The 241757-nt window shown below is 47.2% G+C and overlaps 8 protein-coding genes and 2 long non-coding RNA genes across 15 annotated transcripts; 5 read left to right on the top strand and 5 right to left on the bottom strand.

Moving 5' to 3' along the window:
- Positions 1–4272: 4272 nt before the first annotated feature.
- Positions 4273–10845, top strand: HSPB1 (heat shock protein family B (small) member 1). Its single transcript, XM_082201623.1, has 3 exons — positions 4273–4733; positions 10139–10202; positions 10530–10845. Exons 1-3 carry the CDS (start codon positions 4331–4333, stop codon positions 10717–10719), a joined length of 657 nt encoding a protein of 218 aa, XP_082057749.1. The 5' UTR covers positions 4273–4330; the 3' UTR covers positions 10720–10845.
- Positions 10846–26650: 15805 nt separating this feature from the next.
- On the bottom strand, positions 26651–55429 carry YWHAG (tyrosine 3-monooxygenase/tryptophan 5-monooxygenase activation protein gamma). Its single transcript, XM_082201144.1, has 2 exons — positions 54911–55429; positions 26651–30275 (listed from the first exon to the last, which is right to left on the bottom strand). Exons 1-2 carry the CDS (start codon positions 54995–54997, stop codon positions 29619–29621), a joined length of 744 nt encoding a protein of 247 aa, XP_082057270.1. The 5' UTR covers positions 54998–55429; the 3' UTR covers positions 26651–29618.
- Positions 55430–76294: 20865 nt separating this feature from the next.
- SSC4D (scavenger receptor cysteine rich family member with 4 domains) lies at positions 76295–89928 on the bottom strand. Its single transcript, XM_082201473.1, has 9 exons — positions 89760–89928; positions 87642–87713; positions 86292–86606; positions 84225–84305; positions 83028–83105; positions 81689–82000; positions 80710–80787; positions 78465–78792; positions 76295–77228 (listed from the first exon to the last, which is right to left on the bottom strand). The coding sequence occupies exons 1-8, from the start codon at positions 89914–89916 to the stop codon at positions 78476–78478; spliced, it is 1410 nt and encodes a 469-aa protein (XP_082057599.1). The 5' UTR covers positions 89917–89928; the 3' UTR covers positions 76295–77228; positions 78465–78475.
- A 15070-nt stretch (positions 89929–104998) lies between these two features.
- DTX2 (deltex E3 ubiquitin ligase 2) lies at positions 104999–130256 on the top strand. 2 transcript variants are annotated; one of them, XM_082201442.1, is made up of 10 exons: positions 104999–105128; positions 111551–111945; positions 114124–114724; positions 117517–117575; positions 120276–120410; positions 123869–123939; positions 124765–124923; positions 127298–127459; positions 128478–128567; positions 129752–130256. In XM_082201442.1, the coding sequence occupies exons 2-10, from the start codon at positions 111666–111668 to the stop codon at positions 129974–129976; spliced, it is 1782 nt and encodes a 593-aa protein (XP_082057568.1). In that variant the 5' UTR covers positions 104999–105128; positions 111551–111665; the 3' UTR covers positions 129977–130256. The 2 variants fall into 2 exon arrangements, with proteins under 2 accessions (XP_082057568.1, XP_082057569.1); XM_082201443.1 differs by lacking the exon at positions 120276–120410.
- A 4503-nt stretch (positions 130257–134759) lies between these two features.
- Positions 134760–146948, top strand: LOC309520118 (uroplakin-3b-like; the record flags this gene model as incomplete). The annotated part of the gene is made up of 6 exons (XM_082201576.1): positions 134760–135779; positions 140415–140564; positions 141901–142120; positions 145352–145428; positions 145688–145817; positions 146777–146948. Exons 1-6 carry the CDS (start codon positions 135722–135724, stop codon positions 146946–146948), a joined length of 807 nt encoding a protein of 268 aa, XP_082057702.1. The 5' UTR covers positions 134760–135721.
- LOC309520173 lies at positions 137329–154759 on the bottom strand. The gene is made up of 3 exons (XR_014214168.1): positions 154666–154759; positions 151092–151527; positions 137329–138158 (listed from the first exon to the last, which is right to left on the bottom strand). It is a non-coding gene; the product is annotated as an uncharacterized lncRNA (long non-coding RNA).
- Positions 154760–155018: 259 nt separating this feature from the next.
- Positions 155019–165833, top strand: LOC309520114 (uroplakin-3b-like protein 1; the record flags this gene model as incomplete). The annotated part of the gene is made up of 6 exons (XM_082201571.1): positions 155019–155196; positions 157994–158143; positions 158966–159191; positions 161600–161676; positions 162926–163055; positions 163826–165833. 6 exons carry the CDS (start codon positions 155019–155021, stop codon positions 163929–163931), a joined length of 867 nt encoding a protein of 288 aa, XP_082057697.1. The 3' UTR covers positions 163932–165833.
- A 19243-nt stretch (positions 165834–185076) lies between these two features.
- Positions 185077–209451, bottom strand: LOC309520078 (putative methyltransferase). 4 transcript variants are annotated; one of them, XM_082201482.1, is made up of 9 exons: positions 209338–209451; positions 207562–207722; positions 205953–206166; positions 199863–199902; positions 196144–196306; positions 188521–188734; positions 187006–187106; positions 186442–186579; positions 185077–185344 (listed from the first exon to the last, which is right to left on the bottom strand). In XM_082201482.1, the coding sequence occupies exons 1-9, from the start codon at positions 209446–209448 to the stop codon at positions 185254–185256; spliced, it is 1233 nt and encodes a 410-aa protein (XP_082057608.1). In that variant the 5' UTR covers positions 209449–209451; the 3' UTR covers positions 185077–185253. The 4 variants fall into 4 exon arrangements, with proteins under 4 accessions (XP_082057608.1, XP_082057609.1, XP_082057610.1 ...); XM_082201483.1 differs by lacking the exon at positions 186442–186579; XM_082201484.1 differs by lacking the exons at positions 199863–199902; positions 205953–206166; positions 207562–207722; positions 209338–209451 and adding an exon at positions 199508–199633 and having other exon boundaries at positions 196144–196304.
- On the bottom strand, positions 185077–228525 carry LOC309520117 (putative methyltransferase). Of its 2 annotated transcripts, XR_014214144.1 has the most exons (7): positions 228286–228525; positions 226759–226919; positions 223572–223785; positions 214723–214823; positions 214158–214295; positions 212577–213044; positions 185077–185210 (listed from the first exon to the last, which is right to left on the bottom strand). XR_014214144.1 is itself a non-coding variant. In XM_082201575.1 (6 exons), exons 1-6 carry the CDS (start codon positions 228394–228396, stop codon positions 212954–212956), a joined length of 816 nt encoding a protein of 271 aa, XP_082057701.1. In that variant the 5' UTR covers positions 228397–228525; the 3' UTR covers positions 212434–212953. The 2 variants fall into 2 exon arrangements, 1 of the variants encoding a protein (XP_082057701.1); XM_082201575.1 differs by lacking the exon at positions 185077–185210 and having other exon boundaries at positions 212434–213044.
- LOC309520171 lies at positions 188667–209449 on the top strand. The gene is made up of 3 exons (XR_014214166.1): positions 188667–188788; positions 206197–207545; positions 209350–209449. It is a non-coding gene; the product is annotated as an uncharacterized lncRNA (long non-coding RNA).
- Positions 228526–241757: the final 13232 nt, after the last annotated feature.

The following is a 241757-nucleotide window of genomic DNA, read 5'->3' as shown; positions in this document are numbered from 1 at the left end:
TGAAGCTGAGGCTCCAATACTTTGGCCACCTCATGAGAAGAGAAGACTCCCTGGAAAAGACCGTGATGTTGGGAAAGATGGAGGGGGGAAGGTAGGGGGCTCCATTTGCCGTTTCCCCATTGTAGCACAAGCATCTGGCCAGCAGGAGGAGCTGGAGGGTAGCTTTTCCCTGGCCTGTCGGACGCCAGGCCAGGAGGAAGGAGGAATGGGAATCTGGAGGGAGTCTTCTGGATGCTTCGCCCTCCCTCTTCCCCTGCGCAATCAGCCCTTCTCATCATGCTCCATTATCCTTGCAGCTGGGGGATCCGGGCACGCAGCACAGCAGATGGGGCCCGTCAATCTCCAGTAATTGAGACAAGAGAGATATTTATTGCCCGGCTGCCTGCTCAGCCCGGCCTTTGGCTCTGCACTGAGCCTGGGATCCTGCAACCAGCACGGGTGGAAGGAACGCACAGCCATGGCCACTTCGTCTTGCTTTTGACCTTGCCGTCCTTCCTGTTGCAGGAGCGCCTATGTCCTCCTCCTCCTCCCCTTAATATTTCACCACTATTGTTATGTATTATACGGTCACAGATCTGCAAAAACAGGGCATGCAGGGAATAAGACGTGAGCATTAAAACACACACTCAAAATACAGTGTGCTGCAAAGAATCAAACAGGCAAACATTTAAAATGCAATATAATACAAGAGAGAGAGAAATATGCAGACTGCAACTAGAACGAATGCAACTAGAATACAACTTGGGAGGCCTTTGAGCAGAGAAAAGGAAATTATTATTATTATTATTATTATTATTATTATTAATTATCCCACCCATTTGACATAGTATAAAAACACAACTAAACATCAAGCATTAGTTGTGTTTGTTTGTTTGTTTGTTTGATTGATTGATTGATTGATTGCCTCATATTCCCCATTTTTTATCCCAGAAACTCAAGGAGCAGACATAGTTTTCCAGCTCCTCATTTAATCCCCACAACAGCCCTCTAAAGTAGGTTAGGCTGAGAAGGATGAGCGGGGATCTGAATCCTTGACCTCTCAGGCCTTGCTGTTGACTTTTTAACCACCACAACCACACTTATTTATTTACTGATTTTGAAACCTTTCTTCTCCATCCCATTTTATCCTCACGACAACCCTGTGAGGTCGGTTGGGCTGAATGTGAATTAGCAGCACGTAGTCACCCAGCCAGCTTCAAGACAAACTGGGGGCGGCCGGGAGGGGAGGATTTGAACGCTGGTCTCTCCCAGATCCTAGGCCAGCACTCACAACTCTACACTGGCTCTCTCCAAAGCTCTATACACTAAGGAAATACAAAATGAGAAACACGTTGTTAAAAATCTAATGAAACAATACAAGCCTATAGTATTCCCCGCCTCCGTGGTCACTCAAGTGAAGTCACACACTTTGCCTTGCTCTGCCACGGATGTGGCCAAAGTGGACCTCCCTCTGGCCAGCCTGGATGAGAGAGGGGGGGAAATGAGCAGTGCTTAGGAAATGCTTCTCCGCTCTCTCTCCGAGTCTTTTTTTGGGTGTCAGGTGTCAAAGCCAAAAAATGTTCTGGAGACTCTCAGAACCTCCAGGGGTTATTCTGGCCTGCAGCCAAGGATGACTACGACTTCAGGATGGGCAGCGGCGGGGGCTCTTCCTAATCTTCAAGCAATTGCTTTCCCTCGCTGACTCATCGTCGCCGAGACAGCGAGAAAGAGAAAGATCTTTCTCTCGGTCACCTTCTCCTCACCAGCCGCCTTGATTCTGCCTCGCAGCCATCCCACGACAGTGGTACAGTGGTGCCCCGCAAGACGAATGCCTCGCAAGACGAAAAACTCACTAGACGAAAGGGTTTTCCGTTTTTTGAGCTGCTTCGCAAGACGAAAACGTCTTGCAAGTTTGTTTCCTTTTTCTTAACACCGTTAATACAGTTGCGTCTTGACTTCGAGGAGCAACTCATAGAACGCGGTGTGGTAGCCTTTTTTGAGGTTTTTGGTGATTTTTAAAGCTTTTCCAAAACTTTTCCGACACTGTGCTTCACAAGACGAAAAATTCGCTAGACGAAAAAAACTCGCGGAACAAATTAATTTCGGCACCACTGTACCTTGTTTCCTGAACTGCTTAGCTGTCAAACAAATCGGCTCCTGAACGCCGCAAACCCAGAAGTCAGTGTTCTGGTTTGCGAACGTTTTTCAGAAGCCCAATGTCCAACACGACTTCTGCTTCAGTGCAGGAAGTTCCTGCAGCCAATTGGAAGCCGCGCCTTGGTTTTCGAACCAAGGTACCACTGTGCTCAAATGCACTCCCATCTTCCTTGGCCATCCATCAGGCTGGCTGGGAATGATGGGAGTTGGAGTCTGCAATTCCTGGAAGGCGAGTGGAGGGGCCTTGATGGGAAGGTACAAAATGATGGAGAATGTGGGTTGGGTTTTTTTCCTCCCTCTCTCCATTCATTCCAACTGGTAGAGATCTGATGAAGCTGAATATTGGGAAATTCAGGACAGATAAAAGAAAGGGCTTCTTTAAACTGGGTGAACTGTGTGAACAAACCTGAGCCAGACGGAGCAATAATCTGACTTCTTCTTAGGCCTCTTCCTATGACATATCTTGTGTTGCCTGCCACCCCAATCTCCAAGCGGTGAGAGATTCTAAGGTTTCCAGGCACTTCCCCAGAGTTCGTGTTTCCCTTTGGAAATGTGGCACAGTGGAAACTGTGGTGTCTTTAGGATGTATGGTTTATTGGATACATCTATGCAACCTGAGCCTACGATGGAGAGGTTCACAGCATTCACACCCCAAGGTCCAGTTTCTTCTTCCATAGCCGCAGCCTTGGATTCAAGCAGAAATCAAAGCCTTGCTCTCTGCCTGTCTGCTTGCTGGTTTGTTCTCCAGCTTCCATAACAGCAAACTCTGCTCTCCAACTCAGGCATTGCCCTTCTTGCTATTTGGGAGTTGAGGAAAGGGCCTCATCCATTGGCCCCCCAGCACAGAGCTGCCTCTCATTTGCTTTCTTAATGGCCCATCACCCAGGTGATCACCTGAACACAGGAAGCTAGCCAGGCTTGATTTGCTTCTAACACATAATAGTAATAGTAATAATAATAATAATAATAATAATAATAATAATAATTTCTATTTATACCCCGCCCTCCCCCAGCCAAGACAGGGCTCAGGGCGGCTAACACCCGATATAAAAACAAATTGATTGAAATACAACTTAAAAACAAGATTAAAATACAACATTAAAATATTAAAATACAGCCTCATTTCAATGGAAACTCAAATTTTGGGGATGATAACGTCAAGTCTTCACCAAGGCTAACTTTCCAGACTGGTCCTACATGGGTCAGAAATACATACAGGGAACATATAGGAATATAGGTGACTGGCTCCCACAAACTCATAGCATCCCTGCCTGAAATGCTAGAAAGCAGCTGCCAGTCAGTGTAAACAGCACTGAGCCAGAGGAACCAATGCTCTGACTTGTTCTAAGGCAGCTCCCTATGACATACATACGAAAGACTCAGGTACTCCAGAGCCACTAAGGGGTGTGGCCTGCCCAGAGGGGTGTGGCTTGTAGAGAGTTGCAAGAACCAACTTTGGAAGATGAAGGTGAACGTTGGAAGATTTAAGCCGGGTAAAACAAAGCCCTTTTATGCAGGGCACTTAAACTATGGAACTCCCTCCCACAAGAGGCAACAATGGCTTCAAAAGAGGATTAGACAAATTCATAGAGGAAAAGGCCATTGATGGCTTTTAGTTCAGTCGGTAGAGCATGAGGCTCTTAATCTCAGGGCTATGGATTCAAGCCTCACATCGGGCAAAAGATTCCTGCAACACAGGGGGCTAGACTAGATGGCCCTTGGAGTCCCTTCCACCTCTACAATTCTATGGTTCTATGGTTATGAGAGGCCTGGCAGGCTGGATTTAGCTCTCAGGTTTCCCTACCTCTTTTAAGTAAGGCAGAGGAAGGAAGGGCAGAAAATACTCCCCAAACACATTCCCTCCACAGGTTGGCCTGTGCTTATTTTCAATTTGCGGAGATCAAACGCAGGCCTGGAAAGCCAGGATCCTGCTCAGCTCCGATGGGAATTGCTCTCCATCCCACCGCTCCCCTCCCTGGAAAAACACACAGGGCAGAAATGACAAATGCTGTCAGGACCTGGGCATCATTCATCAACAGTTCCTCTGGCCAAGAGTAATTTCCATTAATAGACCTCTGGAATTCCTCTCCCAAAATAGGCGTTTGTCTGTTGATAAGGGGCAGCTGGCGGCTCCAGCTCTCCACAGTCAAGAGGCTCCACAAAGCAGTTCGGGACGACTCCGGGACGCCTGGCCATGACAGAACGCCAAGTCCCCTTCACTTTCCTGCGCAGCCCCAGCTGGGATCCCTTCCGGGACTGGTACCGGGGCAGCCGCCTCTTTGACCAGTCCTTTGGGATGCCCCTCATCCCTGAGGACTGGTACAAGTGGCCTGCGGGGACTACCAGCTGGCCAGGCTACATCCGCCCTCTGGCCAGCACTAGCCCAGAGCCAGTGGCCGCCAGCCCAGCCGCCGCTGCCGCCGCTGCCAGCCCAGCTGCCAACCCAGCATACAGCAGGGCGTTGAGCCGCCAGCTCAGCAGCGGCATCTCTGAGATCCGGCAGACTTCCGAGAGCTGGAAAGTGGCCTTGGACGTCAACCATTTTGCACCCGAGGAGCTGGTGGTCAAAACAAAAGATGGCGTTGTGGAGATCACAGGTAAGTGCCATCCCTTGAGAGGCTGGGAGGGGGGCTTCAGGCCTGGAGGCAACCCTCAGTTGGGCTCCAGAGGACTCTCCCCAAGGCACACACCCTCCCTTCCCTCCTGTGGTGTAGTGATTAGAGTGTCGGACCTGGGTTCGAATCCCCACTCAGCCATGAAGCTCACTAGGTGACCTTGGGGGGAAGTCACGCAATCTCACCCTAACCAACCTCGCAGGGTTGTTGTTTGTATTACATGGGGGGCAGCGGGAACCCTCTATGCCGCCTGGAGCTCCTTGGAGGAATCTTATTAATGCAATCATTAATCCATCGATTGATGGCTGACTTGCTCAATGGATGAATAGATTTGCTGCATTTTTCTCCAAAGAGATCAAGGTAGCAAACTTGGTTCTTCCTCGTCTCAGTTAATTCCACAATGACGCTTTGAGGCAGCTTAGGCTTGAGGGGGCCCCAAGGTCATCCAATAAGTTTCTTCAGGGCTGGGCTGGGGTGGGGATTTCAGCCCTGGCCTCTCCCGGGTCCTAGCTAGACTGACACTCTGACCACTAGGCCACACTGGCTCTCTGCACTCTGAAGTATTTTTGCCTGGCTGGATTGTGTCCTTGAGCTCTGATAAGGCCATTGTGCCCTTTGCCTCAGGAGGCAAAATGTATTGGAGCTGCCCAGGCATCGTGTGTGTGTGTGTGTGTGTGTGTGTGTGTGTGTGTGTGTGTGATGAATGGACCAAAAAAAAGTTGTAGCTGAAAATAAGATAAGGCACCTTCTTTGCTTTCGGAAATAAAGGCAGGTGATGTGGAACTCAAAAATCTGCTGAGACTCCAATCCTGGAAAATGTGGAATCTTCCCAAGCCTCTAGGAGACTAGATCATGGAACTCATAGAACCACAAAACTGAAGAGTTGGAAGGGATACAAAGGGTCATCTAACCCCCTGCAAAAAAACAGGAATTCACAGCTAAAGAATAGTAATCCAGGTGGGGTCTGACCAAGGCAGAATAGAGCGGGACTATGACTTCCCTGGATCTGGACACTACACTTCTGTGGATGCAGCCTGGAATAGCATTAGCTTCTTTTGCTGCTGCATCACACGGTTGGCTCATGATCGGATTGTGGTCCACTAAGACTCCTAGATCCTTTTCGCCTGTACTGTTGCCAAGCCAGGTGCCCCCTATCTTCTGTTTGTGCAGCTGGTTCTTCCTGCCTTTTGTCTCAACTCTACTCAGGTGGCAGGTGGAGGGCTTGAATCTCCAGGTAGGCAAGGGGGTATTTAATAATAAAACACTTATTAAGGAAGCCATGTACACAGCTGCTGCCAGTCAGTGCAGGTACACTACAGTGATACCTTGGTTCATGAATGGCTTAGTTGTTGAACAAATTGGCTCCCAGGAATAAGTATTCCGGTTTGCGAATGCTTTTCGGAAGCTGAACATCTGATCTGACGCGGCTTCTGCTCAAGTGCCGGAAGCTCCTGCAAGCAATCAGAACCCACACCTTGGTTTTCGAGAACCACTGTACTAAGATGAACCAATGGTCTGACTTGGGAGAAGTCAGATCACTATGTTCCTATGGCACTGGAAATTCATGTTTTGCAGGACCCTAACCCTCTTCCTAGGGACGCGGGTAGCGCTGTGGGTTAAACCACGGAGACCAGGATTTGCCGATCAGAAGGTCGGCGGTTCAAATCCCCGTCACGGGGTGAGCTCCCGTTGCTCGGTCCCTGCTCCTGCCAACCTAGCAGTTTGAAAACACGTCAAAGTGCAAGTAGATAAATAGGTAGTGCTTCAGCGGGAAGGTAAACGGCGTTTCTGTGCGCTGCTCTGGTTCGCCAGAAGCGGCTTGGTCATGCTGGCCACATGACCCGGAAGCTGTACTCGGTCCCTCGGTCAGTAAAGCGAGATGAGCGCCGCAACCCCAGAGTCGGCCATGACTGGACCTAATGGACAGGGGTCCCTTTACGTTTAACCCTCTTCCTACAAGTGCCATCTGTCCTGTTTTTAATTCTGAATTCTAAATTGTTGTAGTGTGTCCAGAGACCTGCTGGTGAAGGATGGGTAATTAGAATTGTAGAATCATAGAACTGTAGAGTTGGAAGGGACCAGGAGAGTCTTTTAGTCCAGCCCTCTGCAATACAGGATTCTTTTACCCAAGCTGGGACTCGAACCCATAAGCCTGAGATCAAGAGCCTCATGCTCTACCGACTGAGATATTAAGTACTACTAATAATACAATTTGCTAGTTTTCTTTTTCTCTCCCTGTTGGGGGTGGGGAGATCATCCCCCCCACCTCATTTTCAGCCCAACGGTGGAGGGGAAAAGCTAATGCGATAAAGCCACATTAGTCAGTAACAGAAAATTGGGAGGGAGGGAGAGAAGGACTGGTCTTGTGACACCTTAAAAGCCACTGGGTTTCTTGTGCCAAATGCTTTTGTTTTTTTGAGGCGCATCGGGGCGATGAGCGCTCTGAGTCGGATCTCCCTATTTTTTCCCTCGGTGAGGCTCCTCCAATCAGAGGAGCCGGAAAGAACAAAGATGGGTGTGGCCCAAGAAGGCAGACAAAGGAGCACAGAGCTTGGGAGGTCCCTCCCCCCCTTCTCCCCCCCCCCCGCCAGCCAGCTGGGTTGCAGCTGCCACATTACACCCCTGATTAAAATCAATGAGATTGATCAGGTGCCAAGTTTGCGCCTTAGAGAATCGTGGGCAGAGGAGGAGCGGAGAGGAAGCCTGGAATCACAACCTTCCCCCCCCCAACCCCAGAGACACCCTTTCTTTCTTTTTCTTTCTTTTTTAATATTCAGAAATATGAACGGTTTATTTTGAGACAACAATAAACCTATTTAGCAAAACATTACTAAATAGGTGGAAATGAGAGAATTATACTATATTGGACATTTTGGCTATTACTAAAACGATCATTCTCCCCAAATTAACAGATTCCCCCTTGCTGCTACATGCAAGACACCCTTTCTGGGAAGCATTATTCCCCGTCCTTCCCTACCCCCTCAGCTGCTGGGTGCCTCTGAGCCCCTCCCCAAAATCTGCTGCCAGGCCATTCTGAATTATTCATGCTTTCACTCAGTCCCCACCCTCTCAGGAATTGGGATGGGATAAATGTGGCTCCCCCACCCATAGCTGTCAACTTTTCCTTTTCTTGCGAGGAATCCTATTCGGAATAAGGGAATTTCCCTTTTAAAAAAGGGAAAAGTTGACAGCTCAGCCCCCACCCCACTTCTCATGCTCTGTTGATACCGCAGCCGGCACCCATCCTTGTGGGGTCCCAGCCCCCCACCCAAATCTCAGTTCGTCGCCCTCTGAAATATTAATGGATGTATGCGGTCCATGGCTTAACATGTGGCCATGGCAACCAGCACAGCAGCAGGCAAGGGTGGGGAGGCAGGAACACAAGGAAGAGGGAATGGTTTGGTGTTGCAGTCAATTCTCGAAAAAATACGGCAGCAGTGAAGGTTGGTTGGTTGGTTAGTTGGTTTCTTCGGAGCTTTATACCAGGTCCAGGGTTCTCAGAGTGGCTGATGAAAATCAGCACTGAAACGGCCCCTGCTAGGCTGACCGTTTTAAAAAAGACACAGCACACGAGGAAAGGGGAGGAGGAGGGAGGAGGAGGGAAGCAAGCTCAAAGTTACAGCTGTTCATGCCATCCAGCCTAGAAGGCTCCCTCCCTTCTGGCGCCAACCGAAGGGCAAGAGGCATGCTGATGCTCGGGGTGACCAGTGATTTCCCTACAGATATTCATAGAATCATAGAACTGTAAATGATCCCTGAGGAACATCTAGTCCAACTCCCCTTGCAATGCAGGAGATTATACCTGCAGCCTTGGCATTATCAGCACCACGCTCTAACCAATTCATCCATGTTAAGCATTAAATATCTATTCTTTTTAAACATATGTCTCCCCCATCTTTAAAAAAAGGGGAAGGTGGTTTATGCCAAGTCTGAAACTTCACCCATTCAGTAGCAGGGATGAGAGGCAGAATTTGGTTCTGGTCATATTTAAAGGCCTACAGAGGTAATTCGTACTTTTTGAAGCAATCCACAAACCATATCAGGCCACCTTTTCAAATCTGAACGTCTCCAGATATTTCAGCACAGTTCTGCAGCCAAGTTATGTTTGCAGAAATGCATATGATTTTGGAAGAGTGGGTGTTACTAGGGTAAAGAAATGCATATACTTGGGCTAAACATACCTAAAAATGGATATATTCAGTGGGTGGGTGGGAACCATAGCGAACAGCATTCTGTTAGGGAAGATTACTTTGCAGGAATATGTATATTAGAGAAAGTTTCATCAATAAATCACTTATTATGCTGGAACAAACCCATTAAGACAGAAGAGAGAGTGAAAAATAACAACACTCAATGCAGCATTCATGTATTTTTAATACCATATGATGCACAGAGTAAGACACACACATATTTGAAACAGAATGTGCTACAAGGAGAAAACCTGAGATACAAAAAGCAGTTAAAATGAGAGTACCATTTTGCAAGGGCTTTGAGGAGAGAGGAGGAACTTGGTTATTAAATCATTTGTATCAGCCAAGAATTATTCCAAATACCAACTCCAGGGTTCTTCCCTCATACGGGGCAAAGGAGAGAAAATCCCATAGGTTTATGCATATTAAGAGAAATTCACATTAAAATACTGGTGGGTTTCCATGAGGAGGTTTTTTTAAAAAATAATAATAATTTAAGATTGGAAAAATGAGAACCTGAAACTGACATAGGCCTTTACAATCTGTGGCCTTTTGGACTGTCTCTGTGTCTTAGTGTTTTTGCTTGTTATTATGGTATGTATTCTTGTGTTTTCACTTTGCAAATTGCGCATTGCAAATCTTTGGATGAAGGGCAGTATAGAATATACCGGTAATAGTAGTAATAATAATAATATATTAATAATAATAACCCATCCTTAAGTAAGCGTGCATGCAGATGCCACAGGCTTCCCTTCCCTCTCCGCATGGCATTCTTGCCCAGTGTTTCTGACATGGAGGAAGCCAGGTGGCGGCTGCTGCTGCACCTTGCCAGTGGCTGGGCACTGGCCCTGCTGCTCCCCTCACGCCCTGCCCATCCCTGCCTCTTGGATTCTGCTTTGGCGAGGGTGCATGTGGCTTAAAACCCTGCAGGGGTGAGATAATGGCGGGGATGGTGGGTGGGATGCATTTTCCCATCTGCCTCAGGTGGCAAAATATCTTGAGCCAGACCTGTGAGAGAGACATGATTAGAATAGGGGTCCCTTCCAACTTTACAATTCCACGATCCTATGCTTCAGAATGCAGGTTGGCTAGAGCTGGTTGGGTGCATGGGGGAGAGATAAACGAATGTATTGGGGGATTTCCCCATCTCTTAAGGCAGTATCGATGTCCCCATGACAGTGGCGTGTTTTTTTCCAGGCAAGCATGAAGAAAGGCAGGATGATCATGGGTTCATCTCCAGATGTTTCACAAGAAAATACACGTAAGTAGCTGAACCAGTTGGCTGGGGAAGGAAGCGAAGCTTTTCAGGGTCTGAGGACAAGGAAGGCAGATCTGCTGCCCCACCAACCTCAATCTTGATTTTTTCCAAGCCTTTCTGCCATCTGTCTCTCATTGCCTTGCAAAGGAATTTGTCCAAACAGCTCAGCAGTCTCTTCTGCTGGATTCTAATCCTCATTGGGCACAGGACCACAGGCCTGGAAGAGACCCCCTGATATCATCCAGACTGACCCCCTCAAACCCATAACAATGTACTGCTTTGGGCAGCTCGCCTCATTCCACTCTCACTCTTCTCTGTTCCCTTCTACAGGCTGCCCCCTGGTATCGACCCTGCTGCAGTCCGCTCCTCCCTTTCCCCCGATGGCATGTTGACGATAGAGGCTCCTTTGCCCAAGCCGGCCATTCAGTCTGCTGAAATCCAGATCCCTGTCACCTTCGAGGCGCATGCCCAAATCACTCCGTCAGGAGCCAAGAAACCAGAAGAGGCTCCCAAGGTGTAATTGACGGGTGGGAGTTTACCACTCGGGTTTCGAAAACGGGCAAACCCTCCTGTATCCCTTTTTTTTGTAAAGACAGAGACCTCTGCAACAGCGCCACAAATAAAGTTGTGTTTTTTTAAAACCCCATGTATGGTTTTTGATTTATTTATTTTGAATCGTCTTGTTTTTGTGTTTGGGGTCATGGTGGGAGTCGGCCGATTAACGGGCATCCATGTGGACTAAGAATCAAGGCCTTCAAAACAGACAGTCAGATGCAATGGACATATAAAAATAATTATCATTAACAAGTAAATGTTTCAAAGCACGCAAAACCAAGCATACAGATTTGATGCACATCAGCACCCCACAGTTTAGTCCTTTTCAGAAGACATCTGAATGCAACCCTCTATTGGGAAATTTTTAATGTCTAATGCCTTACACTTTTTAATGTGCTGTAACCCACCCAGAGTGGCTGGGGAAAGTAAGCCAGGTGGGTGGGGTATAAATAATAAAATTTGTTGTTGTTGTTGTTGTTCTCCTTCTCCTTCTCCTTCTCCTCTTCTTGGGTAATGCATCAATGACCAACCCCATTCATAAGTACTGGTCATCCCTAGCTGGGTTGCACAGTTGCTAGGCAACCCCTCCAGGGAGCAGGCCCACTCTCTACAACTCAGTGCGTTTACTGTCCACCAGCGGCTCAAACCCTTTTCCATGCTCACAGGGAATTCTTTCCATGTAAGGAAACCATAATGTGGGAAATGAACCAGAAACCCACCAGGCTGAATGGAGCTCACCAGCTACATATAAGACCAGCAGAAAGGGGGCAAGGAAGGGTTTAAGGCCAGCCAGAATTGGCCAGCTGTGGCTAGCAAGTGGCTGCAGTTGGCTTCCACAATCCTGCCCAAGATGGATCTCAGTCTTTCTTTGTTATGTACTAAGCTTGGATCCTAGAACAATAGGCAGGTAGGATCCTAGAATGCAACAACTGATTGGCTTGCAGGAAAAGACCAATCAGGCTCCAGGAGCGAAGCAGTCAGCCAATCAGACGGGACTCATTGTGTAAATAATGTATATAAAAGCATGAGGTTTAGGGGGCAATTCAATCACTGTTTTACAAGCTGCAACAAAGAGCATGAAATCACTACAGGACTCTGAGTATATTTCATTGTTCTTTGCCCTCTTCTTCCCAGCACACCTTACTAAAGACTCTCTTTTCCTGTCTCTTCACCCCCAGTTACCCTGGTAACCTTCTGTCTGCCCAGGCCAAAGAATTCTTCTTACATGGGGCATCGACACCTTTTCTTGTGTTCATGTCTCCATCCCAGGTGTAGCCCTGGCTTGGAAAGGAAGCTTACCCTGTTTTCCCCCACTAGCCTGCAATTTCCCCTTCAGTACTCCAAATAATCAAAATATGACCATTTATTAATTTCAAGGGTTTAGCCCCCCACCCCCAGTCTATAACAATATATTGGTGTGAGGGAAGGGAAATTTTTTATTCAGTTTGTACTAAAAAGGCAAATCTACCAGATTTGCACTTTCCGGAACAATATGTCAACAATACAGTGGTACCTCGGGTTAAGTACTTAATTCGTTCCGGAGGTCCGTTCTTAACCTGAAACTGTTCTTAACCTGAAGCACCACTTTAGCTAATGGGGCCTCCTGCTGCCGCAGCGTTGCCGGAGCACGATTTCTGTACTGAAGCACTATTTCTGGGTTAGTGGAGTCTGTAACCTGAAGCGTATGTAACCTGAAGCGTATGTAACCCAAGCTACCACTATATGTCCACATTTCTCCATATTTTGCCATGCAGTTCTCCTGCTAAGTAATTTCTGCAAATGTGTGTAAGGTGCATTTGAAAGTGAACCTGCCCCCCCCAAAAAAAACCACCAAAGCTAAAAAGCATTATATTAGGGGAAATGTATATCTTAGAGGACGCAAAATATGGTCTGAAGCTCAACATCAAAAAAACGAAGATGGTCCCATCACCTCCTGGCAAATCACCACTGGTCCCATCACCTCCTGGCAAATAGAAGGGGAAGAAATGGAGGCAGTGAGAGTTTTTTACTTTTTTACTTTTTTGGGCTCCATGATCACTGCAGATGGTGACAGCAGTCACGAGATTAAAAGACGCCTGCTCCTTGGGAGAAAGGCGATGGCAAACCTAGACAGCATCTTAAAAAGCAGAGACATCACCTTACCAACAAAGGTCCGTATAGTTAAAGCTATGGTTTTCTCAGTAGTGATGTATGGAAGTGAGAGCTGGACCATCAAGAAGGCTGATCGCCGAAGAATTGATGCTTTTGAATTATGGTGCTGGAAGAGACTCTTGAGAGTCCCATGGATTGCAAGAAGATCAAACCTATCCATTCTTAAGGAAATCAGCCCTGAGTGCTCACTGGAAGGACAGATCGTGAAGCTGAGGCTCCAGTACTTTGGCCACCTCATGAGAAGAGAAGACTCCCTGGAAAAGACCCTGATGTTGGGAAAGATGGAGGGCACAAGGAGAAGGGGACGACAGAGGATGAGATGGTTGGACAGTGCTCTCGAAGCTACGAACATGAGTTTGACCAAACTGCGGGAGGCGGTGGAAGACAGGAGTGCCTGGCATGCTCTGGTCCATGGGGTCACGAAGAGTCGGACACGACTAAATGACTAAACAACAACAACAACAACAACATATCTTAGGGGAAAAGACCCATTTCCAATTCTGGAAAAAAGGTGGTGGCCAGAAGAGAATGAAAAATTAAAAAATAGAAGGAATGCATTTGTCTGCACAGGTGAAACGGGAGTTGCGCAGAGACATTCCTCTGTGGCCATCAGAGCTGGAGGTTTCAAAGCCCCTGACACAGAGTATTTCGATAGCGACAGCTGGAAATTTTAAAATCGCAGGCAGATGTCACCTCGCAGTCAAGCATTGTGAGTGCACATCAACGTAGCTGGTGCAATCAAGTTGCAGACGGTCCCCCAGGAGCCCCTGACCAGGCTGGGGAGGGAGGCAGAGTGGGAGAAGCAGGCCAGCGATGAAGGTGAGGCCTTATATGGTCAGAGCTGCTGCAAAGGCACAGAAGAGCCTCTCTGTATGCTTAGGGGGGTGCGAGGCAGGGGAGAGAACAAAGCCAGCAGCCCAGGGCACCAAGATTAAGAACGAAGATCCTAAGGAGAACCAACTGGATCAGGTCAATGGTCCATCTAGCCTCACAGTGGCCAGCCAGATGGCTCAATGGGAAATCCGCAAGCAGGACCTGAACACTAAAAGCACTTTCGTCCCTCCTGTGGATTCCAGCAACTGGCATTCGGAAGCATTGCTGCTTTCACCATCCTGTGTCTTGAGGGTTAAGAGCTACAGTAAACAGTGGCGTAGCATGGGTTGCCAGTGCCCCGGGGCAAGGCAAATATTGTACCCTCAACCCATGGTTCCTGCCAGGGCAGGGCAGCGGCAATGTTAGTGGGGAGGGGTCTTCCCAGCAGGGAGAGGGAAGCTGGGCAGGGGACAGTGACAGCGGCCGTATATTTTATCATTATTATTTACAGTGGTACCTCAGGTTAAGTACTTAATTCGTTCCAGAGGTCTGTTCTTAACCTGAAACTGTTCTTAACTTGAAGCACCACTTTAGCTAATGGGGCCTCCTGCCGCCACCACGCCGCCGGAGCCCGATTTCTGTACTTATCCTGAAGCAAAGTTCTTAACCTGAAGCACTATTTCTGGGTTAGCGGAGTGTGTAACCTGAAGCATATGTAACCCGAGGTACCACTGTATTTCATTGCTTTTCTACACCACTTGATTGTTGTAGTTTTTTTAAAAAAAACCTCAAAGCAGTTTTACTTTTGAAATTCTGAACCCTCTATGCTACACCACTGGTTCAGAACCCCAGTTGCACAGGAGATGAAGCCTCCTAGCTCCTAATGACTGACCAGGAAAGGAGATCTTGGGTTCATAGTTGGTGGGTCATTGAAGATGTCGGCCCAGCTGTGGAAAAGGCAAATTCCATGCTAGGGATAATTGGGAATGGAACTGAAATGAAGGCTGCCAGGTTCGGAATGCGGTTATACAAATCCACTACATTTTTGGAGTGCTGTGTACCGTTCTGGTCGCCTCACCTCAAAAAGGAGTTGGAAAAGGTTCAGAAAAGGGCCACCCAAATGATGGAGCAACTTCTCTATGGGGAAAGATTGCAGAGTTTGGGACTTTTAAGTTCAGAGAAAAGGTGAGTAAGAGCCTTCATGGTGAAGGTTTATGGAAAAAGTGGGTAGAGGAAAAGTTTTTTCCCCCTCCCTCTTTCATAACACCAGAGCTTATGGACATCCCATGAAGGCGAATGTTGGAAAGTTCAAGCCAGACAGAAGAAAGGCCTTCTTCACACAGCGCATAGTTAAACTGTGGAACTTGCTTCTTCAGGAAACAGTGGTGGCCCCTTAAAAGAGGACTGGACAAGTTATTGGAGGAGAAGGCTATCAATATGGCTATCAGCCATGACGGCTATGCTCTGACTCCAAGATCAGAGGACACAATGATTCTGAATATTGGTTGCTAGAAATCGCAGGAAGGTAAAGTGCTCTTGAATTCAAATCCTGCTTGTGGGTTTCCCACAGGCATGTTTGTTCACTGCGAGAATAGGATGCTGGACACAACAGGCCATTGGTAAAATTTGCATAAAAATGCACATCTTAGTGAAAACAACATACGGAAATGCATTACAGTACAGAAAATTGATCTGCAAAAACTAAAATGCTGGTGCATATTCTTGTTTTTTTAATGAAATCAGAAATTGATGTGGAGGTGCAGAGAACTGAACTTTGGACAGGAAAAACAAAAACCTGAGAGAAATAATACAGAAAGGTTTGCATATCCTTAGCAGCAGCCCTGCATAAGCATGAGAGGCCAGGGTTGAAATCCCCACAAAGCTATAAAGCTCACTGGGCCAGTCACTGCCTCTCAACCTGGCTTACCTCACAGGGCTATTGTGATGATGAACTGAGGAGGGGAGAGAACCATGTGTGCCACGTCAAGTTCTTTGGGGGGAAGAAAGGATGGGATGTAAATGCCATCAACCAACCAATTCAAAAAGTAAATAATTGCTTTCACCTATCCAATAACGGTTTGGCATTTTCCAGGGCTTGAATTATTTCAAGGCGGTGGTTGCAGAGCAGTGCGTCCTCTTTATTTTCCTAATACCCTACTCTTTACTGGAGTGTTGTTGGGGGGGGTTGTTTGGGGGTTTCGAAATGTCACCGCTGAAAACTTTAATCTGACATAGCCGCATTGTTTGCGCACAAAGCGCATGCTTGTTTTCTTTCATTCAGAGGGTCTGTATGTGTGTGTTGGGGATGTTCGCACTTGTCCGGATAAGAAAGGAGAATGAATTGCCATTGTGTTAGTTTATTGTGTCATTTACTGCCTTGTGTCAGGTGTGGGGGAGGGGGGGATGTGTCCTTTTAAAGGGCAGGCGGGGAGGAGAAAAGAAACCGGGAGGAAAGTATCCCGCCCAGAGAAATCCGCACATGCTGTCTGTAGTGCTCTCTGTGACGGCAAGGCAATGGTTGTTAGGCCGGCCCAGAGACGCAAAACTGCATCTCTTGGGCTCGTTGCTAAGCAACAGTGGAGGCTTCTGGGTAGCCGCTGTTCCTGATGAGATGCAGTTAAGAGATCTTTATATCATACCCTACAACACTTCTCCAATGAAAACAGTGACGTCCTACTCCATAAGAATATTAATAATTTTATTATTTATACCCCCGCCCCTCCTCATGTGACAGGCTTGCCCCCAGGCACTCTGGGCTGCTTCCAACCTATATGAAAACATAATGAAACACCAAACATTTTTTAAAAACTTCCCTATACAGGGCTGCCTTCAGATGTCTTCTGAAAGTTGTCAAGTTTCTTATCTCTTCGGCTCGGGGGTCGCATAATTCCATACCCTCCCAAAAATTCTCTGGTGTGTTACCGGAAAAATCCGAGGGCTCCCTTGGACAAAACAAAGACACCAACCAGGATAACTTGGAGCAAAACAGCAGCCTGTAGGCTTGGCCTTTATTGAACTGTTGCAACAGGGTGCTCCCCTCACTTGCAGGAGAGAGGAAAGACCCAGAAAGATGGTGTGCAAGACCTTATAAAAACTTTTGAAATTCCCATCCTCTAGGTCAAGCCCACCCCCAGAAACATCATGCATACATTACAGAAAGGAGGGGTTGAGGGAGGAGTTGTGGTGGTAACCTGAGTGTCCTGTCACCTGGCTGGTTCCTCCTTTCCCCCTCCCCATGAGTCACTTCCAGGAGACAAAGGGGAGTTGGCAGTTTCCTGCCCCCAGAGGGAAGGTCTGATCATTGTCCTTTGTTTCAGTCCATGCTGAATCCACTCCCATATGCAAGTTCTTTGTGATCTTGATGGTCTTCTGTCTAGGACCATCAGGATTGGCATAGCAACTGGGCAGGGCTCCTGTGGATGTGCTGGGATGGTGAAGGGATTATGGCTGGCCTGTATCAAACCTTCCCCGTTTTGTAGTCCTTCCTTCATGGAGACAAATAAAAGTGGAACAGTGCATATCCGATGTATGGTTGATTTTTCTATGAATTTATAACAGAAGCGTGGTGTATGTAGTGTGTGAGTGTGTGTGAAGTTTGTACAAACTGAATGATTGGGGTGGGGGGCTCCTGCTACAGTTGAAAATAGGGGCATCCTAAGGAAAAGTGGGGGCGGGACGTTGCAGGATCAAATCGGAAACCTGGACGGCTTCTGTGAATCCGGGACTGTCCCTGGAAAACAGGGACACTTGGAGGGACTGTATATCCTATGTAAGGAGGTCTGCACATAACTAGCAAACCTCTCTGCGTGAGGTCCCCATGCAGTGCAGAGTTAAACTATGGAACTCACTCCTGCAGGAGAAATAAGGCTTGGTGGCCACTAGCCATGGCGGCTGTGCTGCCTCTACAGTTGGAGGCAACTATGCTTTTGAATACCAGTTGCTGGAAATGAGGGAGAGTGCTCTTGTGTTCGAATCCTGCTTGCTGCTTTCCCACAGGCATCCGGTTGGCCCCTGAGAGAACAGGATGTGGATTAAACAGGCCACTGGCCTGATCCATCAGGAACTCTGATTTTTTTTATTCCTTGAACCAGGAAGCTTGCAAGAGCCATGGGATTTCACCCCTTATTTCCCCCAAATAAGCCATATTTAGAGGGGGGGGGAGAGAACTTGGCTCTGCTCCACATCTGCTTAAAGCCACATTTTCCTTTGTGCCGCGGGAGGCCCTCTGCACATGCTTAGGGGCCCGCTGTTCAAGGAGTGCCTCTTCAAATTTGCAGGCCCCTCGGGGCTCACCAGGAGTATCTTTGCCCCCAAATCACACTGTCTCCAGATGCTCATCTCGGGACGCACTTCCCGGCTTCCGAAAGCCGCCTCTTAATTTCAGAAGTCCAGATGGTGGACTTAGCTGGGGTGTTTTGACCCGGCGGGCCTTAACACAGGATGTGACTGACGGCCTGGGCTTGACCCAGCTGCAGTTACATAAAGCCCCACATGCATGCAGCAGGCACAGGAAAAGATGTGTGAACTCTTTCCTCCTCCTCTTCCTCCCCCCTCTCCCCAAATCCTTCTGCCACAAGGCTCTCCCTCCCTCCCCAATTCGTTCCAGCCTTAGCAACAGACTGGTGATTTGGCAGCCAGCTGCTAGCTCCCTCTCCCTCATTGGCTGCCTAGATTGCGCAGGGATTGGCCACAAGCGATGTGTGCGAGTGTGCTTGCACACTGGGAATTGTGTGTCAGGCCCAGAACAAAGGGCGTGGCAGGCTGGGAGGCTGCTGCAATTGCGGTCCTCCTCGTCCCAATGCAGATTTCCGAGGGATCAGGCCGGACTCCGGAGCTGCCGCGCTGCACCACAGATGTGGCGCAGAGCAGGATGTGCCCCTCTGGGGGAGGAGGGCGGGCGAACCAGCAGAAAAAGCTTGGCTGCGGTTCTGTCTGTGCTCTCTCGCTCTCCAGCACTTCACAGATGGAAACAGGAATATTCCTCTGTGCTGGTAACAGCTGAAGGCTCTTTTCTGACAGCCCAGATGATGGTCCTTGCTTGCCCAGCAAAGCTCCTGCGCTGGACCAGTTTTTAAAGGACAAGTGTCCTTTGCACACTTGGGCAAGGAGGAAGGAAGGAAGGAAGGAAGGAAGGAAGGAAGGAAGGAAGGAAGGAAGGAAGGAAATCTGGGCTGCATCTGTCCCTTTGACAGCACCTAGACAGGCTAGTGGAGCTCTTCCAGGACAGGGCCATAAACTGCATCGCCTACCAATTGTAGAATTGATGGGCTGGAAGGAACTCCAAGGGTCATCTAGTCCAACCCCCTGCAATGCAGGAATTGCAGCTAAATAATCCCTGACAGATGGCCATCCAACTCCCATTTTAAAATCCTCCAATGAAGGGCATTCTGCTACCTTCCTTTCCATGGTCACACAGCTTTACTTACCCTCAGAAAGTTCTTCCCGTGCGTCAATTTGCTCTTCAGGTACAGATATATCAGCCAGTTTAAAAGTTTGAGCTTTTTTTTATTTTAAAGAATTTATTGAAGTGAATCAAACAAATCAATAAAGGTAAAAGGTGAAGGTAAAGGACTCCTGGATGGTTAAGTCCATTTGACTATGGGGTGCGGCGCTTCAGGCCAAGGGAGCCGGCATTTGTCCACAGACAGCTTTCTGGGTCATGTGGCCAGCATGACTAAACCGCTTCTGACACAATGGGACACAGTGATAGAAGCCAGAGTGCACAGAAATGCCGTTTACCTTCCCACCACAGTGGTACCTATTTATCTACTTGCACTGGTGTGCTTTCGAACTGCTAGGTTGGCAGGAGCTGGGACAGAGCAACGGGAGCTCACTCTGTTGCAGGGATTCGAACCGCTGACCTTCTGATCAGCAAGCCCAAGAGGCTCGGTGGTTTAGACCACAGCGCCATCTGCTCCCTTTTTAAACAAATCAATACAATAAAAACAATGGAAGTGCCCAAAAAGCAGCACAGTACAGTCATACCTCAGGTTACAGATGCTTCAGGTTGTGTTTTTTCGGGTTGCGGACCACCAAAACCCGAAAGTATCGGAACAGGTTACTTCCGGGCTTTGGCAGTCGCGCATGCGCAGAAGCGCTAAATCGTGCTTTGCGCATGCGCAGAAGCGCAACCCCCGTGTGCGCAGAGGTGCTGCTGCGGGTTGCGAACGCCGTGGGTTGCGAACGTGCATCCCGCACAGATCACATTCACAACCCAAATATCCACTGTATATGCAGGACTTAATATTAGGCGTGTGTTTCTTTATTGCGCTTATAACCCACCTTCCCCCACAATGAGCTCACGGTGGTGCACATGACTCTCCTCCTCTCTTCCCCCCCCACCCGACAACAACCCTTTGAGGTAGGCATGGTTGAGCAGAAGTGAGTGTCCCAAGGTCACCCAATGAGCTTCATGGCTGAGTAGGGATTCAAATCCTGGTCTCTCCCAGGTCCTGGTCTGACACTCTGACCACTCAAGTCCATTAAGAAAGTACTGATTTGTACGTCGTACTGTAGGGAATGAGTTCTGTGTGTCTGCATTTGCTGTAGACAAGATAAAATCCCACCAAAAAGCATACAATTTATCAGGGTCCTCCAAGCCTCTGCCATTATATAATTTATTAGTCTCCCCCAACTTATTATTATTATTATTTATTGAATTTATATACCACCCGATACCCTGATGCTAAACTCCACATATTTTTTATACCAAAGGAAAAGTTGCATGTCCTGTAAGGTTTTCCGTTTTGGGGGGCAACTGAGGTCCTGGCAGCTCCCATCATCCTGTTAAGAGTGCTGAAACCTTGCAGCTGATCATCCCATGTATTTAGCAAACAGAAATTGGAATGGGGTGTTTGAGTGCTTTGACCATTGCTTGACAAACCATTATCCAGAATTTGAATACCTGTGGGCAGAAAAGGGGTCTCTTTTTCCACAGCTAAAACACTGGCATCGCAGATTGTAACCCCGAGCTCATTAGACCTAACAAATTCCAATTTACGGCCTGGTGCAGGCAGCAAAAAAGAGGATGGGGAGTTTGTTGAGTGCCTTTGCCAGCTGATCAGCCTGTGACACCTGGCTGATTAGTTTTTAATCCTCTAGGTAAATGTAAAGGGACCAGTAGTGGCTGACTCTGGGGTTGTGCGCTCATCTCTCTTTATTGGCTGAGGGAGCCGGCGTACAGCTTCCGGGTCATGTGGCCAGCATGACTAAGCAGCTACTCACGAACTAGAGCAGCGCACGGAAACGCCGTTTACCTTCCCCCTGGAGCAGTACCTATTTATCTACTTGCACTTTGACGTGCTTTTGAACTGCTAGGATGGCAAGAGCTGAGACTGAGCAACGGGAGCTCACCCCGTCGCGGGGATTTGAACAGCCAACCTTCTGATCGGCAAGTCCTAGGCTCTGTGGTTTAACCCACAGTGCCACCAGCGTCCCTCTAGGCCAGTTGCTTCTAGGCCAGTTGCCAAATGGGAGGGTGGGGAAGCAGTTCCCTTCACCATCTGATTTCCTCATGCCTGTTATTTTATTTTTAATAGTTGACATGTGTGTGCTTTTAATGCTTTGCTGATTCGATAGCTCAGTTGTTGATGTCAAATCCAAATATTAGAAGGTTGGATGGAGTCTCTTTCCAGCAACTCCTGCAGCCAAGCTGCCAAATGGACACATTACTCTGCTTTCCTTTGGACCACAAGGCCAAGAGGGGTGGGGTCTTGTTTTCTGTGCAGCCCCGGACCTACATAGACACTGCTGGCCAGGCTTGCACCCGAGGAGGTAACCTCTGTGCTGCTAACGCAGTAGATCAGTTACCAGCTCACTCTCTGCAGGACAGAGGTGCGCTCGAGGGTGCCATACCAGTAACAGCCTGTAGGTGGCAGCGCCGCCGAGCAGACGCCAGGCGGGGATTGGAAGCTGCAGCAGCAGCAGCAGCCGGCAGCTCCCTTGCCGCGCAGGAGAGGTGAAGGGGGCGAAGTGCGCCTGCGCAGCTGGGAGGGAGGGGGATTTCTGCATTGCAGCGAGGTCCGTTTTGCAAGAAATCGGGGGTCGGGGGTCGGAAGGACCCCATGTAAAGTGAGGCACGGAAAAGGAGCTGGCAGCAAGCCTCAGATCCCAGGACAAGCACACCCATCTCCCCATGGTGATATCATTAATTAAATTTATTTTTTGGCGGTCCTGTCTGTAACAAGAGGCAGAAACCCAACAGGTGTAGCTTTCCTCTCCATGCGATTCCGAGCTCTGTGTGTGTGATGGCACGGAAAGCGCTTCTGCAAAGAATCTCCCTCTCCCTCTCCCTTTTTATCCCTCCCAACAGCACTGCGAAGGACGTTCAGCTGGGTGACAGTGACTGGCCAAAGATCAGTAAGTCAATTTTCATGGTTAAGTGCTCCTAGTTCTACACCTTATTAGCCGATTCAGAAGAGGATCAAATGCTGGCAGAAGTCCCCAACAGCATGTAACACCTGTGCTCAGAGACCAGGAGTCATATAACACTTGTTCCATGTTTGTAAGAAATCAAACTTCTAGTCTGGCGGCACCCACAGTTTGGAATTCCCTGCCTATTGAAATCATCAAGGTGCCTTCACTCTGTTTGGCACCTGCTAAAAACATTTTTCTTTAGGGCAAGCTGACCCAGATATGTAGAATGTTGGCATGTGTCATAATCTGGTTTTTAGCTTATCGCTGACTGTCTTTTGAACGTTTTAAAGAGTTCCTTTTAACAGTTTATTATTATTTTTGTAAACCCAATTTGAAGTTTTTCCTTACAACCAGACAGTATATAAAGTTTATATACTGCATTCTCAACATCTGCCCAGCGAAGGAGATCCCACCTTTCGGAACTGCTTCTAGCTCTAATTCATTTCCAGCCTTTCTGGTGCTTAAAGACAGCCATCATGTCATTCCTTAAATCTTTGCTTCTCCAGGAGGAGTGCAGCCAGTTCTTTCAACTGACCTCATTGAACATGTTATAATAGAACGCTAGAGTTGGAAGGGATCTCGAGGGTAATCCAGTCCAACCCTCTGCAATGCAGGAATCTCAACTAGATCTTTCATGACAGATGGCCACCCAACCTCTGCTTAAAAGCTTCCAATGAAGGAGAATCCATCACCTTCCAAGGGAGCTCATTCCACTGTCAAACGGCTCTTACCAGTTCGTCCTCATGTTTAGTCAGAGCCTCCTTTCTTGTAACTTTAAGTCACTGGTTCAAGACCTACCCTCCAGAGCAGAGGAAACGAAGAGAAAACAAAGCAGTTTCCCAGACTTCTGCCTACCCCAGTTATCTTCCAACAGTGGCAAGCTGGTACCCATTAGGACTCGTACGATGGAAGACCAGCAGTATGAGAGCCAACAACAGGCTCCCTGATGGGTTGTAAGAAGACAGGGCGGGCAGGGGCTGGCTGAGGGCGGATTGAGACTGGGGGCGTAGGGCCCCATTTTCCTTAATGGCTCAGCCTCCACCTGTCCAGTTTCTCAATACCCTTCCGAAAACATGGTGCCAACAACTGGACATTGTACTCCCAACTCTAGCCTGACTGGTGCAGAATTGGCCAGAACTATGACTTTTCACGATGTAGACACTTGGTTTAATGAGGACCATCGGTTGCCTTTAACTCAGTTAATCTGTGAAGCATATCCAGATGTTGTTGGACTCTGACTCCCATCATCCATAGTGAGTGCAGCCCCTGGGAATGCACAATGGGAGTTGTGATCCTGCAGTACCTCAACCTTTACCAGTGCTTCAGCACATATAAACTTCAGAAGCGCCTATGATGCTGGAAGACTTACATGTTTCCAGAAATACAGGCACATCCTATAAGAGTTTACCAGGGGTGTGTGGGGAGAGAAGGCACCTGTGCTGTGAATTCAAGCTTTTGAATGGGTTGTGACTAACATATGCAGCTGCACCCTGGCATTTTGCTTAGCCCGTGCTGCAGAAATGGTGAGTCGCCATTTTTTTAAAGTCTCTCTGTGCAGCAGCAATCATAAGACTGTAAGACAATCCTGGCTGCTGGATCAGACCAGGAGCCAGAACTGTGCCTTGACTCACTGGCTCTGCAAAGGAGACAACCGGGAGTGGAAAGTTTACACTTCACAGCCCCAGAATGGAAAACTAAAAACAGAAATCCATGGCCCTTGGGTGCCCTCTCAAGAGGTTTCCCCAGAGACATTCCTCATTAAAGCTCAGATCTGATAGAGAACAGGGGCAGGAAATCTGTAGACTCTAATTTCAATCAGCCTCCAGCTTGCACAGGGAAGACTGAAGGCAGACCACCCCTCTGAAACCTGCTCTGGCTTTGGTGCACATCAAGCCTGTGCATAGAGACCCACAAAACCTTTAAGGGAGGGGTGGGCATCTGTGGCCCTCCAGATGTTGTTGAATTACAACTCCCATCATCCCCAAGCACTGGCGTTGAGAGCCCAACCACATCTACAGAGAGCCATGGCGTGAGAAGCGAGCCAGCAGTAAATCACACTGTGCAAATTGGAGTGAAATCTTTATTAGCAAAGACATGATCGACACAGGAATGTCAGGCCTAATGAGCCCAGCAACTTAGTTTCACTAGGTCTTGCCTCTATGGAGCAGTTGCTGAGACTGAAGGTCCCTGCCTCTCCATAGCTGCCTAAGTCTTCCTCCTCTCCAAAAAATGTTCCAAGCAATCAGAGACTGCATCTATGCATCAGTAATCTCTCTTCAGCCCTTTTCATGCCTTTTCTGATCCTGGGAGATGAAGGGAAGGGGAGCTTGTTGCAGGAGGGCGATAAACCCGTGACTCTTCCCCAACCTGACTCATCTCTGCCTCTTGGCCTCCCTCCTCTCTTGCTTCAGCTTCTGCCTCTGATTCTGGACTTCTCTCTGCCACGGACTCTCCCAGCTCACTAAGCCCTGTTGCTCCTTCAGCTTCTGACACCTCCTCCCCACAGTCTTCTCCCTCTGACCGCTCATCCTCATCCTACTAACATTCCCTGAGCTCCGAGACTTCTTCCCCTGGGGGTTCCCCAGCTGGTTCCTCCCACCATTCCTCTGCGTCCAACCAATCCATAACGCATAGGTCCCGTTTCTCCTCTCAGGCAATGCCATCAACAAGCTTGAATTACACGCCGGCAGCATTATCAACTAATCTAACCTAGTCCAGCACGGATTTCCCAATATAAATGGGCTGCGTGGACGTGATGGAGATGCGGCGGTGGCAGAATTGATACTGCCTGCCGGATCTTCTCCAAGCAAGCGTCTGCTCAGGTGGCAAGATAAATGTTAGGAGTAAGCCACACATTTGTTTATCCCCAATCAGCCAGATAACGTTCAGGCAAGGCTTGGTATTTAAACTACAGTGGTGCCTCACAAGACGAAAAGAATCCGTTCTGTGATTCTCTTCGTCTAGCAGTTTTTTCGTCTTGCGAAGCAAGCCCATTGACGGATTAGCGGATTAGCGCTATTAGCTGATCGGATCAGCTGATAAGCGGCTTAGTGGCTTAGAAAAAGGGGGGGAGGAGGAAAAAAACCCAGCAGGAACTCGCAAGACATTGTCGTCTTGCGAAGCAAGCCCGTAGGAAATTCGTTTTGCGAAGCACCTCCAAAACAGAAAACTCTTTCGTCTAGCGAGTTTTCTGTCTTGCGAGGCATTCGTCTTGCGGGGCACCACTGTACTCTTGAAGTGTCCACCACAAGCAACACCCTTTATGTCCGACCGTCCACTGAATGGACAAGCTACTGCCAATGAACATGCTGCATCTGATTTTTGATGGCATTTAGCCACCTGTGTCCTGAACCATTGCTCCCTGCTCCATCTTATCTGGCATGCAGAGTTTCCTGGGTTCAATCCCCAGCAGCTCCAGGTAGGGCTAGCTAGGAGGGACTCCCTGCCAGAAATCCTGGATAATTCCAGATGGGCCAAAGCTCTGACTCATTTCAGTATAAGGTAGCATCCTATCTGAAAGCCAGTGTGGTGCAACAGGTAGGGTGTTGGACTGGGATCTGCAAGGCCAAGGTTCAAATACTCACTTGGTAATTAATAATAATAATAATAATAATAATAATAATAATAATAATAATAATTGGCAAGCCCAATGAGGCTCAGTGGTTTAGACTACAGCACCACCCGCCTCCCTAATAATAATAATATTTATACCCTGCCCATCTGACTGGATTGCCTCAGCCACTCTGGGTGGCTCCCAACAAAATATTAAAAACACAATAAAGCATCGACCATTAGAAACTTCCCTTAATGGGGCTGCCTTCAGATGGGGAGTGGGAGAACCATATGCTTTGAGCTCCTTAGAGAAAAAGATGGGACATAAATGCAATAAACAGTAATATATTTAAGACGAAGCTTTCAGTCCATAGCTGCTGAACATGGATACAGTCGTACCTTGGTTGCTGAATGCCTTGGAAATCCTATGTTCCGGCTCCCGAACAATCGAAAACAGGGAGTTAGTGTTCCAGTTTCCGAACGATTTTCGGAAGCCGAACATCTGGCGCGGCTTCCGATTGGCTGCAGGACGCTCCTTGGTTTTCGAACAGTTCTGGAAGTCGAATGGACTCCCGGAATGCATCTGTTCAAAACCAAGGTACAACTGAATTCTAATTCAGACTAAGTCGCCAAAGCACCTTGGTAGGCTTTCAAGGAGAGCAGGTTGCACCACCACATGTCAGAGGGACTTTAGGAACAGAATACTGCCAAGCTGGGTTCCATAATCAAGAAGAACATATTAAGAATGGAGGGGCTCCTACTCACTACCATTTCACTACAATGGACCCCGGGGGCCCTTCATACAGATTTCCAAGGCTGGGCTGCAGCTTACGAGATCCTGCATACAGAGCATATTCTGCACTCGACAGGATCTCGCTGCAGCCAGACAGATTCCCAGACGCACGCCCATTCACAGCTGCCAAGAATAAAGCAGATTCCAACACAAAGACCAAATAGCACTGACATCAGATCTGTAAGTTTATTTGCTCAATGTACGACGGCTACATAATGACTCACATTCATGATATTCCATCACTGAGGAAAACTGCTAAGAATGGTCCGTGTGTGAAATAATTCCTTACAGAAACACGGAGTTGGAAAAATAATCACTGATTAGACCTTAAAAAGAGTTCACTGCATAACATGACAGAAAAGCACAAACAAAGGCTCATTCGAAGAACATAGTCATTTTTCCCCTACACTGTAATAGTTATAATTTCACCATGACGAACACCAGACATTAAGATTAAGCTAACACTGGTGTTTTCTTTTGCTTTCCTTTTTTTAAAAAAAATCATATATAATTGCATGTCACTATAGCAACATCCATAACAGATCAGTTTCGTTACGATCACTATTTGGTAGAGCAAACTTTTACCCCCAAAAAAGGAAGGGAAAAAAATAGGAGGGAAAAAAATAAATTAAAAAACTTTAAAAAATTGTTGAAGACTATTTGTCATAGGAATACATAACATCTACAGTATAAGTTAATAAATTTCAAGCTACTTTATAGAAATACAACACCAGCATGCACAATATTGTATCAATAGAATAATGGAGCAGTTATTCATTTCACTGGAGAGACAGTTATCATATAGGCAAGTGCATTTCCTTAACAAAACAAAACAAAACAAATTGAAAGAAACCATTCAAGCTGCTCACAAGTCCCCACCCCACCCGCGACTCCGTAGGTTTAGCCCTCTTGTGCGATCTTTTCCCCCCTGCATAAAGTTTTCCTAAAGCAGCCAGAGCAAAAATAAAAAATAAAAATCATCATCATCATCATCATCATCATCATCAAGAAAAGGTTTTGTAATTCCAGTAAATCACTTCCAATTCAAAGCCAGGGAGACACATTGCTCACACTACATGATTGCAAACCAAACAGAAGCCTAAACATGGCCTCCAAAGTAGTCTTGCGACATTTCCTAAAAGGTTCCCGTCCGTTTACCCAGGTTGCAAGCCTCTCCCTCCTCTACTTCAATCCCACAGAATGTAAGGTAAGCCATGGGATTTTGGCGTGGCTCTTTCCCCGAGGTGGCTCAAAAGAATAATAATAATGGAAAAGTCACCGAGTGCAAACTCTCACGATGCAACGAAAGTTTTTTGTTTTTTTAATGCAGCTGCTTGGACACTTTAATGCTGGACTTGCTAGCGTTTTGCCTGTTGTCGATTCGCTTTTAAACCCAGACAGCCTTTGGGACTCGCAGGCCACCAAAGCAGCTCACCCCCACTGCCCAAAGCATCAAACAACGTGAGCACAAAAAACCACACGGCACTGTGTCAAATGGAGTCATTCATCTCCACAAGGGGAAGACAAATGGTGTTGCACAGGGGAAGGCCCCATTAAAGGCCATTCTCCGTCTATGCAGCCCCTGATGAACAAAAGCAGGCAACCAGAGAAGGAAAACCATCAATCTGTTTTCTCTCTTTTCAAAAAAAGGGTGGGTGGGTAGAAAAATGACAGAAAACGACTTGATTAGCTACCATAATTTTCTAAATTTTTTTCCTTCAAGGAATCAAGACCTGTATGTGAACAGATTCTCTACAAGTTCTGGAGTGCCTAAGGTGTGGGTTTTTTTTTTTGGGGGGGGTGTTTTTTTAAAAAACAAACACTGGCAAGCAATCTCTCACCTTTATGAAATTACTACAATTCCACATCATTTCACTTTGTACCACAGGCTTCCCACAGATCGGAGACCGGCTTTAGTAAAGGGGAAGCCAGAGATCTGCCATAATCTTCTGGCACAGAAGGGGGTGGGAATCAGGTAATAATCACTACGGCAGCATGATTCCTGCAGAAGGGGCCATGACACCTTCGCCTTCTTCCTTTTTTTAAAAAAGGAAGAAATCAGCATGGTCTTGGAATATACCAGGTACAGTATGAGACATACAGACCTGAGTTTTAGTCAAATTACATTACAGTTCAGCAGCTCCTCCTTTGACCAATTATATTATGAACGCTTCTTGCTGGGGGCGGCCTCTTGGGACTTTATACTGTATAGCTGCTTACGAAGCACCCAACAGAATGGCCAACAGATGGATGTTCTTCAGGTGGCCTTTGGGCAACTGGGGAAACCGAGTCGGGTGGGTGAAGCCCATCTGCAGGTGTTAAGGTTGCAAGGGAGATGGCAAGCCAGAAAAAGCAAGCAAAAAAAGGTTTACACTCAATGGCTCGGTGTCAAAAATATGGCTGTCATGTAGAAAACACTGTTAGAACTGCAATTTAGCAATAATACTGAAAGCTGTCTCAAGCATCCTGACTAGATGGGCTCTTGTGGGTTTGAAGCCTAGGACTTTCCTCCCGCTTTGAAATTACGCTGTAATGAGCGTTCCAAAAGGTCGGGGCAGGTATCAGAGAGGAGACACACACAGATGCACCTCGACAATGGAAAAGGCAGGGGACATGTTAACTCGGGGGACAGATGGATGGGAAACCTTACTGGAACCACAGAACTGCTTCTCTCAAACGAACACACGCACACACACACATACACACACAAAATTAAACCCCAACAACGAAAGAGAGGGCCATTCCATCCAAGTTAGTCATCGTCAACTTCCACGTACGCCTAGCGATTAAGATAACTTAAAAGACAGCTCCCCCTTGAATTAATAAGTCTACAGAACAGTCCATTCGCCATTGTGAGGCTGCCACAATCGAGTTACTCCACTCCACCCAAGCACAGCCAAGCCTGACCTTTCCCGCTAAGTTGTGTTTTGGCAAAAGTGTCAAAAGAGGCAATCAAAGACAGGTTGCGGGGGGAGCCTCCCTGGAAGGTCGCCCCTCCTTTTTGTGTTTTGTTTTGTTTTTTTGTCCCCCTCCCCCACCCGACCCCCTCCCCCCCACACCTCGTGGGAAAACAAAATTAAAGACTGCAGTAGTAGCATCAGCGTGCGGCTGCCAGTCCATCCGGAGGGGGGGGCGGGGTCCTAGTTGTTGCCTTCGCCACCGTCGTCGTCCTGCTGGTCGCTTGTCCAGAGCGTTAGGTTATCGCGCAGGAGCTGCATGATGAGCGTTGAGTCCTTGTAGGAGTCCTCGTTGAGGGTGTCCAGCTCGGCGATGGCGTCGTCGAAGGCCGTCTTGGCCAGGTGGCACGCCTGCTCGGGGGCGTTCTGGATCTCGTAGTAGAAAACAGAGTAGTTAAGCGCCAAGCCCAGGCGGATGGGGTGAGTGGGCTGCATGTGTTCCTTGCTGATCTCGTGGGCTTCGCTGTAGGCCTTCTCGGAGGACTCCACCACCGTCGCCCTCTTCTCCCCCGTGGCCACCTCGGCCAGGTAGCGGTAATAGTCCCCTTTCATCTTCAGGTAGAAGACTTTGCTCTCGTACTGGGTCTCGCTGCAGTTCTTGATCAGGTAGTTGTCGAGCAGGCTGAGCACGTCCTGGCACACGGCCTCCAGCTCCTTCTCGATCTTCTCGCGGTAGGCCCGCACCATCTCGATCTTCTTCTCGTTGCCGTCAGCCGAGGTCTTCTGCTCGATGCTGCTGATGACTCTCCAGGAGGAGCGCCGGGCCCCCACCACGTTCTTGTAGGCCACCGACAGCAGGTTCCTCTCTTCGTTGGACAGGGGCTCGTTCAGCTCCGTCACCTGCACCAGAGAAGGGAGGACACAACAAACAGGCCCAGTTAGCCTTTGGTCCCCACACTTGAACCTGCCGCTTTCCAAAGCTCGCTCCTGCTCTACGGAAAAGTCTTTCACCGGCTCCCCCCAGCAGCAGATGACATCTTAAATGTGCCATACCTAGGCTGCTGCCCCATCTTTAACAGAACAGGATGGAACTGAAGGGGAGGGAAGAGAGGAATTAGGAAGGAATTAGGGGGCCAAAAAGATTTCAAGAGATCTAGGGAACGATCTGTCAGGTACTCGGATACACAAGCAACAGCTGACTCCAACTGGAAGCTTTTAAAAAGCAGGAAGCCACACTAGTAGCTATTAAGTTTACCTGCCTGACTTGAGGATTTCTGCATTTGCAGTCTTTTATTCCTCGTCCATCCCTCCATAAAAAAAGAAAGAGTACAATACAGAATAGGGCTGGGCAATATATCATCCAAAACCAGTTTGAAGCCCATATTGTGATATCAGTTTCATAATTTTTGACCTGGCAAAAATTCCCGAAGCAATATATCATCCCGAAGCAAAGTTCTTAACCCAAGGTACTAGTTCTGGGTTAGCAGAGTCTGTAACCTGAAGCATATGTAACCCGAGGTACCACTGAATCAGTATATGGCGATGTTTAGCTGGGGGATATATTGCAGTGTTGAAAACCAGGTATCGCCCAGCCCTGGTACAGAACACTACATCCTGCAAGAGATGTGACCATAACCTAGAGCATTTGGAGGATAGAGGACACTACAAATACAGCCTTCTGAAGGGCAACCAAATTTAATTTTAGGGTTAGGAGGGAAGACTTCCAGCACACTCCTTTATGTGAATAAGCCGGCACACATTTTAAAGAGCTGCCGGTCGCATGAGGCTGCAGGCAGCACTCATTTCAAAACAATGCCGGGCTGCTGTCTTGTGCTGGGACACGGCATTTGCATTATGGGTTGGCGGAGGACAAGGACTGCCATCAACGTACGCCCCAGCTGCCTACTGCTCTTCCCCTAACAAACCCTGCCTTGCTGGTCACAGAAGAATCACATTTTTGTTTCGAGAGATCAAGAAGAAAGAAAAGCCATCAGAAACAATGATCAGCTAACAAACCTAGCCAAGCCATTGAATCATAGAACTGTAGAGTTGGAAAGGACCCTGAGGATCATCAAGTCCAACCCCTGCAATGCAGAGGCCGTGTACGGGGATTGAACCTGCCACCTTGGTGTTAACTACACCACACTCTCACCAACTGAGTCAATATCTGTAGACCCAAGATATGGGAAAGGGGGAAATAGAGGATGAAAGTTAACTGATCCATAAAATGTTTTAATGGGGGGTCCTTGAAGGGACACAAAGGCAGCCCAGAACTATAGGACTCAGGCTTGAAAGTAGGTTGCTGATTTTTTTTTTAAAAAAAAGAAACAAAACAACAGCCATGGCAAGTACGGGAGGGGGTTGGAGATACAGGAAAGAAGCCAGCAAGCAGGCACAAGGATAGGCAAATAGGTTGAGAGATGGGTGTGTTTGAGATAGGATGAATGTTGGAATTTGAGGGGACAGTGAAGCCACTGAGGTCTCTTCCCACTGATTTTTAAGTTGCCCTCCATAGCATAGTTCGAGGAATGCTGTTGTTTGTTGTTGTTCTTTTTAAAAAAGAAGCCAACATTTGAGATGTTCAGGCTGCCAGATCCTAAGCTAGAAGGATCCTGTGTTGACTACATTGCAGTCAAAAACGCTTTCTTGACCCCAATTAAAGCGAGGGACAGGGAGTTGAATTCATCATCTGCAGCTTGCTGGAGCTTAAGCAGCAAGATGCCCGAAACAACTATTTCACCTAAGCAATGGTGCTCGTGCTGCAACAGGCAGCTCCCAGAGTAAAATGCCTGCACCCTTCATTAATGCAACAAAAACCCTGCAAGAGCCCTTCCGGAAATTCACCTGCCTGCGCACGGCACCAGCTCTGAGCTGCTCACTAGGCTGCCATCCCTCCAGCACCTTCAGGAATCTCAGGTCGCTCACAGAAGGCGCGTTTAGTGGGCACTGCAGAGCGCAGAGATAACTTGGCAGTACTGAGTCAAGGTTGCATGTACTTCCTCTCGCAATCAGGCGCAGACATCAGCAGAGGCAGGCAGCAGGCTGCAGCCTCCAGCAAGAGCACGGAGATAGGATCTCAGTGGTGACAAGGCAAATAAATGGGAGATCATATTTAAGAATGTCACTCTGCCCCTCCAGTAATTCTGCACACAGCATCGCTCTATTTCGGGCCACGAAGCAATTAAACCTTTGCGATAATTTGGTTCAGACAGCGCTGCAGAAAGCTATTTAGAGCTCGTTGGGTTTTATTTTAATTAGACAGTCTTAAAGCCATGCTTCAAGGGGACATCGCCTCTTGGCAGTTAACCTGGTCAAAAAGCAAAACGTGGGCATCTCTGCAGCCTGGAAAAGGACATTCTAGGTGTGCCGAGTTTTACATGAAGCGGTCTTTCCCACTTTGGATACCCCTGAAAGATCCACGGTCTCCTGGTCTTCAGGGGCAACGCAGAAGGTCACGGTCATATTCCAGAAGCAAGTCCAAGGCACAGGCTATTAGTGGTAGCACCTCCAGCTAGCGGCTTGCTCTGGGTACCATCTAGATTACCGTATTTTTCGCTCCATAGGACGCTCCTGACCAAAAGACGCACCAAGTTTTTAGAGCAGGAAAACAAGAAAAAAAATCTGACTCAAATGTTGTACTAAACTATTTAAAACAGCTAAGTGTGTGTGGCTCCTGTCCACTTTGCTGCTTTAAAGCGAGCCACGGTATATAATGATGAGAATGGAAAAAGGACACATTCCATTATAATGTAGCTGTTTTCATTATCACTGGGAAGTCAGTATTGGCAGCAGTCACAAAAACTAAAATTTGAGCATTTTACTGTTATTAATCAAGAATATTAATAGTCAGGGAGAGAAACCAGGGCTGTGCAAATGAGAAGGGCTTCGAGTATGGAGGAACAGCAAAAAGATCAAATGATTGTGCTCCAGTTCCTAAATCTCTGAAGTTTTCTCAAAACAGGCATGGTTGTTTTGAAAGGAAGATTCAAAATGGAGTGACTGAGCAAAGAACAGAGGAGGAAAAGAGGGCAAATAAATAGCTTCCATTCAATACCAAGAGAACACAATATTTTTGGTTTAGTATAGGTGGACAGTACTTGTAAGAATTTGTATAATGAATTATAGAGTTGGGAATATCAGAGCCTCTTTTCAGCAGTAAAGATTAGCTACTAGGAACATGGTCCACACACACACAGGATGCCTGGTTATAGCTGTGCAGTTTAAACTGTTCCTGAGCCAGATACCTGCTCAGTTTTAGCTGAAATTACTATTACTGGTTTGTGGAGATGCTTTGCATGTATTTATGACTATTTCCCCAAAACTGCTACTTGAAGAAATCCCCAAACTTACTATTTTTAAACTTCAAATGGAGCTCAGAATCCAGTTAGGCAATCCTTTGCAGTTGAATTAGGAGGCACTGAGAGACAGCAATTTGCTGCTCCCCACCCCCATGAGCAGCCCAGGAACACACAGCCTTCCGTCTGCTTGCAAACCTTGTCGGGACTTCAGGGGAAAGCAAAGTCTGCAGGCAGAGCAGTGTAGCTCCCCACCCCACCCCCAAAAAGCAGCCCAGCAGCACACAAACTTCCCTCTGCTTGCAAACCTTGCAAACCTTGTCTGGGCTTCATGGGAAAGCAGAGGCTGCCGGCAGAGCCGCGTGGCTCCTCCCCCCACCCCCAAAGAGCAGCCCAGGAACACACAGCCTTCCCTCTGCTTGCAAACCTTGCAAACCTTGTCCGGGCTTCAGGGGAAAGCAGAGGCGGCCGGCAGAGCTGCGAGACTCCTCCCCCCACCCCAAAGAGCAGCCCAGGAACACACAGCCTTCCGTCTGCTTGCAAACCTTGCAAACCTTTTCCGGGCTTCAGGGGAAAGCAAAGTCTGCAGGCAGAGCAGTGTGGCTCCCCACCCCCACCCCCCAAAAGCAGCCCAGCAGCACACAGCCTTCCCTCTGCTTGCAAACCTTGTCCGGGCTTCAGGGGAAAGCAAAGTCTGCAGGCAGAGCAGTGTGGCTCCCCACCCCCACCCCCCAAAAGCAGCCCAGCAGCACACAGCCTTCCCTCTGCTTGCAAACCTTGCAAACCTTGTCCGGGCTTCAGGGGAAAGCAGAGGCGGCCAGCAGAGCCGCGTGGCTCCTCCCCCCACCCCCAAAGAGCAGCCCGGGAGCGCACAACCTTCCCGCTGCTTGTAAACATTGCCGGGGCTTCAGGGGAAAGCGGAGGTTGCCGACAGAGCACCGTGGCTCCTCCCCCCACCCCCAAAGAGCAGCCCGGGGGCACAAGACAACAGCGATTTGGCTCCAGGGAACACACATTCGCTCCATAAGACGCACAGACTTTTCCCCTTACTTTTTAGGAGGGAAAAAGTGCGTCCTATGGAGCGAAAAATACGGTACTTGAGAATGTGTGCCACAATGGCCTCCCTGGAAACAACTGCAAAATCTGAATGAGTTTTGTTCTTAGCTTGAAGCAGGAACTTAAATCTCCAGCTCCTTAAAGCTGGACAGCAGCAACTGGGCCGCAGAGATTTGTTTCGTAATTGCATTTTATTTATTGAACAGGATTCATAGAATGCTTGATCATCCTTAACTTCCAAGAGATTTACAAAAAATATAAAACGTTCATTAAAAAGACTGGGGTAGGGGGGAGAAACCAACCATTAAAAGCAAGTTAATCTAAAATGTATCAAAATAATAAGTAACATAACCAGCAGCTATTAAGTATGTATATAATAGAATACAATTACATGTTTAAATCACAGCATGTTCAATTTATGCAGGGATCATTTGTGCTGCCTTCGGGTTATTACGAAGTGTGGCTGTTTTCCAGTTGTATTCATAGAGGTGGTTCTCGTAATGGTTTAGCCGTTCAGAGAAAAAGCAAATATGAGGTGACATGGTAGAAGGGTATAGAATCACGGCATGGAGAAAGTGGATAGAGGAAAGTTTTTCTCGCTCTCTCCCAACACTAGAAGAACTCATGGAGATCCGACGAAGCTCAATGTTGGAAGACTCAGGGGGACAAAAGAAAGCGCTTCTTTGCACAGCGCAGAGTTAAATTGTGGAACTTGCAGCCACAAGAAGCAGGGATGGGCCACCAACTTGGATGGATTTAAAAGAAGATTATACAAATTCATGGAGCAAAGAGCTATTGGTGGCTATAAGGCCACCATGGTTATCCTCTCTGCCTCCACAGCTGGAGGCAAAAACTCTGCTGGAAACCGGCTGCTGGAAACCACTGGAGGGGAGAGGGCGCTTGTGCTTGATGCTGGACTATTAGGGCCTTTGGTCTGTTCTAGCAGACCCTAACAATGTTCCTAATAAAACTTACATCTAATACCCACAGGAAATAATGGCTCTCGCCATACAGGTAACTGACTCCCTGGCAATGGAGGTTGCCGGCTTCTACAGCTGACAGCAGGTTTGAGATGTCACAAAGTACAAATGATCAAGGTAACCCCACCCTATCGGTAACCTATGAAAGGGCAAGAGCCCAACCTCCTATAGCCTGTCCCAAAGTTTTCATGGTGCAGCTGAAGAGAGATGCACACCACATGTACCTCTCGCTGTTCTAGCTACCATATTCTCCTAGGCAAAATCGTGGCTTGTCTCCGCAAGCAGTAGGGTCAGTGTTAGATCCACAAAGTGGCATGGAGGCAGCATCCAAGTTTGAGATTCAGATTGCCACTTCATGTGGAAAAGGCTTCAAGTTTTCTTCCACCGCCTACCACCTTAATAGGTACATGCACTGTCTTGAAATTCATATTATCTAGGATTAGACAAGCCATTCATCATCTGCTCCACAAGCCCTCGGAAGGCAACCTTGCGCTCATTCACATAGGTGAAACTAAATCTGTTCATTTTCTCACACCAGCCGTATTTCATAAGCCAGTGTCAAAGCTTCACAACAGACTGTGTGCTTGAGCATTCTGACCACCACCACCCCGGCCTCCTTTCTCTGCCCGTAACTGCAAGACAGCCACTGGAAAAACTGTGTTAAGGGAATCTTGGCCAACAGTACAGAAGCAATGACTGTGCACATTAATCCACTGGATTTCATTTTATATAGGGAGAGCACTGGAACGAAGGTAAATGTCTAACCAACAAAACAGGAATGTGAAGACAGGTGGAAGCACACATGGTTTGGTTGTTGCCGCCAAATCCAGATCTTTGGAAGGCAGGCAGCAACCTTGTGACTTTGTGCTGAGTTTAGAAGAAGAGGAGTTTGGATTTGATATCCCGCTTTATCACTACCCGAAGGAGTCTCAAAGCGGCTAACAATCTCCTTTCCCTTCCTCCCCCACAACAAACACTCTGTGAGGTGAGTGAGGCTGAGAGATTTCAGAGAAGTGTGACTAGTCCAAGGTCACCCAGCAGCTGCATGTGGAGGAGCAGGGAAGCGAACCCAGTTCACCAGATTACGAGTCTACCGCTTTTAACCACTACACCACACTGGCTCTTTGGGTTTCCGGGACCCAAAAATGCATACTGAGCAAGCTGCAACCTCCCCGCAGGCAAGGGCAGCACAGGCAAGAGAAGGATTTTCTAAGTAAGAAGCTCCACTGCTTTGCAAGGATTTGACTTGTGGATGCTGCACCTGTCTGCATCTTCAAAAGCTACCCCTTTCGATCTCTCTGCAGCAGCCATTTTTGCCCACACTATTTGACACACTATTGTTGCTAGAGAACACAAACCATCTTCAGCGGAGCCTTTCCTGAAGGCATTCTGCCTAACAATGCTGCAAGCCCAAGGAAAGACTTGTGTCACTTCTGTCTCCTAACAAAGGGGCCAGGATGCAGATGGCATCAAATCTGTAGATGGCAGCAGTGGCGACTTCCGATTCATAGGCTACTGCTAATGAAATTTCATTCAAGAGACTGATGGATTTCAAGCTAGGCACCCAATGGCACCTTAAACCTAGGTTACGCTTGCCACAACAGAATGTCTATTTGTCAGGGGGTTGGACTAAATGACCCTTGGGGTCCCTTCCAGCACTGTGATTCTATGATCTCAACTACATTGCAGGACTGTAGCTTGCTCTTACAACTATTCACTTGTCCCGGTATGCAAGAAGTAGAAATGGAAATGGTATTAGCTATATGAGCAAAGGCAGAGGTTTTTAAAACTGTGATCGCCAAGCTGGTGCCCAGAAATCTCCACGTAGTCACAATTGGACCCACGCCAGTTGGACCTACTGCAAAACGCACCTGGAGAATTTGGACACTGATTTCAAGGTATCGCTTTCATCAGCCACAAACAGCTTTGATTACATGTGCCTTTTCCTCATAGTAAAAGGATAGGTCTACATAATGTAGAAATTGTACTTCTGAAGTTCTCCATGAGCATAAAGGTGCTCTTAATACTATCAGCTACGCCAAATGCATCCTAGAGCCAACCCCCTTCCTTGCGCTTTGCTGGAACACCCAGCTACAAGCTAACAAAATGTTGGGTGCCCCTGATGCAGAAGTTATTTTTTTTGGGGGGAGAGGGAAATCACGCAGGATGTAAGTTGCTACAGCCATATGGCATCAGAATGTCCAGCCCCGCTAGATCAGGCCAAAACTTCCTGTTCTCACAGGGGCCAAATAGATGTCATAATTCCAAGCACCTGCTATTCAGAGGCATTGGGCTAGCAAGTTACTAGTCATGATGGCTGTTGGAGCCTGATCTACAGTGGTACCTTGGATCCCGAACAAATCAGCTCCTGAATGCCGCAAACCTGGAAGTGTTCCAGTTTGCGAACACTTTTTGGAAGCTGGACGTCTGATGTGGCTTCCAACTGAGTGCAGGAAGCTTCTGCAGCCAATTGGCTTTTGAACGGTTCTGGGAGTTGAACGGACTCCCGGAACAGATTTAAGTTCTGACAACCAAGGTACCACTGTATTATAATCAGAGCCAGGCGAGAATGGCATTGCTCAGATAAAAACACTGAACGTTGGCTCTGCATTCTGTGAACAAACCACAAACTCTCCCCCCTTACTTTCCCTCCAGCATGAAAATTGGGAAGCTTTCCCACTTCCAGTTTTAAAGTAACTGTGGTTTATTGCTATGTCTTAGCCCAATGGTTAGCCTTAACTACAGTTTAAGGAAACAAACCAACTTCAAGCTGCAGTTCATGGCTCCCTAAACCAGACTTAAGGCTAACCAGTTTCTGGTTCAGATGAACTTATAAGGCATGGCAAATAGATAATGGAAGCAAATGTTTCCAATATCCTCCTTGTGGCCATACCAGAGTGGAAGAGGGGAGAACATGCGCCCAAGATTTGGGCAGCCAACACTCAATTGGTAGAGCATGAGCCTCTTAACCTCAGGGTTGTGAGTTTGAGTCCCACGTTAGGTAAAAAACTGGTTGCAGCTTAGCTTCACATCAGAACTCAACTCCTTTTGAAGGTCCAGGAACACCAGTGACCTCTGCCTGGTAGAAGAACACTCTGGGTAGCGGAAGATAAACCCATCGAGAAATTAACGTGCACCTCTGTTTTCTCCAAAAAATAATAACAATGCTATTCTGCATCAGGCAGGTAACTGCATGACTGGGATGTCTCTGATGCTCTGCATGTTCACTGGCAAATAAAGTCCCACAAAGCAAGGGGACCTCTGGCGCTTTTTTGTTGAGTCAGGATAAAAAACATACCAGACAAGTAGCTTTTCCAATCAGCAGTTTAGTTTCAAACCATAATACAGTCATACCTCGGGTTGCGAACGTGATCCGTGCGGGAGGCATGTTAGCAACCCGCAGCGTGACGCAATTTGGCGCTTCTGTGCATGCGTGCGACGTCATTTTGTGCTTCTACACATGCACCAAAACCCGGAAGTAACCTGTTCCAGTACTTTTGGGTTTGGCGTGGTCCACAACCCGAAAACATGCAACCCGCAGCGTTCGTAACCTGAGGTATGACTGTACTGAACATACTAAAGCTTTAAGGACCAGATGAGAAACAGCCAAGCCTGGCATCCTACTCTGTGTAACTGAGTATCTCTCAAGAGCCCAACATGATGGCCTGATGCTAAGCCTGTCATAGAGATACAGTTACCAGCCCCCTTTCAAAGGGATTTCTGCTCTAATTTCAGGAACTATTAAAGTTACAACTGCCTGCATCTTGCTCTTCCCCCAGACAAATCAAGGAGGGATCAGCCTTGGGAGTTTTAGTGTAACTAGCCAGAGCGCAGTTATAGTCAATTCACCTCCACCAGAACTACAAAAGTTCTCTCCACCTGTACAAGTGCTTCATGCAAAGTTTCTTGATGGCCTTTGCTTTTGGGAAAGCCTCAAGACTTTGGCAGGGCATTAAGTTCACTCACATTCTGTAAAAAGTTTTGAATGAACCGTTTTAAAGTAGGCAAAGCAAATGTAATAACTGCAACCTTTGCAGTTGATAATCTATGGAAGGAGGCGCTGCCACCACACAGGGAGAAGGAAAGAATGCACGTGCTGGAGATCCACATGGTGATTCCCGGAGCATCGGTGGGCCGGATCCAGAAGGCAACTGGGTATGATCCGGTCCGTGGGCCTTAGTTTGCTGGCCCATGGTCTGGGCATTTATGCTGGAGAAAATAAGAATGTAAGAAAAGCCTTCTGGATCAAGCTAGGGGCCCGTCAATTCCTGCATCCTGTTCTCACAGTGGCTGACCAGATGCCTGTAGGAAACCCACAAGCAGGATCTGACCACAAGAGCTCTCTCCCCTCCTGTGGCTTCCAGCAACTGCCCTTCAGAAGCACTGATGCCTCCCACTGCGGAGGCAGGGCACAGCCTTCATCATGGCTAGACGTTATCAAAGGCCTTCTCCTCCATGAATCCGTCCAACCCTCTTTGGAAGCCATCCATGCCACCTGTGGGAGCGAGCTCCATCCTTTTAACAATGCGCTGAATGATAAAAACTCAGCTTTGCTGCCTTTTACACACACACACACACACACACACTATTATTATTATATTAAATTTCTATACCCCTCTTCATCAGAGGACCCCAAGGCAATTTACAATATAAAAACAAAAAATACGTTAACATAATAATAATAATTATTTATATCCCGCTCTCCCCAGCCAAAGCCGATCTCAGAGCGGCTAACAACATTAAAATGATACAATACTCTAAAATCATTTCATTATAAAATCAAATCAAAACATAGTAACAAAACAATGACACACACAGAGAGAGTGCAGGGAGGGACTACATGCACACCCAAAGCAGGCGACCCAATAATTATGGAGTTAACTGGTCCACAATATAAACAGGGGGCTTTTGCATTTTAAGTTCATTAGTGGGTACCAATAACTTGCACCCACTGAAAACCAAGCCTTATGAGGAGCGCTTGAAGGAGTTGGGTGTGTTCAGCCTGCTAAAGAGGAGACTGAGAGGAAATATGGCAGTCATCTTCCAATATCTTAAGGGCTGTCACGTGGAAGATGGAGCAAGCTTCTTTAGTCCTGCTCCGGAGGGTAGGAGTCAAACCAATGGCTTAAAGTTACAAGAAAGGAGATTCTGACTAAACATTGGTTAGAACTTTCTGCAGTAAGAGCTGTCTGAAAGTGGAATGGGCTCCCTCAGGAGGTGGTGGACTCTCCTTCCTTGGAGGCTTTTAAGCAGAGGTTGGAGGGCCACCTGTCAGGGATGCTTTAGCTGAGATTCCTGCACTGCAGGGGGTTGGACTAGATGACTATTGAGGTCCCTTCCAACTCTACAATTCTATGATCCTACCATCTTTGCAGCCTTTCGCTTCATTAGGTTTCACATCCATGCACCTAGGGGCTGGCACCATAGGCAAGACTTATTATTACGGCCTGCTGTGCTACATCTGTCAATTTGAGAAGGCCGTTCCTCTGCATTATGTTATACAAAGAGATAGTTGTATAAAAGCAGGTGAGTGTTAATTCACTGGCAACAGAATGATGCAACGGCAAAGCTGAAGTCTCACGTGATCAGAGAAGCAGAGCTCAAAGGAGTACAAGCACACAGTCAGAGGGTGGCAATTAACAGCAATTAATATTTCCTGTAGTCATTTTGCTTTTGTTATTCTAACCTGAGTTCCTACAGCAAATGATTCCCCCACACTGGATATGACCATGTTTCAAGGCTCTTGCAGCTTGCCGCAAGCACATTCTTACAATCAAGTGTTTTTAGGAGAAAAGACAGCGTGCTTTTGGGAGTTCCTGTTCCACCTCAAGATCACCATTCCTAGAAAACACTGAGGGCCTCTGGCACAGTTACTATCTTTGTTCAAAGGGGCAGAAATGCACTCATGACAGAAAACCAACATCTGAAGAACTTATGAGTAGGCGCAGGAATGAGTCAGACCCGAGCATGCCAACTGATTCCATCAGAGGGGATGAGTAATTTTAATAGTTCTCTCCCTGAATGACAAAATTCCAATCAATTAGAACAATTGTAACCTATTCGTATGAAGTGACAATTCCCGTGCTAATTAGTGTTGCATTGTCCTACAAGATCGCAAATGCAGATCTCGGTTGCTTAAATCAAAGCCCATTCCCGATTCAGAAATCTCGAAGATATGTTCTTTCCTAAGCCGAGGGCTGGTCCCTCACACTGGTTGCCATACTGAGACAAGTGCTTGTCCATTGAGCACAGCTACTGTCTACTACCTCTTGAGTTTTTCAAGACAAAATTCCCTCTCTGCCCTCTTGAGATATGCAGGTCAAAAATTCCTTCATGCATAGCATGATTTGGGCAATGGCTCTTACTTTCACTGCTACTTTTCATGACAAATATCACAGAAAGGGCAAGTAAACATCTCATGGTCTTCACCATTCTCTTTTGGTGGATGGGATGAAGGATACCCCAATTTATCCAATTAATTCCAAGAGAGGCTGCATCAAGCAGAGTCATCTAATGAATTTTGTAGTGAAGCAGTTAACTGAATCAAAGTCGCCCCAACTAAATCTGACTCTAATCCACTAAACCACAAATGTAACTAGTGGATAATGAATATATGACCGAACACTTCTTAGATATTTAACCATTAACTAATGAGCATGTGAATTTGACTTAGTGAGTACATTAAATAAAATATCTCGAAGCTTGCCTGAACAGAGAAATGCCTTGTCTCAATTTCGAAAGTTCAGAACCAAGAAAAATGAATCATGACATACACGTGTTTATTGCTTGGGAAGAATGAAGTGTTTTGCCTTTGCAAATGGAAGAGGTGAAGCTGAATTTAATGCAGATCAGAACAGGAACCCTCTTCTAAACCTGCAAATTATACACACACACACACACACACACACACACACATGCATCTCTATCACTTAACTGACAGAAGTCCCATCCTCTGAGACTTCATTCTGAAGTTAGTCAGTTATCCAAACTTAGACCTTGATTCACTGCTCTAGGAACCCATACCATGGCATTTAATGGCATCCGATCTACCCTACCCAACCCAGAATTCTATATGACCTCACACTGAGAGCGTTAATTTGGGAACTGCTAAAGGGTTAGAGGCCTAATTTTCCAGAAACACTGGCAACAGAAAGAGCATTCTGAGATTTGAGGAAAACAAAACTGAAGTTGGCAGTGAATTGAAATACTCAACACCAGAGTATTTCAATATCCTCTGGACTCTTAGATGTAAAAAAGTAATTGCAGCAAACTAAACTTCTGGCAAACCAGAGCTCACGGAAACGCCGTTTACCTTCCCGCAGGAGCGGTACCTATTTATCTACTTGCACTTTGGCGTGCTTCCGAACTGCTAAGTTGGCAGGAGCAGGGACCGAGCAATGGGAGCTCACCCCGTCGCGGGGATTCGAACCACCGACCTTCTGATCGGCAAGTCCTAGGCTCTGTGGTTTATCCCACAGCACCACCCGCATCCCTTTGTTTTTATTACCATTCGTCTATTTGGGACATTCTTGAGGAGGAACCTCCCCCCCCCATGTACAAATGAATGCCCCAATTCCACCATTCCTACAAGGACTATCTGCCTATTGGCAACATCGAAATGATCACCAACAGTACAAAGGTGTCTCACGATTGGTCAGTATCCCATGGTTAACAAGATTGGCGTGGAACTTTCAGCCTGAGAAGAATACACTGTTCTGCACTAAAACTCCTGTCACTTTTTCTTTAAAACAATACCTCTTAAGTTATTTGCTTCCCATCACTAACTCCCATCACCCCTGATCACTGGTCCTGTTAGCTAGGGATGATGGGATTTGTAGTCCCAAAACAGCTGGAGACCCAAGTTTGGCCATGCCTGGCCTAGACCATCTTTTATCACACGCACAAGCTGGAGATCACACAACCAGTTTATGACACAGCGCTCATTCAAGCAACTGGTTCTGTCACGCGAATGAAGGAGGAAGTGTTTACTCAAGACTACAACAGCCCAGCAAGTCATTCTCCATAGCAACAGTATTGCATAGTTAAAAGCTTGACTAAATCTGGCTTTTTTGCTGACATTTTCGCATTACCCATCAGGCAGCATCTGCTTGCTGCCTAAGACAACCTTGTATTTATCCACTTGCCAGGTAGCCAAACCCGGAATTGCACTCAGGAAAGCGACCTGATGGGAGGCCAGACTGACCGCTTCTGTATGCAATATATAAAGGGGGGGGGCACTATCAAAAAGATAAACCACCTCCAGCATAGAAATGCACCAGTCTGCTACAGGAGATCCCCACCACTGCAGGACAGTAAAACCTTTACTAGAAACTTTTGCAGTCTTTACAAGACTGGTGGTCATTGCTGAAGGACAGCTTTATTCTTCCTTTTTATTTTTACTTGCGGCTGAATACTCCCAAGAAGTGTAGCTCAGCTCTCATTGTGACTCTGGTGCAAGAAAAAAGATGCAGAAGTATTCATATCCCACCAAGTAGCTCAAGACGGTGTACAAAGTTGTCCCCATCCCCATTTCTGCGAGAGCCGAGAGGCAGTGCCTGGACCAAGGTCACCCAGCGAGCTTCAAGGCCAAGTAAAGCATTTGAACCCTGGTCTTCTAGCCCCTAATCCAACACTCTGATCAATACACCACATTGGCTAGTGCTAGCTTAGGAGGTTTAGTTTGGTCAGCATCAAGTATATGCTTCCAGAGTTAACATTGTACTTCTGGTATATGGGGCACCATAGCCGTTACGAGGGCTGTGAAAATTTGTGTCCCGGGCTTTTTAGACTCTTCTGCCCATGTGCTATCTGAAACCAAAGGGGAGGGAGGCAGATGGGGTGAAGGAGAGGAACAATTATTATTTTTTTATTTGGGGGGGGGGGAGATGCAGCAGTATATTCTGTTCAAGTTTTAAACTAAGCTGTGCTGTTACTATGGAGAAGGGAAAGGAATCTGCCTGTAAAAGTCTCCAAGTTCAATGGCCTATAATAATTTTAAGCCTACACATTTCCGCTTAATAGCCTGGCTCTGCGCATTTATGACCTGGATCATTAGCTAAAGCCAAGCGGTGCCTCGGTGATCAGGCAGGCTTCAGGTGTTCAAGCAACACAGCAACACAGCCCCCTACATCCCTTTGTCCTCCTGCCAGTCCTGAGGGAGCCCCGCCCAACAGCACCAGCGCAGCTGCCTCAGAGTCAGCTGTTTGCGAAATTAAGACTTTATGGGTCATGCCTCCACTTTTAAGGGGTGAGTAACATCGCAGCCAGAACACAGAAGTCAGTTCTAAAACCAACCGATTGGACTCAGTGTTGGAAACTAAAGATATATAAGCTAACCGCCAAATGGCACCTTAAACCTAGGTTATGGTCGCCACTGCAGAAAGCCTAGCCATTTCCCCCCAGTGAAATTTGTTGTTGCTATTGCTATTCATTTCATTAACACTCTATATTTTAAAGACAAGACCTCAATGCGGTTTACAGCACATTAAAATATCAAATACAACAATCCAGAATAAAACCAATTCAAGGGAAAGATTTCAGAGCCTTCTCTAAGTGACACTTTGCTTTCCCCATATTTATTTATTTAGCTACTTAATTTATAGAGCTGCCAGTAGCAGAAGGACTCTAGGAAGCCAGTGTGCTATAGTGATGAGTGTCAGACTAGGACCTGGGAGATCAGGGTTCAAATCCCCACTGGGTGACCTTAGAGTCACTCACAGCCTCCTAACCTACCTCAAAGGGTCATTGTCGGGATCAACAGAGAAGAGGAGTAAACCATGTACTCCTTGGAGAAAAAGGTGGGATATAAATGCAATAAATGAGCTCTTCTGCTTACCTGCTTAAGAAAGCTGGAGAGGCCAGCCAGATGGAGATATCAGTTGCCAATCTGGCATCCAGAGATCTCCATGTGGTCGCAAGTGGAACGACGCCTGCTGCAAAACACACCTGGCTGATTTCTAACACTGATGCCACTTCAAACAGAAGCTTCCATTTTATTCCACAGATGCCATTTATGTATGCATCCCGCACACACTTAAATGGGCCTACAGTTTAGAATGCCCTGAACCCTTTTTTTAAAAAAGTGAATTATTCAGTAAGATACATCCAAGATTTTATATTCACAAGAGGTTTAACTGAGCCGACACACTAGATGTTATGATGGGACTGAGCAGATTTCTGTGCCACTCAGATATTCTAATGCCAGGAATTCTCAACAATTCTCAAGGCTTGTGTGTTTTCAACATGAGGCTCAAAGCTTGTGTATTTTGGTACGTCCTTTCCCACACTTCCAGGCGAAAGATTGCTATACATATGCCCAATAAAACTTAGGCAGTTCTGAAAACCATTTCTAGGGGTTTGATAGTCCATTGCAAGGGGGGGGGGAGAGGGGAAATGTCACTCTGAAATTTGAAGCAGACAATCAGCTCTCTCAAGCTTGTTCATTAGTTTGCAGAAGCATCTCATGCTCTTGCTAATAACAAAGTTAACATACTAGGAATGTCTCTTTCTCCTCTGACTACAGTTAGGTAGCCGTGTTGGTCTGCCATAGTCAAAATAAAAAATTCCTTCCAGTAGCACCTTAAAGACCAACTAAGTTAGTTCTTGGTATGAGCTTTCGTGTGCATGCACACTTCTTCAGATACACTGAACTACTTCCCCCCCTCTTCATCTTTCTCCTCTGGTTCACTGAAAGGTTCAGAGTGTAGAACAGGAACAAAGAATGAGCAATCAAAAGCCACCCAATAGAACCATGTGCAGACAGGGTGAGAATATAGCAGGTAAAAAGGCAAATGCTATCTCATACTATGGAATCAATTTAGGATATTGCATTCTACCTAAATAGGAGCTGACCAGTGCTTCCCCTTTCAGCACAGTCTGCTGCTGTTCTAATGCCCCACCCAATGTAAGGGCCCAGTAGACATGTCACTTTAAACCACTGTTAAGCTTAGCCATGCTTTAAAGGTGCACACACAGCTAGGGGTTAAAGCAGGTGGGGGAAACTTTGGTGCTACAAATGTTGCTGAACTGAAACTCCCCCCAGTCCAGCAAGCATGGTCAATGTCCAGGGATGATGCAAACTGTAGCTCTGCAACATCTGGAGGGCCAAGGGTTCCTCTCAATATACCTGGCTGAAAGGGGCACACAAGTGAGGCTGCTGTCTAAAGCAGGGTGGTCTAACAAGCAGCCCAGGGGCCACATGTGGCCCTCGATGCCTTTTTGGGCAGCCCTCAGAAACATTTGGCACTGGGCTTTGGGAAGAAGGCAGGAGGACTCTTGACAGGGTCCTAGAGTCCTCCCACCTCCTTCCCAAAGTCTAGTTAGCACTTTCCCAGCTTTGGGGAGAAAGTGGGAGGACTCTAGGACTCTGCCTTCCAAATGCCTGGTGCATTCCATTTTGGCCTTACTCCTCCCCTCACAGAACGAGGCCCATAGGTTCTATGCTGAAGTACTCTTGCGGCCTACTTGGTATTGAGATTTGGGGCCATCCTGATCTAGAGGTATGACCAGTTACTGAAGTATCAAGACACCAAAGGCCAGAAAGCTTTGTGATCTGCGGAACCAGGGCTACATAGCTGGAGGGAAGCTAAATACCATCTTTGTTCAGCATTCACTTCAACAGAGTGCCATCAGTAGGTTAGACAGGACAGTGCAGCCTACAGAATGTCACGCAAACTATGAAAACATTAAAGATGCCTGCAGGACAACGGAGCATTTCAGCAAAGCCAAAGCATAAAACGTTAAAAAGGAACAATGCTACCAAGTGGATAAAATGTATCGCTAGACCAGGCCAGTCACTGGTGCTGTTGGTTTCCTTCATTCCTCAAAAACCCAAATCTGCCATCTTCCTGCTTTAAATAACTAACCCACTGCCATTTTTAGAAACCACATAAAGTCAAGCTGACTTTGCAACTATTTCCCCCCCTCTTCATCTACACAAAAACCTTTCCCTCAAATTACCCAGCAACAGATGACCTAAAAGGCCTCCCTATATAAACCTGCCCAGGTGCTGAGATCCTCAGGTCGGATCTCACCTTCTATCTTTCTTTCTTTCTTTCTTTCTTTCTCTCTCTCTCTCTCTCTCTCTCTCTCTCTCTCTCTCTCTCTCTCACCTTCTGCCTTCTGGGAACCTTCTCTCGGTCCCATCAACATCAGAGGCATGGTTAGGGGCGACACAGGAAAGAGCATTTTCTGTGGCTGCTCTTGGTATTGTGGAATTCCCTCCCAAGAGAAGTCAGACTGGCTCCCTCTTTGCTATCCTTCCGCTGGCAGACTAAAACCTTCCTGTTCAGATAGGCCTTTGGAAACTGAGAAGCAGACAGGGCTGACCACTAGGGGCTGCTGTCAGAGCAAACTGCTTGTCTCTGATGTATTCTAATTATTGCTTTTAGCTAGTTTGTTATTACTTTGCATTTTATCATGTTTTTAAATGTTGCAAGCTGTCCTGAATCCCAACTTGGAATAATAATAATAATAATAATAATAATAATAATAATAATAATAATAATAATGGCATCTTTGGGCAGGGTAGAAGACAAAGAAAGAGGCCTGCTTCTTGTTCACAATCACTGCTTCATCCACGCAATCTACTTACTGGTTACTCTGAAGAGGGAAGTGATCCTATAATGTGCTCCTATTACCCAGGGTCTCAAGTGACTTCTCAACACAGAAAGTAAGTTCTGAAGGTTTTCCATCTCAGAGAACTTTCATCTTCATGGACGATCCCATTCTGGCAAGAATGAAAAACTGGCTGGCGGCCAAGGCTGGCCACTCCCCGTGGCGTTTTGCTTCCTGACCTAACGGACTGGTAGCCGCAAAGGGCAGCTTTCTGATCTATCTTTGTAGAGCTGCAGCGCTCTCGGCGTACGGGTGCATTAAAGGTCACTTGTAACATCACACTTTGCCCTAATGCTATTATTACATTTTGGACACTTGGCCACAGAGAAACATTTGCGAAAAAGGTTTCCTCGTACTTCTCATCCCAAAGGATGAGTATCGCTTGTTAGCACTTTCTCCCAAACGCTGGAAATAGGGCAGCACCTTTAGGTGATATGACTAGCCACTAATATTGGTTAAGATTTACGGCAACATTTCAGGTACTGTTTTACTGGGCTTGTTCTAGGGATTTGTCCTAGGGTATATAGGGCGATATAAAAATTCAATAAATAATAGTAATAATTTTTGTATGGCTTTTACTGCACTGCAATGGTTCTGATTTTAAAATAGGCTTTTAAGGTTTTAAATCTTTATAAATCTTTATACACTTGGTGAAGCAAGCAACTAATACACTGAAATAACAGCTTTGAACGTAGGAGGCTCAATCAAGATGTGGTACTAGTATTGAGGTCAATGAAACCTGTTAAGATTTTATCTCATGGTGGTATAAAGCAATGCTTTTCAAACTATCCACTGTGGTGGACCAGCAACACCCACCCATGCCCCAGGGACTGGTACCATATTTGGTTCCTGAAACATGCCACCCAATCTGGGTTGTGGTGGAGCTGCCCTGGACCAGCAGCCCAATGCCTTGCAGACCAGCACCAGTCTGTGGACCACCACTTTGTGGAACACTGGTTTAAAGGACACTGACATTTAATTTCAAGGGGAGATTGCATACAAAAAAAAAAACACAACCAACCCTGCAAAGCTAGCAGTGACTGCATTTCCTTATTTTAGAGGCAGAGATACTAAAAAAATAAAGGCCCCTGGTCTTTAATTTACCCTGCATTTTTGAATGAAATCTGAATAAATTCCATAAATTATCCAGCTAGAGCACATCAAAGCTAGATGTCACACCTAGGCATGGTGCAGTTCTTATTAACTAGGAGCTGGGAAGACTTCCAGCTCTAGAGGGACTGCAAGGAGTCAGGGTGGGGCGAGGCTTTATCTCCATTACAACTAATGGATATTGACCTAGGCATCCTGCAATAGGCAGCTGTATGGCAGGCCATGGGAGTCGATCCTAAAGCAGAACTGCTGATGCATCCACATCAAACATGCTTTCAACATATCACGCCTCTAAATTTTAGATTCTAAAACTTGGGGGATTTTTCTTGTGGTGGTGGTGGGGGGGCAACCTTCTCAGTTTAAAGGCTCTTGCACAAACCACCCTTTCATTCCAGTTGTAAAACAGCTATCACCTTTTATACTCAAAGCAAATCAGAATCCTACACATAGGGAATTTTGCAAGCAATGGCAGGCCCCCAACCTTTAACAACGACAACAATTTATTCCCCACCCCCCTCTACCTAAGGCCCCAGGGTGGGTTGCAACCATTAAAACACAGAATGTTAATAACAGTTTAAAGCAACTTGCAATCACAGAAATAAGGTGGGTCCCAGATAAACCCATCTCAAGCGTCAAAGGCAAGGCTGAAGAGGTACTTTTAACCAGCACTTGCCATGTGTGCTAAGGGACAAACTAAACTGTATTAACCTTAAATGCAGGCCCTGGTATCTTTTAGACTAGCAAGTGTGCCAACTGCTAGCTTAAGGAAATTCTGCCAATGGCACTGTCTGGGCAGGAGAATGTATGCTGTGGTCCTTCCATTTTAGCAGAGGACAATTCGTGGCAGCGAGTTGCCTTCATACTAACCCAACTGCCTTAATATTTGTCCAGCCAGCAGATGCAGCAAAGTCTTGAAGAGGGGGTCATGCTTCTGAGCTCTTCCATCCGGACAGTACATACACACTGCCCTGCAAATTAATGCTTCAGCAAATTCATGGGAGATAAAGCTATCGAGAGCTACCAGTCCTGATCACTGTATGCTACCTTCAGGGAACAGAGGCAGCATGCACCTGAATGCCCACTGCTGGACATTCAGCAGTGAAAGAAGTGCCGTTAGTTGACCACTGTAGGAACCACAGCATTGGCTTAGATGGGCTTTGGTCTGGTCCAACATGGCTCTTCTTACATTCAGACACACACCAGCAGCACCATTTTGTGCAGTCTTCAATAAGCCATAGTTGCCCATGCTGACAAGTTGTCTTAGAAAGTAACCACAAACTACAATCAGGATACAGTCTAAAGCAGGCATAGGCAAACCGTGGCCCGCCAGGTGTTTGGGACTACAATTCCCATCATCCCTGACCACTTGTCCTCTTAGCTAGGGATGGTGGGAATTGTAGTTCCAAACGTATGGAGGGTCGGAGTTCGCCTATGCCTGGTCTAAAGGCTCAGACTAACTATTAGGCTGTGGGTGCATTTACCTGTAGCAGTGGAGAAGCAATTTTGGGGAGATGTTAGAAGAGACCTAATAATGAATGCCTACTGCAAAAAAGTGAATGGCTAACTGCGGTATAGATGGCAATAAAGACAATTAAGTGCATTAGTTGCAAAAGCAGAAGTGAATGAGGACCTAAAATCCACTGTCCATTCCAACAGGAGTGGTGTCAATCCAAATTCTGCATTACCTTGGACAAATGCCATTTGTACACTCTCTGCTACCACCTGGGTGCACTGCAGCTTCTACTCTTACGCGTGACATCATTGAGTTGCTACGGAAATGAGTGCGAGGTCATAAGTCTCCCACACAGCTGGAAGTGGGGTAGAGGGAAATAGTGTTGCACAGTGGCAAAAGGAGATGGAGAAAAATATCAGCCGTTAATTCAGCCCTGGTCCATTAAGATGGGCTTTAAATTTTCTTTTCCGAGTACAGCAGGCCAGATCTTTGTGTTGGCCCTAGGAGGAAGCAGTGAGCAAAGATTTCCCAAAAAACAAACCCCAGCCCAGATACTAACACAGCTGGACTTGAAGTGCTGTAACATCCCAGGCTACTGTTTTAGAAGAGATTAGCATTTCTACTACTTTACACTGATTTATTTGCTAAGTTACATTTAAGGCAATTACAGCAATAAAGCAACAGAAATAAAGGGTTGCTGAAAGTATCAGTCTTCAGGTAGTCATAAAATGAAATGCACAGATCTTAAAATACAGTTTTAACACTTGCATTCAGTGAGATTACTCTGTAAGCACTGACTGACATCAAATCGTCCTGCAGAGAGGGATGCTCAAATATTAACACAGTACTACCGTGCCACTAGGCTGATTCCCCACCCTAATTATGCTGCTAGCTGCATCTTCTTCTGCTCCTAGCTAAGCTTCAGCAGTTTCACATGCTTGACAAACGAACGGTTACAACAAAATGGTGCAATCAGGGAGAGAGCAGCATCCCAGGCAAGACTGCGACAATTCTGGATCAGTATTCACTATTCATCAGAGACAGAGGCCACGCTGTCTTCTCTTAAAGGCTCAGACCTGACTAACAAGACAAATATAAAGAACCGTTCTCCTCTTTAAAGCAACCCCTCCCTCCCTCTCTCCACCCAGTCTAGCCTCTCTGCAATATGACAAATGCAGAATCTTCTGGAATGACTTGATACTGCCTCCTACGATCGCTTTGTTTGCAAGATCACATCAAAGATTTCTCTCTTTTTCCCCCCTTTTACTTACTGAACACTCAAAGAGGCCACCTGTATTTTTTTTAAAAAAAATACCCTACTTGCACAATTTAAGAACTGTTCCATTTACAGCTGTCGTTTTAAAACATAGAAATTAACAGCACGCCATCCTATCTTAACCTCCTTTTTGAAAAGCTAACCTAGATAAATACTAAGATTTGCTAGAGATTGAAGTCTTTCCGTATTGCACGCCTTTCTCTCACCTGAGAGAATAATGTATAATAGTGGACGGGGTGAGGGGAGAGAGAAATAACCCCAGGGAAAGATTTGCCTACTGGTTAACCTACATATCTGATTCGAGCTTTCTCCCTGTAATACCATACCACCCTGCAAAAGTGTGTTAGATGGGGTGGAAGACTTGCAGATCATTTACATCCCCCCAAAAATGTAATCTTAAGGCCAGCTCTTTGCAATGTTCCTTGCCCTGTCATGAGGCAGATTAAGAGAGGGTATGGTAGGTGATTGTGGGTGGGGTTGGTTGGAGGGGGGGTAGGGAGGGCACAGCAGATGAATTCATGGGAAAGGCACCGCCCAAGCACAAGGGAGGGAGAGATAAAGAGGGGCCAGAGGACACAGCACAGGTTACACTCTGTCCTTCACTTTTTTCTCCAACAGGGTGAAACAAGAGGGAACCCATATATAAATTGCACTGTCATCGCCACCACCCCACTTTTCTCCCTCAAAGCAGAAGAGAAACCATTTTTAACTAGGCCCAATGATAAGGCAGAAAAGAGGACATCCTCTTTACTTCGTCCAAAGAGGACGGCGCCTATTCTTACAAAGCAAACCCCCCATCAGACCTGAAATAGAAGCACATGCCTTTTGGTGTGTAAGGTGCCTCTGAAACACTGAAGGGGCTCCAGGGGAAGAGGGGATTTGAGCGCACCATAAGCCCAGAGCAGCATTTGGGAAAAAGAGCCACCCAAGGGGGTCAAAATGGTACCTGGACATTTCAATGGGGGGCACTGTGCCCTAAGGGATAAATGAAAAATCTGGGGAAGCAGGGACCAAGCAAAGTGTAAGATGGTAAGAGAGGATGCATGGGGTGGCCAAGCATTTTCAGGGACAGACTGACATGGAAAAGGACAGGAAAGAGCATCCCTGTAAAAAGGGGGGAAATGCAACTTTAGGGAGGGGCATCTCCGGGGGGGGGGCATCATGTTCCCTTCCCATTACACTTACTCAGGGAAGGGCATCTGTTCCAGGAATGCTACTTTTATTGTTTAAGGCACCTTTTGAAGCTGCATTTCCCTGCCAAAATATGATAATAGCAGGTAATAGCAACAAGGCAGGCTGCATGTATGGATATCTATGGGTGTGAATGTGTGAGGTCCAGTGGTGATGGTTGAAGATGACACTGGCCCCAAGGAGGGGAATTATCCTTTGAGCACATTGGGGAAGAGAGCAAATCTCTTTCTGCTCTAGGCATGGTGGAGCAGAAGATGAGTTCAGGGCTTGGCTCTGCAAGGCCATTTCTACCTCCCAGGGGAAATGCTTGCAAGGTGGAGTGGAGAATGGGAGTGACGAGAGAAGAAACCTCCTTACTCACTCCCCAAAGCATTTTCTGTATGGGGCAAGGAAAGGGATGGACAAGAAGGACGTGTGTGTGTGTGTGTGTGTGTACACACACACACAGAGTAATGCCTCCACAGAGAGCCAGTTGCAGCACCTCCCCCCCCCTTTCCAAATGAAGAGAATTCATCAATGGCATTTCCTCTAGCCATCATTTCATTTGAGATGGAGCAGAATGAAAATCTAAATTACATTCTAAAATGGGGGGGGGGGGGTCCTGTGGAAACATTCTCCCCTTTGTATGAATTATTTCTCCCACCCTCAAGACAGAGAAAAAGAGACCCCTGCTTACCACCCACCACAACAAATCAAAGCATTTATGCTTTTGAAGCATGCAGATTAAATAAGTGCATTGGTCCCCTACTCAAAAATAAACAAATTTTCTGTGCAAGAAATAATACATAGCATACACTCTCCTCAGAGAACATGTCCATTTCTCTCTCCCCCCCCAGCTTTCTTTTCCCCCCAGTATGTTGATCACACCCTCCCAATAAATTAATACGAGTCCATTTCTCCCAATAATGAAAAACCCTGTCAATTGCCACCACTGCTCTCCCCATCCAATAAACGAATATATGGTGTAAGGAAGACAAAATTATCTCACCCTATCAGAAATACCCCCTCCCCGTGTCAAAAGAAAGAAAGGCACATTATCCTCCTTCAGTCAGTGAACAAATCTGGGGAAAGGTTGCAAATTCTCTCACTTCCCCCCCTGCATCTCCAATAATATCCACCAGAAGCAATATATTCTACACGTTGATTAACATAATTTATTTTAATGTACAATAATAATCAATACGTTAACATTTTGATTTAATGTATTTATGCACTTTAAGGAGGGGTAAATTATCTGACCCACTAAATGAAGAATACTAACCAGTAGACACTTCCTACTCCCCTCCACTCAAAAAAAAAATTAAATAGGAAAATTGGGGTGGAGAGCTGGGAATCCCCCTTTTAAGAATATCTCCCAGAAATATCCCCCCAGAGGGGGGGGGAAATCTCAATCCCCCCCTCCTCTCAATAAAAAAGGGTGGCACACACACCCCGCAACAAAGGAGGCAGACGGGAGGGAGGGGAAAGGGGAAAAGGAGGAGGGAAGGCCCTTCTGCGGTGACGGCGGCAGCAGCAGCAGCGGAGGAAACCGGGAGGAGGATGGAGGAGGAGAGACTCACGTTCTTCATGGCAGCCGCCATGTCGTCGTATCTCTCGGCTTGCTCAGCCAGCCGGGCTTTCTGCACCAGCTGCTCGCGGTCCACCATCTTTCTTCTTCTTTTTAATTCTTGGCTTGGACTTTTATCAAAATAATAGTAGTAATAATGGGCAGCAAAGCTATCTCTCGTTTATCCCGACCGCGCGCTGAAGGTGAGAGAGAAACGCAAAAACAAAACGGGAGAGAGAGAGAGAGAGAGGGGAAAGAAGGAAGGGTGGCAATGGAACGAGAGGCAGGCGCGCGCGCCAATCAGGGCCGGCCGAACGCTGGGCGCGCGCGAAGCAGGCAAGCAGGCGGTTAAGCTGCTTGCTGCTGCTGCTCCCGCCGCTGTTCCCTGAGCGCGAGACGGACTTTCGCTTCTTTCCCCCCTCACGCTCGCGCCGCTACTGCTCTCGCTCTCTCGCACGGCAACAACAGCGGGCTGTAGTAGCTGCGGCGGCTGCACCCGGGCGGCGTGCGCATGCGCCCCTATTTCTCCTCTCCCGTCTCCCCTCCTCTGAGGGATCCTCCCGCAGCACGTAGACCCCGCCTCTCCCTCTCCCCACCACAGCCCCTATTGGAGCCGCGCGCTCCTCCCGCCCGCCCTTTTTTCCTTTGCCTTCTAAAGGAAAAGAAAGAGGCGCCAAACCGCCGCGCTGTTCTCTTTCCCTCCTCGCTCACACCCCCACCGCCTCACAAAGACCATCCCACCGCCTGCGCGAAGGGCACCATGGGAGTTGTAGTTTGCTCTGTCCAGGGGGTGTTAAAGCACGCTTTGAGTCTGAGGGAAAACCCTCTAAGAGGGGGCCTCCATTTCCCATAAAGCAACGCGTGCCTCGCTATTAGTACGAAAAATTGTATTTATACGTATATAAATATCTATATTGTCTTTATACGTATATATATGTACAGACACACAATGTGTGTGTGTGTGTGTGTTTGTGTATAACATATAACTTAGATCAGTGCAGTTCATGTATTTATCATGTCGATGCAAATATTAAACATGTCGTTAGTATCCGAATTAAATCAAATCATATTAAATTGATTATAGTACAAAATACTGGTCACAGTAACCTAATTATTTTAAATTCATTATAACCTTCCCTCTGCTTCCAATGAAGCTCTGTTTTGTCCTCACAATAGCCCACTGTGACAAGTTAGGCTGATACAGAATGTCCACCCAAAGTAACTCATTGGGTATCATTCAAACACCAATCGCTCCTGCCTTAAGTCACATCCATATCGCATACTCAAAACACATGGAAATCATTATTTCAATTATATTTATTAAGTTTTCAAATATACAAGAACAAAAAGAACATATTCCCCCCCCCCAAGAAAACCCACCCTCTGCAAATATCTTCCCAACACGGGATCACTGATAAATCATAATACAGACATTTCAGCGGAAAGAAGAAAAGAGAAGTAATAGGACAAAGTCCATTTCTGAAGACAAAGCCTCATCCAATCCAAACCCTGTTTTCCATATCTGGCATGTATTTTTATACATCCAATGTATGGAAATCATATTTAAAAGCACCTGTAGAGAGGATCCCAGAAGTATAGTTTGCCCCTCACAAAGCTGCAATTCCCAGCACCCATTACAATCTACAGTTCCCAGGATTCTTAGGGGGAAGCCATGCAGTTTAAATGTATGGTGTGGATGTGATCCTAGTCTTACCCAACCTGTAAGCAGGACCAAATTGCAACAGCACTCTCCACACTTGTGATTCCCAGCAACTTGCATTCAGAGACAGATAATATAGCCAATGTCCTATCTCCCAAAATACCCAGATATGGTATATAAGTACAGTACAAGCAAAAACCCATCGGCTGGCAGAACAAGACTCAAGTGAAAGAGAAAGACAAGTGGATCTTCTAGAGTTACAGATCAATATACAAGAACATAAAATAATGATTTAGATGGTGGAATTAGCTGTATATGGAACCAACAACAAAATGTTGCAGCGTCGAGTCCTCCTGTGCAAGCCTGACACCATTGTGCCCCTCTTATATATGATTATTAAAATAGCTGCTTTCCTACATGACATTTTTCAAGAAGAAGACAGGGACAAGAGGAAGAGATCTCATTCCAGATCCACTAATGCTGCTTCATAGAAACCCCCTACCCTTGCACAGCGGAAATATAAGAAAGAAATGTGAAGTCTCATGCACAAGCATGAGGTGGACAAAAGGCAGAACCTCTTCGAGAATAAGAACTCTCCTCACACGCCTCCAAGCCTTTCCAGAAATTAAGTTCTCCCCCACCCTTGCAAAAAGCCCTATAGTCAAGCGATGACAATCCTTGTGCTTCAGCCCCGGAGGGAGCACCCTGCAAGCAGCCTTCAAAGAACTGAATTGGATGAAGCTCAAAATATTCAGGAACTGGAAAGATTATTTCTGAACAAGAGAGATCACACTCCTGCTAAGTGCCTGCACCACTTTTAAGAAAGGCATGCATGGACTGCACTGCCATCAAAATCAACACTGGAAATAATCTAATATCTGGGAAATTGGGCCACAGCTGTCTGGTGAAAAGGAATATGCTGAGATCTGCCAAGAAGGGCCTTCTTGGTAGTGGCGCCCTCCCTGCCCACCTGGAAATTCAAACCCTGGAGGTCTGGCACCTTAATAAAGGTGCAGGATTCAGCCATAAGTCCATGCAACAGACATGTGGAGTATTCCAGGGCTGCAGTAAGAACATCTACACGCAAAGGCTTTGCAGGAAAGGCGAGTTCCTTGTTTCATAATACCATAATACATCATTGTGGTCCTATAAGGGTCCATTATTTGGTGAAGTGTATGCCCCCCCCCAATGCCACTACAGTTGCTCATAAGCCATGGTTTTTGTAAGATCTCTGGAGATTCAGACCTTTTATACCTGTATTTTGAGACACAGGATATACTTTTTACGAGCAGTTTTAATGCTTCTTTACACAGTTGTCCATTTTCAAAGCGACCCAAGTTAATGTTCCTCACTTGGATAATCACCTAGTGGCCATGTGATCCTAGACAGAAGAACAATAGCCTGAATGGGGGGGGGGCTGGAAGCAGGCTAGAAGCCAGAGACACATTGAAATGCTTGCTTCATGCTGGACTTAGGGGCTCCTCTGGAAACCTAAAGGGGAAGCAAGATCTATGGAGGTGTTAATGCTGTGAACCCCTCCATATATCCTAAAGACACCACAGTCTCCACTAACCTTCATTTCAAGGTAAGCACATCCTGGAGTTCCTCACTGCTCAGAGCAGGGTTTCCCAAACTTGGGTCACCAAGAGTTTTTGGACTACAGTTCCCATCACCCCTGACCACTGGTTCTGCTAGCTAGTGATGATGGGAGGTGTAGTCCAACAACAGCTGGAGACCCAAGTTTGGGAAGCCTTGGCTCAGTGATTGGGTGGCGTGTAACAATACTGTTGGCCCAATTTTACAGAACTCCCTTCCAGTCATGGTCTGACAGCCCCCTCCTTGTTGGACATCTGGAACTTCCTGATTCCCCCCCCCCTAATTCCAGCAAGCATTGATGTTCAATTCCTAAAGTTTTGGCTGCTGTTTGTATCCTATCTTTGTAAGCCACTGAGACGTGACATAAATTAAGCGGTATATAAACTCTTTAAATAAATAAATTGTCAACCCCGTGTCAGAAAGGCACTCCGAATTGTCCTCCTGCACCATCACGGCACACGGCGGGAATGCAGTGTCGAACAGGCTGGACATCTGTCTCCACCTAGGTCTCCTGTGCAGATGACTGAACAGTGACAAAGCGGTGTCCCAATTAGATGATCGAGGAGAAGGAGGTGCAGAGGCAGCCAGCAATCGGCCAGCTGCTGGGGTGACAGGATCGCAGGTGGAGACCAGACAGACCGGGTGGGAGATTGTCAGCCCACCTACCTTCAAGACACGCCCCTACCGCCATCACCCTGGAAACTCAGCCCTGCCAAACCCCAGGGGACGATCGCTGAACTGAGAGTGAAACAGCGCACTTAAGGGAAGTCAAAATAAAAGCCTGCAGAGGATTTAGAGCAGTATGGCATTCACAAGACAGACAAAAGGACAGAAAGCTCCCAGCTGGATGATGCACCCCTCCACATTTAGCAACGCATTTTCAGTGCCTAGAATGTGCATACAAAAACAAATGTTTTCCCTAAAAGATGCATGCAGAATGTGTATTTTACTGGTGGATTTCATTGGGTACAATGGATGGAACAGCATGTGATGGAAGGGAGAAGGACAGAGCAGACCTATATGACCATGACTGGACACCCAGTGAACTTCAGCTCTAAGTGGGGCTTTGAATCCTGGACCAGGTGTGAGGAACCTCCAGCCCACAGGAAAATTCTGGCCTGCCAGCAGGTCCAATTTGGCCCATGAGGCCATTTCCAACCACACCCATTGTCAACCGACTGAAGTCACTGTGTGAAACTGCAGGTTGGTGAGGGGGTTCAATCCTGCTGTGTGTTGCATCAGCAATGCGTTCCCCTTGGGAAATGCACTGGTGAGGCAGACCCCTTCTCTCCCCCCCCCCCAGCTAACTTTGACAGGTGGGCGGGACAGTGGGTGGTGTTACAGTGATGTCCAATGGCTGATAGGTGTGTGGCCTCATCGACCTGTCAAATTTGGCCTGTGGGATGAGGATGGGGAGAACTGGCCCCTCAGGTCCAAGACATTTCCCTACACTAGTGTGATCCTCTAACCAAGATATACATAAACATGTCATCATACAGCCACCATTGGAGCATTTGTTGTGCTGCGTCATGTAATCCTGGATTTGCATGACACCAGGAGTAGAAAGGGTAGGTGAGCAGAGAAGGCAGCCCCATTATATCTCTCTCTCTCTCTCTCTCTCTCTCTCTCTCTCTCTCTCTATCTATCTATCATCTCCCACCTTTTTCTCCAAGGAACTCAAGGTGGCCCCTCCTAATTTAATCCCCAGAACAACTTTGCAAGGTAGTCTGCACTGAGTGACCCAGTCACCCTATGAGCTTAATGACTGAGGGGGGATTTGAACCCTGGTCTCTACCAGGTCCTAGCTGACACTCTAACCACTATGCCACACTAGCTCAATATATTGCTTTGTGAGCAAAGCAGCAGAAGCAGAGGGAAGGGAGGAGGAAGAGAAGAAGAAGAAATGGTGGTGGTGGTGGTGGTACTGAGCTCTGCAGCAGATCCAACATCTTGGAAGCAAAGCAAAAAAAGGAGGGGTAAAATGTGAGGGGGGTGCAGGAGATCTGCATCCCTGCACAAAAGACCTTTGGAGGGGGCCCTGGGTCACCCTGGAAGTCGAAAACAGGTCTCTCACCTGCAAGAGATTGCAGGCTCTGCAGGACTGGGGACCCACCACCGTCCTTTTCTGTGTTGTGCATGTAAAACGTCCATCTTCTGGGGCTGCTGGCTGGGGCCTTGCTGCATCCTGGCAGCAGTAGCAAGCAGCAACAAGCAGCAGCAGCAGCAGCAGAGCGATCCTGGTGTGTGTGCTTTGGAAAGCCTTGTTTGCAACCCCCGAGACTGCAGTGGAATCGCCAGTCTGCTTTGCAAGTCATACTAATTGAGGACTGCAATGCAAGCCAGCTGTCTCTCCCTCTCTCTCTGCATTTGCTGCAGTGCCAGAGAAGGAGAGATGGCTGAGGACAGGGGTGTGGAGGTGCATTGTGTAGTTGCCCCAGAAGCACTGGTAGAGATCGGCAGCCAATCAGGAGCGGCTGAGGGAAGTCTGCATGGCTTGCAGAGTAAATCAAAGGCAAGCAGCTCTCCCCAGCCTAAGGAAGCATTGACAGGATGTGACATGGAGAGAGAGAGAGAGAGAGAGAGAGAGAGAGAGAGAGAGAGAGAAATGGCCATTTTGCAGTGACAGTAGTTGAAACCCCTCAATAGCATCTCCCGGTAGGGTCTGTCCTTAATGCCCCCTGTCTGAAACCCTGCAGAGCCAATGCCCATCCCAGGCCATCCCTGGTTCTATGCTTTATCCTTGCCCTCTCCAGTTGAAGGATCTCACATCACAAGCCCCAAGGCCCATGAACAGGGGTGGGAAACATTTCCATCTGCTGAGGAACACATTCACTCTGGGGCAATCTCAGGAGAGGAGCAGGCTCTTGTGGTCAGGTCCTGCTTGTGGGTTTTCCAGAAGAGGCATCTGGTTGGCCACTGTGAGAACAGGATGCTGGACTGGGGGGGGGGGCGCGTTGGCCTCATCCAGGACTGGCTCTTCTTATGCTCTGGGCTTCTTATGTTCATGACCATTCCATGCTTCACAGGTGCTTCTGCTGCCTGATATATTGGCGAGAAGAAACCAGAAACAGTTTGCCGGCCTTGATTTTAACAAGAGAGGATGTGTCGTTTTGCATCTTTCTTAAATGGCAGAACTGTGAGAACACAGCTTTATACTTAAATCATTGGTCCATTTAGCTCAACATGAACAGACTGGCAGCAGCTTCCCAGTGTTTCAGGCAGGGGATATGATGATGATATTGTTTATATGCTGCCCATCTGACTGGGTTTGCCCCAGCTATTCTGGGCTCCTTCCAGCAATGCAATAAAATATCAGACTATATATATATATATATATATATATATATATATATATATATATATATGCTTTCGTAGATTTTCACGGGTACAGGAATGCAGGTTTTGGTGTCTTCGGGTGTCTTCCCGTGTAAGAGTCGGGGTGTCTGTGCGACGTTTCGACGAGGTCTCACTCCCAGAAAAACAGGGTTACGAAGCTAATCCAAAAAGAAACACCCCCCAAAAACCAAGACACAGAAGAAAACAATGGCATGGCCCTCCTTCCTTATATCAAGGGCACTACAGACAAAATCAGCAAAATCCTCCATAAACACAATATCAAAACAGCCTTCTGCACCAACCAAAAAATAGCCAATATCCTCAGAAACCCAAAAGACAAAATCCAGCTGGAAAACCAAGGGGTCTATGAAATACCCTGCAAAGTCTGCCCAGCCACGTACATTGGACAAACAAACAGACGAATAAATGCACGTATCGCAGAACACAAGAATGCCGTCAAAAAAGAAGAAAAAACTTCCTCTCTTTTCCAACACATGAAAGAAACAGGACACGAAATTAATTTTGCAGATTCCAAATTGCTCTTTAACATGGAACATCACCACAAGAGAATAATCATGGAAGCCATCGAGATAGAGAAACACCCTCACAACATGAACAAGCGTGACGACACGTCCCGCCTGCCAGACATCTGGAAATTAGCCCTCCCCACAAAAAACCGACACCAGAACCAGAGGCACACAGAACGCCGTCACCAATCAACCACACCAGACCCAAACCCAGACCCTCTCCACAGACATATTACAGACTCCATCCAGTAGCCAAACTATAGTGGCACCTCCGGATGCTGCACCCCCCTGCAATCCCTACACAGATCTGGCTGGCACAAGGCACAAAACCACAGCTCGCCCCTATACACGAAGCCAAGCCAGAGCACAACTAAATGCAACACAGCCATCTTCTCAGAAAAACTCTTCACAAGCTCAAGAGGTCAAGACACAAAAGCTTTAGCAACTAATCTACACTTAATGACCCACCCAGTGGTATTCAGAATATCACTCATGAAATCACTCAAGATATCCCTCAAGTAATTAAGGAACAAAAGAAGAAAAGGCACACTAATCTAGGAACTTCCTCTCTGCCCAGAACGTTGGAGGCTATACACCACACCCCTCAACAGTATTTATAGGAACTCAAACACCAGATTCTGCTCTGTTCCAGTAACAAGAAGCCGAAAGCACCAGCCTGAAGATGACGAGTGAGACCTCGTCGAAACGTCGCACAGACACCCCGACTCTTACACGGGAAGACACCCGAAGACACCAAAACCTGCATATATATATATATATATATATATATATATATATATATATGAAAACTTTACAGGGCTGCCTTCAAATGTCTTCTAAAAGTCAAAAAGTTGCTTATCTGTTTGACATCAGATGTTGTGCTGGAAGGATTGAACCTGGGACCTTCAGATGCTCTGTGACTGAGCTATGACTCTTCCCCACAAGGACACCAGGCATAAATGGGAGTTGCTTCTGCTGCTCTGTGAATAAGCAGCATGCTGTTGTGGAAAAGAACATCCTTTTAAAAAGCTGAGAATCTGTAACCGTGTACATGGCAGTCTTGCCCACCCTTTGGCAAAAGCTGAAGACCCAGGCAGGATGCTGTCCCAGGTGCTGATGCTGGGGCTGGTCTGCTCCTGCCCCCATTATCTGCTGCTCTCTGCTGGGTCAGTTACCGCCCCACACCTGAAAGCTGCGGAGCTCCAGAATGCACCCCTAGCTGTGCTCAGACACAGAGGAGATGGACTTCCTGTTGAGAACAAGGCACCACGCTGCCACCGCAGGAATTGAGCAGATTTGATCTAACCATTTCTCTTTGGCCCAGATTTCCTGCTGCATTTCATCTCCGGCCTGCTGGCTTGCTGAGAGCAGGGTGTGGGAGAAGCAGGAAGGGGGAGGCGGAGAGAGAGGAATCCCTCCCTGGTGCTGCAATCTCTTCTCCCTTGCATCTCTCTCTCTTTCTCTCTGGGATTGTTTCTGCTCCTTGCAAACCCCCTCCTCCTCCTCCTCACAAGCCGCTTGTTCTGCAGATGGATCCGGTGTGGATGAAGCCAGAAAGCACCGGGGCCACAAAGAACAATTAACTGACACATTAGTTTTCATCGGGAGCCAGCAGCTCAGTGCTGCAGTCTGGAGGAGAGGAAAAAAAGATTCCGCAGAATGACTCAGCAAAGAGGGGAGAAGCCCTGAGTCGGCACCGAGAGGGTCAGGATAATCCAGACCCACAGCAAGAATGCCAACCTACCGCCCTATTTGCCCTGTGGCTTTTGCAAGTCCTGGGCTTCCCTTGCTGGGGCTGTCTTGGTTTTATTTTTTAAAAAGCCTTCCTTGATTTTGGGTTGGGGTATTGTTTTTTTGGGGGGGGGCGTTATTGGAGGTTTCTACTGCTGTTGCTCTAGTTGTTTGGGCTGTTTCAGATTATTATTAACTGATTTTTAACTTGTGTGTGTTGTTGTTTTTTAGATTAGGAGACGTGGGATGTGCCTGGGAAGAGAGGAGCTCGGGAGATCAGGGGTGACCCCAATCACAGTGGCTCTGGGCAGGGGGAGTTATGGGGTGAGGGATGGGTCAGCCTGGGTAAGGGGCACTTGACACAGGCAGTTAGTGACTGTGCCATGTGCCAGCCCCTCCTCCAACCTGAGAAGTCGCAGCGGTCCTACCAGCCAGCCCTCAGGTCTGTGGCTGAATGCCAGGTCGGCTCAGAGTCAGGCCTCGCTCATCCATGATCTGATTGTGGATGAGAAGGCCGATATGAATTGTATCACTGAGACCTGAGTTGGGTGAGCAGAGTGGTCTTGGTCTCACTCAGCTGAACCCACCTGGGTATTCAGTACAGCATCAGGGCAGACTCGAAAGGAGGGGAAGGGCAGCTGTTGTAACCTATAGAAATTCTCTAGGCTCTCTCCAGTTTGAGGGGGGGGATCTAGAATGTGCGTTCCTGGCACTGGGCAATTGGGACAGATTAGATATTTTCTTCATTTACCACCCGCCTTGCTGCCCAGCAGTCTCCCTGCCCTGAGCTGACAGAGCTGGTTTTGGAGGCGATGTTGTGGACTCCCAGACTGTTGGTTCTGGAGATTTCAACATCCATGCTGAGGTGATTGGCTCAGGGGCTGTCATGGTGACCCTGGGGCTGCCCCAACATGTCATCGGCCCAACACATGTGGCAGACCACACTCCGGACCTTGTTTCCTCAACTGGGCAGGAAGAGGGTGATCTGAAAGTGGAGGATAGTGACACCAGTCCCTTGCCATGCTCAGATCACTTCCTGTGGAGATTCGGTCTTTCAGCACTCCCCCCCCCCGCAGAGGTGGGGGGCATATTAGGATGGTCTCCCTTCAGAGGCTGATAAGTTTCCAGATGGTTTGGGGGGATTTTCTAGCTGATATGAATGGTGCTCCTGTCAAAGCCCTGACCAACTTCTGGAACATCTGAATGGCTCAGGACACCGACACGATTGCAGCTGAGCTCCCTCTCCTGCTTCGTGGAGCCCTATTGGCCCACTGGCGTGGCCCAAAATTTAGGGTGAGGAAACAAACTGGGGGACGGCTCCGACACAAGTGGAGGAAAACTCCAGTCGAATGCAATCGAACACTGGTGAGGGCTCAACATTGGGCCTACCTAGTGGCAGTGAAGGCAGGAAAGAAGGCATACTTTCCTGCCTCCATTGTATCCTCATTGTGCTGCCCAGCAGAAATTTTCTGTGTGCAGTGGTACCTCGGGTTAAGTACTTAATTCGTTCCGGAGGTCCGTTCTTAACCTGAAACTGTCCTTAACCTGAAGCACCACTTTAGCTAATGGGGCCTCCTGCTGCCGCCGCGCCGCCAGAGCACGATTTCTGTTCTCATCCTGAAGCAAAGTTCTTAACCTGAAGCACTATTTCTGAGTTAGCAGAGTCTGTAACCTGAAGGGTATGTAACCTGAAGCGTATGTAACCCGAGATACCACTGTAGTGCAGGGCCTTTTGCAGGCTGGCCCGAAGGAAGTGACAGAACCGACAGCAGCTCACTATGACAGCTATTTGAGCCTCCAGATGTTTCTGGCTCTGGCTCTGGCTCTTAGAACCAGAAGCGGTAAGAAGAGGACAGTGCAAAAACAGACAAGGCGTCGTAATCTCAGATCGATTGGGAAGGACCTGGGGGAGGAGGAGACTCAGGCAGCTGTGGGAAGGCAGGGACCTTCAGTCCTCCCAACTGCCTCATCAGGGCAAGATCCACTGGGGAGAGCTGCTTACTAGGCCTGGCCTCCTGAGCATTTTTTTTCCTTTAAATAAAGAGAGCTAACTTCGCTGACACCGTGTGAGTCATTTCTGACCTGCTCCTGACATCTGCCCTGACACAGCTGTACCAAAGGGATTTTTTTTTTTGAAAATAAGGAGGGGGAATATGGGTGGGTGCCAAATTTTGTCCTCACTCAAGGCACCTTTATTACCAAAATCTGCTTCTGCTCTGATGATGTGGACCATAGTTCAAGAAAGCTTTTGCCAGAGGGAGGGAACCTGAGGCCCAGGGTATGAAATGGGACCTTCCAGGTCTCTCGGTCTGGTCCCTAGGGAGCCTCCAAAAGCCACACCCCACACTTTGCCCCCTCCTTAAGTGTTTGGATCTAACTGGAACAGGTCCTTAAATTCCAATTATGCATTTTGCAGGCTCAGATGAAGGATAAGAGTGCATGTAGAAACTAGCTTCCTCTGCAAAGGTAATGTTTACATGCATTGCTCCGCCCACATTTTCATCTGGCCCTGCAGACCGCCGGCATGTGGCCCCCAGGAGGTTTCTCCAGATGGTAATGTGGCCCTTGGGCTGGAAAAGGTGAGTCCTCAGAAACGCCACACAACTTTCTGTCTTGTCCCCCCCCCCCCCGATTGAGACAACCTTAGAAAAGCCATCTATTGAAGCAGGCGTTTCATGTTTACAGGCCTGTGGTTTTTAATATTGTGCTAGTCGAACGCCACTGTTTTATGGCATAATTGTTTCATGAGTTTAATTGCCATTTTGCTCATTAGGTTTTGTTTTGTGTTCTTTCAAGAGGCATTGTTTTAATTGGCTGATATGATTTTCAGTGTCTGCAAGGTGTGGACGTTTATGGAAGTGCAAGATGTATCAACTGAGTACATATAAACAGAAAATTAACAAATTATACCTTGGGAACCATCGTTTAGCTAAGTTCGTGGTGCGCACAGAATTGCTAATTCTGCTTCCTAGGTTGGGGGCTGTGCTATTCTGTCCTCTTGCACTGAGTTGAGGACACTCAAGCCAATTTTATTTTATTTTATAGCCGAGGAGGGCAGAAATTAAAAATTGTCATTATGATTATTCTGTTTTAACTTTTAAACACCTGCTGGAAACTTTTCTATTCTGCCAGGCCTATGCAGGCAATTAAGAATACATCTTTTCATAATGGTTAACTGATGACTATTTTCATCTTTTTTATACGTTTCTACTGTATGGTTTTATATATATTTGTTGTAAACCACCTAGCTAATTTCAAAAATGAAATAGTCTAAAATAAAATAAAATAAAAATGTTTTATTATTTATTATTTTTGCTTATGTTCTTTTCTTTTTTTAAAAAAAAACTTTTTTAATATAGTTTTCAACTGCAGAGACAAGTATGCAATAACAGAAATTCAATAATATGTCGAACTGAAGGCAGGGCATACAAAACCTAAACATACTAAATTATAACTCCTAATCAAAACTAATGATAACCATATTTCTTTAGATGGTGTGTGGGGGGGTACATACCTGTAAATCTGAAACAAAACTATAGGAATTAAAATCCCACTATACTGAGCAGAAATTATCCGGGTCTTCCTGTCCCTTAGAGACTCATAATGTATGGAGGGGGGATAACTTAATTCCCAAGATTTTTATAGCATAAGGATATATTCAGATTTTTAAAAATGATTTCCATGGTTGTGCCATAGAGATCTTGGCAGCCACCAGCATCCATGTCAAAAGTTCCTTTTGGCAAAACATCTCCATAGTTTTTGCCCACCTATTTAGGAGGCATAACTGGAGAGTAATGTTAATATGTGCTTTAATAATATTTTATATCTCCTGTTGAATTTTATTACAGAAGAAAGCAATCTAGTGGGCGTTCTCACCAGAGATGGAGAAAAGTCCCAGTTCAGTGATGTACTGGAAGTCATACCGTCAGTGTAAAAACTTTAAGGAACATTCTCTCACATGTACAGATACTGATTGAGAATATAATAAAATCAGATATAAACACAGTTAAAACAAGTATGTGTGTGTGTGTACTACCTTGACATTTCTGAAGAAAGTTAGAGCACAAAATGTGGAGGCAGCTCTGGCATTTGGCTGGCAACACCATAGCTAAGGATGCTCATCACTCACTGTTTTTTTTAAATAATAATAATAATAATAATAATAATAATAATAATAATAATTTGTAAAACAAGTGACACTGAGGCTAAAGAACACCCAAAGGAAGCATACCCTCTGCCCTGAAAGCCTGTTGGCCTCACTCTAAATGTATGACCATTAGCAGCAGCCCTGTGGGATAAATGTACTCTGCCCATGCTCAAGGTTCGGCTATAACATTGCTTGCCTAATGGCTGCAAGCAGGTTCTGAGATGCTCCACTTGCTGGCCTGGCTCAAGCATTAGGCAGTGAGGCAGGTGCCTCAGGTAGCAGATGTTGATGGGGGGGCAGAATACGGGGCATGGCAGAAAAGTACTGGAAGATGGAACTGAGTATGTGTCACATGACTTGTCAAGTACCATCTAATCTCCCCTGCTGCCCACTGGTGTGCTTAGGGTTGCCAGACCCTGTAGAGATGGCCTGAATTGTCCTGGTTGATCTAGCCAGCCCAGGCAACAGGGAGAGTGCTTGAATTTCCAGTTGGGCAAGAGCTCCTTTTTGAAAAAAAGAAACTTTTAAAGAAGACTGCACATGCAGCTTGCTTCCACACATGCACCCCCCCCCCATTAATTTCCATCTCTGCAAATTATTGCATAGACTCTCAGGCCACTAATAATAATAATAATAATAATAATAATAATAATAATAATAATAATAATAATAATTTATTATTTAAACCCCGCCCATCTGGCTGGGTTTCCCCAGCCACTCTGGGCGGCTTCCAACAGAACACTAAAATACAATAACTTATTAAACATTAAAAGCTTCCCTAAAGAGGGCTCCCATCAGATGTCTTCTAAAAGTTTGGAAGTTATTTTACTCTTTGACATCTGATGGGAGGGCGTTCCACAGGGTGGGTGCCACTACCGAGAAGGCCCTCTGCTTGGTTCCCTGTAACTTGGCTTCTCATAGTGAGGGAACCGCCAGAAGGCCCTCGGCGCTGGACCTTGGCGCATAGACTCTCAGGCCACCCTCTTCCTCTCTCCCAATTAACTTCCACCTCTGCAAATTATTGCAAAGGCTCCCAGGCCAGCCTCTTCCCCTCTCCCAATAAACCTCCGTCTCTGCATATTATTGCATAGATTCAATGGCATCACCAGGACCCACTGCTAGGTCTTAGGTTTGGGCTCTGAAACCTCAAGGCCTGGGATGCTCCAGACCTGACAACCACAGGCGTAAGTGGAAGACGCTGTTCCCATCGCCAATCAGGTCAGAGCTCTATGCATGGAACAGGGCGGGGCAGGTAACATTTTGCCCAGCCCCGCAAGCAGCAGAGTGTCTTGGGCCAGACAGGTCCAGGTGGCTTTCAAAAGCTTTCAGAGAGCTCCGCTCCCAGTGCGCAGGATTCTCCATGCGAGAGACTTCGCCATGGCCACATGCCAAAAAGGCTCTTGGCTTCTGAGAAGCGGCAGCGATGGAGCCAGCTATGCTTCGGAAACCTGAGGTGCTGATTGCTCCAGTGACTCTGCAGCTCCTTAAAATAGCAGGCCTGTGTTACTAACAGCTCTGCAGCAGGAATGCAAGGAGAGGAGAGAAGGAGGAGGCTCAGAGGCACCAGCTGCAGCTAGCAAGACAGCCATGGGCAAAGTCCTACATCTATTATTATTATTATTATTATTATTATTATTATTATTATTATTTACCCACCCTTCACCCTAAGATCTCATGTCAGGCCACATAGCTCATAGTTGAACTATGGAACTCCCTTCCACAGGAGGCAGTGATGAGCACCAGCTACAAAAGGAGGCAGTGATGAGCACCATGGAGCCAGGATTTGGTGCATACCCTCCAACATTTCTCCAGTGAAAATAGGGATGTCCTATTCTATTACTGGGGACGCGGGTGGCGCTGTGGGCTAAAGCCTCAGCGCCTAGGGCTTGCCGATCGAAAGGTCGGCGGTTCGAATCCCTGCGGCGGGGTGCGCTCCCGCTGCTCGGTCCCAGCGCCTGCCCACCTAGCAGTTCGAAAGCACCCCCGGGGGCAAGTAGATAAATAGGTACCGCTTACCAGCGGGAAGGTAAACGGCGTTCCGTGTGCGGCTCTGGCTCGCCAGAGCAGCGTTGTCACGCTGGCCACGTGACCCGGAAGTGTCTCCGGACAGCGCTGGCCCCCGGCCAATAAATGTGAGATGGGCGCACAAACCCCAGAGTCTGTCAAGACTGGCCCATTCGGGCAGGGGTACCTTTACCTTTATTCTATTACTGGGACGCAGGTGACGCTGTGGGTTAAACCACAGAGCCTAGGACTTGCCGATCAGAAGGTCGGCAGTTCGAATCCCCGTGATGGGGTGAGCTCCCGTTGCTCGGTCCCTGCTTCTGCCAACCTAGCAGTTCAAAAGCATGTCAAAGTGCAAGTAGATACGGTAAATAGGTACTGCTCCAACGGGAAGGTAAATGGCATTTCTGTGCACTGCTCTGGTTCGCCAGAAGTGGCTTAGTCATGCTGGCCATATGACCCGGAAGCTGTACCTCGGCCAATAAAGCAAGATGAGCACCGCAACCCCAGAGTCGGTCACGACTGGACCTAATGGTCAGGGGTCCCTTTACCTTTATTCTATTATTAGTATTGCTGTTATTATTATTCCTATTTATACTCCACCCATCTGCCTGGGTTGTCCCAGCCACTCTGGCCAGCTTCCAACATAAGAAAACATTCAACATTAAGAAAACTTCCCAATACAGGGCTGCCTTCAGATGGCTTGGGGATCGGATAACTCCCTACCCTCCAACATATCTCCTATGTAAATAGAGACGTCCTAAGGAAAAGTGGGACATTCCAAGATCAAATCAGAAACTGGGGCGTCTTCTGTAAATCCGGGAATGTCCCTAGAAAACAGGGACACTTGGAGGGTTTGTTGGTGTAGTGGTTAGAGCGAGAGACAAAAGCTGTGTAATGAAAGTGCTAAAGACACCATCTGTGGGGAGGGAATTCTACAACTTGGGGCGGCCACAGAGGAGGTTCTTTTCTGGTACGCCAGCACCCCATAACTTCTGAAAGTGGAGATACCTACTGTTGATCTTAACCCCCCGCAGGAAAGGAGGCAGTCTGTCAGCCAGTCTCTGGGTTGAAACACCCTGCGCACAAATTTCACTCCTTTTCTAACCTGCATTTAAATCGTGTTTCTTTATCAACAAAATTAAATTTTTTCTACTGCATGCTTCAGGAACATGGAGACAGTAAATGACTGCCCCATGCAGGAGATGGAGGAGAATCTTAAGCAGTGTCGGGGGGGGGGTGGAATTACAAGAATATGAGTGTTTGCCAGGTCTTGTCCATGAATTTTTGAGGGTGGTGTCAACTAGCTCCCAGTGGTGGTGAGCAGTGATTTGTGTCCTGCTCCCTGAGCATATAAAACCAACATGGCCTAAAATAAGGCTCCAGAGAGCCTTCTGCCCCCAACTGCAGACCCCCCTCCCCATTCCCAATTTTTCCTGGCTGCGTTGCCACTTCTCCTGGGAGGATAGATCGTTTTGTCCTCGTCTAAGCCCCCCTCCCTCTTGCCTGCCTGTGCCTTGCTCTGGACAGGCTGTAAATCCAGCCCGAAAATAACCTCCGGTTCTGCTTCAGACTTCGTGAAATATTCATCTCCCTCTCTGTCTTCTGGGCCACCGTTTCCTCCTAAGAGATGATGAAGCAGGAACCGTTCAATGCTATTGATCCAGGCAGATCTGAGCTGTCTGCATAAAAGGGGCTGATTAAGGTGGGCACAGAAGGTTCCATCAGGGATGTCCCTGGCTTCTGCTGAGGGGAGAGCAGACACCCCCAAACTCTGCCCTCCAGATGTTGTGGGACTACAATGCCCATCATCCCTGACCACTGGTCCTGTTAGCGAGGGATGATGGGATTTGTAGTCCCAAAACATCTGGAGGGTTGAATTTGGGGGTGCCTTGGGTAGAGGGTAGCTGGGCGGCGGACAGAGCCGGCCCAACCATAAGGTAGGTGAGGTTGCTGCTTCAGGTGGCAGAAGCCCCTCAGCAGGGATGCCAACTTGAATAAAATATGGGGCGGCAGATAACAGACCCTCCAGGTGTCCCTATTTTCCAGGGGCAGCCCTGGATTTACAGAAGCCATCCCGGTTTCTGATTTGATCCTGGAAAGTCCCGCTTTTCCTTCGGACATTCCCTGCATCTAGAGAAAATTACTTGAGGAGGGCACACTCTGACACCACTCCAAAGAGTCATAAAAGTAAAGGTAAAGGGACCCCTGACCATTAGGTCCAGTCGTGGCCGACTCTGGGGTTGCAGTGCTCATCTCGCTTTATTGGCCGAGGGAGCTGGCATGCAGCTTCTGGGTCATGTGGCCAGAATGACTAAGCCGCTTCTGGCGAACCAGAACAGCGCACGGAAACGCCGTTTACCTCCCCACCGGAGCGGTACCTATTTATCTACTTGCACTTTGACGTGCTTTCAAACTGCTAGGTTGGCAGGAGCAGGGACCAAGCAACGGGAGCTTACCCCGATGCGGGGATTTGAACCGCCGACCTTCTGATCGGCAAGTCCTAGGTTTTGTGGTTTAACCCACAGCGCCACCCACATCCCTCCAAAGAGTCATGGCTTCCCCTAAAGAATTCTGGGAGGTGGAGTTCATTCAGTGTGCTGGGAGTTATTAAAAGACCCCTATTGCCCTCAGAGCCTCCAAGGGTCCCAATTTTCCTGGACAGTCCCAGATTAACAGAAGACGCCCCAGTTTCTGATTTGATCCTGGAATGTCCCACTTTTCCTTAGGATGTCTCTATTTTCATCAGAGAATTGTTGGAGGGCATGGAGTTAAGTGACCCCTGAGCCAAAGAGATAAGTAACTATACAACCTTTAGAAGACATCCGAAGGCAGCCCTGTATAAGGAAGATTTTTTAATATTTCATGTTTTATTAGGTTTTTATATATGTTGGAAGGTGCCCAGAGTGGCGTGGGCAACCCAGTCAGATGGGCAGGGTATAACTACAAACATTATTGTTATTGTTGTTGTTGTTGTTGTTGTTGTTGTTGTTGTTGTTGTTGTTAAATAGGACGTCCCTATTTTTATTGGAGAAATGCTGGAGGGTATGAGCTAAGCCCTCCCCTCATAAACCCTCTCCTCCAAGAATCTGTCTAATTCTCTTAAAGCCATCCAAGATGGCAGCCATCACTGCCTCCTGTGGGAGGGAGTTCCAAAGTTCAACTATGTGCTGCATGAATAAGTCTTCTATCTGCCACAGGGTTGTTGTTGTGGGGATGGAATAAGGACGGGCAAACCACGTTTGTCACCTTGAGCTCCTTGGAGAGAAAAAAAAGGGATACAAATGAATAAATTAAATAAATAAATAGCCAAGTAGCTCTGAAATGTGGGCGGGAGGACTGCAACTTCCCCGTGCTCTGTGCTGAGAGACCCAGTGTGGTGCAGTGGTTAGTGTGTCAGACTAGAGTGCCAGACCAGGTTCTAACCTGGTAGAGTCCATGGAGCTCCCTGGCTGACCCTGGGCCAGTTACTGCCTTGAAGCCTTGTTGTGGGGTGTGGGAGAAACATGGATGCCATTTTGAACTCCTTGGAAAGAAAGATATGATAGTAAAAGGTAAAGGGACCCCTGACCATTAGGTCCAGTTGTGGCCGACTCCGGGGTTGCGGCGCTCATCTCGCTTTATTGGCCGAGGGAGCCGGTGTACAGCTTCCGGGTCATGTGGCCAGCATGACTAAGCCGCTTCTGGCGAACCAGAACAGCACACAGAAACGCCGTTTACCTTCCCGCCGGAGTGGTACCTATTTATCTACTTTGGCGTGCTTTCAAACTGCTAGGTTGGCAGGAGCAGGGATCGAGCAATGGAAGCTCACCCCGTCGCGGGGATTTGAACTGCCGACCTTCTGATCAGCAAGTCCTAGGCCCTATGGTTTAACCCACAGCGCCACCCGCGTCCCAGATGTGATACAGACATGATGAAACCTAAAATAACGCTAACGTGAACACACACTGTGTCTTTAAACAGAGAGAAACCGAGCAAGAGAGAGTTTTGAAAGGGCTTTTATTTATTCAAAAAGAACATATAAGAAAAAAAAATGACATCCTGGAATATGCACACTAAAATATTAACAAAAGAATTATACAAACACTTTCTCCCCTTTTTCCCCTTCCCGTGTTCCCGCCCCACCCAAATTACATATATTTACATGGCTGGGGGCTTTGCTTTTCGCTTAGCTCCTTATTCTGAGCCAATCCTGCACTATGAGCAACAATCCCCCTTTCTCTCCTCTCCCCCCCCCCTTTGGCTCAGTTTACCTATTGCTAAGGCGGCCATTTCTTGCCACAGACTTTGCTTGCATTGGGTGACTGAAAAGCAATTAAGTTCTACACACAATGGAAATGCTTTCTTATATGTGGGTTGGGAGGAGGAGGGGGGTGGAGAACCCAGCACCAAACGTTAAGGAGGATTTTTATTTATTTTTTAATGAATAAGGCTGTAGTCCTGTGTCCACTTATCTGGCAGTAAGTCTTGGGTACCTGAAAGGGGCTTGCTTCTGTGTAATCATGGATTACTCAGGTTGATCCAGGGGCTGCAGAAGAGGAGGGCTATAGATCGCTTGCGGGGGGCAAACTCCCGCCTGTTTATAACACCTTGCTTGTGGAATTTGCATCGGTTGCCAGTCTGCCATGGGGCCGACTTCAAGGTACTGACATATATGTTCCTACACTGTTTCAGGACCTGGTGACTTGAGGGTCCGCCTTATCCCTTACACACCCAGCATGGGTCAAAAATCTCAAAAGCCTGTGCTGCAGCAGGGCCTTCAACGTGGCGGCCCCTGCTTCTGTGGAACAGAATTCTCATTGGCACCCTCTATCTGTGCTTTCCAGAAACAATCCGGATGGATGGAAAGCTCTCTGCCTTAGGCATGTGGCTTTTTAAGGCCTCTCTTTAGTTATTTGTTTGTACTGCTTAAAAAAACCATTTTCCGTTGCTTTCATGGCTGGTTTGCAAATCACATTGAGACTCGCCTGGAAGGTGTTTCATAAACTGAATGGAATGGTAATTCCACCGCTGAGCCTGCGTGTTGCTCCCTGGAAGGAGGATATGTGTCTGCTTAGCCTTAGATATTCTAAATAAGAATTAAGAGGAGGAAAACAGAGCTTACAGGCATGTTTCTTTTCTCTCCCTCCATAGATTCAGAGCACCCAAAACTGCAAAGGGGCTTTAACCCTTTCTTCATTTCAGGGGAATCGCAGAATTGTCACGTTGGAAGGGACCTTAAGGGTCATCTAGTCCAACCCCCTGCAACGCTGGGGCTCCATGGTAGAGTCCTTGCTTCGCATGCAGAAGTTCTCAGGTTCAGTCTCCAGCATCTACTTTCCTGTGCTGTTGCAAAGACAAATTTCTGGTGTTTTCCCTTCTTCTATTCATTCTGAATGCGTGTTAGAGATTATTCCCAATAAAATGGTTTCAACTCCATCAAATCCTGGGAGATGTAGTTTGTTAAAGAAGTGCCTATTCCCCTCACAGTGCTACACTTCCCATAGTAAGGGCCAGCCCTCCCATGAGACCAGGTAAACAACCGCCTCAGGCGGCAGGATCCACAGGGGCAGAAGATACTGATATAGATCTTTATCCCGCCCCGCCCCCCCTTGTTCCTGATGTAGATCTTGACTCACCCCTTCTTCCCCTCCTCCCCTGGCAGGGAATTGGGTGCCATTTGGTGGTTTACCTCAGGTGACAAAATGTCTTGGGCCATCCCTGCCCATAGTGGCTTAACAATCAACCCCTCTTCAATAAAAAATAATAGGTTTTTTTATTTTAATTGGATTATGATTGGAGGTGTTAACTGGATGTTAGCTGGATTTTTTTATTGGAAAATTAATAAAAATGTTCTTCAAAGGGAGTTCTGGGGTATGTATCTCTGTGAGGGCATTACAGTGGTGTCCCGCAAGACAAATGCCTCGCAAGACGGAAAACTCGTTAGACGAAAGAGTTTTCCGTTTTGGAGGTGCTTCGCAAAACGAATTTCCTATGGGCTTGCTTCGCAAGACGACAATGTCTTGCGAGTTCCTGCTGTGTTTTTTCCCTCCCCCCCTTTTTCTAAGCTGCTAAGCCGCTTATCAGCTGATGCGATCAGCAGATAAGCCGCTAAAAGCCGCTAATAGCGCTAATCCGTCAATGGGCTTGCTTCGCAAGACGAAAAAACCGCTAGACGAAGAGAATCACAGAACGGATTCTTTTCGTCTTGCAAGGCACCACTGTAGCAGTCTCCTGACGACTCCCAGCACCCTTAATAAACTACAGCTCCCAGTTTTCTTTGGGGGAAGTTTGTAGCTGGTTAAGCATGCAGAGAATTGTCAGGGTACCCTCCAATTCCCCTCACAGAGAACATTATGGTGCTACCTCAAAGAGTCATGGCTTCCCCCAAGAATTCTGGGAGCTGTTGTTTGTTGGGAATTATTAGGTGGCCCCCATTTTCCTCACAGAGATACAATTCCCAGAGTACCCCATGAAGAAGGATTGACCGTTAAACCACTTTGGGAACCATGACTCATTGATGCGCATACCCTCCAACATTCCTCTGATGAAAATAGGGACGTCCTGAGGAAAAGTGGGACATTCCGGGATCATTCTGGGATGGCTTCTGTTCATCTAAGACTGTCCTGGGAAATAGGGACCCTTGGAGGGTCTGAGAACAATAAGGGTCTTCTAACAACTTCCAGCACCCTGAGTGAACTCCATCTCTCAGAATTCTTTGGGGGAAGCCATGACTTTTTGAAGAGGTGTCCAAGAGTGCTTTCAATGGATGGTGTTGTGAGTGTGGCCTGGGACTCCTGCTACATCTCTCCGCAGCGCCTCAGGCCTGCTCTGCGTCCTCCTCAGGTGCTTTTTCCTGGCTGCAATGTGTCCTTAAGCCATGAACTGACCACTTGCTTCGCTGGATGATGGAGAAATGTACATGCAAAGGTGTAGAAACCTCTGGCAGGTTTTGTGCACCATTGGAACACAGCCTGCTGGCCAAAGGAAAGAATCCTGTCCTTTGTGTCTTCCTCCTCCCCCCCCCACACTTTTGTCTGTGCCCTGCCCCACCACCAGTACCTGGCCCCCGGCAGACTACTCCATGAGGGAATGTGGCCCTCGGGATGAAAAGGGTCCCCCACCCCCTGACTGAGGCGGCGAGCGAAAGGCAGCCTTCCTGGCTGCAGCAGTGGGGTAGAGGGTGTTCTCTATGTGCGGTACGTACACCAGTTTTTATACAGAGATTTACACACGTGTACACAGGCACACACAAAGGCACCATTGGAACGAGAAGGTTTCAGCCACCGTCGGAGGAAGCTGAGGCTCCCACAGCTGGAGCGCTGTCCTTGCGAGGTCTGGCGACACCCATCTGAAAGAGGAAGGGCCCATTTTGCCCAGTTAATTTGAGATGAGGCAGGGACCGCTCCCGAAACAAGCTTATTGTTTAAAACGGAGAGCGGGAAGGTAGCCAGACTCAAGGCATTCACATCCGCCGCCTCCAATCCCATACCTGTGGCTGGTCCTGCCTGTCTGACAGGGCCTGATGGTTCCTTTGCAAATGCTTGGGAAGCCACTTTATTTTTAAATAGGTAGCTTCATTTTACATTTTTGCAAAGGCTCTTCAGATGAAATGGCCACAGGCAACTCACAACTTAGGCGCATTTAACTTGCACGCATTCAGCTTTATGCACTTGCCCCCCCCAAAAAAAATAAAAATAAAGGGGGGTTGGAAATGGGGAGGGCATCTGGGGAAAAGGACTTTGGAAACCCCACCTGCCATTGAAAACACAGTACAGTACACGATTCTGGCTTTATGCATTATCCCCAGAGCATGACCCCAGCATGAGTTGAGAGTCGCTGTATTCTAAAATAGGGATGCTGCTTTCCGAGAAGTTCTAGCTTGTTGGCATATTTCTGCTGAACAGCACCTAACTGAAATCAATTTTGTTGTTGTTGTTGTTGTTGTTGTTGTTGTTGTTTTTCATTTTAATCCATCCATTCCCAGCCTTAGGTTCATTCATAAATCCATCCCACCCTGTTTCTGCATTAATCTGTTATTTACTTACTTACTTACTTACTTACTTACTTACTTACTTACTTATTTAATGCACTTACGTTTGACTTTTCAAATAAATAACTTAATACAAGTTATTTCTTTGACAAGTCCAATTTAATTGCACAGCCCAGAAATCCTATAGCCGATTGTGTTGGAAGTGCAGAGGCACAGGTCATTCCGTTTGTACCTTAAGGGTTAATTCTGTCCCTATTGAAACGGAGGTGTTTCTTAGCAACCAGGCAGGTCACCTGATCCACGTGGACTCACTCGCAGCTCTGGTGGCGCTGCAATACAGGCAAGAGTTGACTGTCAGGTTCCACCCCTGCTTAGACCTGGAACCCGAGGTCAAGGAGGAGGAGCAGGATTCCCCCAAGCAGACCCACACACCCTGCCACTGACCCTTTGGACCCAGATGTCTCCTCGTCCAGTTCTTGGCCAGCTCTCTCAAGGTAGCACCCCCTACCCATCAACCCCAGCAGATAAGCTGCATGCAAGCCTCCTTGGGAACAGGGGAAGCGCATGCCAGCCTTTGCCTGGATCAGGCCGTACCTTCCGGCTCATCACAGGAGCCTGCAGAGAGCTCCCGCGTCTTCTGAGTGGTCGCAGTTGTGCACGTTCCAGCGGATGTGGGAGCAGCGCAGCAGGGAGCTCTCGTCACCTTTGCACTTGAGGTTGTCGAGGAAGATGTAGCCGGTCCCTTGGCCGTAGCGGGCCTCCCCCCAGGCGGCCAAGGCTCCCCCACAGCCCAGTTGCCTGCACACCACCTTCACATCCTTGAGGTCCCAAGCGTCGTCGCACACCGTCCCCCACTGAGACAGGTAGAACATCTCCACTCGCCCTTCGCAGCGGTGGCTCCCGTTGACCAGGCGAAGGAAGCCTGCAAATGGGGGAAACAGAGGGGGGTGGGTATCACGAGGCTTAAGTGAAGCTCCCCCCCAAAAAAAAAAACCCAAATATGTGCCCCACCAACTCAATGGCTGTGCCACCAGCCACCACCCAGTTTCCCCTGTTGCTCCTCAGCTGAGACAATAATGCGCTTTGCACAATGTTACTTTTTTTTAACTGCATGCCACAACAGCTGTGAGAATATTGCTAGCGAAGAATTGGAAGAAACAAGATTTACCAACTATAGAGGAATGGCAGATGAAGATGATGGACTATATGGAACTTGCCAGAGAGAAGAGACGGTGGAAGAAGATTGGAAGAAGTTTAAGGAATATTTGAAAAAATATGTTAATATTTAAATCTTAGTATAGCTTTGGAAGTGGATTTAGGCTGTAGGGTTAGAAGTAGAAGATAGTGTATTTTAAAATAGTATTATTTGCAAGTGATAAAATGTGACGATTTTTATGGTTAAAGTAACTGTGAAAAAATATGGTTAGAAATTATGATATATGTAAACTGCTAAAGATGAGGTAAAATGAAAATCAGATAGGGGGACTTGGGGAAGCTCACCTAACAATGTTTAGAAAAAATAAGGATAAAACAAGAATCTGTTTGTATTGTTTGTTTTCCTGTTTGTGTTGTTTATTGTGTTATAAAATGAATAATTTTTTTTGAAATAATAATAATGCGCTCTGCACAAGCTCAGAGTTCCTCCAAAGAGGAGTCTGTCTACCGCACCTCTAGACCGTTCACTGCTCTGGCTGTGAATAATTTCTCTGGCATCTTTATGCAAATCTGTTCCCCCACCTACCGTAAGGGGAATCTTCTGGTTCCTGTTACTCGGAGTGCATTAAGGATATTAGGAGAATCTGCTTATTCAGACTGTATTAAGGACGTGTCAAGAATGCTTGTGCAGGGAAAACTCAGCCTCAAGTGAGCCCGATAGAGAGCAGGTACCCTCTTATTCCTGCTGAATCAGGCATCCAGCTCAAATAACACAGGCACGCTTTCCCTCTGAGAATGTGACTTAATTTCTATGTATGTGTAAAGCTAAGCAAGGGAATACCTGTGTCATTTTCAGGCCTGGGGGGGGGGGGTTCGACTTTTGTGGGCCACTGTTCTGTTTGATCAAGCAAAGGCACCTCATCCATCACAATACTGTGGGGTTTTTTTAAAGCTAATACTGCACAACACAGAATCAGGAATCAGGATGTCCTTAGCTGATTGGAGAACTGTGCCAAAACTAACAAAATGAATTTCATCGGGGACAAATGTAAGGTTCTGCACTTTGGCAGGAATAATGAGATGCACAAATATAAGATTGAGGGGGGGGCACCTGGCTTACCAGTAATACATGCAAAAAGGGTCCAGGGGTCTTAGTAGACCCCAGGCTGAACATGAGTTAACAGTGCGATACAGCAGCAAAAGCATCTAATGTGATTCCAGGCTGCATCAGCTTACATATAATGTCTAGATCACGGGATGTCATAATCCTGCTCTATTCTGCCTTGGTCAGATCCCACCTGGAGTCCTGGGACCAGTTCTGGGCCCCACAGTTCAAGAAAGACATAGACAAGCTAGAAGGCAGGCAGAGAGGGAGACCAAGATGATGAAGGGTCTGGTAACCAAGCCTTGTGAGGAATGTTTGAGGGAGTTGGGTATGTTTAGTCTGAGGAAGAGAAGACTGAGAAGGAGATATGATACCCATCTTCAAATACCTGAAGGGCTGCCACATGGAAGGCAGTGCTCAGAAAAGACAACCCCTCTTCTGTTACCTTGGTGCTGCCCCCTGAGAAATCTTGCCCTAGGCAGCCACCTAGAGCAGCCTCTTGCCCTGTTCCTGCCAAACACCAGGAATTTCAGCTGAGAGTCAGCAAGCGGGGAGCTAGAGGCCCTGTGCCCCACATACCATCCTTGGGACGTGTGGTGGTTGATGTGGTGGTGGCAAAAGGGTCTTCTTGGAAGAGATCTCCAGATTCTTCTGCACCTGGGACCAGGGAAAAAGCAAGGGATACATTTAACAGCATAGAGACACGCACCCCACACACATCACACAGAAAGGCACTGGGAAGTGCAGTGCAGTGGTTAGAGTTGCACTAGGACCTGGGAGACTGGGGTTCAGGGACCTGGGAGACCCCACTTAGCCAGGAAGCTCACTGAGTGACCTTGGAGTCAGTCACAGCCTCTCAGCCTAATCCACCTCACAGGATTGTTGTGAGAATAAAATAGGGCAGGAAGTATGCGTGCCACTTCGAGCACCTTGGAGGAATGGTGGAACAAGACAATAAAATACCCAACCTTGAAAGTTTATTTAGAAACAAAAATACTGACATCATAGAGAATTGGAAAGTTGGAAGGGCCATCTATTCTAGTCCAACTTCCTACCATGCATTTTAATTTTTTTTACAAAGTGGCGCCTGTGACAAGGAGCATTTGTCCTGATTCCCTCGTGAGCTGTTTACATGTCTTGCTGTTAATCATTTATTCATCCCACACTTTTCAATGCATTATTTCTCAGTCATTTTCCACACCACAAAAAGTCTGCTGTGTGTGTGTGTTTTATGTGGATTTGTTGTGCTGGGGTGACAAAAGAACTTTGGTCCCCTTTAATCACACAGAATAAAGATAAACACACAACTCCCTCCTGCAAAAGACTGACAGCTTGGAGGCATCCCAGGGGAACCTGCACTGTTTACATTTTATAACACCAGGTTATTTCTCTCTCCCAAAATTCTCTGATCCACTGGAGGTTTTGGAGAGCTGCCTGCCCGGGATTCTTTAGCTGTGATTCCTGCACAGCAGGGGGTTGCACTAGATCACCCTTTGGATGGGGGGCTTCCAGCCCTACGATGAAACCACAACCCCTCCTTTCCCCCTGTCCCTCTCACCTCTGCATATGACGCCGGCGTCTTCGTGGTGCCCGCAGTTGTGCTGCCCCCACCCCAGGTTGAAGCAGTCGGACAGGTCAGTCTCCGTGCCGGCGCAGTCCACGTTGTCCAGGAGGATGGGTCCAGTGCCGTAGCCAAAGTAGCCCAGCACGGTGGCCACCACCGCTGAGCCGCAGCCCACCTGTCGGCAGACCACCTGGGCGTTGGGGAAGTCCCAGTCGTCATCGCAGACCGTCCCCCAGGAGTCCCCGTACAGGACTTCCACCCGCCCTTGGCAACTGCTGTTCCCGTTTGCTAGTCGTATGCCACCACCTGCTGGTCAGAAAGCGGAAGGGGAGAAAAGGCCGGAGTGACTTCTGGAAGGTAGTGGACTCTCCTTCCTTGGAGGTTTTTAAGCAGAGGTTGGGTGGCCATCTGTCAGGGAGACATTAGAGGAGATCCCTGCATTGCAAGGGAATTGGACCAGATGGCCCTCGGGACATTCCGGCTCCTGGTTTTTCTCTCTCCCGTTTCACATTTTCAGAGAGTGGCAAGAGTACCGGCAAGAGGCCTTGACCCTCATGAATTCTGTTGTTTTAGAAACGGCCTGTATCAATAGTTGCTGGGTAGCTGAGTTGGTTAGGGAGTGGTGCTAATAACGCGAAGGTTGCAAGTTTGATGCCTGTATGGGAGAGCTGCATATTCCTGCATTACAGGGGGCTGGACTAGATGACTCTCAAGCCCCACTTCCAACTCTACAATTCTATGACTATGATTCTAAGCAAGGGGCCTCAGTGCCCATGCACAAACTTCTACAGACAACATGCACCTGCCTCCTCCTCCCACCCTTTCAGAGATGCAGAGAATAGGGACTGGGACTTGGAGGAAGTTCAGCGCTAGCAACTCACACCAGCATAGTGTATGGAGGTGGAAACAGGAGCAGTGGTTTACCAAGGACTGGGAAATAGGGGCTGCCTAAACAGGGAAAGCTGGACTATAGAAACCTGGCATTGGGGGTGGGGCTGTGGCTCTAAATGTATTGCTGAACTACAACTCCCATCATCCTTGTCTGCTGGCCACACTTGCTGGGGCTGATGGGAATCATAGTGCAACAACACCAGGAGAGCTCAGGTTCCCGGTCGCTTAAATGGACACAAAGCGGATGTTATGGGATGAGAGAGGAAACACCAGGGCTTCATCCTTCCTGCTCCTGGGTCTGTTTTCACATTGTCTGAAATAAACACCTTCCCATCAGCGAGGCGTCCCCCTCAGCCTCCAGCTCTCTCAATCTCTTCTTTGCAGATTTTTACATCTCTGATGAAGCTTTATTCCCATCGACAAAGGGCAGGCAAACACTTACTTCTTCTTTCTAGCAGGAGAAGGGCTGAGGTCACCATCATCTCAGTCTCAGGAGAAGGCTGATCTCGACCATCTGTGACTGCAAAAAGACATATCCTGTCATCACAACAACATCCGGCCTCCAATTATATCTCACCAGTTGCCTTTGGACACAGATGGGCAAGCCACGAGGCAGGAAGGCAACCCTGTGTTTTGGCCTCAGCTTCTGGGACTATGTTTTTAACTGCACCTCTCCGGCTGGTCCTTTAATAGAGATTTGATCTGCAGCTTTCAGGACCCCAATCTCCAAGCGGTGAGAGACTCCGGGGTGCCTGCACTTGCCTAGGGTTTGGTTTCCTGGGAATGAAGGTCAGTGGAGATGGTGGTATATTGTTTTATTTACATATATATACAGTCTGAGCAAAGGATGGAAGGGCTCATAGCATCAACACCCCACCAGATCTTGCTTCCTCATTCAATTCCAGGGAAGCCCCAAACTCACAGTTTTGGGTCCAGCAGATCAAGGCATGTCTCTGTATCTCCAGCTTCCAGCAGCAGTCAAAAACTTTCTCCCTGACCCCCACATAAAGTCCCCCTTGGCCTGCTGCTCTCCATCCTAGAGGAGGTTGCATTCAGGCAGGTGAGGTGGGGAAAGGCCCACCCATTTGTCTCTATGGCAACAGAGCAGCCTCTTTGGACATGTGCATGGCAGTACTCAACTGGCTAGGCTCAGGCCATTATCTTACAAAGAAACATGTCTGACTGATTCAACAGCCTTTTCTAATAGACTCTAAACTTCACTAGGTACAGGATCACAGGCCTAGAAGGGACCCACAGGTATCATCCAGACTGACCCTCCAGACCTATAACACTACTGTATATTTCTGCGTAGTGCAAAGTTTCATTTCAGGTTTGACCCTTCCCCAGTAACAATGGGTCAAATATGGTTCTCTTCCCATTTCACCAGATTGGGGTTGGAGTGCAGAACTGGCTTCTGCATCTATGACAGGGGTGGGGTTAGAATCTGAAGCCTGGTGGATCTAACTAGGCCCCCACAGGCCAAAAGTTCTCCACCACCAATCTATGATCACAACCAGCATTGTCCCAGGTGTGCAGATAACACCAGTGTGCTCCTATATCTTTGAAGTCATGGAAACATAAACTGTCCCCGTTGGGGTTTTGTGGTGGGTGGGATTAGCAACAGCAGATTCTCCCTTACCTGTGACTGTATCAGTGAATGTCTGTTCATAGTTGGGAGCCACTGAGGTGGTGGCAGCTGTGGTCGTGGTCATCCCGAGACCTAGAAAGAGACAACAATAGGTCATCAATCAAAGCAAGTCAGTGAATTTAATGTTTTATTCAAGAAACCCAAACGGTGCAGGCCTGGAATTTCCAGCAGCTCTTCCCAGTAGGTCTTTGCCCCAGTGAGGCAGTTGCAAACACTGAAGGTCCCCTGCCTTCCCACCACTCCCTAAGATTCCTCCTCCGCCAGGTCTTTCCCAAGCAATCTTAGGCTCCTTCGTCTAGTCTCTCATTGCTCCGCCCTTTTAACTCTTCCGCATGTTCTGGGAGACCAGGGGAAAGAGGAGCTGTTCACAGCAGGAGGGGGAGACTCCCTGGATTCTTCAGCAGCCTGCCTCCACTCTGTCTCTTGATCTCCCTCCTCTCCTGCCTCAGATTCTGTACAGCTCTCTGCCCCAGCCTCTTGCTGCTCACTAAACCCTGTTGCTTCTTCAGCTTCCAACACATCCTCCTCGCCTCTTCTTCCTCTGTCCACGCATTGTTGTTCCACCGCCACTTCCCTGGCTCTGAGCCTTCTCCCCCCGGGGGTTCCCTTGGGGGTTCCCTGGCTGGTGCCTCCCCTCCAACTCCTTTGCATCCAGCCAGTCCACGGCACTGTGGTTCCTTAAAGGTGCTGAGAGTTGTTAGGAGGTCCCATAGTCCCCTCAGGGAATGACAATTCCCAGAGTTCCCTGGGAAGAGGGCTTGATAAAGTGGTTTAACAAGGAGCAAGGAGCCAGGGTGTCAGGCTCTGATCGAGAGGATTGCCCTTTTAAGGCCTTCCTCCCCTCGGGAAATGGGTGGGTCCTAGGATGAGTTTCCTGGTCTCTGGGAAAATGAAAGGCCTTGTTCCATCCCTAGATCTTGCTAGTAGAGCATGAGACTCTATATCTCCATGTTGTGTGTTCGAGTGCCACGCCCACATTGGGCAAAAAGATTCCTGCATTGTAGGGGGCTGGCACTAGGTGACACTTGTGGCCCTTTCCAACTCTATGGGAGCAAATCTTGGCGCTCTCCAAGGTTCTGCACAGGGTGGATTTGATTTAAATCAAATCAATTTAAATCACGATTTAAATCACTAGTCAGTAAGACTTGATTCAAATCATTTTTTTTTAACAGAAAGACTCATTCTTGCTGGTATAATCTTAATATTTACAACCAGATGAAGGTTTCATTTTTGGAATAATAAATTTTCAGAGTAGTTTTTACAGTTATATCAAAAATTACTGATTTGGTTATACTATTAGAAAAACATAGATAATTATAAAATTATTGTGAGGTTTAATAAGTTAACTGTTTTCTGCTGTACTTTATTGGAAAGAGAAAAATAATCATTTCCTTAATAACAATTTAAACAATTTATTTAACTAAAACAATAACATTATAGCATATGTATCCATGTTTGTTAACTGATGTGGTTAAACGGGGTTTTTTTTTTAATAAAAAAACTTAGACTGAGTTTTAGCACACATGAAAAACTTAAAACAAATCCTTATTTCCTGATGAATAGCCTTTGGACCATAAAGTAAGTTATGTAGAAAACTATATTTGGAAAGATTTTTCATCCAAAAGCATTTTATTTTAAAAATCCGATTTAAATTTTAAAAAATCTGATTTAAATTTAAAAAAAATCCGATTTAAATTTTAAAAAATCTGATTTAAATTTTTAAAAATCCATTTTTTATATTTTTTTAAAAACATCATTGATTTTTATCCACCCTGGTACTGTATTGCCTTGCTAGGCGTTCACAGGAAGCTGCCTCACATGGAGTTAAAGTATAGATACATCCAACTCAGTATTGTCTACACTGACTGGCAGCTCCCCACAGTTTCAGGCAGGATTCCTTCCCCCCCCCAGCCCTACCTGGGGATGCCGCTGGGGCCTGGATCTGCGGCCTCCTGCCTACAAGCAGATGTTCTAACCACTAGACTACAGCACTTCCCACACAGGGCGGCTGCCCACTTCGGCTGCCCGGCTGCCCCAAGCCCTGAGGGGTCCACCCACCTGAGCAGATGACACCAGCATCCTCGTGGTGACCACAGTTATGGATGCCCCAGCCCAGGCTGTAGCAGGCTGAGAGGTGCGGCTCGCTCCCGTCGCAGTTCACGTTGTCAAGGAGGATGCGCCCCGTGCCGTAGCCGAAGTAGGCATTGGTCCTGTAGTCTATGGCGTGCCCGCAGCCCACCTGCTTGCACACCACAGCCGCATCGCTCAGCCCCCAGTCGTCGTCACACACCGTGCCCCAGTTCCCTTTGTAGAATATCTCCACCCGGCCCTGGCAAGAGTTGGCACCACTCACCAGCCGGATGCTCCCATCGCCTGGAAGAGGGATAGGGAGAGTCAGGGTACAAATTGTAGACTTGGAAGGGACCCCGGGGGTCATCCAGCCCGCCTCCATTAAGGGGAACCCAAGAAAGGAACCTGCATTTTAGTAGTGGCCACAGTGCAGGTGTTTTTCATTTTATTTTAATTTCTATACCACTTTTAATAGGGATGGGTTAAACCACAGAGCCTAGGACTTGCCGATCAGAGGGTCGGCGGTTCAAATCCCCGCAACGGGGTGAGCGCCCGTTGCTCGGTCCCTGCTCCTGCCCACCTAGCAGTTCGAAAGCACATCAGTGCAAGTAGATAAATAGGTACCACTCTGGCGGGAAGATAAACAGTGTTTCTGTGTGCTGCTCTGGTTCGCCAGAAGCGACTTAGTCATGCTGGCCACATGACCCGGAAGCCGTACACTGGCTTCCTTGGCCAATAAAGCGAGATGAGCGCCGCAACCCCAGAGTCGGTCACAACTGGACCTAATGGTCAAGGGTCCCTTTACCTTTACCTTTTACCGCTTTTAATAAAAATCTCAAAGCGGTTTACAGCATATTAAATCAATAAATCAATAAAACATTAACCGGGTGATGTTCCTCTGGCCTCACAAGGAGCCTCTTCAGTAGGGCTGGTGCATGTGGGTCCTGCCCCCTAGGCCAGGTGGAAAGGGCCTTGCAGGGAGCAAGGGGATGGGGACTATCTCTCCTTTGTTTCCCCATTACTGGTAGCCGCGGCATCAGCTGCTACAGCAGGAGAAAGGGGACAAATAGTCTCTCTCCTTCATTGCCTCTCCTGCAGTTGCAGCACCTGGTAACCAGGGATGAGGAAGGCAACCAGTAGCAGCAACAGCCTCTCATCACACTGCCGTTTGCACCGCCACCTGTTGGCAGTCATAAGAACTGCAGCTTGATGAGACCTTTACATTTTTACTGTAAGTTAAGATATGAATAACAGCAACACTATGTACATGTATCATGTTGCTATTGCGAATCGTGCTAGCCGAGGACAGCTCCTCATGTGAATCCAAAAAGCACTCACTTTCCCCATTTTGCAACGAGGCAGTGGCTGCTTTGCTGATTGGTCCTCTGGATGCTTGGGTGGGCAATAGCTCTGCAAAAACAAACAACCCAACAGAAGGATGAACGTCAGTCAATCATCTCCATCAACAGTATCTGCTTGCCCTCTGCTATGCATGCAAACATGTATACCTCCAACCTTTTAAGCAGGGCCAGCCAACTTGTTCAATTAATTTCTTAGATAAATCCATTGTGGTTGATGACATTTGACTGCCTATTAGAAGTAGAAGTAGTAGTAGTAGTAATATTTATTAGTATTTCCTGCCTTTCACTAACAGGTCTCAGGGTGGGTTACAATGGGCTCCTTCATTTTATTGTTTCTGATACCAGCTAAAAATGTTTTTACTCAGGCACACCTGAACATTTTATTAGGTACATTTGTTTTTTTCTATAAAACTGTTGCTTTTATCTATATTTCACTTTTAACAAACGTCTGCTTGTCATTAAAGTATGTTGATTTCATCACTATTTTCTGATTAAGATTTTATGTAAACAACTTAGAGACGGGCTTTCATATCATTTAAATGATGTCCAAATGTCATGGGCTGGCTGGATGCAGAGGAATGGTGGGAGAAACCAGCTGGGGAACCCCCAAGGGAACCCCCAAGGGAGGAAGGCTCAGAGCCAGAAGATTGGAGGTGGGATGGTGAGAAGGAGAAGGAGACTGGGAGGAGGTGGTGTCAGAAGCTGAAGAGGCAACAGGGTTTAGGGAACAGGAAGAGCTGTGGAAGAGCACAGTTCAGACTCCAAGGCAGAAGCAGAGGCCAGGGATTCTCAACCTCCTACTGCTCCCCTCCTGCTGGCCTCCTAGAACACACAGAGAAATTACCATATTTTTTGCTCTATAAGACTCACTTTTTCCCTTCTAAAAAGTAAGGGGAAATGTGTGCGCGTCTTATGGAGCGAATGCAGGCTGAGCAGCTATCACACAAGCCAGAACAGCAAGAGGGATTGCTGCTTTCACTGCGCAGCGATACCTCTTGCTGTTCTGGCTTCTGAGATTCAGAGTATTTTTTTTCTTGTTTTCCTCCTCCAAAAACTAGGTGCGTCTTGTGGTCTGGGGCGTCTTATAGAGCGAAAAATACGGTAAATGGCAGAGCAGAGGGTGGTTGTGTGCAGACCCAGCCTGAGACTGCGTGGGAAAGACCCTGGAGAGAAGGAGTGTGAGCCCCTCCATCCTATGCTCAGGTGGTATATATGTGTAAATAAAACCATATATCCTAAAGACACCACAGTCTCCACTGACATTCATTCCAAGGAAACTGAACCTGGAAGTCTTTCAGCATTCAGAGATTGGGGTGTTTGTACAAATATATAGGACCCACCCTATTTTGTAACTGATCTTAATATTGTATTTTTAAATTACTGTGTAACCCACCCTGCGACCTCATGGTGGGGGGGAGGTAAGAAATCAAAACAGCAGTCAAACAAATGTGGTATCCTTCATTCTACACCTTCAGGCACCAGGCAAAAACGTTCCTTTTTAACCAAGCCTTTGGTTGACCTGATCAACATCCCATAACCTTTTAAAATGTTGCTCTTTTTTGGGGAGTACTATTGGGTTATTGCTTTTATTTTTATTTTATATACTGTGATCTTTTTAAGTGAACCACCCTGAGACCTCTGGGTATAGGGCGGTATATAAATAATCATCATCATCATCATCATCATCATCATCCTTTTCTCTTCTGAAATATTTAATCCCCATGCAATTGTATTACCGTCATAACTTTTTATGTTTCTATCCAGCCTTTCCTCCACCCTGTTTAAGATACACAGGGTTCCTTAGTGGTTTCCCCTGCAGGACAGCGCGGTGCAGTGGTTAGAGTGTCAGGCAAAGACCTAAGAGACCAGGGTTAAAAGCCCACACTTGGCCATGAAGCTCACTGGGTGACCTCTGGCCAGTCGCTGACTTCCTGTAGCCTAACCTACCTCACAGGGTTGCTGTGAGGATTAAATGAGGATGGGAGAACCATGTGTCCCACCTTGAGCTCTGGGGACGGGGGGAAATGCAGTAAATAAGCCTGCTTCACCCCTCTCCCTCCTGCTACCGCCACCAGACAGACCCAAACCTTTGTACCATTACAGGTGACAGCCACGTCCTCATAGTGGTAACAGTTGTGGATGCCCCAGCCGTGGCTGCTGCACTCGCTGAGGGCTGCCTCTCTGCCTTTGCAGTCCACGTTGTCTAGGAAGATGGGCCCACGCCCCTGGCCGAAGGAGAGGGTGGCCGGCATGGCGATGGCATGGCCGCAGCCCAGCTGGCGGCAGACCACATTGGCGTCCACGATGTCCCAGTCGTCGTCGCACACCGTGCCCCAGGTGTTGTTGTAGAAGATCTCCACGCGTCCTTGGCAGCGGCTGCGCCCATTGACTAGCCGGACCTCTGGGAGAACAAGGCCGGTCCATTAGAGCAAATGGGACAACACCCTGCCAAACTCAACCTGCCCCCCCTTGCCTGCCTGCAGTTAGCGGTGTAGAATTGCCTGCCACATTCCTCCTCCTTAGTCCCAGCGTTGCCCTTGAGGAACCCAGCAGGGCTGTCATGTACTGGCTGGATCCAAAGGAGGGGAGGGAGGCGCCAGCTGGGGAACCCCCAAGGGAACCCCCAAGAGGAGAAGGCTCAGAGCCTAGGGAGTGGTGGAGGGACGACAATCAGTTGTCAGAGGAAGAAGGCAGAGAAGACTGGAAGGCATCAGAAGCTGAAGAGGCAACAGGGTTTAGTGAGCAGGAAGAGTCTGTGGCAGAGTGCAGTTCAGACTCTGAAGTGAAAGCAGAGGCTGCAGAAGGGTGAGATCAAGAGGCGCCTGAAGAGTCCAGGGAATCTCTCCCTCCTGCTGCGATCATCACTCCTCCTCCCTGGTCTCTGAGGACGCACAGAGAAATGAAAAGAGCAGAGAAGAGACTACTTGTGCGCAGACACAGTTTGAGACTGCATAGGGAAAACCCTGGAGAGGAGGAGCCTTAGAGAGGGGTGGGAAGGCAGGGACCTTCAGTCCTCACAACTGTGTCATCAGCGCAAGACCAACCAGAAAGGGTTGCTGAGACTTCTAGGCCCGAGCTGTATTTCGGTTTACTTGAATGAAGAGCTAACTTTGTTGGCATCGGTGACTTATTACCTTTGTGCTGATCTGCACCTGACTCCAGCCCTGACCAGGACGGAGGGTAGGGACAAAATTGGAATGAATTGTCTCTGACTCAGTCATTTGCCTCTGGCGCCACCTACTGTTGGGCTCCCTGCCTTCCACCCTACAAATGGGCACCAGCCACCACTGGCCGGGGGACAGGCCTGCCCATTACATCATGGACACTGTCCAATAGGCGCAATGGGAGGGGCTTGCAGGAGGAAGCTAAAATGGGCAAGGATTCAGCAACAACCCAGGCACCATTTAGGAACCCTTTCCCCAATCTCTGCAGTGATCTATAAGACGCAGCTTCAAGTGCTGGTTTCTCTTTCGCAACAAGAGCTCACCTGGAACGGGCACCTGTGCAACCTCAGAGCCACTGGCTGAAATGGAGAAAATAAAAGTTAAGGCAGATTGAATGCCACCCTGGATACACACTTAAAGATGCAATTCTGAGCACTTGTACCTGGGAGCGAGTCCCATTAGGAACCCAGAACCATAGAAAACTGACTTATACTTAGGTCAGATCGTTGGTCCATCAGTACTGTTTGCACCAAGTGGCTGCATCCTTCTAGATTTTCAGTCAGGGTTCTATCCCAGACGCACCTGGCGATGCCATCAGGGATTGAACCTGGGACCTTCTGCATGCAAAGCAGATGCTCTAATCAGTTCTAAATGCCTATTCATGGATGGGGACCCTGTAACCCTCCAGATGTGGTTGGACTCCAGCTCCCATCATCCTTCACCATCGGCCATCCCAAGAGTACAGGTGTGCAGTTTTAGTCTGAGCTGAAAGGGCTCAGGGCTTGTGCAGCCAGTGTAAAACAATACTGTGGTACCAAAAAAACACAACTTTTGAGCTCCACAATTAAACAGAAGCCGTGATGTGGTTGATGGGTTCTCTGGGACAGAACTGCTTTTATGATTCCGTGCAGAGGATGATGTTTAAGGTCACTCAACGCAGATTAGATACCTGATCCTCTCCTATTAACATGCAGTGTAACTAACCTTGGCCCAAATCTAAAGGTGAAAAAAGCATTTGGGGATTTCAAAAAACAACAACATACCCACAACTTCTAAATTTCCCATCCTAGATGTGAAGTGTCCTGCGATGCACACACACACCCCAACAACTCCCCTTGCATGGTGAGTTGTTTGGGCAGCGGGTATTGTGATCTCGGCCTTTGGGCCCTATAGATTTAAGGAATCTTTTTAAAAGATTTGCCAATATCATCCTTATCCGTTTGTTTCCCTGTTATATATTGCTACATGCTATCCTTATCTCTGAGCAGTATGAGATTTCATGGGTTCCAGGCACTTACCCAGGATTTGTGTTTTCTTCAGAAATTGGGCACAGCAGAGATGGCAGTGTCCTTATGTTATATGGTTCTATTTACACCTATATGCCACCTCAGTCCAGATAGAGGGATTGCAGAGCGTTCCCATCCGATTTGGGTCTTAAGGGCAGCACTGGATTCAACAGACAGCAAAAAGCCATCCTCTGTGTCTCTTAGTTCCAGCCTGTCATGCCCAGCTCACACAGAGGTCTGCCCCTCCCTCTCCTTCTCACTGCTAAGGACCTCCCCCCAGCCTACCTCATTCAAGGCTGAAACCCTAAACCTGAAGAAGGGCCCACCCTTGCCTGCCAGTCTTGCCCTCTGATAGTTTCCTTGATGGCCATCCTTGGCTTTTGTCCCCTGCAGAGCTGGCTTGGTTCCTTAGCATAATTAAATCTAGTTATGTTTCAGTGCTTGGAAAAGTTGAATCAAGCCTTGATTAATTTTGAGCCTTACTAAATCCAGGAATTATGGGGAGGATCTGGCACCCAGGAATTTAAGGGAATTTGTCCCCCCCTCCCCAACCTGTAACAATATTTTGGAAATGTGTTTGTTCTCCGTGCAGTAGGACACCTCTTAAAATACCATAACTTTTGCAGGGTGCTTCCTGAGATCAAGGAACCTATGTTTGGATACAAGTGGACACCATTCTGAATCAAGATGGCGGACTGAACTCTTCAAAACTGCACTGATTTTTGTTTGTTTGTTTCTTAGAATTCGCAAGCAACCTTGAGTATGAAGCTGCTAGCTGCTCATTGTGATGGCCTGGGACTCAGGCTCGGACTCGGCACCAGAGGAGTCTCAATCTGCACCGGATCCTTTGCCTCAGGCATCATCTGAACCAAGTCTGGGACCTGACAATGAAGAGTCCCAGTCTGCACAGGTTCCCCTGCAACAAACACCAGCTGAGCTGAGTCAGGGGCCTGAGCCTGCCCTGGCTTCAGATGAGGGGATTACCTCATTGCCTTCAGCTGGGCCATCACTTACAGCTGCTCCACTACCAGTTGGGTCAGGGGAGGCTGAGGCAGCCTTTGGGTCTAGTAACCCACAGACATCTCCTGAGCTGCAGAGAATGAGGTCTGAGAGAAGGAGAGACCTAAGTACTTGCAGGAGGAGTGCTCGCCTTCAGGTGAAACAGGGAGGTGAGTCTCTGGGGGATCAGGACCGGCCATTACCCCGACAAAGATAAAAGGCTGTCGGACCCCACCCCAGGTTGTGGGAGCAACATTGCTGTATGCCAGATCCTGCCTGAGATCTTGTACCTGTCCTTGCCTGGTTTCCTGCCTTGTGTCCTGCCTTGGCCCTGTTGGACTGACTCCTAGTGGAACCTTTGGATTCTGGACCAGACCTGGACCACATTTCATGGGTTACCCCTGGGCCCAGCACACTCATAATCCCAGTTGCCAACAAAAGCCATCAAGGGGCAAACAACAGAGAGGACTGACAGGAGCCATTACCTGGGCATCTGCACACCTGTCCACAACTTCTCTGTCACATGAGCAGCTTACCTGTGGGGAAAAGGAAGAGGAAGGAACCCAGTGCTGACCAGACCAGCAAGGCAGGTTGCACCCAGAGCCCAGGCTTCTGATCTCTCTTCCTGTGTCCTGGAGAGGGACCAACTTTCATTTCTGCTTCTCCCAGGGTGACACAGAGGACCTTCCACCGACAGACTCCCCAAGAAATAACTACAGAGCCGCACCTGGTAAGTAAAGGGAAGACAAAGGATGAGCATCACTCAGCTTTGCTGAGTCGTGTCACCGCCACCAGTTACATTTGGGACTTTTTAGCTTAGGAGAAAAAGGTGATGCGAGCCAGTGTGGTGTAGTGGTTGGAGTGCTGGGCTAGGACCTGGGAGAGACTAGGGTTCAAATCCTCCCTCAGCCGGGAGGCTCGCTAGGTGAGCTTGAGCCACTCAATGTCTCTCAGCCTAACCTACCTCACAGGTACAGATAGGTAGCCGTGTTGGTCTGCCATAGTCAAAATAAAAAAATTCCTTCCAGTAGCACCTTAAAGACCAACTAAGTTAGTTCTTGGTATGAGCTTTCGTGTGCATGCACACTTCTTCAGATACACCGAATATCTGAAGAAGATATCTGAAGAAGTGTGCATGCACACGAAAGCTCATACCAAGAACTAACTTAGTTGGTCTTTAAGGTGCTACTGGAAGGAATTTTTTTATTCTACCTCACAGGGTTGTTGTGGGAAAATGGGTAAGAGGAGAAAGTATGTAGGCCACCTTGAGCTCCCTGGAGGAAAGGTGGGATTAATAATAATAATAATAATAATAATAATAATAATAATAATAATGAAATAAGAAATGATATAGTAGAAGTGTATAAAATTATGCGTGGCATAGAGAGAGTGGATGGCAGAAACTAATTCTCCCTCTCTCATAACACTGGAACTCATCAGCATCCAATGAAGCTGAATGTTGGAAGATTCAGGACTGAAGTGAAGGACACGAGACAAGTGTTGATCATCAGGTGAGCTGTGCATAAGCAAGCTGCCAGCTAGCTCTGCCGAGGCTCTTTTTATTAGCACAATATGCAAAACTAGTCAGATACATTTTGGACTGTGCCCTTTACACCTCTTCCAATCATGAGGTCGTGGGGTGGTACAAAGTTAATTTGGCACCTGTTTCCACCGCGTCACTTTCCCCCTGAACAATGTTTAATCGAAAGAGACAAAGGTCACAGACAGGGCATGGCAGACTACTAAGAGAGCAAAGGTTAGAGGGCATGATGTTCAGACAGCTGTGGCTTGTCTGCGGGTGGAAGTGTGCTCCACACCTGGTGGTCGTTCCTTCACAGGACAGATGAAAGAAACAACTTCTTCATGCTGCACCTAGTTAAACTGTGGAACTCTCCCCAACAGGAGGCAAGGACGGCCACCAACTTGGATGGCTTTCAAAGAGCATTGGGCAATTCATAGTGGAGGAGAAGGCTATCAACAGTGACTAGCTGTGACGGCTAAGTTCTGCCTCCACAGCCAGATGCAGAGATGCTTCTGAATACCAGTTGCTGGAAGCCATGAGAAGGGAAAGAGAGGGCTCTTGTGATCAGATCTTGCTTGGGGGCTTCCCACAGGCATCTGAGTCACCTCCGTGAGAAGAGGATGTTGGAGGAGAGGGGCCATTGGGCTGATCCAGCAGGCTTTCTTTAGGTTCGCTATGGAGTAAGCGCAGGGGAACTTACACCTGCTCTCATGTCTTCCCTGTAGGATTCCTGGAAGCAACTGGCTGGCCACTACTATAAGAACATAAGATCCCCCCTGGATCAGGCCAAGGGCACCCACAGGACCTGAGCACAAGAGCAGGATGCTGTACTAGATTAGCCCTGTTCATCATGGCTCTTCTTCTCCTTACAGCCCCCCAGAAGCCAGCCCAAATGTGACTGTTCTGGAGACGGTGCCAGCATTAAGGCGCACTGCCATTCCCCTGCTCTCGCTGCAGCAGGGGTCTGCCTGCCAGCAGACAACTGGCTTAGTTATATCTTAGGATGAAAAACAACCTATGTATAATTTTTATTAAATTTTCTGTTTTACAATTTAATATACTCATTTTACATCCTTAAGATATCAATGACTTCCCTTCTTCTCTTTCCACGGTTCATTTGGTTCATTAACGCTGCCAGCATTTTCGGCTGTACACAATTATTTCCCATATATTCAATCAACGTTCAATCTCTAAACAAATGTTCTTCTTGTTCTCTTATTCTATATGTTAAGTCTGCAAGTAGTGCATATTCTGTCAACTTAAGTTGCCATTCTTCTTCGGTTGGGACCTCGCACGTTTTCCATTTTGGGGCTTACAAAACACAGGCCGCAGTAGTAGCATACATAAATAACTTTTTCTGACACCCGGGAATTTCATTCTGAATGATCCCCAACAGAAAGGACTCTGGGTTTGGGAGGGGAAAGTACTTTTAAACATTTTTTCCAATTCATTATGGACCATTTCCCAATACTCTTTTACCCTTTTACAAGTCCACGGCACATGAAAGAATGTTTCCTTCCCCCTCTTTGCATCTCCAGCACTTATCTGATTCAGTCTTATACAGTGGTACCTCGGGTTAAGTACTTAATTCGTTCCAGAGGTCCGTTCTTAACCTGAAACTGTTCTTAACCTGAGGTACCACTTTAGCTAATGGGGCCTCCTGCTGCCACCGCACGATTTCTGCTCCCATCCTGAGGTAAAGTTCTTAACCCGAGGTACTATTTCTAGGTTAGTGGAGTCTGTAACCTGAAGCATCTGTAACCTGAAGTGTCTGTAACCCGAGGTACCACTGTACATCTTAGCAAGCCTACTCAGAGTTAAATACCATCTGTGACTCCTTTTCAGGTAGCATGGCTCTCCTCCTCCTTACAGCCCCCCAGAACCCAGCCCAAATGTTCTGAAGAAGGTTCAAGCATCATGGCACACTGCCGTTCCCCCGCTCTCGTCGCAGCAGGGGCTCCGCCTTCCAGCAGACAACTGGCACAGTTATATCTGAGGATGAAAAACAATCTAGTCCATAAGATTTATGTCTTTGAATACTCTATTCATCCATCAGAGCGCGAGGCTCCTGGGGGAATAATGTCGCCTTTTGTTTCTCTGAGAGGCTCCTGCCTAGCTCCCCTTCTTATAAGAAGAGCTGGATGATGGCAGATGAGGTGGTCTGCAGCCAAGAGCATGTACCTGTCCTGGCTGCAAGAAGGTGTGTAGCTTCGCTCAGGAAGTCCTCTGCCCCATCCCCCACCCCACCCTGCAATCTTAACAATTTGGAGAACGCAGATTTGCACGCTACCTGTGGCTCCGAGTGAACAGAAGGGGTTTTTCTTTCTCCCTTTTTAAAAATTGATTTGATGGGGGGGGGGGGAATTCAACTGATAATAATAATACTGTAAAATAATAATACTGTATTATTTATACCCCGCCCACTCTGGTCAGCTCCCAATCAAGTGTTAAAAACAATACAGCATTAAATATTAAAAACTTCCCTAAACAGGGCTGCCTTCAGATGTCTTTTAAAGATAGGATAGCTGCTTATTTCCTTTACATCTGAAGGGGGGGGGCGTTCTACAGGGCAGGCGCCACTACCGAGAAGGCCCTCTGCCTGGTTCCCTGTAACCTCACTTCTCGCAATGAGGGAACCGCCAGAAGGCCCTCAGTGCTGGATCTCAGTGTCTGGGCTGAACGATGGGGGTGGAGACGCTCCTTCAGGTATACTGGACCGAGGCCGTTTAGGTCTTTAGAGGTCAGTACCAACACTTTGAATTGTGCTCGGAAATGTACTGGGAGCCAATGCAGATCTCTCAGGACCGGTGTTATGTGGTCCCGGTGGCCACTCCCAGTCACCAGTTTAGCTGCCGCATTCTGGATTAATTGCAGTTTCCGGGTCACCTTCAAAGGTAGCCCCACGTAGAGCACATTGCAGTAGTCCAAGCGGGAACATAAATGGTGCTCTAGAATGGTCTGAACTATAAGGGCACTTCTATTGTGGGACTGAAAGAAAAATCACACATGCTATTGGGTTAAAGGTAAAGGGACCCCTGACCATTAGGTCCAGTTGTGGCCGACTTTGGGGTTGCAGCGCTCATCTCACTTTATTGGCTGAGGGAGTCGGCGTACAGCTTCCGGGTCATGTGGCCAGCATGACTAAGCCTCTTCTGGCGAACCAGAGCAGCGCACGGAAACACCGTTTACCTTCCCGCCAGAGTGGTACCTATTTATCTACTTGCACTTTGACGTGCTTTCGAACTCCTAGGTTGGCAGGAGCAGGGACCAAGCAACAGGAGCTCACCCCGTCGCGGGGATTCGAACCGCCAACCTTCTGATCAGCAAGTCCTAGGATCTTGGTTTAACCCACAGTGCCACCCGCGTCCCTGCTATTGGGTTAGGTGAGTGCAAAACACATGCACAGGTTGTTGAGTGTTGGAGGGTGTTCTTCAAGGGCACAGAACCTAGGGCTCTCCTCCAGATGTTGCTGGACTCCAACTCCCATCAGCCCCAGCCAGCATGACCTATGGTCATGGAGGATGCGAGTTGGAGTCCAGCAACATCTGGAGGGACACAGGTTCCTCATCCCTGGAGTACATGTCTCAAACCCAGCACACACCCCTTTAACATACCTGAAACTCAACCTGGTCAACAGCCTCCAAGGTTTCTGAAGGAACACCTGCCAGATTTTCTACTTAGGGTATCCATATCCAAGCACCAATTATAAAAATGAGAACTGGCCTATTCTGATGGCCTAAGGAAGTGGATAAACCTCAACATCACGGTACATTCCTTTAAGACATATCTAATAAAGCACGTCTCTGTCGCAAGTCATTTCATGAGGAATGCCATTCTCTTGGGAAGCTACATTGACAGACTTCAAAATACTCGGTCATTTGTTCAGGATGTTTGTTTTTCACAGTGCAAGAAGCTAAAAAGCAACCATTAGTGTTTAAACCAGTGGCTCTAAAAAATAAATAAATGGGAGGGGGGACCTCTGCCCCCTTGGTTCTATATATTCATCCCCAGTGCCCCCTACCCTATAAAAAGCATTGTTCAGCACAGCAGTTTGCACAACCCACTAAAGAAGATCATAACACAATAAAATTATAACTGAGAGCAATTAATTGCATATTTATTCAGAATCCAATTGAAACTAGTTAGTTTAATTAATTTAACAAATCTGATGGACTTGATCCAGAGACACCAGTTTTTCCAAGTCTGAAAAAAGCTTTTGAAGCTCCTGAACGATCAACCAGGAGGGAGAGAACATGCCAGTCGGGCATGTGTCTCTGCCAGGGTCCTACTTCGAGTGTAGGACGAACTCCTGACAATTTCTGCCTCCAGGGACCCCCCCCCCTTGCATCTTAGTGCCCCTCCAGGTCATCCTACCCCCCTCACACACACAGGGGGCGCTATTGCCCACTTTGGGAACCACTGGTTTAAAACATTGCATGTGAATTCTGGGGTTTGCCCCTAAATTCCTTCGCTACTGAAGCATTATCATCATTCACCCCTCTTCTGCTTCCAGAGCACCCAAGGGTGCTTGAATCCCCTTGCCATCTTCCCAAAGTTGGAGAAACAGCATTGTAAAGTTCACATACCTGCTTGCTATTCTGTTTTGCACTTTGTAACGGATGCAGGGGTCACATTCCCAATTTTAGTCTTTGGCGATGAAGTGGCTGGGCGGTGAAGACGTTTGTGCGTGGGAAAAGCGACTTTTCAAAACAAGAAAAAAATCTTTCTTCGCATGCCAAGCAAAGGCACCCCCCTTTTTTCCTTTTCTTTTTCCTTTTCTTGCAAATTACAAAGAAGCACGGAGACAGAAAATCCCTCATCCGTCAGTTCAGCGGTTCCAGACTGTCATTGCTGTAACCTTGCTAGACTTTGCAGTAGATGGAACAGGACGAGCCTTGAGATTCGATGGTATGGCAAAAGGACCCTTTACAGTAGTGCATCTTTGCTTAGATTTGAAATCATCTTCATTGGCAGGGAGGTAGAGGAGGGGATGGAAACCCCAATCTGGACTCCTTTAAAGGTACATGGTTTCCTGCAGAATGGATCAAATTTCCAGAAAGAGCAGAAGAGATATTTTCACTCAAGCGGTGCCTGCCACAGGCTGCGGATGGAAAGTGGAAGCTAGTTTAGCAACTCTCACAAGAGGAAACTTTCCTTTTTTTTTTTTGCAGGGGCATTTTATTCCCCTTTTAAGGGGAGGGAGAAGCACCAGGTCTAAATTGGGAGGAAGTCAGTACAGCAATGATCATTTGGCTGCAAGGATATTGGCTGAGGGCCTTTGCACAGTGCGTGATTCCTTCCAACATATTAGCAGAGAAACAGCCAGGTGGTGGGGGAGGGGGGTTCTCAGGGATTTATTTTGGCACTGTATGCTTTTGCCTTCCTTGTAGTGTGTGTGGAGCGGGGTGGGGAGCACATAGATGGGGCAGACTGCTAGATTTGGAAATGGCCAGGGCATCACTGGAGGACAGGTGGCTCCTCCTGGCAAATGGCCTGGTGCGTGCTAGAGCACCAGTCCTTCCTCGCCCCCAGAATCCGGGCAACCAAAGGTCCCTTCATGATTGCCATCTGTAATAAACAAAACCTGTCCTTATTCCCTTAAGAGGGACACAAGAGCCCTTATAGAGTCTTTGGTAGATTCTCTATCGGTGGGAGAAAATAACAGAGGCCAACCAGAGAATATTCAGAAGCAAAGCAGCTAGTAAGCCTGATCTTTATTGAACTGTTGCAACAGGGTGCTCCCCTCACACGCAGGGGGACGGAGGAGGACCCAGAGCAAAGGTGTGCCCGCCCTTATATAGACATTTTAAATTGCCCGCCCTGGAGTCCAAGACCACCCCTCCATACATACATACATACATCATAGAAGGGGTGTAACCCAAGACCACCACCCCAAACATCATACCTACATCACAGAAAAGGTGGTCTACAACAGAAATTTGAATGTTGTTGCTTTTACTGTCTGTCAGGTTATCTGATAATGCCTTATCTGATTGCCTTTCCTGGTAGTCTGGCCATTCCTTTGAGATGGTGATTTCCCAATTCCTGAGACAATGGGAAGGCTCCCTCACCCCCTCTCTCCTTGCAGAGAAAACATTTGGTCAGTTTGGGGGTCAAAATGGTTTCAGGACAGTCTTCCTGTGCTGCTCCAGACATGTGGTCCACATATCTATGTATGTGTTTGGTTGGTACATTTATGAACATTTATTATGAACATATAAGACCTATTTTTTATTTCAGTAAGTTTTCCACTTTTGAACCATGGACTGATTAAACTCCATAATGCAGGATCTGATAATAATGTTGGAATTCTGAGTAATACAGTGGTACCTCGGGTTACATACGCTTCAGGTTACATATGACAGTAAGAGCTGTTCGACAGTGGAATTTGCTGCCAAGGAGTGTGGTGGAGTCTCCTTCTTTGGAGGTCTTTAAGCAGAGGCTTGACAACCATATGTCAGGAGTGCTCTGATGGTGTTTCCTGCTTGGCAGGGGGTTGGACTCGATGGCCCTTGTGGTCTATTCCAACTCTATGATTCTATGCTTCAGGTTACAGACTCTGCTAACCCAGAAATAGTGCTTCAGGTTAAGAACTTTGCTTCAGGATGAGAACAGAAATCATGCTCCAGTGGCGCAGCAGCAGCGAGAGGCCCCATTAGCTAAAGTGATGCTTCAGGTTAAGAACGGACCTTAACCCAAGGTACCACTGTATTACGTTTCAGAGCCTTAAAAAATAAATAAAAAGAACCAATATTCTAGCTCCCTGTCAGGGCTGGGGAACCTCAGACCTAGAGGCATTGAATACATTATTCCAGACCCGTCTTTCTGGTCCTATCACATTGCAGGGCTTGGGGCTTTTTAGTTTAGAGAAAAGGCGAGTAAGGTGGCAGGACCCGCAAGGTGATGTTTGTCCTAAGAAAGGGCTGTTCCCACCCCCAACAGCATAGCACATAGGCTGGTTCAGGCCAGAACAAGATTGCCTTTGTTCACCTGTGTTAATCTGCTTCATGATGGGCCTGAGCAGCAACAGCAGCAGCCTGTCTTGCCAAGCCAGGGAAGGGGGCGAGGGAGAGCAGCCCAAGGGCATCCTGTTGAAAAGGGGCTTTGGGTATGCCAAGCAGCTCCTGCCAGTGGGACTTGACCCTTACCAGTTTGCGTACAAGGCAAAGAGATCCATGGAGGATGCTGTGGTAATGGTTTTACGTTCTGTCCTGACTCATCTGGAGAAGCAAGGGAACTATGCGAGATTGTTATTTGTAGACTTTAGTTCTGCATTTAATACTATTCTTCCACATAGATTGGTGCCCAAACTATTAGACCTGAGACTTCCACCATGTTTGTGCAGGTGGATATTAGATTTTCTATCAAACTGTTCCCAATGGGTCAGGATGGGATCCCACGTCTCTGCGGATCTCATCATGAATATGGGGATGCTGCAGGGGTGCATGTTGAGCCTGCTTTTATATACACTCTATACACCCCAAATACCCCCAAATACATGAGTAAAAAGATCATTAAATTTGTAGAGGATACAACGTGGTTGGATTAATTACGGCTGGAGAGCTGGGATAGCAGGCTTGTTGGTTTCTGAATGTCTGATGTAGATTTTTCAATTTCGTTGTTCTGTATAGGACAATGACAATAAAGATTATGGTATCGTATCGAGAGACCCGCTTCTGACGGAGGAGCAGCTTTCAGTAAAGGTGGAACTTACAGACGAGACAGAACTGCCGCTGGTCTATAAGGCACGGTCTAAGGCCCGACTGCTGCTGAAGCAACATTCGAATTCTGACATTTTCATCAGGCAGCCTTGAGCCCTGCAAAAGGCCTTGAAGTCTCAGATGCGCTCAGCGCTTGCAGTATAACGCTCCTCAGATTTTGTGAGGTGGTGGTTCTGCCTGTGGGGAGTCAGAGAGCAAAGTCCTAGGATTCCAGGGTCCAGTGCAGTGCAGAGGTACAATCGTTAATGCCTTGGCCCAAGAAGATAGTCCAAAGCAGTACATTGTGTGAGTGAGAGAAATCACAATTCAAATGACACAAACATGGCTTTAAAACAGAGTGTACTAGATCTGTAACTAATGGACAAAGTCTAGATGGGCTTACATTACAGGAAGGGGAATTTTAGTTGAATGTTAGGATAAACCTCTTGAAGCTAAGAGGTGTTTGACAATGGAACTGATGACTTAGAGTGGTGCTGCATGGGCTTTGCTTCGTTTCAAACTTGACTCTAGCTCTGGATCTTCTGAATCCAACAGGGGGTTAGACTAGATTGCTTACAATGACAGGGGTGAGGGGACCCGGGAGGTGCATCAGGACATACTAGTAGATCTCTGGGTGATTTGCAAGAGATAGGCAGAGACTCTGATCACTTGAAGGGTTTGATTCATCAAATGCAGGTAGAAGCAAGCATCCCTTGGAAGGTGTGGGGTAGGGATGGGAGGGGATTTTATTTTGATTGCATTTTAATGTGAACCTTCTTAACCTGCAATTTTTGAACCCATAGATGAACTGAAACACAGCTATCCTTGGAAGTTTACTTTTCTCCAAATTTTGCAACACAGTTCTGCAGCCAAGCAGTGCATATACTACTGAATATAGCATTTAAAAGATGCATTACATTCGGCAAATATTTGGATTGGTCAAAACTGCCTATAGAAATGGGTTTATCTGGAGATATTTGCAGGGAAAAGCTGGCAACCTTCACCAGGGTTTCTAACAGGAGTCTGTCCCAGGCTTATCTGGAGATGCTGAGAACTGAACTCAGGGGCCTTGCACTGCCCCTGGGTGCTCAACCACTGAGTTAATGCTGTTGGTGATTTCCCTCTGCCCCATTTCTCTGGGCTGGCATTGCGCACCAGCTGTTAAAATAGCCTTTTGATCCAATATCAACCTTGCTCCATCAGAGCCTAGTCCTTCCTAGGCCACCTCTTTAATACCAACCAAGCAAGTAACTGCTCCATGGTGGCTGCTAACTTGGCAAGGTTCCCCTTGCTAAAAAAACAAATAGACTGGAAATAATTGCTCTTAAAACTCCTGGGCTGTTCTGGGTGGTCAAAGTATGACTCTGTCACCTCAGGAATTTATATCACATCCTTCTCACAGTTATCAGCCTGAGAGATCCCGAAAGATGCCTTGAATCGTATTTCCCAAGCGCAAATTAGCTTTCAGTTGTGCCTTAATAAGCCCCTTCTATCTGTATGACCTTGATCCAACAACAGGATACAAAATAACTGCACAGCAGCTGCTGCTTATCTGCTATTCATTTTTGTTTTGTTTTTAAAGCCTTGCAACGCAGAGAAATCCTTTTCAGCCTGAGGGATACATGCCCTTCTGGGCAGCCTTGAAAGCGTAGGAGCTTTCACCCACCCCCCAATAAAATATCTGAGGGAGCTGCTCCGCACCCCTCCCCCAAGATGAGGGGCATTGTCATTCAGATGGTGTGTGTTGCACCACAACTAGTGACTGATTATGTGGGGCAGGGCTTACATGCCCCCCCATTTTCCCCCCAAGTTGGCACCCCTGCTTCCAAGGGCTGGTGGGCAGAGGCAGAAGCAAAAGTGGGTTCAGCAATGAGTGCAAATTTTACTTGTGTACCCTAGGCTAGTTTCTACACACACACACACACATGTAAGGAGAATCTGCTGATTCCCCTTACCCAGACTGCATTAAAGATATAGTTAGGAGAATCTGCTTACTCAAACTGTACTGTATTAATAAAAAAAATCCCTTCCAGTAGCACCTTAAAGACCAACTAAGTTAGTTCTTGGTATGAGCTTTCGTGTGCATGCACACTTCTTCAGATACCACATGAAATGCTCATACCAATGAGCACACGAAAGCTCATACCAAGAACTAACTTAGTTGGTCTTTAAGGTGCTACTGGAAGGGATTTTTTTATTTTGACTATGGCAGACCAACACGGCTACCTATCTGTAACTGTACTGTATTAAGAATGTGTCATGCCTGTTTGTGCAGGAAAAACTCAGCCTTGAGCTAGCCTGATAGAGAGAGGTAGCTGTTTTTAATCGCATCTAATCCAGACCACAACTAATAATATGACAACATCCCTAATCCAGGTTGTTATTATTATGATTGCAACCACCCCCTGCACTCCTGCAAAGGTCCCTTCCAAAGGAATCACCGCCACCACGTGGGAAGAGGCGGAGAGGCTGCAGCCCGCCCCACTTCCCGAGACTACCCTTCCCAGGACGCACCGCGGCACGCATGCGTAGTTCGGGGACGGGGCGCGGAATGGAATGGAATGCTTGTGCTGGAAAAAGAAGAGCCGTTTCAGCGGGGAGCGGAGGAAAGACTACGACTCCCATGATGCTGCTCGGCAGCGAGGAGGCGGTGCCGATGACGACGACAGCGGCGGCGCATGCGTGCTTACTCACTCTGGCTGAGGCGGAGGTGGCCGAGAGGAAGCAAGGCAGGAATAGCAGCGGCGGCAGGAGCAGCAGCAGCAACGAGGAGCTTCCTGGCAGCGGCCTCCGGTGAGGGGCTGGGGGGGGGGGCGAGGCGGCTCAGCCCCACTCACACGGCGGGAGGTGGGGCGGTTTGGGGAGGGGTTGAAGACTTTGGGGGGCTGAGAGAGGTCTGGGGGGCTTGGGGAGTTGTGTTTTTTTGGGGAACGGGGTTTTTCGAAGTGTTGCGGGTCTGAGGGAAGTGGGTTGAAGGGCTGAGGGGGGCATTTTAGGGGGTCCGCGACCCCTCGTGCCTTTCAGTCCCCGGCAGTGCTTTTCAGGGCTTAAAAAAAAATTAAAAATAAATGGTGTTTTTTTTTGTAAGTGGAGTTTCTGAGAAAATTGGGAGCGGCCCTTTAATAACATGACATTTTTCATTTCCTCCCAGAATCTCGGGGTGGGGCCGTTGGTGTTTGTGGTCTCTTGTTTTCTCCTTCCTCTCCTGTCCATTTTACCCTCGCAGCCCTCCCCCCCGCCCGGTGAGGTAAGTTAAGACTTCAGAGACGGAGAGAGTTACTAAGCAGCCAAGTACTGTACTTGCCCAAGGCCACCCACCCACTGTGATTTCTTTCTTTCTTTCGCTAAGTGAGGGTTCGAACCCAGACCTCTTAATCTTCTCTCGCCACTCCTTCTAGCCCAAGGACGACTCTCAAAACCTGTAGGTTGTGGTTTATTCATTTATTGTATATTGTATTTTTAATAAACCCTGCCCTTACTTGAAGGAGGAACATAAGGTAAACAGAGGAAGTTTCACTTCTTCTGTCCCCTTGCCCCGCGGAACCACTGTGCAAGGGAGATCAGCCCTGTGTTGTTACAGTGTTTGTCAAGGGTCAGCAAACTTTTTCAGCAGGGGGCCGGTCCACTGTCCTTCAGACCTTGTGGGGGGCTGGACTATATTTTGGGGGTGGGGGTGGGGAAATGAACGAATTCCTATGCCCCACAAATAACCCAGAGACGCATGTTAAATAAAAGGATACATTTTACTCATGTAAAAACACCAGGCAGGCCCCACAAATAACCCAGAGATGCATTTTAAATAAAAGGACACGTTCTACTCATGTAAAAACACGCTGATACCCGGACTGTCTGCGGTATGGATTTAGAAGGTGATTGGGCCAGATCTGGCCCCCGCGCCTTAGTTTGCCTACCCATGGACTACGACCTGGTTTCAAATCCCCATTTAGCGATGAAGCTCACTGGGTGACCTTAAGGGCCACTCGCTGCCTCTTAGCCTAACCTACCTAACAGGGCTATTCTCCCCCCCCCCAGCTGGAACTCACAGGAACTCAGTTTTGGCACCTCTCAGGTGGACACCATTGCCTTTATAAGAGAACAAGGGAGGCGTTCATGGTGATTTCCGGCACCTCTTTTTCTAGAAAAATAGCACTGCTGTGACGATTACAGTAAAGTGGGAGGGGAAACCATGTGGACTACCTTGAGCTCCTTGGAGGCAAGGTGGGGTATAATTGTTATGATGATGATGATGATGATGTGTGACCCAGTGATACCCAGTGGGCTTCAAGGCTGACTTGAGAATTTGAACCCAGGACTGCCTGGTCATAGGCCAGAACTCTGTGGGGAGGAGAGGGGTAGCTGAGTGGTGGCCTCTAGATGTTAGACATCCAGCTCCAATAATCTGTTACTGTTGACCGTGCTGCCCAGGGCCAATGGAGATTGGAGTCCGACAGCACATTGACCGCCTTTAATACACCACACATTGCTATAGTCACCTGCCTGGAAAATGTTGGACTTGTTTTAGGGGTGCTTTAATGGTCCCCTGGGCAATGTAGCATTCCTTTAAGGATTCAGGCTTTTCTTGGGGGAGGTTTTGTGCGCTTGCGCTAAGGCACGCATGCTATGGTTCAACTTTTCTTCTACAGGAAAGCTGTGTGGGATGGGTATTTTGGGGTGTTGTGGTTTCCCCTCCCAAGAAAGGGGGGCTACTGAGTGATCAGAGCTGTTGGCAAAATTGTGCATTGGGACGTAAGTCCCTCCCCTAAGGGTGTATATGTTTGTGTGTGAGGGGTTCTCCTTATACAAGAAAAGTTTACCCCTAAGTCCCTTCTGCTGGGGAAGGTTTCTCAACTTCGCCAAGCTTCCAGGAGGCATTCCATTGGCAGTTGGTTGGAATCAGGATGCTAGGCTAGGTAGGTTTTTGGTCCGATCCAGTGGTGTGTTTCTTACTGTCTTAGCAGGGTTGCCTTTTCGTGACAGAGGTCACCAGGCATCTGAGGTTTAGCCGCTTTTCACTTGAGGGGTCTGAGCTGCAAGAATCTATCATCCTTCGAGTAAACAGGCCTACCTCTGGGATGGCTTGCTGTTTGGCTGGCTTGGTACCTAACTTTATGGTCCTAGACAGCTATTCCCAATGCTGTAAATTTAACGGTGGGAAATTCCTCTCCATTCCTTTATCATTCATATGTCAGCTAATCTAATTGGGGAAGGATGAGTAATAACTTTGTGTGTATATGTGAGAGAGCAGAGGGGATAGATGTCATCCAGCTGTTTCTCAGCACCTCTTGTGTGTCATTCTCGGCTCCATTTACTTACATTGGATAATCATTCCATGTTGCCAGAAAGGCATGTGGAACTGCTTCTCCTACGTTTAATACCCACCCCAACACCACAGGCCTTAGTGGAGTATTTGCATGTTTCTGGACTTCATTTTCTTCCACATCTCCACAATGTTGCTGGAAGTGGCTTCTGCAATTTGTCTGTGAATGGGTGGACCCTCTTCGTTCTCTTGCCAGGGTTGCTATGAAGAGCGACAAAATAATCACAGTAAGTTTCTCAGAGTGGGTTACAATATCCGAACACAGCACAGTATTAAAAACAATTTAAAGCGACTTACACAGGTGGGTCCTGAAAACACATAGCTCAGGTGTCTTAAGCCAGGATTAATGAGGTGCATCTTCAACATTTTCCAGAAACTGCTGAATGAAAGTGCCAGATGCACCTCTGTGGAGAAGGAGTCACACAGTTTAGGTGCTGCTACAGAGAAGGCTATCTTACCAGCTGCCACCCCCACTCTAAGCTTCTGCAGAACTACTAAGGGGCTCCTTCTGCCCATCTTAGCAACTGAGAGGGTCTGTAGGGAATGCGGTAGTCTTTCAGTTATTTGGGGCCTAAGTCATTTAGGGATTTAAACACTACTGTGAGCACCTTGAATTGGGCCTGGAAATGCACTGGTAGCCATTGCAGCTGTTTTAGAACAAGGGTTATATGAGATCTAAATGCAATCCCAACCAGTAATCTGGCTGCAGCATTTTAGACCAGCTGAAGTTTCCTTCCAAGGGCAGCCCCATTAAGGGAGAGTTCAACCCTTTCCAAAACAGACAACCAGCCTAATTAAAAATAATAATAATACTGGAAGAGTGTTCTTTTGAGCCCTTAGGCAAAATCATATGTAAATACCAGTAAGTGGAAGCATGCATCAGAAATGTGAAATGGCCAAGGTTCTCGAGTGCTTGAAAGTGTTCAGCAGCAAACTAGTGCTGGTCACTTTTAAACCCTCCATAGCTGGGGTGGGCTAATCTGTGGCCCTTTGGATGTTGTTGACCTCCAGTTTCCATCAGTCCCAGCTAGCATGACCAACAATCAGGGGTGATGGGGGGGGGTTGTACTGCAATGTCTGGAAGGCCACGAGTTCCCCATCTGTGTTGAACCAAAGGTGAGACTGTTCTCGGAAGGCCCTCAAGGCCATCTTGATAGTCAAAATATCTTTGAAACTTATTGGTAGTTTTTGCAAGAATGCACTCATATGTATGTTCACTTGCTTGGATATCTGCTAGTTGGCTTGTTTTGGTGCTATTCTTTTCTGTGGGCCCTGAGATCCTGGCCCTGGGCCCAGAGAGGGGAGTTATCTTTCTTTAATAAAGCACTGGAACTGGCCGCTTTAGTGTTTTTAAGATCCTCCTTTGGTATCCCTGCACCAGACTACTCCCACAAGCCCCACTTTGTGCTTGCAGTTTGGGACACCATCCCTTCTCTTGAGGCAGGAGTGCACTGTGTAGTTGTAGCAGCAAATGATGAAGCAAAAGCAAAATGCCCGTACTTACCGTATTTTTTGCACCATAACACTCACTTTTTTCCTCCTAAAAAGTAAGGGGAAATGTATGTGCGTGTTATGGAGGGAATGCCTACGGGTGGCATGCCTACGGATTTTCCTCCTCTAAAAACTACGTGCGTGTTATGGTCGGGTGCGTGTTATAGAGCGAAAAATACAGTAATTCGTTCCAGAGGTCCGTTCTTAACCTGAAACTGTTCTTAACCTGAAGCACCACTTTAGCTAATGGGGCCTGCCGCGCTGCTGCCACACGATTTCTGTTCTCATCCTGAAGCAAAGTTCTTAATCCGAGGTACTATTTCTGGGTTAGCGGAGTCTGTAACCTGGAGTGTATGTAACCTGAGGTACCGCTGTACTTTAAACTGCAACCTCCATGAGGCAGGGGTCTTTCCTTTTATTGCTTTGTAAAAGTGCCACCCATAAGGGGCATCAGGGTGCCATTAATTTTTTTTAGCCCTCCAGGTTGACTCTCAGTTGACCTACAAACCTGGGTTACTCAACAGTAGCATTCTATGTAAGCTGGTTATACTTTGCTTGTATGCTAAGTTTCGAAGCAAAGTATTTTCTGAGGGGAGAAAACTGTGTTTTGACTTGAAAACAGCTTCTTCCACTCTTTACAGCACACAGCAAAAGCTTTGGTGACCTCTTTCCTCCCTCCCTGGTGTCATTTGTTCACATTTGAGTTCAATGCATCCAGCTTGAAAAGGGGTGCATGTGCTGTCAGCTTTGGACTGGGGACCAGAGTTCATGGTCTCATGTATTTCACCAGCTATGACCTTGTGGACCATTTTCTGGCTCATAGCTTTTTTCCTGCAAAGCTTTTGGAACAGGCTCCACAGCTCTCCTGTCTCCTTGAGGAACAGTGAAAGCAAAACGGATGCAAGAATAAAACCGAAACCTTCTGATCTTATAAAATCAGCCTGCATGAAAGCCTTTGTGCCATTGGTTAGAAAGATACCACCACCACCCCCTCTTTGTCCACACATGCTGGGCCCAGTACAACTGATCTTTCCTCTTTGCCCTCCCAACAGCCCCAGGAGAAAGAAGCAGTTCTTTTGTAGAGCCTCTCTGCTTTGAAAGGGAAAGCTTTCTTTCTTAGCTTGTCCTAGATTCTTTCCTGGGTGGAAAAAAAACCTGGTTATTTGACCTGCTTCTTCCTTGTTCCTACCTCCTTTCCGAGTGCCATGCAGGGCCGATGCTGTCAGAGACAGGGTTCTTGGGCAGCAGCTGGAAAGGGCAGAAGGAGACTTTACCTGTGTGCCTGTAGCAGCTGTCAAAACTATTTTTGCCACCAGCAGCCAGAGGCTTCACCCACATGAAGCCATGTTCCCAGGCTCCTGCATGAACCAAACAGACCAGAACAATCCTAGTTGTTTGGGGTTTGTTTGTTTTTTAATTACCTACTTTTGTTCTGTTACTTGATCTTCTCATAGGGACAGAGGACGAGTTCATTCTGTCCGCTTTCTACAGTGGTGGATTGGAACATAGTGTGGATTTGTGTGGATCTTTGTAGTGCAATTTCGGCCCCTGCAACATAGGCACAATACAGTGGTACCTCTAATTACGGATTTAATTCATTTTGGGGTGCTGTGTGCACCCCGAAAAATCCGTAACTAGAGATGCCACTTCTGCACATGTTCGTGGCTCGGTAGAGCGCTTCTGCGCACGCGCGCAGAGCTCTTCTACGCATGCTTCCGGGTTTGCCAAGGCCGTAACCCGAAGTTTCCGTGACCTGGAGGTTACGCAACACAAGGTACCACTGTGTGCATTTGTATTTATAAAAGTATTGGGGGGGGGAGAGAGTCAAAAAATGTGTACATTGCATGCAGAGTGTGCATAAAAAGGAATTTATAATTTAAATGCAGATGTTTTGTGCATTCTTTCATAAACACCACACAAGATGGGACAAATTGAGTGCCAGTGAAACTGAAAATGGGCAGAGTTACGCAGATTCAGCTCTAACCTTTCACTCATTTTTATTTTAATTCAAGAGTCTATTGTGAAGTTAAAATAAGAATGCAGTAGGAAATATGAAATAAAGAAGAAGAAGAAAAAAACTTGCCCCTCATTCATCATTCTTTTTAGGAACATAGGAAGTCAGATCATTGGGTCCATCTAGCTCAGAATTGTCTACACTGACTGACATTGACTTTCCAGGGTTTCAAGCAGTGGATGTTCCCAGCCCTACCTGGGATTGAGCCCTGGGACCTTCTGTATGCAAAGCAGATGCTCTAACCACTTAGCTGCAGTCCTCCTGTTCTTGCTCATTGTATTGGTGGAGGGTGATATTACCATGTATACTGTATATGTTTGGCACCCACTTGTTTGAACCTTGAGTAACAACACAGAGACTCAAGGCTAACATTTCCCCCCTTTTAACTTGCAGATGTGACAAGCTGCTGTTGCCAAAGATGAAAAATTGAATTCTGACTTGACACCATCCCGAACCTTCCATATTCCCCCCACTTTTTTCTGGAGGAAGGGCAAAAAGCCCATTGAAGATGGCAACTTTGCCAGGTACCTCCGCCGGGCCTCCCCCGTCCCTGCCAGATCCAGGAGTGGCTGTATGGGAGTGGCAAGATGAGTTCAGCAGGTGGAGGCCGTACCCAAGCGGCGTGTGCAGCTACATCGAGCAGTCCTTCCAGGCTCTCATGGCAAAAGGGAGGCAGTCACTGCCCTCCTGGCCTGCCAACGGCAGCATTCCTTTGGGGCAAGCGGATTCCACGCTAGCACCTTACATCATCGACATACCGAATCTCACGCAGTTCCGGCAGGATACAGGTAGGAAAGCGGCTGTGCCAGCTGGCCTGGGCATGACTTAGCAGTGGCCCTTCTCATAACACTAGAACTCATGGACATCTGATGAAGCTGGATATTGGAAGATTCAGGACAGATAGAAGGAAGGACTTATTCACACAGCACTGAGTTAAACTATGGAACTTGCTCCCACTGGAGGCAGTGATGGTCACCAGTCTAGATTGCTTTAAAAGAGGATTAGACTAGGGATGGACGAGATTATGTAGAGGCGAATACTGTAGGGCTGGGCAATATCTGGTTTGCAACATTGTGATACATCACCAGATAAACATCACAATATATTGATCTCTCATGATGGCTGAAATAAGCATTGGCTGGCTTCACGGTTTTTCCCTCATCATGATTTTTGCATCACACACACACACACACAGAGAGAGAGAGAGAGAGCGCTACAGATACACATCATGATATGCAATATATTGGCCAGGTCTAAAATTATGAAACCGTTATCACAATACAGACTTCAAAACGGTTTTGGATGTATCAATATATCGCCCAGCCCTAGTGGGTATTATCCAACAAAGTCATGCTCGAAGTAAACCCATTAAAATGGATGGCTTAAAGTTACCAAGATGCACCAATTGCCTACTTAGAGTAGGACAAACAGTGTGTGTGTGTGTGTGTGTATGTACACACACACACACACACAAAATTGGGGGGTGGGCAGGAAACCTAGCAGGAAATGCCTATCCACAAAACTTTGTAATTGCAATGCAAGGCAATCTGGGCTGTTCATCAGAAGCCAGAGAGAATGGCAGGAAATCTTCCTTCCTGAGTTTCTGAACATCTTTGTAGAAGGGAGCAACAGATGCAAAGTCAGGCCGCAGGAGTGTGGTGCTTCAGCTGTCGGCAGTGGACAGATTAGCAGATGTAGGGGTAGCAAACACTCTCTGGTTGCTGCTGGACTACAGCTCCCATGATCCCTGGCCATGTTGGCTGAGGCTGGTAGGAGTTGGAGTCCAGAAGCATTTAGAGGACATTGTGACTTGGGCCCAGTGGCTGCCTGAAAGGTCCCATCTCCATATGTGAACCTGCTTGGGTGCTAATATCCTCAGGTAAGCACCTTCACTGTCCCATCAACATCAGAGGTACAGCAGGTCCACAGGAGAAAGCCTTTTTTTTGTGGCTGCTCCCAGGTTGCGAAATACCCTTCCAAGAGAGGTCAGACTGGGTTCCTCTTTGTTACCCTACCACCAGTATGCCAAGACCTTCCTGTTCAGATGGGCCTTTGGAAACTGAGGTGCAGACCATGCTTACCACTGGGCTGCTGTCAGGGCAAACCCAGTGTTAACTGCTGGCTCTAAATGTGTTGTGATATATTTTGACTATTGTTTTCAACTTGGTTGGTTTTATTATTCTGTATTTAATAATGATGTTTTTAAATGTTGCAAGCTGCCTTGAATCCCTACTTGGGAGAAAGGCAGGATAGAAATGCATTAAATAATAGAGGAGCTGAACAAGAATGCAGGTCAGTGTTGGGTCTTCTGTTCCCTGTTATTTAGATTAAGAGTTACAGGTGCCTCCAACCTGGAGGAGGAGGAGGAGGAATGTCTTCTCCCAGCCAAGTTCCTTTGGTCCCAGGATCTCTTTCCTCTTCATAGTAGGTTTAGCCAAAGTGGCAATGTTGGGCTCCAACTCCTATCAGCACCAGCCTGCATGGCCAGCAGAGAAGGATGATGGGAGATGTAGCCCTACAACACTTAGAGTCCACCACATTCTCTGTTCCTGTCTTGCAGGAACAGCATGTTCAGAGAGACTTCTGCTATGTGCTGAAGAATTTAGCTGGTTATGTCTCAGTCAGTCAACTGAAGAAGAGCCTTAAGGCACAGAAACAATGGGACTGTTAGTCCCGTGTCCAAATACACAGGACAATGCATCAGAGCCCAAGAACCCATTCCAGCCTGACGAGCACTCAAGGTTGGAGCAAAGCATAGTCATTGAAGGGTGTAGCCCTGAGTACTGGGCTTGGGATACCAAAATTGGGATTGCCAAGCCTTGGGATACCAAAATTCTCCAGATCATTAAGATGAAGTGTTTTCCTTAGCAATTGGGGCCTGGGCCTCTGTCGAAAGATACAAGGCTTCTTCCTTACCATTGTTCCTCATCTTACAAATTGCTGGTACCCCTTTTCTCTCCTTGCAGGGACCATGCGCTGTGTGCGCAGACACGTTTTCCAGTTGGATTCAGCCCCTGGGCAGGGAGTTGTCTGGGAGTGGCAGAACGATGACGGCGGCTGGTTCCCCTATGAGATGACCGTCTGCATCTACCTGGAGCAAGCCTTCGCGGTCAGCACCCCCCAGGCAGATCTTGGGCTCTTTGGCTACAAGTACAGCATCGATTTCATCTCGCAGACCCAGACCAACAAGGCCACGGGCTACCAGCGGAGGATCCGGAGGCGGGTGGATTCTCCCTACCCAGTCACCACAGTGACGGGGCCTCCTCATACAGGACCCTCATGCACATGCCAGCAGTGTTTGTTGAACAGTGGGACTGGCCCCATTACATCACGGTTTCGGCACTCCATGGTGAACCTCCCTGGACCCTCCGCCGGAACTGCCCCCAGACCCTCTGCTGGGAATCTGGGGGCTGGCAGGACAGCGGGGCTCAGTTCCTCTCTGGTGGGCTTTGTGCCTTATAACAAGCCAGCCCTGTCTGGAGCACGGTCGATGCCAAGGCTGAATGTACAGCAGTCTGGTGCCGTCGCTGGGCCAAGCCCAGCAAACACCACATCAAAAGGAGTCAGGTGAGCTATGTTTGTTGATCCAGTCTTGAGTTGTTAACATCCTTTCTAAGCCCAAGGGTGGGGAGCATTAGGCCTGCGGGCCAAATCTAACCCTCTAAAACTCTGTATCTCAGCCTTCGAACTCTTCCCCAGGCCACCCCTCTCTCCCACTCTGCTTCGTCCTGTGCAAAATTGTGTGTTCTTTTAAATCCAACCAGGTTAGACAGTCACTATGTTTTCTGGTATTAAATCCCATACTTCAGCTATGTGTTGTCTGAATTAGGACTTCCTTTTTTCCTGAATCTTCCACCCTTCATTGGATGTCCCTCGGTTCTCATATTATGAGAGAGGGCGAGAAAAGCATGGATCCTGGGGGGGGGGGGGAGGGAGCAAGTTGTCACTGTGATTAGGATAAAAGTATGTTTAAGGCTCTGTTTAGGATGAGGCAGTTGCATTGGAGAAGACCCCATCAGCCAGACTCTTCTGAGCTGATCAATAGGGTGTTCTGCTTACGTGCAGCTTTTATAGAGATAGCAAATTTATCACAAGCCATGCACAATTTCTGTATATCACAGTCCTCCCCTCCACCCCAACTCACCTTTTTTTCTGAACAAAAAAGACCCGAAATGTTATAGCCTTTCTTGGTGGGGGAGTTGTTCCACCTGCCTGATGGTTTTGACTGCCCTTATTCTGACCTTTTCCAGCCCTGCAATAAACTTTCTTAGAAGCGGCAACTGGTATTCCATGTGTGGTCGTGCCACAGGCATTATGATATCAGCAAGGTGTGGAAGGTGTCAGGCCCTTTCCTAATGATCCCCAACATGGGGTTTTCCTTTGTCTCTCCTTCTGCACACTGGATTCAGGTAGCAGGAGATGGAAAATATTCCCTCTGCCTGAGACTGAGTGCCACTGCCAATCAATGTGAACCCAACTGCTGATGGTTCCCCTCTCTCTCTTGTATGGTGATGTTTATCTGCTGTACAAGAGCCTCTGAAGCCTGCAACTGAAATAATGTCAATCTCCCAATCAAATATTTGTTGGAAAAGAGATGCAACTTCAGCGGTGAAAAAATAAAATAAAATTGTTGATAGTTAGTGGACTCTCTTTCAGTCCAGGGGTGGGGAACCTCCCTCCCAGGGGCCAAATGTATCCCATGCCCAATCCCCTTTAAGGCCACAACTCTCACCGGCCCAGCTTCACATCCTCCTTGAGGGTTTCTGCCTGATTGAAATGTAGCTTTAAACTCTGGTCGTGTCTCTTTCTTGCCTGGATGGAAGATAGTGTGGGGTACCTGAGTGTGAAGAAACCAGCTTCCTGTACAAATATAAAAATCACATTCATTGTTCCACACACTTTTGCCTCTGGCCTCACCCAGCACTAATATGTGGCCCTCGGAAGCTTGCTCAGAAGGGTATGCAGCCATTAAGTTTAAAAAAAGGCTCCTCACCCCTCTTGTAGAAAATGCAGGGTTAAATCGTCTGAGCTGATATCAGGCAGCTTCCGACGTTCCAGTGACTCTTTCCTTCAGGACACAATCTTACTGGCTGTCAGGCATTTGGGTAAGCCATGCTGACTGCAACATGCTCTTAAGCTCTCTTGGTGGCAGGGGTTCACACATTCAGATGCAAGTATTTAGTATCCAAGTGATTCACCCTGCGTGTGTGAACTGGCCTTCAGGTTAGGGTCACTGTATTGCTGCTGCTGCTCTTTATGAGGTGTTTAGTCTTCCTCTTTCACTTGCCTGTGCTAAATGGGGATCAGGCCTTGAAGGTGATGCTGGTGTTTGGGGGATTAGGTAGAAGCTTAAGCTGTGGAAAGGTCCTGTTTCAGCACCAGCAGACAGCCCTGGGCAGCTTTCCTCCACATAATCGCCTCCTGTCGGAAGTGTGTAATTACTTCTGTTCGGGCTCACATACTTGAAGCTCGCAAAAACCCACCTTCAAACAGAATATTCCCATGTATGTGATTAAAGGAAATCTGAGCAGCCAGCCATTGCTATCCAGCTCTTGGGCTGTGCTGTTTGTTGGTCAGCACCACAGATTAAAATATTTCTTATTTTTGTTAGATTTGGAAACTTTTCATTTTTGTGCGCACAGCAAAAAGCCCCCCTAGAGCTGCAGACAGTGTCTTTAATCTGACTGTGAAGGTTTTGTTTTATGAATCAGCCTAGATACAAAGCCAGGAAATACTGGATCAGATCAGAACTGTAGAGTTGTAAGGGACCAAAAGGATCATCTAGTCCAACCTCCTGCAGTATAGGAATTTTTGCCCAACATGGGCTCAAACCCAAGACCCTGAGATTAAGTCTTATGTTTTACCAACTGAGCTGTCCCAGCACTTGGTGGTGTTGTTGTAAGAAAACCTGGTATATCTTGAGCTGAGTATAAGAAGCTGGTACTGGGCTTGGAATTTAACTTCCTGAGAATCGTCTGTTTTCTTTTTCTAAAAAAGCAAGTTGCTGTGTGTGAGTGTTTTAAACTGGGCAGTACTTGTTGAAATCTCAGAAAGCCGATAATATATCCTGCTGAATAGGTTTTGCTATGGTGGTGATGGAGTTGTGTATGCCTCATTTCCCCCATCTGATAAAATCGCTATAAACTGTGCCCATGTGTACAGTTTGCTTGATTTATCCATGGTTGTAGGTGTCAGCTGTTCAGGGGGCCAAACCTGGATTGCCTAGGCAGAGAGATGCAATTTTTAGCCTAGAGCATGTATAGCCTTAGGTATGTCTGGTTCTCTTGCTTATTCCTTGTGGTTGCTATAATTATCCACTTTAAAACACATTCAGTAACATTGTCCTCTTCTCTCTCCAGTGTCCCAAAGCTACCAGTGAACATGTCCAGACACAGCAAAGTGAGCCAAGCTCTGGCAGGTAAATGGCCCCTGTTAATTCTTTTTGTTGTCCCCCCGCCCATGGCTTACATTGGCAACTGGGCTTACATGGAACTGGCAGCCTCATACCCGGTGCTGCTTGGGAATTCTAAGAAACAAAAAAGGTGCAGTTATGAAAGGTTCAGTCCACCATCTTGTTTCAAAATGGCATCCGCTTGGCACAGATGAAAATCTGCTCCTTGATCTCAGGACCCATCATGCAAAGTGTGATTAAAATCCATGCAGGTTTGAGCGATTGAGTCTGCCATCGTGATTCAAAATGGCGTCCGGTTTCATCCAAACATAGACAAAAACCTGGGATTGTAGTCAGCTAATTTTTACTCAGAGTGGACCCATTGAAATTAACCAACCTAAGTTAGTCATGACCATTAACTTCAACTCTTGAGTAAAAGTTAGTTGGATACAACCCCTGCTCATTGATCCCAGAAACCATTATGCAAAAAAATTAATTGCTTCAATATCTCTTAGAGGTGTTCAGTTGCATAGCAAAAAGACAAAATGGTGTCCTCACTGATGATGTGGTACTGCAACTCCCATCAGCCTCAGCCAGTATGGCAAATAGTCGGGAATGATGGGTGTTGTAGTCCAGCAACCTTCTGGAGGGCCACAGGTTCCCTATTTTTAGCAGTTACCTGTATCCTGTTGGGGTAAACATACTGCATGCTTCTTCCTGAATGTCCCTAAGTCCACTTCACCTTAAAATGAGGATTTCTGAATTCTCAATAGATTGTCTTTCCATACTTGATACAGATCCCCCTCACCCCTTCTGCTTCTCAGAGGCTGCTACAGCTACTGGAGTTCAGACCATTGGTCCCCTTTCCCTGACAGAGGTATTGAGAAGACCGCCTTTCCATAGTTAAAACCATGCCTAAGGCGGCTCACAACATGAAAAGATGTATACAGTTGCAAAAGCACAACAAAAGTAGACATAAGCAGAGAAAGTAAAAGCATATAAACAATCTGCACCTAAGTCATAATAAAATCTAAAATTAAAGATACAAGAAACTGTTATTAATAACAGCAAGGTTAAGCCTCTCCAAAATTAAGTCATAACGACAACAAAAAACCCTAAACAATAACCCACCCCAAGAGTCTGCAGGCATCCTGAGAAGCAGGGCTTGAAGGACTCGCAGCCAAAATAGGCCCTGGCCTCTTAGGCAGTCTCAGCTTTTGTAACTGCAGTCACCCTCCCCAGCTAGATAGCAAGCCAGGGAGCAGGGGTTGCAGGACTCACAGCCAAGATGTACCCCTGCCCCATATATTCCATAAGATGCTCGGACGATCTAATGGGAGGCTACAGTCCACAAATTCTCTTCCAGGTGCTATATGTTTTGAGTGCATACTACTTTCCCCTGTGGCTGGCTCTGTGCATTGTGAGAGTCTGCCTTAATTGGGCACAGTCTCACTGCAATGAGGTGCAAGGAAGAAAAGCCCAGGAGGGTGTGAGGACACCCAGTAAAGTCATAAAATGGGAGATGGAGGATGCACTCCTGGCATCACCCCATCCTTAAAAAAAAAAGCAGGGTGTGGTCTTCTTTTTCTCCAAAATCTGTTCACCACCTATCCTTCCCTGATTCTGGAAAGCAGGTGGCTGGTCTTCAATATGGGTGCTTAGGAACAGCAATGAGTCTTGCTGCTTCTACATGCTTCAGAAACACTTTGCAGCTGCTGGGATGATATCTTGCCCATTTCTCGCTTTGGGACTTGAGTAGGCACTGCAGCAGCCCTCAATATGGTCGTCATCATGAGTGTAGGCCTCAGGACTCGCATGAACTTGGAGCACCCCAGAATCCTCTGCCACACACAAATTCTGTTCTGTGTCGTCGGCTCAGGGCTTTTCAGCAACCAGCTGAACCTAGGAGGGATCCCTTAAAAAACAGGGGTCTGTTTGTGACTTCTTGTCGTATTATGTATTAGTCTGGTTCAACTGACTTGTCTAAACCATGGTTTAGTGACTGAGAATGGACTGTAGTGAGCCTTGCATGCCCCACCCTCTAAATCTCCAGCTTGATCGTGCTTTGTTTTTTGTGAATGTTGGTTAGATCAAACCACAGTTCCCCCAAGCTTGTATGTCTCATGAAACTATTGTTCATTCTAAAGTAAAAATGGAAGCTTTTGCTCTTTGCTGAACTGAAGGCTGGGAGCCTGCATTCCCCATCACGAGTAATGTGCTTTTTCTGGGAAAAAGTTAGTTGGGAAAATTCTCCTGTGCCAATTAACCTTCCTTAAGCTTGTGCCTTCCATTTATTTTGGACTTCCAGTTCCCATCTGCCCTAGCCAGCATGGCCACTGCTCAGATCTGCTGTGGCCCTCCAGATGTTGTGGGCTACAAACGCCCCATCCCTGTTTTATGTGGTCGTTCGAAGTTGGCAGCTGTGAACATGTCTGCTGCTTGACTCGCTTCCTTGCGCCCCACCCCCAAATTCCACCCTTTTGGGAGAAAGTGAGCTTTTAGATGTCTCTGTCTTACCCATCTATATCCCCACCCCCTTGCAACACTGAATCACCTCCTTTTCCTTTTGTGCTTGTTTTATGATTTCTTTTTACATTGGTCGAATCAGCTTCTCAAATCAAGGTTTCCTTGTGTTATTTCCTGGCAAATTGTGTGATGCAAATTTTCTTTTCGCTCCTCCTTCCCTCCCTTCCCCACCTTGCATGCTGATCTCGTGCCCCCCTGTAGGCATGATGGCCTTTCTGATGTCAGTCCCTGGATTCCCTGTGCACCTCAGCCTGGCACCTCAGCCCGCCAGAGCCCCTAGAGCCTCTAAAAAACACAGCTCAGTTAAGGAGGGGAGGAGGAGAGAGATCGCCAAAGGTAGTCCACTTGCTTGGATTCCTCAGGGGGGCGGGTTGTGGGGGAGATCTCCTCCCGGCTGCTGCCACCACTCCTCCTTGTGGCATTCTGCTCTCCTTTCCTTCCTCCTTTCTGGCTTCTCTGGCAAGTTGGATAGCTTTGGACGCTCTTTGGATGGCCTGGCCCTTTTCTGCCGCTGAGGGTCTTGACGCGATCTTTGCCTACACGCTGCTGCTTTGTAGTCTCTCCAGAATCTGCATGACCTTTTCTAAAGCTGCCTCTGTGCTCCCAAACAGAGAAGTCGGGTGGTCTCCAGGCTTTCTATGCTTAGAAACCAAGGTACACACAAGAACGAAGGGAAGGGTGGTGGAGGAGGAGGAGGCTATATTTACAGTAGCGGAGGCTCCTGTTGCAGCTTATCAGATTAGCCGAGGTTCACTTTCTGGTGGCTGACACAAAAACAGTCTCGGATGGTTAAACTGGTATTAGTAAAATGTTTTGGGCTGAATGGCGGCTCAGTGATACCTTAGTTGCAGCTGGGTTTCCCAGGTTTGCAAATGTGCATAATACTGACCCCCTTATAAATGTTTGCGTCCTTTAGTCTTAGGGCTCATCCATCACGGCTCCTCTTAATTCGCTCATTTAGAAAGATTCCCAGATCACTTAATGATAAATCAAGTTCCTATTTGTTGCCATTGTGTTTGTTATGCTGAGACACATTTCCCTTTAGGGACGTAAGAAGAGCCTGCTGTTCTCACAGTGGCCACCCAGATGCCCATTACGGGAAATCCTCAAGCAGGATCCAAGCGCAAGAGCCCTCTCCCCACCTGTGGTTTCTAGCAACTGGTATCTGGAACCATTATTGCCTCCATCTGGCTCATCCTAAAAAGAAATCCCAAAATCCCTGTTTTGGCCCAGCCCCTTTGCTTTCAGCCTTCTCCAGCAGCTAGTGCCTTTCAGATATTTTGGGCTGCCACACAGTCGCTGGGTATTGTAATGCAAAACAACTGAATAATCATAAAATCTTAGAGTTGGAGTGGTTCCCAAAGTCATCTAGTCCAACCCCCTGCAATGCAGGAATCTCAGCTAAAGCATCCATGAGAGATGGCCATCTAGCCTCTGCTTAAAAGCCTCCCATGAGGGAGAGTCCACCACCTTCCAAGGGAGTCTGTTCTGCTGTTGAACAGCTCTTACTGTCAGAAAGTTCTTCCTGGTGTTTAGCCTGAATCTCCTTTCTTGTAACTTGAATCCATTGGTTTGGGTCCTACCCTCCAGAGCCAGAGAAAACAAGCTTGCTCTATTTTCCATGTGACAGCCCTTGAAATATTTGAAAATGGCTGTCATATCTCCTCTCAGTCTCTTCTTTTCCAGGCTAAACATACCCAACTCCCTAGTGTCGGCCTACCAATTTGGAATAGAGTGGTACAGTTTCTTCCCTTAATCAGGACACTGTAATTCTGTTGCAGCCTAGAATAGCATCACATTTCAAAACAGATATACTAGGGGGATCGTTCCAACAGGGCAATGATTTCAACATGCCAGAAGGAATTATCCTCGCCCCGTGTTGCTACCCTGGGGCTTTTCTCAACCCCACAAGTGGCAATTTTGGGTGCAGGGGGTGGAGATAGCAGAGGGTGTCGTTGCAGAAAGGAAAGCTATTGGGCAGCACTTCCGCTGGTGTGACTCCTTAGCTGAATCCCATCTGCTGCTTTCTGATAGGTTTCCAGACATTTTTGGGCGACTGCCCTCTTGGTTCCATAAACTCATCCCCAGTGCCCTTTACCCTACCCTATAAAACAGGCATAGGCAAACTCAGCTTTCCAGCTGCTGTTGGACTACAACTCCTATCATCCCTGGCTAACAGGACCAGTGGTCAGGGATGATGGGAGCTGTAGTCCTAAAACATCTGGAGGGCCGAGTTTGCCTATGCCTGCTATAAAAAGTATTATTCAGTAGGGCAGTTTGCACAACCCACTAAGGACGATGATAATAATACATTCAAGCCAGTTGCAATTAATTGCACATTTAGTTAAAAAATAAATATATGCAGAAATAGATGTGTGTTCTGATCTAATATTTTAGCTAAAAAAGAAGAAACAAAGAATTGTGCATGAAAAAATAGTTTTACTCAGTCTTGCCAACAACAGCATACAGGTGAAGGAAATTTAGAGCAGTATATATTTATATACGGGTACGTACCAAACATACACAAGTCTTTGCCTACTGTAGATGTACAGTAACTAATTTATAAGAAAATCAATAGCTGTTTATAATAATTGGCTTTCTTGTGACTTGCAAAGTCAGAATCATAAATACAAACAAATGTGACCAAAGGAAATAGCTTTGAAAGTGGTAAGAGCAGTAAAACTTTTAATTAAAAAGAGAGGAAGGGGCTTTGCTTTAGACTCTAGACTGGTCAGAACCCACTGTAAAGAACCACTGTCCTAATGTTTTCTCTCTGCATTGCTCCGCAAGCCCACATTTTTGCATTCTCAGAGGTGGTGTTCTGGATCCTTAGCTCTGGGCAGTTTGTGGAGAACCTGTTTACCTCTCCCACCAGTAGCTTAAGGCGCAGGTGGGGAATCTGCGGCCCCCTGGCTGTTATGGGTCTTCATTCTCATCACCCCTCTAGTCTAACCCAAGTGTCAATGGGGCGTTGTAGTCCAGCAAAATCTGGGGAGCCACCCCTGGTTTAAGGGTAGTGTTGCATGTCACTGGCCAACTGCATCTGGGATGAGGGGAGAAGACTTTGCTTATGTTCAGAGGTGCTTTTCTCCCCAGTAGACAACTGTCACTTCCAGTAGGTGCACAGACTTTTTCCCCAGTAACTGGATCTCAGTGCATTTTGAGTTTACCTTTTCTTTCAAGGGGAACAACGGTAGAATGGTATTAAGAAGTTTCTCTAGGCAGGTGGTCCTCTGCCCAGGTATTGGACCCTTCCTTACAGACCCACGGCAGGAGCAGAGCAAAGCTTCCATCATCATTGCAAGTTGAGAGACCAAGGCCACGTTCACTGAAAGCACCTAGAGCTACAATTCATAGAGTTCCCTGGGAAGAGGGATTGACTGTTAACCTAACTGTGGAAATCGTAGCTCTGGGAGGGGAACAGGGGCCTCCTAACAGCGCCCTTGATAAACCGCAGCTCCCATGATTGTTTAAAGTGATTTTATCACACTTCAGACATATGGTGTGAATGGCCTCTACCCAGCTCTTGTGCCCATCAGTGGAAACTACTCCGCCCTGCTCTGTGATCTTATGCACGTAGCACTGACGCGCTGGCTGCGACTGCTCAGAAATTACTTTTGCTGAATTTAACCTTCTTGCACCTTCTCTAACCCTTCTTCCTTGGCCCGTCGCCTTGACTTGCCTGTGGGCCGCTTGCTCCTATTGCATCTGCTGTCTCCCAAGCAGATTTGTGCCTTAGCTTAGATTGATGTCTCCCTCTGTGCTTTCTCTCTTCTCTTTCTCTCTCTCTCTAGGTGGCTCCAGCAATCCTGAAGAGGTGGTTAAGAAGTATTTGGAGGAGCTGAATTCACCCCCTGCTGATGAGGTGAGCTGAGGAACGGCCCCAGGAGCCCCTCCAAGCTAGGAACGGAGCCCTCCCTAGAAACCAGGGGTGGAGAACCTCTTTCAGCCTGAGGCAAACCTCCAGGTGGTGGATGGGGCCAGAGCCAAAAGTGAATGCAGTGAATGCAAATTTCTACAGTAGGCTTGTTTCTACACCCACCCTTCTCTCTCTCTCTCCTCCATCCAGGCAAAGCCACTGGCGGCGGGTACAGAGCAGGGCTGTGGCCTGGAGAGAGTTCTGAGGGCCAGGTGAAGAGGCTTGGAGGGCCTCATTTGGCCTCCAGGCCTGAGGTTCCTCACCCCTGCTTAAAGTTGAGGGAGAAGGGAAGGGGAAATGCAGCTTTCTTTATTCATTCATTTTTGTTAAATTGGTTACAGCAACATCACAATTTAAGTTAGTTGTCAGGAGCCGGAGTCAGGCGTTAGGTCAGCAATAGCAAACACCGCGTCCATGAAGTTATTCAAAGAAAGCAAAGCAGCACAGGCCCAGTGAGCACAGCAACTTGTCCCTGTAGGTCTTGCCCCGATAAAGCAGTTGCGAGGACTGAAGGTCTTTCCCACTGCTCTCTACGGCTCCTCCTCTCCATGGTCTTTCCCCAGCAGTCGCAAATTGCGCACACAGCCAATCTCTCCTCTGCTCTTCATTTCTCTGCGTGTCCTGGGAGACCAGGGGGGAGGGTAGCTGGTTGCGGCAGGAGGGGGAGACTTCCTGGCTTCTTCAGTAGCCTGCCTCCACTCCACCTCTTGACCCTGCTCCTCTCCAGCCTCCTCTTCTGCTGGAGTTGAAATACTGATTCTCTCTGTCCAGGATTGCATCATCTGCATGGAAAAACTAGGCGCCCCTTCGGGCTACAGCGATGCCTGTGAGAGCAAGACGATCAGACCGGAGAGCGTGGGGAGGCTGGCCAAGTGCACCCACACCTTCCACCTCCTCTGTGTGCTGGCCATGTACACGAGCGGCAATAAGGTACTTGGTGGGTGGGGCGGGTGCATGTGGTCATGTGCAGAAGCAGCTACCCTTTCCCTAATCAGCATGGTGTGCAGTTGCTGCTGAGGGCAATCATTATAGCAGGGATGATGCTGGCGCTCCAGCAAGGCGTAACCTTTAAGGTTGCTGGAAACTTAAGACCAGGGCAGGGATAGGGGCAGAAGTCTCAATTCTCCAGCCAGCTCCTCCAGTACGTCAGCTTCAGCGAATGCTCCATCTAGATTTCCATTAACACACATATTCCATAAGGATTTTAGCTCAGAAAATAACCAAGCGCAGGTTCAAGGTTCTTGCATTAATTTACGAAGCCCAGAACAACTCATTAATATATCAATATCTTCACCCACAATTATGAATTTCTGTGCAAAAATCTTGCAAATGGTTGATTGACTGCATTGTTGGTCCTTGCGAGGAAATGAGGCCTCACACTTTAGAAACGCCCTCTTTCCATTTTAGAAAACCGCAAAATGTTCTAACTCGCTTGCTTGCGCCTATATGAAACGCCCTCCTGCAATGGTTGTTTGGCTGCAGGAAGCACCTTTAGCAAGAAACTGACTACTAAAATGGAGTGTTATTATTGTGGTCCTGGTAATTTCCTGCTCCAATCTGCCCCTACAAAATATCATATGGACTCCTTATGCCTACAAGCATATAGCTGATGCATTTGCTGTTGGATCAACCCATCAAACTGATGGATGATTTAGAAAGATTGGGTCCTGCGTAACTTTTGCTGCGCTTGTGTGCCAGTATCCATACTCAACAGACTTACATCTCAACGTAGCTCCTTCCTTGGAAGCGTCTTTGGGGTTGAAGACACACCCAGTAGGCAATAAACAATCATGGATGCCATATAGATTCAGTCAAGTGTAGAGATTTACTTGACAGGCATAAAAGCATATTGGCAGCAAATATATACAGACATTCACCACTGCCGTGGTCAAGGCTTTGAGTCCAACACGAGTCCAAGACACTCTCTCTCTGCTTCTCTCACCAAAAGGCACAAGCAAGAAACTCACATCAAGTTACGCAGAACCTTTGTTATCAGTGCTTCCTGTCATAATGTGCATGTCCAAAGAACAGTTCCCACAAAAAAATGTCCTTGCATAGACAGAACAATCTCAGCCTTCTGCTGCTTCTTGAAACTACTTCTCTGTTCTTCTCTGTTTCTGGAACAAATGGTTCTTACAGAGAGAGAAAAAATATCCAAAATATGCATGTACCGATCTCCGAGAGCCCCCTGGGGAAAAGGGGTTTGTAGCCCTTGGAGAGACATCCTCCTAACAACTCTCAGCACCTTGAACAAACTACAGATCCTAGGATTTTGGGGGAAAGCCATGACTCTTTAAAGTGCTGTCACAGAGCTGTAAATGCATGGGGTGAATGCGACCTAGATGGTCAAGCAGCTCTGACTTTGTACAAGGACTTGCACCCCCAAACTCCTGTGGTTGCACACGGCTGCTTTTTTTTTTTTTTTGCTTTTTTTTTTTTGCTGTGAACTATCTTCTTGCTGAGCAGTCCCCTCTCCCTCCCACTACACACACCCGGGAATCAAAAAAATATGCCTGGCCTTGGTAGCCATCAAAACTTGGCTTCCCTCCCTTCCTGTATTGTAGAGAAAAAGCAAATATATCCTTCTCCCAGAAGATAATGGGTGAAAAGAAAGGGCTGTGGCTTAGGGGCAGAACACCGGCTTTGCATGCAAAAGGTCCCAGGTTCCATCTCCCATGGTAGGGCTGGGAGAATTCCCGGCTTGAAACCCTGGAGAGCCATTGCTGGCAGTCAGACGATGCTGAGCTAGATGGGCTGTTGGTCTGACTCAGCATGAGGCATATTTCTATATTACTAAGTCTATATTTCTAAGTGCCTGGTGCCAGTTTGAAAGAGGTGCTCTCTGCCTCCTGTTGCCAGCTGTAACGATGGCAGAAAGAACTCTTTCCTTCCGGCCATCAGAATTAAATTTCTGGCTGCCACTGGTGACCGTATTTGTGGGCTCAAGGAGAGTAGGCATGCCAATCTGTGTAAAAACTGTTGCAGCCGGAGTGGGGTTGAATAGGTGCTTCTGGGAACTTAAGGAGGTGAGTGACTGCAATCTCCTCCGCCCTTTGTAGTGTGCCTGGCTGCCACAGACAATAAGGGAAGTAAACTGGATCCCAGGGGTGGGCTGCTGTGCTTCAGAGTTGTTCTCTGTAAGTATAAGCAAAACTACTTTTAAAGATGAAGTAAAAGGAATGGGGAAGTGCAAGAGATCTGGAGCCTGCCTCAAAATATCCTGGGGCTCAGGCTCCCCACCCTGACACATCCCCTGGTTCTCGGGGTTCTAAACCTTTCTTTCACCTGTTTTTTTACGTTCCAGGACGGCAGCCTCCAGTGCCCGTCTTGTAAGACCATCTACGGGGAGAAGACAGGCACCCAGCCCAACGGGAAGATGGATGTCGCCATACTCTCTGAGTCTCTCCCGGGGAATGAAGACTGTGGCTCGATACAGATCATGTACCACATTAACAGGGGCATTCAGGTGAGAAAGTTAGAATGGAATCTAACTTGGACACCACAGATCATCTAGTCCAACCCCCTGCTATGCAGTGGCGTCAGCTAAGGAAGAGGGGTGGAGCGCCAGGGTTCGCATATTGGCTACCCCTGACTGTTGGCTGTTGGGATACTGCCAGGGAGATAAAGTCCATCATGGCCCCAAGCCATTTGCCGGACGATCCATCGATCTCCCGTAGTCACGCAGTATCGGCAATTAGCGACATGAGTTTCTTCTAGAGCCCATGCACACTTTATCAGCAGATAATGCACAGCCAAAAGTTGCACTCAGGAGAGCACTATTTACAAGCTTTATTCAGCGTTGATCAGAACAAAGAAAGACATGACTGCCTGCGCCACTGTCTCAGACAGAGAGAGAAACGAAAGCAATAGCAAACATAAACATCCTGTGAACAGGAAATACGCAGGCTGTGACACTAAACATCCTGCTCCCTTTTAAGGTGGAATGGAAATATCCTAACATTGGCATCCGTCTGTCTTGGGAGACAATGGAGGAGTGTGCCTTTGGGGATGATGTCAAATGGCTGGAAGGTTGCAGCGCCTTCTGTGGCTGTAGAGACCAACACGGGAGAGACATGTCCTGTTGCAGCTGGGGCAGTTGAAGGCATCCGGTTGTGCTGCTGCAGATGCACCACGGCGTTTCTTCTCTCTGCGCTCCTCCCAGCGGCCATTCCTCCTCTGGTCCCTGCTATGGGTGCACACCCTGACTGCCTGCAGGCACTGTGGACATCTGTGAGGGATTCCCACATAGCGGGGTTGATGTTGCCAGCCTTCATGCCACATTTGCAGACATCTTTGTAACTCAGAGTTGGTCTGCCAACAGGCCTGACTAACAGCGTGCAAAGTACCCATCTGATATTTAACCAGCAGCCCTTCCGACCTGTTCCTATACAGCACTGCCCCCTTCCTGCAGCCACCTCTGAAACTAAGTGGGCAGTACAGCCAATGACTGGATTTCACATGTGTGACCTTTGTCTCTCTTCCAGGGTCCGGAGCACCCCAACCCAGGCCGCCCATATTCTGCAAGGGGCTTCCCGCGCTACTGTTACCTGCCAGATAACGAAAAGGGAAGAAAGGTATGATGGAGTCAGCACCTGCGCTTACCTGTGGCAGTCATCTTTCAACAGAGTTTGGAGGAGGAGCTAGGAGGTCAGCCTTAGACAACCTGATGCACTCCAGGTGTTTTAGACTACAACTCCCATCATTCATAGCAAGGGCTGCTGGGAGCTGGAACAACTCTGGTCCAGGGTACCTCAAGGACTCTCCCGATCCCTTATATTCCAGCTCAAACTCCGGGATTATCTGCAGGAGCAGCTCTGACTGCTCCCTGAGTAGGTGAGGCTCATTTGACAACAACAAGGAACTGAGCCTTTAGTGTCGTCAGCCCAGTATTATGGAACTCACTGCCACTGGAGATTCAGCAGGGGCCTTCTGTATTCATTTTTAATTGCCTGCTGAAAACCTTTCTATAAAACACCTGGAGGCATTAGGTTGGTGAAGGCTGTAATAGAGGAGAGGGGTGAGCACAAGCTTGTCTGTCTTCCTTATTGCCTGTATTTTAATAGATTTGCTTCTTATATTGTTCAGATTCTGTTAAAAGTTTGATTACTTTTCACAATAATATTTTATATGGTTTTAGCTTTTTGTATTTTATCTGTACCCTGTTTTAATTTGTGTAAGCTGCGTTGAGCCCCAGTACGAGGGAAAAGGCAGGATATAAATATTATTATTAACATTAACAGTAGTAGGTAGTAATAATAAATGTAAGATGCAGTGGGGGACACTGGTAACTGTCCCGGCCAAAACCCCATCCAACACCAGGGACAGCTAAGAAAGGAGGTGAGATGTAAGGTCTGGCAAACACCTCTCGATGAATGCAGAACAAAGCCAAATGAGAACTTCCCCATCACTCAGATTCAGCTCAAAATGGCACCAGCTTCATAGAGACAGTTCACACTTACAGCCAAAGTCCATTCGCCCACATGGTTGCAGGGTGCCTTCTACTGCCATCTACCAGGGCCAAAACGGGGAGGGGTACCCTCACTCTGATTTGGCTTCACAACAATGCATTGTCACTGGCAGCAGTGGCCTCCATGATGCCAACAAGTTAGGTCTGGGCGAGGGCAAAGCTTCACACCCTCACTCTGATTTGGCTTCACAGCCACACAGCGTCACCAGCAGAGGTGGCCTCCATTGAATCAGCAAGTCAGTTTTGAGTGACCTCCATCCCTCCTTCCCTGCCTTGCCTTCCTCTTGCCAGGTTTTGGAGCTCTTGAAGGTGGCCTGGAGGAGGAGACTGATCTTCACCATTGGGACGTCCAGCACAACAGGAGAGAGCAACACCGTGGTGTGGAATGAGATCCACCACAAGACGGAGATGGACTCCAACACCTCGGGGCACGGCTATCCAGACCCCAACTACCTGGACAATGTGCTGGCCGAGCTGGCAGCTCAGGGGGTCACGGAAGACTGCTTGAGATCCTGATCACCCGCGTCAGTCGGATGGAGCCCGCTCCTGCACCTTCGGACTGCAGGCACCCCCCTCGAGGGTCGCCGCCGCTACAGCCAGTCACCCCTGTTGCCTTAAGCTCACTTGCCCCCCTTTCTCTGAGCAATAATGCTGTCTCTGGGATCGCCTGGTTGCAGGGAGGAGGTTTCGCTACTCCGTTTTGTATCTTTCTAAGTGCTTAGCCCAGCCTGAATGTACACAGCGAAACCTTCTCCCCCCTGTATAGAAGAAAAGCATAAAAGGACAGTGACTTTAACTCTCCCCTCGTTGCCTTCTTCCGCAATATGCGGTTGCTGATGGGGAGGCGGGGCTTGGAGGTGCCTTTCATGCAATGTGGGCATGCCTGCTCTGGGTGGCAACCTGCAAGGGGCGCTGCGTCTTCCTCCTGCATTGCAGATCTTGCATTTGAGCAAGGCAGTCTGTCTTCACGCAGCACTGAGTTAAACTCCGGAGCTCCCTCCCAGAGGAGGCAGTGGTGTCCGCCTGCTTTGGGCGGCCTTAAAAGACAAAATATCTGAGGAGAGGGCAATCGTTGACAATGCTCTGCTTCCACAGTTTGAGGCAGCAACATTTCCCAATCAATACCTGTTGCTGGAATCCATAAGAGGGGAGAGTGCTCTTGTGTACGAATCCTGCTTGCTATCTAGTTGGCCATTACGAGAACAGGACGCTGGACCAGATGGGCTGTCAGCCTGATTTGGCATGTTCTCGTGTTAGATGACCTACAAGGTCACTTCCTGTGTGCAGAAGTTTGCAGAGCAGGGCGAAGAGCTGTAGTTAAGATTTCTCCATGATCTGCTCGTCTTCTCTGTGCAGGGAGATGTAGAGGCAGGGCAGCATTCATTTAGGCGCTCTCTTTCTGTGTCTGGGATCCAGGATGGTGTTGCTTTTTGGGAGGCGGTGGCCTGTCCTTCACCAGACGGTGACTTTTCAGGGAGGGCCACCGTTGCCTCCTACATGGCAGGAAGTGGGTTAGGCTGGATGACCTCTGAGGTCCCTTTCAGCTCTATGATTCTGTGCACCAAAGTGTGCAGAGCAGGACATCCAGAACAGTCAAAAGAGCCCGAAATGAGTTTCCTATGAGAAAAGGCTACAACCTTTGGGCTTCTGAATTCAGGGCGGGAAGGCAAGTAAAGGAGAGGGGATTTGATGGAAGATGTTTAAAACGATGCATAGTGCGTGGAGTAAAAGGATAGAGGGGCGCTATTCTTCCTCTCTCAGCCAAGGAAAGTCCTCCTTCACACAGCAGATAGTTGGATTGTGGAACTCTCTCCCACAGGAGTCACTCGTGACCACTAGAATCCCAACACTCTGCTGAAATGTGCCATCTACCTACAGAGAAGCTGCTGGCAGCGCTCTGTCCTTTGGAGCTGAAGTAAAATAGACCCCCGGCATCAGTAAAAGCAGGAATTAACACCCTGCATGCGTTATGCAAATCAAATAGGTTTGCATAATGTTGTTCTCCATAATTCTGCATAATTTTTATTACAATGCTAGTTATACGGAGAAGTAAAGTCTTACTCAGCTACCCTTTCAGCCTTCTGAGATAATATGGCCTGTCTTTGCCTACATACTTTGAAGTGTATTTTCACAGCCATAAGGACTTGCTTACAAAAAGAACTTCAACCCCTCAAATTTGAGATTCTCAGGATGCTGAATTGTATAACCATTATTTGGTTGCTTGGTTTTAATGCTACGGAGCTGGAATCCTCACAGAGTCACCAAAGTTTTTTGGTAACTCCCCATCTGAATCACTATTTTGGGGCTGTGCTGATTTGTCAACAAAAAGCAGCCTCAGGGCCTTGGCACCGTGTTCAGACATGACGTGTAACCCTTTATTCCCTTTTCCAATCAAATTTTGTAACTGCTGGAGCGCCATCAGGCCAAAAGATAACTTTGATCCCTAAGATTTTGGAAGGTAAGGGTGTTGTAGTTTGGGAGTGATTTTCCCACTTTAAGCACTGTGACAAAGGAATGGAGGAGTGGAAGTTTCCACTGGGACAAAGCTCACACTCATTGCCCGCTGCCATTCTTTATTGCAGCGTAGCAAATTAATAAAGATTATGCCAAGGTTGACCATAAGAGGGAGACATATGATCCACATTGGAGATGGAAGATCAAATCTCTGTCCAATGTGAGATTCATATCCCCATGGGCAGGGCTCAGCAATCCAGGCTTTTCTCTCTTTCCCAGCTACTGGCAGACCTTCCCAGTTTCTCCAGCTTCTGAGAATTCAGACACCTTTTTGAATTTCTCTGGCCTCCTGTGGACTGGGAAGTTAGTTTTGACATCAAAGCCTTCAAGCAAAGCCGACTTACCCCTGTGCTGCCTTTGCTGATCTGTATGAATGTCCTAAAGCTGAGCTATGCGTGGCTTATTTGGCTCATGAGCCTGACAAAGTTTTGAATCTAGACCATAAATGCTCAGCTGCTGGGAACAGAGAGCATAATAACCTCTAAACAATAAATACCTTTGCACAGACCTTGGAAACTGGTGATTTCTTCCTCACATTCTACTGTGAGTGTTGGAAATTCTACATGGAGAAAAACTGGATGCAAGCGTCTTGTTTAAACTACTCCCCTGCCCCACCTCCTTTTCAAACCCTACCTTAGGAGTCATGAGGACTAGTCCCTTACACTTAACAGTAAAGAAATAAATTAAAAATGCAACCCTCCAGCTGCAGAATTCCACACATAGTAACCATTGCTGTACAGTGGTATCTCGGGTTATAGACGCTTCAGGTTACAGACTTTGCTAACCCAGAAATAGTAAAGGTAAAGAGACCCCTGACCATTAGGTCCAGTCATGGCCGACTCTGGGGTTGCGGCGCTCATCTCGCTTTATTGGCCGAGGGAGCCGGCGTACAGCTTCCGGGTCATGTGGCCAGCATGACTAAGCCGCTTCTGGCGAACCAGAGCAGCACATGGAAATGCTATTTACCTTCCCACCAGAGCGGTACCTATTTATCTACTTGCACTTTGACGTGCTTTCGAACTGCTAGGTTGGCAGGAGCAGGGACCGAGCAACGGGAGCTCACCCCGTCCTGGGGATTCGAACCACCGACCTTCTGATCGGCAAGTCCTAGGCTCTGTGATTTAACCCACAGCACCACTTCAGGATAAGAACAGAAATGGTGCAGCGGCAGCACAGCAGCAGCGGGAGGCCCTATTAGCTAAAGTGGTACCTCAGGTTAAGAACAGTTTCAGGTTAAGAACGGACCTCCAGTACGAATTAAGTTCTTAACCCGAGGTACCACTGTATTCAAACACAACCACTTGGTGAGGTCATCCTTCTCACTTTGGCAAGGGATGAAAACCCCAATTTAAAGAGAGGGAAAGGTTCAAGAAGAGGCATCCTATAGTGTTGTAGACTGCGAGCCTTGGGAATATCTGGATTTTGTCTTATTTTTTGGTGGATCACCCAACCCAAAAAGAGCTCATTGGAAGGAGGACAGAACACTTGCGTCCAGAGACAGAGCAAGCTACCTCCTCCGAGCAGAAGCAGTCCCAGGGCGTCTTTGCTTCCAAGGCACAGAGACATTATCGTTCTGCCCCCTCCCTGCAGAAGCTTGGCTGCAAGGAGGAAATGCCAAAGCAGTGGATCACCCAGAGAGACATCAGGCACCCTCCTCTTCGAATGAGTGCCCTGTGCTCTCAGGAGTTTACTCATCATTTAATCTCGAGTCTCTTTGGGGCGGCTCAGACCTGCCTGCCCACATTAATGGACTGCCCAGTACAACCCAGCCTTGTGGAACTGGTTTGGCAGCATTACCCCCTAGCCTTGTCCGTAACCTGTGTGACAGGTAGCATGGCTGGGACTTTTGCACATATGTGTACCCACTCCCCAATCCAGACAGGTCTGGCGGCATTTTTCAAGTGTTTCTGCCTTTCCTGTCTCCCACCTGCCACGCTGTTCTTTTCCTGTGTTCCGCTGGCCTGGTTGATGGACCTACAAACATTCGCCCTCAAATATTGCTTATTTCTTAACTTAAAAGCATTCATGGACCATTTATAGGGAAGTTTATTTTTAATGTTTTATTATGTTTTTATACGTGTCGGAAGTCACCCAGAGTGACTGGGGCAACCCAGTCAGATGGGTGAGGTACAAATAATAAAAATAATAGTATTTACTACCACTACTACTATTACCGGTACTCCTACAATTATGGGATAAAGGTAAAGGTACCCCTGCCCGAACGGGCCAGTCTTGACAGACTCTGGGGTTTGTGCGCCCATCTCACATCTATTGGCCGGGGGCCAGCGCTGTCCGCAGACACTTCCGGGTCACGTGGCCAGCGTGACAACGCTGCTCTGGCGAGCCAGAGCCGCACATGGAACGCCGTTTACCTTCCCGCTGGTAAGCGGTACCTATTTATCTACTTGCACCCGGGGGTGCTTTCGAACTGCTAGGTGGGCAGGCGCTGGGACCGAGCAGCGGGAGCGCACCCCGCCGCGGGGATTCGAACCGCCGACCTTTCGATCGGCAAGCCCTAGGCGCTGAGGCTTTAGCCCACAGCGCCACCCGCGTCCCTACAATTATGGGATAGGGCATCCCTATTTTAATCAGAAAAATGTTGGAGTGTATGGACCTGTAGTCTAATGAATTGTTGGGCAGTACAAATAACAGAATTTGATGAGGTCCTCAGCTACTGAAGGTAATGGGGCCCTTTATATGTCCAGCTGTCTTTTGCCAGTAACAAATTGTTACTGTTGAATATATGCCAAATGGTATTTTATGGACCTAATACTGTAGGTATCTAAAGCTATTTGCACATAACAAATAGGAGCCTACACAACACAAAACACTGTTGCTGTATGTAGGTTTTATTTTACTTTTTATCTTATATTTTGGAAAAGTTCATCCAGTTGTTGTTTACCTTTAATTTGTTGGGTCCCTCCAAGAGAGTGGGGCCCTAAGCTATAGCTTGTTTAGCTTATATGTAAATCTGGCACTGGTCCTATTCCACACCCTCCAACATTTCTCCAATGAAAATAGTCCTAAGGAAAAGTGGGACATTTTGGGATCAAATCAGAAACTGGGATGGCTTTTTTTTTTTTTTTTTTAATAAAACCAGGGAAGCGTTCATGGTGAGTTCTCTTTTTCTGGAAAAAAATAACACTGGGCATTATTAATAAATAAAAAACTGTCTTGCCGAACAAAGGGCAGCCAGGACTGGCTAATACCTGGATGGGAGTGTACAGGGGACCTCCCTGTGTATTAATTTTTTGATGTAAGGTATAAAATTCAGGAACGACAATAGGTTAAGAAACTCAGTCCCAGAAAACTCCTGTTCTGGACACAAAGGCAGATTTGGTTATGAAGCATCTTGATCCATCACACCTGGACCAGAGGGGCTGCTGGTCTCATCCGGCAAGCTCTTCCCATGTTCCTCTTGGTGGCTGTTGTGTGTGTGTTTTTTTCGGTGGGGCAGAATAAAAACAAGACAAACCTGCTCACTATCAGGGTCAAGATCCTCCTTACACAGGCTGGGAGGAATGTGGAAAGTGGGGAAGGGCCTAGGGCAGCCCCTGAAGGCAAAGCAAAAAAAGAAAAAGAGCCAGCCAGTTGAGGAGGAGGAGGAGGAAGAGGAGGAAGATATTTCGCCTCAGTGGTCCTCTCTTCATTTGCACCCTGGACAGCGAGAGAAGCGGTTTCTGTGGCCCTGACCATCTCCTGTTTTAGTGAGGAGAAACATCTGGAGAAGATCTGGGCTGTGTGAAGATGGCCTCCTTCCTTCTGCTTCTGCTGCTGGCAGCTGGAGGGACCGTCGCTGGCATAGGTGACTATTGTTTGGTAACACTGTGAATTTTAAAGATAATTTTATATATATTCTGACCCATCCCCAGGATTTTGGGGTAGTTTCTTCAAAGAATCCTGGGAACGGCAGACCCTCCAAATGTCCCTATTTTCCAGGGACAGTCCTGGATTTACAGAAGCCGTCCCATTTTATGATTTGATCCTGGAATGTCCCACTTTTCCTTAGGAAGTCCCTATTTTCATCAGAGAAGTGTTGAAGGGTATGGAGTTATGTGACCCCTAAGCCAATGAGATAAGTAACTACGGTATAGACATCCTTTAGAAGACATCTGAAGGCAGCCCTGAATGAAGATTTTTTTATTTATTGTTTAATGTTTTATTGCATTTTTATATGTGTTGGTAGCCGCTCAGAGTGACCGGGGCAACCCATTCAGACGGGTGGGCTATAAATAATAAAAAAATATATTTTAATTTTTATTTTAAAAAATATTATTTTAATATTTAAAATAATATGAAGCATCCCTATTTTAATTGGAGAAATGTTGGAGGGTATGGAACTGTAGATTTGCAAAGTGCTGGGGGTTGTAGCTCTGTGAGGGGAAAACTACAGTTCCCATGATTCTTTGGGGAAAAGAATGTGCTTTAAAATGTGGCATATATGTGTGTGGAGCAGTGCTTGGGATTTTTTTTAGTTTAGAGGAAAAGCTGAGAAAGAGGCAGCATGATAGAAGTTTATAAAATTAGGCAGTAAAAGCGGACAGAAGAAAGTTTTTCTCCCTCATAACACTAGAATTTGTGGACCTCGAACAATGTTGAATGTCGGAAGTTTGATGCGCCTTGAGTGATGATGACCAGGGTAGGCGGAATGGAAGGAATAAATTTGATTCAGTTCCTCTTTAAAGATAAATTTGCTCTTCCTGAAACAATGCTTGAACCAAAACACATCCATCCTTCAGAATTAACGCTTCTGCAAATTTTGTAGTGTCATTCTCCAACTGAATAAATGGTACGAAAATGCAAGTACTGTGGTAAAATCTGCATAAAATCTGCATATATCTGTGAAGGAAAGATATTTAAAACATGCATTCTGTTCCGGATATTACTTTGTAAAAAGAAAGAAAGAAAGAAAGAAAGAAAGAAAGAAAGAAAGAAAGAAAGAAAGGCAGGCCAAATTGCATAAAGACATGTAGATTTGGAGAAATTCAGACTTCAATGCTACCAAATTTTCATGGCAAGTTATTTTCTTTTTAAATTGCAAACTGATGTGGAAATGTGGAGACCTGAAGAATGGAAAATTGATTTGCCCACCTCTATTGAGGAGGGGAATTTGCCTCAGGCAGCAAAACACCTACCCTTTGCCCAGTTATTCAGGAGAACTTGGGTATGGAACCAGAGCCCCGTCCCAACCATACTTTTAAACCCCGTGATACCATTTTATATAGTAACGGCTTTGCCCCGGAGAATTCTGGGATCTGTAGTTTGTGAAGCACGCTGAGAGTTTATTATCTGTTTATTTCGTCTCTATCCCTCCCACCTTGCCTCTCCGAGGAGCTCAAGGTGGTGTACGTGGGTCTCCCTCTCCCCAGTTAATCCCCACAACAACCCTATGAGGTAGATTGGGCCGAGAAGCAGTGACTGCCCCATTCCCCCAGGTTGCCCAGTGAGCTTCATGGCCGTCTGGGGGAGGGGGGCGGATTTGAACCCTTGTCTCCCAGATCTTAGTCAGAGACTCTACCCAATACACCACACTGGCTGTATAACGAACACTCCACCTCTTTCCCCTGGCAGAGCTACAATTCCCAGAGTGGCTTAACAGGCAAGAGGGAACTCCGGGAATTTTAGCTCTTTGACGGGGAGGGGGGGGATAGGGGCCTCCTAACAACTCCTTTTTTTAATTATAATTTTTATTGGCATTTTCGTTTTCAAAGAACACAATGTGATTTTACATATCTTTACATTACCTATATTCTGACTCTCTCGAGTCAACGACTTTGCCCCATCCCACCCACCTGACTTTCTAACTTCCAATTATAATTTCATCCACATTTCTCATCCCCCCCACCTTTCTTTTTACTTTAAGATTCCTTATCATTGTAAATAAATTTCTAATTTTAACTGGCAAACCTTTAAGCCAGTTCTGTTAGTGTTGCTAAATGTTTACAATGTTCTTTCAAATAAATAATAAATTTACTCCAGTCTTTTTCAAGCTGTTGGTCTTGCTGGTCTCAGATTTTCCTGTATAGTCTTGCCATCTCTGTATATTCGATCATCTTGTTCTGCCATTCTTCTACTGTCGGAGTTTCTTGCTGTTTCCACTTCTGGGCTAAAAGAATCCTTGCCGCTGTCGTTGCATATAAGGATATAGTATGGTCTTTCTTAGGGATCTCTTCTCCTAAAATACCTAACAAGAAAGCTTCTGGTTTCTTATGGAACGTGTTCTTAAACACTTTCTTAAGTTCATTATAGATCATGTCCCAGTATGCTTTCAAAACCTTAGGGCAAGTCCACCACATATGGTGAAAGTTACCTTCTTTTTCTTTACATTTCCAACATAAATTATCAGATGTTTTATACATTTTCTGCGAATTTAGTTGGTGTCAAATATCATCTATACATCATTTTCCATTCTTAACCTGAAACTGTTCTTAACCTGAAGCACCACTTTAGCTAATGGGGCCTCCTGCTGTTACCGCACAATTTCTGTTCTCATCCTGAAGCAAAGTTCTTAACCCGAGGTGATATTTCTGGGTTAGCGGAGTCTGTAACCTGAAGTGTATGTAACCTGAGATACCATTATATTCGCCTCCAAACAACTCTCAGTGCCCTTAAGGAACTACAGCTCCCAGGATTCTTTGGGGGAAGCCATGTCTGTTTAAAGTAGTATTGTATAGTGTGAATGTGGTCCAGGTTTTCTTGAAAATCCATCTTCTAAGATCACTGGAGAGAGGAAGGATCGTACTATGGGGGGCTCCCATTCTGAGGGTTACAGTCGGCACCTATGCCGGGGTCTCTTTCATCTCAGAGGTATCCAGAGCTGTTGAGCCTGGCAGCAGACTTGCTGCCCTCACCTGGAGAAACACTAGATTACATGGCCATTTGGGGGGAACAGAAGGAGTTGGGAGGGTGCTTGGTTGATCTGTCCAGAAAAAAAGAGGAGCTTGTCTTGTGTAAATTTATACACTCTAAAAATTGCAGGGATTAGTGAATAGAGGCCCCATTCCCGCCATATGTTCAAAGCACTACAATACCACTATGGGATCCGTGGTTTGTTGAGGGTGCTGAGAGATGTCAGGAGACCCTTAATTCCTTCAGAGAACCACGATTCCCAGAGTGGTTTAACAATCCTGCTTTGCAGGGAACTATGGGAATTGTAGCTGTGGGAGGGGAATGGGGGGGCGGGTCTCCTAACAACTATCATCATCTTTAAGAAGCGACAGATCCCATTATTATTTGGGGGAAGTTAGTAGTTTGTTTAAACTTTAAAGGTGGGCTTAGACACAGTCGTGGTGGATAAAGCTAACAATGGCTACTAGTTGTGATGACAATGTCTTCTCTCCACTGTGTTCCTGATTGGGGGATTATTTATTTATTTATTTATTCCATCTGCCTCCCACCTTTCCTGCAAGGAGCTCAAGGCAGCAAGGAAAGCCCATGTGGTGTAACAATAGGAGTGTTGGATCAGCCCCTGGGAAACCAGGGTTCGAATCCCCACTCAGCAACGAGGAACCTCATTGGGTGAACCTGGGCCAGTCACCAGCAATTTTTTTCCCTGGGGGTACACAGGGATAAGCATAGCCCTAAACATTTTGTGAATCTTTGTGCTTTTGTCCATTTACTGTATTTATTTTCCCAGATTTGAACTATAAAATGGTGACCTTCTTGAGTCAAAATGAGAGTAACCCTAAACATTTTTTTAAGGGAGGAAAAAAGCACTGCCAGTCAACATTCCCCAGCCTAATCTACTTCACAGGGTTTCTGTGAGGATAAAATGGGGGAACCATGTACACCACCGTGAGCTCCTTGAAGGAGGAGGTGCTGTATAAATGTACAGCGGTACCTTGGGTTACAGACGCTTCAGGTTACAAACACTTCAGGTTACAGACTCCTCTAACCCAGAAATAGTACCTCGGGTTATGAACTTTGCTTCAGGATGAGAACAGAAATCGCACGGCGGCAGCAGCAGCAGCAGGAGGCCCCATTAGCTAAAGTGGTACCTCAGGTTAAGAACAGTTTCAGGTTAAGAACGGACCTCTGGAACGAATTAAGTTCTTAACCCAAAGGACCACTGTAATCAATCAATCAATGCATGGTTCTCCCTCTCTCTGTTTTATCCTCACACAACCCTGGAAGAGGTAGGTTAGGTCGAGAGACAGTAACTGGCCCAAGGTCGCCCAGTGAGCTTCCTCATGGCCGAGTGGGGGTTTGAACCCTGGTCTCCCCAGGCCCTAAGTCTCAGTGCTCTAACCACTAGATCACACTGCCTCACTTCCCTCTGGAGCGTCTGGCTGGCTGCCATGAGAACTGGATGCCTGGCCCCCTTTGGCCCAATGCAGCTGCAGGCGTCTCCTGATGCCCTTCTGTTGATGTCTGTTTGCCTACCTCACAGTTTTCTGCATCTGGGAGTAGGAACCCACTGAATCTTCCTGTGTCTTTTCAGAGACAATCTCCTACACCCCCTCTGTCTCCAACAAGCCATTGGAAGGGAAAACCACTCAAAGCACCTTCGCCCTGACGCTACCCCACTGCATTTTTGACCGATTTGCCAATGCCTCGGACAGTATCTGGTTGGTGGTCACGTACGCAAACTGTGAGTCTGCGGTGAGCTTTTTGTAGAGCCCACCAAAATCTAGACAATGGGGTTAGAGGGGGGTGGGGTCTCAATTTAAACCTTTGTCAACTCAAAACTACCTGCAACTTTTACTTTTCTATTTCCCAGTTTTAATTTTTGACATCTCTCTCAGTCTGAGTTGCTGCAGCACTCAGATATTTTAGCAAGCCAGGGTTGTAGATGAGTAGAGATGGCATGTTGGCAGTTAATGTAACCGCCTTAAAGCCAGGGCTGCAAGCTTTCAGCAATAAATAAATCAACTTGAAGCAGCAAGAAAAGACAGACAGCTTAATTTAGGTTACAAAATGGTAAATGTTTCTAAATTTTATGTATAAGCTAAACAAGTTATAGCTTAGGGAGTGCCCCCCCAAATTTTAATATTAATATACTTCTTCTTAACTGTATTTCAGTTCAACAATTACTTTGATAAAATACATATTTTGTTATGTGCAAATTGCTTTATGTTATGTGCAAATTATGTCCATAAATTACCATATAGCATATATTCAACACAGAAAAAGAGTGGCAATTTGTTGTTCTCAAAGGACAGCTGGACATATAAAGGGCCCCATTACCTTCAGCAGAGGGACGCGGGTGGCACTGTGGGTCAAACCACAGAGCCTAGGACTTGCCGATCAGAAGGTCGGTGGTTTGAATCCCCATGACGGAATGAGCTCCCATTACTTGGTCCCAGCTCCTGCCAACCTAGCAGTTCGAAAGCACATCAAAGCGCAAGTAGATAAATAGGTACCACTCCGGCGGGAAGGTAAAAGGCATTTCCATGCGCTGCTCTGGTTCGCCAGAAGCGGCTTAGTCATGCTGGCCACATGACCCGGAAGCTGTACGCCGGCTCCCTCGGCCAATGAAGCGAGATGAGCACCGCAATCCTAGAGTCGGCCACGACTGGACCTAATGGTCAGGGGTCCCTTTACCTTACCTTCAGTAGCTTACGGCCTCATCAAACCTAAATCTGGTCCTGATAGAAACGCAAAGATGGCTTGCTAAAAACATGCAGTCTGGGTTTGGAGCAACCAGCCCAAACATCCTTACTGGTTGGTTCACATGGGGGAAAGGTTTAAGAAGAGTTTGGTAGTCCTTTCTCCCAAGGTGATGGGGTGTGACCTCGCTAAGCTTGGCAGGACAGCTTACTCTATGATATTAACCCCTTTGTGCATTAATTAGAGTTAAGCATGTTGGTTATATGAGGCTGGAGGTATTCCACAAGCAAAGGGGGCCATCTTGGTCCTTACAGAAATATTCCTTCACCAGCAAAATGTTTCATTCCTGCCCCCGCTATGCCTCCTCCACCCAACAGCCACAGCCAGATTCAAGAACCCCAAAACACCTCAAGAGATCCCGCCATACGAAGCTCTCTTCACCTCTCACGGCTACATGACCATGAAGTCCACCCCTGCCCAGTACTGCAAAGCCGGTAATCCCAATACCGTCCTCCGGGTAGGAGGCGAATCGTCTTGCAAGAACGATGACACCCAGACCAGCTGCAATGGGCCGCTGCCTTCTCCTGCCTCTTTCAGGTAACAATTCATCAGCTGACTTGATGCAGAGCAGAGGAGCTGAATTTGCATGGGAAACTCAGACAGAGACCCTTAGCCAATTCAACTATTATTGTTGTTGCTTGCCACCCCAATGCGAGATTCCAGGGGTTCCAGGCACTTCCCCAGGGATCATGTTCCCTTTTGGAGATGTGGCACAGCGGAGACCGGGGGTCTTTAGGATATAATGGTTTATTGACACATATATACAACCTGAGCCTACGATGGAGGGGCTCACAGCATTAACACTCCAGTGGGGCCTTGCTTCCCGTATGGACGCAGCCCTGGATTCTGAAAGAAACCAAACACCTCTCTCTCTCTCTCTCTCTCTCTTTCTTTCTTTCTTTCTTTCTTTCTTTCTTTCTCTCTTTCTCTCTTTCTTCCCAGCTTGCTGCTTTGCCTCTAGCTCACATCACTGCATCTCTCTGCTCTCAACTCTCACTCTGTCTTTCTAATTACCTGGAGTTGAGGGAGGGGCTTCACCCACTGGCCATCTCGCACAGAGCCCCTTTCCTTTGTTCCCCTTAATGGCTCATCATCCAGGCTATCACTTCCACCAAAAGGCTAGCCTGGCTCTTCCAATAATTAGAAGCCTGATTAAATTCTAACACTCGCTGGATCCAGGGATTGGAAGGGTCTCGGCATACAACCTAACACCTCAAACTCTTAACATTATTATTATTATTATCCCACCTTTCCCTCAAACCAGGGCTCAAGGCAGCTTACACAAATTAAATGAACACCGATAAAATATAGAAAGCTCCAAGACAACAATTAAAAAGTAATTAAACTATAATAAAATTAAAACATGGCTTCCAGAGATGTCTGAAAACGCCACACGCCCCTCTTAGAAATGAAGCGACCGTGTCGTCAGTCCTGGCTTGTTTGAAGCCTGAGGCACCTTGAGTTTCTGACGGCTCGGAGCCATCCCTCTACCCAAACATCCATGGCAGGGTAGATCTGTTCAGCCAGAAATTCCACATTGCACTCCACGTGAGTTGACATTTCTGAGGGACTGGAACGAGGCCTCAGGCGAAGGAGCTTATTATGGGTGCAGTCAGGGCTCTGTCTCCTATTTTAAACACAGGCCTGGAAGATACAGTAAAGGCCTCCGCCCTGCGATCAGGTGAGAGTCTCCCTTGCAGAGAAAGTTTAGATTGGCATTTATTGAGCAAGTTGGAGCTTCCTGATTGAGATGGGGGTAGAAATGCTCCTTCAGGTATACTGGGCCGAGGCCGCTTAGGTCTTTAAAGGTCAGCACCAACACTTCAAATTGTGCTTGGAAACATACTGGGAGCCTATGTAGGTCTTTCAGGACCAGTGTTATATGGTCTTGGCGGCTGCTCCCAGTCACCAGTCTAGCTGCTGCATTCTGGATTAATTGCAGTTTCCAGGTAACCTTCAAAGGTAGCCCCACGTAGAGTGCATTGCAGTAGTCCAAGCGGGAGATAACTAGAGCATGCACCACTCTGGCAAGACAGTCTGCGGGCAGGGAGGGTCTTAGCTTGCCTACTGGTAGACAGCTGCCCTGGACACAGAATTGACCTGCGCCTCCATGAACAGCTGTGAGTCCAAAATGACTCCCAGGCTGCACACCTGGTCCTTCAGGGGCACAATTACCCCATTTAGGACCAGGGAGTCCTTCACACCTGCTCGCCCCCTGTCCCCCAATAACAGTGCTTCTGTCTTGTCAGGATTCTGCCTCAATCTGTTAGCTGCCATCCATCCTCCAACCGCCTCTAGACACTCACACAGGACCTTCACTGCCCTCACTGGTTCTGATTTGAAGGAGATGTAGAGCTGGGTATCATCCACATACTGGTGGACACCCAGCCCAAACCCCCTGATGATCTCTCCTAGCGGCTTCATGTAGATGTTAAAAAGCATGGGGTAGAGGACGGAACCCTGAGGCACCCCACAAGTGAGAGCCCAGGGGTCTGAACACTCATCCCCCCCCCAACACCACTTTCTGAACACGGCCCAGGAGGAAGGAGCAGAACCACTGTATGACAGTGCCCCCAGCTCCCAGACCCTCTAGACGATGCAGAAGGATGTCCTGGTCAATGGTATCAAAGGCCGCTGAGAGATCCAGCAGGACTAGGAAACAGCTTTCACCTTTGTCCCTAGCCTGCCAGAGTTCATCGTCAAGTGCGACCAAGGCAGTTTCAGTCCCATGGTGAGGCCTGAATCCCAACTGGAAGGGATCAAAATGGTCCGCATCCTCCAGGGTGCTTGGAGTTGTTCAGCAACCACAAACTCAATCACCTTCCCAAGAATGGAAGATTTGAGACTGGGCAATAGTTGGCCATATTGGCCGGGTCCAAATATGTTTTTTTTAAGAAGCAGTTTAATAACTGCCTCTTTCAGCGGGTCTGGGAAGGCTCCCTCACGGAGGGATGCATTCACCACCCTCTGGAGCCCATTGCTCAGCCCTTCCTGGCTCGCTTTTATAAGCCAGGATGGGCAAGGATCAAGGAGACAGGTGATTAGTTTCACTCGTCCAAGCAGCCTGTCCACATCCTCAGAGGTAACAGATTGGAATTGATCCCACGCAACTTAACTAGACAGGACTCTAGCACTCTCCCGCCGAAGCCCTGCTCCCATGGTGGAGTCTACCTCTTTCTGAATCTGAGCGACTTTATCTGCAAAGAACTTTGCAAAATCATTGCAGGAGATCTTGGGGCCGTCACCAGGCCCCGATGGCGAAGGTGGTTCCATTAGATTGGGTTCAGTTTACATTAAAGGTGAACCCACATAATTATTTGCAGAAGAACATGCAAACCAAAAAAATCCCAGCCATCCTTTGAAATTTTCACTTTTCTGGTTAAGTTATGTGTACACAAATGCATATACTGGGGTAAAGCATGCAGAAGAATGTGTATATTAACAAAAATAACATACACTAATGCTTTATATTAGGGGAAATATAAATAGCAGGGGGAATACGTCTTGCAAAGAATGTGTATATTAAGCAAGACTGCATACAAACGTGTGTTTATTAGGGGAAATGCAAGTGAATTTTCCTAAGGCAGGATGATGTGGAAATGTGAAAAGCCAAATTTAGGGCTGGGGAAATGAGAGACAGAGAGAAACCAAGGCTAGATGCACACGCTGGACCTAGATTCAACCAGTGATTTGTTCCAATAAAGTTTAGTAAGACATCCCTGATATTTCCACTCACCCACCTCTGTCTCTTTTTAAACTCCTCCTCAGAGTGAAATTCCTCATCATGGATTCCAAAGGACCGAAAGCTGAAACAAAGTGGTCCGCTCCAATTCCACTGAAAGGAGGTATGCTATAAAACAAAGAGGCTTGCAGAGAAGATCTGGGCTGGCTCAATGTGATTTGCCACTTGAGGCAAAGGGCAACATGGCGCTCTGTCACCAGAAGCTGACCAAGCGGGCAGGGTAACTGGCAGAGTCCTCACAAAGGCACCTGAGTCCGACCATCTAGCTCAATATTGTTTACACTGACTGGCAGCTGCTCCCCAGAATTTCAGGCAGCTGAGGAACCGATAAGAAAATTGCCTCCTTTTGTTATCCCTTTCAGGTGAAGCGTGGGAGACAGTGGATACCTGGCCTGGACGTCGCAGTGGAGACATGATCGTCATCACCACTATTCTCTCTGCCCTTTGTGGAGTTGTCACCATCGGCTTCCTAAGCACCGTCAGCTATGAATGGTAAGACTTTGCCGGCAGGCTTAGTGGGGTACTGGAAGGGGATTGCGGTGGAGCGCAAGTCCCGGGTTTTACCTCAGTGAGGCCTTCTGCTAAAACGCCAAAGTGATCGACAGGCCCTCCCTGCTCCCCTCATAACGGGACTTTCAGGTTTGTTAGCACAGAGGGAGTCGGAGGATGAGGAAAACCATCCAGCCCACAGGCTAGTTACGTTTTCCCTTTCCTTTGATGGGATTCCTGATTCACGCTAGCAGTTCAAACAGCAGCTGTGTCACATTTTGCTAAAGCTCAGCGTTTTCTTACAAGCAGAACTGAGTTGCGCTTGCATTGCTTCGCATGTAAACCGCTGGAAGATCTGTGCTTATATTAAGAGAGCCAGTGTGGTGTAGTGGTTAAAAGCGGTAGTCTCATAATCTGGTGAACCGGGTTCGCTTCCCCACTCCTCCACATGCAGCTGCTGGGTGACTTTGGGCTAGTCTCACTTCTCTGAAGTCTCTCAGCCCCACTCACCTCACAGAGTGTTTGTTGTGGGGGAGGAAGGGAAAGGAGATTGTGAGCCACTTTGAGACTCCTTAGGGTAGTGATAAAGCGGGATATCAAATCCAAACTCTTCTTCTCCTTCTTAAGTGGGATATTTCAAAATATATTTAAAAATGAACGAACGCATGCTGTCAGATGTAAGCACCACTGAGTTGCAAGGCTAAGGCCAAACCTCCATGGGAGAGCATCTGTTTCGCAGGCAGAAGATCCCAGGTTTGAGCCCCAGTGCCTCCGGTTTGGGCTTGGAGAGGCTCCCTGCCTGAATTCCCTGGGAGGCACTGCCAGTCCGTGTAGACAGTACTGAGCTAAATGGAGCAGTGATCTGACTCAGTATAAGAAGGCAGTTTCTGATGCCGCCCCCATCACTCGTTCCCAGCTCTCCTCCGACATTCATGCTCTGTGCTCTCTCTCTCTCTCTCCAGCTTCAAGCTTTGCCGCCCAGGCCCACCGGAAAACCAAGAGGAGCCCCCGCGCCAAGACCCCTTCCAAGGCAGCCGCTATGATACGCACCACATCCCTCCTGCGCCTCCTGCGCCTCCCCCTCCCCCTGCCATGGACATGCCAAGCCCCCACCACCTCAGCACTGCTTCCTAGAGCCCCTCCCCCTGGTTGGGTCTCTGGGCAGATCAACACACACCCTACGTCTAAAGCGCACATTTCAAGCACACGACTTCCCCAAAGAACTCTGGAAACTGTAGTTTGCTAGGCTCGCTGGGGACGGTAGCTGTGCAACGGGAAGACTACAGTTCCCATAATTATTTGGGGGAAGTTGTGTGCTTGAAATGTGCACTGCGAACGTACTTTAAGTGTGGCCCTGCCCTCCTGTGTCTCTTTGCAGTGTGATTCCATCCAGACCAGACAGCCACCCACTCGCCCCAAAGTAGCCCTGTTACATCAACACTCACAACTTAATCCCACCACCTTGACCACCTTCCTTCTCCAGGTTTTATTCTTCCACTCAGCAATATAAGCCTGTCCTCCATTCACTTTTTCGAATGTCACGTTCCTAAGCTGGCTGTGATTGTTTCCTCTTTTTCCTTTCCTTTCCCTTTCTTTAAATGACTTTTTATTGGGTTTGGTAAACAACAGTCCTGGGGATAATAAATGATGCGAATAAAGAGTCTTCTCATGTCATTTGTATAACACAAAAAACAACACAATAAATTTGCAGCAATATCTGCGACATATGGTGCGTTAGTGATCAATGTAACTGAAGCTTAAATTGTTCTGGTCGCCTCGTCTCAGAAAGGATATTGCAGAGTTGGCAAAAGTTCAGAAAAGGGGACCCAAAATAATAAAGGTGGGGACAGATCAGTCCTATGAAGAAAGGCTGCAGCATTTGGGAATTTTTAGCTTAGAGAGAAGTCAGGAATGCTTTTGAAAGCCAGAGAAGAGGAGAGGGCTCTTATGCTCTGTTATGTACTGAGTTGAATAGGATCCAAACTGCAGCAGTCTGATTGGTCCTAGAACAATAGGATCCAAAATGCAGCAGTCTGATTGGTCCTAGAACAATGCAGCAGTATGATTGGTTGGCAGGAACCACCCAATCCTGCTCCAGATTGGAATCCACAACCTGATTGGCTTACAGTAGAATTCCGGAATTAGCCAATAATGTGCAGCCCATTGTGTAAATAATGTATATAAAGCAGATACTGTGAGGGGACTTTCATTCATTCCTCCTCACCACTATGAGCTGAATAAAGAGCATGAAATCACTTTGCGACTCTGAGTATATTTCATGCTCAAATCCTGCTTTTCCCATAATGGGCATCTGGTTGGCAAGTGTGAGAACAGGAGGCTGGACTAGAGGGGCCCTGGGTCTGAACCCACAGGCTCTTATGTTCTTCAACAGATCTACTATTCTTTCTTCTTTTCGTTTCCTGAATTTTCCTCTTCTCATTTTTCTTCTATTTACTTTTAGGCGCACGTTACGCAAAATGAGAGTTAATTTTGCCAATAGAATCTATGTACAAAAGCTCTGCGTGTGCCAACTTGACGTTGCATAAATAAATATTGAAAAAAGAAAGAAGCAGCCCTTTGGAGATACGAATGTGGAAATCCTAAAGCAGGGCTGGGCGAGATTGAAAATATTTCTCTGCCACTGAAGTGTGAAAGGGTTTGAGTCACCCAGTGCGCTAACATATGAGCCCCACCCTGGATACACAGACCTGGACACTGGTGCTTGGGGATTCCCACCCCAGCTCCACCGGATGGGACTCCTTCCTGCCGCTGGAGATAAGAGAAAAGTTTGTCAAATCTTAGTTTTCCTCCCTCTCATAACACTAGAACTCATGGGCATAAAATGGAGCTGAATTTTGGGAGATTCGGGACAGGTAAAAGAAAGGACTTCTTAAACTGTTAAACTGCGGAACTCCCTTCCACAGGAGGCAGGGATGGCAGCCACATTGGATGGCTTTAAAAGAGGAATGGGCAAATTCATGGAAGAAGAGGAGAAGGCTATTATGGCTCTGCTCTGCTCTGCCTCCACAGCTTGAGACAGCAATGCTTCCGAATACCAGCTACTAGAAACCAAGTATGTGGGTGGTGTTGTGGTCTAAACCACTAAGCCTCTTGGACTTGCCAATCAGAAGGTTGGTGGTTTGAATCCCTGTGAGAAGGTGAGCTCTGCTCCAGCTCCTGCCAACCTAGCAGTTTGAAAGCTACTTCAAGTAGTGCAAGTAGATAAATATCGTATTTTTCCATGTATAAGACGACCCCTATTTTTTTAAACCCCAAATTAAGAAATTAAGTTGTTTAGCTTTGGGGGTGGGTCACTTCTGCCAATCGCTCACCCGCCTGCCCGCCACTGCCAATTGCTTGCCACGGCCACTGCCGGTCGCACACCTTGCCGCAGCCAATTGTCTGCCCATTCACCGCCACCAACCGCCCACCCGCCCACTTGCCACAGCCACCAATTGCCTGCCCAATTGCCGCTGCCATTAATCGCACGTCCCCCCTCTGCATTCACTATCCATGTATAAGACGACACCCAATTTTTGCCTATTTCTTTATTTTAGCAAAAAGCACCGTCTTGTACACGGAAAAATACAGAAGGTACCGCCAGTGCTTTTTTTGTTTCTGGGGGTACGCAGGGGTACGCATACCCCTAAACATTTTGTGAATCTAAGTTTGGCCTCATTGAGGGGCAGTATTTCAATATGAGTAGGAAAATGAGAGTACCCCTAAACGTTTTTTTAAGAAAAAAAGCACTGGGTATCACTGTGGTGGGAAGGTAAACTGTGTTTCTGTACGCTCTGGTTTCCGTCACGGTGTTCTGTTGCGCCAGAAGCGGTTTAGTCAAGCTGACCACATGACCCGGAAAGCTGTCTGTGGACAAATGCCGGCTCCCTCGGCCTGAAAGCGAGATGAGCGCCACATCTTATAGCTGCCTTTGACTGGACTTAACCGTCCAGGGGTCCTTTACCTTTTTTTTTACCTTACTGGAAACCACAGGAGGAGAGAGGGCTCTTGTGCGCAGATCCTGCATGTGGGAGGCATCTGGTTGGTCACTGTAAGAACAGGAGGCTGGACTAGATGGGCCACTGACCGAATGCAGCAGGTTTTTCTTAGGGTACAATGGTACCTCGGGTTAAGTACTTAATTCGTTCCAGAGGTCCGTACTTAACCTGAAACTGTTCTTAACCTGAAGCACCACTTTAGCTAATGGGGCCTCCTGCTGCTGCCGCACGATTTCTGCTCCCATCCTGAAGCAAAGTTCTTAACCTGAAGCAACATTTCTGGGTTAGCGGAGTCTGTAACCTGAAGCGTATGTAACCTGAAGCGTATTTAACCCGAGGTACCACTGTATTATCATCAGAGTTTAAGGACATGTTCCAGGCAGGCAGAAATTCTCAAGGAACACTGGTGAGGGCCTTGCTGGGGTCCCAAGGGCCAGACAGGAGGCCTCGAGGGCCACATCTGTGAATGCCAACAAGCACCCCAAAGCGATTTAACAATAAAAAAAATTGCAGTAGCGTCTCATACCTAACGTAAGTGAACTGTGGAGATGCTATGTGTACTTTCCCCTGTTTGTTTGTTTGTTTGTTTGCTTGCTTGCTTGCTTGTTTTGTAACACGAGGAAACCATTAATGAAAACACTGATGGACATAAACGACAACCTTTTCAAATCCAGCACAATGCAGGTTGGGATTTAAAAGGAAAAATCTCGCTGGAATTGGAAGGTATTTGGTAAGCACCGAAAAGGCAATAAGAGGCAGGAGGATGTTGCAGAAGGAAGGGGCTGCCCCACTAAAGGCCTGATTCTGGCATCGTGAGGGCCAGAGAGAGAGAGGTCTGGAGAGTTTCAATTAGCAGTGAAGAAACCAAACTGATTACAACAACAGTCCTGCCAGGTAGGCTAAGCTAAGTTAAGATATGCAGAGAAACAGCAGATCTATTCAATAAGTGGGGCACCAATCCCCTTACTATGTACTGGGCCCAGGAAATCCTGTTAGCATCCCTGCCCCCCCCCCCCAGTCTTGAAGGTCTCCTTGTTCTATATCAGTTGCAATCAATTGAAAAGTTCACAATGATCCATATAGGCTGTCACATGCAAATGTTAAGCAAATCTGTGCCCATATTTGGACAATTAAAGATCTGAGGAGTGAAAGGCCCCAAGGCAAGTTGAGCTGCCTACCCGAGACCAGGCTGCTCGCAATTTAGGAAGCGCCACTCTGCTAAAAATAACCAATAGGTGCGGCCAAGCTGACCTCAGCACATTGGAAGCCTTTTGCTCACCAGTTTGGGCTTGTCGGCGTGTGATCTTTCAATCACACACTTGAGAACTTTCCCTCAACATTTTGCGTTGTGTTTCCATGGCAAAAGGGCTGGGTTTCAACAAGGCCCCAACCCTGCACTGTCGGGTGTGGCCGAGTCCTCATGAAGGACGACAGCTGTCACCATTTTCTTTCTGGGCAGGGTTTTGGGTCTTTTTAATGGGAGTGCAATGAGCAGAAAGAAAGTCGACCAGCGTAGCGTTCTGAAATTCTTTGACAGCGCATAATTCTGGAATTCTGACCCACAAGGTGTGGCCACACGGCCACCGGCTTTGGAAGGAGATGAGACATATCTGCTGGGAAAGAGATGTCTTTCGACAACTATTAGCCGCAAGAAACCAGTAGAACCTCCAGGTTCGGATGCAGTCTATCTCCGATGTCGACCCAGTGTGTGGCAGCTGTGAAAAAGGCAAAATCCTTGTTAGGGATGATAAGGGCAGGAACTGAAAATAAAACTGCCATTATACAAACCTATGGTGCAATCCCCGCGGCGGGGTGCGCTCCCGCTGCTCAGTCCCAGCGCCTGCCAACCTAGCAGTTCGAAAGCACCCCCGGGTGCAAGTAGATAAAGAGGTACCGCTTACCAGCGGGAAGGTAAACGGCGTTTCCGTGTGCTGCACTGGCTCGCCAGATGCAGCTTTGTCACGCTGGCCACGTGACCCGGAAGTGTCTCCGGACAGCGCTGGCCCCCGGCCTCTTGAGTGAGATGGGCGCACAAACCCCAGAGTCTGTCAAGACTGGCCCGTTTGGGCAGGGGTACCTTTACCTTTATGGTGCAATCACATATAGAATGCTATGTACAATTCTGGTCACCTTGCCTCAAAAAGGATATTGTAGAGTTGGAAAAGGGCAACACGAATGATAAAGGGGATAGGAAAGGTTGCAGTGTTTGTGATTTTTAAATTTAGAGAACAGCGTAACCCCCATCCGTCCCTATTTGCCTTGAACATCCCCGGAATTACAGAAGCCATCCTGGCTTCTGATTTGATCCTGGAACGTCCTGGCGATGAGTGGGTGCTTGCAGTGGTGCCACGCTCTCACGCGAGTCAGCTGGCTCCCACGAGAGCGCGGAAGACGCACATATTTCGGTGCCGCATTCTCGCAATTGCCAGCTGGCTTGAGTGGCAGCGCTGCTCCGAAAGACACACTTCTTGATTTTCGTCAGATTAATGTTGGAGACTATGGGACAGGGAAGAGGAGGCAGGATCGAAGTTTATAAAATCACATATATATTTTTTTCTCTCTCTAGTAACACTAAAACTCGTAGATGTCCAGTGAAGCTGAATATCAGAAGATTCAGGAAGATAAAGTTCTTCATACGGCCGCCAGGGCCTTCTCAGTGATGGCTCCGACCTGGTGGAATGCTCTGTCCCATGAGACCAGGGCCCTGCAGGATTTAACCTGCCTGTAAGACAGAGCTATTCCGCCTGGCTTTCAATTTGAACTAAGCCTGATCTTTTATTCCCCTTCCTTCCCTCCCCCTTTATGAAGATTACCCGCTCTGGGATCCCACAGCTAATTCCCCCCTGGTCTCCTCGCTGGCCCAAATAGGACTAACTTAGCCAGCTTGCCCTGGTGATCATCTAATGTTTATTGGATGGATTTCCCCCCTAAATTAATTTTTGAATTCTGAATTTATTGTTATTCATGTTTTATACTGTATTTTTGTTGCATAAATTAAGTGCTTGAAGTTTGTTGTTAGCTGCCCTGAGCCCGGTTTTCTGAACTGGGAAGGGCGGGGTATAAATAAAAAATTATTATTATTTATTATTATTAAACTATGGGACTCACTTCCACAGGTGGCAGAGAGGGCCATCCACTTTAATTGGACAAAACCATCAAGGAGAAGGCTATCAACGGCCGCCACCCATGATGGCTCTGCTCTGCCTCCACAGTTGGTAGCAGTCCTGCTTCTGAATACCAGTTGGTGGAAACCACAGCGAGGGGAAGGTGCTCTTGTGCTCAGGTCCTGCTCGTGGCTTTCTGTCTGGGGCATCTACTTCACCACAATGAGAACAGGATGACGGACTAGATGAGCCATTGGCTTGATTCAGCAGGCTCTTCCATCATCAGTGGTGTAGCATGGGTTGCCAGCCCAGGGCAAGGAAAGTGCTGCGTCCCTTAACTGGCGAGTCCACGCAGCACTGCTCAGTGTGCTGCTCCGGTGAGGCGGGGAGGCCAGATGGGGACTGCTTCCAGTAGGGGGTGGCAGCTGCAGAGGCGCACCCCTAACTTTTTTTGAACCTGGGACAATCGCTCTAGTAATCCCCCTCCCCCATGCTACACCCCTGTCTTACGCTTTCATGACCTGAGTGGAACTTTACAATCCAAGTGAATGTGCAATACAGTGGTACCTCGGGTTACAGACGCCTCAAGGTTACAGACGCTTCAGGTTACAGACTCCGCTAACCCAGAAATATTACCTCGGGTTAAGAACTTTGCTTCAGGATGAGAACAGAAATTGTGTTCCGGCGGTGCGGCAGAAGTGGGAGGCCCCATTAACTAAAGTGGTGCTTCAGGTTAAGAACAGTTTCAGGTTAAGAACAGACCTTCAGAACAAATTAAGTACTAAACCCGAGGTGCCACTGTAATAAAAATCGCAAAAGCTGGTCAACATCAGAAGGCAATGCTGGGAAATGTTCCCTGGTCTGGTCCATTGGCCTCTGCTCTGTGGCACAAAGGGTCTCTCATCTCCTTGTTCAGCCCCATCTCATTCTGGCTTCTTCTCACCACTCTTTGGATTATACAGTGAGGGAACTGCCAGAAGGCCCTCAGAGCTGGACCTCTGTGTCTGGGCTGGACAATGGAGTGGAGATGCTCCTTCAGTTACAAGCTAGTTGCCATTGGTAGACTTCCTCTCTGTGAATTTGTCCAGTCCTCTTTTAACGCCACCCAGGTCGCTGGCCATTACTGCTTCCAGTGGGAGGGAGTTCCACAGTTTAACACTGCGCTGCGTGAAGGACTTTCTCTTCACGGCCTAGGACCCTCGTACCTACGGGACTGCCTCTCCCGGTATGCCCCACAGAGAGCCTCAAGGTCCATAAATAGCAACACCCTAGTGGTCCCGGGCCCTAAGGAAGTTAGATTAGCCTCAACCAGAGCCAGGGCCTTTTCAACACTGGCTCCGGCCTGGTGGAACGCTCTGCCTCATGAGACCAGGACCCTGCAGGATCTGATTTCTTTCCACAGGGCCTGTAAGACAGAGTTGTTCCGCCTCGCCTTTGGCTTGGAGCCAGTTTGATTCCCTCCCCCTCTTTCTTTTTCCTTTTTCCTTTCTCCTCCTGTGATGAGGCTGCATTTTAATATTTTAATGTTTCAATATTTTAATGTTGTATTTTAATCTTGTTTTTAAGCTGTATTCATTCAACTTGTTTTTATTATTGCTTGTTAGCCGCCTTGAGCCCAGCCTTGGCTGGGGAGGGCAGGGTATAAATAAAAATTATTATTATTAATCTATCCTGAATCTTCCAACATGCAGCTTTATAGGATGTCCACAAGTTCTAGTGTTATGAGGAGGGGCGGGAGAGAAACCAAACCTTTTCTCTATCCTCTTTCTCTTCCTTTTGCCCCCAAATCTACCAACATTCAGGCTCAAGGATGCCAGGCCAGAACATGACATCCCTCTGAGGCAGGTGTCGCTTCCTGTTGCCTTTAGAAACCAAGTGTCTCTACGTGACGCCCAGAGAATGCCAATCCACGTGAGGGACCTTCTCTCGCTCCCACCAGCCCCCGGGCACACCCCTCTTTGGCACGGTCGGTTGGATCGCTCACGCTCCATCTATCCCTCGCTCTCCAAAACAAGCCGGACTTGTTTGCTGCCAGCCCTCGCCCGTGTGTATGGAGGGGTTGTGTTTTTTTAAAGTACAGCTGTCTAAAAACTGAATGACAAATGTGGGCGAGGCCCAGTGGGGCAGGACCACAAATAGGGACAGGAGGCATCTTTCTGCTCAAGTCTCCTGGTGGCGTTTTGGTGTGCGAGACCCAGAAGGAGGAAGGACAACCCGTGGGAAGCATGCTTTTCTCTGGGGTACTCTTGGTGATTGGAATCGGCGTCACAGCTGAAATAGGTAGGGATGTTCCTTGCCTTATTCAATTTATGGCGACATTGATTTATTTGTAAAATGCATTTTTGCCAGAGAGAGAGAGATCGATCACTAATAATTCAACATCAAGAAGAACTTTCTGACCATAAGAGCTGTTCAACATTGGAACAGAGAATACTGGGCTCTCCTTCCTTGGAGATTTTTAAGCAGAGGTTGGTTGGGCATCTATCATGGAAGCTTTAGCTGAGATTGCTGCATTGCAGGGGCTGGACTGGTGGCCCCCAGAGCCCCTTCCAACTCTATAATTCATTGATTCTGTGATTCGCTTCAGGACGAGCTACAACAATTTAAGAATGCAATGCGAAAACCAGTTTTAACAAATGGCTGTCAAGAGAATAGCTTGAGTCCTGATATATGTATATCTGTGGTGTCAAAGGCTGTGGTCTGGAAGTGCGCATTTAAGATACAATGGAAGGGACATAATGCAGGTGTTCAACACACTTCTGTGGGAAGGGAGTTTCTCGGTTTAGGGATTGCTACAGAGAATGCCTTCTCCCACCCACACATTGCAGCTCCTGAATTTACAAAGACATTTATTTGTTGGTTTTATTTGTAAAATTGCAGACACCTCTTAATGTTAAAAGGTTGCATCCAACAAGCCTGTGCCACTAATGTGACTGTACCTTAAGTTCTGCGGAATATAAATTATACAGAATATATTAGGTTGTTGATAAAGATAATTGTAATAGCACAATAAGACTAAACACATCTGTATTCCAATGTATGGAAATGTAATTGAGTATTTTTATTTTATTTTTATTCTCATTCATGTTTTTTTATATAAATGATTTTTTTCTATTATAAATAAATAAATAAAAGTTCTACACAAAGTAGACTTTTTGAAATTAACGGGCCATGGTTTATTAATTTCAGTGGGTGTGCTCTTGTGTAGGACTAATGTTAGAAATACCCCCACCCAATTTTTATGTTTATTTTAAATCTCTAAGCAGTTTACATAAAATATAATGGAGCGGGGAGTCAATATAAATTAAGAAAAGAATACAACAGCAGTGTTCAGACAATACTTTTGAAAAACTAAATAAAACAGTTTAAAACTATATAATAGATAAAACTGAGCAATTAACAAAGACTTTGTAGCCCAGCTGAAGTTAAGAAAAATGCAGCAAAAATTGGACTAGTTTATATACAGTACATGCTTTGGTTGGCAGTGTTTTTATTGATGCCTTTTATGATGGTTTAATGTTTAATCTCTTTGTGATGTTTCGCAGGAAGCAATTGAAAAATGAAACAAATAATAGAATGACAGCTACAACCTCTTGTTGATAATAATAATAATAATAATAATAATAATAATAATAATTTTTATTTATACCCCGCCCTCCCCAGCCAAGGCTAGACTCAGGGCGGCTAACAAGCAATTATAAAAACAAGTTGAATGAAGACAACTTAAAAACAAGATTAAAATATACATTAAAATATTGAAACATTTAAATGCAGCCTCATCATAGGAGGAGAAAGGAAAAGGAAAGAGGGGCAGGGAATCAAATAGAACCCTCCCTCCTCCCCAGATTTCCCCTTACCCAATTGGCACACCCCCAGGGACATGCCATCGGTTTGGAAAAGGTGGCAAAGAATTTTGACCTCTTGAGAAAAGATTAAAATAGAAGTGGCAGGGTGGTATGTCTGTTGATGTGGGGGCGTGAAAACTTTGGGGAAGTGGTGGCTAAGATTCCAGAGGAGGATTAACTTTTTCATTTAGAGAATAAGCCTCGGAAAGGTAGACGCTGGATTTCTCTAATTTATGCCTCCCACAAAATGCAGTACATTGTTTTAGTAACTTAAAGGGTGGAAAGGCAAGGCAGGGGTGGGGGGAGGCAGTTAATGAGGCCAGTAGACCGGGCATCTCTCTCCCCTCAACCCCGTTTTAGTGGAACAAGTCCTTAAACAAGCCACATACATTTTTACAGTCCTGGGTGAGGTGTGCTAAATATTCTATCCTCCATTAGGGAAAGGGAATTTGCAGGGAGGGCAAACGGTAGACGAGTCCCTTCAGAAAATATGGTGAGAATTGAGGAGTGGAATAAACATGCTTTCCATAGATAACAGTATTGCAGATTCATAGAAGTGTAGAGATAGAAGGGATCTCCAAAGGTCTTCTAGTCCAACCCCTTGCAAAATGCAGGAGTCACAGCTAAAGACAGATGGACACCCAACCTCTGTTCAAAATCTCCCAGGATGGAGAATCCATCTCCTTCCAAGGGAGCTCATTCCATCTTCGAACAGCTCGTGCCGCCAGAAAGTTCTTACTAATGTTTAGTCGGAATCTCCTTCCTTGTAACTCGAATCCATTTGTTCTGGTCCTGCCCTCTGGAGCAGCAGGAAAACAAGCCTGCTCCCTCTTCCACCAAACGGATTATCATCTGCACGAACTTTTCCTGCATAGCTGTCCTGGGGCTGCAGAGATGGAGTACAGGATCTCTGCCATCAGCCAGAAAAATAAAGACATCTGGGAATATGCCTCCCGGGAAGAACCTAACGACAAGGGGAAGAACACTCGCAAGGACATCAGAACCTCAGAAGCAGTGCTCGAAGTTGCATTCTTTTCCTCTTCCCTCCCAATCCGTTTTTCCTTTTGTGCCATACCCTTCAGATTGTAAGGCTGAGAACAAGCACCTTATTATCGACTGCTGCAAGCCGCTCTGGGAAACTTTCTGCTGAAGAGTGGGATTACCCCCCAAAAAAAAAACCTTTAATAAGCAAAATGAACAACTCGCTTCCTTTTCTCGTTGCCTTTCTCTAGTGTCGGTAGGATATACGCCTCGCCTCACTTCCAAGGACCTGGCCGGGAAAATCACTTCCTCCACCTTCACTTTGGAACAGCCCCGTTGTGTCTTCAACAAGTTTGTCACTGCCACGGATGAGATATGGCTGCTGGTCGCCCGCAGCAGCGGTACGTTATGTGTAATTGGTTGCAATTATATCCCGCCTTTTTCTCCATGGAGCTCTTTTTTTTTTTGTAAATCAATTTTTATTGGTTTTTTCACAGTTAACTACAAAAGACAAATCCCTGCCCCCAATCCCCATTCACAAACACCTTTCAAAACCTTATCTTTGAAGTTCTTTAAACCTCATGACTTCCCTCCATTCCCTCTTCTGGTTCCTTATATTCACAAAATTCTTCTGCATTTCTATACACATATTTCATCTCTTCTTCTTCTTCTTCTTCTTCTTCTTCTTCTTCTTCTTCTTCTAATTTTATCCAAATTTTGCTGATTGCAAATGTGCGGTTACACATATACAATAATTATTTCACATTATTTTTCCTAACTTTGGCATATTGAAATTTCACTGGAAGGCAGCTATCAGTTAAATCAGATTTAAAATCCAGCTCACCTACCTCACAATCTCCTTTTAGTCTCAGGGGCTGTAATTTCTGCCTCACTTCAGCCACCAAGGCATTCCCAAATGTTTCTTGCCTGCCACCCATGCCATCCATAGTTACTTCTGGCTTTCCTTCCAGAAATTCCACCAGTTCCTTTACAATTTTTTCTCTTACGTCCTCCCTCTCCTGTTCAGGAACCCCATGGAATCGTAAGAGATTTTCTTTTTGTTGCATCTCAAACATTGCCAGATCATCCTCTATTGTCTCTTTCTGCCTTTTAAAGGAGTTCATGCCTTCGTGTGCTTGCACTATTTTTGCCACATTGTTCTTGTTGGGGTCGCCCAGCAAGGCCTGGCGAATAATCCCTTTTTTCTTTATTGCCCTTTACAGCGGCAGAAAACTGCGCCATCCTCAGATCCCCTGAGGAGCTGCCCTATCAGTCGTTCGAGAACAATTCCTGTTACATGACCCTGGGCACTGCCCCAGCAAACTACCCCTGCCCAGCGGAAGAAAGCAGCAAACTCACTGTCTTGCGAGTGGGGAACGAAGTCGGCTGCAAGACGGATCCCGCCAGGCCAGATTGCAACGGCCCCCTGCCTGAGCCAGGACCCTACAGGTGAGTTACCTGTGTCAGGTGATTCCCCCACCCGCCACTCAAAGTTCTGATAGTGTCTCTGTTTTCTGAATTAAACCAGTACTGCATTAAAGTACTGTCTATATCTGGGTTTGCTTGTTTGTTTTCCATTTAGTGCAGCTGTCCTCAACAGGAAGCCTTGCCAGGTGTGGTTGGACTCCAACTCCCATCATCCCTGATCATTTGCTACACTGGCTGGGGATGATGGGAGTTGGAGTCCAACGACATCTAGAGCAGTGGCTGCCAAACTCCCCACCAACAACACTACCACACCGGGCCTCTTGAAAATGGCCGAGGGTCTTGGAAGACAACTTAATGGTCCTATTTTTCTCCCAGTAAATCATTGTTGACATGCAATGGCATTTGATGGCTGACATGTAATGGGACGGTTCAGTACGCTGTTAGAAAGTTGGTGCCACTTTGAATCTATTTTGGTCTGTTGCTATTTCAGCTTTTCAGAAGTCCTACATTATCACTTTTCATTTTCCTTATTAATAATTTTGATTGCTTTATCTTTTTTTGTGTAAACAGCCTTGAGGGTTGTTTGTTTTCTGCAATCCAGCGGTGTATAAATTCTGTGAAACAAAAAAAAAAAATGAAATTAGAGCCAAATCTATCATATTTGTGCTTTCCGGGGAAAAACACATGAGGCGTTCCAGCCTGTGGGAGTGGGGGGTTACCTAGGGAGAGTCTTGAGGACTGGGAGGAGGAGGTGTCAGAAACTGAAGAGGCAACAGAGTTTAGTGAGCAGGAAGAGGCTGTGGCAGTGAGCAGTCTAGGTTGACAGGCAGAAGAGGAGGCTGGAGAGGAGGAGGGCAAAGAGGCAGAGATGAATCAAGCTGCTGAAGAAGCCAGGGGGTCTCCCCCTCCTACTGCGACCAACTCACTTCCCCCCTGGTCTCCCAGAACCAGAAGAGGTATGAAGAGGTCAGAGCAAAGGCAGGCACAGCAAGGAAGTCTCAGATTGCTTGGGGGAGGAGAGGAGTCTTAGAGAGCTGTGGGAAGTAAGGGACATTCAGTCCTTATAACTGCCTCATTGGGGCAAAACCTACTGGGTAGAATTGCTGTGATCACTAGGCCTGCACTGTTTTTGTTTCTTGAATAAAAAGCTAATCTCACTGACACTGGGTGTTTTATTGCTGACCTACCCCTGGCCCTAGCTCCTTACAATCTCCAGGGAGGACTCAAGGTCCCCTTAACTTTCTTTTTTTAAAAAATATTAAATTTTCTGAATTACATTTCATAATATTCATTTAAACAACCTTAAATCAATTACTTCCCTTCTTCTTATGTGGTTCATTTTGCATACCGTAAAGGTAAAGGGACCCCTGACCATTAGGTCCAATCGTGACCAAGTCTGGGGTTGTGGCGCTCATTTCGCTTTACTGGCCGAGGGAGCCGGCGTACAGCTTCCAGGTCATGTGGCCAGCATGACTGAGCCGCTTCTGGCAAACCAGAGCAGCGCACGGAAACACCATTTATCTTCTCCTTTCACTTTGACGTGCTGCTAGGTTGGCAGGAGCAGGGACCGAGCAATGGGAGCTCACCCTATTGCGGGGATTCGAACCGCTGACCTTCTGATCGGCAAGTCCTAGGCTCTGTGGTTTAACCCACAGCGCCACCCGCGTCCCTGCATATTTTACATGAACTAAACCATTCAGTAATCCATTGTTACATCCATCAGAACTTATTTACTCTGTTGAATTTATCTTAATGCCACCAGTGTTTTTAAATGAACACAATTTTCACTATATATTCAGTAAACATTTTCCAGTCTTCTTTAAACGTGCATTCTTCTTATTCTCTTATTCTAGAAGTTAAGTCTTCAAGTTCTGTGTATTCCATCAGTTTAAGTTGCCATTCTTCTTTGGTTGGGACCTCCCTCGTTTTCCATTTTGGGGCTAACAAAACGCGGGCTGTGGTAGTAGCATACATAAATAGCCTCTCTTTTTTTTTGACACCTGGGAATTTCCCTCTGAATTATCCCCAACAAAAAGGACTCTGGTTTTTGTTTTGTTTTTTGGAAATGTACTTTTAAACTCCCCCCCCCCAATTCACTGTATACCATATCCCAATACTCTTTTACCCTTTTACAAGTCCACCACATAAGATAAAACGTACCCCCAACCTCTTTACATCTCCAACACTTACCTGATTCAGACTTACACATTTTAGCAAGTCTACTCAGAGTTTAATACCATCTGTAAATCATTTTCAGGTGCCCCTTATCTCAAACCCTGAAGGGAGATGCTGCCAGCCAGTGTCAACAACCCTGAGTCAGAAGGACCAATGGTCTTTTTCAGTCCCAGGCAGTTTCCTTCTTTCCTTTATTCATGTGACTTGGAAGAGGGTATTCCGACTCCATCAAGTTCTTACCTTTCTCTTCTCAGAGTGAAGTTTCTGGCCTTTAATTCCGGAGGCCCCACAGCAGAGTCGAGATGGTCGGATCCCATCACGCTGATCCAAGGTAAGTGAACAGGACCTGCTGGGTGCATTCCACACCCTGCCAAGCATGTTGGAGACCCCTCAGTTTCAAGAGGACCACAGCAGATGCCTTCAAACACCTCCCTATCACTGTGTGCGGATACATGTTTATCACTAGAGGGCCGAAGGACTAGGAGTACCTGGTTTGCCAACTCTGGGCAGGGATAGCCTGGCCACTGCAGTCCATGCTTTGGTAACCTCAAGGCTGGACTACTGCAATGCACTCTGTGTGGGTCTGCCCTTGGGACTGGTTCAAACGCTCCAGCTGGTGCAGAATGTGGCAGCCAGGTTGCTGATGGAGGTGGCTGGCCAGTAGCATGCAACACCTTTGTTAAAACAGCTGCACTGGTTGCCCATCTGTTACTGAGCCAGGTTGAAGGTCCATGTCTCAATTTACAACGGCCTGAACAAGTTAGGTCCAGAGTACCTGAAGGTACCTCAGGCTCGATCACAAAGATAATCTGCAGGAGCATTGCTAGTCACACCTGAAGTTGGTGAGGCTCATTTGACGACGAGAAACTGAGCCTTTAGTGTTGTGGGCCCAGTCCTGTGGAATTCTCTGCCACTTGAGATTCAGCAGATACCTTCAGTGGCAACTTCTAAACGCCTGCTGAAAACTTTTCTATTCTGCCAGGCCTAGGCACGCAATTACCATGTACTGGTGTCTATTTTTAACTTTTTTGTTTTTAACTTGTGCTTAACCTTTTTATGCTTTTGATGTATGATTATACAGTGGTACCTCAGGTTACATACACTTCAGGTTACATATGCTTCAGGTTACAGACGCTTCAGGTTACAGACTCCGCTAACCCAGAAATAGTACCTCAGGTTAAGAATTTTGCTACAGGATGAGAACAGAAATCGTGCTCCGGCAGCGCAGCGGCAGTGGAAGGCCCCATTAGCTGAAGTGCTTAAGGTTAAGAACAGTTTCAGGTTAAGAACGGACCTCCGGAACGAATTAAGTACTTAACCCGAGGTACCACTGTATGGCATTATTGCTGTAAACCACTTTGTTATACTTTTGTGATATAGTGGCAAGCATTTTTTATTATTATAAATAACTATTCCCCCACCCCCAGTTGCGATGCTCAGGAATCGGGCTCACCAACCTTTCTAGACCTCTGGTGCATATACGTATATGACACTGTGTATGCCATTCCTTCTAGTCACTTTTCAATAGAATGGCCCGTCTGACAATTACAGCTTTAAATGTATTCTCTTGTCCTTATCAGGGAAGGATCCCGAGACGATCGACACATCCCCTGAGCGGCGGAGCGCAGGAATGATTGCCATCGCCACTATCCTCTCCATCCTCTCTGCCATCCTGCTGGCTGCCCTCATTGCTGCCTTGGTCTATAAATAGTATGTTTCTATTTAGAATTGCAGAGGGAATTGACTATGGCCTTGCCTGAAACCCGATGGCTGTGTCACCCTGGAGTTAAGGGCCTTTGCTTGCCTTCTGCAGCTTGGCTTGCTTACTTGAGCCTTCTGGAGCATAGATGTTGGCTCCGACATTAGTCATGCCCAAAACAGAAACGAATGGAGATGGCTAGCACATTCATTTCAATGGGTCGCCGCTGAGTAGGACTTAGCAGAATGTCTGGGCAAATGTTTAATCCTATATTTGATGCATTTTTGTCTAGCAGAGGAGGAGGAGGCAATGTGGTGGGGAGACATCCACAAGGGTGGGTAGCAATGAGCAGAGGTGGCTGGATTTGCCATCTGAGGTGACTGCCTCACCTCATGGGCAGGCCAGACCCTGCCTTTAAGTAATACAGGATTTTCCCCAGTTTAATTGTGAAGTGTTTCTTTTTCATTTAACTGAGTCTACACCCAACCTTTTCCTCCAAAGAGCTCAAGGTGGTGTATACTGTTATCCTCATTTCATCCCCACAACGACCCTCTGAGGCAGGTTAGGCTGAGAGACTGGTCCCCAAGATCCCCCAGTTAAAGCTTCATGGCCAGGTGGGAGGATTTGAACCCTGGTCTCTCTCAGGTCCTCCTCCAGCCCTCTAACCACTACACCACCACTGCTTCTCCCACATCAGTGAGGTTGAGGCCCGAGCTGACCTTACGCGATCCTCACAGCCCATATTGACCTCATTCTTCCTTCTGCCATTCCTTTCCCACAGTTCGGACGTCTGCGGCAGCGCCGATATTGTCACCGTGAGGGATACAGCAACAATCACCCGCTACACAACCCACCATATATATGACCAGCCTGGCCGAAACTTGTGAGGCCCTCTGTTTTGGGACGATCTGTTGACGGTATCCATCTTCCCTTTCCCCTACCGCTGTGGCTGCCTCAATCCCTTAGACTCTCTCAAGGAGCTCCGCTGAGACATTTGGCCTCTGGACGTAGATCCCATTCCTGAGTCCCTCTTGGAGGAGCTCAGAGGAGTTGGCGGAGCGGAGGGAAGAGGAAAAACTGAGCGATCATCTGTGAATTACACACTTTGGGATGTTTTCTTCCCTGAAGATGGATTTTGGCGGCACCTTCTGCTCAAAGGAGAACCCGGTGCTACAGTGGTTTTGTCTTAACACATTGAAATAATTCCATATGTAAACAGCAGCAGATTTACGCTGTTCCCAATGAACGAATAAGTTTCCACCATCTGGGGGCAGCCTCATTTTAAAAGATGGGGGGCGGGGGCAGGGACAGAGCTTTCGGGGTTGTTGTTTTTCCAATTAAGCATCATAGATGTGGTGGTTGCAGGCAGAGTAATTCACCAAAGATACAGGAGAGAAGCTTCAGGGCCAGGGTGCCCCTCAATTAAAGACGCCTTTGTTTGATGAATGGGATGGGGTTTGTTTGAACCTGAAAGGAATATCTCACAGGAGAAAAGGGATGCACACCTTGTTTTCAGGCATCTGTGGGAGCAACAGGCATCTTCTTAAAAGAGGCTTTTGAGTGCCTCTTAGAAGATGGTGCCTGTCGGCTGGGAAGTCTGGCGGTACTGTTATTAAAATATAATCTATATTGTTTTAACCTGCTGTTGCCTAGTTAATCGGGGGCAGGCACCATTCAAAGCTGTGGAATGGAGAAATCAACGCAACCAAGGGTGTGCACTTCCAGGTATGGTTGGACTACAACTTCCATCCAGGGGCGGCCTGGCCCGTTTCACCGCCTGAGGCAAAACAGGAAGGTGCAGTGAGAATGAGGGCCCTCATTATCCTTAGAATCGTAGAGTTGGAAGGGACCCTGCAGATCATTTAGTGCAACCCCCTGCAATGCAGGAATATGCAGCTGTCCCGTACGGGGATTGAACCTGCAACCTTGGCGTTATCAGCACCACGCTCTTACCATCTAAGCTACCCAGGCCTTCACAGAGTCCAAGAGCATCTGAAGGACCACAGATTAGGCGCTCCTGGACGACACATTATAATCCTACACTTGGAAAACACCACACCATCAAATGGCCACCTTCCCCACAATCAAACAAGCCCAAGAGTCAAAATAATCAACCCATCCTTTTGGGGATTCCTCTACCACTTGGGCCAGGCAGGTGAATCCGAAACAGAGGGGTCTTTTTTTGGCGTCACACTTACAATTCTCCCTCCGCCTCTACAATCATTGTGTTGTCGATTTTGCAGAACATGCTAAGATCATCCTATGTACGGAAGCAGAAAGGCAACCGGTGTGTGTGTGTGTGTGTGTGTGTGTGTGTATTTCAACCTAATGGGTGGCAAATCCCCAACTACAGAGCCTAATTTCCTGACCCGCCCCAAAACATTTAATTTTTTTCCCGATTCCCCAATTTGGCAGCAGCAAAAAGGAGAAAAAGTGGACTCAGTACTGGCGTAGGTGGAGACAATTTAGGAAGGGGGAAGATATAGCCACACCCACTTTGGGCCACACCCACCACTGGCATGCGGCCCCCCAAGGCGGTTGGCCAAGACTGCATGTGGCTCTCAGGTCAAGGAAGGTTAGTTGCTTCTCCCGTAACCAGCCCATTAAGTATCGTTTAACTGAACGCAAACCATGATTTCTTCTTAAAAGACAACAGTGTGAGCATTCATTCGTATGCACAGTAGAACTATTACCAATTCATTCTGCACATTTTCTGTTCTTTGATCTGTTCCATCCTATTTCTGTATCAAATGGCTTTTTAAAAGAAAAGAAAAGCACAGGTGTTTTTTCATTAAAGTATATTTTAAAATGCAAATTTTACATAGGGTGGGCAGCATATTTTGCACATATATCTCGAGCACCTTGGATATTTGTACATTTCTGAGTCTCAGCAAAATTTGGAGAGATGCAATAACTGGCCAATAGCTGTGATCTGCAAAATTGGCTTGGTCCCCATTCCAACGTGGCTCATACGAAATCCTCAACCTTCCCTACTCTAAAGTGAGGAACTGCAGTATCAGCCCAGCACAAATGAAGCCTCCTAAAAGGAGGGTGTACACAATCAAGAAATAAGCCAAGACCCTTTGGACTTCCTGGAGGACCACGGCCACTACCCCCCGGCTTTTCTCCGGCCCAAACATGGCTGAGGCAATGCACTCTCCTAAATCACCATGGAACATGGAGTCTCCAAGAGTCCTGGTGGTTGAAAGCAGGTCTAGAGAGGACAGGCTGGGGTGGTGGAATGCCTTATCTTGATTTCCTTTCCATTAAATTTGCTGTTGTGTTCTTCCTGTGAAAAGGGAGAAAGAAAGGGATTTGGGTTGTTTTTTTACATTTTTATTTATTTACAATCTCAGAAGGCATGACACAAAAGGAAAATGGATGGGGAGGAGGAAATATGCAAATGTCTAGTTACAGGTTCTTTCCCCCTTTTTTATTTATAATCATAGATAAATAAGAGTAAACATGTGCACCCACCACCGGGACCATTCCATTGTAACTATCCAACCTCCCAAAATTTCAACACCTCTTGCAATTCCATTTTAACAGTACAAACACCCTCCATATTTCCTCAAAACAATTTCTCCTGTATATTCCCTGTCTTACCATAATGGCACATGTTAATAGCTACTGTATATCCCACACCTCTTTATACCATTCTTCCATTTTATATTCTGCTTGCCCCTTCCACTTCCTGGCTATAACAATTTGTGCAGCTGTCAATAAATTTGTGAGCAAGTCCTTCATAGTCTGCGAACCTTTCACCCCGTCGTAAATTGATAATAATGCTACCTCTGGACTTTCTGTCAGCTTTAACCCAGTGCTTTCTGATATCCCCTTAAACACCCTTTGCCAAAAAATATTGTACATATTTACACCCCCACCACATGTGAACGTGAGTCCTGGTTTCCTGTCATCCCCTCCAGCATAACACCGAATATTCCTTGTTAATTTGATTTACAGGCTCTTTTAATGAGCAACGGGTGGAACAATTCAAGGAGAGGAGATGCCGAAAGTTGCCCATTTCTCAACTGTGCTGATGGAGGGGTTTTGCTTTCCTTCTCAACCCCTCCTCAGGTGGCAGTTCAAGGCAGGAGAAGCCTGGCTTCTCAGCAGAGCTGGGGGTGGCCTTCATCCCTTTTCTTCTGTTGCCTTGACCCTCACGCTGAGGAAAGTCAGTAAGCATTTGTGAGTCTTCTGTCGTTCACCTCCTTCATGTCCCTAAACAAAGGGCCATGTCGCTTTAAAAAATTTAAAAATTAATACGCAAAAGTTTAAAAGGCGCAAGGAGATAGGATCATAAGGATGGAATAACAAATAAAGTGAATAACGCATATTGTAAACAAAAATTGCCCTTTTCCCTTATGGGATATCCAAGAGCCCATATAGAGTCCTTACATAAGTTCCCTATTGGTAGGAGAAGATAACAGAGGCCAACCAGAGAATACTGAGAAGCAAAGCAGCTAGTAAGCTTGATCTTTATTGATCTGTTGCAACAGGGTGCTCCCCTCACACGCAGGAGAGGAAGAGGACCCCCCAAAATTGCTGTGCAAGGGCTTATAAAGACTTTTGAAATTCCCATCCTCTAGATCAAGACCACCCCCAGAAACATTATGCATACATCACTGATATGGAACGGAAGGGGGGGCTCCTTTCCCCCTTCCTTCTAGGAACATCCGAGGCCCCGCTTATTCCTATGGCCCCGCTTTAGCCAATCACAGCCATGCATTCGTCCTGCAGAAGCTAGCTCAGGGAGCTCCTGCACGCCTCATTTCACCCCTGACAAGCTGCTGACGGCCCCCCACGGCGAGAACAATGGATCCGAAACCAGGGACCTCCTGTTACAATGTATCCATTCTGTTTCTGCTTTTGCCCTATAGTACAGAATGGGTTTGAAATCATTGAAATCTTTAGAAATTGATATAAAATCAACCGTAACTCCGATTTCTTCGCTCTCAGTGTCATTCAACTCAGTTCCCCGTGGACTCCATGATGCTATCCCTACTTCCATAATCCCCGAAGCGGCAGGTCACGTACGCAGGAACTTCTTAATTCGCCAAACCTTCCCTCTAGGCAATATTAGGTGGCAGACGATGCATATCTCTGACCCATTGTCTTGCCACCACCGGTACTCAATAAATGTGTATCTATGTATATTTCCCGCTCCGCATATCCCCCCTCCCTCATCCGAAAATGCTAATTAATGTAATCCCACCTTTTCATAATGTATTCATGACGTGTAAAGTATATTCATGATGTAACTTGTGAAACCCAACCTTCCCATAATGTATTCGTGACGTTTCATGCACTGTATTCTGGGATATGGAGGGAAATTTCAAAAGTTCATGTCACCCCTTTCTCGGGGTTCAATCTCGCCTTGAACCTGTTGCGCAATAAACTTGGATCTTCTGCAGTTTGCTCCTGCGTCCGGCTGAGCTCATTTTTCTTCCGCAGGGACCCACGGACTTAGTCCGATGAGCTGGGTGGCAGAGTAACCCCGCACCCAGATTTTAGCCATAACAATCACAGAAGGGGTGTAACCTAAGACCACCCCTCAGATACATCATATCTACATCACAGAAAAGGCAATCTTAAAACAGAATTTTGAATGTTGTTTTTTTCCTGTCCGGCAGGTTACTTGATTGGATTGCCTGGGTATCCTGGCCAGTATTTTGTAATGATAAATACTTAGTTCCTGGGCCAGGTCACGGGCTCACACCCTATTCATATCGTAAATGTGCCCTTAAGACGGGATTTGTGAGGAAAGAGACAATGGGGAGGTTTCCCACTTTGACCTTTCAGAGAAAACATTTGCTCAGTTTAGGAATCAAAATAGTTCCAGGTCGGTCTTCCTGTGCTGATCTATGTACTTGCTTGGTTGGTACACTTATGAACATTACCATATATCTAAAACCTCAAAATTCCTATCACACGCAACAAAAACAAAAATAATAGTAGGTAAATAAGATCGCACCCAGGTGGAGGGAAGTTCTGGGCTGTGGGGGAGGGAGGTAAAGGGATTAACTGAAACTGTTAAAGATTGGTATAGGATTTAAGAGATTCAAATTTTCATAAAGATTCTATACGGAAAGCAGAAAGCAGCAAGAAAGATCAAGTAAAGGTATCGGAGAGGAGATCAGTGAAAATGAAAACATGAGACTTATGGTTTTGTTACATATGATTTCATTTTGGAGTTGTCTATTTTGGAGTTGTTTGTTTTAAAGAATGTATATTATGTGAATAAAATAATAAAGGATGAAAAGTTTTAGTTATTCAGCATATTTATAGCATCCCCTTTGTCACAATGAATCCCAGGGCAAGGGGAGGGTGGGGTTTGCATGCATGTTCCATAAAAACACATTGGAAGAAGATCAGAATATAAAATAAATATAAACAATGAGAACTAAAGTGGGCCAATCGCATCCTATCAACAAATTCACTAATATTCTGCAGATTTATTTATTTTATTTCATAAAATTTAAATACTGCTTGATTGTAAGGAAAAAAATCCCTCAGAACAGTTAGGCAAACGAGTCAAAGCCTTCAAAGCGGCACTAAAAAGAATATTCAGAAATATGTGCTTCCAATTTTGGCATTCAAATTTTGAAAGGAATTTAGAATTCAGATTTTAACTCTGGGCACCCCAAAATTTGAATGCTTATTGGCTTCTGTTGTTTTGTTTTGAATATTTTTGGGGGGACGTGTGGCAGGCATCCCATATGAAACCTCATGAGCTGCGTGTAAAGCATTTCAAACTTATTAATTTTCGCTCAACATCAAAAAAACAAAGATCATGGCCACTGGTCCCAACACCTCCTGGCAAACAGAAGGGGAAGAAATGGAGGCGGTGAGAGATTTTACTTTCTTGGGCTCCATGATCACTGCAGATGGTGATAGCAGCCACAAATTTAAAAGATGGCTGCTTCTTGGGAGAAAAGCAATGACAAACCTAGACAGCATCTTAGAAAGCAGAGATGCTTTGCCAACAAAGGTCCGTATAGTAAAAGTTATGTTTTTCCTAGTAGTGATGTATGGAAGTGAGAGCTGGACCATAAAGAAGGCTGATCGCCAAAGAATTTATGCTTTTGAATTATGGTGCTGGAGGAGACTCTTGAGAGTCCCATGGACTGCAAGAAGATCAAACCTCTCCATTCTTAAGGAAATCAGCCCTGAGTGCTCACTGAGAGGACAGATTGTGAAGCTGAGGCTCCAGTACTTTGGCCACCTCATGAGAAGAGAAGACTCCCTGGAAATGACCCTGATGTTGGGAAAGATGGAGGGCACAAGGAGAAGGGGACAACAGAGGACGAAATGGTTGGACAGTGTTCTTGAAGCTACCAGCATGAGTTTACTGCAGGAGGCAGTGAAAGACAGGAGTGCCTGGCGTGCTCTGGTCCATGGGGTCACGAAGAGTCGGACACGACTAAACAACTAAACAACAACAACAACAATCATTGTGTAGTCTGTTTGTTGCAAGAGGGTTAGAAGAAGTCAAGCGCTCTATGCAACTAAATGGGATAAAAGGGTCAAACAACTTGTATTCCTAAAGCTACACTGCTGCTTGACTTTTGTGAGTTTAAACCAGGGTTTCCCAAACTTGGCTCTCCAGCTGCTTTTGGACTACAGTTCCCATAATCCCTGGCCGCTGGTCCTGCTAGCTAGGGATGATGGGAGTTGTAGTCCAAAATCAGCTAGAGACCCAAGTTTGGGAAACCCTGCTTTAAACTCTGCTATTTAGGGCTCTATCTTGCTGGAGTTTAGCCTCACATTTTGAACCCAGATGATTCTTTTGTTATTTACCACCACCCCCCTTCACATTTCCCCCCATATCTCTTTCCACTTGGTTTTAATGCATCTATGTAGGGTTTATTGTCTGCTTGTTTGTTTTGTTTGAAGTCACTTTGGGTTGCCCTGAGCAAGATAAAGCAACTAACTTTTTATTTATTTATTTATCAATCAATCAATCAATCAATCAATCTTGTCAATAATCACATGCTGGGAGAAAATAAGACCACCATTAAGGTGTCTTCCAAGACCCCCAGCAATTTCCAAGTGGTCCTGGGGGTTGGAGTTTGGGAACCATTGCTCTAGACTTTATTGGACTACAAATCCTAGCAGCCCCAGCTAGTGTGGACAATGGTTAGGGATGATGGGAGTTGTAGTCCAGCAACATCTGGAGGTGCCTCAGGTTCGTGGGAAGGCTGGCTTGGAAGATCCGCTACTGCCCAGGAACCTGTGCTAATATTGAAGATGAATCTTGCGGTTTTAGCATCTGGAGAGACCCTCTGTCCATGCACAACACAACCTACACAGAGATATTGAAATTTGCACCAGCAAAATGAATTTGCCATAGAAAGAGCTTGCAGCTCCAACTTGATGCCTCCGGGTTTTTTAGTGATTAACAAAAATGAAGTGCAAACATAACAAAGAGAGAAACACACACACACACACACACACAGAGAGAGAGAGAGAGAGAGAGAGAGAGAGAGAGAGAGAACCAGAAATTTAAACCACAAAGTGTCACAGCCTGTAAGGACAAAAGTGCAAGGATCCAGCACAGCTCCAAATGGAAAATAAAGTAATAACTTGTTCAAAGATTCCCTTTACAAATAATAAAGTTTTATAAAAAAATAAAAAGTATTCTCCACCCGTTAGTTCTGTTATTATTGAGAATAAAGGTTCTATATATACCCTTTAGATACTTTTGGTTTACGGCAGATCTCTTCAAGAAGGGGAATTTGCCAAACCCTTGAACACCAGCGACCCAAATGATTTAGGATTAAAGGTCTTCCAGGATTTGGCAACACAGCCCCGGGCTGCTGTTAAGAGATGAGAAATAAATTCTTTACTTTTCAAATCCCGCTCTGCCTTGGGTTTTTAATCCAGAAGAAAATGCTGCCTGCAAAGCTGTTTGCTAACCTTAACTCACCCTAAACTCCAGCCAACGAGATCCAAAGGTCCGGCGCTTCTGTTCTTCAGATCCTGTAGCTTTTCAAAAAGGATCGATGCTGCCACCCTCCTAACTTAGATTTCCTGGACCTTCCTTGTGGGGTGCAACAAACCAGGACACCTGCTTTGGCTGGCTCTGCTGCTAGCAGCAGGGCGGAGGCGTTCGGAAGACTCCAGCCCTCAAGGAGAGAGCCAGACGAGATGGCCTGGTGGAGCAACCGGCTGGAAGGGTGACTGGCAAAAGTGAAAAAGAGAGAGGCTGATTTACACGGTTCTGCTGAGCGCAGCCTCTTTCATCTGCTCCCCCTGTTGCTTGGAGACCTCCTTATCACCAATTGCACATCCTCTCTCACTTCTTATGGACAAGAGTGATTGATGGCCGGGGAAAAGACAGGCGCCTCAGGCATATGTTTTAACCTACATCTATACCACTGGTTTGGTGAGATTGCCCGCTGTGGCATCACTGAACCCCCTTCCCTACTGGTCCACACACAGGGGCTAAGATAGCGGCAGTTCCCAGATCGCCGACTGGAATCATAAAAACTTGCAAAGCAAAATGCCTTTTACTGAGTCAGAACATTGGTCCTCCTTGCACTCCAGGTTTCCAGACAGGAGACCAATCCCTATCTGGGATTATAAACTCCTTTGAGGTTTGTTTCCCCCTCAAGCGGTGTATAAATTTTATGAAATAAAAATAATTATATACTTTTTATTTATTTTCCATTTGATATTATAAATTCACATCATCACTATCCACTTTACTGCCTTGGGTCTTTAGAGCCTATCTCTATCAACTTCCTTCCCTCCCGCCTCACGGCTTTCAAAATTAAGCTTTGTATCATTGCATTTTGTACGTTTTCCAGTTCTAAATACACTCATTACAAAATGGCTCAAAATTTAAATAACTATAGAAAGATAGAACATTTCTCATTACAAGTCTTCAGACAACTCTGCTAGTGGTATTAATTGCTTCCAACAATCTTTCAGATACAGTGGTACCTCGGGTTAAGGACTTAATTCGTTCCGAAGGTCCATTCTTAACCTGAAACAGTTCTTAACCTGAAGCACCACTTTAGCTAATGGGGCCTCCTGCTGCTGCTGCGCCGCTGGAGCACGATTTCTGTTCTCATCCTGAAGCAAAGTTCTTAACCCGAGGTACTATTTCCGGGTTAGCGGAGTCTGTAACCTGAAGCGTATGTAACCTGAAGCGTATGTAATCCGAGGTACCACTGTATCATATAAATTTACTCCAGTCCTTTTGGAATACTTGATCATGCTGGTTTCGGATTTTTCCTGTCAGCTTCACCAGTTCTGCAAAGTCCGCCATCTTCATCTGCCACTCTTCTTTCGTTGGCCCAGGATTTTTTATTTATTTATTATTTACCTTGTCAACCAACATGGGCGACATCTATGATCCCCCTCCAGATGTGCCGGGCATCAGTTCCCATCCCCCAGCCAGGATGCCCAATGGCCAGGGATGATGGGAGTTGTAGTCCAGGAAATATCTGAAGCTCCACTGGTTGACCAGCCTTGGCTGATGTGAACCATGTCCCATCTAGTCCAGCATCCTGTTCTTGTAGTGGCCAACCAGGTGCCCTCATGGGAAACCCACAAGCAGAAACCAAACCCAAGAGCATTCCCTCCATACTGTGGCTTCCAGCTACAGCTACTGGTATTGAGAACAAACCCCACGTCACAACACCTACGGGACCGCCTCTCCTAGTATGTCCCACAGAGGAACCTACGGTATTCAAATAAAAACATCTTGAAGGTCCCAGGCCACAGAGAGGTTAGGCTGGCCTCAACTAGAGCCAGGGCTTTTTCGGCTGTGGCTCCAATCTGGTGGAACGCTCTGTCACAAGAGACTAGGGCCCTGTGGGACTTGGGCATCTTTCTGCAGGGCCTGCAAGACGGAGCTGTTTTGCCAGGCCTTTGGTCAGGGTTCAGTCTGACTCCCTCTCCCCTTTCATAAAAACTTGCATGAAAGTGGCCTCCCAATTTTTCTCACAGGCCCATATAAGTTCAGCACAAACAGTTGGGCCTGGGGAGCATTTAAGGTCCCCAACCCTAATCTGCGGGTTGCCATTTGTTTGGATTTTATTTTGATCCTGAGATGATTTGAGGATGTATTTTAATTAATTGTCTGATTTTATGTTAATGTATTATACATTTGATGTTAGCCGCTCTGAGCCCGCCTTCAGCTGGGGAGGGCGGGATATAAATAAAATTTATTATTATTATTGTTATTATTGTTGTGGATTTTAATTTTTTTAAATTGTCTTATGGCCATGGTTTTAAGCTGATTTCATTTTATGTGAGTTATATTGAAGGAGTGAAGGTCAGGATGACCAGTTGAGAGCCAGGCCAGAGCCATGTTTAACCTCTAAAAGCCATTTCATAAACGCAAGCAGCCAAAACTATTCTTCTCTCTCTTGCTTTACAAACAGCAAGTAGGTCACAGTTAAGATTCTGCAGGTGCAGGAAGCTTGTGGTTAAGCCAGTTTTGCTATTTCTGAGAAACGACCCCTGACAAACAGGACGTAGCTAACCGCTTAGAATCCAGATATAACTCTGAGAGAGAAACTGTCAAAACCACAGGACGCAGTTCCAGTAAACACCTGCTCAGGGGCAGCTCCAGGAACTAGTAAATAGGTTAATTAGTTTATAAGCTTCTGGCGCCATCTAGTGATTAGGGCAAGCTTGGAACCAAACACGGCAGCCACCAATGTGATTGGTAGAGCTATGATGAATATGCAATAGATGGGGAGTGGTGAGGGGCTGAACTATGCTTAGCAAGAAGGTATATAAGTAGGCTACCCCTAAGGAGGGGTGTGCATTTTCTCATTTTCTGAAATGCACCCTTTGCTTTTGTCTGACAAAACCAAATAAAAATCTTCTTCTTTAAGAAACTTTGCTGCCTGATTTTTACATTCCTGGTCTGCATACCGAAGTCCCTTTCATTTGGTGCCGTGACTCGGATTATAAGGACCTTAAGTCCTGACCAGGAGGCAGCTCCCTTGCCCTCTGGGCAAGGACGGCGGGGGCCAACGGACCTCCTGCCTCCAAGGCGCCCACCGAACCTTTTCTTCGGAGGAGGACAGAAGGCGACTTGACCCTCTGCTGTCTGCATCCTGGAGGAGAGCAACAGATTAAAGAATCGAGGTTCCTAGGTCACACAATCAGCCGGCCGTGGGTGAGTAAATGACAACGGGTCCCGTTAGGATAACCTCCTTACTTAATGATTAAGGAGAAGGGGGATTTTGATCACATCCCCAGTGTGCCTGGACAAAGGGGAAGGAGTGTCCCCTTGGTATCCAGTCACACTTAGGTATTAAGAAGAGAGAAAGGGGGTCGGAATTGCTGGGTGGTTAGTTTGTTGTACAACGTCTGGCGAAAGAGGCACTCCTTGTGCATGTATGTTACAGGGTGACTGGATGGATGAATGAGTGGCCGGGATTTAGGTATCCCTTGGTCAGGCGTGAGTAGGGTTGTGCAGTTCTTCGCCCGGGCGACCGCGGCAAGTCACAATCTGCAGCGAAAGTTGTATGTTTGGAAAGAGTGACACCGTCTGGACAAAGTCTGAATTGAGTCTGTGAGTCTGTGAATTTTTGGTGTGGTGACGTTGTAAAGGGCCATATTGAATATGGGTGGGGGTGCGTCGACCGGGAATGTCACTCCCCTTCAATGCATGTTGAACAACTTTAAAAAAGGATTCAGTGGAGACTATGGTGTCACAATGACGCCAGAATGCCTAAGAACTCTGTGTGAACTAGATTGGCCAACCCAAGGAACGCAATGGCCGTCAATCGGCAGCTTTGACCGGCCCCTGGTCACCAGTTTATGGGCAAATATAATCAAGGACCAGGGGGGACATCCTGACCAAATCCCCTATATAGACAGTTGGCTGAGTGTGATAGATGACAACCCCCCCTGGTTGAAGAAATGCAGGACTGAACATTGCAAAGTCATGGCCCTTAGGGCTGAAATTAGGGGCGCAAAGGCAGGAAAGTGCCCCAAGAAACCCATTTACCAGGGACCTGAGGCAGAAGTCCTAGCCCCACCGCCGTATGTTCCACCAACTGTAGTGGCCCCCTTAGGAGAACAGGGACAAGTCCCACAGGTCCCCAACGCTCCACTATTGCCGCCGCCCCAGTATACCCCAATAGGGGCAGAAGGAGGATTACCTGTCACCCCAGGAGAAGACAAGACAATGCCCAGTGAGGAGATCTTAGATGAACTATATCCCCACCTTAAAACCCTGAGGGAAGAGGTGGCCAAAAAGAGGACCAACACCACCATGTATCGAGACGCTGTAAAGGCTTATCGCCATGGCCGAGACAAAGCATTGGGCTTATATGTGAAACAATGTAAGGCCGCTGCAGAGGCAAAAGCAGCAGTCATGACCCCCCTCCGCGTGGTTTGGGATAACCCGCCTCCGGCACCCCCGGCGCCTGCGGCAGGAGCAGGCGACGCCAATGCCCCGCCGGCACCTCCGCCTCCGCCCAGAACGTTTACCCTCCAATATGTTCCTTTTACCACCACTGATTTGTTTAACTGGAAGACCCACACCCCACCATTCGCTGAAAAACCCCAGGCAATGTTGGACCTACTGTCCTCTATATTTGCAGCCCATGAACCCACCTGGCCAGATTGCCAGCAATTACTGACCACCCTTTTCACCTCTGAGGAAAGGAGGAGAATCAATACCCAAGCTTTGGAATATTTGAGGGATCAGCATGTGGCTGAACAGGAATGGCCTAATCGGTATCCCTTAGCGGACCCGCATTGGGACCCAAATAATGCGGACAACCGCACCACCCTAACCACCTACCGAGAAATTCTCTTACATGGAGTGCGTAGAGCAGCTAAAAAACCAACTGACCTGTCCAAGGTTTCAGGGGTCCTGCAGAGGCCAGATGAAAGTCCGGGCGATTTCTTGGAATGCCTGATGGACGCTTACAGAACTTGGACTCCCCCGAGATCCCCGCACATGAGTTAATGGTCAATGCCTCCTTTATAGGACAGTGTGCAAAAGACATCAGAGTAAAAATTCAAAAACAACCCGGGTTCCAAGGTATGACTCGGTCCCAACTCATGGCCATCGCCCAGAAGGTCTTTGAGCAAAGAGGGGATGTTGAGAAGAGGGAGAAAAAGCAGTGGATGAAGGAAAAGGCAGCAGTGATAGCCGCGGCAATCGCGCACCGCCCAGGGAACCGGGAGGTCCGCCGCAGTCAGTCAGAGCCCCGCAGCCGAGGGGGAGGAAGAAATCAAGCCTTAGGAAGAAACCAGTGTGCGATATGCAAACAAGAAGGCCACTGGAAAGCCGAGTGTCCCCAGAACCAACCAGGAAGGATGGGAGGAGGCCGAGGACGGGAGCGCTGGGGCAGGATAGTGGAAGGAAGATACGCCAGAGGACCAGACCGGACAGACCTTGTGGGTCTGGCAGCCATGGGCGACTATCAAGACTAGGATGGACCGGGTTCCTCCCTTGTAGGCATTCAGCCAGCCTTCTCAGGTTCCCAATCGGAACCCATGGTCAAAATCAAATTAGGGAACCGACTTATCAATTTTATGATCGATACCGGTGCCCAGTACTCAGTCCTAACTACCCCCCTTCAACGTGAAAGCCAGAGAGCAGTGAACATAGTGGGGGCCACTGGCAATTATTCAAGAAAACCTTTCCTACAACCCTTGGACTGTCAGATCGGGGGGCGTCACCTGACCCATCAATTCTTGTACATACCTGAATGTCCCGTGCCCTTGCTAGGAAGAGACGTCCTCTCCAAACTACAGGCTCAAATTACCTTCACCCCCAAGGGACCTGAGTTGAAATTGCCCCCACAGGCGAGTGGCATAATGTCAGTTACGGTGCCCAGAGAACATTCGTGGGGATTCCTAGCAGCACTGGCCGCCGAGCCCCAGCCAGTCTCCTCGAATGACCATATCCCGAAAAACCTCAGAGCGCCACCTGGCGTCTGGGCTGAAGACAATCCTCCGGGATTAGCCATCAATATACCACCTATCATAGTCAAATTAAAGCCTTTTGCAACGCCAGTATCTGTACGACAGTATCCCTTGCCACGCCAGGCAGTGGAAGGAATAAAGAAACATTTAGACTGTTTGCTCCAGTATGGGCTACTCAAGCCTTGCCAATCTGAATGGAACACCCCTTTACTGCCAGTCAAAAAGCCCCACACAAATGACTACCGGCCAGCACAGGACTTAAGGGTTGTCAACCAAGCCACAGAGACCCTGCACCCCAATGTGCCAAATCCATACACCTTACTGAGCCTCATCCCACCTGAAGCCACCTTCTTCACGGTACTGGACCTCAAAGACGCCTTTTTCGGTTGCCGCCTGGCCCCTCAAAGCCAACCCCTTTTCGCCTTCCAGTGGGAGGACCCAGTAACTGGTACCAAGGGGCAACTCACCTGGACGAGACTTCCCCAAGGCTTTAAGAACTCTCCCACTCTTTTTGGCACAGCATTGGCAAAAGACCTGGCGCGGTACCCTTCCGTACCTGGCCACAAGGTGGTGTTGCAGTACGTTGATGACATCATTCTTGCGGCAGCGGACTATGAGACTTGCAGGGAGGGCACCGAAGAATTGCTCCACCTGTTGTGGGAGGCGGGATACAAAGTTTCCCGAAAGAAAGCTCAATTGTGCCAAGAAGAAGTGAAGTACTTAGGTTTTAATGTGTCACACCAGCAGAGGGCACTGCGCCCTGAGAGAAAGGAAGCCATCTGTTGCATGAAGGAACCCACTACCAGAAAACAGTTGAGGGGCTTCCTAGGAGCAGCAGGCTTTTGCAGAATCTGGATTCCAGGCTTCAGTATTTTAGCCAAACCTCTCAATGAGAGTACTAGAGGAGGAGAAAGAGATCCCTTTGAATGGGGACCAGCCCAACAAGAAGCCTTTGAGACTATTAAAGGTAAAGGTACCCCTGCCCGAACGGGCCAGTCTTGACAGACTCTGGGGTTTGTGCGCCCATCTCACATCTATTGGCCGGGGGCCAGCGCTGTCCGAAGACACTTCCGGGTCACGTGGCCAGCGTGACAACGCTGCTCTGGCGAGCCAGAGCCGCACACGGAACGCCGTTTACCTTCCCGCTGGTAAGCGGTACCTATTTATCTACTTGCCCCCAGGGGTGCTTTCGAACTGCTAGGTTGGCAGGCGCTGGGACCGAGCAGCGGGAGCGCACCCCGCCGCAGGGATTCTAACCGCCGACCTTTCGATCGGCAAGCCCTAGGCGCTGAGGCTTTAGCCCACAGCGCCACCCGCGTCCCTTTGAGACTATTAAGCAATGTCTAATGGCCGCACCGGCCCTGGGTTTGCCAAATCCCAGGAAAGCATTCCAACTGTATGTGCATGAACAGAACGGCGTGGCAGCTGGGGTCCTGACTCAGAAGCTAGGCAGTTGGAATCGGCCCGTCGCCTATCTCTCCAAACAATTGGACCCCACAGCGAAAGGATGGCCACCCTGTATGCGGGCCGTTGCCGCCACCGCCACCATAGTAGAGGAAGCAGGCAAGTTCACGTTCGGCCAAGAGATGCATGTGAATGTGCCCCACTCCGTTCTTACCCTTATGGAATTTAAGGGGAACTATTGGATGACCAACCCTCGCATGGCCAAGTACCAAGGACTGTTGTGTGAGAATCCCAGAATACACCTACGGGTTGTTAACACCCTCAATCCAGCTACTCTACTGCCCTTGCCTGACACAGACACAATAGATCACCACGATTGTCTTCAAGTAATGGATGAGGTTTATTCCAGCAGACCAGACCTGAAGGATGAGCCGCTTAAAAACCCAGATGTTGTATACTATACAGATGGCAGCAGCTTCATTTTGGACGGCGTCCGAAAAGCCGGCTATGCTGTAGTGACCAATGAGGAAATTGTGGAAGCTGAACCCCTGTCCCCCGGCACCTCTGCCCAAAAGGCCGAATTAATTGGACTGACCAGGGCCCTGCAATTGGCAGCTGGATGTAAGGCTAACATCTATACAGATTCCAAGTATGCCTTCTTGACCCTGCATGCGCATGGAGCCCTCTGGAAGGAGCGAGGCTTGATCGGAGCCCACGGGAAGGCCCTGAAATACGGTCCAGAAGTTGAAACACTACTGGAAGCGGTATGGGCCCCCGAAAAGATTGCCGTGATGCACTGCAAAGGCCACGGGAGAGGCCGGGACATGGTCACTAGGGGCAACCGGAAAGCAGACAGCGCGGCTCATGAAGCAGCTTTGAAACCTCCACCAGCACTCAATGCAGCCCTCATCCCAGAACTCACTCCGGACAATGGGAACCGCGTTATACACCTGAGGAAAAGCAGTGGGCACACCAGGAAGGAGCAATACTCCAGGAGGGGTGGTTCCGTCTACCAGACAACCGTGTGTTTGTGCCCCAACATCTGGCTAGCGTGATTGTGAAGAACTACCACGAGTCCACTCATCTGGGGGGTCCAGCTGCCAGAGCACACCTTGGGAGACTTTTCTATATCACTAACCTTGCTCAACTAGTTGCTGCTATATCCCAGAGGTGTGTCCTGTGCGCCAAGAACACCCCCAGACAAGGCCACCTCCCTCCACCGGGTGTACAACACGTGGGCTTTACCCCTATGGAAAGCCTGATTGTGGACTTCACTGAACTACCACCAGCAAGGGGCATCAAATACCTGCTTGTGTTTGTCTGCACCCTGACGGGCTGGACAGAGGCGTACCCCACTAGAACAGAAAAGGCTCGTGAGGTGACCAAGAAACTGTTGCATGAACTCATACCCCGCTTTGGCCTCCCCAGAAGTATTGGCAGTGACAATGGGCCAGCCTTCATTGATAAGGTTGTGCAAGAAGTATGCAAAGCGCTGCAGATTAGATGGAGGCTCCACACAGCCTACAGGCCCCAGAGTTCGGGGAAAACCGAGCGCATGAATCGCACCCTGAAGACCCATTTGGCCAAACTGACACAGGAGACAGGACTATGCTGGATAGATGTCCTGCCCCTCGCCTTGTTTCGGGTCCGGAGCGCTCCAACCAAGAGACTGAGACTCTCACCCTTTGAACTTTTGTATGGCAGGCCACCCCCTTTCGTCAGAGACATCCCCACCAGTTTGGGCCGGGTGGGAGACCATATTACCCAGGAACAAGTGCAATCCTTGTCCCGTGTGTTTGATTCCCTTTCCAGGTACACCCTCGAGCGCACGCCGTGCAGTCTCGCTGAGCCGGTCCACCAGTTCCAGCCAGGGGACTCCGTGTGGTTAAAAGAGTGGAAGCGCGACCCTCTCATCCCCAAGTGGCGAGGTCCGTACACCGTCCTCCTCTCCACTCCAACTGCAGTGAAAGTAGCCGAGGTGACTCCCTGGATCTATCACACGGGTCTGAAGAAGTCTGAGGGTGCCTGGACTTGCAAAAGCAATCCTGCTGACCCTCTGAAACTGACTCTCTCCAAAAACCCCTGTGTCTGGCGCCACCGGGAGCGCGTTGGGCCACGGGCAACGAGACCCTGCGACGGATCATCACCTTGTGTCTGACGCCACCGGGAGTGCGTTGGGCCACGGGCAACGAGATCCTGCGACTGATCATCATAGAGACTTTCACAGAGACACTCCCCTTTCTCTATTCTGTGTTGTATTGATTTGTTCTATGTTCTACAGTCCTGACCCCACCGAGCCATACCAACCCTTCTGGCCTGCTGACCTCTGCTACGAGTGGTTCATCTTGCCGGTGGTAAGGGACGGCGTGCTCGTCGGCTATTGGGAGCGGGGGCCTCACAGGGCAGCTGCAGTAAAACATCCCACTGACCCTCTGTGGCTCATTGTCCACGACACGTCCCAACGCACGTGGGTATTGCTCCTACGGGAAGTCGAGGAAACGGTCAAACTCTATCGAGTTTTCGCCCGCTCCTGCTTTGGTGGGGGGATATCCCACTGCCTAAGGGGGGGAGGAGCACTGGACCGGGGAGGCGGAGCACAGTACCAACCCCATTTGGTACATCATGCCCAGACCCTGGCCCGGGCGCTGACGGAATATTGGCTCAGGGGTTGAATGGGAGGGAGCTTGACCCCGGGGCGTATTGAGATTGCTGAACAAGTGCCCGCAAATCCTGCAGCCCCACCTGTAGTTGTTGTGGTGGCTCGAGCCTCCCAAAATCCCAGAGTAAAACCTGAACTAATAGGCGTGGTAACTCCACACCTAATACCCGTGGACGTGGCAGGATATTCTTGTGGCTGCATAAGGGTTGCCACCCCAGGGTTTCAGCCTCCCTTCGCCCTGGTTAGAGGCCACGTGGGCGACAATCACCCAATAGGACCAGCAGGTCGACAGACAGTACTCCTAGCTTCAGAAGAATCCAGACCCTGGTATAGGCCCTGGAATGTTGACGGTCCTGAATTAGCGGAGCTCCTGGACATTGCCTATCTCCAGGCTCAGGCAGGACTCCGCCGGTGGTATCTTGGCAACTAGGTATAGAAACCTCACCGTATGCAGAGACGCCCTTCCCCTTTAGAACCATATCACGAGGACTGGTCAGAGCAGCAGTGTTACAAGTGGTTTGCCCGACCAATAACCCGAAGAAGCTTCCTTTTGCAGGAAGGAGCGTTCAGGTGTGGCCACTATACATTTACCCTACGTCAACACACCGCTCTTCCCTTGTGGCTGGTCTATAGAGCTTCGGAGGCTCAGGAGTGGGTTCTTAGGCCTGTCGGCCTAATCCGGGGAGTAGGCCCCGCTTTTGAAGCCTACAGGGTCTACTGCCATCCCCACAGTTCCAGAGGCCTAGCTGTGTATCACTCCCGGACGGACACCTTTCCCTGGGAAGAGTGGGAACGCTACATGTGTGCACGCTGTTCACGCCGTAGCAGGGCCAGGAGTTAGAGGCCCCATGCCCTGGCCTTGGTGGGCCACCATCCTTTTTGCTTGCGGAATTGCCATTTTTGTAGGATTGGTGGTACAGTCCCCTGTTTTGGGGCACTGAACAAGATGAGGAATCAGGTCATCCCCTGGCTCCTATGGGTCCTCACCTCGCAAATGGCCACAGGGTGGAAGGACAACACCTTCCTGAACATGACAACGGCGGTAGCCAAGAGCCTGAATAGGTCAGAATGTTGGGTATGTGTGCATGTCCCCATGCACCTGGGGCAGGGGATCCCCATAACAGGAGTACCTTTCTCTATGAATGCGACTGATTTTCGAGGTCTGCTGATACCAGGGCCTCCATGGCTGAACGAGACCTACATGGTTCCCCAACACCACATTTGGAGACTTGACAGGGTCATAGAGGGAGGCCCATGCATCCACAGGAGTGTAGCGCCTGTGGACAGTGCCTTTTGGAAGGCCAAGTACCATACTGCCCTTTGGAAGGACTATTGGTGGAAGGCGGACATTCCAGACGAGATTTTTGTGGGCAATCACTCAGGGTGTACATACATATATAATGTGACTCGCGCTAAACGGGCCTCACACACCCTTCCCCTTGCAACACCGGGGTGGAAAAAGGGATGGTTTTGGCTTTGCGATCACACAGCTTACAAGACATTGCCTCGTAATTGGTATGGGACCTGCAGCTTAGGAACCTTGGCCCCAGGGCTCACGATCCATGACACTTTCCCGGAAGCGGTACGCCCCCGCTACCGCAGGGCATGGAATCCCTTGGCAGAAAACCCGTTGGTGGTCAGAAACACCGCCTTTCACTCCTTTATGAGATCATTCTTCCCTGGCCTTGGAGTTTTTGAGGTAGAACGAGCACTGGCCAATATTTCGGCCTCACTGGAGATCTTTGCGGCCTCCACCGCAGATGCTTTAACCTCCCTGCAGGAAGAGGTAGCGCAAATGGCCCTAATGGCTAACTCCACGGCTGATGCCCTTATGGCCCTTCAGCTGGAAATCAGGCAGATGGCCGCTACCACTATACAGAACAGGATTGCTTTGGACTACCTACTGGCCAGCCAAGGAGGGGTTTGTGCCCTTCTGAACTCCTCCTGCTGCATATACATTAATCGAGACCAACGAGTGCTGACTGATATTGGACGAATTAGGGAATTAGCATCCATATACAACCAAAGTAAACGTGTGGAGAATGATGTTGAACGCATTAAGAAGCAGGCTGACCTGTTCCACAAGGTTAGCCAAGATGGTGCAGGTCTACCCAGTATATGGAGTTGGCTTACTTCTTGGCTCCCAGGTTGGTCATGGTTAAAAGAGATTTTACTTGTGATTCTGGTTTTCTTTCTCATTGTAATTGCCTTATCATGTCTTGTGCCTTGCCTTATTCAGATTGTGCGCCAAATGGTGAGCCGCTCAGTTAATGCAGCAACACGCACACAGGTTCTGGCTCTCTACGATTTTGCATCTATAGATCCATCAACCGAAAATGAAGAACCGTAACCGGTCTGCATTTCCGTGATGGAAAGGGGGGAATGAAGGAGTGAAGGTCAGGATGACCAGTTGAGAGCCAGGCCAGAGCCATGTTTAACCTCTAAAAGCCATTTCATAAACGCAAGCAGCCAAAACTATTCTTCTCTCTCTTGCTTTACAAACAGCAAGTAGGTCACAGTTAAGATTCTGCAGGTGCAGGAAGCTTGTGGTTAAGCCAGTTTTGCTATTTCTGAGAAACGACCCCTGACAAACAGGACGTAGCTAACCGCTTAGAATCCAGATATAACTCTGAGAGAGAAACTGTCAAAACCACAGGACGCAGTTCCAGTAAACACCTGCTCAGGGGCAGTTCCAGGAACTAGTAAATAGGTTAATTAGTTTATAAGCTTCTGGCACCATCTAGTGATTAGGGCAAGCTTGGAACCAAACACGGCAGCCACCAATGTGATTGGTAGAGCTATGATGAATATGCAATAGATGGAGAGTGGTGAGGGGCTGAACTATGCTTAGCAAGAAGGTATATAAGTAGGCTACCCCTAAGGAGGGGTGGGCATTTTCTCCTTTTCTGAAATGCACCCTTTGCTTTTGTCTGACAAAACCAAATAAAAATCTTCTTCTTTAAGAAACTTTGCTGCCTGATTTTTACATTCCTGGTCTGCATACCGAAGTCCCTTTCAATATCAGCCATAAACAAACAACAAATAAAAACAATGAATTCACGATTCAACTCAGTTCTGTTTTATTATGATACCAAATGAAAAGATTCTTAACAATGCACATGATTCTACATGTGAGGAGCAGGTAAAATATGACACCGACCTCCAGTTTCAGAGGAAGCCACCCAGTGACCTTCACATGCGCCCTGCCCTGTGCATTTTGACTGACATTCCACTTAGGAGCTCTTGCAGCCCAAGATGCAAATGTGCTTCGTGCGCAACTCCAGCTGGGTATCCCAAGAAGAAACGCCCATCGTCTCCAGAAACCTAGGGGAAGGAAAGCAAGAGAGCAGAAACCAGGGTTCAGTTCCGGGATTCATTGAAATGAAAACAATTACTGGACGAAACATCTCGAAATGTCCAGAGCTAGCCCCGCTCCATCTTTTCACGGTCCAAACAAGTTGTCTTTTGACGGCAGCCAGGCGCATAATGGCGAGATACTTGAAGAATTTGGGAGGCTGCCTCTTCGACAAACTGGTACAATAAAATGCGGCAAACGGCGGGTGTAGGGAAATGGGACTGAGGACATAAAGATGGCATAAGGTTTGAAGCATGGCAGATTAAATGAATAGCTGGCATCTGGCGACACTCCTGACTTCACCACTCACGTGCGTTAGCGGACATTCCTGCACTGAAGGGAGTTGGACTAGATGGCCCTTAGGGGTCCCTTTTTAATATAATTTTTAATTTTATTTTTAAAAAGTATAAACATGTAACCAAAAAAAAATCCAAATATTGAGATTACTCTGAATCTCCTGACTTCCCCCACCCATCCCTTCCATGGGTCCTAATGATATTTACAACTGCATATCAATACTAATCCAAATTTTTATCCTTCTAAATTATCCATACTTACTGTTAGTTTACAATTGTGATTAAAATCCTGCTAATGTTTTAACTTGCTTACAGTAGTCTCGTAGATAAATTATAAACTTTCCCCATTCTTTCTTACAGTTCTTGTCTTCTTGATTTCTGAGCTTCCCAGTTAATTTTGTCACCAACTTGGTTTGCCATTCTTTTCTGGTCGTGGTTCTCTCTTCCTTCCATCCCTGGGCAAATTGGGGGAGGGGGGGTCCCTTCCAACTCTACAATTTTGTTATTCTACATGGGAATTTTTTGAATTAAAAATTTCAACGTGCATACTGGACCTGAATTTTCATTGCAGGAAAAAATATGGAAATCCAAGACCTTCTGCTTTGGCTTCTCATACTGAGAACAGTTACCTGTAAATTCTACTGCATGCCATCTATGAAAAGACATGCAACACCACAGGCTAAGACTTCAACACGACTCTCCTAGCGGACTTAACCATGGTTCCTTGGCCCTTCCACATGTGGCTTACTCCAGCAAACAGATTTAGTCACCTTCGCTCTGTGTTTTGGAGAAGTGATTTTGCCTCCTCAGGCTGGGCTTCCAGATAAAGTCGGTACTGTGAGAGTGACTGGATATATCCTATTACGTCAGCAACACTCAGGGGAATTTTATCGAAAATATCCATCATCCTGGAAAGAAGCAGAAAGCTTTAGGAGAAGTTCGGGGCTGAGTTGAGAGTACAGAAATGTTTTTACTACGGAAGTGGTGTCAATCATATGTATGTTTGCTCAGGAGAGTGTGGCTGTTCAACTTAGTGACTTTGACAGCATTGTTCCGGACTTCCCAATTTGTATTGGTTTAGTTACAAAAATATTTGATGCTGCTGTGTCATAAAAATATGTCAAAGCCGTTTATAGCAACAAAACCATACAATTTACAAATTCAGTAAGTTGGAAAAAAAGAAGTTAAAAACAGGTATCATTTAACAACTGTGGATGCATTCTTAATAGTTTGCATAAGCTTGGTGGAACAGATATGTTTTTAGCAGGAGATTGAAGAGATTGGCATGGCTGGGTCAATGCACCGCATTGTACAAAAGGGCCTGATCCACTCACCTCTTCTTCTCCTGAAAGGGCAAAGAATCAAAGATTTCTTGGTAATCATTCTCAAGTGATTTGAGCTTTTTATTTCTAAAGGTGAAAAGCTGGTCTACCACCTTGAAGAGAGAGAGAGAGATAAAGGGGGTGGGTGGGAAGCCACAGTCATTTCTTTTATGCTTGCAAAAATCTCACTGTTCAAAGCATGCTGCATAAAAGAGGATGCTGAGCTGTTAAAGGTGCAGAAATCCAGAGTAGAAAAATGGTCAACATGCAGATCCTCCCTATATGGAAAGACTAAAAGCACTGAGGGAAATGTGTGAGGTGTGGCAGCCTATAGAATAATGTACAGTGGTACCTCGGGTTACATACGCTTCAGGTTACATATGGTTCAGGTTACAGACTCCGCTAACCCAGAAATAGTGCTTCAGGTTAAGAACTCTGCTTCAGGATGAGAACAGAAATCGTGCAACGGCAGCACGGCGGCAGCGGGAGGCCCCATTAGCTAAAGTGGTGCTTCAGGTTAAGAACAGTTTCAGGTTAAGAACGGACCTCCGTAACGAATTAAGTACTTAACCCGAGGTACCACTGTATTTCAAGACTGTCACCCAGTATGTGGCCATTTGATGGCTGGGATCTGTGAAACTGGCCCTTTCACAAGTGTCACGTAACATTCATTCAGCACTTACAAGAAATCAATCTTTTATTGTGGCAGCACTTGGGAACTGCCTGCCCATTGACATATCTGGCTAAAAACTTTTTCATTCCTGCATGCCTACCTAGGTTTTAGTAGCTATAAGTGTTTGAAATGGTCAGTTTTATTTATTTTATGCAACATGTTTTTAATCTTTTTAAAATTGGTATTTCAAATTATAGTCAGACCTCGGTTCCAGAATGCCTCCGTTTTGGAACGTTTTGGCACGCAAACACCGAAAACCCGGAAGTACCGTAACTGCTCTGGTTTTCAGAAGCCGAAAATGCTACGCGGCTTCTGTTTTGAGTTTCCCTATTGTACTGAGGCTTCCGCTTTGTTTTCGGTTGTTGAATGTTCAGAAGTCGAATGGTCTTCTGGAACGGATTATGGTCAACAGCCGAGGTTTGACTGTAATATTTTAGACTGCCTTGTAAACCACTTGGAGCTCTTTTGTTTTGTGTGTGTGTGTGTGTGTGTGTGTGTGGACTATTTTAATTACTAAGCAGGGGTTGGTAAAAGTGTTGAAAGTCATGGTGCTTTGTAGAAACGGGCTTTATAAATATTACTGTAATAAACGCCTGGGCCCTGAAATGATATTCTTTTCCATAGTGCAAGTGTTTTGCAGGAGGGATTAAAATGCACCCAGGACTTGTAGGTTTGCTCAATTAACATAGACTGAAGGACTCTGCTGTCCTTCTACAGGAAAGACACTTAAAAACAACAACAGCCCCACAGACATTTGGGGCTAGAAAACTGGCAGGGATGGCCCTGAAATTTTTGGTCTGAAGGTGGACCTCAGGTCCGAGGTCTGGGCAGGCAGGCCTGTGCGATGGACTGACCTCTCTGAAGATCTCCGTTAACTCGTCTGTACAATCTTTGTAACACAACTGCATGTCCCAGTTGTAGGAGCTGAAGACCACACAGCCTGACGGCTTGAGAACTCGGTCCACTTCCCTCAGAAAGCGAGGCCCGTCAAACCAGTGGACGGCTGCAAAAGCCGTGACCAGGTCCACAGAGCCGTCTTCGAAAGGGAGGTCTTCGGCAGGGCACACCCTGTGGGAGGAGATGGCAAGGTGATTGTTCGAAGCCTGCTGGATCAGGCCCAAGGCCAATAATAATAATAATAATAATAATAATAATAATAATAATAATAATAAATTTTATTTATATCCCGCCCTCCCCAGCCAAAGCCGGGCTCAAATAATCAAACAGTAAAATAGTTACACAATCTAAAAATATTTCATTATAAAAATTAATTAAATCAAATTGAAGGCAACCAATTAAGCAAAATTCTGTGCAGGTTGCCAGAGGAGGGAGTCAGGCTGCGCCCTGACCAAAGGCCTGGCGGAACAACTCTGTCTTGCAGGCCCTGCGGAAAGATGTCAAGTCCTGCAGGGCCCTTGTCTCTTGTGACAGAGCGTTCCACCAGATTGGAGCCGCAGCCGAGAAAGCCCTGGCTCTAGTTGAGGCCAGCCTAACCTCTCTGAGGCCTGGGACCTTGAGGATGTTATTATTTGCAGACCGTGGGTTTCTCTGTGGGGCATACCAGGAGAGGCGGTCCCGTAGGTACGAGGGTCCTAGGCCGTATAGGGCTTTAAAGGTTAAAACCAGCACCTTAAACCTGATACTGTACTCCACCGGGAGCCAGTGCAGCTGGTATAGTACCGGGTGAATGTGATCTCGCAGCGAAGACCCCATAAGGAGTCTCGCCGCGGCATTCTGCACCCACTGGAGTTTCTGGGTCAGTCTTAAGGGCAGCCCCACGTAGAGCGAGTTACAATAATCCAGTCTGGAGGTGACCGTCGCTGTTGATATTGCAGAGTCCTGTGCACAACGGAATGACGAACAGTACGTGCCACATGCTTAAAGTTGCTTTATTTTCAGTTCATTGTTGAGAAATTACAAACATGCATCTTGCCTCTGCGGGAGCAGAGAAGCAACCATCCTTCTTCTCGGAATAACGAACACCGAGAGAACCAGTGAAAAACAGGAAACCAGTGTACGTCACATCCAGCTTCCCATTCCCATGTGAAAACCCAACAGTGCTCTGACTGTGGAATGTAAACATTGTCTTGTGACAAGCACTTTGCTGCACAGTGAAGAGAGCAGAAACCAACATCCTCCCCCTTTCTGTGAACATCACTGGGCAGCGTGTTCGTACAATATCAGTACAAACCCAACTTCTGTACATAGGTACAGTGTTGATCCCTTGACACAATCTTGGACAATACATCAGCAGGAATTTCATTACCTGGCATATAGGACACCGTTACGAGTCCCTTCTGAATATGTTCCCTAGCATGTTGCAACTTCAATTGCAAGTGCTTCGTGCTTTGCTTACAACCTTCCGAATTCAGCAAAGCCAAACATGCTTTGTTGTCCTGGTAAACCTGGATTGGACATTTGACAGGAATTTTCATGTCTTTGCACAATTGTAACAACCATTCACAATCCTTAAGTGAATAAGACAGTGCATTCAGTTCAGCTTCACAAGTACTTAAGCTAATTGTTGTTTGCTTCTTGCATGACCAATCAAAAAGACCCTGATTGTACATGTAGCAAACTCCAGACGTACTTTTCCTGTCTGTAGTGTCACTTCCAAAACTTGCATCTGCAAAAATCTCAAGACCACCAGACTTCTGATTGTTAAACCTCAGTCTGTAATGCATAGTGCCTTTCAAATAGCGTGCTATGCGTTTCAGAGCTTTCCAATCCTTAACAGTAGGATTGTTAACTTGTCTGCTTAGCAAATTACAGCTAACAGCAATGTCAGGTCTTGAACATCTGGCAATGAAGTTTAGCTTACCTAGCACACTTCTGTACAGTGTAGTGTCAGAAAATGCTTCTTCAGTATCTTCTACCTGATAACCTGTTGTCATCGGTGTGTCTACAGGATTAGCATCCATCAGGTTTAGTTTGCTTAACACATCAGCAATTTTCCTTGACTGGTGTACTAGAATGTTACCACTTTGATCTCTCTCTATTTCCAGAGATAGGTAGTTGTTTACCTCACCAAGATCTTTCATGTCAAAGTGCTCTTTCAGTTGAGCTAGGGCGTTATTGTACATTGTGACATCTTTCCAAAAGAATAAAATATCATCAACATAAAACAAACAATACAGCTTCTTTTGCCCTTCCTCTTTGACAAATACACATGGATCAGCTTTCCCTTGCTGAAAACCTAGAGAAAACAATGCTTCAGTGAGTTTAGTGTGCCAACATCGTGCACTTTGTTTGAGACCATAAAGGGACTTCTTTAGAGCACAAACAAATCCCTGTTTTACCTGTACGCCATCAGGTGGAAGCATATAAAGTGATTCACCTAGAGATCCGTACAAAAACGCTGTATTTACATCGTGGTGACTAATGTGTAGATTCTCCTCTGCAGCTAGCTTGAGCATAAGCCTTATGCTCTCATATCTCACCGTGGGTGAGTAGGTCTCGTGATAGTCTTCACCTGGTACCTGTGCAAAACCTCTGGCTACCAATCTGGCTTTGTGTCTGACTATCTTGCCATTCTGATCAGTTTTCGCTTTGAAGACCCATTTGCTTCCAAGCAGTTTCATTCCTGGAACTACTGGAACTAGCTCCCAAGTTTTGTTCCTTTCCAAGGAATCAAGCTCAGCCTTCATGGCATTTAACCATGGCTCAGCTTCCTTAGAATCCAAATCCTGGATTTCTTGGAAACTTGAAGGTTCAAATACCTTCTTGGAGCTTTTAACAGCTGCTACTGCTGTCTTAGCAAATTCATCAGCAAATCTCTTTGGAGGTCTGCCTTTTGTGGCTCTTTGTGACCTGCGAATCAGCCTTTGGTCTTCAACACTCTCCTGTTCCTTCTTAGGAGAAAAGTGACCTATTGTGAACAATGGTTCTTCCAATTCCTGATCAGAGCTTTCAGAGGGTCGCATAGAGGCTTTCGCACTCTTGAAATCCTCTGAATCACCCGATTCAGTTTCAGACTCAGAATCAGAACCTTCATCAGTGGGTGTGGGTTGCTGTTGCTTATCCTCAGTTTCATCACTGTCATCAGGATAACATTGGAAAATTCCCACATTCCCCCCCCCACTTGGCATTGTACTCAACACTTCTTGTGAGCTTAATTGTCTTAGAGTCAGTCATCATTATTCTGTAAGAACCTTTCTGATAACCTAGAAAGATACCATGCAAACCACGTTTGCCTAATTTGGAGCTTTGTGGTGAGTGAATCCACATATCAGAACCAAATATTTTCATGTGTTTGATGTATGGTTTCTTGCCAAACATCTTCTCATACGGGGTACAACCAATCGCTGAAGATAACCTGCGATTGTAACTGTAAACAAAACACGAGAGAGCTTCGGCCCAATAACTCTCTGGAAGATTGGCATCATGCAGCAAGGTTTTTAACCCTTGAAGCAATGTTTGATTTGCCCTTTCGCAAAGTCCATTCTGCCATGGCGAGCGAGGACTGGACAAATCGTGTTGAATTCCTTTCTCAGTCAGAAAAGCTTCAAACTGCTGAGAAGTGAATTCTCCCCCGCCATCTGTGAAAAGAATTTTTATCTTCTTACCATGCACATTTTCCAACCAAGCACAGAATTCCTTGAACCTTGGAAAAGCCTCTGATTTCTGCTTGAGATTGTACACGTAAATATACCTGGAAAATGCATCAATGAGAACCATGAAGAACCTGTTTTCACCCAAAGAGGGCGATAGTGGACCGACTAAATCAGCATGAACAATCTGGTATGGTTCTGTAGCTTGCCTACTAGACACCTTACCTTTCGCAGCCATTTTCACCTTGTTTGCTGCGCATGCTTTGCACTTCATGTGGTACCTGCAGGGTTTAATAGTCATACCTTCAACCAAGGTAGGCATTTTAGATACTGCTTCAAAATGCAAATGTCCAAATTTCCTGTGAAAATCATGAATACATCCTGCATGCAAACTTTTGTTAGAGCCTGCAATGCAACAAGTATCATTCTGCACAACATCATCATAATACAAAACAAACAAACGATCAACACATTCAGCATGCAATACATAATCGTCTTTCTTTGTGATGGTGCATTTCTTGTTCTTGAAGGAAACGTCAATGTTCCGTTCATTCAGCTGCATCACACTTAGAAGATTGTGTGTGGCATCTGGAACATAAAGTACATCCTGTATCTCTAAGTCCAAACTGTGAAGAACAACAGTTCCGTAGCCTTCACTGGGGATCGTGTGATCATCCGCCTGGTGAATCGCACCTTCCTGCGGTGTAAAAGACACGAACAGTCTCTTATCGTTGCACATGTGGTGGGTAGCTGCTGAATCAACAACGAAGAAAGATCTAGACGTCTTCTGGACCTTTGCGACGTTTGGAGTGAAGCGTGAGACCATTGCCTTGTGCTGCGTTGTCCTGGAGACCGGACCTTTGCCTTTGCTTTGGCCTTTTCCACGCGATGAGCTTCCGCTGCGCTGCTCTGTCTTGGCCCTGGGATGTTTGCATTCCCTCTTCATGTGGCCTAGACGTCCACACGAGTAGCATTTCACTGCCTTCAAAGCTTTGGCGCCCTCTGGTGGTTCCACTGCACTCTGGGATGACGTCTGTGAAGACTCCCCCTTACCCATGCAGCTAGCACCCCGGCGATCTGCTTCATTCTGGATCACGGCAGTAACATAGGCTACTGTGAGCTGAGCAGTTGGTTGAACAGCAATCTGAGTGGCAACGGACTCCCAACTTGGACCCAAAGAATGTAGTATCATAAAGGAATACACAGCCTCTGGAAAGTTGAGTCCTCTCTGTTGCAACTCATGTCTCAGATTCTGCATCTCCATCAGGTGTTTACGCACATCTCCACCTTCAGCAAGAGCCATATCATGCAGCTTGGCATAGTAGTACATTGAGGAACCAGCTTCTGTCCTCAAGTGAGCTTCTCTTAAAGAGTCCCAAATTTCTCTGGCTGTGGTCTTTCCACGCAACAGACAGAGCTCTTCTGGGGATACTATCAATGTAAGTGTTCCCCTTGCTTTGGAATCCTTAGCTGCCCATTGAGCTGTAATTGGAGCTGGGGGGTTGTCTGTAATAACATTAAACAGACCTTCTTTCCGCAGAATTGCCTCTGCATACTGCACCCACTCCGTGTAATTTTTCTTATTGAGCTTAGGAATCCCAAAAGCTTCAACCAGCTTTGCATTAGCCATTTCCGCTGCTTTAAACGAGCTGCGTCACAGTTGCAGCTTCCAAAAGCACTTGTAAAAGTACTTTCGCTTTCTCAGCCATCAAGCCTGTATCGCGGCAAAACGGCTTTAAAAGTTCTAAGTCCAGCCATAAAACCATAAACTAGAAACTGGCAGGCTGCCAGGCTGCTCCGGAGCATGAGCACATACCTTCATCAATCAAACTTGACGCGCAGAGCAGATAACGCGATCCGTTTCTCCGTACCTCTGCCGGCATTCCGACTCGACCTCTGGAGTCTCCATTCCTCAGTTTGATTTACGTCTTTCTGGGCCCGATAACCAAAATGTTGATATTGCAGAGTCCTGTGCACAACGGAATGACGAACAGTACGTGCCACATGCTTAAAGTTGCTTTATTTTCAGTTAATTGTTGAGAAATTACAAACATGCATCTTGCCTCTGCGGGAGCAGAGAAGCAACCATCCTTCTTCTCGGAATAACGAACACCGAGAGAACCAGTGAAAAACAGGAAACCAGTGTACGTCACATCCAGCTTCCCATTCCCGTGTGAAAACCCAACAGTGCTCTGACTGTGGAATGTAAACATTGTCTTGTGACAAGCACTTTGCTGCACAGTGAAGAGAGCAGAAACCAACAGTCGCATGGATCACAGTGGCTAGGTCAGGGCGAGAGAGATAAGGGGCCAACTGCTTAGCTTGGCGGAGATGGAAAAATGCCGCCTTTGTTATAGCTGTAATCTGCGCCTCCATAGAGAGGGAGGTATCGAAGATTACACCCAAACTCTTAACGGACGGTGCTGGCACTAATTGCACCCCCGCAAGAGATGGGAGTTGCCCCCTCAATCCCATATCGCTCCGCCCCAGCCAGAGGACCTCTGTCTTCGAAGGATTTAACTTCAACCGGCTCCCACGTAACCATCCAGCCACAGCTTCCAGACATCTGGCCAGTGTGTCTGGGGCCGAGTCAGGACGGCCCTGAAATTTTTGGTCTGAAGGTGGACCTCAGGTCCATCCTGTTCTCACAGTGGCCAGCCAGATGCCCCATTGGGAAACCCGCAAACAAAACCTGGGTGCAAGACCAGCGGCAGAGGAAGCCGCTCAGGCGCCTGGGGCAGTGCGCCTAGGGGGCGAGGGTGGGGTGCACCTCGAGGCCTCCAGAGTCTGCCTGCCTTCTCCCACTCAGCCACCCTACAGCCACCGTGTCACTCCCAGGAGAGATGCGTAGCTCAGGCACACTGCAGGCCCGGCTGTGGGTGCCGCCCAGCATTTTGTCACCCCCCTCAGTGGTGACACCGGGGCAGACCGCACCCACAGCACCCCCCTTTCCTGGCCCCTTTGCAAGACTCCTCTCCCCTTCTGTGGTTTCCAGCAACTGGAATTCAGTAGCATTGCTGTCTCCAGCTGTGGAGACAGAGCACAGCCATCGTCATACCGCCCAACATTTCTCCGATGAAAATAGGGGTGTCCTATTCCACAGTCATTGTATTCTTTATACCCAAGCCATTTGACTGGGCCGCTCCAGCCACTCTGGGCGGCTTCCAACATATATAAAAACATAACAAAACACTACACATTAAAAAACCCCCGAAAACCTTCCCTGTGCTTCAGGTGTCTTCTAAGGTTGTATGGTTGCATAACTCCATACCCTCGAATGAAAATTTGGACGTCCTAAGGAAAAGTGAGGCATTCCGGGGCTGCTTTTGTAAATCTGTAACAAATGATGGCTCCCAGAATCCTCTGGGGGAAGCCATGACTATTTAAAGTGGTATGATAGCGCTTTAAATATACGTTCATATTTTAATACTTATTATCTAATTTGTGGGGTAATTGGAAGTGTCTGTGTGCACAAACATCAGAGCATAAGGAAAGCCTGCTGGATCAGGCCTGGGGCCCGTCTAGTCCGGCATCCTGTTCTCACAATGGCCTACCAGATACCTGGGGGAAGCCCACAAGCAGGATTTGAGCAAAATGGCTTCCCTCCTGCGGCTTCCGGTAGTCAGAAAAACTGGCCTTCACTCTGCCCACCTTGTAGGTCCAGCAGAGGCATCGTGGCTAGTAGCCACTGATAGGCCTCTTCCTTAATTTCTCTAGTCTTCGTTTAAAGCCATCCAAGTTGGTGGCCATCCCTGCCTTATGTGGGAGGGAGTTCCATAGTTTAAATATGGACTGCATGAAGCTGTGTTTTCTTTTGTCGGTCCTGAATCTTCCAACATTCAGCTTCAAGAGCTCTAGTGTGATGAGAGAGGGAGAAAAACGTCTTCCTCTCTCGGCAATCCACATGCGAGGTCAGCTCCTACTTACAGATAAGAGACATTGGGCGGTTGTGGAGCTCTCCTGGCCTCCTCGATCTGAGCTTCACTGATGTCTGCCCCGACCACCTTCTCAAAATGTTTTGCCAGCATCCGAGTGCTTTGGCCCGAGCCACAACCCGCGTCGACTGCCAGCTGCCCGGGGCTCACTCTCTGAGAAAAGATAGCGACAGATCTCAGAAAAAACCAAGAATAAGCTCCAAATATCTGCACCTCCCCACCTCAGAAGGAGGATGGGGAATCCCCAACACAGAAGCATATTACATTGCCAACCAAATATGCCATATAATCCCATATATACTCGAAGATGAGACAAAACAATGGGTACACCTAGAGAGGGACACAATTGAAAACACCTGCACCACAGCATACCCACTCCTCCCAAACAAACTAAAGAAAATTGCCACAACACTTAACAGGTACACACAGATCATGCTCAAAGCATGGAAAACAGAAATAGGCAAACTAGCCCCAACCCCATCCCCACTAATCCCCCTGGCGTACCACCCATTATTCCACCATGCAGCAAAAAACCTCCAGATAAAAACCTGGCGAACCAAAGGCTTATATCGCCTAATAGACTTTTATAAAAATAACAAACTTTTGTCAATACAAGAAATACAAAACAAACTAGAAGACACTCAAATGCCCTGGTTAACACAACACCAACTACATGCCCTCTTAAACAACCCAACCGCAATATACAAAATACTATTCCAAAATCCCACAAACCCCCTAGACGCAATCAAAAAACAATGGGAGAATGACATAGGCTATGAGATTAACCCCACTCAATGGACCAGAATGTGTTCTAAACCCCCCTTTAAATCCATATCAACGAAAAGAAAAGAACTCACTTTGAAACTCACCTACAGGTGGTACCTAACACCAAGAAAACTAGCGCTAATACACCCAGGAACCTCACCAAAATGCTGGAGAGGGTGCACCTCCACAGGCACATACCTCCACATGTGGTGGGAGTGCCCCAAAATCCAACTATTCTGGACAACAGCCATACAAGAAATATGTAAAATAACTAAGCAAGTATTAGACACCACCCCAGAATTGGCCCTACTAAACATCTTCCAAGACAACAATGCCCATTTACACCACAAAGAACTCCTAACCCACCTACTTTCAGTAGCCAGAAACACCATAACCAGACACTGGAGAGACCTGTCGGGAGTATGCATGGACCAATGGTACCAAATAGTATGGGAAATAGCCCTACTAGAAAAATTAACTAATAAACTCAAACTGACGCGGGGACAAACAGAAGAAGACGCCTTTATCCTGGTATGGTTCCCCTTTATCACATACACAGCCCAACAGGACAGTGACAATAATCCACCAACAGCATGCAAATCAAAACGGCTAACCTGATCCAAAACACCCACCCCACTCACACACGAAAACAAAGATCATCACAGCCAGTCACAAACAAACAACCACACCCTAGGCCAACCCCAACCTCTCTCACCACCAAAGGAACACAAGTGAACAGCACAAGCAATGCTGACACCAAACCCTACATACATTAAGCATAACAGAAACATCGCCACCCGACCCCCCCCATCTTCCCTCCCTCCACCCCTTCTTTTTTTCTCTCCCCCTAATGTCTCAACAAATGAAACGGATTTGTAAAAATGTTACATGGAAAAAATATGAGAGACACTACACTTACTTCTGTAAAACAAGAAAATATTTAATAATTTTTTTAAAAAAAGAAGAAGAAATGCATCGCCAGGTCATTTTCAGCAAGGCTAGCACCTCAAAGTGCAAGTAGATAAATAGGTACCACAATGGCAGGAAGGTAAACGGCATTTCCGTGCGCTGCTCTGGTTTGCCAGAAGCGGCTTAGTCATGCTGGCGACATGACCCGGAAGCTGTACGCCGGCTCCCTCGGCCAATAAATCAAGATGAGCGCCGCAACCCCAGAGTTGGCCATGACTAGACCTAATGGTCAGGGGTCTCTTTACATTTACCTTTTAGGGAACCTGTGATCCTGCACCCACCCACCCCAATGTTGTTGAGACAGTACAGCCCCCTGTCCTCTGCAGCCAGCATGGCCAGTAGTTAGCATGGATGGGAGTTGTAGTCAAAGGAACAGCATTGCAAGGGACACGGCTTTCCCACTCTTGACCTACCCAAGGCCGTACCCATCTAGGTGCGATATATGAGCAGTTTTCACTCGAACACAGTTGTTAATTAACCCAAAATGTCATGGGCTGTTTTGACACAGAAAAATGGTGGAGGAACTAGCTGGGTAGCCCCCAAGGGAAGAAGATTCAGAGCCCGGGGAGTGGTGGTTGCAGAAACCTGAGCTCTGAACATGATCTGATTTACTTTTACAACCCAATTCGTGATTTATCTGTGATGCTTTTGGGGTGGTCTTTGGCTAAGGAGTTGGGCAATTTGTAAAGTTGTGACACACCTTTGTTCTGGGTTCCTTCTCGCCTCCTTGCACAGTGGGGTGATGGTAACTGTGTCGCAACAGAAAACTGCTTCCTTCAGTTGGTTCCTGCCTTAACTTGTTCTTCTCTGACCCGTAATGGACTTGAGGGATACTGCATTCCTTTGATGGGGAGTTGGCCTGTAAAAGCCAACTCCATTTTCTTCTTATATCACTGCCACCCCCTTGTTACTATCTAGGCACACTACCAAGGGGTCTAAGACCTTTTGCTAGAGTTCTAATGGTTGTTTGTTATGAATATGTGTTTACCCTTAGCCTTATGCCTGCTAGAAGTTTTCACAGAAAAGGAATAATGATAGATTGGTTGTTTACAAGAATTGAAAGAGACAGAATATTTACACTGTAGAATTGTAGAGTTGGAAAGGATCAGAGGCACAGCAGGACCTTGTATTAGGCTGCTCAGCCTCCTCGTCTAGCAGCTGACGCAGGAGGTAGCGTTGCCGCCGCTTTTCCTCACGACCTCCATCCACCCCCAGAGCTTCAACTCCACATATTTTGGTCTGAATTGGAGAGCTGGAGGAGAAAGCAGGCATTCAGAGGTTTTTTCGAGGGTGCTCCCCACCTTGCACATTTTCACTTGTATGTGGGGGGGCCCCAGAACACAACCCCCACATAAGGGAGGGGAGTTTTGCAGTGCCTGTACTGTTATATACCAATGTTAGGTTATGGAAAGGGTCTTCTAGAGGAATCATTTACCATGCTAATTTTTCCCTAAAGTATTAAGAAGGCCAGGAAGCCTTCCAGGACATCTTCAGGATAAAGATTAGTATCAGAGTCAAGAAAGTTCATAATGGAGCTCTCCTTTTATATAAAATTATGCCAACTGTACGAATGCAATGATCTACGCGTCTAAGTTCAGACACACACACTATTATGTTCTTACCTTTTCTTCCAGGTACGAGAAGATCACACCCTGTAGGTTCTCCTGCGGGGAAAACCTGTATTTTTGATAAATAGCAGCGTGAGCCCTCTCCTCAAACAGACGAGTGGCCATGGTGTCACGGAGCGCAGCCTGCAACTACTTGCAAGTTCAGAATGACACACACTACTACGTTCTTACCTTTTCTTCCAGGTACGAGAAGATCCCGCCCTCTAAGTTCTCCTGCGGGGAAAACCTGTATTTTTGATCAATAGCAGCGTGAGCCCTCTCCTCAATAAGAGGAGTGGCCATTTCATGGAGCACATCTTGCAACTTCTTGCAAGTTCAGACTGACACATTTTCTATTATGTTCTTATCTTTTCTTCCAGGTATGAGAAGATCACACCCTGTAGGTTCTCCTGCGGGGAAAACCTGTATTTCTGATAAATAGCAGCGTGAGCCCTCTCCTCAGACGAGTGACCATGGTTTCACGGAGCACAGCTTGCAACTTCTGCAACTTCCTAGGGACACTGGTCTGCCTTTGTGTGTTTTTAAATGTTTTAACAGTGAAGTAATTTATTGTAACGCTTTTAAATGTAATAAGGCAATCAGATAAGGCATTATCAGATAACCTGGGTGTTATGTGTTGATGTTCTCACCCTGGCCACCAGGGGTATTGTGTATATACCGGTAGTTTTCACTCAGGTCCATATAGGTTAATTTAGGTGGAAAACCCTGGGGTATTGTTGTTACAATGTTGAAAGACGGCTGCCCATAAAAGTAGGCCGGCTGAGCTGTTCAGTTCAGTTCAGTTCCAGCTTACTATAAAGAACCAATTGGAGAAATCTCTGTGTCAACTGCTATGTCCACCCACAACTTAATACTGGCAGACAGGAAAAACAACATTCAAATTTCTGTTGTAGACCACGTTTTCTGTGATATAGGTATGATGTTTTGGGGGTGGTATTGGGTTACACCCCTTCTGTGATGTATGTATGATGTATCGAGGGGTGGTCTTGGACTCCAGGGCGGGCAATTTCAAATGCCTATACAGTATAAGGGCAGGCACACCTTTGTTCTGGGTCCTCCTCCATCCTCCTGCGTGTGAGGGGAGCACCATGTTGCAATAGCTTTAATAAAGATCAGGCTTACTAGCTGCTTTGCTTCTCAATATTCTCTGGTTGGCTTCTATTATTTTCTCCTACCAAACTAACTCTTACATTCGCCTACCAAACTAACTCTTACATTCCCAACCTTTTTTTGGGCAAAGGCACACTTGTATCATGAAAAAAATCTCGAGGCACACCACGTTACAGCCCCGTGACGTCAGCGCGCAGCGTCACACCGGGAAGGACGCACGAAGGAGGGGGGGAGGGCGAGCGGAGGCAGCGGCGAGCCCCATTCCTCCCCATCCGCCCCTTTCCGTGCAAGGAGCGCGAACAGGTGTGAGAAGGGGGTCAAACCTGCGGGCCGGCGCCGGGAACCTCCAAGCTTTGGGGGGGAGGAGGCAGCAAAGCGAGGCAGGAAGGAGAGCGCGGCTTGGCTGGGTGAGCTTTGGCAGGGGCAGGGAATGAGAGCCGCGAGGCGGGCGCTGCGGACCGAGGCGCTGCCCGCCGAGCTCGCAGGCAGCCAGGCAGGCAGACGGCGAGAGCCCCGCGCTGGGCGGCCTCTCCTCGCCGCCGCCGCTCCGCATCTCGCCGCCCGACTCGCCCGCCTCCCTCCGGAGACGGCGCCCCAATCGAAAATTTGACGTAAAAAAAAAAATCTTTCGCATTTAATTTTTCCCACGGCACACCAGGCAACATCTCGCGGCACACTAGTGTGCCGTGGAACAGTGGTTGAAAAACACTGGCCTAACTTTAACTTCCATTTGTCACAGTTGCAAGTCTGCAACTAAACAGGCAGGCCAGTTTGGGGTTTTTATGCCGGCTTAAAAAGGCTTCCTGCTAAAGAATTCTGGGAATTGCAGTTCAGCAAGGCTGCTGAAAATTCTGAAGGGTTTTTTTTGCCTCCTTCCTTCCCTCCCTCCCAGAACTACAGGTCCCAGAATTCCGTGGGGAGTAAATTAAGTCAGTAATATGGGTTACAGGACAAGTTTAAGGTCTTGCTATTGGTAACATTGAGAATGTCCTAACTTGTACACACTGGTCTGGATGCTTTGATCCTTGGGAGGAGATGGACTCTCATTTGTACTGTATGCTCCTAAGGTTCACTGGATGTGAAGGCTTTAGTGTGAAGGCATTCATTGTGGATTTTTAATTTTTTTAATTGTCTTATGGTAATTGTTTTAAGCTGATTTCATTTGATTTGAGTTATATCAGCCATAAACGAACAACAAATAAAAGCAATGAATTCACTATTCAACTCAGTTCTGTTTTATTATGATACGAAATGAAAGATTCTTAACAATACACATGATTCTACATGAGAGGAGCAGGTAAAAGATGACACCGACTTCCAGTTTCAGAGGAAGCCACCCAGTGACCTTTAATAGATGAATGGGGATTTGAACTCAGGCCTGAGTTCTAACGCTTTTCCAACACCCAGCTCTCTTGTTTTCTGCCTCAACACGTGGGTGGCAGGGAGAATCTCCCTGACACCCTTTTCTCTTCCATCTCAGATTGCCAGCTCTTATCAGTGAGCTAAACGGATCGTTTGCAGAGAGCTTTTGGAACAAGGTCCAAGGAGACAGACCAATCACTGCTGCAAGGAAGTGGTGGCTTCAGAAGGCTCCTGGCCCTTTGATAGCATCTCGTTCCCACTCTCCTTGAAATCAATGGAAGCCTGGAATCACAACCTGCTGTCTTCACGACTGATAGAGCTGGAGTCCATTAGTGCATTCAGACTGACATTCCTCTCAGGAGCTCTTGCAGCCCAAGATGCAAATGTGCTTCGTGCGCAACTCCAGCTGGGTATCCCGAGAAGAAACGCCCATCGTCTCCAGAAACCTAGGGGAAGGAAAGCAAGAGAGCAGAAACCAGGGTTCAGTTCTGGGATTCATTGAAATGAAAACAATTACTGGACGAAACACCTCGAAATGTCCAGAGCTAGCCCCGCTCCATCTTTTCACGGTTCAAATAAGTTGTCTTTTGACGGCAGCCAGGCGCATAATGGCGAGATACTTGAAGAATTTGGGAGGCTGCCTCTTCGACAAACTGGTACAATAAAATGTGGCAAACGGCGGGTGTGGGGAAATGGGACTGAGGACATAAAGCTGGCATAAGGTTTGAAGCACGGCTTATGCACAGATTAAATGAATAGCTGGCATCTGGCAACACTCCTGACTTCGCCACTCACGTACGTTAGCGGACATTCCTGCATTGCAGGGGGTTGGACTAGATGGCCCTTAGGGGTCCCTTGCTTTTTAAAATAATTTTTAATTTGATTTTTTTAAAGTATAAACCCGTAACAAAAAAACCCAAATATTGAGATTACTCTGAATCTCCTGACTTCCCCCACCCATCCCTTCCATGGGTCCTACTGATATTTACAACTGCATATCAATACTAATCCAAATTACCGTATTTATCGCTCCATAAGACGCACCAGACCACAAGACGCACGTAGTTTTTGGAGGAGGAAAACAAGAAAAATAATATTCTGAATCTCAGAAGCCAGAACAGCAAGAGGGATCACTGCACAGTGAAAGCAGCAATCCCTCTTGCTGTTCTGGCTTCTGGGATAGCTGTGCAGCCTGCATTCGCTCCATAAGACGCACACACATTTCCCCTTAATTTTTAGGAGGGAAAAAGTGAGTCTTACAGAGCAAAAAATACGGTATTACCCTTCTAAATTATCCATACTTACTGTTACTTTACAATTGTGATAAAATCCTGCTAATGTTTTAACTTGCTTACAGTAGTCTCGTAGATAAATTATAAACTTTCCCCATTCTTTCTTAAAGTTCTTGACTTCTTGATTTCTGAGCTTCCCAGTTAATTTTGCCATCAACTTGGTTTGCCATTCTTTTCTGGTCATGATTATTTCTTCCTTCCATCCCTGGGCTAATTTTTGTTTTGGGGGGGTGCGTGGTTCCCATCCAGCTTTACAATTCTGTTATTCTACAAGGGAATTTTTTGAATTAAAAATTACAACGTGCATACTGGAGCTGAATTTTCATTGCAGGTAAAAATATGGAAATCCAAGCCCTTCTGCTCTGCTGGGATCTCGTACTGAGAACAGTTACCGGTAAATTCTACTGCATGCCATCTATGAAAAGACATGCAACATCACAGGCTAAAGACTTCAACACGACTCTCCTAGCGGACGTAACCATGGTTCTTTGACCCTTCCACATTTGGCTTACTCCAGAGAACAGATTTTGTCACCTTCGCTCTGTGTTTTGGAGAAGTGATTTTGCCTCCTCAGGCTGGGCTTCCAGATAATGTCGGTATGGCGAGAGTGACTGGATATATCCTATTACGTCAGCAACACTCAGGGGAATTTTATCGAAAATATCCGTCCTCCTGGAAAGAAGCAGAATGCTTTAAGAGAAGTTCGGGGCTGAGTTGAGAGTACAGAAATCTTTTGACTACGGAAGTGGTGTCAATCATATGTATGTTTGCTCAGGAGAGTGTGGCTGTTCAACTTAGTGACTTTGACAGCATTGTTCCGGACTTCCCAATTTGTATTTGTTTAGTTGCAAAAATATTTGTACGTTGCTGTGTCATAAAAATATATCAAAGTCGTTTACAGTAACAAACCCATACAACTTACAAATTCAGTAAGCTGGTAAAAAAAAAAAAGTTAAAAACAGGTATCATTTAACAACTGTGGATGCATTCTTAATAGTTTGCATAAGCTTGGTGGAACAGAAATGTTTTAGCAGGAGAGTGAAGAGATTGGCATAGCTGGGTCCATGCACCGCATTGTACAATAGGGCCTGATCCACTCACCTCTTCTTCTCCTGAAAGGGCAAAGAATCAAAGATTTCTTGGTAATCATTCTCAAGTGATTTGACCTTTGCATTTTTAAAGGTGAGAAGCTGGTCTTGGATCTGGAAAAGTGAGAGAGAGAGAGAAGGGGCAGGGGGTGGGAAGCCACAGTCATTTCTTTTATGCTTGCAAAAATCTCACTGTTCAAAGCATGCTGCATAAAAGACGCTGCTGAGCTGTTAAAGGTGCAGAAATCCAGAGTAGAAAAATGGTCAACATGCAGATGCTCCCTATATGGAAAGACTAAAAGCATTGAGGGAAATGTGTAAGGTGTGGCAGCCTATAGAATAACGTATTTCAAGACTGTCACTCAGTATGTGCCCATTTGATGGCTGGGATCTGCGAAACTGGTCCTTTCACAAGTGTCACGTAACATTCATTCAGCACTTACAAGAAATCAATCTTTTATTGTGGCAGCACTTGGGAACTGCCTGCCCATTGACATATCTGGCTAAAAACTTTTTCATTCCCGCATGCCTACCTAGGTTTTAGTAGCTATAAGTGTTTGAAATGGTCAATTTTATTTATTTTATGTAACAGGTTTTTAATGTTTTTTAAATTGGTATTTCAAATTCTAGTCAGACCTCGGTTCCCGAATGCCTCCATTTTGGCACGTTTTGGCACCCAAACAGTGAGTAAATGCTCTGGTTTTTGAACGATTTTCAGCAGTGGCGTAGCGTGGGGGGTGCAGGGGGGGCCGGCCGCACCGGGCGCAACATCTGGGGGTTAGGGTTAGGGGGCGCAAATCCACGGGTTAGGGGGCGCAAATTACTTGCCTTGCCCCGGGTGCTGACAACCCACGCTACGCCACTGATTTTCAGAAGCCGAACATGCTATGCGGCTTCTGTTTTGAGTTTCCCTATTGTATTGAGGCTTCCGCTTTGTTTTCGGTTGTTGAATGTTCAGAAGTCGAATGGTCTTCTGGAACGGATTATGGTCAACAGCCGAGGTTTGACTGTAATATTTTAGACTGCCTTGAAAACCACTTGGAGGTCTTTTGTTTTATGTGGTGTGTGTTTGTGTGTATATGGACTATTTTAATTACTGAGCAGGGGTTAGTAAAACTGTTGAAAGTCACGGTGCTTTGTAGAAACTGGCTTCATAAATATTGCGGTAATAAACTAACAGAAAATAGCCACACAGTTACAAATCTTCTGCATAGGAAGGTCTTAAAACTTCTGCAAAAAACGTAAAGCAAGCAGACCATAAGAGCTTCTCACGGCAAACATTTCAGAGGGTGGGATGAATTTTTCTTATCCCCTTCATGTCCTCGCCTGGGCCCTGAAATGATATTCTTTTCCATAGTGCCAGTGTTTTGAAGGAGGGATTAAAATGCACCCAGGACTTGTAGGTTTGCTCAATTAACATAGACTGAAGGACTCTTCTGTCCTTCTACAGGAAAGACACTTAAAAACAACAACAGCCCCACAGACATTTGGGGCTAGAAAACTGGCAGGGATGGCCCTGAAATTTTTGGTCTGAAGGTGGACCTCAGGTCCGAGGTCTGGGCAGGCAGGCCTGTGCGATGGACTGACCTCTCTGAAGATCTCCGTTAACTCGTCTGTACAATCTTTGTAACACAACTGCATGTCCCAGTTGTAGGAGCTGAAGACCACACAGCCTGACGGCTTGAGAACTCGGTCCACTTCCCTCAGAAAGCGAGGCCCGTCAAACCAGTGGACGGCTGCAAAAGCCGTGACCAGGTCCACAGAGCCGTCTTCGAAAGGGAGGTCTTCGGCAGGGCACACCCTGTGGGAGGAGATGGCAATCAGGCCCAAGGCCCATCTGGCTAAGCTTCCTGTTCTCACAGTGGCCAGCCAGATGCCCCAATGGGAAAACTGCATAAAACCTGGGTGCAAGACCAGAGGCAGAGGAAGCCGCTCAGGCGCCTGGGGCAGTGCGCCCAGTGGGTGAGCCACCCATAGGGGCAGGGCGCACCGCGGGGCCTCCAGAGCCTGCCTGCCTTCTCCCACTCAGCTACCCTACAGCTGGGGGGGGGGAGGCAGTAAGGAGCCTTCAGACGCCCAAGCCACCACGTTACTCTCAGGAGAGATGCGTAGCTCGGGCACGCTGCAGGCCCCGCGGTGAGTGCTGCATGGCATTTTGTCACCCCCCTCAGTGGTGACACCCGGGGCGGACCGCACCCACAGCACCCCCCTTTCTTGGCCCCTTTGCAAGACTCCTCTCCCCGTCTGTGGTTTCCAGCAACTGCAATTCAGTAGCATTGCTGTCTCCAGCTGTGGAGACAGAGCACAGCCATCGTCATTCCGCCCAACATTTCTCCGATGAAAATAGGGGTGTCCTATTCTGCAATCATTGTATTCTTTATATCCAAGCCATTTGACTGGGTCACTCCAGCCACTCTGGGCAGCTTCCAACATATATAAAAACATAACAAAACACTACACATTAAAAAACCCCGAAATCCTTCCCTGTGCTTCAGGTGTCTTCTAAGGTTGTATGGTTGCATAACTCCATACCCTCGAATGAAAATTTGGACATCCTAAGGAAAAGTGAGACATTCCAGGGCTGCTTTTGTAAATCTGTAACAAATGATGGCTCCCAGAATCCTCTGGGGGAAGCCATGACTATTTAAAGTGGTATGATAGCGCTTTAAATATACGTTCATATTTTAATACTTATTATCTGATTTGTGGAGTAATTGGAAGTGTCTGTGTGCACAAACATCAGAACATAAGGAAAGCTTTTGGATCAGGCCTGGGGCCCGTCTAGTCCAGCATCCTGTTCTCACAATGGCCTACCAGATACCTGGGGGAAGCCCACAAGCAGGATTTGAGCAAAATGGCTTCCCTCCCGCGGCTTCCGGTAGTCAGAAAAACTGGCCTTCACTCTGCCCACCTTGTAGGTCCAGCAGAGGCATCGTGGCTAGTAGCCACTGATAGGCCTCTTCCTTAATTTCTCTAGTCTTCGTTTAAAGCCATCCAAGTTGGTGGCCATCTCTGCCTCATGTGGGAGGGAGTTCCATAGTTTAAATATGGACTGCATAAAGCAGTGTTTTCTTTCGTCGGTCCTGAATCTTCCAACATTCAGCTTCAAGAGCTCTAGTGTGATGAGAGAGGGAGAAAAACGTCTTCCTGCCTGCTTTCTCTCGGCCATCCACATGCGAGGTCAGCTCCTACTTACAGATAAGAGACATTGGGCGGTTGTGGAGCTCTCCTGGCCTCCTCAATCTGAGCTTCACTGATGTCTATCCCGACCACCTTCTCAAAATGTTTTGCCAGAATCCGAGTGCTTTGGCCCGAGCCACAACCCACGTCGACTGCCAGGTGCCCGGGGCTCACTCTCTGAGAAAAAATAGCGACACATGTCAGAAATGCATTGCCAGGCCATTGTCAGCAAGGCTAGCACCTCAAAGTGCAAGTAGATAAATAGGTACCACAATGGCGGGAAGGTAAACGGCATTTCCGTGCGCTGCTCTGGTTTGCCAGTAGCGGCTTAGTCATGCTGGCCACATGACCCGGAAGTTGTACACCGGCTCCCTCGGCCAATAAATCAAGATGAGCGCCGCAACCCCAGAGTCGGCCACGACTGGACCTAATGGTCAGGGGTCCCTTTACCTTTACCTTTTAGGGAACCTGTGGATCCTGCACCCACCCACCCCAATGTTGTTGAGACAGTACAGCCCCACGTCCTCCGCAGCCAGCATGGCCAGTAGTAGCATGGATGGGAGTTGTAGTCAAAGGAACAACATTGTGAGGGACATGGCTTTCCCACTCCTGACTTACCCAAGGCCGTACAGTGGTAGCTCGGTTACATACGCTTCAGGTTACATACGCTTCAGGTTACAGATTCCACTAACCCAGAAATAGTGCTTCAGGTTAAGAACTTTGCTTCAGGATAAGAACAGAAATCGTTCTCTGGCAGCGCAGCGGCAGCAGGAGGCCCCATTAGCTAAAATGATGCTTCAGATTAAGAACAGTTTCAGCTTAAGAACTGACCTCTGGAACGAATTAAGTACTTAACCGAGGTACCACTGTACCCATCTAGGTCTGATACATGAGCAGTTTTCACTCGAACACAGTGAAACCAGCTGTGAATTAACACAAAAATGTCATGGGCTGCTTGGACGCAGAAAAATGGTGGGAGGAACCTGCTGGGTAAAAGCCAACTCCATTTTCTTCTTATATCACTGCCACCCCCTTGTTACTACCTAGGCACAGTACCAAGAGGTGTAAGACCTTTTGCTAGAGTTCTAATGGTTCTTTGTTATGAATACTTTGTTATGTTTACCCTTAGCCTTATGCCTGCTAGAAGTTTTCATGGAAAAGGAATAACGAAAGATTGGTTGTTTACAAGAAATGAAAGAGACAGAATATTTACTTCGGGAAGCAAAGTGACACTGTAGAATCGTGGAGTTAGAAAGAACCAGAGGCGCAACAGGGCCTTGTTTTAGGCTGCTCAGCCTCCTCGTCTAGCAGCCGACGCAGGAGGTAGCGCCGCCTCTGCCGCCACTTTTCCTCACAACCTCCATCCAGCCCCCAGAGCTTCAACTCCAGATATTTTGGCCTGGATTGGAGAGAGAGGAGGAGAGCTGGAGGGGAAAGCAGGCATTCAGAGGTTTTTTTCAAGGGTGCTCCCCACTTTGCACAATTTCACTTATGGGGGGGGGGCAGAACACAACCCCCACATAAGGGAGGGGAAGTTTTTCAGTGCCTGTACTGTTATATACCAATGTTAGATTATGGAAAGGGTCTTCTAGAGGAATCATTTACCATGCTAATTTTTTCCTCAAGTATTAAGAAGGCCAAGAAGCCTTCCAGGACATCTTCAGGATAAAGATTAGTATCAGAGTCAAGAAAGTTCATAATGGAGCTCTCATTTTATATAAAATTATGCCAACTGTATGAATGCAGTGATCTACGGGTATAAGTTCAGACTGATACACACTATTGTTCTTACCTTTTCTTCCAGGTACGAGAAGATCACGCCCTGTAGGTTCTCCTGCGGGGAAAACCTGTATTTTTGATAAATAGCAGCGTGAGTCCTGTCCTCAAACAGACGAGTGGCCATGGTGTCACGGAGCACAGCTTGCAACTTCTGCAACTTCCTAGGGACACTGGTCTGCCTTTGTGCGTTTTTAAATGTTTTAACAGTGAAGCTACTTATTGTAGCGCTTTTAAATGTTTAACAGAGAAGGAATGTCCTCGTTTTCCTGTAGTGTAGTGAACTTTGGCACCAGAAAGAAGCCTGCCTCTTTCAGAATGCTGACTGTGCAATGCTAATTATTTCTCAGACATGCTTTTTTGCAGCCAAGAAGCAAAGGATTCAGCTCTGAAATCCCTCTAGGGCAGCCTTGTAATAAAAAAAATTAAGGTCTTATATATATATAAAATGTTAATAAATGTACCAACCAAGCACATACATAGATATGTGGACCACATGTCTGGAGCAGCACAGGAAGACCGTCCTGAAACCATTTTGACTCCCAAACTGACGAAATGTTTTCTCTGCGAGGAGGCAAGGGGTGAGGGAACCTTCCCTTTGTCTCAGGAAATGGGAAATCACCATCTCAAAGGAATGGGCAGACTACCAGGAAAGGCAATCAGATAAGGCATTATCAGATAACCTGGGTGTTATGTGTTGATGTTCTCACCCTGGCCACCAGGGGTATTGTGTATATAGTTTTCACTCAGCTCCACATAAGTTAATTTAGGCAGAAAACTCTGGGGTATTGTTGTTACAATGTTGACAGCCGGCTGCCTATAAAAGTAGGCCGGCTGAGCTGTTCAATTCAGTTCAGTTCCAGCTTACTATAAAGAACCACTTGGAGAAATCTCTGTGTCAACTGCTATGTCCACCCACAACTTAATACTGGCAGACAGAAAAAACAACAACATTCAAATTTCTGTTGTAGACCACGTTTTCTGTGCTGTAGGTATGATGTTTCTGGGGGGTGGACCGGGGTTACACCCCTTCTGTGATGTATGTATGATGTATGGAGGGGTGGTCTTGAGCTCCAGGGCAGGGAATTTCAAATGTCTATACAGTATAAGGGCAGACACACCTTTGTTCTGGGTCCTCCTCCTTTCCTGCGTGTGAGGGGAGCACCCTGTTGCAATAGCTTTAATGGTTTTATTAGATTTTAGATCAAAGCAATAATTTACTGAGGGAACTAATTGCCCTTATAAAATTAACAAATGATAAAGTGATTCAAGTTCACACACACACAATACTGAGTCTCTCTGGCCAGAAACAGCATTCTTCCTTAATCCCATCTCCACTGTCATAATTAAAAATACATGGTTTTAATAAGTTTGTATCCCTGATAAGAAGAAGCAGTAGGGCCAACTTCTGTATTTGGTTACCTAGCAAGATAATGTTTAATAGATACATTTATGCTTGTGATATAGCCATATATAATGCTTTTAACTAGACAGCATCCTAAAAAGCAGAGACACTACCTTGCCAACAAAGGTCCATATAGTTAAAGCTATGGTTTTCCCAGTAGATGTATGGAAGTGAGAGCTGGACCATAAAGAAGGCTGATCGCCGAAGAATTGATGCTTTTGAATTATGGTGCTGGAGGAGACTCTTGAGAGTCTCATGGACTACAAGAAGATCAAACCTCTCCATTCTTAAGGAAATCAGCCCCGAGTGCTCACTGGAAGGACAGATCCTGAAGCTGAGGCTCCAATACTTTGGCCACCTCTTGAGAAGAGAAGACTCCCTGGAAAAGACCCTGATGCTGGGAAAGATGGAGGGCACAAGGAGAAGGGGATGACAGAGGATGAGATGGTTGGACAGTATTCTCGAAGCTACCAGTATGAGTTTGACCAAACTGCGGGAGGCAGTGGAAGACAGGAGTGCCTGGCGTTCTCTGGTCCATGGGGTCACGAAGAGTCGGACATGACTAAACGACTAAACAACAACAACAATGCTTTTAAAAACATGGATCAAAACTCTTTATCCTTTAACAATTTAAGTAAAGTCATGTTTATAACCCAGTTAGATTGCCCTGGTGGTCAAATGGCTAGTACATTTGCAAAGCTTAAGCAGGGTCTGGCATGGTTTCAAACTGGATGGGGAATTGTGTGCCTAAAGCCCTGCATAGCAGGGGAATGGACTAGATGACTCTTAGGGTCCCTTCTATGACCAATAGCTTTGATCAGCTTTGGCAAACCTGCCCTGTAACACCCACCCCACCCCCTGGGTCAGTCCGTTACTGAGGTCAGAAAATGCGAGGAGAAAAATGTTAGAAATGGTCAAATAAAACAAGATTCGGGAACGGCTGAGCAGTGCCCCAAGCGGTGAGGCGCATCATTGCAGCTTCTCAGTAAAGCGTCGGGAGCTGCCGGACCACTGCCCCACGTGGCCAGCAGTGTCGCTACAGCTTCTCAGGGAAGAACCTTCCCCGCTGGCTGGCTCTCCCAGGCTGGCCATTGGCTCCTCCTGGGCTGGGAGGGAGATAAAAAGGGTTCTCCTGCCACCTAGGATTCTGCTTGAGCAGCAAGGCCTAAGGGAGCTCTAGTGCTGGAGCAACGGGAGGCACTGTGTGTGTGTGGGGTGGTTTCTAAATCTTACTGCGTGTACAAAGCAATAGAGGGCTAACTCAGGGCGCGGTTTACAGTCACCGAGTAAGCCTGGGAAAGAGACAAGTACTACTAAGCTGACTTTGAGAGTACTGTACAGGAACAGAGATTACTGTACTATGAGTAAAGACATAGCAACGCCATTCATAGTGTCATGTATATTCTTGCATTGGGCGTTTGGTATTTAGGTTTTAAGCTGGAATGGATTTTTAAGGTTTTGTACGAATGTAAGATCAAAATGACAAACACAACAAAACACGATCAAGTTTATGAAACATAACACAAGCAGTAGAGAGGTTGCATTTTTCAAATAGAGAGCAGATAACGTAGACAAATAAATGCAGCAAGAGAAAATCAAGATTCATTGTGGATTTTAATTTTTTTAAATTGTCTTATGGCCATGGTTTTAAGCTGATTTCATTCTCATCTTATCAGCCATAAATGAACAACAAACAAAAACAATGAATTCACTTTTAAACTCAGTTCTGTTTTATTATGATACCAAAGGAAAAGATTCTTAACATGATAAACTTCAATGGACATGATTCTACATGAGAGGAGCAGGTAAAAGATGACACCAACCTCCAGTTTCAGAGGTGACCCAGTGACCTTCAATAGATGAATGGGGATTTGTACTCTAGACTGAGTTCTAACGCTGTTCCGACACCCAGCTCTCGTTTTCTGCTTCAACATGTGGCTGGCAGGGGGAGTCTCCCTGACACCCTTTTCTCTTCCTCCTCACCCAACAACTTGCCAGCTCTTATCAGTGGGCTAAACGGATCGTTTGCAGAGAGCTTTTGGAACAAGATCCAAGGAGACAGACCAATCACTGCTGCAAGGAAGTGGTGGCTTCAGAAGGCTCCTGGCCCTTTGATAGCATCTCGTTCCCACTCTCCTTGAAATCAATGGAACCCTGGAATCACAACCTGCTGTCTTCATGACTGATAGAGCTGGAGTCCATTAGTGCATTCAGACTGACATTCCTCTCAGGAGCTCTTGCAGCCCAAGATGCAAATGTGCTTCGTGCGCAACTCCAGCTGGGTATCCCGAGAAGAAACGGCCATCGTCTCCAGAAACCTAGGGGAAGGAAAGCAAGAGAGCAGAAACCAGGGTTCAGTTCTGGGATTCATTGAAATGAAAACAATTACTGGACGAAACACCTCGAAATGTCCAGAGCTAGCCCCGCTCCATCTTTTCACGGTTCAAACAAGTTGTCTTTTGACGGCAGCCAGGTGCATAATGGCGAGATACTTAGAAGAATTTGGGAGGCTGCCTCTTTGACAAACTGGTACAATAAAATGTGGCAAACGGCGGGTGTGGGGAAATGGGACTGAGGACATAAAGCTGGCATAAGGTTTGAAGTATGGCTTATGCACAGATTAAATGAATAGCTGGCATCTGGCAACACTCCTGACTTCGTCACTCACGTGCGTTAGCGGAAATTCCTGCATTGCAGGGAGTTGGACTAGATGGCCCTTAGGGGTCCCTTGCTTTTTAAAATAATTTTTAAATTTGATTTTTAAAAAGTATAAACATGTAACCAAAAAAATCCAAATATTGAGATTACTCTGAATCTCCTGACTTCCCCCACCCATCCCTTCCATGGGTCCTAATGATATTTACAACTGCATATCAATACTAATCCAAATTTTTATCCTTCTAAATTATCCATACTTACTGTTACTTTACAATTGTGATTAAAATCCTGCTAATGTTTTAACTTGCTTACAGTAGTCTCGTAGATAAATTATAAACTTTTCCCATTCTTTCTTAAAGTTCTTGTCTTCTTGATTTCTGAGCTTCCCACTTAATTTTGTCACCAACTTAGTTTGCCATTCTTTTCTGGTCGTGGTTATCTCTTCCTTCCATCCCTGGGCTAATTGGGGGAGGGGGGGTCCCTTCCAACTCTACAATTTTGTTATTCTACATGGGAATTTTTTGAATTAAAAATTGCAAGGTGCATATTGGACCTGAATTTTCATTGCAGGAAAAAATATGGAAATCCAATACCTTCTGCTTTGCTGGCATCTTGTACTGAGAACAGTTACCGGTAAATTCTACTGCATGCCATCTATGAAAAGACATGCAATATCACAGGCTAAAGACTTCAACACAACTCTCCTAGTGGACTTAGCCATGGGTCCTTGGCCCTTCCACATGTGGCTTACTCCAGCAAACAGATTTTGTCACCTTCGCTCTGTGTTTTGGAGAAGTGATTTTGCCTCCTCAGGCTGGGCTTTCAGATAATGTTGGTACGGCGAGAGTGACTGGATATATCCTATTACGTCAGCAACGCTCAGGGGAATTTTATCGAAAATATCCGTCATCCTGGAAAGAAGCAGAAAGCTTTAGGAGAAGTGTGGGGATGAGTTGAGAGTACAGAAATCTTTTGACTACGGAAGTGGTGTCAATCATATGTATGTTTGCTCAGGAGAGTGTGGCTGTTCAACTTAGTTACTTTGACAGCATTGTTCCGGACTTCCCAATTTGTATTTGTTTAGTTACAAAAATATTTGTACGTTGCTGTGTTATAAAAATATATCAAAGTCGTTTACAGTAACAAACCCATACAACTTACAAATTCAGTAAGTTGGTAAAAAAAAAAGTTAAACACAGGTATCATTTAACAACTGTGGATGCATTCTTAATAGTTTGCATAAGCTTGGTGGAACAGAAATGTTTTAGCAGGAGATTGAAGAGATTGGCATGGCTGGGTCCATGCACCGCATTGTACAAAAGGGCCTGATCCACTCACCTCTTCTTCTCCTGAAAGGGCAAAGAATCAAAGATTTCTTGGTAATCATTCTCAAGTGATTTGATCTTTGCATTTTTAAAGGTGAGAAGCTGGTCTTGGATCTGGAAAAGACAGAGAGAGAGAGAGATACTCTCTATATGGAAAGACTAAAAGCATTGAGGGAAATGTGTGAGGTGTGGCAGCCTATAGAATAACGTATTTCAAGACTGTCACCCAGTATGTGCCCATTTGATGGCTGGGATCTGTGAAACTGGCACTTTCACAAGTGTCACGTAACATTCATTCAGCACTTATAAGAAATCAATCTTTTATTGTGGCAGCACTTGGGAACTGCCTGCCCATTGACATATCTGGCTAAAAACGTTTTCAGTCCCGCATGCCTAACTATTTTTTAGTAGCTATAAGTGTTTGAAATGGTCAGTTTTATTTTTTTTAATGTTTTTTAAATTGGTATTTCAAATCATGTTTTTAAAATTGGTATTTCAAATTATAGTCAGACCTCGGTTCCCGAATGCCTCCGTTTTGGAACATTTTGGCACCCAAACACCGAAAATCTGGAAGTAACTGCTCTGGTTTTTGAACGATTTTCAGAAGTCGAACATGCTACCCGGCTTCTGTTTTGAGTTTCCCTATTGTATTGAGGCTTCCGCTTTGTTTTCGGTTGTTGAATGTTCAGAAGTCGAATGGTCTTCTGGAACAGATTATGGTCAACAGCCGAGGTTTGACTGTAATATTTTAGACTGCCTTGAAAACCACTTGGAGCTCTTTTGTTTTATTTGGTGTGTGTGTATATATATATATGGACTATTTTAATTCCTGAGCGGGGGTTGGTAAAAGTGTTGAAAGTCATGGTGCTTTGTAGAAACTGGCTTTATAAATATTACTGCAATAAGCTAACAGAAAATCGCCACACAGTCACACATCTTTCTGCATAGGAAGGTCTTAAAACTTCTCAAAAAAATGTAAAGCAAGCTGACAATAAGAGCTTCTCATGGCAAAGATTTCAGAGGGTGGGATGAATTTTTCTTATCCCCTTCATGTCCTCGCCTGGGCCCTGAAATGATATTCTTTTCTATAGTGCCGGTGTTTTTTGTTTTTTTTAAATAATCTTTATTAAGTTTTCAAAAGGTTACAAATAGCAGAACAAAAGAAAAAAGGGGGAAAAAGAAGAAAAAATAAAACCAAAAGAGAACACAAGAAACAAAACAAAAAAATTTCACCTTTTAACACTCATTTTCAATAACTTCTTTTCATGACTTCCCCACGTCTCCCCTTATTGTATTCCAACTCCAATTGTTTGTTCAAACAAGTTTTTCCCTTAATATCCTAAGCATAGTTTATTAAATTACTTAACCCTAATTTATTAAAATAATTCTTTGCAATAGAATTAAACCTTAGTTCGTTATTATACCTTAATTTATTTTAGTTCGCAATTTTAGAAATATATACCTTAACCTTATATAAAGAGAGAAAAAAGAGATATAGAAACAAAATTTTTAAAAAAATACCTTTCCTAAGGTTGGCACTATTTCCCATCCACGGATTCCCCATTCTTATAATAATAAAAAACATATAGTTTTTACACTGTATCAAGGGGATGGTTAGCTGCTTGTGCTTAAAATGGTGCCCCTTCAGAGTTTGTGCGACCCCACAAACCTCTGTGTGTGACAGAGCTCCTCAGACATGTCTGCTCTAGTCACTAGTAGAGTCTGACAGTGGCTGTCTGCGGAAGCGCTTCCAGCAAAGAAGTTCCTTAACGGAAACGCGTCTCCTGGACTCACGACGTGGCAGCTTCCGGCGCAGCATGGGTCTCCCTGCCGCTGCTTCTGACACTTCCCCGCTATTTTCGCTCGAAGTGTCTCTCACCCCTTTCTCTCCCCTGCTGCTTCCTGCCTGGGCTGCTGCGTCTCTCCCAGCATTACTGAGACCCTCCTCCAGAGACCCGGCGCTCCCCCTGCTGGTCCCTGCTTTGGCTGTTGACTCTCTCCCAGTCTCTGGGAGCCTTAACACTTCCCTTTCCTCCGATGTCAGTTCCCTGACATCCACCTCCCCTCCAGGGCCCCCCTCTTCCCCGCCCCTACTTTCTCCTCTGGGCGGTGAGGAGCTGAAACCCCTAAAAGAATCCTCTTCATCTTCCGACGTCTCGAACAATTCCCTCCATCGGTCTTCGTTCCGACTCGCTGAATCCTCTTCCACCTCGGAATCAGCGAACCCCTCCAACTCTCCTTCGTCGTCGGTGGTGGCGAAGTATTCCCTCCGGAACCTCGCCACTGGCTGGGGTTTTCTAGGGAATCTCTGATGGAAAGTTTCAATCAAAACCTCGTCATCTACCTCCTCTGCCCTGACCCAGGTGTTTTCCGACTCCGGCTCCCCTTCCCACATTACCAAATACTCTACTTGCTCTCCCCTCCACCTGGAATCGAGAATCTCCGCTACATGGTAGCTGTGTTCTTTTTCTTCCATAGCTGGTCCCCTATTGACCCTCCCCTCTCTGTCCCCTATATACGGTGACAGCAATGATCTGTGGAACACTGGGTGCAACTTCATGTGGTTCGGTAACCGGAGTCTGAAAGCCACTGGGTTGACCTGTTGCGTGACTTCAAATGGGCCCAGTCTTTTAGGTCTTAACTTCTTACAACCTCCTTTAAATGGTAACCCCTGGGTGGACAGCCACACCTGGTCCCCCACCCTAATGCTTTCCCCTTCCCTTCTGGTTTTGTCTGCCTGCCTCTTATATTCCTCCTTCGCCCTGTTTAAATTAAGTTGGAGCTGGCGATGGATCGCTTCCATTTCTTCAACGAACTGTTCTGCGGCAGGAACGCTCCAGTTCTCCCCCTCCCCCCCTGGGAAGGCTCGGGGATGACACCCGTGATTGGCCAAAAAAGGGCTCATCCCCGTGGACACGTTCTCTGCATTGTTATAGGCAAATTCTGCCAACGCCAGCTTCTCCACCCAATCATTCTCTCTGTCATTCACATAACACCTCAAATATTGCTGGAGGACACCATTAGCTCTTTCCGCCTGCCCATTGGTTTCTGGATGACGGGCAGTGGAAAAATTCACCTCTACATGCAATAAGCTCATGAGCTTCCTCCAGAACCTGGAAGTAAATTGTTTCCCTCGGTCCGAAACCACCCTCAAGGGGGCACCATGCAACCTAAACACATTTTCCACAAACAATTTAGCGGTTTCTTCTGCTGTGACCGCATGTGAGCAGGCTATAAAGTGGGCCATCTTGGTTAACAGGTCTACCACAACCATAATGGCTGTCTTCCCTTTGGACCTGGGCAGATCAGTCATGAAATCTATTGCCACTGCCTCCCATGGTCTTTCCGGCGTGGGTAGTGGTTCTAATAAACCTGCCGGTGCCCGCCTCTCCCCCTTGGCTCGTTGACATCGGTCACACCCTCTCACATATTCACGCACATCTTCCCTGACCTTGGGCCACCAGAATTCCCTGGTAACCAGCCACATGGTTTTGTGTTGCCCAAAATGCCCTGCTGTGGGGCTATCGTGCAGTTGCTTGAGTACCTTTTCCCTCAATTCCCCTTCAGGTATGTATAACGCTCCCTTGTAGTACAACGCCCCATTTCTCTCCTCAAAACCCCCGGGTTTGTCTCCCTCCCTCCTGAGACCCCTGAGTTTGTCCTGGGCGTATTCATCCTGCACCGTTCCCTCTACCAGTTCCCTTTGCCCCACCAAAGCCGCCCCACACACCCAGCGGTCCTCGGGAATAACATGGGTCTCTTCGGGTGCACCCTCTCCCTCCAAATATTCAGGTTTGCGTGAGAGAGCGTCCGCCCTAACGTTCTCCGGGCCTGGTACGTAACAAATCTCAAAGTTAAATTTGGAGAACTCCTGGGCCCATCTCAACTGCCTTTGGTTGAGCACTCGCGCAGTTCTCCAATACTCTAGATTCTTATGGTCCGTGCACACTTGCACCTTCTGTTGTGCACCAATTAGTAGATGCCTCCATCTCCGGAAGGCCTCATAAATCGCAAGAAGTTCCCGGTCGTACACCGTGTAGTTTCTCTCAGATTTGTTCAGCTTTCGCGAAAAGAAGGCACACGGTCGCCACTCTGACCCCTCCTTCCCCGGCTGCAGAAGCAGCACCGCCCCTATGGCTCTGTCCGAAGCGTCTGTTTCGACCCTCAGCTTTTTTTGTAAATCCACATGTAGAAGTTGTTCGTCAGAGGCGAAGGCCCTTTTCAGTTCCTCAAACGCTCGCTCCGCCTCCCCCGTCCAAACAAACTTCTTTTTGCTGCTGAGACAGTCCGTGATGGGCGCCGTCAGGTGGGCGAAGTTTCGGATGAACTTACGATAAAAGTTTCCAAACCCTAGGAACCTCTGCACATCCTTCTTGGTCTTGGGTGTTTTCCATTCCAGCACCGCTTGAACCTTGCCGGGGTCCATGGCCAACCCCTTGTCTGACAAGCGGTACCCCAGGAATTCCACCTCCTTGGTATGAAACTGACACTTTTCCAGTTTCACCCACAGTCTGTTGGCTTGCAGCCTGCTCAACACTTCTCTGACGTCTCTCACATGTTGCTCCTCATTCTCCGAATACACCAACACGTCATCTAAGAAGGCCACGCAATTCTTGTAGAGCAAAGGCCCCAGTACATGGTTCATAAAGGCTTGAAAACACGCGGAGCCTGTTTGTAATCCAAAAGGCATAACGAGATATTCAAATGCCCCCAAAGGGGTGAACATGGTGGTCTTCCATTCATCCCCTTTCCTTATACGTATCAGGTTGTACGCCCCCCTTAGGTCCAGCTTTGTAAAAATCTTTCCTTTTCGCACCCTGGTCAAAATATCATCAATCCTGGGCATAGGAAAAGCCGCCGGCTCTGTCACTGCATTTAGGGCCCGAAAGTCACATACCAGCCTCGGCTTGTCCGTGTTTTTTTTATCCACAAAAAACACTGGGCTACCCCCCGCTGCCTTGGACTCTCTGATGAAGCCTCTTTTCAGGTTCTTGTCAATGAACGCTCGCAACTCCTGCATCTCCCTGTCTGACATGGCATACAACTTGCCTACAGGAAGCTGTGCTCCAGGGAGTAAGTTGATCTGGCAATCAAAGGGCCTATGCGGGGGTAGTTGGTCCGCTTCCTTCTCGCTGAACACGTCGCTGAGATCAGCATACTGTGGTGGCACCTTCCCCTTCTCCATCACTTCCGTCCCTGCTAGGGTGGCTTGGGCCCCTGCTGACCCCTTTTCCGCCCTGCAGTGTTCTAAGCAGTGTGCGGAACCGAAGGAAACCACTCTTTGATGCCAGCCCACCAGCGGATCATGTAGGGCTAGCCAGCTCATTCCCAAAATAATGGGAGCGCCTCCCAAGGTGGCCACATTAAACGCTATCAGTTCTGTGTGCCTTGCCACCCTCATTATCATTGGGACGGTCTGCAAGCTGACGCCTCCTCCCAACAGTTCCCTGCCATCAATCGTGGTCACCTGCAGGGGGTTGCTTAAAGGGATAGTCTGTATCTGGTGTTCAGCAGCAAACTCCTTGCTCATGAAATTGCAGGAGCTGCCTGAGTCCAACAGCGCCTTTATTTTTAGGGGGTGTCCATTTTGCAGCTCTAGCGACACTTCAATCACTAGAGCAGGTCGAGGAGCTTCTGGCACTGGCACTTGGGGAAGGGGCACTTTCACTGCTCTTTGGCCCGGCTGCAGTGCCCTGCTGGCAACCAGGCGTTGGCTTTTACCTGCTCCGTTTCTCCCTGCTCTTCCCCCTCAACAGCTCCCACCATCCCTTGCCATTCCTTCCTCTGGGGGCAGACTCTGGCAAAGTGGCCTGGCTGTTGGCAGAGATAGCATTTCCGGGCTTCCTTTCCCTCCTTCTTCGCCCCCTCACTGGGCTTTGAAACTGCGCGCGCGCGGGCTGTTCCGATTTCCATCGGCTCTGCCGGCGGGAAAGCTGGCTCAGGAATGTCTGGAATGCGTAACTCCTTCCAACGTTCCCCTCTCCCTTCCCGCCTCTCCAAGGCTCTTGCCTCCTGGCGCGCTCCAATGGTCAGCGCAGATTTGGTCAGCTGATCCATAGACCCCGCCCTGGGGCTCCTGGCCAGCTCATCTTTCACAGCTGAAGAAAGACCTTCTTCAAATAGCATCTGAATGGGTGCCGCCGATAAATCCCACCCCAATCTGTGAATCAGCATGGTAAATTCAGTCCAGTACTCACGGACAGATCTGCTTCCCTGCTTACAAGCCATTAGCTGTCTGCGTACCAACCCTTCCTCAATATCGCTGGAAAACATGATATCCATTGCACGAAAAAATTTCATAGTGTCCTTTAGGATATCGTTGTGCGTTGCCATCAGGGGTCGAACCCAGTCCCGCGCCCCCTTCTCAAGATGCCCAATTACGAACGCAACTCGCGATTCCTCATCAGGGAACTCATCAAACTGCACATTCAGGGCATATTGCATCTCAGTCCTAAAGGCATGGTAATCCTTGGGGTCCCCCCCAAACTTCTGCACCAATCCTGGTACCTTTCTGGGGAACTGAGTGGTTCTCCCCTTTTTGTCAGCATCCTGAGCCCTTCTCTCCTCGAGCCTCGCCGTCTGCAGCGCCAGTTGGACTTCCAGAGCTTGATACCTTTCCTCCAAGCTTGGACCAGCTCCAACCCCTGCGTCTCCGGTTCCGACTGGGTTGCTCATGATGCTTTCTCCTGCACAGGCAGCGTACAGAGACTGTCAGACTGCTATCAAGGGGATGGTTAGCTGCTTGTGCTTAAAATGGTGCCCCTTCAGAGTTTGTGCGACCCCACAAACCTCTGTGTGTGACAGAGCTCCTCAGACATGTCTGCTCTAGTCACTAGTAGAGTCTGACAGTGGCTGTCTGCGGAAGCGCTTCCAGCAAAGAAGTTCCTTAACGGAAACGCGTCTCCTGGACTCACGACGTGGCAGCTTCCGGCGCAGCATGGGTCTCCCTGCCGCTGCTTCTGACACTTCCCCGCTATTTTCGCTCGAAGTGTCTCTCACCCCTTTCTCTCCCCTGCTGCTTCCTGCCTGGGCTGCTGCGTCTCTCCCAGCATTACTGAGACCCTCCTCCAGAGACCCGGCGCTCCCCCTGCTGGTCCCTGCTTTGGCTGTTGACTCTCTCCCAGTCTCTGGGAGCCTTAACACTTCCCTTTCCTCCGATGTCAGTTCCCTGACACACTGCAAATACAAAAATCAGACCCCCTTTGGACTTCTAAACCCCACCCCTCTCTCCCCGGTTTCAATCCCAAACCAGAATCCAGTTAATCCATCTTTTTAGCCTGGTAACCTTACGTCCGAGGCTCTCAAATCACTCTCAGTCCCTTTCAGCCGGTTTCTTCGAAAGTCTCTCATACTAAACACCCAAGATCGAAGAAGTACTTTCCCAAAGCTGACCATGGTTCCTCCAGCAAGGCCTACTTGTTTAAAGGTGGAGCTCCAGCTCTGTTTCTTAAGTCTATATGTCCCAAATAGTCCAGCTTTCACCTTGGTCGAATTAGAGTTCCTCTTGGCAGGTCTCCGGCTCTCTTTTTTCTTCTGTAACGTTTCAGCCATCCCTTCTTTCTGCTCCTCCTGTTTAGCAGGTGTCTTTTCCTCCTCAATCTTTGGTTCCTTTTCTTGTCCAGTTGCCTGTGTTTTGAGCACCAAGTCCCTTTCCAATTCAGTAGATATGTTTTCTGTTAACTTCGGGTTTGTAGGGCTCGTAGACAAAACATGGCCTTTCTCGTTCATCTCTCGCAGCTTTCCCACGAGAAAAATCAGCTCTTTCAAGCCAGCTCGTTTTTCCTGTATTCCCTGTTTTAGTTCCATTCTTGTAATGTCCAAGAATCCCCTCTAGAGGGATTCTGGTTACTTAATGTTCTTTTCCCTTCCGGTCCAAAAGTCAGATTAATTTGTATCAGTCTTTCTTTACTTTCAATATTTTGTAACGATAACCGGTTAGAGTTTAAGCTTTCGGTTTTTCCAACTTTGACAGCTAATTTGACAGCTGTCAAAAGTTTTCTGTAGATCCTCAGCAGGCTCTTTTCGCGGGTTACTCCCGGGCTTGAGAAAAGTGGTAATTAATCCAAACAAAGTAAACTCTTGTCCTCCAGCACATTAACTTAGTCCTTTAAATCCGTGGAATTTATATCCTTATCCAATCACAACAATTCTTCCCGCAACCTTAGTTGACAGATCCTTGCTTTAAGCTGTTTACAATAGGGGGGAGACGGACTTCCTTTTTTTCCTTCACCTCCCCCGCTCGTGCCAAATCCAAAACTGAAGTATTTGTAATCCAATTTCCAAATTACTCACGGGTTGTTGTTCTTGATTTTAAGTCCGAATTTTAGTAGGAAGAAGTCAGCGCTGTCCGACAAATGGCATGCGGCTTCGCTCGGCAGGGGAAGCAGAGGACTCACAGCACCACGCCGCTCCCCGGCACCCGTTCCGTAGCCTATAAAAAGGCTCCTTCACGAGTCAGGAGGCCGCTTACGGTGCCCGCCGAGTCACCATGTCCACGGGCTCCGTGCCCGTGGTTTTTAAGGATCCCCGTGTCGCCGGCATGGCAAGATCCAGCCCCCTGTCAAGCCGATTCCCTCTGGAGCTCGGAGGGAATCCGCCATTAGCCGGTCGCGCCAACCCGGAAGTCCTATAGTGCCAGTGTTTTGAAGGAGGGATTAAAATGCATCCAGGACTTGTAGGTTTGCTCAATTAACATAGACTGAAGGACTCTGCTGTCCTTCTACAGGAAAGACACTTAAAAACAACAAAAACCCCACAGGCATTTGGGGCTAGAAAACTGGCAGGGATGGCCCTGAAATATGTGGCCTGAGGGCAGACCTCAAGTCCGAGGTCTGGGCAGGCAGGCCTGTGCGATGGACTGACCTCTCTGAAGATCTCCGTTAACTTGTCTGTACAATCTTTGAAACACAACTGCATGTGCCGGTTGTAGGAGCTGAAGACCACACAGCCTGATGGCTTGAGAACTCGGTCCACTTCCCTCAGAAAGCGAGGCCCGTCAAACCAGTGGACGGCCGCAAAAGCCGTGACCAGGTCCACAGAGCCGTCTTCGAAAGGGAGGTCTTCGGCAGGGCACACCCTGTGGGAGGAGATGGCAAGGTGATTGTTCAAAGCTTGCTGGATCAGGCCCAAGGCCCATATGGCTAAGCATCCTGTTCTCCCAGTGGCCAGCCAGATGCCCCAATGGGAAAACCGCAAACAAAACCTGGATGTGTTGTAAACAAAAATTGCCCTTTTCCCTTATGGGGTATCCAAGAGCCCATATAGAGTCCTTACATAGGTTCCCTATTGGTAGGAGAAGATAACAGAGGCCAAACAGAGAATATTGAGAAGCAAAGCAGCTAGTAAGCCTGATCTTTATTGATCTGTTGCAACAGGGTGCTCCCCTCACATGCAGGAGGACGGAGGACGACCCAGAAAAATGGCGTGCAAGGCCTTATAATGACTTTTGAAATTGCCACCCTGTAGATCAAGACCACCCCCAGAAACATCATACATACATCACAAAAAGGCAGTCTAAAACAGAAATTTTGAATGTTGTTTTTCTCCTGTCTGGCAGGTTACTTGATTGGATTTCCTGGGGAGCCTGGCTAGTCTTTTGTAATGATAAATACTTAGTTCATGGGCCATCTCACAGGCTCACACCATATTCATATCTTTAATGTGTAAGACATGATTTGTGAGGAAAGAGACAATGGGAGGTTTCCCACTTTGACCTTGCAGAGAAAACATTTGCTCAGTTTAGGAATCAAAATGGTTCCAGGTCGGACTTCCTGTGCTGATCTATGTACTTGCTTGGTTGGTATGCTTATGAACATTACCATATATCTAAGACCTCAAAAAGGCTGTTGCCAGAAGTCCCTGATAAAACCATTGATAGGAAAGGATTGATAGGATTGATAGGAAAGGAAATTTTTAAAAAAGATAAAAATATCTTTCTATATGCCACGATGGCAGCAAGAACTATGCTAGCCCAGAATTCGAAAACGGATGTAATACCTACTATAATGGAATGGCAGGTTAAAATGGTTAATTACGCAGAACTGGCCAGAATATCAGGAAAATTAAGAGACCAGGGTGAACAGAAGTTTCAAGAAAACTGGAGTAAATACTTGATGTACCGTATTTTTCGCACTATTGGACGCACCGGTCCATAGGACGCACCTAGATTTGGGGGGGGAAATAAAGGCAAAAAAAATTTATTCCCCCCCCCCGCCAGGCACGGGGCTGGGGCGGGGGAAGCCCGAGCTTCCCCCTCCCCCAGAACGGGACCCAGAGCCATGCCGAAGCTGCGCGCAGCTTTGGCATCGTTCTGGGAACTTGCGGGGCTGGGGGAGGAGGAAGCCCTCCGCCAGCCTCCAAACCATGTCGGGAGACAGCGGGATGGCGCGCTGCGCCTCTCCCGCTGTCCCCCGAGTTTGCGGGGCTGGGCCAGCCTTCTAACCAAGTCGGGGGACAGCGGGAAGGGCGCGCTGCGCCCCTGCCGCTGTCTCCCGAGTCGGCGGGGCTGGCGACGGGGAGGAGCAGGCTTCTCCCCCCGCCAGCCTTCTAGGCAAGTCGGGGGACAGCGGCAAAGGCGCGCTGCGCCCCTGCCGCTGTCTCCCGAGTTTGCGGGGCTGGCGATGGGGAGGAGCAGGCTTCTCCCCCCGCCAGCCTTCTAGCCAAGTCGGGGGACAGCGGCAAAGGCGCGCTGTGCCCCTGCCGCTGTCTCCCGAGTTTGCGGGGCTGGCGACGGGGAGGAGCAGGCTTCTCCCCCCGCCAGCCTTCTAGCCAAGTCGGGGGACAGCGGCAAAGGCGCTCTGCGCCCCTGCCGCTGTCTCCCGAGTTTGCGGGGCTGGCGATGGGGAGGAGCAGGCTTCTCCCCCCGCCAGCCTTCTAGCCAAGTCGGGGGACAGCGGCAAAGGCGCGCTGCGCCCCTGTCGCTGTCTCCCGAGTTTGCGGGGCTGGCGACGGGCAGGAGCAGGCTTCTCCCCCCGCCAGCCTTCTAACCAAGTCGGGGGACAGCAGGAAGGGCGCGCTGCGCCTCTCCCGCTGTCCCCCGAGCTTGTGGGGCTGGCGGTGGGGCTCTCCTGAAGCCTGGAGAGCGAGAGGGGTCGGTGCGCACCGACCCCTCTCGCTCTCCAGGCTTCAGCGAAAGCCTGCATTCGCACCATAGGACGCACACACATTTCCCCTTCATTTTTGGAGGGGAAAAAGTGCGTCCTATAGTGCGAAAAATACGGTATATAAAAGACAATTGTAAAACTTTAAAGACACTGGCAGGGTTAAAATAACTCTTAACAGCGTATGGTAGACAAAGTAAAATACACAAAATACGAGATGCTAGAAATTTTATGATACTTACCGAAGGAATGGAGGGGAGTCCGAGGCTCGGCGGAGCTTAAGATAAATATGTGACTCATTTGTATAATATATGTATGTATGTTGGTGTGTTTAATGGAAAATCAATAAAAATTATGTAAAAAATAATAATTAAAAAAATACATTTGCGATAATACCGCATTAAACAGTCATGGCTTCCCCCAAAGAATCCTGGGAGCTGTAGTTCGTTGAGGGTGCTGAGTTGTTAGGAGAGACCCCTATTCCCCTCACAATTCCCAGAGTACCCTGTGAAAAAGGATTGATCTAGGAACGCCATTCCCTTCTGTAAATCTGTGAATGTCCCAGTGAAATAGGGACACTTGACGGGTATGGAGTGGTAGCTCTGGGAGTGAGAGAGGGATCTCTCTTCACAACTCTCAGCCACCCTGGCCTTCACTCTGCCCACCTTGTAGGTCCAGCAGAGGCATCGTGGCTAGTAGCCACTGATAGGCCTCTTCCTTAATTTCTCTAGTCTTCGTTTAAAGCCATCCAAGTTGGTGGCCATCCCTGCCTCATGTGGGAGGGAGTTCCACACTTTAAATATGGGCTGCATGAAGCAGTGTTTTCTTTCGTCGGTCCTGAATCTTCCAACATTCAGCTTCAAGAGCTCTAGTGTGATGAGAGAGGGAGAAAAATGTCTTCCTGCCCGCTTTCTCTCGGCCATCCACATGCGAGGTCAGCTCGTACTTACAGATAAGAGACATTGGGTGGTTGTGGAGCTCTCCTGGCCTCCTCGATCTGAGCTTCACTGATGTCTGCCCCAACCACCTTCTCAAAATGTTTTGCCAGCATCCGAGTGCTTTGGCCCGAGCCACAACCCACGTCGACTGCCAGCTGCCCGGGGCTCACTCTCTGAGAAAAGATAGTGACACATCTCAGAAATGCATCGCCAGGCCATTGTCAGCAAGGCTAGCACCTCAAAGTGCAAGTAGATAAATAGGTACCACAATGGCGGGAAGGTAAACGGCATTTCCGTGCACTGCTCTGGTTCGTGAGTAGCTGCTTAGTCATGCTGGCCACATGACCCGGAAGCTGTACGCCGGCTCCCTTGGCAAATAAAGCGAGATGAGCACCGCAACCCCAGAGTCGGTCACAACTGGACCTAATGGTCTGGGGTCCCTTTACCTTTACCTTTTAGGGAACCTGTGATCCTGCACCCACATACCCACCCACCCCAGTGTTGTTGGGAGTGTATAGCCCCCCATCCTCCGCAGCCAGCATGGCCAATAGTTAGCATAGATGGGAGTTGTAGTCAAAGGAACAGCATCGTGAGGGACACGGCTTTCCCACTCTTGACTTACCCAAGGCCATACCCATCTAGGTCCGAGACATGAGGAGTTTTCACTTGAATACAGTGAAACCAGCTGTTAATTAACCCAAAATGTCATGTGCTGGTTTGACGCAGAAAAATGGCAGGAGGAACCAGCTGGGTAGCCCCCAAGGGACCTTTGTTCTGGGTCGCCTCTCGCCTCCTTGCACAGTGGGGTGATGGTAACTGTGTCGCAACAGAAAACTGCTTCCTTCAGTTGGTTCCTGCCTTCACTTGTTCTTCTCTGACCCGTAATGGACTTCAGGGATACTGGGTCCCTTTGATGGGGAGTTGGCCTGTAAAAGCCAACTACATTTTCTTCTTATATCACTGCCACCCCCTTGTTACTACCTAGACACACTACCAAGAGGTGTAAGACCTTTTGCTAGAGTTCTAATGGTTCTTTGTTATGAATATGTGTTTACCCTTAGCCTTATGCCTGCTAGAAGTTTTCATGGAAAAGGAATAACGAAAGATTGGTTGTTTACAAGAAATGAAAGAGACAGAATATTTACTTCAGGAAGCAAAGTGACACTGTAGAATCGTGGAGTTAGAAAGGACCAGAGGCGCAGCAGGGCCTTGTTTTAGGCTGCTCAGCCTCCTTGTCTAGCAGCTCAGCCTCTGCCGCCACTTTTCCTCACAACCTAACCCTAACCCTAACCCTAACCCTGTTATATACCAATGTTAGATTATGGAAAGGGTCTTCTAGAGGAATCATTTACCATGCTAATTTTTTCCTCAAGTATTAAGAAGGCCAGGAAGCCTTCCAGGACATCTTCAGGATAAAGATTAGTATCAGAGTCAAGAAAGTTCATAATGGAGCTCTCCTTTTATATAAAATTATGCCAACTGTATGAATGCAGTGATCTACGGGTATAAGTTCAGACTGATACACACTATTGTTCTTACCTTTTCTTCCAGGTACGAGAAGATCACGCCCTGTAGGTTCTCCTGCGGGGAAAACCTGTATTTTTGATAAATAGCAGCGTGAGCCCTGTCCTCAAACAGACGAGTGGCCATGGTTTCACGGAGCACAGCTTGCAACTTCTGCAACTTCCTAGGGACACTGGTCTGCCTTTGTGCGTTTTTAAATGTTTTAACAGTGAAGCTATTTATTGTAGCGCTTTTAAATGTTTAACAGAGAAGGAATGTCCTCGTTTTCGTGTAGTGAACTTTGGCACCAGAAAGAAGCCTACCTCTTTCAGAATGCTGATTGTGCAATGCTAATTATTTCTCAGACTTGCTTTTTTGCAGCCAAGAAGCAAAGGGTTCAGCTCTGAAATCTCTCTAGGGCAGCCTTGTAATAAAAGAAAAATGGTGGGAGGAACCTGCTGGGTAAAAGCCAACTCCATTTTCTTCTTTTATCACTGCCACCCCCTTGTTACTACCTAGGCACACTACCAATGGGTCTAAGACGTTTTGCTAGAGTTCTAATGTTTGTTTGTTATGAATATGTGTTTACCCTTAGCCTTATGCCTGCTAGAGGTTGTCACAGAAAAGGAATAACGAAAGATTGGTTGTTTACAAGAAATGAAAGAGACAGAATATTTACTTCGGGAAGCAAAATGACACTGTAGAATCGTAGACTTGGAAAGGATCAGAGGCGCAGCAGGGCCTTGTTTTAGGCCGCTCAGCCTAGCAGCTGATGCAGGAGGAGTCATTGACCATGCTATTTTTTTCCAAAAGTATTAAGAAGGCCAGGAAGCCTTCCAGGACATCTTCAGGATAAAGACTAGTATCAGAGTCAAGAAAGTTCATAATGGTGCTCTCCTTTTATATAAAATTATGCTAACTGTACAAATGCAATCTACAGGCATAAGTTGATCAACTGGTATAAGTTCAGACTGACACACACTATTAAGTTCTTACCTTTTCTTCCAGGTACGAGAAGATCACGCCCTGTAGGTTCTCCTGCGGGGAAAACCTGTATTTTTGATAAATAGCAGCGTGAGCCCTGTCCTCAAACCGACGAGTGGCCATGGTTTCACGGAGCACAGCTTGCAACTTCTGCAAGTTCCTAGGGACACTGGTCTGCCTTTGTGTGTTTTTAAATGTTTTAACAGTGAAGTAATTTATTGTAGCGCTTTTAAATGTTTAACAGAGAAGGAATTTCCCCGTTTTCCTGTAGTGTAGTGAACTTTGGCAGCGGAAAGAAGCCTGCCTCTTTCAGAATGCTGATTGTGCAATGCTAATTACCGTATTTATCGCTCTATAAGACGCACCAGACCACAAGACGCACCTAGTTTTTGGAGGAGGAAAACAAGAAAAAAATATTCTGAATCTCAGAAGCCAGAACAGCAGGAGGGATCACTGCGCAGTGAAAGCAGCAATCCCTCTTGCTGTTCTGGCTTCTGGGATAGCTGTGCAGCCTGCATTCGCTCCATAAGACGCACACACATTTCCCCTTACTTTTTAGGAGGGAAAAAGTGAGTCTTATAGAGCAGAAAATACGGTATTTCTCGGACTTGCTTTTTTGCAGCCAAGAAGCAAAGGATTCAGCTCTGAAATCCCTCTAGGGCAGCCTTGTAATAAAAAAATTAAGGTCTTATATATATAATAAATGTTCATAAATGTACCAGCCAAGCACGTACATAGATATGTGGACCACATGTCTGGAGCAGCATAGGAAGACCGTCCTGAAACCATTTTGACTCCCAAACTGATGAAATGTTTTCTCTGCGAGGAGGGAGGGGGTGAGGGAACCTTCCCTTTGTCTCAGGAATTGGGAAATCACCATCTCAAAGGAATGGGCAGACTACCAGGAAAGGCAATCAGATAAGGCATTATCAGATAACCTGGGTGTTATGTATTGATATCCTCATGCTGGCCACCAGGGGTATTGTGTGTGAGATTAGGAAACAAAGGAGAGACTGGTACGGAGCGTGCCTCAAACTCAGGAGAAAGAGTCTTTTATGAGCCCAAATGCAACATATGCAAGATAACGGCAGAAATGGAATGCGTATACCTATATTTAGTAACAGTTAAACGGCTAGTGTAGATTGAATAATGTATTAGAGATATGTTGAACTCTGATAGGTAGAATGTAAGCCAAGCCTCCTAAAGAGGGGCGGCAGCTGTAGGGATAATAAAACCACTGTGCCTATGCTTGACAAGGGCTCTTCGTATCTACGGGTACGGAGGGTCCGCCTTTGCAAACGCGTACAATAAAAGGGTTATTCTTATATTGAAGTCCTCAGTCTATTTGTCTCCACGAATAACTTCTAACAATTCTTGGCGCTCAACGTGGGGCCTTTGACGCGCTGCCTGAGCGAGATTCGGACCCCGGGTAGGCGCCCCTCCGTTATTGCGGAGTGACTCGGACCGAGTCCCGCCCGGGACGGCGCACAAGGGCTAGAGACAGGACTCAATATATGGGAGGAAAGTATTGAGCTCTTTTTGGCGGTCGGGGACCGCGAGAACCCAGCGGGGACGCCCGCCTGTTCACTAGTCGCGAGAAGCGGCGCTGGACTGTATTGGGTGAGTAGACGAGGGAGAGGTATTAAAAGGGAAAGGGGGCGAGAGAATCGTCTCTTGAGTGAAAGAGAGGCTCCAAACGGACGCGTGAGTGTGGATCAGGGTTCGGCCCTGACGGGAGGATTAGCTTGCGGTTCCGTCTCTCCCGCGAGGGAAGCGGCCAGGCGATTCCGTGCGATTGTGAGAGAACGTGAATTTGGAGACATTGTGAATAATGGGCAAAAATCAAAGTAAGAGGCAGAAGGAATCCAATGGAAATAATCCCATAGACCCCAGTAGTCCATTGGGACAGGTATTGTTGCAGTGGAATGAGGAGTATTTAAGGCAATATACTGTTGGCCTGTCAAAGGTCACTATGATTAATTTCTGCAGGGTGGTTTGGCCAAAGTACCCCATAGGGCCAGACGGGATGTATAATTGGAATCCGGAAGGGGGAACAGGAGAAGACCCAGGACGGAAGGGAGATGGGGGACAGATCAGATAATTTTACTAGTACTCCAACCACGCCCCCACTGCCGCCCCCATACTCGAAATTGGGGAGAGAATTGGCACAAATAAAAAGGGATGTGACAAATTTGCCATTCGTTACACCTAATTCAAAATGGGCCGCCCGGTTCGGCGCTGACAGCAGTTCACCGGTCCAAAATTATCCCTTAAGGGAAACCCCGGGGGGGATCAATGCCGCTGGGGCACCTGTCATGGTGCATGTGGTTAGTCCCATCAAACCAGCAGAGTTGAGGGAGTTAAAACAAACCCTGCCAAAGCTGCATGAAAATAGCATGAAAAGAGGTTGCAAATCTTCTGCAGATGTGGATGGGACCACACATATACACCTACACCGAATTAATGTATATCCTGGGACATCTATTTACTCCAGAGGAGAGAGCCATGATTAGACGGGCAGGGATGCAATACTGGGACACACGCCAACTAGCACAACAGGGAGCACAACAGGGAGCAGTGGCGGCGGTGGCGGCAGACGTAAAATATCCAGTAGCCGACCCTCATTGGGATATTAACGATGTTACCCACAGAACTCACATGGGGGACTTGAAGGATATGATTTTAGAAGGGATAAAGCGAGCAGTGCCTCAGAGCACGAACCTTACAAAGACATTTGAGGTAAATCAGTTAAAAGACGAGTCCCCTGGGGACTTTGTGCAAAGAATCAGAGACCATTTGACTAAATATTCAGGAGTGGTGCCGGATTCGGTAGCGTTTGATAACCTTCTGAAAATGCAGTTTGTCACCAAAGCATGGCCAGACATCCAAAAGAAACTCCAGAAAATGGATTGGCAGGATGCCGTCATCACTGAATTAGTAAGAACTGCTCAGCAGGTTTATGTTAACCGGGATGCGGTGAAAAGCAAACAGAAATGTCAAATGATGGCAGCAACGCTGCAGAAAGTGTGGGAGGGCCCGAATCAGAGGGAAAATGAGCCCGGAAGGGGACGAGGAGGCATGGGACATTGGGGCAGGAGAAGGAGGGGGAGGTAAAACAGGACTCTGTGGAACTGCTGAACTGGTTGGGGAGATTGGGGGTGGAGGTGTCCGGGGAAAGATTGCAGTTTGTGCAGAGAAGAGAGGAGTGTTTGGGGCATGTATTGGAGGGGGGAACGCGGAGATTGGACCCTGGAGGAGTTGAGGGGATTCTGGAGTTGCAACCTCCAAGGAATAAAACAGACATACGAGGAGTGTTGGGGTTGCTGGGATGTTGTGGATTGTGGATCGGCCGATGTGCAGGATTGGTCCAATTTTTGAACCAGAGACTCACAGGCGACGAGAAGGTGACCTGGGACAAAGAGGATGAGATAAGATGGGAGGAAATAAAAAGGGTATTGGCCGGAGCTCCAGTTCTGGCACTGCCTAACCTACAGCAACCATTTCACCTGTATGTAACGATCAGTTCTCAGACTGCTGTGGGGGTGTTGGCCCAAAAGAGAGGGGGGCGTTATCAGCCCATTGCCTATCTTAGCAAGGCTCTGGAACCCGTGGTAAAGGCATGGCCCATGTGTATCCAGGCGGTGGCCGCCGCGGCTATATTAGTGGTTGAAAGTAGAAAATTGACGTTCGGTGGGGCCTTGAGAGTTCATAGCCCCCATCAGATATCCACTGTCATGACTGGGGCGGCGTCCACCTGGATGACCGATGGGCGTCTAGTAGAATATGAAACTATTTTGAGAACGAGCCCCAGCATTACTCTGGGAACTGATCGCAATCTAAACCCGGCAGAATTTCTAATTGGGGAAAGGAAAGAGTGGGAACCGGACAAACATGACTGTGTAGACACTATAGAGTTGATGTCAAAGGTCCGGGAGGATTTGATGGAGACGCCGTTGGCAACGGGGGAAAGGTGGTATACGGATGGTTCAAGTTATGTGGAGGAGGGAAAAAGGAAATCAGGATACGCTGTTGTCAGGGGTTCAGGAGCAGAGGCACAGGAAAGAGGGAGAGCAGAGAGCGAGGGGGAGGAATCAGAAGGAAATATGAGCGAGGACGGCGGCCCGAGATCTCCGAGTCTTTCCAGTGATTCGGAAGACTCGCAGAAAGGAGCGCCCGTGGCCAGAGCAAGGGGGGGGACCCAGGGGGACACCCCAGGAAGGAGGGACCCGAGGGGGCTCAGAGAGCAGCAGTTGGAAATCGGGGCCAGCTTCTCCAATAGGGAGTAGTAGGGAGGAAGGGCGCCAGGTATCGGGATCAGGTGGCTCGCCGCAGGAGGGAGAGCATGAGTCAGGACTGGCCACACCTCCGTCGGGGAGTGAGGAAACGGTCAAGAGGAAGGTGGAAGGTTGGGCGCGCGCGCCAAGTTCAAATACACAGGAAGGCGGCACAGTAAGCAGCCGGGAAATGGAGCCGGGTCCCAAAGCCCGCCGCAAGGAAGGAGAAGGGTCCGGGGGGTCAGCGTTGGAAGAGTCCAGGAAGGAAGAGACCCAGGGGGGCAGAGGGACCCAGAGAAGAAGGGAAAGACGGAAGAGGTGGAGTAAGGCGAGGGTATTAAGTTGATGTACAGGAGGCGGAGACTCAGACGGAGCTTCGCCGGTCTAGCTTCTAAGACGTAGAGCTGCACGCTGCGGCTTGAAAATGGAAACTGTAACGCAATAAAGACTTTTATACAATATTGGCGGCTAGCGTGGTCCTCTGTGAGCTGGGACCTGGGAGCAGCTCTGACAGCTGTAGTCAAGGAAGATGGGGAGGTTCTCGAGAGTGGGGCTTTGCCGGCAGCCTGGTCGGCCCAGAAATGTGAGATCATGGCCCTAACGCGGGCCCTCGAGTTGGGAAAAGGGTTGGAGATAACCGTATGGACAGACTCCCGATACGCATGGGGAGTAGTACATACCTTTGGTAGGACCTGGAGGGACCGAGGGTATATTAAGGCGGATGGAAAACAAATAGAACATATGGCGTTGTTAGAAAGGCTACTGAACGCCCTCACGGGACCAGGAAAGGTTGCGGTGGTACATGTTTCAGCCCATACTAAGGGAACAAGTCCTGAAGAGGTGGGGAATAGGTGGGCTGATCTCAGGGCAAAAGAGGCCGCTAGAGGTATTCCTAATGATGCGATGGTCCAACAATACACCCTGAAGGTACCTGTTTTGACGAAAGCTGATACAGAAAATCTGGTTTTTACCCCCCAAGAAACTGAATATATGACTAAGGAGGGATGGGAGAAGATAGATAATGAATGGAAAACCCCGGAAGGGCAAGTAGTATTACCAAAAACCCTAATGATGGGAGTTTTAGAAAAGGTACATGATGGCACATTCCATAGCTTGGAAGTGTTTAATATGTCAAAAGGTAAACAAGACTAGAGCCAAAAAGACCGAGAAAGGAGGGAGACTGTTAGCAGTATGGCCCTTTCAGAGGGTACAGGTAGATTTCACGGAACTGCCTGAAAGGGGAGGACAAAAATACCTGCTGGTGTTCAAAGATCATCTCACGGGGTGGGTGGAGGCTTTTCCAGGTAGGAGAGCAACAGCACAAGTGGTCACCAAGGCTATTTTAGAACATATACTCCCCCGGTTTGGCATAATTGAAGCCATAGACTCAGATAGAGGCACACACTTTACCCAGAAGATATTACAGGATGTAATGGCAACCCTGGGAATTAAATGGGAACTCCACACACTGTGGCATCCCGAAAGTAGCGGAAAGGTGGAGAGGGCAAATGCAGAAATCAAAAAGCACTTAACCAAATTGTACTTGGAAAATGGGCTACCCTGGACAAAGAACCTTCCCCTGGCATTGCTAAGAATGCGTATAGCACCCAGAAAAGATCTGGGGGTGTCTCCTTTTGAGTTGATGATGGGAAGACCATATTTAGCCCAGTTGGGTCAGCCTTTGGTACAATTTAAAGATATATTCCTGAGAAAATATTTGCAGTCACTTTCCCAGTCTTTATTGTCTCTTCATAGACGTGGTATTCTGGTTCAGCGTCCCCCACTGTTGGAACATCAACACCCATTCCAGCCTGGTGACCGGGTCCTGATAAAAGCGTGGAAAGCGGAGAAGCTTCGCCCTGCTTGGGAAGGTCCATTTCAGGTGCTGCTCACCACAGAATCGGCAGTAAGGACCAGAGAGCACGGGTGGACGCATTACCACAGAGTCAAAAAGGCTCCACAGGGTTGGACGATAAGCACGGACCCGAACAATCCGCTGAAGGTGACGCTTACCAATCAGGGAACCAGGAACCAGGAGAAACCTGGATGCTGACGAGACATTCCCAATGTGTTTGTTCTGCACTTGCAAATGTTTTTATGAGTGTTGCTGTTGCGCCCATTGCGAATGCTGTGTGTTATGTGTGCACTGCACGGAACAGTGTAACATAGTTTTTATAGAGGACATTGTGCTCCAATATTGTGTTATCACCCTGGGAGGGGAGGTCCGTTGTAGCCTAACAAGAACCCCCACGGTAGCACAAGCCCTAGAACAATTGAGAGGGAAATCAGAATGAGAGGGACTATAGTCAGAGTTAGTTTGTTGGCTATAGGAATAATTACAAGCGTAGCGAAAGATCAAAATTGTAGCCAGTGCATTCAAATCACCAAAACTGGAAATAGGGTTACCCGAACCTTAATGTATTATAATGTTGCTCCGGAGTGCGTAGAAAAATTAGACCCTTGCGTTCATAACCAAACCCAGTATTTCAGATGCAGAACTAAAGACAACAAAACGGAGTGCTTTGAGCCCTTGGCAGTGGGGCCCATTACATCTAGTATGGATATAAGGGAGGAACAGCAGGGGGAAAAGCAGTCATGTTTACCCTGGCACAACAGAGACAGGGATACATAGCGCATAACACCACGAGGGGTATAGAGAAGGTCTATGTTTGTTTTGATGCATGCATTGCTATTGCAAAGGGACAGGGGCCCAACAACCAAGCCGGGATCACCTGTGAGTCATTAGGCTGGGAACAAACCTACCTCCAGGAAAATAAATACCTATTTCAGCAAGTTTCTGGCTCTAACGTAGGAGCCACCCGAACGTTCGGCTACTAGTATGCAGGGGAAGTAGGGGAGGAGCCCCCATACCGGGGCCCGGATGGGATTTGCTACGTGAGTTTGAGGCAAAGTATCGAAAAGAGGGGGGATTGTGAGATTAGGAAACAAAGGAGAGACTGGTACGGAGCGTGCCTCAAACTCAGGAGAAAGAGTCTTTTATGAGCCCAAATGCAACATATGCAAGATAACGGCAGAAATGGAACGCGTATACCTATATTTAGTAACAGTTAAACGGCTAGTGTAGATTGAATAATGTATTAGAGATATGTTGAACTCTGATAGGTAGAATGTAAGCCAAGCCTCCTAAAGAGGGGCGGCAGCTGTAGGGATAATAAAACCACTGTGCCTATGCTTGACAAGGGCTCTTCGTATCTACGGGTACGGAGGGTCCGCCTTTGCAAACGCGTACAATAAAAGGGTTATTCTTATATTGAAGTCCTCAGTCTATTTGTCTCCACGAATAACTTCTAACATTGTGTATATAGTTTTCACTCAGCTCTACATAAGTTAATTTAGGCAGAAAACTCTGGGGTATTGTTGTTACAATGTTGACAGACGGCTGCCTATAAAAGTAGGCCGGCTGAGCTGTTCAGTTCAGTTCAGTTCCAGCTTACTGTAAAGAACCACTTGGAGAAATCTCTGTGTTGACCGCTATGTCCACCCACAACTTAATACTGGCAGACAGGAAAAACAACAACATTCAAATTTCTGTTGTAGACCACCTTTTCTGTGATGTAGGTATGATGTTTGTGGGGGATGGTCTTGGGTTACACCCCTTCTGTGATGTATGTATGATGTATGGAGGGGTGGTCTTGAGCTCCAGGGCAGGGAATTTAAAATGTCTATAAAGTATAAGGGCAGGCACACCTTTGTTCTGGGTCCTCCGTCCTCTTGCGTGTGAGGGAAACACCCTGTTGCAACAGCTTTTATAAAGATCAGGCTTACTAGCTGCTTTGCTTCTCAATATTCTCTGTTTGGCCTCTGTTATCTTCTCCTACCAATAGGGAACCTATGTAAGGACTCTATATGAGTTCTTGGATAACTCATAAGGGGAAAAGGGCAGATTTTGTTTACAACAGCCTCTACTCACCCGCTCCAAACTAACTGGCTTTAACTTCCATTTGTCACAGCAGCAAGCCTGCAACTAAACAGGCTTGCCGATTTTGGGTTTTTATGCCGCCTTAAAAAGGCTTCCTGCTAAAGGATTCTGGGAATTGCAGTTCAGCAAGGCTACTGAAAATTCTGAAGGTTTTTTTTGCCTCCTTCCTTCCCTCCCAGAACTACAGGTCCCAGAATTCCGTGGGGAGTAAATTAAGTCAGTAATATGGGTTACAGGACAAGTTTAAGGTCTTGCTACTGGTAACATTGAGAATGTCCTAACTTTTAACCTAACCCCATATTTGATGGACCTACAAATCGCAAAATATAGGCGGGCGTTTACCCTTACTAGATTTGATGTATTGCCATCTGCCTTACTAAAGGGCAGATACGAAGGCACACCCTATGCTGAACGAGTTTGCCCATGTGGTCTGAAGGAGGTGGAAACGGCCTCACATGTGCTGTTACACTGCGACCTTTACGGGGATATCAGGTTACTGTTTATCTCCCCTATCATTCAGAAATTTCCAGGTCGATCTGAATCTCAGCGGCTGAAAATCCTACTAGGAGACAAAAACCCAGAAGTAACATTGAAAGTGGCCAAGTTTTCTGTGGCTGCGATCAAGCGGAGGGCATTAGCTGTAAAAGAAGTAAAAGATATGACCCCTGGATAAACCCCCCCTTTTTCTTTTTAAGCCCATACATATACTGTAGTGCATATACGAGTATGTATATGTGTGTGGGTGTGGGTGTATATGTGCATTGTTTTTATGTATAATTTTACAACTTTTAACTGACACCATTATTCCCTTCTAAATTATTTGCTGCTTTTTTTTTTCTCCTTTCTTCTGGTCTATGACCGTAATAAAATTATTCATTCATTCATTCAATGTCCTAACTTGTACACACTGGCCTGGATGCTTTGATCCTTGAGAGAAGATGGACTCTCATTTGTACTGTATGCTCCTAAGGTTCATTGGATGTCTGCTAAGCCTTTAGTGTGAAGGCATCTGCCCTGCCAGGATATGATTCCAATGAATCTCAGGCAGGTACCCACAGAACTGACATTGAGGAGCCTGCTTAACACTTACCTGTTCACCCTTGAGGGATGATCCAGCTGTCGTTGGTGTATTACTATTTTATTTATTTATCTGTTATTAGAATTATACCCCACACTTTCCCTCCTATTTTATCCTTGCTACAACCCTGTGAGGTTGTTTAGGATGACCGTTTAGCCTGACTTAGCCAAAGTCACCCACTGGGCTTAAATGGTTGAGCGATCTATTGATTTGCGATGTGCCTTGTATTTATTATTATTTTATTATTATTGATTAAATTTGTGTACCGCCCTTCATCCGAAGCTCACAAGGCAGATTTTTCTAATTAGCCAAAGGCCTGGGAGAAGAAGAATGTTTTTGCCTGGTGTCTAAAGATATGGAATGAAGCTGCCGGCCCTAAGACAAACCTTCCTGGGGAGAGCGTTCCACAAACGGGGAGCCAGAGCAGAAAAGGCCCTGTTCTTGTGTTGCCAACCTCCTGACTTCTCATGGAGGAGGCACATGAAGGAGGGCCTCAGGAGATGATTGCCGGGTCCAAGTCGATTCTTTTTTTTATAAATATTTATTAAGGTTTTAACAATGTTACAAAATGAAAAAGAAAAAATACAAAATACAAAATAAAAATAGTTAAAAACAATTCAATCTTTTCATCACTTATCTTTCATTTACTTGTTTCCCGGACCTCCTCATACCTCCCCTTTTTGTATTCCAGTTCAATTTATTAGTTCAGCAATTCCTTTCCCTCCTTATTTTATCCTGATTTTTAATCTTGATATATTGTAACCTAAATTTACCTGTTAAGAATCCATTTTTTTCATATTCTTTTATGCCATTACAGCTAGAAACCCCCCAAGTTGATTCATATGGGAAGAGGCAGTATTTGTTTCATGGGTGCAATTTCATGGCTGGTTGTTTTTTTCACGCTGTTCACTTGCCGTGATTTCCCCTCCTCCTTAATGTAGGTCGGTTAAATCACAGAGCCTTGGACTTGCCAATCAGAAGGTTGGTGGTTTGAATCCCCACGGCGGGGTGAGCTCCCGTCGCTTGGTCGCTGCGCCTGCCAACCTAGCAGTTCGAAAGCATGTCAAAGTGCAAGTAGATAAATAGGTACCGCTCCGGCGGGAAGGTAAACGGCATTTGCATGCACTGCTCTGGTTCACTAGAAGCGGCTTAGTCATGCTGGCCACATGACCCGGAAGCTGTATGCCGGCTCCCTCGGCCAATAAAGCGAGATGAGCTCCACAACCCCAGAGTCGAACACGACTGGACCCAATGGTCAGGGGTCCCTTTACCTTTACCTTATCCCTGATAAGAAGCAGCAGTAGGGCCAACTTCTGTATTTGGTAACCTAGCAAGGTAATGTTTATTAGATACATTTATGCTTATGATATAGCCACATATAATGCTTTTAAAAACATGGATCGAAACTCTTTATCCTTTAACAATTTAAGTAAAGTCATGTTTATAACCCAGTTAGATTGACCTGGTGGTCAAATTGCTAGTACATTTGCAAAGCTTAAGCAGGGTCTGCCATGGTTTCAAACTGGATGGGGAATTGTGTGCCTAAAGCCCTGCATAGCAGGGGAATGGACTAGATGACTCTTAGGGTCCCTTCTATGACCAATAGCTTTGATCAGCTTTGGCAAACCTGCCCTGTAACACCCACCCCACCCCCTGGGTCAGTCCGTTACTGAGGTCAGAAAATGCGAGGAGAAAAATGTTAGAAATGGTCAAATAAAACAAGATTCGGGAACGGCTGAGCAGTGCCCCAAGCGGTGAGGCGCATCATTGCAGCTTCTCAGTAAAGCGTCGGGAGCTGGCGGACCACTGTCCCACGTGGCCAGCAGTGTCGCTACAGCTTCTCAGGGAAGAACCTTCCCCGCTGGCTGGCTCTCCCAGGCTGGCCATTGGCTCCTCCTGGGCTGGGAGGGGGATAAAAAGGGTTCTCCTGCCACCTAGGATTCTGCTTGAGCAGCAAAGCCTAAGGGAGCTCTAGTGCTGGAGCAACGGGAGGCAGAGATCATGCCATCAGCTCTGCCAAAAGACCACGTCCCCCAGGCACCTCTGAACTGTGTCAACTGGTCATTTTAAGAACTGCTGGCCAAGTTTGATTTCCACCCTATTATTCTATCCCCGTTTTTCTTGTGGGCTTTTGTTTGGACAGGGGCTGTGTGGTTTTCAACAGACTATAGTAAGCCACTCTGGGAGTCTTTTTGGATGGGCAGCGGCGTTACCAGATACTCCATACAGTGGTGCCCCGCAAGACGAATGCCTCGCAAGACGAAAAACTCGCTAGACGAAAGGGTTTTGCGGTTTTTGAGCTGCTTCGCAAGACGAATTTCCCTATGAGCTTGCTTCGCAAGACGAAAACGTCTTGCAAGTTTGTTTCCTTTTTCTTAACACCGTTAATACAGTTGCGACTTGACTTCGAGGAGCAACTCATAGAACGTGGTGTGGTAGCCTTTTTTGAGGTTTTTGGTGATTTTTGAAGCTTTTCCAAAACTTTTCTGTGCTTCGCAAGACGAAAAATTTGCTAGACGAAAAAACTCGCGGAACAAATTAATTTCGTCTTGCGAGGCACCACTGTATAAGTAACACTTGTGGTCTTGCTCTTCGGTCCTGCTTGTTCTCTGACTCTGGCAGTCTTTGGGTTGTGCTTTGCACCCTTCTTGAGTCCTTTTGCCTGGCTGGAATGAGCCCTTGAAATGTAACACGGAATCATTTGCCTGGATGGATAGATGATTTCAGAACCCTTGTGTAACAGTTAAGAGGGGCAGACTAAAACCTGGGAGAGACCAGGGTTCAAATCCATTACTTGGCCATAAGCTGGCTGAGTGACCTTGGGAGCCAGTCACTGCCCCTCAGTCTGAGCTACCTCGCAGGGTTGTTGTGGGGACTAAAATGAGGTGAACTATGTCTGTCAACTTGACCTTGGAGAAAAAGGTGGGCTATAAATGCGATTAATAATAATAATCAAAGAGGCATGTGTGTGGAAACTAGCCTATTGTACAAATGCAAAATTTGCATATGCTTCTCCCACTTTTGCTTTTGGTTCCGCCCTGAATGCATAGCTGTCAACGTTTCCCTTTTTTAAAGGGAAATTCCCTTACTCCGAATAGGATTCCTCGCAAGAAAAGGGAAAAGTTGACAGCTATGCCTGAATGGAATGTGGCCCTCTTAAGGGAATGTGGCCTTCAGGCCCAAAATGGCTGGCCACCTGGTGCAGACAATACTGAGCTAGATAGACTAATTC

This window comes from Podarcis vaucheri (assembly GCF_965113315.1).
Source record: "Podarcis vaucheri genome assembly, chromosome: 15".
Taxonomy (NCBI): domain Eukaryota; kingdom Metazoa; phylum Chordata; class Lepidosauria; order Squamata; family Lacertidae; genus Podarcis; species Podarcis vaucheri.
This window is presented reverse-complemented; position numbering and strand designations above follow the sequence as displayed.

Coding starts and splice junctions, on each gene's coding strand:
- HSPB1 (XM_082201623.1), top strand. CDS start 4,331: ATGACAGAACGCCAAGTCCCCTTCACTTTCCTGCGCAGCCCCAGCTGG. Junction 4,734..10,138: donor TGGCGTTGTGGAGATCACAG/GTAAGTGCCATC, acceptor GTTTTTTTCCAG/GCAAGCATGAAGAAAGGCAG. Junction 10,203..10,529: donor TGTTTCACAAGAAAATACAC/GTAAGTAGCTGA, acceptor TCCCTTCTACAG/GCTGCCCCCTGGTATCGACC.
- YWHAG (XM_082201144.1), bottom strand. CDS start 54,997: ATGGTGGACCGCGAGCAGCTGGTGCAGAAAGCCCGGCTGGCTGAGCAA. Junction 30,276..54,910: donor TGGCGGCTGCCATGAAGAAC/GTGAGTCTCTCC, acceptor TCTCTGGTGCAG/GTGACGGAGCTGAACGAGCC.
- SSC4D (XM_082201473.1), bottom strand. CDS start 89,916: ATGCCGGCCACCCTCTCCTTCGGCCAGGGGCGTGGGCCCATCTTCCTA. Junction 87,714..89,759: donor CGTGGCTGTCACCTGTAATG/GTACAAAGGTTT, acceptor TTGTTTTTGCAG/AGCTATTGCCCACCCAAGCA. Junction 86,607..87,641: donor CTCGTTGCAAAATGGGGAAA/GTGAGTGCTTTT, acceptor TCCCTCTTCCAG/GCGATGGGAGCATCCGGCTG.
- DTX2 (XM_082201442.1), top strand. CDS start 111,666: ATGGCAACTTTGCCAGGTACCTCCGCCGGGCCTCCCCCGTCCCTGCCA. Junction 111,946..114,123: donor GCAGTTCCGGCAGGATACAG/GTAGGAAAGCGG, acceptor CTCTCCTTGCAG/GGACCATGCGCTGTGTGCGC. Junction 128,568..129,751: donor ATAACGAAAAGGGAAGAAAG/GTATGATGGAGT, acceptor TCCTCTTGCCAG/GTTTTGGAGCTCTTGAAGGT.
- LOC309520078 (XM_082201482.1), bottom strand. CDS start 209,448: ATGGCCACTCGTCTGTTTGAGGACAGGACTCACGCTGCTATTTATCAA. Junction 196,307..199,862: donor CTTCTCATACCTGGAAGAAA/AGATAAGAACAT, acceptor CTATCTTTTCTC/AGAGAGTGAGCCCCGGGCAG. Junction 188,735..196,143: donor CCGCCCAATGTCTCTTATCT/GTAAGTAGGAGC, acceptor CTCCTCCCACAG/GGTGTGCCCTGCCGAAGACC.
- LOC309520117 (XM_082201575.1), bottom strand. CDS start 228,396: ATGGCCACTCGTCTGTTTGAGGACAGGGCTCACGCTGCTATTTATCAA. Junction 214,824..223,571: donor TAACGGAGATCTTCAGAGAG/GTCAGTCCATCG, acceptor TGTCTTTTCCAG/ATCCAAGACCAGCTTCTCAC. Junction 214,296..214,722: donor CCCTTTCAGGAGAAGAAGAG/GTGAGTGGATCA, acceptor GCTTCTTTCCAG/GATGACGGATATTTTCGATA.